This window comes from Lissotriton helveticus, chromosome 7 (genome assembly GCF_964261635.1).
Source record: "Lissotriton helveticus chromosome 7, aLisHel1.1, whole genome shotgun sequence".
In the NCBI taxonomy this organism is placed as follows: Eukaryota; Metazoa; Chordata; class Amphibia; order Caudata; family Salamandridae; genus Lissotriton; species Lissotriton helveticus.
In genome coordinates this window covers 1178027209-1178315566 of record NC_136068.1, presented here as the reverse complement: position 1 = coordinate 1178315566, position 288358 = coordinate 1178027209, and the positions used below count along the sequence as shown (strand labels likewise).

At 45.7% G+C, this 288358-nt stretch overlaps 1 protein-coding gene and 1 pseudogene across 1 annotated transcript; both read right to left on the bottom strand.

The window, feature by feature from the left end:
- Positions 1-60969: 60969 nt before the first annotated feature.
- CACNG1 (calcium voltage-gated channel auxiliary subunit gamma 1) lies at positions 60970-264390 on the bottom strand. Its single transcript, XM_078654319.1, has 4 exons — positions 264006-264390; positions 72990-73064; positions 71250-71387; positions 60970-68475 (listed from the first exon to the last, which is right to left on the bottom strand). The coding sequence occupies exons 1-4, from the start codon at positions 264244-264246 to the stop codon at positions 68249-68251; spliced, it is 681 nt and encodes a 226-aa protein (XP_078510445.1). The 5' UTR covers positions 264247-264390; the 3' UTR covers positions 60970-68248.
- On the bottom strand, positions 261158-263861 carry LOC144767295 (small ribosomal subunit protein uS10m pseudogene; annotated as a pseudogene).
- Positions 264391-288358: the final 23968 nt, after the last annotated feature.

The window sequence follows — 288358 nt, the reverse complement described above, 5'->3', positions numbered from 1 at the left end:
AACCACAACCACCTAAAGCAACAAAACGATCAAATCCGACTGCCTTACCCCCAAAAAATAAAAATAAAAATACTACGAACCAAAATCCACAAATCACAACACCCCGATTGCAGCAGAGTAAAACCACCGTGGTGCCGAACCAACAAACATCTAACATAGGCCCGGCTACCCTAGACACTCCAGGACTTGTGACAAATAATCTCAGCAATCTGCACTCTATAAAAAAGTCAGCACCTCTTCCACCAAAACCAGCGGTCCCCCAGCCTTCTCCCAAAAATTTCCCCAAAAAAACACCAGCAATCAGACGTCCAGCTCACTTGCCTCCAGAAGCCACTCCGTATACAATAATACTTACCGGTGTACCAGAACTAACCCATGATACACCTGAAACTGCATGGTCACTCAAGAACAAGGTCATGCAATGGCTAAGCATTAACAGGCCTTTAGAACCCCATCACTCGGGAGGAATCTCCTCAACCCGCAGGGTAGTATGGGTAGGTAAAACAACAAAAACGACCCGCGGGGACTGCATTATAGTAACTTGCAGAGATCCCTCCGTAGTGGATCACATCTGCGTGTGGCCCTCGCTGGAAAAAAAGGGGGGAATTGATGCCCGGCATCTTTCTTTCTTTTATCCTCCAGCGAGACAACATCGCTATACTCCATCCTGGAACTGGCACCAGACTCCTAAAGAACCATGGAACCAGTTGGAGTATACCTACGACCACGGTAGAAGAAATGCCCCGAGAGATTGGCCAAGGCAATACTGGCAAGATAGGCCCCTTCAATCCAACGAAGGCTGGCAGGGCTTTCCAACGCAAAACCGCTTTGACTGCCTTGAGATGGTCGATTGACCACTCAGGGCTGAACCCAGGAACATAAACACCATTATCACCCCACAACTAACAAACCCAATTCAGCTCCGAGTACCCTCGGACCCCATTCCCTGCAATCATAAAAACTTACTCCCGGAAACGTCAATTGTTTCCTTTAACACTTTTAACAATGCTACCCGCACAACCTCCATAGAACGAGACAGAATCACTACTGGCTTGTACCACCAGCAAATCACAACTCCTAAAGCTTCTTCTAACCCTTCACAGGTCCAAATACTTCAACCGTCAGAAATCCAGACCGTGAATACTATGTTAGTTACACCCCACGTCTCTGTTGACTCCACAAACCTGAGTTTTTCCATTGCATACTGGAACATTGCAGGCTTGTCCTCAAAAATAACACTGGGGCTATGGCTAGATACGGCCAGGGAACATCAGATACTGTGCCTACAAGAAACTTGGTGCACAACCCCATTACACCTTGCTGCATATAAAACCCTGTTTACCTCAGCGGTGCAGGGAAATATGGGTAGACCAAAGGGGGGGCTAACGACCTATGTTGCTAATACCCTCCCCCTCAGAGTGAAATTACTAAAGGAGTCTCCAACATTCCAAATCATGCAAATTATGCAGATAACAGCACCCAAAGACAACAACTATATATTCATAAATTACTATAATAACTCTGGTACCGCGGATTGCTGGTCAAACCTAGAAGAGATCGCCACATCTCTATCTTCCTCCCAAAACGATAATAATACATCTATAACACATATCATCTGGGGTGGCGATTTCAACTCCCCTTTGTGCCCGAACCATAAAAAGGGAATCTGTGGTCTCCAAAATGAACTTGGTAACCCCATACCTCACTTCGCCCACTCGATATGTGGAAATAAACTTAACGATATCCTATTCTCCTTAGATATGGATCACGTGAACGAATTGGTTGACCCGCAGCAGGATTTCTTACCTACCTTTCATGGGCGAGGTCACTCCACAACCATAGACTACATAATAGCCTCCAACTCACTCAAAGGGCAATTAGCGAACTTTGTAATCGGGTCAAACCCAATAAGTGACCACTACCCGCTCAGTATAAAAATTAACATCAAACGGGCAAGAGCTCACCCTGTAAAGCTGAGCTCCCTTAACCAGCAAACACTGTCCATGAACAAACTGAATGGGTACACAGTTAAATGGGCCAAGATCGACCCGGAAGAGGTGACACAGAGGGTCCTTGGAAAAACTGATCAATGGCTATCCAAATGTATGTCTCTGGAGGCACCACCGCAAATAATCGTCAGTTGTTTCCAAAGAATTCAGGAAACAATAAGGGATGAGCTATTTGTCAATTTGAAAAATAAGATTAAGTCCCCTACCACGAGATGGTTCGACACTGCCTGTCGAAAGGCACTTTCATCTCTTAAAGAAGCCCTGCGTAAACCTACGAGAGATCCCCATGAAATCTCTTACCTGAGGAAAATATACAACTCTGCAAGGCAAGACCGCAAAAAACAAATCAAAAAGGATCTTTGGCTACGATTACATGATAGTGCCCGAAGAAAAGACAGTACCGCATTCTGGCAAATCATAAGATCTCCTTTCTTGGCCAACAGCACAGACACCGAACATCTTGATGTGGCAATAACCGAGGAAGACTGGGTTTCTCACTTCGCAAAAATTTTTGGAACACCCTCAGATTCCGCAGCAGATAATCCAACATACGAGGGCCAGCAAATGAGAAATGCCATCTATCCGATTAAAATATACTTTCATCTTAATGAAATTACAAAAGCAATCAGGGCTTCCAAAACAGGCAAGGCCCCAGGCCCTGACGGCGTTCCAATGGACTTGTTTCTCCACGATGTAGACTTTTGGTCGCAGATAATCACCCGGGTTATGTCAGCAGTAGCGTCGATCGGTCTTTTCCACTCATGGTCAACCTCAATCCTCCTACCCATTTTAAAAAAAGGCGACCGCAACGATCCCGCTTGCTACAGACCAATCTCCCTTCTGGACTCCATGGGTAAGATTGCAGGTCGAGTACTCCTGGACCGATTACAATCTTGGGCCCGGGAGAATAACATCATAACCGACCTGCAATATGGTTTCCAGAGGGGGCTCGGGACCGTGGAGCAGGCCCTCAATCTTGTTCTCCTGGCTGGTAAATACGTTCACATCAAAGGAGGAAACATCTTCCTCGTCTATGTCGACCTAAGTGCGGCATTTGACTGCGTCCAGCACGCGAAACTCTGGCAAATACTAAGCGACCTCGGCGTGGATCCCCCGATAATAACTTTTCTACGAGAACTCTACTCAAATGCTGAAGGCCGAGTAAGATTCGGTACCAGCGGTGAACTGTCCCGTCCATTCCAAATAATGAAGGGAGTAAGACAGGGATGTGTACTGGCTCCCTTCCTGTTCAACCTTTATACAAATGGGCTTGAACAGGCTACGTTGGAAGGGAGCCAGGACCTCCCCCAGATAAATCGTCGCCCGATACCCACATTGTTGTATGCTGACGATTCAGTCATTTTAGCACGGACTTTAAACTAACTTCAGACACAAACCAATAAATACGCAGCATTCATGGACTCACTTGGTCTCAAAATAAACATCAAGAAAACTTTCACAATGCATATCGGTCCCAGGATCAGAAACCTCAAACCAATAATGGTTGATAACAACAAATTGGAAAAAACTCCAGTTTACCCATACCTGGGAATCCTAGTGGACGATGCAATGAATTGGCGAAAGGCAATTGAAGCCAGGAATCTTCACTTCCGTCGTGCAACATCGGCACTAACCTCTTTCTCGAGGAAATTGGGGAAACCAGCTCCACCCGAACTCCTGACCATATTGCCATAGTGTGGCCACCTACGGAGCTGGAATCTGGGGCTATGGACGTATTGACCAGTTACAGGTCACTGAAAATGCTTTTATAAAATACATCTTAGCCCTCCCCCAAAGTTCCCCGATACTAGCCTCACACTGAGAGCTTGGCATGGAATATATTATTGACACAGTCCGATGCCAGCCTATCTTACTGTGGCATCGAATATGGAGCAACCCCGAATGCCACCTAACTCGCTCCCTCATCTCTGACTGTCTAGCGCTTACAAACTGGCGAAAAATCCCGTGGCTAACCTACATATGTAACTTTTTTAAAGACCTGGACTGCGAGTCCTACTTTGAAGAACCTCCCTCAGCGGAAGACATTTCTAGGAAACAGTTAAAGACAATGTGTATGGGCCATTTAAGGGATCTACGGAACCAGGCAGAGATCACTAAACCACTAAACGAAAAAATCTGTACCCAACAGTCTGAAAAATGCATACAGCCCTATCTGACGTACTTTTTATCGAATCATGAAAAGTTTTTATTAACAAGACTACGCTTTAATATTTTCTTTCGCTTAGTTTCATTTCCGGAAATGCACAACTGGTCGCGCAACTTGATGAAATGTCCCTGCGACGGAATCTCCCCACAATCACGATCCACGTTGTCCTTTTTTGCAAATATTATAAACTACCAAGGAAAACGTGGATTATCCCGATTCTCCGAACCAGTGGATATAGACAATCCTTTCCAGCATTTCTTTACTTGCAATCTCTAAAAACATTACATGAAGCTAAACTTATAGCGATATTCCTTAAAGCAGTCTTAACAATACGTCGTAATGTCTCTAATCAAACCAGTATTATATAGAACTGTAAAACCTATTTTTCTACTTAAATGTCTCTTCTATTTTTACTCATTTTATCTTACTCGTGTGTTCAATTTTTAATATGTACTTTTCATGATTATTCAAACTGATAATCGAATAAAAGTTGATGAAAGAAAGGATATGCATATTATTCAAGCCCCAGTATTTCATTGGTAATCAATCTTCTCAGGCAATATGTGAGAGTCTAATTAACAGTTCTATCCATGCTCTTTACCCTCCAGTGGGTATTCATTGATTTACAATTTATTATGCTCTTTTTTCATTATTTTGTAGGCTTTTCTGTTATATTTCATCTTCATTGAAACTATCTTTTCTATTAGCAGGGCACATTTTCTTTTGTATTTTTCCATTTTTGTCCCGTTTCTTTTTTTCTTTCTTTTTCCTCTCCTTCTCTGTTCATATATTTTTTTATATGTATTCACAGCACATAACTTTCATGATTTACTTTTTCTTCTGTTACAAATGAATGTAGAGTTCTTCTGATTGGTTAAGACCAAATGGATGCATTGTTCTTAATTGTATAATGTAACGCGATTCTCTTTGACGCAATTGGTTCTCTCGGTCACCACCCCGATCTTCTTTTGGAACGGTAACAATACCGTAAAATCGCAGCTGTTTCCAATCACCCTGATGGTAGCGCTCCATGTGTTTGGCCACCGAATTTGCTCGATCTTTGTGTATTGTGGCCCTTACGTGTTCAAGTATTTGCTTCTTGAGTTCAAAGATGGTGCTTTCCACATACTTTAGTGGACAAGAGCACTCTACAATGTACACTGCATATTGAGTCTTACATGTTATTAGTTTGCGAATTTCCCAGTTTTTCTTTTTCTTCATTTTGATTTCCTTTGTTTGTTTCGCAATTTGGCAGACTTTACACATATGACATTTTACAAAGCCTCTTGTGTTGAGCCAAGTTCCTTCTTTTTTCCTGGGTTTGAAGTGGCTATGAATTAGATGGTCTTTTAAATTCTTCGCTCTTCTGTATGTCACTGTTGGGTGTTTTCCTACAACTTATCTTACAGTGTCGTCTAGTTGAAGTATCTTCCAATTTCTTCTGAGAATTCCAATTGTTTGTTTACTCTCCAATGAGTAATCAGATATTAGACGAATCGGTTCTCTTTCTGACGATTCGCCCTTTTGTTTTCTAGTCAAACATTCCTCCTTTGTTTTATGTTTGTTCTTTCCCAACATCTCTGCACCGTCTTTTTGTTGTAATTTCTTCTTCGAAATCGTTTCACTGTATGTGCTCCATGTTTCAACCATTCCGTGTCTGCACTGCATATTCGCCTTATTCTCAAGAACTCCCCATAAGGGATACTAGAGATTAAGGACTCCTGGTGGAAGCTGGACACCTCCAGCGTTGCATTGGTGGCGGTGTTTTTCCTGTGTAGAGTGGTGTGGATATGGTTGTTTTTTTATGTAGATTTCTGTGTCCAAGAAGATAACACGTTCACTACTTATTTCATACGTGAACTTCAATTGTGTAACACTGTTGTTCAGTACTTCAAAGCACTCTTGGAATTCTCTTGCTGTTCTGTCCCAAATGATTAACAAGTCATCGATGAATCGTTCCCAACTTATTATTTTGTTCAGAAATCTATCATTTTCCACACTCCATGCTACTTCCTTTTTCCAGTATCCCATGGCCAAACAGGCATAACTGGGGCTAAAAGAAAACCCCATCGCGGTGCCATTTCCTTGTCGATACAGTTCATCCCCGAAGAGAAAGATGTTTTTGTTCAAGCAGATTTCAATCATTTGACTAAGCATGTTGTTGTGTTCCTTATATCCAATATTTCTTTCCTGTAAGAAAAAGTTGCATGCCTCCAACCCAAAGTCATTCCCAATGGTGGTATATAGGGATATGACATCCATCGTTATTAGTAAGTAAGATTCCTGCCATGGTGTATTTTGAAGCATTCTCAGTATGTCAGTGGTATCTTGTATGTAAGACCTTAATTGATTTACGTAGGGCCTTAGGAAATAATCAATAAAGTTTGCCATTGGTTCTAGAAGAGATCCCTTCGCAGACAGGATAGGTCTACCCGGCGGCTTTTTCTGGTCCTTATGCAGCTTTGGTAGGAAGTATATCGTTGCAATTACCGGGTGGCTAACTGTGATATACTTCCGTTTTTCTTCATTGATTTGGCCATTTCTTGTCCATTCTTGGAGTTTTGTATCCACTGTTTCTTTTATTTCCAACATTGGATTCTTTTTCAGCTTTTCATAAAAGACATTGTTCCATAGTTGGCGATGTGCTTCCTGGACATATGCCCCTTTATCTAGTATGACGATATTTCCGCCCTTGTCCGCCATTTTAATTTCTATTTGTTGATCGTCCATTAGGCTCTTCAGGGCGTCTCTTTCCTGGTATGTCAGATTGTCTTTTAAGGCTTGGCCTTTCAATTTGTATAGGTCTTCGATCACTGCTTCCTGAAACATATCTATCTTATTTCCTGGTGTGATTTGCGGATAAAACTTAGATTTTGGTTTCATACCACTTAGTCCACCACTTTTTTGCTCATGTGCTGCAGCTAGAGGGATTTCTTCCCCATCTACTGTATCGAGGTTTAGTAATGTTAAAAAACCCTCAATATCTTTTGCTTGTAGGCCGTCCGTTTTTTCATGTATCACTGCGCTCTTTGTTTGTGTGTGCTTTTCTAAGAAGAATTCTACCCTCACTTGTTGAGTTGGGATTTATAAAGCGCGTAGCTACCCTCGGGCATCCCAGCGCTGACAAGACCTTGTATCCAGGGGAGAAAGAGGGAGTGAGATGGGATGAATTACGGGAAGAGCCAGGTTTTCAATTGTTTCCGAAAGATGAGGAGGTTGTGTTCACTCACATGGGAGGGTGTTCCAGAGTCTTGGGGCATTGTAGGAAAACAAGCGGCCTCCGGATCTGGCCTTTCTTATCCTTGGGATGCTGGCAAGGGCGAGGGAGTCAGATCTTAGTTGCCTGTAGGACTGATGGGGTTTCATCAGAGGTTTGAGAATTGGGGGGCCTTTATCGTGCAATATCTTGTGGGAGATGCATAGGGTCTTGAAGATAATGTGCCAGATCCATTCTGGTTGTTGGACAGAAATGTATTCCTTTTTTCAACAATTTGATTTCACTTTCTTTCATTTTTATTTGTCTTTTAATTGAAACAAGGCATTAGAAAAAGTGCAACAATACAGAGGCGAAAACACTTCCACAGAACAGTACCTCACATCGAGAGCATTGAAGAGAGGGGGGGAGCAAGGAAAAACAAAATACTGTTACATACATGGGCTACGGGGATTCAGAAATATCAAAGAAGGAGTCCATTGGTGGTACACAAATATCTCCTCTATAACGATTTCACAACCCCCAAATCTTTGCCCATTTATGAGGACGCCCTCGTGACAGGTATACCGTCTTCTCCCGGAACATACACCAATCCATGCTTTCCTTCCACCCATCAAGCGTGGGCGACCTGTTGGATCCCCACTGTTGAGCAATATTTCGTTTAGCTATCATTGCTCACAAAGTAGCCCATCTGGTTTGTGCAGTGTTCAGATCCGTGGGCTCCCAGATATTAAGGAGACATCTTCTCGCCTCCGGCAACACTGCCACCCCCAATACCTCCTGCAGGACAGCATGTATCTTACTCCAATAGTCCACCATATAATGACATTCCCAAAGGATATGAAGGAACGTGCCCAATTGACCACATCCCCGCCTACACAAACCGTCCTCAGACAACCCCATCCGAATCAAACGTGGACCTGTAACATATACTCTATGCAATATTTTCAATTGGACCAGTCTCAATCTTGCTGGAATCGCAACTTCCTTCGGGGAGGACACAGCCGACTGCCAGTCTTCATCATCTAACTCAATGCCATCCCGCACCCATTTGTCCCTCAGGTCTACGAGGAGGTCTGCTCTATGGTTAATCAACTTTTTATAAATCAGGGAAATAGTTCTCTCCGGCAGGTGCCCATCCAATATCCTGTCCTCCAGCGGCGAGGCTTCGGGTATCTCCTCCTCCGCCGGGAGCGCCATCTTTAAAGAATGACTGACTTGTGCATAGCGGAAGTACTCCATCCTATTCAACTCGAACTCAGCTTGCAATTCAGTGAATGTCTTAATCCTCCCCCCTTCCAAACATCACGAATCGTGGCAATCCCTATCAAGTCCCACTTATCGAAACCCTTAGTATTCCAAAGCTTGCCCAACTTGTCCGAGCTAAATAGTGGGGTGGCAAGCGTAAGGCGATCCCTCCGCCCCAAAGAGCTAGTGGCGTCGTGCCATATCCGCACCGCAATCTTAGTTGGTCCTGTCAAACTCCTTCCTGTTAACTTGGCATACAAGGCTCTATTATAATTGCCACCTGGGAGTAGTAGCCTGTCCATCGCATATCCCGGATCTGTGTCAAGCCCGTAAGTCCCTAGGTTTATGGCTCTCAACTGTGAAGCCCAGTAAGATCTCTTCATGTCAGGGAGGGCTATGCCACCATCATACCACGGAAGCGTCAATTTAGCCAACGCAATACGGGGTCTACCCTCCCATAACAGACTACGCTGCACCGCTTCTACCTCTCGGAAATAACCAGCAGGAACCACATCTAATGTGTTCGGGAGGGCGTAGAGAGAACGAGGCAAGGACATCATCTTAAACAGGGCCGCACGTCCAAGCATGGAGAGAGGGAGCTTCCTCCAGTTGGCTGCGCCACTCCTTAATCTAATCAAAGGGGGAAGGAGGTTTTTCTCATAACGGACTTTGGGGTCCATTGAGATAAAAATTCCTAAGTATTTGAACCCTTTGGTGGAAATTTGAGTCGGACAGTTACGCGGAGGAGTCGGGGTATCTCCACTCAAAACAAACAAATAGGATTTCTCCCAATTTATAGTGAGCCCCGAATTTCTACCATAGGTGGCCAAAACATCACAAACTACTATCAGGGACTTTCGGGGTGAGGTCAAATAAAGCAGAATGTCATCCGCGTATTGAGAAATCCGGTTCTCCATCTGTGGGGACCATTGAATACCTCGGATTGAGGGTTCCCAACGGATCCAGGCCGCCAAAGGCTCGAGTGCCAGTGAGAACAGAAGGGGAGAGAGCGTACATCCCTGTCTAGTGCCCCGCCCGAGACAAAATGGCGTTGAGGCACGGTTATTCACCACCACCTGAGCAAGACGTATCCAACCAATGAATTCAGGGCCAAATCCGAACTTAGCCAAAACTGCACACAAATACTTCCATTCCAGCGTGTCAAAGGCCATTGTCGCGTCAAGTGACGATATTATGGCCGACTCCGTCAGGGTATGACCTCTGGCCAAAACTCCATGCAATGTACGTAGATTTAAAGCTGTATTCCTGTGGGGGATAAAGCCCGATTGATCATGGTGAATCAGCTCACTAATCACCTTAGTAAGCCTATTGGACAACAATTTGACAAGTATCTTTGGCTCAGCATTCAGTAACGATATAGGCCTGTAAGAGGCGCAATTGGATTTCTGCTTTCCTTCCTTATGAATAACCACAACCGAGGCCAATCTCTGATCATATGGTAGTATACCGCGCTCTAGAGCCTCCACAAACATCCCTCTAAGATATGGAGCAATCTTATCAGGTCTGAGCTTATATAGCTCGATCGGGAGTCTGTTGGTGCCCAATGCCAGTTGGGCATGGGAGTTGAATATCTCGCAACAATAAGTGAGAATCCTCCTCCGGCCGCTCAGATACAGAGGTGTATACCCCCTGAAAATATTCCGCAAACCCATCAACTATCTTCTGGGGGTCCGTTATTCGCTCTCACTCCGCTGTTACAAGTTCCGGGACAACACAATCTGCCCTATCCTTCTTATCCAACCATGCGATGAGCTTCCCGGCCTTATCACCTACATCGTATAGCCGACCTTGCTGCTCCCTGCTCAGGGCTCTGGCGCCATCAGTGACCAACGTTCTATACTCTAGCTGCTTAAGATTCAAAACATGTAATTTGGCTCAGTCACTTCCTGCTCCAAATCCTCCTCCACGCGAGCTATCTCAGATTCCACTTGCACAATTTCAGCATTCTTGTCTTTCTTAGCCCCTGCGATCAGCGATAGAGCTTGGCCCCTCATCACTGTCTTAAAGGCCTCCCAAAGCGAAATCGATGACGACACTGATCGCTCATTCTCCTGAAAGTAATGTTCCAACGTCTTCAACAGGTCTTTACGTATTTTAGAGTGACGCATATACCAGGGGTTAATTGGGGCCACTCTTCCCCGGGATCCAGAATTCATCTCAAAACGGAACAAAAGCGGCGAATGATCTGATATGCCCCTAGCCAGGTGAGTTGCATCTGTGATATACACTGCCTGGGCCGCCGGAACTAGACAATAATCAATACGGGAAAGACTACCGTGTGCACCAGAGTGAAAAGTGTACTGTCTGTGGTCCGGATGAAGCAATCTCCAACCGTCAACCAAGCCCAACACCTCCATAAAGTCAGGAAGCCATCTGTGCGCCCGCCCCGTGTCCCTAGATGGATGTCTATCCAAGACTCCGGAGACCACTGCATTAAAGTCACCTCCCAAGATCAACAAACCCCTCGGGAGATCCAGTAGGACCTTCCCCAAATCAGCGAAAGTTGTTGCCTGCATACCTGGGGGGACATAGATCGACAATAAGGAAAGAGTATACCCTTCCCATCTACCTGATACCGCAACGTATCTGCCCCTATCATCCTCAATAATGGAATCTAACACCATCGGGAGCGTCTTTTTGAGCAGGATCCCAACTCCCCGGGACCCGGAAGTGAAACCCGCATGTGCAATCAGTCGGTATCCCATCCTATGCATAGCTTTACATTAGTTCCCTACCAAGTGCGTCTCCTGAAGCAAAACTACATCAGGGCCGTGATGTTTGAGACACTGTAGAACCACACTGCGTTTAATTTTATCCCCCCAACCCATTCACATTCCAACTCAACATCCTTAACCCCCTACCCCCCATCATGAAACATGAAAAGGGTCCGTCTCCCCTCCGACTCCTGCACCATAAACATGCTACTATGCAATACAAAGCCTCGAAATGCAATGCCTAGAAAAAACAAAAACATCAGAACTGCACAACAGAAAATACCAACTCCAAACCACCTCCCCTCACTACCCCCCACCCTGCACCCCTGCTCACGGTGTTCATCCGCCCCCAACTCGCAGTGTGCCTGTCGCCCCATATTCCAACTACTGAACTATCAGAAAGTAACCCTGAGGAGGAGTGCGACTCCCGAATTCCCGCCTAACCCCAAAAACATCATCGGACCCTTTAAAACCACGTCCGCCACTGACTTTTCTGCGAGTTTTTATGTGACCGGATTCCACCCCCAACCCAGTTCGAGACCAACTGTAAACATGTTAGTTCTTATTCTCCTTCTTGCGCGCCTTCATCTTCATCTCCGTTCCATCGCGACTGTTCATCCGGAAAGGAAAGAGTCTCCAACCAGTCCGAGGCAATTTCGGGACTCTCAAAGAAAAAGGGCCTGCCCGCGTTCTCAACTCTCAACTTGGAAGGGTACATCATGCCGTACTTCAGTTCTTTATCTCGAAGTTTCTTTTTGACACCCATGAAGGATTGCCGCTGCTTTTTTTCCGCCTGTGTAAAATCGGGGAAGAATCTGAGGGTAGAATTTTCATACTGAAGAGGGCCCCCATTCCTGGAGGCCTGCAGGATAGCATCTCTGTCTCTGAAGTTAAGCACCCGCGCAATCATTGGCCGGGGCGGCGCTCCAGGCCTAGGTCTCCCTCCTGGTATTCTGTGTGCTCTCTCCACTGTAAAGAAATTCTCCAGTCCCTTGGGTTTTAAGTGATTGAGTATAAGGTCTTCAATGAAGAAATCCGCTGCCTGGCCTTTGGCCTTTTCCAGCACACCAATAATGCGCACGTTGTTTCTACAAGCTCTCCCTTCATATTCATCCAGCTTACGACTTGCAAGTACACTGGTGGCCCGAAGATCGTGTACTTCCTGCTGCAACAGAGCCACATTGTCCGTTAGACTGGAGGTTTTGATTTCCAGCGATTTAACCTTTTCACTGGTTTTGGTGAGATCCGCACGGATTAAATTGAACCCCTATTGTGACCGCGTCCAGCTTGTGATCCAAAGACTCCATCTTCTTACCGAGGGAGGTTTTAACTCCGTCGATAGCGGCCATCACATCCCGCAGTGTTGGCTCCGTCGTAGGGGCCGCCGCCCCCATATTCTCGTCATGCGTTTTCCCAGACCCTGTCGGTGAACCCTTAGGAAGTGTGTACCGATCCAACTTGTTAGCTTGGACATACCTCGCTCCCCTGGGTGCCTTAGATTGCTGCTTCTCTACTTCGGGTTTGGTCGTCATCTTGAGGGCAAGTAAAGAACGGCTCCGGTCTTAATAGCGATCTCACAACAGAGGCACCAGGTCGGGGGCAATACTGTGTGTGCGAGCCCAAAGCCACATGTGTTAATCTGGTTCAGTTCACCGCCAGTCACATACACATGCGCCCCAGGGGGAAGGCAGTCCTCTAATTCGGATTGAGCGTCCCAACACCACACCAGATGTTCGCAACCAGCCGGACTGCTAGTCCACAGGGGGTCTGCTCTGCACGAAAGTCCACTGGTCAAAGTCCCTAATCCACAAACCGGGAGAGTCGCCTGGCCTCCACTCCAAACACAGTCACATCAAGCATCCTGCTCCTGCGTCATCTTCACCACTACTGAGACAGAACGGATGGCTGGGGGCATCTCCGGACTTCACTGGCATTCCGCATTCCAATCAGGGGCCCACCGCTCACTACTTCTCTGCCTTGCCCAAACAAAGGCATGCAAATAAGCCGCTGCGCAGCTCAATCGAAACTGGGGCCTGTGATGCAGCAATACTGGCAACAGCACCACCGCTGCACAAGTGCATCCTCTCTGTAGGCCCCCTGCACGGGGGGTGGGGCAGTGGTGGGGGTGGGCCGCCTTGCAGCTTTGGGACGATTATCAGGACGTCCAAATTTGGGCCCGCTGTAGTTGCACTCTGGCCGGGGTCTGACCACAACTTGAGACCCCGGCTTCTCCGGAGGTAGGCCGCAAATTTCCGATCCTCCTCACATGTGATCGCGGCGGCCAACAAAGACGCAGAACACAGCGTTCTGCACCGCTACTCGTCGGCTACCATAATTCGCGGTTCGATATCAGGATACTTTACAGGATCTGCCCGGGGACGGCAGGGGTCTCGGGAGCTGCTAGCTCACGCGGCTAGGCTCCTCTTCTGATTTCACTTTCTGATATGGATCGGTTGGATAGATTCACTACTTGTAATTCATCCCTTATTTCTTCTTGAGGCGCGTGCTCCTCGTCTCCGTTCCGATTTTCTCCGTACTTGGATTTGCGCCTTTTCCCCTTCTCGTTGGTTTTTTGTTGTTCTCCGACGACCTCTTCCTCTTTGTCCTTGTTGTTGGTAGGTTGGGTGATTCTGTTCCTATTGTCTCTGTTGCAGCACTAAACGCACGTCTCCTAAAAAAGACAGCTTTCCTTTTTTGGCTCCATTTGTTTCAGTTTCTTCACTCTAGGCCACTGATGATACATTGCTCGACATGCTTGTAGTGCTACTCCATGTCGCTTGTTCCTTCAGTGTATCAAATTTACGCGTAAACGTGAAAATGCGGCCATCCGCATAATCCTTGGCATCTCTCATGAATTTTGAGTGTTTCCTTTCTCTCACTACATCCTCATGCTTTTCTACTTGTGCCTCCAAATCCTCTTTAAATTTCGTCATTTCATTTGACATCTTAAGGGTTGCCATTTCTTTCTCTGTTTCACAAAGCTGTTCCTTTATTTTATTTAGCCCAATTTCTATATGTTTGACCAGTATCTCAATTAGACCCAGTGATGATCTTAAAATAAAGTTGCCCCATTCTTGCAATAATTCATTTGATGTATCTTGATGACTCGGCATCAACATTATTCTTAGCCCCCTAGGGACTCTTTGTATTTCTAGATATTTTTTCAGAGTTATTAATTCCCAGGATTTATTTCTTTCCTTGCGACTTAACCTTTCCCATGAGCGCAAAATGGATTTGGTGTCTGTTTTTCCAGTGCTGCCCAACGATCCCGCATCTTCATCTCTATAATCTTTTTCCTTTTCAAACATTGAATTAAGTAATTAATTTCGTTTGGCTTCTCTTTTTTGCATCCTTAAGCCTGCCTTGCCACAATCCCTTGATAAATATTTCCGATATGGTTTACTTCAATCAGCAAGTAGAGAAGCGCTTGAGGCCCTTGTGTTGCTATCACTAGTCAGGTAATTCCTCGCTCGTTCCTAAATTAACACAGTGTTGCGATATCTTTCCCCGTAACAATGCCTCAAAACAAACTGGCTCCTAACGTTAGTGCGTTAATATTTCTAGAGGCGCGGTTTTTATCTGCATTCACACGCTTACCTCGAGTTTTTCTTTCCCCTCGAGCAGGGTGTTTTATGTTGTCCTCAGCTTTCAGCCAGCGTTCACTGCTGCCGGTTGCCAATAAATCCGTCTCCTTGGTTCACTTTCCCGTGACATGCAGCACTCTCTTTGCCGGTTCACGACTCCCCGCGGCAGAACCACGCTGCAATTAATTATCCTTTTCGAAATCTCCCCAGCAGGAAGAAAGAAGGGACGAACTCGCGCTTCTCTTGATTTATACACTTTTTATTGTTGTAATCCTCAGGTCATGGCAGGCAGGCACAGATCTACGCGTTTCAGGACAGCATGTCCCTTGCTCATGATCAATCTGGCTACAGGGCAAACCATTGCATATAGTCCCAGCATTCTTTCATCATTTCCTGTATTTTTTTTTTATTTTAACTCTTTATTCGTGACTGTGGCAGGGTGGTATACATTCCTGTACATACTCACATCATGTTACATATCAGTCTTTTCCATTTTCCTTATCAGGTCCTTTACATAACATATCTTTATCAGCATGAATCGTTTTCCACATCCAATCTCAGATTAGTGTCAGTGGTGAGTTCAAAACATCAAAATCGTGGCTCACATAATATGCTAAACCCCAACTGCCCTCTGTCCCCCACCCGCCTCCCTCCCGTCTCCTGGTTGTCTTTTCTCGTACACTCTACATTTCGGTCCAATGTATCTCAAGCTATCCGGAAATAGGTAAAGGTTCTAGGCTCGGTCCGGCCCTTGTGAGTGACACTGATGTTCGTGGTCCCCAGCCGCCCTCCGCTATATGTATGTGTTCACCCCTCCGGGTCTCCCACGCCATCCAGATCCACCTCTTCCAAATCAATCATCATTAAGTCCCAGTCCTGTGCTATGGGGTATTTGCGAAGGCCCTTGTTCTCCTCCTCTCGCAGCGCCGCGGATTCGGCCTTGCCCCATTTCAGCAAGTCAGTCCGCCACATGTCTACCTGTGGGGCCCTGGGCGATTTCCATCGCATAGTGAGCACCCTGATTGCCAGTACGAGTGCCAGATCCGTGAATTTCAGTTGTGCTTTGCGTGTTTTGGGTCGTTTTCTATTCCCGATCAGACAGGGTAACGCCCCCTCAGGGATCTGGAGAGCAGTTATGGAGTGTAGCGTGTGTTTGATCGTCCCCCAGTAAGTATGTAATTTCGGGCATGTCCAAAGCATGTGGAGGATATGTGCTTCATCTTGTCGACATCTCGGGCAGCAATGTGCGGCGGTAGGGAACATCCTATGAAGTCTCTGGGGTGTGAGATATGCTCTATGGAGAATCATGGCCTGTATGAACTGAAATTTAACATTCCTAGACACTCTTCTATGGTGACCCAAAATTATTTTCCACTCCCCGTCTGTTATGTTTTCCCCCGAGTCCTCAGTCCAAATCTCCCTAAGTGCGGTGATCGGCGACGTCACATGTTTTCTGATACCAATATACAGCCATTTCACCAGATGTCCCCCCGTGCCCATGTAATGGAGGAGGTGCACTAATTCGTGTTGTTCTGGTTTCGTACGGTGCGGAGCCCAGGCCCGCCGCACAAAGTGCGTCACCGAGGCGTGTAGCATGTATAAGCGCGGAGTCGCCCCCGTGGTCTGCACAAACGAGGCGTGATCCAGCATGGTATCATCCCCAAACAAGTCTCCCACCCTGTCCACCCCGGCCTCCGTCCAGGGACGTAGTCTGCGTAACGTTAGGGTCCCCTGTGGTGTCGGGAGTCCCAGTAGGGGTATGTTATCTGCATATGGAGAGGTCCCAGCCGTGTATGACAGTGCTTTCCTCCAGCAAGTCAGAGCCACATGTAGGAGGGGGTGGCAGTCTCTGGGAATCCTAGCATTGGGCAATAGGAGGGAGTGTAATTCACCACGTGCTAATTTGTCCGCCGTGAAAGCTATCTCATGGAGATCCCTGCCCGCCACCTAACGGGTCAGCCACTGGAGCTGGCTGGCATAGTAATAACTCCGCAGGTCCGGCACGCCTAGGCCTCCCCGTCTGGTATGTAGTTGCAGTTTTTTAAGGCTGATTCGTCTTCTCCCCGAGCCCCATATAAGGGTGATCAGTAACGTATTTAGTGCGGTGAAAATTTGTCGCGGGAGCAGGACCGGCAGGTTTACAAAAAAATACAGTATGCGGGGGAGCAGGACCATCTTCGAGACCGCCACTCGTCCCATAACTGATAAGAGTAGGGACGTCCAGAAGCCTATACTACTTCGTAAGCCAGTAATGGCCTTCCGGATATTACCGTCAATTTGGGCCTCCGGGTCTCTGTATACATTTATTCCGAGATATTTAAACGTGGTTGGTGCCACTTGGATTTCACAGGCGCCGAACTGTATGTGGGGGGGTTGTTGTCCATCCCGGAAAAAGAACCCTAAAGACTTTCCCGGATTTATAGCCAAGCCAGATATTACCTCGAATCGTCTGAAGATAGACGCCAGGTGTGAATGATCCCCTCTCAAGTTCCGGAGGAACACTAAGATATCGTCGGCATATATAGAGACCATGTGGTTCGTACCCTCCACCGGTATGCCCTCCTCCCCAGCCCTATTGCGGAGCGCAATGGCCAGGGGCTCCAGTGTCAGAACAAACAACAGCGGCGACAGTGGGCAGCCCTGTCTGGTGCCCCGGTGGACTTCGTAACTGTCAGATGTATGTCTGCCCGTGCGCGTTCTAGCGGTCGGGCCCGTGTACAATAGGCGGATCCATTTTATGAGGGGCTCCGGGAAGCCAAAGCGATGCAGGACTTCAAACATGAAGTCCCACGTCAGGGAGTCAAACGCCTGGCGGAGATCTAGGGCTATACAGCCCGCGTGAGGTAAGGTATGAGGGGTAGTCGTCATAAGGGCGTGGAGGCGTCTCGAATTTTGGGAGGTACTTCTCTCCGGGAGGAAGCCACATTGATCAGCATGGATCAAGCCAGGGAGATGGTGCTGGATCAGCATGGCAATAATCTTACTAAGGATCTTATATTCCGTGGCGAGCATGGATAGGGGCCTATAGTTACCCACCTCTAGGGCGTCCCTACCGGGTTTCGGGACAGAAATCACCAAGGCCTGCATGGTGGTAGCCGGGAGATGTCCAGTCTCGTACGCAGTGTTATATATTTTCTCCAGTACGGGGGCCAGCACGTCAGCATAAGTTTGATAGAACTCCCCTGGCAGGCCGTCCATGCCCGGGGTCCTGCCTCGGTTAAGTGTGTGAATTGCTGTCTTTATTTCGTGCTGTGTGATAGGCCCAGCCAGGGCCGCTTGGATTCCTGGGGCCAACCTTGGGAGCGTGAGCTCGTCCAGGAAGTCCGCCATGTTGTCTCCAGCCCCTACAGGGGGCGGAGCATAGAGGTTCTCCAGGTGAATCTTAAACACCTTGTTAATTCCTAGCTGTGTATGCACTTGTTCGCCTGCTGCGTTTCGGATAGCCGTGATTGTAGGGCTCTCTGGGGCATCTCTGACCAGTCGGGCAAGTAAAGCACCAGATTTGTCCGCCTCCGCCTGTTGGCGTTTCAGGTATGTCCTATAGTCCATCACCCTCAGGGTCTCCAGCAATTCAGCGTGCTCAATGTTGCATAATTGCAGATCAGCTTTCCTGTCGGGATCCTGCCCTGCCGCATTTTCAAGGTCTCGCAAGCGCTTTTCTACTTCGCATAATTTATCATGGATTTCCTGTCTAGCTCCCACTAGTCGGCCTATAGCAGCCCCCCGAATTACAGCCTTCATTGCATCCCACACTATTAGGTTCGAGGACGCCGAGTCCCAGTTTGTGGCAAAGTAGTCAGTCAAGGTGTCAGCTATATGTGATCTAAATGGGCCATCCTCGAGCAGCGAGGGATTAAGTCTCCATGTGGGGACTGGCGAGGGTACTTTTCCCCAGTGTAGATCAAGTGTTAGTGGACGGTGGTCTGAAAATGTTTTAGCCAGATAGTCCGATGTGACGCACCTAGCCGTGATGGAGTTGGAGCACACAAATCTATCTAATCGGGTATGTAGGTTGTGTACGGGGGAGTAGCATGAGTATTCCCTGTGGGTTGGGTGCAGTGCGCGCCAAGTGTCCGCCAGCCGCCAGCCCCGGAGCCATGTCCCAAAAGACTCTGATAGTTTCTGTATTCCCGCCGCCTGGAGAGGGGGGTGTGATCTATCAAGGGTCACATCTAAGATCATGGTCCAGTCACCCCCCAATAGCCAAGGGACATCCACCCAGTCTGCCAAAGCCCGGCCCACTGCAGCAAGGAATCTATCTTGGTCCAGGTTCGGGGCATAGATGCTGCCCAAGACCACCACCTCCCCATCCAGGGTGCCTCTCACCAATACATAGCGCCCTTGATCATCCGTGCGTCTCTCAAGTTCCACAAACGGAGTGCCGTGACGTACCCATATCGTGGCCCCCCTGGAGAAGGCAGAGTATGTCGTGGAGAATACAGTACCCCTCCATTTCTTCCGCAGTAGGAGTGTCTCGGAGCGTGTCATGTGTGACTCCTGAAGGAACACTATATGTGCCTGTTGTCTAAGCAAGAAAGTGTGCACTCTGTGCCTTTTCTGCACCGCCCCTAGTCCCCTCACATTCCAGGTGATCAGTCTATACTTTCCCTTAACGTCAGCCATATCCATCTGTATGTGTCGCAAAGAGTGTTCCCATATGTCCAAGCAAGTGATTCTGCATCGTCAACCAGGAGACAGTACCCTCCCTATCCCAAACCCCAACTGTGTAGGCGCAGCCACTAAACCCTGCTGTGCCAAACCATAAACTTGTAAACGTAGTTAAACAGGTAACGTTGCATACGCTATTGGGGGGTCAACCAAGCAAGTGCCGTGTCCATAGAGCCATACTCGGTCAAGCCGCCTGCTCAACGGTGCCGCCGGGAGAGTTCTGTCATATTTGCTCAGTATATGTAGCCACGTCTCGTGGAGGGGGGGAGGGAAAGCAGAGGAGCAGGGGAGGGGAGGGGGGAAGAAGACTGTCGACTCTCCAACACTGGCAGCAGGTCATAATAAGGTGTCCCCGGGGCACAGGAAGTGTCCGGATCCCATCCCACGAGTCTCGGACAGGTGTCCTTCTCCCCCCTGAGGCCAGGCCACCTAGTGTAATCCAGCAAGGGAAGGGCTCCCTATAGAATCAAAACAAACATAATGTCCCTCTCCTCCCACCTCCGCCACCCCCGGTTCATACGAAAAAGGATATCATGATGTATTCAGGCCACAGGTCGGAGCCGCAGGAAGATTCATTCTTGGGCATTATCCATAAGTTCGTCCGCAGCTCTGGGTGTCACTGTCGGGAATAGGACCATACTGTTGTCTGAATCCGAGTGGATGGTGCTATCCTCAGTGTCCGAGTTTATCGTCTCTCGATCCTCCCTGAAGGAGCCCACCGCTGCCACTGCATCATTTTGTCCCTGCTTCTGTTGGTGGGCGGTAGGTTTGCGCTGTTTCGGGTGATTGCGTCGGGCGCCCTTCCCGGTCCCATCCCGAGTCGAGCTTCCGTGGGACCCAATATCCGTAGAAGTCTGCGTCGGGTCCAGGTGGTTCTCGAGTTCCATCGTGTCCATCCAGTCTTCCACGTCGGTAGGGCTTTCAAAAAAATGAGATTTTTGTCATGGATCACTTTCAGGCGCGCAGGGAATAATAAGGTGTAGCGCAGTTTTGCCCGTTGGAGTCTCTGCTTTACCTCATAGTAGGAGGACCGCTGTTTCTGCACTTGAGTGGTGTAGTCCGGGTACAGCGATATTAGTTTGTTTTCCCACTGTATGACCGATTTTACTCTAGCCTGGCTTAGTAGCATGTCTCTGTCCCGATAATTTAGGATCTTGACAATAAGCGGCCGTGGTGTTTGTCCCGGTTTCGGTTGGCCAGTTGGGATCCTATGAGCTCTCTCTACACAGAAGAATGGTGACAGACCCTCAGAGGCGACGTTATCCCGGAACCATTGTTCCATGAACTCCGTTGCGCGGGATCCCTCGCTTCTTTCCGGCAGGCCAATAACGCGGATGTTATTGCGTCGATTACGCCCCTCTGCATCCTCCACGCGTTCCATCAGGGTTTTCACTTGGCGTTGGATCAAGTGTATGGAGTCCGTATGTTCCGCCACCGTCGGTGTAAGTTCCGCTAACGTCAGGCTCTGATCTTTGACTTTATCCGCCAATTTCGCATGATCTGCCTTAAGCAAGGAAAGGTTGGTGGTGAGGGTGCCCATCTGTGTCTCCATCACTGTCCTGGAGTCTCTGATCTCTTTAAGTATGAGATCTAACTTGTCGCCTTGCTGGTTCTCCGAGGCGGTGGAAGTCGATATCAGCGGCGCAGGGACCGCCGGGTCCGCATCCAAAGTGGGTCCTGTGTCCGTCCCCTCCTTGCCCTCCACAGCCTTCACCCCTTTACGCCCCATGGTAGACTTCGGGCGTTCAGTTGGCGGCAGGGGTGCGGCAAGTTTCGGCCGCTCGGCGTGTATTGTGCTTCCTGGAAGTGTTCCCTACGGCCTCTCCTATCTCTCCCTTCCGGGGGCAGCAGTGGTCAATGGGGTCCCCGCAAATCCGCAGAGTGGGGGGTGCCGTCTCTCACCTGGTTTAGGGTACAGAGACACCCAGCTCGTGTCCAGTATCAGCTCCCGGTAGGCAAAACGTTGCTCCCCCCACCAAGCTGGGTCCGGCGGTCCAGGATCAACAACAGGAGCGATGGGGCACCGTCTCGGGCTGGCTCCCAGTTATAGAGAGACAACGGGGCAGGCACAGGAGGGCCGGTCGATGGCGTATGGTAGGTGGTGCCCCAGGGGCGACTCCTCAGGGCTCGTTCACGGCCCAGTCACCGACCCACCTCGCGGAGGTAGGGTCTGCGCCACTTCGGCTCCGTCACTCCTCAGGCGATCTCTCGGGGCTCCACAGGAGGGTTCGGTCGCGGGCTCATGGGACCCGCCTGCCCCAGTCCGCCTCCACCTGCAGGCAGTGGCTCTGTGTGCTCCGCACGGTGTCGGGCCCCAGGGGCTCCCCTCCTCACTCCCATGATCCTCACCTTCAGTCACCGCGGGGAAGCAGCGGGTCCAGCGGGGAGAGCCCCAGTCGGCAGGCTCTGCCGCCGGCGCAGGCAGTCGGTCCCCAGTCTTCGCGCCTCGGAGCTCCAGGCCGCAGCGCAGGGCTGTTCACCTTCTTCTTCTCCCCCGCTGGTAACCGGGTGCCCAGGGCGCCGTCCGCAAGGCTCAGTATCTATGGGGACAGGATCTCCATCGCGGGGGTCCGTTTCCGGGTTGCGGAGGCTCCGCCGAACCTTCGCCTTCCTGTCTCCACTTCCCCGGCACCTCTGCCACTCGAGCCCCCGGTCTGCAGCGTGACACCAGGCCCCAGACTCGGTCACGGCGTAGCTCCGACCCTCCTTCCGTCAGCCCTCCAGGATTTACGTCGGAGTATGCAGGGGGTCTTAGCTGCAGAACTCGGCCTTTTTCAGACGGAATCAGCCCCTCGGCGTGGGCTGCAGGATAATTACTCCCCCGGCGGCTCCGGAGCTCTAACAAACTCCGGCCGCCATGATGGCCTGCTAGCCACGCCCCCCCATCATTTCCTGTATGATGTCAATTCCGCCCGAGCCTTCTGGATGTTGTAGTTTTTGGTAATTTTATCAAAATAAAGTGAAAATAAAAATCAGACCACGAAATTGGTGTCATGGTGAAAAAATCAATTATAACACAGTCCTTTCATTATGTGCGAAGTGCTTCTTGTGCAATTTTCAAACAGTTCGTTTTCGTGATTCTCTTCAATAATGATGTGCCCTTGCTTGTCAATAAAGTTTTGTTCAAAGTGCATTTCATTCCGCCCACTTTAGTTCTTTGTTATTTATCCTTTGGTGGATTTGCATATTATTCAAGCCCTAGTATTTCATTGGTAATCAATCTTCTAAGGCAATATGTGAGAGTCTCATTAACAGTTCTTTCCATGCTCTTTACCCTCCAGTGGGTATTCGTTGATTTACAATTCGTTGATCATTATAGCAAAATTGAGCCCTCAAATTTGCACAATCGAGCCTGAGTGCGCAGCCTTGTTTTCTACGTGTAGACGCTGTAATGGCAAATATTTTCGTGTGATCGCCTACACGAACTGCTGCACCCGCACTGTTGAGAGCGAGAAAAGTTGGTGGGTGTTTATATATATATATATGTATATATATATACATATATATATATATACACACACACCCAAAACCTATGTTTTGACACCAAAATGAAGTATATAGGTCTCATGGTTTCTGAAATATTACATCATCACTGCAACACATCTGCCATTTTTAAAAATGTCATCCAGAAAAATTTGCACCTGATAAGCAATGTCGTCTCAAGCTAAATAACTTCTCTAATGATACAAAAACACAAATCAAAAATGAAAATCTTTGGACAACATTTTTTTTACAGAGACACATCAAGGGGCCAGGACTAACATGTATATTGCTACTGAAAAAAACAGTTTGCTAAGATTAAGGTTGAACGAACTTGAATTGACCAAATTTACTAGTGACTGCTAGTGGATTATATTAGAATGTCAAGTGTTTCATAGTAATGAAGACATGTATTGAAAGCTGCCAGCCTGTTTTGGTTTTCCAAAAACATCATAATGATAATAAGTTCACATGATGAACTAGTAGCCAACGATGTTTTTCCATTGGACTGCTCAAGTGGTAAGTAAATTATAGGCTTCTAATCACATCAAACATAATAGGGGACTCTCCGATCTGTGCCGTGTTGTGGACCTTCCTGCTGGGCTAATCTGTGCACCCTCTGGACCCTTTGCACCCCTTGGAATTACGACTTGCGGGTCCCGCAACGCGGGTCCCGCATCGCGGAGGTAGCTCTGCTGAGGCTTGTGGACTTGCTAGGGTGATTTGGGCCAGTGCAGGGCTGCGAGCAACAGCGCGGGGACTCCATTTCCCAGGAGTCCCTGCAGTGGCTAATTTGAAACACCTGGCCTGCTCTCCCTGCTGGCCCCGCACCCTGAGCACCGGACCTCAGAAAAGCCCACCTTCAACAACGACCGGCGGGACTCTCCGATTTGTGCCATGTTGTGGACCTTCCTGCTGGGCTAATCTGTGCACCCTCTGGACCCTTTGCACCCTTTGGAACTACGACTCGCGGTACCCGCTTCGCGGGTCCCGCATCGCGGAGGTAGCTCTACTGAGGCTTGTGGACTTGCTAGGGTGATTGGGGCCAGTGCAGGGCTGCGAGCAACAGCGCGGGGACTCCATTTCCCAGGAGTCCCTGCAGTGGCCAATTTGAAACACCTGGCCTGCTCTCCCTGCTGGCCCCGCCCCCTGAGCACCGGACCTCAGAAAAGCCCACCTTCATAACGACCGGCGGGACTCTCCGATTTGTGCCATGTTGTGGACCTTCCTGCTGGGCTAATCTGTGCACCCTCTGGACCCTTTGCACCCTTTGGAACTACGACTCGCGGTACCCGCTTCGCGGGTCCCGCATCGCGGAGGTAGCTCTGCTGAGGCTTGTGGACTTGCTAGGGTGATTGGGGCCAGTGCAGGGCTGCGAGCAACAGCGCGGGGACTCCATTTCCCAGGAGTCCCTGCAGTGGTAAATTTGAAACACCTGGCCTGCTCTTCCTGCTGGCCCCGCCCCCTGAGCACCGGACCTCAGAAAAGCCCACCTTCATAACGACCGGCGGGACCCTCTGATTTGTGCCGTGTTGTGGACCTTCCTGCTGGGCTAATCTGTGCACCCTGTGGACCATTTGCACCCCTTGGAACTACGACGCGCGGTACCCGCTTCGCGGGTCCCGCATCGCGGAGGTAGCTCTGCTGAGGCTTGTGGACTTGCTAGGGTGATTGGGGCCAGTGCAGGGCTGCGAGCAACAGCGCGGGGACTCCATTTCCCAGGAGTCCCTGCAGTGGCCAATTTGAAACACCTGGCCTGCTCTCCCTGCTGGCCCCGCCCCCTTAGCGGTCCATATCCAATAAAACCAATTCCCCCCCTCCGCTGCGCGGGAGCGCGCCGGAGCATCCCGGGAGAAGCCCGGGACAAGGGCGGGACCGTCTGTGGCCGCCAGGGGCTGTAGGAGGCTGGGCTGTGCCAGCACCCTAACATCTTGTACCTGTTTATGCCATTGGGTAACTTCATATAGTAAGCTGTCCCTGCTGCTGCTGTGTGCCCCACATCTTATAGGTTTTTGTCTTGCAAAACATGTATTTGACTTGGTTTTCTCAGTCTGTTCCCATATTGCTATCAATTTGAGGTGCCGGGATGTCTATTTTTTCATCGAACTCATTACCTTCCACCATAGGGGTCTCAATACTTGGGCCCCTAGACAAGTATTTTGCTAGGGCCAACAAAGAAATAGACAGAGAGATCGTGCTGGCCGAGAAACGCGCGGAGCGCCGTCTTTCTGTCGAACTTCTTAAAAATAAGCCCTTACTCTTGGCCCAGATAGAGGTATCAATTCCACAACCACAAAATAATACCTTACCAGTTGAGGATATAGATGCAGAGTTATTTAATACTGAAAATATCCCTCTGATTTTCCAGGACGGGTTACCCCCTCTTTCTACTATTGAAATTAATGATGACAACATCATCAATGGGACATCAAACTGTTTAATAGACCTGAATTTCCCAATAGGGCTAGATGCACTCCCCAAACCTACAATAAATACCTCATCTCCTGTACCCAGTTCTGGGGCGGAGGTGGTGGTATCTATGGAGACACAGCTACCGATGGTAGTTAGTGTACCCAAAGAAAAGGCAACACCTAAAAAATACCAGGGACTATACCGTTCTCCACCTAGAAAAAGAAGGAGAAAGGCAGGGACTAGAAAAGGGGGGAAAATCCTAAACACATCCTCGACATCATTGATTATAACACATAACACACCCAAAGTGGTTGAGAAAGATGCACTGAGAGGGCCCAAAACTCAAAGTAGTATGTTTCCAGCAGTCCCACCGCCTAAAGGGTTATTGGAGGATATTGAACACCTTATAAAATCGCTCCTGTCGCACCTCTTAGAGAGAGTAAAAAGGTTGGGAGAAAATATGGACCGTATCTAAAAAGCCTTAGATGCAAATAAAGCCCCAAAAGAAAATACCCCGCGAGAAATTTCCCCGACTATTAAACTCCCAAAAGAGAAGACATCTAACCTACAAGCGGGTAACCCCATACCAGCAAAAAAGACCCCATACAATCACCAGACCAGACCGGTGGTCACCTTAGATCCACATAAAGAGAATGCTAAACCAGGCCCTCCGAAACCCCAGGTTACTAATCCTTCTCTAATGAAGGTCCCAATTAAGAACTTGGATAAACCAAACTCCCGAAAGAATGTACAATTACCACCAGATTCATCAAACTATGCTATTATTCTGACTGGAGTTCCCCTAGTCCCAGTTGGAAGTATTGAATCTAATATCAGTCTTAAAAATAAAACAATCCACTGGTTAAGGAAAAATAGACCCTTGCCACCACATCTTAATGGTTACATTATATCTGTAAGAAGGTGTAGCTGGGTGGGTATACGACCAAAGGATATTGAGGGGGAGGTGGTGATAGTAAATTTCAGGGATCACAGAGTTGTTACGTATATCAGTGATTGGTATCCAGGAAGTAAGGAGGGAACGGTATCCACCCGCAACCTGAGTTACTTTTACCCTGAGACACTGATGAAGCCTTCTCCCAACCCACCAACATCGGGCCTCTCTGATCCCCTGCAATTTTCCTATGGAAATCAGCATTATATTGCTCTAAGACAGCATACAAGGAATTATGATACTTTGCAATTCCCATATGGAAACCACCATCAGATCGCCCCTAGACACCATACAAGTAATTCTGACCCCCTGCTATTCCCTTATGGAAACCAGCAGCATATTACACCAAGACAGTACACCAGCAACTTTACTTCCCTGCCCCCACAACAGTGCCCAGATAGGTTCTCCCTTTATACGGGCAGTGGTTACTATCCCACAAACCCAAATGAGTTATGGAACATTCCTTTACATAACCTATTTGAACCTCTTGGGGGCCTAGAAGCCAACGACTGACTCATTTGAACTAATTCCCAAAAAAGGAAAAAAGAAAGTATGCGCCATACCTCGAAAAATTGCGGGATAGCAGAGAACCTACTTCTTATCCCTTCTATTCCTCTGAGTAGATTACCTGAGCACCCACTAGACAAAGGGGGGGATTTCAGTGTACCCATACTAGAAGAGGGACATGCAATTACTGAGGTTAAACTAAATCATAATGAAGAAGTGAAGTTGATGGGTGGAAAAATTAAAGAAAAACACCCCACAATCCCTAAACGCACCAGCACACAAGATCATCAAGTAAGCGTAGTGTCCTGGAACGTGTGTGGGTTAGTAAATAAGGTGCAAGAAACAGTGTGGGCAGAGTTTATTAAAAATATCGATATATTGTGCTTACAGGAAACTTGGGTCTTAACTGAATTACATTTAGATGGTTTCAGGACTTTCCATGTCCCAGCGGTACGTTCTAGTCATGGTAGGCATAAGGCTGGTTTATGTGTTTATGTTTCGAATCTCTTGAACGCTAACATTGTCACCGGTAGCACAAATTCGCACTACTTCCAATTGGTCACTATATTATTAAACTCATTGAACATGTTTGAGTGGTGAACTTTTATAACAACATTAAGAGTTCGGATTTCCAGGAAGTAATAACAAATTTGATATGTGCACTGAGGACCACAAAAAGTGTAAAAGGAAAAGATCTAATATGGATCTGGGTAGGTGATTTTAATTTAAACCTATGTGACAGTGAAACATGTGGGTTCCAGGAATATGGGGAGGGGGAAACTATGGACAGGAGTCACTTTCAACATAATGAGAAAGGGGAAATATTAAATAGTTTTATGGCCAACCTCGACCTGGGTTTTGCAAACAGGCTGTGCTCCCCCAAGATGGAGCTCACCTCCACCTTTTTAGCAAGGTGGTTCCATTCGGTTATCGACTACATCATTATGCCAAATAGCTTTGCAGGCCGGGTGGTCGACTTTGAAATCCCTAATATTGGTCTGAGTGACCATCTACCCCTGAAGGTGGTTGTTAGTGCCCCGGGAAGAAAAAACTCCCTCACTATCGAGACCCTGGCATGGTCACAAGATCTTGTAGTTGCACGGCAGAATGGTATTGCCTTGAAATGGAGCTCGGCAGACCCAATGAAAAATTTTAATAAAATAGTGGAAAAAGCCTCGCAGCCAATAATGATATGTTTAGAGGAAAAGTCATCAAATGGCGAAATCTTGGAGGCTTTTAATAATATCACCACTATCACACAGAGTCTGTTAACCCGGACCCTCCCTAAAAAAAGTAACAAAGCTAAGGGATGGTTCGATTCGGAATGTACTAAGACTCATAAGGCCCTTATATCAGCTCTGAGCAACAAACCAAGGGACCACGAGGCAATAAGGGTATATAGGAAGGCATATAATTTAGCTAGGCGCCAACGTAAGAAAACAATTAAAGACAAAGCCTGGCAGGATTTAATGAAGGCAGCAGAGAGCAAAGATGTTAAATTATTTTGGCAGGTGGTTAATACTCCTTTCCTTAATAATAAAGATACGGCCAGGATGGAAAAAGCTATTGACGAAAAAGCATGGATAGAATTCTTCTCAAATGTTTATAGTAGTAGCCAAGAAGAGCCGCCGCAGTGAGTAATTTTGTTCCCATACCTATTGAGTTCACCCTTGAAGAGGTACAAATAGCTATAAGCCAAACCCAGAATAATAAAGCCCCTGGACCAGATGGGATCCCTAGCGATCTCTATAAGATGAACACAGATTTATGGGCCCCACTGTGCTCGCGTGTCTTGGGCGCTTGTTGTGCCGAAGGCTTCATTAAAACGTGGGCAGAATCAGTGATAATTCCCATTTATAACAAGCATTAGAAATGCAATCGGGCTCGGATTTATTTGAGTTTGAGCTAATGGCATTGTAAATGGTAATGTATTTTTGCTAAGTGTTATGGAGTGTGTTAATGTGGTGGTGGTGGTGGTGGTAGTGGTAGTACTGGTGGTGGTGGTACTGGTAGTACTGGCAGGGGTGGTAGTACTGTTGGTGGTGGTAGTGGTAGTACTGGTGGATGTAGTAGTGGTAGTACTGGTGGCTGTAGTAGTGGTAGTACTGTTGGTGGTAGTACTGGTAGTACTGATGGTGGTAGTACTGGTGGTGGTGGTGGTACTGGTAGTGGTAGTACTGGTGGTGGTGGTACTGGTAGTACTGGTGGTGGTGGTACTGGTAGTGGTAGTAGTGGTAGTACTGGAGGTGGTGGTACTGGTAGTGGTAGTACTGTTGGTGGTAGTACTGGTGGTGGTAGTACTGGTAGTGGTGGTACTGGTGGTGGTGGTACTGGTAGCGGGAGTACTGGTGGTGGTGGTACTGGTAGCAGTAGCATTGGTGGTGGTGGTACTGCTGCCCGTAATACTGGTAGTGGTAGTACTCGTGGTGGTGGTACTGGTGGTGGTAGTACTGGTGGTGGTGGTAGTACTGTTGGTGGTGGTAGTGGGAGTACTGGTGGCTGTAGTAGTGGTAGTACTGGTGGCTGTAGTACTGGTAGTACTGGTGGTGGTAGTACTGGTAGTACTGATGGTGGTAGTACTGGTAGTACTGGTGGTGGTGGTGGTACTGGTAGTGGTAGTACTGGTGGTGGTGGTACTGGTAGTACTGGTGGTGGTGGTACTGGTGGCTGTAGTAGTGGTAGTACTGGAGGTGGTGGTACTGGTACTGGTAGTGGTAGTACTGTTGGTGGTAGTACTGGTGGTGGTAGTACTGGTAGTGGTGGTATTGGTGGTGGTGGTACTGGTAGCGGGAGTACTGGTGGTGGTGGTACTGGTAGCAGTAGCATTGGTGGTGGTGGTACTGCTGCCCGTAATACTGGTAGTGGTAGTACTGGTGGTGGTGGTACTGGTGGTGGTACTGGTACTGGTTGTGGTAGTACTGGTACTGGTAGTACTGGTGGTGGTGGTAGTACTGTTGGTGGTGGTAGCGGGAGTACTGGTGGTGGTGGTACTGGTAGCAGTAGCATTGGTGGTGGTGGTACTGCTGCCCGTAATACTGGTAGTGGTAGTACTGGTGGTGGTGGTACTGGTGGTGGTAGTACTGGTGGTGGTAGTGGTACTGGTTGTGGTAGTACTGGTACTGGTAGTACTGGTGGTGGTGGTAGTACTGTTGGTGGTGGTAGTGGGAGTACTGGTGGCTGTAGTAGTGGTAGTACTGTGGTATATAAATAAATAATACCGGATCTATTTTTGGATGAATGAATGAATAACAGATAGCTCAATAAAATAAGAGTCAAGATTCGAGGTAGTAGGAGTTTCTGCAGGTTTATTACAGCATAAGGACGGGATCAGGACAACCTGCATAGGATGACCCAGCAGCTGCTGGGGCCGGGTCTGGGATGAGCGCGCTAACTTTTAATAACAATACATCAACTTATATACATAGCGCAAACACATAGTATTACATTGCAGTAGGCGTAACAGTGGGTGGAGCAGAAGGCGTGACGCGTAGCAGTCGCGAAAGATAACAGTAAAAAGGGGTGTAACTGGGAGTATACTTAGGCATGTGATGAAAACGTAACAGAATATGTCATGAATGGGCGGAAACATAGGAGGGGGCTACCTAAGGAGCCGGGACCTCTAACCTAATGGTGCGCGTAAACTGGCAATGACGTGTTACTAGGAGAAGCTGGGGGCTACGAACTCTGTGCTAGGAGCAGAGACTAGAGTCTGGAGGGTCGGAGCGACATGTACCTAAACCCTATCTGGTATCTGATGTTTAGGGAACATGTTGATATAAACTAGGAGTCATGAGGGGAAAAGCTAACTTGACTCTAAGACTGGACCATGCATTATTCTACATGTAGTGCGTGATGAAGAATATTAAATGACCATTAAATACAGTATTTCTCTAACGTGGAGACGAGAAGGCTAGACAATGACGGAAACTATTGATGCAGTTCAGTAGCTTAGGAATGCAGAAGAGGAGGACTGAACTGATAACTGGAACTATAACATACTTTTGGCAGACTCAGAGGCAGAGCCAAGCTGCACCGGGCACTGCGAGGCAGGAAGTAAGTGAAGGGTCGAGGATACAGGTGGGGGCTGTATCGCTCCTCCTTTCAGGAGACAGGAGCTGAATCTGATGTCCGGGCCCTTTTGAGGCCTGGAAACGGGGACTTTACAATGGAATAACGTGCACACTAAGAAACGTGGCAACATAACTTTACATAGGCCTGATATTCGTAGTATTCACGAGGACTGGAAAATGACATATCAGAGGTGGACACAACTGTAATTGCGTCATTAATCAGACATGGGGAATAACATATGCATATTGGTCATGCACACATAACATATGATGGATGAGGCGTAGGGACACAGAACATGGCAAAATTTACTTTTCCACATTCCCTCCTTGTCACTACGTTTCCATCAGGAAACATCAATTTTCATGATACCATCTATCGTTTCATACAGTACCATTTGCTCGTCTCGAATTGTCTTGGAACGGGATTTAGAACGGGGCTTGGAACTAGGAATACAAGAGGTAGCGCACATGCTGCAAATCGCAGGGCCACATTGTATACAGAGGCAGCAGCTAAATATGATCGCTACTGCAATACCTAGAAAGGACAGGACTTTCCATCCCCAGGCGGAAATTATATTCCAGAACCAACCGGACCATGTCCAGGTGCCTGGATCTTGGTGTAACAGATGGGCAATTTTATGGAGTCTGGTTATAGCTGAATAAACAGACGGCGCGTTATTTGGAATGAAAATGCAGCAACTAGATCCGATGACTCTACAGGCCCCGCCCCTATCGGCCAGTATGACGTCAAGGACGAGACGATTTTGCAAAACGACAAATCTCATAGCAGATTGTTCTTCGGTTAAGTTACCTAGAGCAGAGGCAGTCTCATTTACTACAGCTTCAAGGGTTCTTGTTGACCAACGGATCAGTTTACTATTCTGGACAGGTCCAACAAAGAAGAAGAAACCTTTATTGAAATCTGTATACTGTTCTAGAGTAGTTTCAGTATAATCGACAATTGGGGACTCCCTTCTATGTCTAATGTGTACTAGATGTGTGTTTCTGTGATAATCAGATGGGGCTAGGAAAACAGGTGGCAGTAGGAAGGCAATGTAACAGGTTCCCTCCCAATCGAGGGGCAGACGGACATATGCAGTTTGACCACAAATAAAATAAGAATGACGTGAAGCTTTGAAAACAGATTTCCCACTGTCACTATACTGGACAACAGTAGTACATTCACTATGTCCTACGTGTACGGAACCATAATTACGGACACATAATTCGCCTTTGACTGGTAGTACTGAAATAGCAGGTAAGTCTGGAGTAGTATCAGACTGAACATTCAGGACCATGAAATTCGACGAATAATTACCTAAATTATATACTTCATTTTCTAGATCTAAACCTGTTCTGTGGGGGAAACCTTGCTTGTCTGGAAAACATGTACTGTTAGGAAAAGACATATCTGTTGAGGATGACGTTAACGTGGACCATGCTCCACACGAACCATTGTGTGAGAATGGATAAGGAAAGAGTGGCAGAACTCCCTTCGGCGTCTGGAAAGGGGGGAGTCGACCACACACCCAACAATTAGTAGCATTGCTGGTCTGGTGTGAGTAATGTAACATACGGATAAATGTGTTGTTGCGCATAGCGAGGCGGTATGAATATTCGTGAGGAGGCAGATCACTAAACGTATGCTCTACTGTAGCATTAGCAGACATATTTACATGAGGAACTGGAAAATACAGATAGAATGCATAGCTGGTGCAGGAAATCAAAATGCTGATAAATAATATGAAACTTAGAAAAACGATACATCTGATTGAACTTCGACTGACTCTCTCACTATGGGGGTCTATTTTATACATGTCAGAAACAGTCTAACCGTTTCACCTAGGGGAGGACTTATACAATCAAACTGACTGACTTATTTTACTAGACCTGAGCTTTAACTTATACTCCTGTTGCGGAGTTTTCTCTAACGGGGGAGGGGTTGTAATAATGTCTTGTGCGGGACAGTCCTTAAGAGCAATATTCTGGCAGTCCTTCAAATCCTGGGAAATGTTTTTAGAAACGGATTTCAGTCCTTTAAAAAGTTTAACATGAGAAAGGTGGATCCATCCTTTTCTGCCTTCCAACTTGACGGCGGTACGGGTGGTCAAGAGGACCTGACGTGGCTCTTTCCAACGTGGTTCCAGCGGACTTGATCTGTCGAAATTCCGGACCATCACTAGGGAGCCTGGAACGATCTTGTGCGGTGCCACCTCGGTATTGTCTGGAAATGCGGCGGCAACCTGTGAACGACATGAGTTGAGGGCAGACATCAAGGAAGCTAGGTAATCTGTCAGCATATTACATGAAACATCAGTAATACTTCGGGGTCTAGGAGTACCCCACATGTTAGGGGGGCGGCCGAATACGACCTCATACGGGGACAGACCTGATCTGGAATGTGCGACCATGCGCATATAAAACAAAGCGACTGGCAGAGCTACTAGCCAGTCCACACCTTTTTCTTTACAGATTTTAGCAATGCGGATTTTCAGGGTCTGATTATGTCTTTCGACTAGACCGGCTGCTTCAGGATGGCGTACACAATGGAACTTCCACTGGTACCCTAACAAAAGGGAAACGTGCTTCATGAGTTCAGATGAGAATGGCTGACCGTTATCAGAATATACGACTCTAGGGAGTCCATATCTAGGGAAAAATTCACGAACCAACTGCTTGGCAGTGGTCGCGGCTGTGTAATCTGGGACTGGATATGCTTCTGTCCACCTGGACAAAGCGCATACAACTACAAGGACATACTTGAAACCTCGACATCGCTCCATCTGAATATAATCCATCTGGAGGACCTCAAAAGGGTGGTCAGGGGGCTGGAAACCACCTTGTTCCACCGGGACACTTTTACCTGGATTAAACTGACAACATATCATACAGGTGCGGACTTTCTGCTTGGCTGCAGCTCGTAAATGCTTGTTGAACCAAATGTTCTGGATACTGTCTAACATAGCTTTTTCTCCTAAATGTGCTGGACTATGTGCGGTATTGATAATGACTTGAACCATAGAATCGGGGAGAAACCATGTGGCTCTACCCTTCGTTAACCATCCTTGATCTGTCTGGACCCCTCCTTGTTCAGACCATTTCTTGATTTCATCGGGAGTAGCATGTAACTGGATATCTATGACATCTTGTGTAGGGTCCTTAACTGTCATGCATGTAGTCGGATCTGGAGTATGTGTCATGTTAACTGGAATGTCTGGAGTCTGTGCTGTAAGCTTGGCTGTGCGATCTGCTAGATCATTACCTTGAGAAATAATGTCAGTAACTTTCGTATGTGCTTTGCATTTCATGATAGCAATGGATGTCGGTAAATGTATGGCATCTAACAGGGCTTGAATAAGGAGACCATGCTGAATCTTGGTTCCATGAGAAGTCATGAAACCTCTCTCCTGCCAGAGCACTCCGAAGTCGTGTACAACTCCGAATGCGTAACGTGAATCTGTGTAAACATTAACTTTCTGGTTCTTGGCGTGTATACAGGCTTGTGTCAGAGCGACTAGCTCTGCTGCTTGAGCGGACAGGGTGTCAATACGGTGTGTCTCAATAACTTCGGTGTCAGTAGTTACTGCATATGCGGCGACTAGTTCTCCTGTACTAGTTCTCATACATGAACCATCCACATAGAGTGTCAGGTCAGGATCTGGTAACGGAATGTCTGTCAGGTCTTGTCTTGGCTTAGTCGTAATGTTGACTACTTCCACACAGTCATGTGGGTCAGGATTTGGATTAACTGATGGTAACAGTGTAGCAGGATTCAGGACGTTGCAGCGTCTAATTTCTATGTGTGGCTGGAACAGTGTCAATTCATAACCTGTTAAACGTGCAATTGTCAAGTGCTGAGTTTGTGTTCGGTTTAAAAGAACTTCTACTGAATGTGGGACTTGTACTGTCAGAGAATGTCCTAAAACTATGGAATCACTTTGTCTGATAGCTAGTGCTGTGGCTGCAACTGACTTGAGGCACGCAGGCAACGCCTGGGCGACTGGATCTAATGTGCTCGAAAAATAAGCACAGGGCTTGTATTGTCCTGCTTGATCTTGTGTGAGAACAGATAATGCTGTACCTTCGCGTTCAGTAACGAAAAGTGTAAAAGGCTTACTGTAGTTCGGTGTAGCTAGAACTGGAGCTTGACATAGGGCTTTCTTTAACTCGTTGAAACTAAGTGTATGGTCAGATGTCCAAGGGAGGACAGTCGATACGGCTGCCTCCTGTGTCGTTAACTGTATCAGTGGCTTGGCTAGAAATGCATACTGGGGAATCCATTGTCTACAATAAGAAGTAAGGCCGATAAAGGCACGTACCTCCTTCTGGGTTCTGGGCTGGGGAAGACTCGCTATTAACTGGATACGGTCTGGTGTCAACTGCCTACCCCTCTTGGACAGCAAGTGTCCTAAGTATACCACTTGCTGAACACAGAATTGAAGCTTCGAAGGTGACACCTTGTGCCCCATCTCGGCTAGAAAATACAGAACTGTAAGGGATGCTCGCTCGCAAGCACGTTCAGAACGGGCTGTGATCAGGAGATCATCGACATACTGGAGCAGGGCAGTGTCAGTTGGCATGTGAATGTTGTCTAGTTGTCTCTTGAGTGCTTGACTGTAAATACTAGGGCTTTCTGTGAAACCTTGAGGAGCGCGTGTAAACATATAGCTCCTTCCATTTAAACAAAATCCGAAAAGAAACTGGCTGTCTGGATGAATTGGAACACTAAAAAATGCATTCTTGAGGTCAATGACAGTGAAAAACATGGCTTCGGAATCAATAGCAGTTAACAGGGAAGAGATGTCTGGGACAACTGGGTACTGAGGAATAATACATTTATTAAGCTCTCGTAAATCAATCACTAATCGATATACTGGGGGTGCATTCGGATCAGTACGTTTCATGACTGGAATGATCGGAGAATTGCATACATTGGAGTCAGTTTCTACAACTACTCCTTGAGCCATGAGCTCGTCAATAATTTTGGATAAGGCTGCTACAGCCTCGGGTGGCAATCTGTACTGTCTGATTCGGGGTAACACTACACCTGGTTTGAGAGTCACACGATGGGGTGTGATTTGCATATAACCTACATCAGTTGGACCTTGCGCCCATAAATGCTGCGGAACATTAGACAATCTGGAATCAAAATCTCGTAATACATAGTGACCCTTAAAGTCACGTAGGAACAGACGTATTCCCTCTGGGGAGCAGCAAATAACTGCACCTAACTCTTTCAGTGTCTTAATGCCTAACAGATTTTCTGGACATGACTTAGTAAGTAACAGATCAGTAGTGCGGGACAATGGACCTACTTCTAGAGTAACTGGCTTAGATATCTCATTAACTATTGGCTTTCCCGAAAATCCAAGGGAAACATTTCTTGAGCCTGAGAGCGGAGCCCCTGGAACTTCGGCGTGACTAATTGTGGTCCTACTTGCCCCTGTATCGATCAAAAACTTTCTGTCTTTCCCTAATACTTGACTGTGAACATAGGGACCTTCTTGATCTACAGGTATCTCGATGAGAGGCAAGCCTACCTCCCTCTCTAGGCTGTTTCATGAATATGACTGGTACTCTGGATACTCAGACTGCGCATACTGGTACATCTGCGATGTAACGTGCTGTGTTGCAGCAATAGGCTGCGGTGCGGGAACTGTCTGTTGTGCATTCTGTGACTGAGGAATCTGTGAAACTTGTTCTTGTCTCGGCGGACGTGGTCTTTCTTTAGTCTTACCAGTAGCTATATTATGTTTCAGAACTGCACACTCGTTTATAAAATGACCTGGCTGTTTACAATAATTGCAGTTCCCTTTAACGGGAGCTGCAGGATGACTGGCTTGATTCGGACCCCTCTTCTGACTGTCTTGAGGAACAGTTTGTGCAACTAGCACTTTCATTTTTGTGTCTTTCATACGTTTTCTCTCGTGTTCTTGCTCTTCTCTGATTCTATTCTGGTGGTACTGGAGCATCTGGAGCATCTGGGACGGAGTATTTGCTTGCCAGGTGCTTTCGACTTTCAAAACTCGGTTTTTAATTTGTGGACTTGAATTCTCGACTAATTTAGTAACAAAAAGATGAGGGTATGACTCACTACTTGTCTTGAGACCACTGTTAATACTGAAACATTTCTCAAATCTAGAATAAAAATCACTAATATCTTCGTCTTGTTTCTGTTTACAGGCTGAGATTGCATCCCAGTCTTCTTTTCTCGTTGTCAATAATCTGGGTAAAACTTGAATCAATAATTCTGGTAATTCTTTACATTTATCTCCAAGACCGGTACCTGGTACTCGTGCCTTGTCTTCAGCTTCTAGAGCTGCCCAATCGATCTTTTTCTCTCCCACCTCCCATTCTTTTTCTTTTAATTTTTCATATACCCCTGCGGGTAACAGGACCTTTAACATTTTAATGATGTCTGGGTAAGTGTATTCTCCCATACGGAGCATGTCTTTTAATTCTCTATGGAACCCTGCTGGATCTTTATCATGACAGGGAATTAATTTCTTCATTTCAAGAAGTTCCATCTTTGAAATCGGAGTGTATACAAACACTCGTTGCATTACGCCACCCGCCCCTTGGACTGGGTGGACTTCTCGTAACGGATTCTGTCTGTCTATGTAGAATGATTTACTTTCTGGGGGTGAGACATGAACAAAATGCGGATTCAGAAACGTTCTATATTTGTGACGCTGTTCTAGAATGACACTAATTAAATCGGTACCTAGACCTCTCCATCTATACTGGAGTAACTCGTTCAGGATATCATGCAACGGACCTGGATCAGAATGTTGACCCTCATACAGAGTAATGAGGTGCTGGATCATATACATACCCACCAGTCGTTGCTCGGCTGGGGGCAGTTTCAGAAACATTTGTGCCACTATTTCGTCTGGAAAAGTGGTAGAATCAGTAATCCATCGGACTGCTGATCGGGCTAGTTCTTGTTCATGCATGGTACTTAATTCACTATAACCGATTCGTGATTTCAGAATGTGATCGGTAGCTTGAAATACTTGTTCTAGAGAACCTAGTTCTGGTGCTGGATGATGAAAAATAGACTTGTGTTCTAGACGTAAATGGCGATCTGGAAATCTAGATTTTCCTACATACGCTATTCTGGCGGAATTCTCGTCTTCCTCTTCAGGATCAGAGATACTTTCTTTCTCGCTTACTTGTGCTGCTTTACGCTGTTCGTGTATCTTTACTATCTCTTTACGGATTTTCTTGTACATACTCTCCATAGCACCGACGGTCTTGTGCTTACCCTCGGCTATATTATCACTCCACCTTGTCAGGATTCTCATTTCGGCAGAATCTTTAGACGGGTAATCTTGTTCTCTTATTAGACAATTGATCAGGAACTTTAATATCATGAGCTGAATCTCGGCTTTCCTTTGAGACATAATCTCGCCAATACTTTCTGGATCATCCCCTGTACGGATGAAACGATATATTCTGTCTAGATCTTCTTTCATATTCGGCAAGGTGACTAGATACTCGGTCACTTTTCTTACGCGGAATGAATATAAAACCATATTATTCTCGCCTGGGACTGGATCATAGCAACATTCGGCAAGGGATTTTCTTATTTCTGCAACAGACTGATATCTAGGCGTACGCTGTGATGCTTGTGCATGTAATTCGGCTAATGTTAAACGCTTGTGTGGCGGCGGGGTTTGAGGAAGACCTCCTCCTGCGGCCCCTAGACTGGAATCGTCGACTGAGGCTCTTCGTCCTGGCAGAGTCGGTAATTGTAACGTGGGCTGGACTTGTATGGCGGACTGGACCGGGGGTACCGTAACAGGTACTCCGGTGTCTGGAGGAGCGGGAAGTGCCTGATTTACAGGGACTGGCGGAGCGCGAACAGGATTTGCATATTCTGGGACTGTGTCGTCCAAGTAGGACGAAATAAAAATATCAGCTGCGGTCTGTTTGTGACGTAGCTTGGTCGGAACTAATGGTGGCGGGAAGTTACTGGATGCCTCTGGGGTCGCTTTTGGCAAACCTTCGGCAAGAAGAGGATACATACCCTTAATGAGGGCATGCCTCTGTCTGTCTGACTGTTCGGCTTTGACTTGTTCACCTATCTCGATTAATTCTCTTTCTTGGGCTCGTTCCTGGGATTCTCTACTTAACTCTGACTTTCTGACTTCCTTTTCCGTTCTTCTATGAGCTTCTTTACGCCATAACTCGATGGCATCTTTCTGTGACTGTCTGGCTTTCTTTTTCCATAACACTTCTTCTACTCGCATGATACATTCGGCATCCCATGTACCCGATACGGGCCATCTATACTTTTCTTCTAACTGTTTGGTATACTCTACCCATAAATCTAGATACATTATGGCACTTATGCCATGTTTCTGATACATAAAGTGACCTGGACTGTCCCTAGGCGGGACAGGAACTGCTTCTTCTAATAAACCCTTTCTAGTTTTTAACTGTCGTAACTTGGAAAAGAGCGGCATTGTAAACTTGAATCGGAACACAATACAATACACAAAGAACAATAACAATTGGGAAAACAATTCAGGCATACCACGATATTGGAAATACATTGAACAACATCATAACATAACAGTTCGGACAGAATACTACCTGAAAATACTGAAAACAGAAACAGAACAGATTTTCTCGAGAACGGAACAGACTAGAGTTACTGGATGCACTGCTGTAACAGTACGGAACATACCGGTCCCATAAAGGGACGCATCAAGACCCGTATCCACCTAGGTGAACACTTCGTTTGTGAGTCTGGGCACCACCAACCCACGGACCAGGAGTCAATTTAGATTGGTCCTGTCTAGATACTACCCCAGCAATGGTACTCACCGGGCAGCACGGAACGGAAGGCCTCGGACTGGACTGGACGACGGACGACGAACTTCGGACTTCAGTTACGGGTGGGCCTCCGGATACCTCGGACCTTGGACTCTCGGCTTGGGCTCTGGTCGGGACTCGCCGCGTTCCTCCACCGTCTCGTTCGGATGCTGGACCGCCTCCTCCGTCTCCTCCGTGGGCCTGAGGGATACTTGGAGCAGAAATATCTGCCAGTGCACGGTATGGTTCCGTCACGACTGCAGAGGGTCAGGGGGTCGGCGTGGCTTCACCGACGCGTGGGGAAAGGGCAAGTCCCTGTTCGGGCGCCATTATGTGGTATATAAATAAATAATACCGGATCTATTTTTGGATGAATGAATGAATAACAGATAGCTCAATAAAATAAGAGTCAAGATTCGAGGTAGTAGGAGTTTCTGCAGGTTTATTACAGCATAAGGACGGGATCAGGACAACCTGCATAGGATGACCCAGCAGCTGCTGGGGCCGGGTCTGGGATGAGCGCGCTAACTTTTAATAACAATACATCAACTTATATACATAGCGCAAACACATAGTATTACATTGCAGTAGGCGTAACAGTGGGTGGAGCAGAAGGCGTGACGCGTAGCAGTCGCGAAAGATAACAGTAAAAAGGGGTGTAACTGGGAGTATACTTAGGCATGTGATGAAAACGTAACAGAATATGTCATGAATGGGCGGAAACATAGGAGGGGGCTACCTAAGGAGCCGGGACCTCTAACCTAATGGTGCGCGTAAACTGGCAATGACGTGTTACTAGGAGAAGCTGGGGGCTACGAACTCTGTGCTAGGAGCAGAGACTAGAGTCTGGAGGGTCGGAGCGACATGTACCTAAACCCTATCTGGTATCTGATGTTTAGGGAACATGTTGATATAAACTAGGAGTCATGAGGGGAAAAGCTAACTTGACTCTAAGACTGGACCATGCATTATTCTACATGTAGTGCGTGATGAAGAATATTAAATGACCATTAAATACAGTATTTCTCTAACGTGGAGACGAGAAGGCTAGACAATGACGGAAACTATTGATGCAGTTCAGTAGCTTAGGAATGCAGAAGAGGAGGACTGAACTGATAACTGGAACTATAACATACTTTTGGCAGACTCAGAGGCAGAGCCAAGCTGCACCGGGCACTGCGAGGCAGGAAGTAAGTGAAGGGTCGAGGATACAGGTGGGGGCTGTATCGCTCCTCAGCGAGGCTTTCAGGAGACAGGAGCTGAATCTGATGTCCGGGCCCTTTTGAGGCCTGGAAACGGGGACTTTACAATGGAATAACGTGCACACTAAGAAACGTGGCAACATAACTTTACATAGGCCTGATATTCGTAGTATTCACGAGGACTGGAAAATGACATATCAGAGGTGGACACAACTGTAATTGCGTCATTAATCAGACATGGGGAATAACATATGCATATTGGTCATGCACACATAACATATGATGGATGAGGCGTAGGGACACAGAACATGGCAAAATTTACTTTTCCACAGTACTGGTGGCTGTAGTAGCGGTAGTACTGGTGGTGGTAGTACTGGTAGTACTGATGGTGGTAGTACTGGTAGTACTGGTGGTGGTGGTGGTACTGGTAGTGGTAGTACTGGTGGTGGTGGTACTGGTAGTACTGGTGGTGGTGGTACTGGTAGTGGTAGTAGTGGTAGTACTGGAGGTGGTGGTACTGGTAGTGGTAGTACTGGTGGTGGTAGTAATGGTGGTGGTAGTACTGGTAGCAGTAGCATTGGTGGTGGTGGTACTGCTGCCCGTAATACTGGTAGTGGTAGTACTGGTGGTGGTGGTACTGGTGGTGGTAGTTGTAGTACTGGTGGCTGTAGTAGTGGTAGTACTGGTGGCTGTAGTACTGGCAGTACTGGTGGTGGTATTACTGGTAGTACTGATGGTGGTAGTCCTGGTAGTACTGGTGGTGGTGGTGGTGGTACTGGTAGTGGTAGTACTGATGGTGGTGGTACTGGTAGTAATGGTGTTGGTGGTACTGGTAGTAGTAGTAGTGGTAGTACTGGAGGTGGTGGTACTGGTAGTGGTAGTACTGTTGGTGGTAGTACTGGTGGTGGTAGTACTGGTAGCGGTGGTACTGGTGGTGGTGGTACTGGTAGCGGGAGTACTGGTGGTGGTGGTACTGGTAGCAGTAGCATTGGTGGTGGTGGTACTGCTGCCCGTAATACTGGTAGTGGTAGTACTGGTGGTGGTGGTACTGGTGGTGGCAGTACTGGTGGTGGTAGTGGTACTGGTTATGGTAGTACTGGTACTGGTAGTACTCGTGGTGGTGGTAGTACTGTTGGTGGTGGTAGTGGTAGTATTGGTGGCTGTAGTAGTGGTAGTACTGGTGGCTGTAGTAGTGGTAGTACTGGTGGTGGTAGTACTGGTAGTACTGATGGTGGTAGTACTGGTAGTACTGGTGATGGTGGTGGTACTGGTAGTGGTAGTACTGGTGGTGGTGGTACTGGTAGTGGAAGTACTGGTGGTGGTGGTACTGGTAGTACTGGTGGTGGTGGTGGTGGTACTGGTAGTAGTGGTAGTACTGGAGGTGGTGGTACTGGTAGTGGTAGTACTGTTGGTGGTAGTACTGGTGGTGGTAGTGGTACTGGTTATGGTAGTACTGGTACTGGTAGTACTGGTGGTGGTGATAGTACTGTTGGTGGTGGTAGTGGTAGTACTGGTTGCTATAGTAGTGGTAGTACTGGAGGTGGTGGTACTGGTAATGGTAGTACTGTTGGTGGTAGTACTGGTGGTGGTAGTACTGGTGGTGGTGGTACTGGTAGCAGTAGCATTGGTGGTGGTGGTACTGCTGCCCGTAATACTGGTAGTGGTAGTACTGGTGGTGGAGGTACTGGTGGTGGTAGTACTGGTGGTGGTAGTGGTACTGGTTATGGTAGTACTGGTACTGGTAGTACTGGTGGTGGTGGTAGTACTGTTGGTGGTGGTAGTGGTAGTACTGGTGGCTGTAGTAGTGGTAGTACTGGAGGTGGTGGTACTGGTAGTGGTAGTACTGTTGGTGGTAGTACTGGTGGTGGTAGTACTGGTAGTGGTGGTACTGGTAGTGGTGGTACTGGTAGCTGGAGTAATGGTGGTGGTGGTACTGGTAGCAGTAGCATTGGTGGTGGTGGTACTGCTGCCCGTAATACTGGTAGTGGTAGTACTGGTGGTGGTGGTACTGGTGGTGGTAGTACTGGTGGTGGTAGTGGTACTGGTTGTGGTAGTACTGGTACTGGTAGTACTGGTGGTGGTGGTAGTACTGTTGGTGGTGGTAGCGGGAGTACTGGTGGTGGTGGTACTGGTTGCAGTAGCATTGGTGGTGGTGGTACTGCTGCCCGTAATACTGGTAGTGGTAGTACTGGTGGTGGTGGTACTGGTGGTGGTAGTACTGGTGGTGGTAGTGGTACTGGTTGTGGTAGTACTGGTACTGGTAGTACTGGTGGTGGTGGTAGTACTGTTGGTGGTGGTAGTGGTAGTACTGGTGGCTGTAGTAGTGGTAGTACTGGTGGCTGTAGTAGTGGTAGTATTGGTGGTGGTAGTACTGGTAGTACTGATGGTGGTAGTACTGGTAGTACTGGTAGTACTGGTGGTGGTGGTGGTACTGGTAGTGGTAGTACTGGTGGTGGTGGTACTGGTAGTACTGGTGGTGGTGGTACTGGTAGTGGTAGTAGTGGTAGTACTGGAGGTGGTGGTACTGGTAGTGGTAGTACTGTTGGTGGTAGTACTGGTGGTGGTAGTACTGGTAGTGGTGGTATTGGTGGTGGTGGTACTGGTAGCGGGAGTACTGGTGGTGGTGGTACTGGTAGCAGTAGCATTGGTGGTGGTGGTACTGCTGCCCGTAATACTGGTAGTGGTAGTACTGGTGGTGGTGGTACTGGTGGTGGTACTGGTTGTGGTAGTACTGGTACTGGTAGTACTGGTGGTGGTGGTAGTACTGTTGGTGGTGGTAGCGGGAGTACTGGTGGTGGTGGTACTGGTAGCAGTAGCATTGGTGGTGGTGGTACTGCTGCCCGTAATACTGGTAGTGGTAGTACTGGTGGTGGTGGTACTGGTGGTGGTAGTACTGGTGGTGGTAGTGGTACTGGTTGTGGTAGTACTGGTACTGGTAGTACTGGTGGTGGTGGTAGTACTGTTGGTGGTGGTAGTGGGAGTACTGGTGGCTGTAGTAGTGGTAGTACTGGTGGCTGTAGTAGTGGTAGTACTGGTGGTGGTAGTACTGGTAGTACTGATGGTAGTAGTACTGGTAGTACTGGTGGTGGTGGTGGTACTGGTAGTGGTAGTACTGGTGGTGGTGGTACTGGTAGTACTGGTGGTGGTGGTACTGGTAGCGGTGGTACTGGTGGTGGTGGTACTGGTAGTGGGAGTACTGGTGGTGGTGGTACTGGTAGCAGTAGCATTGGTGGTGGTGGTACTGCTGCCCGTAATACTGGTAGTGGTAATACTGGTGGTGGTGGTAATGGTGGTGGTAGTACTGGTGGTGGTAGTGGTACTGGTTGTGGTAGTACTGGTACTGGTTGTACTGGTGGTGGTGGTAGTACTGTTGGTGGTGGTAGTGGGAGTACTGGTGGCTGTAGTAGTGGTAGTACTGGTGGCTGTAGTAGTGGTAGTACTGGTGGTGGTAGTACTGGTAGTACTGATGGTGGTAGTACTGGTAGTACTGGTGGTGGTGGTGGTACTGGTAGTGGTAGTACTGGTGGTGGTGGTACTGGTAGTACTGGTGGTGGTGGTACTGGTAGTGGTAGTAGTGGTAGTACTGGAGGTGGTGGTACTGGTAGTGGTAGTACTGGTGGTGGTAGTAATGGTGTTGGTAGTACTGGTAGTGGTGGTACTGGTGGTGATGGTACTGGTAGTGGGAGTACTCGTGGTGGTGGTACTGGTAGCAGTAGCATTGGTGGTGGTGGTACTGCTGCCCCTAATACTGGTAGTGGTAGTACTGGTGGTGGTGGTACTGGTGGTGGTAGTACTGGTGGTGGTAGTGGTACTGGTTATGGTAGTACTGGTACTGGTAGTACTGGTGGTGGTGGTAGTACTGTTGGTGGTGGTAGTGGTAGTACTGGTGGCTGTAGTAGTGGTAGTACTGGAGGTGGTAGTACTGTTGGTGGTAGTACTGGTGGTGGTAGTACTGGTAGTGGTGGTACTGGTGGTGGTGGTACTGGTAGCGGGAGTACTGGTGGTGGTGGTACTGGTAGCAGTAGCATTGGTGGTGGTGGTACTGCTGCCCGTAATACTGGTAGTGGTAGTACTGGTGGTGGTGGTACTGGTGGTGGTAGTTGTAGTACTGGTGGCTGTAGTAGTGGTAGTACTGGTGGCTGTAGTACTGGCAGTACTGGTGGTGGTATTACTGGTAGTACTGATGGTGGTAGTCCTGGTAGTACTGGTGGTGGTGGTGGTGGTACTGGTAGTGGTAGTACTGATGGTGGTGGTACTGGTAGTAATGGTGTTGGTGGTACTGGTAGTAGTAGTAGTGGTAGTACTGGAGGTGGTGGTACTAGTAGTGGTAGTACTGTTGGTGGTAGTACTGGTGGTGGTAGTACTGGTAGCGGTGGTACTGGTGGTGGTGGTACTGGTAGCGGGAGTACTGGTGGTGGTGGTACTGGTAGCAGTAGCATTGGTGGTGGTGGTACTGCTGCCCGTAATACTGGTAGTGGTAGTACTGGTGGTGGTGGTACTGGTGGTGGCAGTACTGGTGGTGGTAGTGGTACTGGTTATGGTAGTACTGGTACTGGTAGTACTGTTGGTGGTGGTAGTGGTAGTATTGGTGGCTGTAGTAGTGGTAGTACTGGTGGCTGTAGTAGTGGTAGTACTGGTGGTGGTAGTACTGGTAGTACTGATGGTGGTAGTACTGGTAGTACTGGTGATGGTGGTGGTACTGGTAGTGGTAGTACTGGTGGTGGTGGTACTGGTAGTGGAAGTACTGGTGGTGGTGGTACTGGTAGTACTGGTGGTGGTGGTACTGGTAGTGGTAGTACTGGAGGTGGTGGTACTGGTAGTGGTAGTACTGTTGGTGGTAGTACTGGTGGTAGTAGTGGTACTGGTTATGGTAGTACTGGTACTGGTAGTACTGGTGGTGGTGATAGTACTGTTGGTGGTGGTAGTGGTAGTACTGGTTGCTATAGTAGTGGTAGTACTGGAGGTGGTGGTACTGGTAGTGGTAGTACTGTTGGTGGTAGTACTGGTGGTGGTAGTACTGGTGGTGGTGGTACTGGTAGCAGTAGCATTGGGGGTGGTGGTACTGCTGCCCGTAATACTGGTAGTGGTAGTACTGGTGGTGGAGGTACTGGTGGTGGTAGTACTGGTGGTGGTAGTGGTACTGGTTATGGTAGTACTGGTACTGGTAGTACTGGTGGTGGTGGTAGTACTGTTGGTGGTGGTAGTGGTAGTACTGATGGCTGTAGTAGTGGTAGTACTGGAGGTGGTGGTACTGGTAGTACTGGTGGTGGTAGTACTGGTGGTGGTAGTACTGGTAGTGGTGGTACTGGTAGTGGTGGTACTGGTAGCTGGAGTAATGGTGGTGGTGGTACTGGTAGCAGTAGCATTGGTGGTGGTGGTACTGCTGCCCGTAATACTGGTAGTGGTAGTACTGGTGGTGGTGGTACTGGTGGTGGTAGTACTGGTGGTGGTAGTGGTACTGGTTGTGGTAGTACTGGTACTGGTAGTACTGGTGGTGGTGGTAGTACTGTTGGTGGTGGTAGCGGGAGTACTGGTGGTGGTGGTACTGGTTGCAGTAGCATTGGTGGTGGTGGTACTGCTGCCCGTAATACTGGTAGTGGTAGTACTGGTGGTGGTGGTACTGGTGGTGGTAGTACTGGTGGTGGTAGTGGTACTGGTTGTGGTAGTACTGGTACTGGTAGTACTGGTGGTGGTGGTAGTACTGTTGGTGGTGGTAGTGGTAGTACTGGTGGCTGTAGTAGTGGTAGTACTAGTGGCTGTAGTAGTGGTAGTATTGGTGGTGGTAGTACTGGTAGTACTGATGGTGGTAGTACTGGTAGTACTGGTAGCGGTGGTGGTACTGGTAGTGGTAGTACTGGTGGTGGTGGTACTGGTAGTACTGGTGGTGGTGGTACTGGTAGTGGTAGTAGTGGTAGTACTGGAGATGGTGGTACTGGTAGTGGTAGTACTGTTGGTGGTAGTACTGGTGGTGGTAGTACTGGTGGTGGTAGTACTGGTAGTGGTGGTACTGGTGGTGGTGGTACTGGTAGCGGGAGTACTGGTGGTGGTGGTACTGGTAGCAGTAGCATTGGTGGTGGTGGTACTGCTGCCCGTAATACTGGTAGTGGTAGTACTGGTGGTGGTGGTACTGGTGGTGGTAGTACTGGTGGTGGTAGTGGTACTGGTTATGGTAGTACTGGTACTGGTAGTACTGGTGGTGGTGGTGGTAGTACTGTTGGTGGTGGTAGTAGTAGTACTGGTGGCTGTAGTAGTGGTAGTACTGGAGGTGTTGGTACTGGTAGTGGTAGTACTGTTGGTGGTAGTACTGGTGGTGGTAGTACTGGTAGTGGTGGTACTGGTGGTGGTGGTACTGGTAGTGGGAGTACTGGTGGTGGTGGTACTGGTAGCAGTAGCATTGGTGGTGGTGGTACTGCTGCCCGTAATACTGGTAGTGGTAGTACTGGTGGTGGTGGTACTGGTGGTGGTAGTACTGGTGGTGGTAGTGGTACTGGTTGTGGTAGTACTGGTACTGGTAGTACTGGTGGTGGTGGTAGTACTGTCGGTGGTGGTAGTGGTAGTACTGGTGGCTGTAGTAGTGGTAGTACTGGTGGCTGTAGTACTGGCAGTACTGGTGGTAGTACTGGTAGTACTGATGGTGGTAGTCCTGGTAGTACTGGTGGTGGTGGTGGTTCTGGTAGTGGTAATACTGGTGGTGGTGGTACTGGTAGTAATGGTGTTGGTGGTACTGGTAGTAGTAGTAGTGGTAGTACTGGAGGTGGTGGTACTGGTAGTGGTAGTACTGTTGGTGGTAGTACTGGTGGTGGTAGTACTGGTAGTGGTGGTACTGGTGGTGGTGGTACTGGTAGCGGGAGTACTGGTGGTGGTGGTACTGGTAGTAGTAGTACTGGTGGTGGTGGTACTGGTAGTACTGGTGGTGGTGGTACTGGTAGTACTGGTGGTGGTGGTACTGGTAGTAGTAGTAGTGGTAGTACTGGAGGTGGTGTTACTGGTGGTGGTAGTACTGTTGGTGGTAGTACTGGTGGTGGTAGTACTGGTAGTGGTGGTACTGGTGATGGTGGTACTGGTAGCGGGAGTACTGGTGGTGGTGGTACTGGTAGTAGTAGTACTGGTGGTGGTGGTACTGGTAGTACTGGTGGTGGTGGTACTGGTAGTACTGGTGGTGGTGGTACTGGTAGTGGTAGTAGTGGTAGTACTGGAGGTGGTGGTACTGGTAGTGGTAGTACTGGTGGTGGTAGTAATGGTGGTGGTAGTACTGGTAGTGGTGGTACTGGTGGTGGTGGTACTGGTAGCGGGAGTACTGGTGGTGGTGGTACTGGTAGCAGTAGCATTGGCGGTGGTGGTACTGCTGCCCGTAATACTGGTAGTGGTAGTACTGGTGGTGGTGGTACTGGTGGTGGTAGTACTGGTGGTGGTAGTGGTACTGGTTGTGGTAGTACTGGTACTCGTAGTACTGGTGGTGGTGGTAGTACTGTTGGTGGTGGTAGTTGTAGTACTGGTGGCTGTAGTGGTGGTAGTACTGGTGGCTGTAGTACTGGCAGTACTGATGGTGGTAGTCCTGGTAGTACTGGTGGTGGTGGTACTGGTAGTGGTAGTACTGGTGGTGGTGGTACTGTTAGTGGTAGTAGTGGTAGTACTGGAGGTGGTGGTACTGGTGGTGGTAGTACTGTTGGTGGTAGTACTGGTGGTGGTAGTACTGGTAGCGGTGGTACTGGTGGTGGTGGTACTGGTAGCGGGAGTACTGGTGGTGGTGGTACTGGTAGTGGTAGTACTGGTGGTGGTGGTAGTGGTAGTACTGGTGGTGGTGGTACTGGTAGTACTGGTGGTGGTGGTACTGGTAGTGGTAGTAGTGGTAGTACTGGAGGTGGTGGTACTGGTAGTGGTAGTACTGGTGGTGGTAGTACTGGTGGTGGTAGTACTGGTAGTGGTGGTACTGGTGGTGGTGGTACTGGTAGCGGGAGTACTGGTGGTGGTGGTACTTGTAGCAGTAGCATTGGTGGTGGTGGTACTGCTGCCCGTAATACTGGTAGTGGTAGTACTGGTGGTGGTGGTACTGGTGGTGGTAGTACTGGTGGTGGTGGTAGTACTGTTGGTGGTGGTAGTGGGAGTACTGGTGGCTGTAGTAGTGGTAGTACTGGTGGCTGTAGTAGTGGTAGTACTGGTGGTGGTAGTACTGGTAGTACTGATGGTGGTAGTACTGGTAGTACTGGTGGTGGTGGTGGTACTGGTAGTGGTAGTACTGGTGGTGGTGGTACTGGTAGTACTGGTGGTGGTGGTACTGGTGGCTGTAGTAGTGGTAGTACTGGAGGTGGTGGTACTGGTACTGGTAGTGGTAGTACTGTTGGTGGTAGTACTGTTGGTGGTAGTACTGGTGGTGGTAGTACTGGTAGTGGTGGTATTGGTGGTGGTGGTACTGGTAGCGGGAGTACTGGTGGTGGTGGTACTGGTAGCAGTAGCATTGGTGGTGGTGGTACTGCTGCCCGTAATACTGGTAGTGGTAGTACTGGTGGTGGTGGTACTGGTGGTGGTAGTACTGGTGGTGGTAGTGGTACTGGTTGTGGTAGTACTGGTACTGGTAGTACTGGTGGTGGTGGTAGTACTGTTGGTGGTGGTAGTGGTAGTACTGGTGGCTGTAGTAGTGGTAGTACTGGTGGCTGTAGTAGTGGTAGTATTGGTGGTGGTAGTACCGGTAGTACTGATGGTGGTAGTACTGGTGGTGGTGGTGGTACTGGTAGTGGTAGTACTGGTGGCGGTGGTACTGGTAGTACTGGTAGTGGTAGTAGTGGTAGTACTGGAGGTGGTGGTACTGGTAGTGGTAGTACTGTTGGTGGTAGTACTGGTGGTGGTAGTACTGGTAGTGGTGGTATTGGTGGTGGTGGTACTGGTAGCGGGAGTACTGGTGGTGGTGGTACTGGTAGCAGTAGCATTGGTGGTGGTGGTACTGCTGCCCGTAATACTGGTAGTGGTAGTACTGGTGTTGGTGGTACTGGTAGTGGAAGTACTGGTGGTGGTGGTACTGGTAGTACTGGTGGTGGTGGTACTGGTAGTGGTAGTAGTGGTAGTACTGGAGGTGGTGGTACTGGTAGTGGTAGTACTGTTGGTGGTAGTGCTGGTGGTGGTAGTGGTACTGGTTATGGTAGTACTGGTACTGGTAGTACTGGTGGTGGTAGTACTGTTGGTGGTGGTAGTGGTAGTACTGGTGGCTGTAGTAGTGGTAGTACTGGAGGTGGTGGTACTGGTATTGGTACTGCTGTTGGTGGTAGTACTGGTGGTGGTAGTACTGGTGGTGGTGGTACTGGTAGCAGTAGCATTGGTGGTGGTGGTACTGCTGCCCGTAATACTGGTAGTGGTAGTACTGGTGGTGGTGGTACTGGTGGTGGTAGTAGTGGTGGTGGTAGTGGTACTGGTTATGGTAGTACTGGTACTGGTAGTACTGGTGGTGGTGGTAGTACTGTTGGTGGTGGTAGTGGTAGTACTGGTGGCTGTAGTAGTGGTAGTACTGGAGGTGGTGGTACTGGTAGTGGTAGTACTGTTGGTGGTAGTACTGGTGGTGGTAGTACTGGTAGTGGTGGTACTGGTAGTGGTGGTACTGGTAGCTGGAGTACTGGTGGTGGTGGTACTGGTAGCAGTAGCATTGGTGGTGGTGGTACTGCTGCCCGTAATACTGGTAGTGGTAGTACTGGTGGTGGTGGTACTGGTGGTGGTAGTACTGGTGGTGGTAGTGGTACTGGTTGTGGTAGTACTGGTACTGGTAGTACTGGTGGTGGTGGTAGTACTGTTGGTGGTGGTAGCGGGAGTACTGGTGGTGGTGGTACTGGTAGCAGTAGCATTGGTGGTGGTGGTACTGCTGCCCGTAATACTGGTAGTGGTAGTACTGGTGGTGGTGGTACTGGTGGTGGTAGTACTGGTGGTGGTAGTGGTACTGGTTGTGGTAGTACTGGTACTGGTAGTACTGGTGGTGGTGTTAGTACTGTTTGTGGTGGTAGTGGTAGTACTGGTGGCTGTAGTAGTGGTAGTACTGGTGGCTGTAGTAGTGGTAGTACTGGTGGTGGTAGTACTGGTAGTACTGATGGTGGTAGTACTGGTAGTACTGGTGGTGGTGGTGGTGGTACTGGTAGTGGTAGTATGGGTGGTTGTGGTACTGGTAGTACTGGTGGTGGTGGTACTGGTAGTGGTAGTAGTGGTAGTACTGGAGGTGGTGGTACTGGTAGTGGTAGTACTGTTGGTGGTAGTACTGGTGGTGGTAGTACTGGTGGTGGTAGTACTGGTGGTGGTAGTACTGGTAGTGGTGGTACTGGTGGTGGTGGTACTGGTAGCAGTAGCATTGGTGGTGGTGGTACTGCTGCCCGTAATACTGGTAGTGGTAGTACTGGTGGTGGTGGTACTGGTGGTGGTAGTACTGGTGGTGGTAGTGGTACTGATTATGGTAGTACTGGTACTGGTAGTACTGGTGGTGGTGGTAGTACTGTTGGTGGTGGTAGTGGTAGTACTGGTGGCTGTAGTAGTGGTAGTACTGGAGGTGTTGGTACTGGTAGTGGTAGTACTGTTGGTGGTAGTACTGGTGGTGGTAGTACTGGTAGTGGTGGTACTGGTGTTGGTGGTACTGGTAGCGGGAGTACTGGTGGTGGTGGTACTGGTAGCAGTAGCATTGGTGGTGGTGGTACTACTGCCCGTAATACTGGTAGTGGTAGTACTGGTGGTGGTGGTACTGGTGGTGGTAGTACTGTTGGTGGTAGTGGTACTGGTTGTGGTAGTACTGGTACTGGTAGTACTGGTGGTGGTGGTAGTACTGTTGGTGGTGGTAGTGGTAGTACTGGTGGCTGTAGTAGTGGTAGTACTGGTGGCTGTAGTACTGGCAGTACTGGTGGTGGTACTGGTAGTGGTAGTACTGGTGGTGGTGGTACTGGTAGTAATGGTGTTGGTGGTACTGGTAGTAGTAGTAGTGGTAGTACTGGAGGTGGTGGTACTGGTAGTGGTAGTACTGTTGGTGGTAGTACTGGTGGTGGTAGTACTGGTAGTGGTGGTACTGGTGGTGGTGGTACTGGTAGCGGGAGTACTGGTGGTGGTGGTACTGGCAGCAGTAGCATTGGTGGTGGTGGTACTGCTGCCCGTAATACTGGTAGTGGTAGTACTGGTGGTGGTGGTACTGGTGGTGGTGGTACTGGTGGTGGTAGTGGTACTGGTTGTGGTAGTACTGGTACTGGTAGTACTGGTGGTGGTGGTAGTACTGTTGGTGGTGGTAGTTGTAGTACTGGTGGCTGTAGTAGTGGTAGTACTGGTGGCTGTAGTACTGGCAGTACTGGTGGTGGTAGTACTGGTAGTACTGATGGTGGTAGTACTGGTGGTGGTGGTGGTACTGGTAGTGGTAGTACTGGTGGTGGTGGTACTGGTAGTGGTAGTAGTGGTAGTACTGGAGGTGGTGGTACTGGTGGTGGTAGTACTGTTGGTGGTAGTACTGGTGGTGGTAGTACTGGTAGTGGTGGTACTGGTGGTGGTGGTACTGGTAGCGGGAGTACTGGTGGTGGTGGTACTGGTAGTGGTAGTACTGGTGGTGGTGGTACTGGTAGTACTGGTGGTGGTGGTACTGGTAGTGGTAGTAGTGGTAGTACTGGAGGTGGTGGTACTGGTAGTGGTAGTACTGGTGGTGGTGGTAGTACTGGTGGTGGTAGTACTGGTAGTGGTGGTACTGGTGGTGGTGGTACTGGTAGCGCGAGTACTGGTGGTGGTGGTACTGGTAGCAGTAGCATTGGTGGTGGTGGTACTGCTGCCCGTAATACTGGTAGTGGTAGTACTGGTGGTGGTGGTACTGGTGGTGGCAGTACTGGTGGTGGTAGTGGTACTGGTTATGGTAGTACTGGTACTGGTAGTACTGGTGGTGGTGGTAGTACTGGTGGTGGTGGTAGTGGTAGTACTGGTGGCTGTAGTAGTGGTAGTACTGGTGGCTGTAGTAGTGGTAGTACTGGTGGTGGTAGTACTGGTAGTACTGATGTGGTAGTACTGGTGATGGTGGTGGTACTGGTAGTGGTAGTACTGGTGGTGGTGGTACTGGTAGTGGAAGTACTGGTGGTGGTGGTACTGGTAGTACTGGTGGTGGTGGTACTGGTAGTGGTAGTAGTGGTAGTACTGGAGGTGGTGGTACTGGTAGTGGTAGTACTGTTGGTGGTGGTCCTGGTAGTGGAAGTACTGGTGGTGGTGGTACTGGTAGTACTGGTGGTGGTGGTACTGGTAGTGGTAGTAGTGGTAGTACTGGAGGTGGTGGTACTGGTAGTGGTAGTACTGTTGGTGGTAGTACTGGTGGTGGTAGTACTGATAGTGGTGGTACTGGTGGTGGGGGTACTGGTAGCGGGAGTACTGGTGGTGGTGGTACTGGTAGCAGTAGCATTGGTGGTGGTGGTACTGCTGGCCGTAATACTGGTAGTGGTAGTACTGGTGGTGGTGGTACTGCTGGTGGTAGTACTGGTGGTGGTAGTGGTACTGGTTATGGTAGTACTGGTAGTGGTAGTACTGGTGGTCGTGGTACTGGTAGTACTGGTGGTGGTGGTAGTGGTAGTACTGGTGTCTGTAGTACTGGTAGTACTGGTGGTGGTGGTACTGAAAAGAATACGCTCTTAGGAACTGCTGGAGCTTTAGGACCCTATCCCTCTCCCACATTACCAAATGCCATCAGTTTAATTAAGCCAATCATACGATGCCACCCAATAGAAAAGAGCAACAGCAAAGCAATTAAAAAATGTAGCATAACAAACAGAACTGTCGCCATTAAAAATGCTCGATTTACGGTACCATCTTACCAGCATATGCTTCTAAGCATCAATTAAACTCCCCGTGCCTAATAAATGTAGCTTGGTTTAATTTAATATCATCTACTACCTTCAGATCGACTTCACCCTACATAAAACTGCAAACACCAAATATAGTCGGAAAAAAATGATTTTGACACTAAGACAGACTACGCACGCACCTACACTTCCCTGCTTCACAAATGACCTGGTTGTGCAATGACTCCAAAAAATGACACACCAAACGGGAAGCTGTGAAAACCACTCGCACTCGGCACAAGGCACGGAGCAAGAAACGTTCCCGTCTTAAGAATCTTCTTGTCAGCACCAGGCTGTGATGCACACCAGACAAATGTTGTGCTTTGCATGGCGCGCGCCCACCAAACGCACTGCAGAATGGTGAACGCGCCCACAGCATCTGGATTGCATTACAGCACCTCCCTGACAGCTCCTAATTGATATTTATGGACAGCCGTGCGCATAACCGCACAGAATATGCCAACAATGGCGACCGGAAATCACATGTAGCCTATCGCGTCAAGGCTTCTAAAAAGACAGCACAGCGAAGACGAATCACTATGCAGATGCCAAACAAAATGACCGAAAAAGCTCACGCGCTGAGGAATTTATCCGGCACAAAACAGAATACCCTTTACAATACGGCTCGCAGCTCCGCCCCACTTCTGACGAAGTGGTGACGTCGCCGAGCCCGTAAAAAGGGCGATAGGGAAAGCCCATCAAACTATAGACCTATATCTCTCTTAGATTCATTAATGAAAATCGCAGGGAGAGTGGTCTTGTCTAAAATACAGACGTGGTCCGAGGAACATATTTTAACTCCCGTACAATATGGATTTCGCCCAGGGATGGGTACGGTCGAGCAGATTTTAAACTTTGTATTACTACAGTGGAAGCACACCAGGGCCAAAGATGGTTGTTTATATGCAATATTTGTCGACCTCTCCTCGGCCTTTGATTGTGTAATACATACAAAACTGTGGGAAACACTGGAGGAGATGAAGCTTGACCCAGCTATAGTCCTCTTTTTAAGACAACTATACTGTAATTCAACTGCCAAAGTAAGGTTCGGATCGGGAGGGGAGTGCACAGGGTCTTTCCGTATACAGAAGGGGGTGAGACAAGGCTGTGTGCTGGCCCCACTCCTTTTCTCACTATATATGAACAGTTTGGAGAAAGAACTGAGGGCAAATCATATAGATTCTCCGAGGTACGGCAACAGGGAGATAGTTTCCCTATTGTACGCGTACGACGCTGTCCTAATGGCTAGGACTAAGGTGGGTGCACAAAAGGCCTTGACCAAATATGTAGAATTTATGGAGGCCAGAGGACTTAGAGTTAACGCCAAAAAGTCCTTTGTGATGTGCAGTGGCAAAGGGAGTGCCAGGTGTAAACAGCTTAAAGTGGCAGGCCTCCAAGTTGAACACACTAAAACATTCCCATATTTGGGGGTTGTAATCGAAAGATCTGGCACCTGGGGGCCAGAAGTGAAAAATAGGACCCTAGCCTTCAAGCGATCAGTCGCGGCTGTACTAAATTTCTCAAGTAAACTGGGTAAGCGACAGCCCGAAATCATGCTCAGTATTTACATAGCAAAATGCAGAAGCATTGCTCTCTATGGCGCAGGGGTTTGGGGGTATCATGATGTAACATCACTTCAAATTGTAGAAAATAATTTTTTTAGATCCCTTCTGTCCCTCCCTCCACGCGGAATTAGGTATGGACCATCTAACTGACCTGATTAGAATCCAACCAATTTTGCTATGGCGCAGAGTTTGGGCGACACAAGAACTCGCCCTAAACCAAGAAATTATTAGAGATGTTATGGCCCTTGAAAATGCAAAGCGTATTAAATTGCTTGAGTACGTCAGGAGGGTTTTAAATGACATACAAAGGCCAGATTGGTATAGCAACCCTAAATTAATTGGGGAAATCCCAAAGAAAGTTCTAAAACAATTGTGTCTGGAGCATTTTAACATAAAAAGATTGGGAGGGGAGGTCACAAAGAAAACCGTGCTGGAGCACCAATCGTTGTTGATCTCCCACAAAATACAACCTTACCTAAACCTTGTGACTCTAGGGTTTGATCGTTTTATTTTGACCAGATTTAGGTTTAACCTATTCCATCACTTAGTGACATTTCCAGCTAAGAATGACTGGCATAGAATTCTGTCTGTATGCCCATGCGACAATATGTCACCTCAAACCACATTCCATCTGGTCTTGATTTGCAAGCTGTACAAAAAAGAACGCTGTAGATGGATCAAACAATACTTGAGAGATGGTGCCTGGCGGCAATGCAGGCCTGCGTATTTGAATCTGCAGCAACTGGGGAATCCTTTATGTATAATGACTATGACCATGTTTCTAAAAAGTGTTTTAAAATCACGGAATTTATTATGAATCTCAATTTATTCGATAGTCTCACTGTAATGATTTAATACATTTTTAAACTAAAATGTTATTTATTGATGTTTAATTGTATGGATGTAGTTTTGTATGTACTTACTTTTATGATTTTTCTAAATGGTGAAAATCGAATAAAGCTTATTGAAACAAAAATAGGTGAATAGATCAGATCCCTCAGCAACTTAGTACATTTACTTCAAGGCAACTTTTAGATTGCACTCCCATAAATCTCCACTTAAACATGGAAACCTAAGGTTAGCTACTTGGAGAACTTGTATTTACAAGTGAATGTGTGTGCAAATGTATATGTTAAAGCCCCACACCTTCAGCTCGGTGTAGGTCATTTGAAGCACTTGCATCTATCTCAAGAGGGATTTTGAGTAACAACTTGAAGTAGAGCAGGTTTGTGGAGGTTTCAGTTGGATCTGTCTCAAGAGAAACACACACCTAGGAACGACTTAAGAAACTGGAGCTTCAGGAAAGAATTTTTAAGATTTTGCATCTGACTTGAGGGGGCCATCTACTATATGTATATATATATATATATATATATATATATATATATATGTGTGTGTTTGTGTGTGTTATAGTTAGGTCAACGTTTCCATAGGAAATGCCTTTTTTATTTTTGCTAATAGCTTTAGCGCGTTTGACGAATCTTCATGAAACTTTCCAAAATGTTTCTCTTTTTTGCCCAGTTGGTGCATGCAAAGTATCGAGGTGATCCATCAAGAGGGGGTAGAGAAAAGGGGGGAGGGTGGCAAAACGCTAAATCCCCATGCATTCTCTATAGACCTTTTTAGGCAGTGCTACCGCAAAAACTGCTGAATGGAATCACACCAGATTTGGCATGCAGCTAGATTTTGGCATAAAAAGTGTGTTGTTTAGGATTCAGTGTAATTCTGTTCAGTAGTTTTCAAGATATAAGGATCAAAACTGTTTGTGAATCTTTAGGGTTGGTTTCGAGGGTCTCTCACGAGAGTCCCTCAACCCCAATTCAAAAAACTAGAAGATTCTGATTGGACCAGTGGGCTTTTTTTCCTTGGGCCAGGCTTTCGTGGAACTAGGGCTCTGATAGGATGCCTGCAATGCCCAGGGCGGGAGGCAGAGCACCATCCTCCCTATTGTAAAAAATAAAATATGGGTGTTCCTGGTGGTCCCTGGGACACCCAAATAATTTTTAAAAATTTAATAATAAATGAATGGCAGGAACCGCTGATTTATTATTCCCTTTTCTTTGTGGGAGCGCCCCATAATACCTTAGGGCATTTGTTTAATACACAATATGTTTATGCTTGTGGTGCCCCTAAAAGAGGAAGGGGCATCACCAAGCATTTTCCTAATGGTGTTGGGGGGGGGCTGCAGGAAGTAAAGCAGCCTCCCAGCAACATTTTTAAAAAAACAGTAAGTTTCCTTCATCATTAAATCCATAATACCAGGAGAAATTAACATATTGTTTTCAAACCATTCCTCGATGGAGCTCAATTCTGTTCAGCTAGAGTGCAATGCCCTCTTGTGGTTGTTTTTATGCTTGCATTATGTGTGCTGAAAAATTATAAAACAGAGACTCAAAGACATATTGGTTTTATTTAAAAAAAAAAAAGAAATCTGTGAATATCTCTTTTTAACAGTCTTTATCCCACAAATGTAATCATAAAAACTTTTTAAAATGAAATCTCACAGACAGGTTGATTTTTTCATTAAAACTTTATGAAAACATTTTTATAATAATCACAATAAATAAACATTACATTGTGTGAATTACTGAAATATAGATTGGATTGCAGGTCATACGGCCAACCCCACGCAGCAGGGTTGGCTGCTAACGGGTGTTTGGATACAAAGCTGACTGCAGGCCATATCCTGCTTCCTATTCCAAGCTGCGCATGACCAAAGCCTTGCACGGCGTGGGGTTGCTTGCCTGCGAGGAGCTGGATGCAGGGCCGGGCCTTCAGGCATGCACGGGAGGGTGTTGGCATACGTATGGTAATAAAATATTACTTTACGATAAAAAAAATCGAAATTCCCTGGAAAAAACCCAAAGGTTACAGTGGTTGTGTCATTAGGTGAAAATGTCAGTGATGATATATCGTTTTAAATAAAAAAAACTTACATTCACCAATTATAGTTATCCCATGTAACTATAACTAGTGCCCTAAGGTAGCTATAACTTGCGCCCTTGCCATGCACAGCTAATTACCCAAGATATTACATGGCTCATGACATGTTCCATAACATCATTGCAACATTTGAAATAACTTCATTGAAGACAAGACTGTGCATGGCAGGGGGATGAGTTATAGTTACTAGAGATAACTATATCCAGGAAATGTCAGTGCTTTTTTAGTTTAAAGCGTTATGCTGTCACTAAAGCTTTCTCCTAACTATAAATACACTTAAACCTTTGTTTTGTTCAGTGAAAAAACATATACACACACACCTTTTGAATAAAAGAACATTTCATCAAATATCTTTATTATTTGCTTAACTAACATTTTGTTTCCTCCTGCCTTATCACAAGGCCGTGGACTTTTATAAAAGCAGCAGTAGTACAGATCCACTCAAACAGTAGTTCGATAAAGGTAAAGGCACTTGGGTTAATCAGTGACTGCTAGTTCATATACTAGGTTGTCTTCACAGGTATTCATAATAATCAAGACATTTATTGCAAGTTGTAATATTGATTCATCATATATCAGCACTGGTATTTATTTTTATTTTTATTTATTTTATAGAGTTTTATATAGCGCGAGCTTGACCCGAATCAGGTATCAGAGAGCTTTACATAGCATCAGATGTGTTACACGAGGACACACTTATTTTTGTTAGGCACGGGGAGAGATTTAGTGATTTGTGGTATATTTAGTTATCCTGTACACAAAAACCACAATTCATTAGAAAAGCAAAAATTTATATGTATATTTTAATGTTGAGGCCACAACTTAAAAGGACATTTGAAGCAGTTGTCTCTGACTCAAGAGGAACATATAGTAACAACTTGAATTATTGCATTTTTTGTGATAGACTAGTTGAGGGGTTGTTTCTGACTTGAGAGGGACATCTAGTAACATTTTGAAGGGCTGCAACCTTGTTAAAGGCTTAAAGTTGTTGTTTCTGACTCAGGAAAACATATAGTGATGACTTGAGGTACTGTAGCTATGCGGAAGGCTGGAACTATTGGCTTTAAAAATGCTTTTTCTAAATCAGAATGGGATTTTTATTGTGTTGTGCTTTGGACGTTTTAACTGTTATGGTACTTCTAAATACTTTACACAATTTCTCTAAGTCATACCTGTCTGCTTTGTGCCATAGCTACCACTGGCTGAGCTCAGGTCTAAAATATTGAAACCTTTAACTGGGCCTAACAGAAGAGTGCCTTTTTACTTGATGAACTACTTTCTCACGGGTATGTTAGGTCAATTGAACGTGGTCATAAAACCAACAATGAATTTAAATATTTTTTGTAGCTACTTAAATTCAGTGTTTGATTGCGCCTATTTTATATTCAAGTGAAATGTCACAATTAACTGTTTTTCATCTTGCTTACTGGTTGTGGTTTGTATTTCCACCTTTACAATGTAGGTCTTCAATTTACATTCTTTCTTTCCTTCCTTTAAAAAATGCCTGTCTTCATTCTAAAATTGATATGTTGTAATGGTTTCATTGAATTTACGATATACTATGCACATTTAACACACTGCATATTATGCACCCAACTAATGATTCGTTCCATATTAACCTTAGCCCAATGCATGATGTTATTGTTGTTTATCTGTTAGTTCTCCACTTGAGATATTTCAATTGTTCTAGTTATTATTTATGTTTCACAATTGTGCCATTGCTGCTGCTGTGAATAATATAGATATTGTTACCAACTGTGATATGTTAAGGATCATGCACCTTCCTTATAAATTCTGCATTTCCATCCTGCTTGACATGCCCTTCTTGCTACTCTCTAGCACACAATGACGCACACATCCTGATTAATAATCAGAGCTTCCTGTCTTTGATATTATTGTACCACAGATTGTGCAGTTTTCATTCCATTCTTCATTCTGTATGGCATGCCCTGTTTACTACTCAATAGCAAAAAATGGTGTGGGCTTTCCGATTATGTATAATTATTTCCTGTTTATGATAATATCGTACCACATATTGACAGTTTTTGTTTATATATAATATTTCCATACCATTTACTGTCTTATATTACATAACCAATTCTCAAATGTGAATACGTGGTCTAATACTTGGTTTTGTGGCAGCATATTTTCTGACAAACCATGCCATTCTATCTGGGGACCTACACCCTTTTTAGGTTTTTTCAGAATTACCACTTGTCTATTTTCTTTTCAACTACAGATATCTTTAATTTAAAATGGCAACAGATTTTTCAATTTTCATCTTCAATATACTTTACATTCATATTCTCATTGTGCGACAGAGACGCCATGTCTTACATACTATACTACTCAACACACTGTAAGATGGAGGTATGTTTTACACTTACGTAACACATTTCTGAGACATCATATGGCTTTTTGTTTCTTACACTTTATGTGGCTCAAGAAATGCTTCTCAACACATACGTGAGAACTACATGCAAGGGTGAGTGGGACATGCTTTTCTGTTATTTGGTGACAACTGATGTCCAGTAGCAAGATAAACATGTGAGGACAGAATATACAAGTGTGAGAATCAGGTGCATCATTAAAACTTTATTGCTGTTTTGCATTGACTTATGTAAATTCACAGAATAAATGTGTGGCACATAGATTTCTAGAACTCTGATGTTTTTTTCATAATTTTATTGGTTTACATCTTTGTTGTCAAGACAGGTGTGAATTATTGATACTGATCAGCCTGCTTTATAACTGATTTTGTTTGCAGACACACGTTATTACACAATTTCCCTTACTTTATGGCTGTGTGGGAGTGCCTCATCTCCTCTCCTTTTCGTGTTTTAACAGAGCTGCTATTATGGTTAAATGGTGGCCCAAATGTGTGTATAAGGGGCCCTGCAGTTTTTGAATCCTTAAAATGTTGTCAAAGTACATACTCTTACATCTGACCTCTGGGATATCCAGAGACGCTCATGTGGGGTATATCGAATACCTATTGCCAGATATTCACAGAAAGCCTTTATTACAATCATAGGAATGAGAATCCTTCTTCTCAATAAAAGAGATTTTTGGTGTGCCTTCACAGTAATTCATGTGTTACTCTTTAAAGGCGCCAATTGTTATGTGACCTAATTTTGCCAACAGGGGCTTTGTCATAACTAATATCATCCACATGATTTTGTCTATGGTCTTCAATTGGGGTACCTATTAAGGATGGTTGTGGATTTGATGACAGTAATGTCAGTGTAGTAATGCTAATACTATTGCATGTATGACTCAGTTGCTACAAACTAATCACTTGGGCATTTCAGATGACAATTAGAGCATCATCAGACTTGTTATTAGACCACAGGTCATCACTTTGGAGATTCCTTTGCCTATAATAACTATTCCATCATATAATATTAGTTATGTGTAATGGCTTTGCAGCTAACTTTAGACCATCTTGGGACAAGCTGTTGACACAAGATATGAATAATGAATTAATATTTTCATCATGCTTAGTTTTGGACCATTCTCGACATTCTGTACTGGTTGAATAAGTGCTGTTACTTTTTTACACTATGTACACCAGCTTATAGTTGCCACTTTTTGTATGTAAAAAATGATTTTTTTGTATTTGTATAAATAAATAATGATGGATTGCATACTCAGTACCTGATGATGGAAGTTTTGAATGTTCATGTCGTTCATAGCCCTGGAGAAGTTCCTCGTTGGAAAATGAATAAAACACGTTGGCAGTTTTTTTCTCAAAATGATGTAATGAAGAATAATAGAAACCTTTGAAAATGAATTGTGATTCTTGGATTGACTTTTGTATGCTACAAAAACATTTACAAGGCCAAAAGAGACATCAGTGGAGTTCCCCATACAGGGAGACAGAAGACAGGTGTGTGGCTACTCAACCCAGGAAGGCACAAAGATTGAGTTGATTCCACATTACAAATCGAGGGGTACCCATGATAGGTTAAATCAAAGTGCAGTATTACAATTGTTTGAAGGATTGCTGGGCCTAAACCTCATCAGGTCGACAAATATAGAAACAATCGAGTTCAGATCAAATCCCGAACAACCAGGGAACAATATTACAACCACCAACTAGTCGGATGAAACTATTGAAGCCGAACTTTGGCAACATAGGTAAACCTTCTCAACAGGGGGCATTGAAATGAAGAAGGTAGAGGCAATACACTTCCCAAGTCCACTGCAACAGCCAAAATCAACGCCAAGCATGCTAAATAAAGGGTGCGATTGGACTGGACCCCTGGATTGTAGTCAAGGTAGGCTTGCAAATAACCAGGCACATATCTGCCAAAAGAGCAACACAGCTATTAGCTATCTCCGACGAACATCAGTAAGATGGGCCCCCTAGTGGCAGACTCAAACAAGATGCATGAGAGAAGCCTTCGGACTCCCCTTTACAGGCCCATCCCTGTAAAACATGTTCTTAGAATGAGAATGATCGAATCAGCAAAGCGGGTAAGGATGGTTTTCTAAACATTTTTCAACAACTTGAGGTCTTGCTACTACAAGAAACCTGGCAGTTGTCACGCACCCCAATGGTGGGATTCAAATAATATCATAACTCAGTAATCAAAGAAACAAGGACCGGCAGAGCAAAAGGTGGCCTGTCAATCTACACCTCAATGGATATATTATGGGCCTACGAGGAGGTAGAATTGGTCACAACATGGATTCAGTGTGTTAAGCTTGAAGTAGCACCCTATCGCACCCTGATAATACTGAACCTTTACATACATCCAGCCCACAAGTATAAAGCAGCACAAATTCAGTACTTGATAGAAACACTCAAAGCCTTGAAGTTTACATAGCCACAAGCTAATATAATATTATCGAGTGATTTCAATATGAGCCTACTACAGGGCTCTGAAGTCAAACTTCCAGGCCAAACACAGTAATCAATCAAGATGTGATCCGCATGGCAAAAACTGCATCTCTGCGCTTGAGGCATTGGGCCTGTGTACATTAAATGGACTCTGTCCAAAGGACTATCCCGCTGCCTTCACAAGAGTGACTGACAGTACATGTTTAAATATACTATACCTTGGTAGACTCATGCTTGTTCAGGGGTATCACAAAATTCAACATAAAAGGAAGATAGGACACTGATAATTTCCCTCACATCTTCACTCTGGAACTCATTCCACCCAAGGCTCTAGAAGCACGAGGTTTACTCTCAGTTTTACAGCCATTAAATCTAAAGCACCTTTGATGGAAGGGACAGATGATAGAGATAATCATTGACTTTATTACCACTCGCCTCAATCAGAATTCTTTGAGCCATGAAGACAGGATGACCAGGCACAGGCCTGAGAGGCAATTATAGAGATTCTCATCTCGACTTTTCCAACTAAGCACCCAACCAAACTAGCAATAGGCCAGAACAGGCCAGAATGGTTCACTTCAGAACTTAGGTCCAGGAAAAAAACCATTAGCAAGGAGCTTAGAAGTGCACACTTGCGCGGAAATCAACCAAGTCAAGACTCAATCGCCAACATCGCCAGAAAGAAACAAGCCTATTGAAAAGCGATTAGGGCTGCAAAAGTCCAGCATAGTAGGGATATTTGTACGATATTGCTACACGCAAGTCAGCAACAGAATCACCTTTCGGAAGAAATAAACAATTTGGCCAATGGCATCAACTGACATTACAATACTGACATCACTTTACAATCAAGCCTCTCTAAAAAATTGCTTGCGATTCCACAAAATATTTGGCAATCCCAAATTAGGCTGGAGTTTGTTCTGCATTACCAGGGCCCGGTCAGACTAGATGCCCTAATAAAATACTACTGGAGAATGAGGGCAGCAGATGAAAAATCCTAGGCCAACCAGTGTTGGCTCAAAATAGAAAAATAGGCTCACGCCCACAAATCTGTGTTCTCTTCACTACAACAGTCAATAGTAGAACTACAATTAGAGGAGGCTTGGTATACTATAGCGGAATATTCTGTTTTTAAATGGGCAATTAATAAAGGAGTCCTGTTTCAATGTTTATCACAGATAAGGGCACTTTGGTGATCAAACAGCATGTGTGGGTGGTCTTGCATAGCATGGGGCCCTCAGCCATATCTGTACACATACGTTTCTGAGACAAAGAAGAAAGACTTGATGATAATTAGGCTGGGTGTGTTTTTCCATCAAAGGACCTAACCCTGGTATGGTTACAGTCCTGGTCTACCATGGAATGTTGTCTCTGAGGGCTTAGCAGCGTAACATTGCTTCACTTGGCAGTGAATTTTCTGTCACTGGCAGCAATGGAGTTGGAAAAATAGAGCAAGCTCCCTTGCACTCCTCCCTATTGAAACATATGGTTTGCATTACGTTTATGACTCGCTGTACTGCTTACTGTTGTAATTCCCACAGAGCAGTGGTCGAAGTGGGCGCATCAGCAGGGCACGGCGTGCCCCAACTTAATTAATTTCATTGAGTCAGTTCCCCTACTTTCTTATTTTAAACATTCCTCCTGGACGGCAGAAATCGCCAAGTCTCGGCTTTTAGGGATGGGCAGAGAAGGAAAAGGACTCAGCCTTTTCTTTCATGTCCAGAGAAGACCAGGACAGTGTCCAGTTCTCCTGCCACTGGCAGCTGCCCTCCCTTTGTTCCTCCTCTTCCCTCTCTTTCTGACTCGCTCCTCCTCATTTTGTGAAAACCGAGACTTCAAGAAGCAGGTATTACCTTCTCATTCCTCCATTCGTTTATTTGCTCCCCTGTGAAATGGATCCCAAAAAAATCAATAAAAACACTTTTGCTGGAAACGTCATCTTTTTCTGACATTTTTCAATTTCTAAGTGCAGCCTCAGGATTGAGAGAAATAAAACATTCAAAATATGAAAAATAACTAACTTATGAAAGTAAGACAGAGTGGTTGCAAGGTGGCCAGATTGATTTATTCACACCTAATAAACACATTAGCGCCACCAGTGTAGCGCTACTTTTGTTTTCTCGTCTCTCTTTGAACAACATTGTTTTCCCTGGGTGGGAAAGTGCACTATTCCTGGCGATAATGAAATACCAGCTTTATGGGTGAATTGGAAAACAAAATGTGTACAGCAGCTCTGTGTTCACGAATGTGGTCTTTTTAAACCATACTGCTTATGTTTTGTACGGATATAAGCAATGGGCGTTGAAATGGGTTCCTAACGGACCCTGTAGTCATGTCCTTAACTTTGCAGGCAAAAGCACTCACTAATTTCTGAATAATGAGTGTAAAAAGAAAAAGATAACCATGTTGTTCCTGCTTACATTTCACATACTTTACTTAATATGGGATTCCCTATGAGAGTTTTTTTTTCTAGGATATTTTTAATGATTTTTTAGGCAGCATATTGCTCTTGTCTTGTGTGTAATTTCAATTGAGTCACATCCAGGTGTTTATAGTGGGGCACAATTGGGCTGTGGTTGAAGGCAGTGTGAGTTTCTTTGAGTGGGGCAGTAAGGTGTTCAGTGGGGGAGAGGATGTGGCACTATGGTTCGAGCTGCTGAATTTGGAACGGGGGAACCAGGTTCAGCCTTCATGACCAGTCCACCAGACCACTCCCCCTGAGGGAGCACATTCCCATGCTAGACCTTAGAAGGCCTGCAAGACCTTAAAAGCCCTGGTGTATTAGCACCAGCAGATGGACCCTGGCAGTGGCAACTGTGGGTTAACCTTGAATGCCTGTCCGTCAAAATCCATGCTGAAGTTCACCTCCAGTCTTGCAGGAAAGCCTACAAAGCAGCACATCATTGAGTGACAGTGACTCTGTCACTGAGGTCACAGGACCCTTTAGCAGGCTGGCTCTAGGGCAGTGCGACCGCATCAAGTGCTGACCAGCTGTGGTCCGTGCAGGTAACAGCGGTGGGGCAAAGGGGGATTTCGAGGAATAATGTTGAGGAAAAATTAAGTAAATAATTAGTTTTGCCTCTGCATTGTCCCTCGAAATCCCTCTTACCGCCCCACTGCTGTTAACTGCACAGACCGCGGCTGGAGCTGACTTCAGGTGGGGACTTCAGGTGGGGAGTCGTGTTTGCAAGTATAATATGGTTTTAAAAGCACTTGCTGCCTCCTTCCTGGCCTCCAATAATTTTCGGCAAAAATAAAAATGTCATGATAACTCCAGTGATTAATGTTCTTAGTAGAGATAGATGGTGTTTTATCTAGTGGAGGTTTTGACTCATGGAAAGGAAGCGAATCTGTGATTGGAAACGTATCCTACTTTGTGAATGGATTTTAAGGTCAAAAACTCATATTAAACCTTAAATAAACATGTGTATCCATTGGTTAAATTAAATAACATAATGAGGTGTAACCAATTGGTGAAATGGGAAACAAATACTAAACATTTGGATATTTTGCTCTCTCTGCCACACCGCTGACTCCGCCCACTGACCCAATCCACGGGTTATTCCCGCCCTCTGTTTCTCCGCCCACAGTTCCCCAAATTTGTTACCGCCACTTCGACCACTGTCACAGATTCCTTGTTTACTGGGTTGGGTCCTGAGTTGCCTCAGTTTGGTTGTGATTTCCACCAGCCCCTCGTGCAAATCCTTTTGTATTTCAGGCTAACTTTGTTCACTGCTACACTTTATGTCCTGGCTTTGATAGCATCTTGCCCCAACTGACTAATCAAACACATCATTGCCTGTTGGTGAAGCACTTCAAGAAAGGTATCAAATTGTGGTATGTTTAACACGTTTTTTTTTAGACGTTTTCAATCATCTTGTATATTATTGCCAGTCCCTTTGATACAATGTAAGTTTGTCATGTTTTTATCTTAAATGATCTACCTGCTAGATCGAATAAATACATATTACTCACTGAAGTTTACAAGGTCGCAAAGCTTTTGACTAAACACGTCCCAAGAAAAAAATGATTGTTTTCAAACTATTTTTTAACATTTCCGATCCACGCGTGGCATTTAGCAAAAAAGAGAACGTGTGCATTGCTTATTGCCTACTGACAACGAGCTCAGTTTTGAGTTTTTGTTCCGACAGACCAGTTACCCACTGCATCCCGCCAGCCAGCATGAGGGAAGCGAAGCAGCAGTCAAACCCACGATTAACAGACAGGTAAACATGTCGTCCGTGAGGACCGAGGGCCCTGTAATGTCTTCATCTATCATTGCTCCTTCCAAGCTGCACATTGAAGCGCACAGCTCTTGTGCGCCACGCAGCTAATGTTAGATCTTCTGGTGGCCTTACCAGCCACCTTCATTTAAAGAAGGGTTTCTCAAATATTTTAAGCTTTGATTTCTACCTCCTCTCAACAGAAATGATTACCTATGACCCACCTGAAGAAGCATTTGTGTAAAACATATTTACAAACATATTATTTACTGAAATAAAACACTTGGTGGTTATAGCCAAAATACTGAATACTAAGGACAGCTCATTCAACATGCACGCTTTTTGTGACCCTACTCAGACGTGTTTTTGAGCCCCAATGGGGTCTTGTCGTGCCACAGTTTGAAAAAAACATGGGTGTAAAAAATGAGTTGTGTCCTTTCTATGTTTGAACAATCCCTTAAAAAAGACCAGTCTCTCTCCAGCCAAATTCTTGCATAAGATACTGTTGGATAAATGCCATTGACATTATTCTACGCATTGTTCTTAGCTCAAGGCACAAATCACCAGTTCAGTGTACAAGTGAACAAAATGACAAAAGTAACTAAAAAATAATGTGAAAAGACACCAGTGCTATTCATCAATACCGGTGCTATTTTTGCAATGATAGAATGTGTTGAACTTTCAGTAGTTCAACCCCGTTTCTTAAGGACATGTGAGTCCACCAACATGTAAATGCTGTATTTTCCCCAGCACTCCTCGCATGGAGTTTGAGCATACAGTTGTTTCTACATCTCTGGTTCTGCGTCCATGCAGGATTCCCAGGGATTTTGGGGCATGCGAGGCAAGGAGATGAGGAGGAGAGTGACCCCACAAATGAAAAGGATGACGAAAGCTGAGCAGGCACAGGCAAAGGACCAAGAGTAGTAGTATTCGATCCAGACGGTGTCTTCGCTGTCAATCATCCGCTTCACAGATTGCCGTATGACTTCCACCGACACCATGATGCAAAGGCCTGGGAACAGGAGAAATCTGTTAATATTGGAAAAACTTCTCACCCATCATCATTCCCTGACATTGTTCCTATGGCTTGATCGACCATTTTTGGCATGTGAAGCAATTTTCGCTTGGGGGTGCTTGGAGTTCCATGGGTGTTGGTCACCCATAATGTGGATCCAATCACCCGCAAATGACAAATACTGTAGATCTGAATAATAAGGTCTGACTCGTTTACCAGTTTTGAACTGAAATGATTCTTTTCCAAATGCCACTCCTTCCTGCATCAACTTACGACATGTTTTCTACAGAAAGTTTAATAGAATTTCCTATAAAGTGTGTTTTTACTTCCAATTCTGCCTGAGTACCCAAGATCATCATTCCTCTGCCGAAAAACCTCTGTATGCACACACTACATGAGCCTGAGAATTCGATTACATGCATGCACCCCAGATCTGCCCTGCCAATGGATTGGAAGGGAGCTGTAACTTGTGTTATTTGATTAAAAGCCGGATATCTTGAGTGTTTACTAATATAGTAACAGATAAATGGACTAATCTGTCAACAGATTTCTGTATAATTTGTGTAAAAACCTCAGGAAAAAAGTAACATTCTTATCTTAACCAAATGTACAAACATTTTGTGTGTGCAAGCTCATAGATGGGCCCTGTAGGAATCCTTGAAAGTGAGGCCGGCCATGTCTAGCAGACCTCTCTCTACATCCTATATTTTAACTTTACAGAGGTGCAATGGGAATTCAGTGAGTGAACGGATACATGTCCAGTTTCTGAATATGCATTAGTGTTTTAATGCTTTGATCTTGTTCCACCCCTCCTGAAATGTACTACTCTTACTGGCTAATGAAGGAATTTGCATATTTTGTCACAATTTAGCCAGAACGTGGAAATACAGAGATGCTCTTGCAAACTATGTGCAAAACATATAAAACAGGCTGTATTTAGATCTTCAAGAGATGGTGTTTGAACTCAAACGAGATACTCATATTCTGGAAAACTAGTGGCATCAAACACATAAAGTGATTTATATCAGTGCATCCCTGATCAAAAAACTCTTGCACGTTGAATTGAATTGGGTGAAGACGTTTGAGGCATATTTCATGTTCAGAGCCTTCAGTTTTCGATGAAAGCAAGTTTAACCAACAAGATCACGATACTCTATTGACCGTAGGCATGAGCTCCCAGGCATCCACTAGGTTTTTTATTATTGGGGGTATTTATTTAGCACAGACCTGGCACCTAGGGGCAATGGAGCACTGTAGGTAGCAACAGGACTATATATGCTTTAGATACAAAGTTACAGAAGCATACACGTTTACAGTGCTTACACAGCAAAGAGAGATCATACACTATCGATGTCAAATGGTGACATGAGGAGAGGGAAGCAGAGGAAATAAAGAAGGACACTTTGAGTAGTAGTAAGATGGAGAAGAGGGGACTCCTGACTCCTAAAGCACTCTAGGGACGCGCTAGACATCAGGGAGAACAGGAAAGTCAATCACCCTCTAGACACAGACGTGCCAAGAGAAGGACAGTCTCCAGGTTTGTTCTTTGTAGATTTGCAGGATCTGAAGTCTAGCAAGCCAGAAACTAGGTACTGTGTGACTGGCAACATTTTTATCTGGTAAACTAAGGAGGGAGATATGTTTGTGTGGATGGCCATGGAGATCCTATAGCAAGCATTGGAGTTCTATGCGTGCTGAGTTAATGCAGTTCGGGGTTGAGGCGGTAGGTTTAGCGTGAAAAAGCCTTGATTGGTGATCAGATGAGACGCTGCATGCTGTGTTGCTGTAAGTAGAAACAGAATGGTGGGTAGTAGGCCTGTCCTTTGTACCAGTGGTTGCACTCCACACCACATTATAGGTAATGACTGATGAAGTGTATCTTACTAAATTGTAGAGCAAAACATCTGTACCAAGAAGTCAACCTGGAGCTCAGTCTCTTGTTTTTTAAATGCTTGGCTAGCATTGCACCGGATAATGGCTATTTTACAATCAAGACGAGGCATGGTTTTCATTAGGGCAATCAGATGTTTAGGGACTGTTTCTGCTTCTTCAATTCTGTGATATTACAGTTGCTGCGAACAACAAATTTGGCCACAGCCTGATCGGGACGAATAAAAGGTTGTACAGGTTCTTTTGTCAGGGATTTTCAATATGTTAACTTGAGTTAGCTTCAGTAGAAATACGGTGCTGCAGTTTTACATAATAAGAGAAAAACAAAACACATACTGAAGCTGTATAGATTGTTAAGAAAAAGGCAACGTTTTGATTATTTCTTTTAAAACAACACCATTATCTCTCTGGATATGTCCTTTATGATGGCTGTAGTGGTAGTGAGATCCTACAGTCTGTGGATAGGAGAACTACATGTTACCTAACTGTGCTTAGTAAATCACATCGTTTTATTACCATTTTGACCCTTGGTAGAAACAATTATAGGAAGTCATAATTACCCAAATTATAACCAACGGTAATGTTTTCTATTCTCACTATTTAATATTTTACAAAACGGGGAAAATTAGTACCTTCACTCATGATTGTTCACAATACAGCCTCCATATTAGGGTAAGTTAAACATGTATTTTTAATTGTACAATAGAAAGATGCAATCCTATGGTAACTCCCGCCATTTAATAAGAGGACTGAAATCAGAAGACATTTATATGCAAGTGTTCAATAAGGACTTGTCATTTATTTAAAACTCTCAGTATAAAATGATCATTAAGATTTACACAGACATTTTCATTGAGGTTTGCGTTGAAGATGAGACGTACCTGCAAATGCATAAAACATGGCCGCTGGCTTCAGGAAGTAGTCCAACTTTTCCTTAAAGGACAAAAGGGTACAGATTGTCGCGATCACCATGAATCCAACTCCGATGATGGCAATAGCTGCCGCCGAGATGCTATACTCTAGAACGACAAAAGAAGGAAAAATAAGGACGAGACTATGCTAAATCTCAGACTTTCCTTCACTTAGGCATATCCTTGCCTTCAAGCTTACTATGGATGACTGACAGTGCACGGGTTGCAGCCTCGTCAGCACACTGACCTATGAGTTTATGAGACACTTGCTAGATACTCCAGAAGACAGGATCTGTAGGGAATATTTTGTAAATGTCCTGGAGCCATATTATACAACGTGCCTTGGGGCGCAACGCATGTGTGCATCTGTTTGTTTGTGCCTCTGGGCATTTTGGTATCACTGAACGGACCGCACATGCTTGCGGCTTCTTCTTCTCTAATATGGATTGTGCTAGTACAAGATGCAAGCTGTGCTCCAGCGCAATCATACGAGGGTGTTGCTTTATGGGCGTAGCCCAATGTAAATGAGTAAACCCTTTGTATTTGAACCTGCACTGTATACAGACATGGGCACAATGGCTAGGTATTTGTCAGGAGGAGAGGTGATTGAGTGCCGCATTGAAGGTGGCATACAGTCAGTGCACCCCCCCAGGGGCACTCCTTGGGAAGGGGTTGCAGGTACCCTCCCATGGATCCCCCTTTAGACTGCTGCGGTAACACGATGCACCCACTAGCGAGAGAGCCCTGCCCCCTCTTAAAAACTGAGGCCGGTCTGCCTCCAGGGAAAGAGGAAGCCACAGTTTCAAACCAGAGGTCTGGATTTCATGTTATCCTCAGTGCAGACATGCCTGTCAGACTTTGCAGCTCTGCTCAGGGCAGCACGTTTTAAGTTTAATCGGGAACACTGTTCTGGTCTATGCCAGGTACAGAGAGTTAAAGTCGCAAGGCAAGCTGGGACCGTACGCCTCACGTATAATTCGGGCCCTGGTGTACCCTAGAGCAGAGTTAAGGGCTTAGCTATAATTAATGCAGTAGGTGCAGTGGTACTGGAGCCAATGGGCGTAAGGGGCCCACTGCTTCCTAATTATTCCGAAATTTCACTACCCATGTTAGCCCCTTTTGCTTGCCAGTCTTAGATCCTTTTGCACCCTTTCTACACTACTGGACAGGGTGGACCAGGCATCCGACATAGGCGGGAGGAGTTGGGGGTAAATGTATCAGCAGATTTTCTATTTGTAAGCTGGACCATACCTTGTGTAATGTAAAGATTTCTTTAAAGCGAGGGTTAGGAGTTTTCTATCAATGTTTTCTTTGGAAATGTAGTGGCAAAATGTGCTTTTGAACCACATTAGACCAGTAACTTTGCTTAAAACTTTGTAAGATTTAAAGACTACTTTACAGGGAAAGGCAATAAAAACGCAGTTGTTGACAGCCTCATGTTGCTGATGAAATTTGCCAAATATTCCCGCCAGTGCCTCCCAGAGCCCAGCTTGAGCATTAGTAAAACCTGGCTCCAAGAAGTACTGACTGACCGGCCAGCTCCTCTGCCTTGCGTGTTACTTAGCTACAAAGTCAATACGGATCGCAATTATATTTTTAGGCTTTAAAATCCAAATGTATTTTTATTTGATCTTGAAAACACCATTGGTGTTAGTTAAAACGTGCTTTTTTATACACAAGATCAATTTGCCTTTGATCGGTGTTTCTTACCTTTCTGAGTTGTCACTTCGAATATCTCTGCATTCTCTCCAGAGGTGAAATGTTTGAAGTATGTGCAGTTACGATCTAATAGAAGGAAAAAAGAAGAAGACTAAGATGTATAAGTGAGTGGCAGCAAGCGACTGGGCTAAGAGTTCTACTATTGGGTGGAAATAACTATGGAAAGATGTTTGACTTTATTAAAACATGCAAAATTAGAAAACGCAAATGAAAAAAGAAGCAATTGGAGGTCATAGGAGATGAGTGGTGTGCAATAACACTGAGTTTACACTTTTATTTTCTGAATTTCATGCAAAGTAGAAAAACAGTAAGATTATTCAAAAAACAAACCTGTATTTCATGAAGAATAACGAAAAGAATTATTAAAAAAACAAAAGTGTATAAGTATTTTTATGGCAGAGGTTTTTTAACAGCAGAAGTATGCAAATGTATGGCCAGCATATAAAATATATGATTACCACACAGATTCAATATTTAACAATGTAGAAGAAAGGGAAAGAGACCAATGCAACTTTTCTAGTCATCCTAATCACTGCCTACCTTCCACCACCCAAACCCATAAGTCACCTACCATATGAAGCAAATATCACCAGCATCACAAAGCTCTTAAAACGAGACATGGTTTTAAACTTGTTTTCACGTGGAATGAAAATGGTGTGACTGACAGGTCGGAGGGAATAGTGTTCCACGGTTGAAGACCAAAGGAGGACCATGTCCAAATATAAAGATATACTTTTTTTGCAATGTGACCTCCAGCAGTGACGCCTGCGCAACTCATGGGGTAACCAACAAGAAAGTACATCAAAGCTGGCTGGCATTAGACATTCAGCCTGAAGCTCTATTGTGGCAGCAACTAAGCAAAACAAAAAGTTGCATTTTCGTTTACTTCCATTAACGAGAAAATGCAACCTTTTACATTGCACTTTTGCCATACTAATGGATCAACAACAGACTGTACGGTCTGCTTTGCATGAGAAGTCATATATCAGAGTTTGAAGGTATTTCCCAAAATGAAGGCATGTCCAAGTGAAATAAAATGCTGAAACAAAAAACACATGGATGGAAAGAGTTTTTGACTGGCAAACCCTTCAGACCTTCAACCATTAATATGATAAGGAACTTTTTTTTCTGTTTAAACATAAAGCTCACACTCTTTGTGATCCTGCTGACTCAGTGAGTTTCTTAACTCAGTTGAAAATGGCCTCCACAGCCTGTGAAACGAACGCACCAGGTTGACCATACATATTTGCATGCAAGATTGGATCCCTATACAGTGGCAATAGGGTCTTTTGTCCTCCAAACAATGTTTGCTAAGTGCATCTAGTTTCCAATCTAAGGCTTGGTGGACAGGCCTACTTGATTGCTATAATCAGTGCTGTCCTTCAGGTGCATGCCTAGTGTCTATCTGCTCAAGAAGTTGTGCCAGATTACATAATTTGCCTGCTATTCTTTTCTTTTGATTTGTTATTCAGTTGAGCCTTCCTAAGCTTAAATGTGTGCACTTTGCAAGCGTTTATAATATCACAATTCACTTTGCCCCCCATGAAACAGAGCAACACAACCAAAATTAGAACACAAGCCAGCTGGTACACCGAAGACCTCAGAATGACCAAGTGATACTGCAAACAACTGGAATGGAAATGGACACCCAGCAAAGGGGAAGTGGAAAGAGACACTTTCAAAGATGCCAGAGAAGGTACCACCAGCTAGTCCGAGAAACCAACAGGAAGGTCCTAGCTGAATGAATAATTGCCAACTCCAACGGCAGCAAAGAAATCTTAGCAATGTGAAAAGACTTAACCACAGCCGCCTTTGACAGCATCAACCCATCACTACATCTGTAAAACAGCCTCTATAACTTCTTTTGCAACAAGATCTCAACCATATATAGCATCTTTGCCTACAGCCGGACCCCTTGAGACTCTCCAGAAGTCTCCCAGTGACGAACGAAGACAACACACTTACCACATGGGACATTATAAGCACATAGGAAACGACAACAAACAAGAATACTAGTCACTCTGGACCCGGCAGACCCCTGCCCCCACCATGCCTTTGACAAAGAAGCAGTCTCTATCAGTGAGGCCCTCACCCCCATCCTCACCATCTCCAATCAGTACAGCCACCTTCCAGGAACCATGGAAGCACTCAACCATCAATGCCTTCCTAAAGATACCCTCTGCCGACCTGACCAAACTTGCCCATTACAGACCGATATCCCTCCACCCCTATCCTGTCAAAGTCTTGGAGAAACCATCAACAACTGCCTCTATGAACACCTCACCAAACACCAACTTCCCGATGCCACACAATCAGGATTTTTACCCAACCAAAGCACGGAAAATGCAATCTAGATGATCCTCGACAGCAGGAAACTGCAGCTCTCATCTTTCTAGAGCTATCAGCAGCCATCAACACTGTCTCCCATTCCATCCTAACCCACGACTCCATGGAGCAGACATGCAGGAAATGCTCTTGAATGGATATGCTCCTTCTTCACCAGAAGAACCCAAACCGGCAATCTGTCTCTCTAGTCCTCTTAAGCATGAGATTTTACTAGCAGAGTCCTGCGGGGATCCTCGCTCATCCAGAAGCTCTTTAACATCAACATGACTCCAGTGGCTGACATCATACGAGCTTACAACATAAACATCCTCACTTATGCCGACAATACACAATTAACACTGTCTCTCTTGGAGAAAACAGCCAACACTAGGAACAAGTTCACCACATGCATGACACAAGTGGCCACCTGGATGATATCCAATTGCCTCAAACTGGACTTAGACAAGACCGAAGTAGTGGTTTTCAGGAAAACGCCTCACCTTGGAACTCCACCTGGTGGCCCACAGACCTTGTACCCACCCTCACACCCTGCTTGCAGCTAGAATCCTCAGAATCATCATAGGTAACAAATTGGACATGACTGTCCAAGTCAACGTGGTCATGGCTTTCTAGTACTTGGCCCCTTAAACCTGGAATGACCTCCTACAACACATGAGAGTCTTCTCCTTTCTTCTTGACTTTTTGCAAGATGCTGGAGACCTGGCTTTTTTGACATCCTACACCTCTCACACCTGCTACAGAGCGCCTACATAACCTCATGAGTGATTACCCTGCTATAACAACACCAACAACATAGCATAACATGACATATCACAGTGATAATGTAGCTCCCTGCAATTTGAATCCTTGGTTTGGTGGTGATTTGATCTGGCCTGCTACACAATTATTATTATTATGATTAATAATAATAAAATGCATGGCACAACTGAAAAGCTTATTTAAAAAAAAACATCACTAGTAAAGAGACCCCCTCAGTAATTGTTTTGTAATTGTTTATTGCAAGCAAATGGCATCCACCTTTAGAAGGCTGCATGTTTTTTTAATTTTATTTTGGGGCATATAATTGCATTAAAATAAAAATAGCCATTACATGGGGGATGACCATACATATTGACTTTGCCAATGCTTGGTTTATATTGGTTTGGGAATTGTATTGTGTTGTGTGCTTTACTTTAAAATTGTTGGAACTGCTTAAACCAAGCACACACTTCTCTGGGGGTTGCGTGCTGCTTTAGCCAAAGGAGCATTGGGCTGAGCAAAGATTCACTTATTTATTTCTTTTTTATTTTTCTTAAGGTTTATATAGTGCAAACGTGATCCTCGCTGGTATCAGAATGCTTTATAAGTGAATGAAGGAACAAACATATACATCAGTAAAACATGTTCTATATACATATAAGACAAAAGAAAAGTTTACTCATGAAAAGGAAATTCTGAAGGTCTATTCTAGGTGTTCATAAGTAGAACTTTGACTTCTTTCTTGAAAGATGTAGTTGAAGGGATCATTCTTATTTAAGGGGGAGGAAAGTTCCAAATACAAGGGGAAATGCCAGAGAAGGCTCTATTGAAGATCTCCTTCCTGAAAGATCTCTCTGGCTTTTGTAGTAAGGTGCTGGAACTTCTAGGGCATCTTGAGCCACCTGAAAGTTCATGCTTCTTGGCGAGATAGCTTGGGGTATTGAAGTGTTGAGCTTTTTGAGTCATGCATGCAATTTTCAAGGGAATTCTTGCTTCAAATTGGAGCCTGTTGAGGGATTTCAGGTCAGGAGAGATGTGATTGTTCCTTTTTGATCCCGTAATAAGTCTTGCAGCAGAGTTAAGGGATGCCCTTAAGGGGGCTGATGTGGATCTGGGCTGGCTGGAGAGGGTTGCGCCTCCATAGTCCAGTCTGGGAATCATGAGGCCTTGCACTGCAGATGTGAGGTAGTCTTGGGGAGGAAGAGTTTTAGTTTTCTTAATATATTGTTTTGGAGGTCTGCTCCTTTGATGGCGGCACTAATGCGCTTCTGTATATTCCTAGTGATCTTGCTCTATCAATAATTTGTGGTGAGCAATTAAATGATGATAATTGCTTGATCCATTAATTGACAGTGTGTAACTGATTAGGTAGGGCAATTAAGAGGAATAGGATTAAGGGATCGGATGTCTTCATGGAGGAGACTTTCAAATAAAGTTGGGTATATCATCAGCATACAAATGATAGCGGATGTTGGATGAACTTAGGATTTTTGTTAGTGGCTCCATAAAGATGGTGGGTGAAAGGGAGGAGCCTTATGGAACCACAGGTGTGAGCAGAGCAATGTTGGAGAGGGACTGATTCATCGTAACTTTTTGCATTCTATTTTGAAGAAAAGAGGTGAACCAGTTTAGACAGACCCTGAGATATCCATCCTGTGCTGTAGTAAGTCAGTAGAAAGTCATGCTTAACCATATCAAATACCGAGGAGAGGTCCAAGAGGATTATTAGACATGATTAATTTTGATCCAACGTTTTTAAAGCATCATCCACTGTATGTGTCAGGGCCGATTCCGTGTTATGCCCAGAGCGGGAGCCAGATTGTAATTGGTCGAAATTATGGAATTGTTCAACGGGTTACAGAGTTGGACGGGAATACATTTCTCAAGAAGCTTCGCCAGAGTTGGAATGTTTGATATGGGATGAAAGTTGTTAAGGTTAGTTGGATTGGCGATTGTTTTTTTTAAGATAGGGTGACCTACCTTGATTTTGGGAAGTCGGGGATTTTGCCCTGTAGAAGTGATGTATTTACAATCTTAGTCCAGAGTGGGAGAATGGACATTATGGTCTCCTTGAAGAGGATGGGGGGAAGTGGGTCGATGAAGGCGTTTGAGGGTTTCAAATTTGTTTGAATGTTGAGGATTGCGTTTCAATCAATTGCTTCGAAAGCACTCCAGGAAGCGTTGTTTTTGAGGATGTGCTCCGGAAGCACTCCAGGAAGCGTTGTTTTTGAGGATGTGCTCCGGAAAGTATGTGGGCCCTGTGTTTTGACCTAACTAAAATGGGTTTATTGAGTAAGTAGAGGTACCTCCTTCCCAAGTCAATACTCCCATTTCTGACAAAAGGACTTTGCACATCCAGTGAAAGAGGCTGGTGAAAATCCACGTTTCCATCATTCAAAAACAGTGCAACGTTCCGCTGGTCTATTATTGACACAACTGCTCATATCTGGAGAACCCTCTATTGATTTCTGCTAGGAAACAAAGGTTGCCTGAGCAAACAAAATTACTTTTGATTTGATTGTTCTAAATAGAGTTTGAGGGTGAGGGTTACACTGAATGTGTTTTACAGCGTGCTCATGTTTAGGCTCCAACTTAACACAGACTTATAATTATGTACAGAAAACAAAAGTTGAAGTCTATGCATGCACTACTATTATCATACTTGTATACATTACTAATATTTGTCTTAAACATATTTGTAGTCTTATATAATGCCCATTTATATTACATAAACAGAGTATGAATGAATAGATGACACATCTGGTGGTTTTTAAAAACTCTTTGGTTCATCATCTGTATACATTGTGAAATCTACTTGTAGGTATATGCGATCCTTCCCCCTCCCAGCCATTGTTTGAACTGCATTATGTAACGGGTCAGATTTCCCTGCCTGCATTTGCTCGCCCACCTACGTTTGTGACCACACTCCCTTCTTTTCTCTTCCAGCCCACTGCTTAAATCCATCTGAGGGCTTGTCTAAAATTCCCAATTTCAGCTCAAATTTACTTACAAGACATCTGCATCCCTGTTCTGTTCCCTCAATTACAGTAAGAAAGAATCACTGCTTCTTACTTTCCCCTTGTGTGTATGAGTGCTTTTCATCACTGGATCACAATGAAAGTGAATGGATTTTATGCTGTATTGTTGAACTCAATTAATATAGGAACAGGATGCACTCCCTTATTTCTTCTCATTTGTTTAAGTTCCTACACCTTTTTCATCACTGGATCACAATGAAAGTGAATGGCTTTTATGCTATATTGTTGAAACATGAAGGACATCCCATCCTCTCTTATACAATCTCATTGGGCAATAATCAGTGCTTAATGTGAGTCAGTGGTTGTCAGTGGGGGCCTCCGTCACTATTTTTGGGAGGCCGGCAATCTTTCTGCATCAGATATTTACAAAGTGCAAGAGAGGGAAAAGACACAGATCAGTAAGACCAAGGAAGAGAAAGACAGCAAAAGCATCACGAAGGGTGAAAGAAGGAACCTGCAAGAGTGAGATAAAGGGCAGGGAGGATTTGGTGGTGGACTAAAGATGCATGAGGTGAATTTGACATTACCAACCTTGGTATTTGGCATGCTGACAATCTTGTAGATTTCACTGAGTCACTTTCCAGGGGCGTTCCTGCGACGGAACGCCATCCCCTGCACCGGAACGCCTACATGAAACCTGACGCAGGTTTCATATGGTGCAGGGCCTTACACAGTGACGCATCTCCATAGATGCGTCACGTTGTAAATGCCTCGTAGGGATGCGCCACGTTTACGCCGCCTTGCGTGACGCAACAGCGGCGTAAACGTGGCGTGAGGGCCTCATAAATCTGCCCCCATGTCTCTAGTGCTCAGCACATAATTACATTATATCGATGTTAATAACATGTCCTAGTTTTACACAACTTTATGAACCTTAGTCTGAGGGTGGACGATTGGGTACTAAAGGTGATCATAGGCCGGTACCTACAGTCTCCCTAACAACCCTAGACTGTTTTACCTTGTAGATTCTGGCACTGTTATCTTTTGACCACAGTCGGAGTTGACACCTCCACTTAAAAGGCTTGCTCTGTGGCATGTGATATCTGTTCTTCCTCACAGCCGGAATCGTTCGTGCCAATAAGGCGCCATCTTTGACGGCACAAACCAGATGAACACAATTATACTTTGCGTACGTACATAGCTCCAACGTGATGTTAACGGGCTTTGTGCTGTGATTAGTAATGCCTTTACCCCTGAACATCAATGTAGCGAGTGACGCGGTTAGATTAATTCCTATTAGTGCCTTATCGGTATGGAAGTGGTTTCTGTGAACCAATATCCTAAACAAGCTGCGACGCTAAAAAGCACGCGCTCTTGATGACCCAAAGACGTGCTTTGACAAGTCTGCGTTTTTATAAGGCGGCCAGAGTTAAGAGCCCCTGGTGTTTGGCGGCTCTTGATGTTCAAAATCTTATTTAGCAGATGTGCCTACTTTACGGCCGGCGTCACTGGGTGCTTCGCTGGCGTAGATTTATCGACCACTTCTAACGTCCCTTCCGTGCCACCCAAGAGCTGCCAGACTCTGACGTAAAGTGGGAACCTGACCAAGTGTAAATACACTTCATTTATTTTGCCTTCGACGTGAACGCGCAATAGGAGTCAATTCAGCTTCGTTAAGATCTACTCGGTAAACAAAGGAGCCTGTTTTTTGCTGGATGACTTTTAGTAAGACAATTGCATAAATAAACTGTTAATACTTATGGAAATTAAAATTCTTCTAGTTTTTTAGGTCTGGCTTGACAGCGTAGTTGTTTGTGTACCTGATGTATTGTTACCTAGGCTATAACATAAACATTGATTGGACTTTGGCTCCACCCAAAGAAGTATTAATCTATCGCCTCGTGCTACTGGCTGTTCGTAGTACTTGAAATGGGAATATACACGTGTTGGCAATCACTAGCCAAGTGCACCTATTTGTTGCTGAGAAGTGCTGGTACTCTCCCATTACGAACATTACTCTACTACTCAGAACTGCAGGCCCTTTCTCAGACTTAAAAGTGGAAGTGCTGAGTTTTGACGGCAGCTGCCCATTGAAAACACTGGCTCTTTGGTGTACCATTCCATCTCCTGTCGGGAACTTCTCTTTAAATGCTTGAGGGACTGTATTACATCTGAAAAGTACACTCAGTCATCGCCCTGTTTGTCACATTCAAATCTTTATTTTTTATGTGTATTTTATAGAAAAAGCAACCGTATTTGCTTCTTTTCTTTTCTACTTTCCTCCTCCAATGCTGCCAAGCCAATAGGACAGGCGTTAATGTGCTTGAAAGCATTTTTGCATGAGCAAGGCATTGAAACAGCATTTTTGAATGACTGAATTTACATACGTTGCCCCCTGAAGCCAGACCTATTGACTTTGTTAACATTTGTTTTATTTTTTAGTTCAAATCTTTTTTCTGCATAAAGCAATGCAACACCGGGATCGGGTGTTCAGCTATATCTTTGCTGCATGTAGAATGTACGCCTTGAGCAGGGCATGTGGCAAGAACCTGGAGCAACTTGAATCTCCAAAATTCAGAACCTCCCAAGCCTGGACTGTCTTCCACTTATACTGCTGTCAACTTATGGAAATCTCCACCTTCACATCCAGCAGCTCAACCAAACCGCCTGTCTTTTAGCAAACTACTGAAAACACTGGCTTTTTCCCTCAACTAATTTGCCTCTGAAGTTCCCCTAACCCTTCCTTGGTAGAAACCCTTTTGATGTTATTATAATATTCCCTACGCTCCCTACGCAAGCACCGTCTTGAAATGCATGACCTTCTTAGTGAGAAGCAGTGGGACCTGCTCTTTCTTACGGAAACGTGGCTAGATCAGGACTCCATGCCGGAGATCATTGAAGCCATCCCAGAGGGCTACTCCCTGCAGAGACTAGACAGAACACTAGGCAGAGGGGGTGGCATAGCCATAGTCGCTAAACAGGACTATCAGTGTCAGCTAGAACGTATCACAATTGAGGATAGTGAGGCCGGTGCCTTCTCTATCTCGATAAACGGCAATTTTACCTTGAAGGGCCTGTTGATCTATCGCCCGCCTGGCTCTACAGCCACATTTATCGAGAAGTTAGTAGAAGGCGTCACAGAGGCCGCACTAAGAGCTGACAAATATCTAGTCCTGGGTGACCTAAACCTACATCTAGACAGCCCAACAGACAAGGTGGCGAGGGATTTCTGTCAAGTAATGGCAGGATTGCAGTTTGAGCAGAAAGTAAAGCACCCCACCCACCAACTGGGCCACCTACTTGACCCGATTTTCGCAAATTGGGACCAAATGGAAGCTCAGAATCCGGTCCCCATCCCATGGTCGGACCACCATCTTATCCCATTCACCATTGAGCTGCTGGGAGCACGACCGACTGAACCCCCTGCTGATAAACACCCTAGGCGGAGGTGGGCGGCGTTCTCTCAAGCTAAATTCAATCAGGCGATAACTGCAAAGGGACACCCTGGGGGTGAGGGGGTAGAAGAAATCAATTCCAATCTAGCCCAGCGTATCACGGAAGCATTGGACTTGGTGGCCCCACTCGGTGTGGCAAAAGTGGGGGGCCGAGTTCTTAGATCGGCTCCATGGTACAATGAGGACATGCGGGTGGCCAAAGCAGCGTGTAAACGTGCTGAAAGGCAATGGAGGATTGCCTACTCGACCCACGCTAAAGCAGAGTATATTGTCCATAGGCGCAGCTACCATAAACTGATAAGAAAGGCCAAAACATCATATTTCTGCAATATGATTGAAGAAGCAGAACACTCCACTAAGGAGCTCTTCACAATCTATAAATCAATTGCGGTAGGGAAGCCTACTGTGGTGCCCAAGAAACTTTGCACAACGGAGGGTTGCGACCGTATTGCGGAGTTTTTTGCAAATAAGGTTACTAATATCTACAGCTCCTTCCCTCAGCAGGCCGACAATAGTCCTATGCACTTGGAGACCACTAAAATCAAAGGGGAACAGCGATTAACCACCTTTGTCACCCCTCTGACTGAGGAACTTCTCCGCATTTGCGGGTCGATAAAATCTGGCTCTCCAAGAGATCCGACTACTCCCAGTCGGCTGAAGGGTAGTCTACAAGTACTTGAACCCTATGTTCGCCACCTACTAGATGCCTCCTTCAAATCTCAGACTGTCCCCAATGCTTGGAAGCAAGCAGTTGTACTCCCCCTGCAGAAAAAAGCTAATGTCAGCTTTGAAAAACTTGACAATCTTCGCCCAATATCCCTTCTGCCTTATATGGCGAAAGTGGCAGAAAAAATAGCCAACCTACAACTCATGCATTTTGTGGAAGAGGCATCGCTACTCCACGATTCGCAATTTGGCTTCGGCCCCCGTCATTCGACGGAATCTGCGCTTCTCATGGCGGTCGAAGCGCTACGACAGGGTGTGGATGAGGGCCAAACCATGGCTCTGATCTTACTCGATCTAAGCGCGGCATTCGACACTGTAGCACTTGCTACAGTGTCTGAATGAAGGAGGGGTCACAGGAGAAGCGCTTGGCTGGATCGGGTCTTTCCTGTCGGACAGATGTTTTCAGGTCCGATTAGGTGACTGTTACTCAAAGGAGATTGAGTTGGGCCAGGGCGTGCCTCAGGGCTCGTCCCTGAGCCCAACCTTATTCAATATCTATGTCTCCCCCTTAGCAGCCATTGTGGAGGGACACGGTCTACGCCTGGTGTCTTATGCCGATGACACGCAGCTGATCATCTCCCTATCACGTGCACCCGGCCTCGCAGCGGACATCTTCAGGGATTGCATGCAAGACCTGGCAACCTGGATGTCCGCAAACTGTTTAAAGCTGAACGGCAGCAAGACCGAGGTGCTCGTGGTGGGGGGAGGGCCGTCTGCTTGGTCATCGGCATGGTGGCCGCCCTGCCTGGGTGAAGTCCCCGTCCCCTGCCGGGAGGCCAGGAACCTTGGTGTGTGGCTGGATATGGATCTTGCCTATGGTCCCCAGGTCAGCCGGGTGACGGGGGTGTGTTTTGGTGTTCTAAGAGCCTTAAGGAAAGTATTAGACCTACTCCCTATTGCTGCTCGAAGGACGCTGGTGCACGCCCTGGTCACCTCGCGTCTTGACTATGGGAACCTGCTATATCGGGGCCACGGGTAGGGTCATGGGCCGCCTGCAAGTGCTCCAAAATGCCGCGGCGCGGCTTGTACTCAGGCTCCCAAGGAGGTCACCCTCTAAACCAGCCCTCCAAACCCTCCACTGGCTCCCTGTGGAAAAGAGGGTAGAGTTTAAAGCCCTTTCCACATGTCACCGTATTCTGAGCGGTAAATCTCCTGTTCCGCTCCAGAGTCTGGTGACCTGTTACGAGCCCACACGCAATCTACGGTCCTCTCAGACTGGACTGCTAAAGGTTCCCAGAGTAAGGAAGGCGCGCATGGGAGGAAGATCTTTCAGATACCTCGTTCCCAGATGCTGGAATGCCCTGCCTTTAGAATTGCGATTAGAACCATCTGAAACCCTGTTTAGGAAGAAACTCAAAACCCACCTGTTTAGCAGGTAGCTTTCTGTGGGAGGGGGAGGGCAGCCACTCCACTTATCATAGCGCGGGGACACGCCAGTGGCGTAGCCAGGCGCTCTACAAATGCCCAAAATAAATAAATATAAAGGTTCCTGTTCCTTGTAAAGTACACTAAGAGCTGCGCTCATAGGTAGAGTCGTAAATAAAAACTGCCCACAACATTTACCTCAGCGCAGATAAAGGGAAGTTTGGAGAGTGCCTTTGAGCCACAAGGCCGCCTTTATTTGCACATGGAGACATCTTTGCATGGCCCTATTTCAAAGCAAAGGCAGGATCGGTCTTCTCAGTCAGGTGGGAGTGTTCACAGCTATTAGCATTTTAAATAGTTTATACAGTTACATATAAACCAGTCTTCACAATGCAATCTGGTATATGCAGTCTTTAAATTGTGTTCATATTCACAAATATTCATGTGTTTGCCACCCAGTGTTGACATAGCAAATGATGGGCATTCTTGGACGCGTGTTTCATGATAACTGGCATTGACCTGATTAAGTTTCACATATGATATCAACTTCATCCATTTCTGTAATTCTCACTGGTACGTGTTCTCATTACTTTTCCGTTACTTGAATCAAATTGTGCCTACACTGATTTTAATTTATTGTGGGAATCTTTCCTCTGTCATGTAACCCTAAACCCTATGACAACATGAAAAACTGTCTCTTCAACTGTGTAGATGAATGCACGCAACCAAGAGCCTTCAGTGGCAATGTGACATGACTGTGCAGGCTACTGGTGAGATAAACGTTGAGGTGAAAAGTTAAATGTGAGGAATGTAAGCTTTTCACGTTGTCTACCTTTCTGCAACTGCTTCTGGAATTTGATTTTCATTTTCTGCTCCTGCCCAGCCAGATGTGGGCTCAGCATGGGTCATTTCAGTCAATCTGATTGGCCCTGACGCCAACCAATTAAGCTGAACTAAACTCAGAAAAAAATAGCATTTTGATTGGCGGGGTGGACTGAATCAGTTTTGCCCTATCCTACATTTGCCTACTGTGACAGGACAGTACTGGCTACTTGGGAATAACAGTGCCCTGCTGGTTTGCTAGAGATGTAAGATGGGGTTGATGACATCATTGCAATGGCCGCCAGAGAGATTCTCGATTGACATTTTTCTGAATCTGAAAATGAGAGCAGAAATGATAACAAGCATTTGCAATTCAAAAGGTCTCTCATTTGCTAAAGTTTGAGCTGTTGGCATTGACAATAACAATGTTTTTTACTTTTGTTTTTTATTTGTAGTAGAGTTATTATATTTGCATAGCACTATTGCCAATAGCATAAAAAAGCAAAAGTGAAAAACATTGTAATTTTCAACGCCAACAGCTCTAACTTTAACAACTGCGAGACATATTGCATTGGAAATGCAATCGGTCCCGCATTTGTTGGAGTTGGAGTTATTGGCATTATAAATGCCAATGTTTTTATCTAGCCTTGTTGCAGGGTGCAGTACCATATGTGGCCTAATGAGGTCCCATGGGACCTCTTTTGGCCACATATGGATCTGCACCCTGCAGAAGATATTGTAAATCCACCCTACCCAGAATGAATTGCAAGTACCACAAGTACATTTAAATAGCTATGTCCATATATACAATTTGTAGCTTTGAAATGTGACAAAAGAATTATTGAATTAATTCCGGATTAGGTGTACTCTGTTTGGATCTGATGAAGGCACATTTATAGAAGGTCTCATATAAATGTGAGATGTGCTAGTGAGTAAAGTAACCACTGCCAGCCTTGCTTAGGACCAAGCATGTGTCCTGCCTCAAGCCCTTTAAGAAAATAGTGCTCTGAGGCTGTAATTAAAACCCAGGGAGTAACAACACATGTAACAGGGGGTGTCCTCATGGGAGGTTACAAGAAGAGACAAGGTAGTACTAAGGAGGGACTACTAAGCCTATTGTCCATTGAAAAGCCACCATTTACAAAAGACAGGGACAGAGACAATTAAAAAGATGGACGGAGTGTGGGCAGAGCTTTATGTTCATACCCTAATACAGCATGTCTCAAAGACACAGCACAAGCGATGCTTAGGCGAAACCTAAAAAGCGTGAATACAATATAGACAGATTGTGAACCCAAGAGCAATATAAAATTGGAAAGACTGAACAAACTTTTAAAAACATGTCTGTATATATTGTACATGGTTTATTTATTGTACACTCCTGTCCTTTACGCTGTCTCTGCAGAGTTGCCGTGTGCTATAGTGTGCAACACTCTGGAAGGATCGTTCCTATTTGTAAGTATTGTTCTTTTCACCTTTACCCTAATTTGCATCTCTAGGTTTAAATGTTGCTTCTAATATATTAACCTCTACTTCTATGAAGACTCATTAGGCATCTTATCTGACTAATTAACCTACATCTCCTATAGAGGGGTGTCTTTAGAGGTTACTTGTTGCTTCTTGCGTTATGCATCCCTTTGACAGCGAGTGATAGGTAGTCACTTACTGGGAATAACTCTTCTTAATGAAAACATATATATCCAAAACATTCACTGACAACTTTATTTTTTACTATATTTCCTCAGTGGCATTCTATAAGGAGAATTTTAGTTGTAGAGATTACTATGTGGAATTTATCTTTGTTCCTTCTCAAGCATCAAATCATACTGTGTTACCCATTTTACCAAATTAATTAACCCTAAACTTGTTCTGCTACCCCAAATTCTCAATGAGGTAGCCCGCTATGAAACTTTATGTTGTATTCTGGTTGGTTGCACTAGCTGCACCCAAAGTCAATGTATACTTGCCCCTGAACAAAATAATTCTAGTGCCTGCTGGAATTTCTGTTTACTTTTCAAAGAAAGAGAAAATATTTTGTTGTGTTAGGTTTCAATATGTTTATTCAATACGTTTTCTCTCCTGGCTAGCTAATTCAAGCCTTCTGGTTTGTGGATCCGAAATAGATGATGGTGGGGAAAAAAGCTTCCTTGTCCATTCATTCATATATATTTATTTTTAAAATTTGTGTCTGTGAACTGTCCTCAATCTGGGTTCAATGATAGGTTGTGGACTAACAGCCCAGATGTTTCTAACTTTACAAACTTTTCAAGCTCACCCAACATGTTATAGTAATGCAAATTTCTCACAAACTACTGAATGGATTTACACCAAATCAAGCAAAGGCATTTACTCGAGTAACCTTCTGCATTCAAATTTGGTGGAATTGTGTTCAACTTTTTTCCGTAGTGGAGAGAAAAAAGTCCTAGGGAAGTAAACATTTGAAGTGTCATTTTTATGAACTACCTTCCCCCTGCACATTGATGGGTCTATACCAGTGGTTCCCAAACTTTTTAGAACCGTGACCCACTTTGTAGAACAACACATTTTCGTGACCCACCGGCCTTAAATGGGCATGAGGTTATTTTTTAAAGTAACTAAAGCATCATGTGCCATTTACAGCCAGCACATTTTTTATTGAAATGACCACTAACTGTGCACCGACGTACAATTATACTGAACTGTATAGCACTCAAAGGATAATGTATGGCAATTAAGTTTCTGTGACTATCATTGGAGCATAGCTTAGTAAAGTGTCTTGATTTGTTTTGGTTCTATTAAAATTTCTCAGAGCACACTTTAGCAATACAAACAAATGGTTTCCTTTTTGACTTCCTAACTGCTTAATGCTTACAGTTCATTTACAGTTTTTTACATTTTGGGTGTCGCAAAAAATAACATTAAGTCTTTCCTTTCACCCTGCCTGTAAACCATAAGGACTATCGCATAATTCACTGTGAATACTCCTCTCACTTTGCAGTCAGAGAAAGAAGAGTATACACCAATTCCATAATCAGCAATTTTTCAGCAGACACAGCTGACTTTTGATCTCTGTCTTTGAAGCAGCAGAATATGTGACAAGATAAACACATAATTTAAAGTAGCTTTATTTAATGCTCAGACTTTCCTTACCCACTAAAAATAGGCTCAAGACCCACCAGTGGGTCGTGACCCACAGTATGGGTAATGCTGGGCTATACTAACATACCGAACTCAAATGGAAGTTTTTTTTAATAAAAGATTTGAGCAGAATGATAGAATGGTGCCAAAGGTATTAGGAAAACAAAAACAAATTCAATGGAAAGTCAGTGCTAGATGTGCTTAGCCATTTTGCAGCTGCAAACCCTGTGATACACAAAATTAGATGGTTTGCATCCACAAAATGGGTTTTTGGTATTCACTAAATCCATTTTGTGATTCAGTAAAGGCTTCTCAAATTTCAAAATGGGTTTAGAAATGGATACTGAATTGCAATTTGGAAGGAGTATGTTTAGGGCGTCCCCTTCCAAGTTGTGATTTGGTATCAGATGTATCAATGGCTTGCGACCATCTAACACCTTATTGATAACTTAGTCATAAAATTGGAACTGCCTTCAGTTGAGTCTGTTGCTTAGTGTAGCTCAAGTATGGCGCTGTTTTGTTTTGAGGGTAATTTCCAGGAACTACATGACTCACCTATGTTTGCATGGCTTTTATGAGTGACAGTAAAAACAAGCATTTGCAATGTTATCAGTCTTGCATTTGTTTGAGTTAGAGTGTTTGGCATGGTAAATGGCAATGCTTTTACCTATGTGTAATGGAGTGTATGTATGTGGTGTGTAGTGGAATTATGTGGGTTGGATTAGTTATTTGTGGAATTGTGTAGCATGGAATTTCGTGTTGTGGAGGGAATTTGTGTAGTGGAATTATGTGGCGTGGTATGATGTGGAAATATGTGGCATGGTGCGATGTGGAATTATGTGGTTAGTAATTATGTGGTATTGTAGTGAGAGTGATTGTGTGTTATGGAGTGTAATTATGTGGAATAGTATTTTGTGTTGTGGAGTGGTATGTAGTGGAGTTTAATTATGTGGTGTGCTGTTGAATTTAGTGACATGATGTGGAATTTTGTGTTGTGGATTGGATGCATGTGGTGTGTTGCGAAATTGTGTTAAGTTGAATTATGTGGTTTTATGTTGAGTTATGTGGTGTGGATTGGAAATGTGTGGTGTTGAAATGTGAGGCTTGGAACTCTGTGGAAAGCTTTTCCTTTTTGGTGATTACCACTATCGCCTCGAGCTCTGCTATGAAAGTTAATGCAAATGAGAAATTAAATTTTCATCAAATGTTGGCATCTATATTTAAGTAAAGAGGAGTTACATATCTGGTAATATGGGCTATAGGCTGGGTGGACCATAAACCTGGTACATAACATCCAAATAGCTCATTGCTGGAGGCAGCTGGTATATTTTTTTATATTCGTGCAACTCTTGTTCCGCAGGTGACAGGCGGTTGCACCATGGGCAGCCCGTGACCCTAGGCCATTGCGGAGTTTGGGGGCAGGTGCAGCTGGTGGTCCACAAGTTTCCCACACGCTCTGATTTCATTGCTTAGACCCAGCGTAGTCCTAGTGGAACAGCCATTGCTCTGCACTCAAGAGGCATTTAAATCCCATGCTCTGACGTGAGACGTAACTGAAGGCCTGGGAAGTGGAGGAACAGCGCCCAATAAGAGAGCAAACTGTGTCCAGAGCATGGCCTCTAGCTCCAAGTCTGGCTGTTAACATGGCTGAAGAGTTTTTGCTGCCCGCTGCGCTGGAACCTTAGACATCGAAGAAAGACTGGATGTCAAGCAGTTGAATTTCTGATATTAAAAAGTGCACACATAGCTCTAATGCGATATCCTGATGAAGAAGATGCAAACACATTTAAAAATACATAACTGATAAAATCATTCCTTCTGCTTCATCTGTCAGTTTGAAATCACCACAAAGCTTAATTTAAAAACCATTTGCAATTCTGATGTATTTGCTAATTATAATATCCTAATACAATGTTTTCATAATCGTAATAAAAATCAACTGCTTAAATATGGCCGCCATCGAAAGTTACAGTGCTGCAAATACCTACATAAAGGTGCATTCGTAGGAGGTGCTGGCACTGTCCTACACTGCAGTGCTCTGAGCATTTGCTAAGCAGCTTCCCAGGGGTGGCAGACAACTTCTCGTAAATAACATGTCGTCCGATTACAGAGACATGTTTTACATGTGTGTCATGAGTGGGCAGAAATGAGGAACCCCCAGCCAACTGTGTCTTCCATAGTGCCCCGTGCATACACACCAGGCCACCCAGGGAAAGCAAGGGAATGTGCTACTGGTGCTGGGGAGCCTGCAGCTGCTGCAGCACCTGTCCTAAACTTTTCAAATAGTGCTACTTATTTTAAAGAAACCCACTAAAAAGTCTGCCTGGGCATAATATAATTCTATGCATAGTCTAGCAAGATTCAAGAGCTCCGTAGGTCAATCCCCTGGTATATACAGCATGGAACAGGGGAGGAGAGTGGGAGGAGCAGGGAATGCGCGCCATGATACTGCTTCTGTAGTTTTGCTTGCCTGAGGCACAGGAGCGAGAAATGTACAACTTGGACAGCATGGAGAGGGGAGGGGCTAAAGGCAACACGGACAATGTGTGAAAAAAAAGCGAATGCGAGGCAGCATTTGGAGCTACGGCCATGAGCAGGGAACATGAGCAAGAAATGAACAATACAAGCCCAGGGAAAAGAAAAGGCAGTGTGGGACACTAACGTATATGACCAATGGTGAAATAAGCCATGTAACAGGGGTAGTCTCCAGGGCGTACCAAAATAGCAAAAGGAGAGACAAATGTAAGGTATTCACCAATGAAAACAGAGGAATTTGGAAAAGAAGATGAAGGAACCAATCATAAACGATGGGCATGCTAAATGCCCAAACAGTAGATACAGCATGTCTCGAGAGACAGCGCATGCGCTGTCTAGGCAAGACCTAAAACCCCCTCTAAAATGTAACAATGTAAACAGCCAACCTGGATTGCAGGATGTAACATATCGATTGCAAATGTGCCTTTTGGATATACATAGCTGTCAACTGGTCCAATGTCTTGTGGTTTAAAGTCAGACAGAGCTCATCATTCAACAGCGCTAAGCATGCTAGGGCAGGTAGTTTCACTTTCTCCATTACAAACATGAGCTTACAAGTCAGAACATACGTTAGTGCTGTTGAATAATTAAAACCAATCTAACTGAAAGTTACCCTTATGCCTTGCAGCCAGTTGACAGCCATGAATATGCAGCAGTTGTTTTACAATGCAAACCCATGGAATGGAGACAGGTGGGGCATGGAATTAGCTTTTAGGTGTTGCTTATTTTCTCCCAAGCCAAAGCAGTTGCATAACTAGCATTCAGCAGTTCTGTCCAACTTGGCCCAGGGAGCTGCCTGTGCTGCTGTTTTAGTCCCAGAGTGAAATGATCTGCTTACCGTGGGCATGCCAAGCATGTCTAGGATATGCATGGAGAAAGAAAGTGGAGTGACTGGACATGAGAGAAAAGGACGGTGCTCAAACTGATCTTCTAAAATTAGACTCTCTGATGCCCAAACATATTCTGTTCCAGAAAAACATGATACCGTACGATTTTCCCTCCACATTTTCTGCACAGGATGACAGTTGATCAACCGTACATATTTTATAGTATTTACATACCTTTTAACAGAACCAACAAAATAAGTCAATTCTTTACTGTATGGTAGAAGGAACATAGGGGCAGATTTACCAGGAACTGATGCATCTGGGTAGATGCGTCAGCGCCAAATGTTCTACCGCCACTATGGATGTGCTGTATTTACAATACAGTGCTCCATGGCGCAAGGATTAACAGATGCGTCAGAAATTCTGACGCATCTGTTGGTGCAAAAGTGAACTATTGCTGGGGTTGTTCATGAAAGTGACACAACTCCAGCAATGCGCCACAATAGATGGATGAGTACCATTAAAAAAGCCCTGCGTCATTCCTTACGCCTGGTCTGAGCAGGCATAGGGATTTTGACGCAGTGAAGGCGTAGAGTGACGCAGTGAAATCTTGTAGATCTCACTGCATCAGTTCTACATGGCTTTTTGCATGGGAACGTCCACCTTGCATACATTATACCTGACGCAGTTATAATGTGGCACAGGGCTCTACAACGTGACACATCTCCATAGATGCGTCACGTTGTAAATGGGCCCGATAATTTAAATTAAATAGTGTCATAAAATATACAAACATTAATGGTGGCACATAAAAGGAATACAGAATTGTAGAAAACACAGCTGGCCACCACCAACCAGGCCATCGATTAACCAAAGCCGAGACACGCTATCATAGGTATTGCTATACAAAAGTGGCATAAACAGTATGTAACTAATGAAAACTCCTTACCTATGCACTCCATTACCAGCTAGAGATATGGTCACTTTCATGCAAAAGTAGCCAAATGCAGTGCCGTTATGGCCTATAAAATCCTGGAATATGAGCAGGGTTTGTTAAAGCTTGTCTGAGCTCAAGCTGTCTTGAAGTCGCCAAGCTGAATTCTGATGTGATGCATGTAGAAGGGCACTGTTACTCAGGGACAGTCATCAACTTGTTTCATGGTATAGAGGACTCTAGAGGAGGGTGAGCTCTGGAACTTACTTTTAGGACCTAAAAAAACTCGAGCCTCATTTCTTGCTATTTGGGGTTCCGAGGGAGCTACTTCACTTGCCTTCTGAGCCATTTGATCCTCTCTTTATCATTACCCTGAATGGCGGTGACACCTAGACTTTGTCAAGGGTGCTCAGACTATATGGGCCTGTCAACCAATTAGGGCATAGCCCTTGTACTCTTCAGTATTTTAAACTCAAACTCGTGACTTTGTTTGTTTAGTGAGAACATTTAAGTTGATCCAGTGGTGCGCAAATGTCTTATGAAAAATTTAAAAAAAATCTTCTTGCACATGTTCTTACAGCAATTCCTTTTGAGAACTATTTAGTGTGTGAGTTACTATGTGGGTAAAAGCAAGACATCTAATGCCCTAGTCTAACAGGAACCATGTGAGGTGGCAGCGCTGTGATTTGTAGACACATTTACCAACCTTTTGTCCAGGACACGCTGCAGAAATCTATTTTCAGACCCTCAAGAGGAGATTGAGGAAAATGAGTTAACTCTTTGAACCCAGTCCAAAAAGAAACATATATCAAGGAAGAGATATTAATCCAAACTAACAACTGGTGTCCATGGATGATAACAAGAACCCAGCTTACCAATGGTGATGTAGCATTCTGTGCCGTAAATTGTTTCTCCCACCAATAGATGTTGCACGAGCTTCTCCCACTCCTCACTTTAGTGTCTCGCGTGGAAAGGATCAGACAGTCGAGGCTGACAAGAGCCCCCCTGTACTTAGGATGCAGGCCTTTCTAAGTACACTCTTGTTAAACCTTGACCTCAGCACAGCTATAAACAATCACTTGCACTGCATACACTGCTTAGAAATTGATAATCTACAGTCCTGAAAAGGCTCCACATGAGGCCTTGGCGGACAGTAGCTTTGCAAGGTCTGTGCTTATGGTGAACTCTGCACTTAGAGGATTTTACACTCTGGATTTTCCCATCAGTCTTGGTGTCTAGGTGTATTGTAAAACTCCTGCCAGAGGAGGCCCTTCAGGTTGGTCATAGCCAAGCAGGCAGTAAGGTCCTCCGGAAACCAACACACCAGCTAAGGTGTTGCTCGGAAATACAATGCATCTGCCCATTGTTAGTATTATACATGATTTACCTGCTAGAAATGCAGACACAGGTGAAATAGTGCACAGAAGGCTGGTCATGGATTGCTGACATGTTTTGAATATGGAATTGTGTTGTCCTTAGAAGTTACATTGATTAACTCCCAGCACTTGTTATCACTACCCCTGGAAACCTCCGCATCCCAGGACTGTGGCCTTCTTTGGGAACATTTACAGCTGAATGGCTGTAGAGGCAAGGACAGCCTTCTCAGACATCAATTTGCTACCCTCTGAAGCATCCCATGTTACAGAAGGCGCCCCAACAAAAGCTTATTGTCTCTTCATGGCATGGATCTCTTTATGCCATAAATCTCTTTATGCCATGGAGTTCAGTTTATGTCTATGGATCCCTTGCGGTCCATTCTACAGGCCGCATCTGGCTCAACAAAGCACTTCTTAAGATGTAAGACTGTCAGAAAGACACAGATAAGATGGTGACCGCCTGGACATCGTCCTGAACGGCCGCTCCCCTCGCTTCCTGCTCCCAACCCAGTGCAGCGCCCACAGCACACAGCTGAATCTCGTTTTGCCTGTGACTCGCCTGCAGAGTCTGGTATCGTTGCTCTGACCTGATCAATTCGATCTGTGCATTATTTTGAGGCAGCGCTTTTTAACTTGTATGTGCATTTAGTTTTGGCAGCGCTTTTTAACCTGTAAGTGCATTCATTTTAGATAGCTTGTTTTTAAATTGTAAGCGCTCTCACCGGGATTCTCTGTGTGAGCACGCTGGTACTTCTGTGCATTCGACATTACCAGGCTTAGCATTGCGCCCTCCCGGTTTCACTTCTAGCCACCCCACCATCTTGTTGTTGTGCTTTTCCCCTGGCCCGCCTCCACGTCCCCGCCTCCCAGCTGACCCTCCCACCCACGGATAGAGGGCTCACCTCCTCCCAGGACTGACTGTGACCGCCTGGACATCGTCCTGAACGGCCGCTCCCCTCGCTTCCTGCTCCCAACCCAGTGCAGCGCCCACAGCACACAGCTGAATCTCGTTTTGCCTGTGACTCGCCTGCAGAGTCTGGTATCGTTGCTCTGACCTGATCAATTCGATCTGTGCATTATTTTGAGGCAGCGATTTTTAACTTGTATGTGCATTTAGTTTTGGCAGCGCTTTTTAACCTGTAAGTGCATTCATTTTAGATAGCTTGTTTTTAAATTGTAAGCGCTCTCACCGGGATTCTCTGTGTGAGCACGCTGGTACTTCTGTGCATTCGACATTACCAGGCTTAGCATTGCGCCCTCCCGGTTTCACTTCTAGCCACCCCACCATCTTGTTGTTGTGCTTTTCCCCTGGCCCGCCTCCACGTCCCCGCCTCCCAGCTGACCCTCCCACGCTCCGCCCCCTCCACCACCTATGTTAGTCAGATGGTTCCACGCGCAGCGTCCACGCGCTATGGCCGCGCCGATGGTGCGCCAAAGGTAAGCCCGTCTACGCCCGTCCGCGCCGAGCCCGCGCCCAGCGCCAGACCCCCTGGCCCTCGCATTGCCCAGCCCTCCCGCATTGCTTACGATGCCACCACCCTCCTAGCCCTTAACCCCGGCCGATCCCCCAACTGCGTCCAAGCCGCTCCTGGACACACCCATGGACCTTTCTCATGCCACTCCTGCAAATTCATCGGCACCGTCACCAACTCCGATACGATCACACCTCAGATTCCCGACCCCAACCACCTACAATGCATCTTGCTCAACACCCGATCGGTCCACAGGCACGCCATTGACCTATGGAATCTACTAGACACCATCTCTCCGGACGTCGCCTTCCTAACGGAAACATGGATGAACGCCTCCTCCGCCCCAGACATCACCATTGCCATCCCAGAAGATTATAAGATCATACGCAAGGACCGTACCGGCCACACAGGAGGAGGAATCGCTATCGTCCATAAAAAATCCATCCACATCTCAACCAGCTCTGACGTCAATCTCGCCAACTCTGAACACCTTCACTTCCAGATCCACATCGACCCCAAGACCACACTCAGAGGCACCCTCCTTTACAGGCCACCAGGACCCCGCGCACAATTTAGTGAGGACATCACGGACTTCATCACTCCACACGCGCTCCCCTCCAAAGATTACATCCTTCTGAGAGACCTCAATTTTCACCTTGAAAAGAACAACGACCGCAACTCCACCACCCTTTTGGACAACCTCGCCAACCTCGGACTTAAACAACTGGTCACTTCCCCCACCCACATCGCAGGTCACACTCTCGACCCTATCTTCACCTCCAGCAATCATGTCTCCTTCAGCCACACTACGGCTCTCCTTTGGACTGACCACAGCTGCGTTCACTTTACCTACAACAAGCCCAAACCCAACAACCACCCCCAACCAACTCTGCAAAGAAACTGGAACAAAATCACCATCAACCAGATCTCCTCATCGCTTCTTCTAAACCCCCCAGCCCACTCCTCAAACCCCGACCAAGCCGCCACCAACCTCACCCTATGGTTATCCAACAGCGCCGACATCCTAGCACCACTGAAAAAACGACAAAGCAAACTTGGCAGCAAGAAGGCCTCATGGTTCAACGATGATCTTAAGAAATCCAAGAAACTCTGCCGCTCCCTTGAGAAGGCCTGGAAAAAAGACCCAACCACCAGCACCAAGGACGCCTTCAAAATCGCCACCCGCATACACCACCAACTGATCCGAAAGGCCAAGAAAACCGCCTTCAAGGACCGACTAGATAACAACGCCCACAACAGCAAGGAACTTTTCAACATCGTCAAGGAATTTACCAATCCCTCGGCCAACTCCAACGACATCACCCCCTCTCAAGCCCTCTGCGACTCCCTAGCTTCATTCTTCCACAACAAAATTGCAGACATCCACAACAGCTTCGACAACCAACCCGGAGTCCAACCCACCCAACCATCTGCTGAACCTTCACCCCCCTTGAACATCCTCAACGACTGGAACCCAATCTCCACTGAGGACACCATCCGCCTGATGAACTCCATCCACTCAGGATCCCCCACAGACCCATGCCCTCACCACATCTTCAACAAAGCAGACTCCATCATAGCACCGCACCTCCGAGACGTCATCAACTGCTCCTTCAACTCCGCCACCTTCCCGGAAAGCTGGAAACACGCTGAACTCAGCGCCCTTCTGAAAAAACCCACAGCAGACCCCACCGAACTCAAAAATTACCGCCCCATCTCGCTCCTTCCATTCCCGGCCAAAGTCATAGAGAAAGCTGTCAACAACCAGCTCGCCGCCTTCCTCGAAGCCAACAAATCCCTCGACTCCTCACAGTCCGGCTTCCGAGCAAAACACAGCACTGAGACCGCCCTCATCGCAGCAACAGACGACATTCGAACTCTACTGGACAATGGAGAAACAGTCGCACTCATCCTCCTCGACCTCTCCGCAGCCTTCGACACAGTCTGCCATAGCACCCTTCTACAGCGCCTCAGAAACATCGGAATCCAAGGAAAAGCACTAGAATGGATCACCTCGTTCCTCACCGGAAGAACCCAGAGAGTCCGCCTTCCACCATTCAAGTCAGAGGCCACTGAAGTCATCTGCGGCGTACCACAAGGATCTTCACTCAGCCCCACCCTTTTCAACGTATACATGAGCCCCCTCGCGGCCATCGCCCGCCAACACAACCTCAACATCATCTCCTACGCGGATGACACTCAACTGATCCTATCACTCACCAATGAGCCTAGCACCGCCAAAACTAACCTACACGAAGGAATGAAAGAAGTAGCCGAATGGATGAAACACAGTCGTCTGAAACTGAACTCAGATAAAACAGAAGTCCTCATCTTAGGTACCTCCCCCTCCGCATGGGACGACTCTTGGTGGCCAGAAGCCCTTGGAAAAGCACCCATCCCGACAGACCACGCACGGAACCTAGGCGTCATCCTGTATTCCTCACTTTCAATGAACAGACAAGTCAACGCCGTCTCCTCATCCTGCTTCAACATTCTTCGCATGCTCAAAAAAACATTTCGTTGGATCCCTACCGAAACTAGGAAAACGGTCACCCACGCTCTGGTCACGAGCCGACTGGACTATGGAAACACCCTCTACGCCGGTACTACCGCTAAACTCCAGAAAAAACTCCAACGAATCCAAAACGCCTCAGCCAGGCTCATATTGGACATCCCGCGTAAAGAACACATCTCTGGTCACCTGAAAAACCTCCACTGGCTCCCCGTCAATAAGAGGATCACTTTCCGGCTCCTAACCCACGCACACAAAGCACTCTACGAAATCGGACCAGAATGCCTCAACACACGACTGTCCTTCTACACCCCCTCCCGCCAGCTACGATCTTCCAACCAAGCCCTTGCCATTGTACCTCGCATCAACAAAACCACCATGGGAGGTAGATCCTTCTCCTACCTGGCAGCTAAAACCTGGAACTCACTTCCCACTCACCTTCGCCTTACCCAGAACCACCTAGCATTCAGAAAGCAACTTAAAACGTGGATATTTGACAAGTAATCCCCCACCCCTCCTTAAGCGCCTTGAGACCCTCTGGGTATGTAGTGCGCTATATAAATTCTCTGACTTGACTTGACTTGATGTCCACTGTATGCAGTGCATCAGTTATGAAATGTATCTCAACAGTGGGCAGAGACACCCATGTGCTCAGCTAACAAAGTGTTAGTGTGGTGTTATAATCTTTGGAGTACACACATAAACACTTAAGAGTTTCAGATAGGTCATGCCCCAGCTGTGAGTCATACATGTTCAGGTCATCCCTCATATTTGAGGGCAACCTACGAGTCTAGATGTCAGACCTGAGCAGGTCATATCAATTTTTCATATATGTTTAGCAAAACATATATGTTTCGAATGTGGGAGTTTCTGCTCCGAACGATGATGTATCTGGACATGGCACGGTGAACAAAAAACACAATGGATTTAGGCCCAGATCTCTGTACTGAGGTTAATGTATGACATTGTTCTGCATTCTGTCCATCAATTGTTCTTGTGGGACGGATATGCTCAGACGTGGGTCCCATGCTCTCCATGCCAATGAAGTCAAGCTACCCTGGCTGATGAGGGCTGAAAGCCTGAAACTCGTCCTAGGATGCTTGTTTCCAGTCCAGGGAGGACCTGACCTGGCAGTTCGAGCTGGACTGTTCCCATTGGGCGCAGGATCAAGACTGATTTATATATGGCTGGGTCCAAACTGGAATGGCATGGTGAGCAAAAAAGCGATGTATTTAGACCCAGATCTGGGGTGAATGTATGACATTGTTCTGCATTCTGTCCATCAATTGTTGGTTTTGCATTTGATGATGTATTTGGATCACGTTTCTTAAGGTTGGTATTGACTTACACTTGGTGTCCGCAGTAACGTTATTGATGATGTAATTTGTGCTGTCATCTATAACCTCATGTGTGAGGTCAAGTGCAGTTCATTGGGTTTAGATATAGTTTGTGCAGCTAACCATAAATGGCCTATTTCAGTGGTTTTTAAGTTGTATTTTGTAACCGGAAGGTCACTTTAATTATGGTTTTTTAACATACCTATAATTTACCATTGGCAATATTTTTTCAACGTAGTTTTGTTTTTTTAAAGATATTTTGTATTCAACTTTTCATAATAATTGTACATATTTAAATTCTTGTGTCCTGTCCACTTTCTGAGAAAAAAAAAGGAGTTTTTTTTATCATAATTTGCGTTTTTCGTCTTTAATTCTCAAGTCATAATAATCTTTGCTTTTCAGACCTTGATCAATTTTCCCTTCAAATGAAGCATTAACCTGTGTTGTCATTTAATCCTTTCACTGGCAGCGGGTTTGTGCCCATGTGCTGGAGTTTATTTAAAACAAAATTGGAACCTACAAGCTATGTGTTATTTTTCAACATATTAACAAGTATGTATTGGAACAAACTCCCCATGAATGAAAAATGTGGAAATAGTTTCATTTTTTACTAAATTTGCTATTTTGTTGCATTTTTCTAATAGAGAAACATAAATCCTGAAACAATAAACAAGTAAAGGTGGCCCGAAAAGTTGGTTTGTAATGTTGTTTATGGTGCCCTGTTCATTTGATTACAGATATCAAAGCTAGGACTATAAACAATTATCTTCTAATTCTGTACAACCTAAGGAATCTGTTTGTGCAAGCCTCACCTCCCGTGCTGTTACTGGCTAGCGGGTAGATTTGAGCAATTATTTTCATGAAATGATTATTCCCTTAAGCTTCTCTAATTCTGGAGCATAGCCCTGGCAAATCTTAACCCCCATCTGTGTTCCTCTGGTTCTCCTGTGTGTGGGTAACCTAATAAAGCAATTGAAAGCAAAGCAATGGTTTAGTTTGGGTGCCAGCCTTTTCTCAACCTGATTGGTGGGCCAGTATAATGCTCAGAGCATAGCATTTGTAAGAGTAACAGTATTTTAGCCTTCCTGACATAGAAATATATCTCTGCCAGCTCTTGGTCACATCTGTGTTCCTCATGGTTCCATGAGTATGGGGCTCCATACATACGTGGGTTTTCAATAGGATCTACACTCTAGACACCAGGGAATATTTTTGATTGGGGGATGGCCAGCATGGAGAGACACCTACCAAACCCAGACATTTTTTAAAGTACAGACCCAGTTTAATCCAGGGGGATCTGGCTTATATGAATCCAAGTATTTTCGATTACCCTTTATAAGAACACCACAAGAATGGTTATGGTTTAATATCACCGCACCCTGTATGGTACCCACAAAAACAGGTGCTCATTCCCAGGGTCAACCATCCAAAATACCCCCAAAATTACAAGTATCACAACAGGAGGGAGAAGTATGAAAAAAGGGCCTAGTACCCCACAGAGTTCTAAGCAGAGTTACATAGAGCTTTAATCAATGAGTTCAAACATCACGAAACAACTGTAGTATGGATGCTCATTCTTTAATTCTTGCTTCAAGTTTCAAAATATGGACAAGGATACAGCCAACGTGTTTCATCCCGAAAAATTGGGACTTCTACAAGGCATAGATGTCAATGGTGTGCCATAAGCTAATAAGAAGGTTTTTCAGTATGGAATTCTTTCCCGTATTTATTCAGTGTGTGTTCCGTAACACCCATGCTTGCATCATGAGAAACTAGTCAAAAATTTCCAAAGGAAGGAGTGTACTTCCGATCAACATAGTCTGGAGTCCCAACGTAAATCACAAGTCAGAAGTCATCATCTTTCCAAATGTATAAACATACTATGTGGGATATTAGGCCTTTTTCGTACCTCATAAGAATTTCCAGTTACAGACTAGTATGATTGCTTCTCCCTCATGTCGTAATTTTTGATTACCCGGTATGTCTTGCAGTATGGATAAAAAAACCTCACAATTCCTTTTTTTCTGTGGCACAAAACTCCAGAACTTTTGGCAAACAACTATCTGATGTTCCATTCCTTCTCCTGATAGAAATGGTACCCCATACCATTCGCACACCCATTGCTTGGGGGCAAGAATATGCCAAAACTTTGACTGTGTGAAGGCCACGTATGACACTACATGGACTTCACATGGTCACAGTTTTGGCCTATTCTTGGAACAATGGAACACTTTGGATTTTGAAACCAAAGGAGCTGAAAATGAATCAGGTAGGGACGATTGGATGGAGCAAGACTAGGGACAGTCCTAGGTCAGATATACAACCCTCAATATTTTCGATTTGCAATTTGCATTTTTTTGCGATTTGCAAACATGGATGTACAACAGTGTCTGAGACACTGTTTGCAATTCCCAAATGGGTCGCAAAGGACCTGCCTCATTAATATTCATGACGCAGGTCGCATTTTCCGACCCATTGGGAATGGTGGCACTCACAGGGATGGTGGCCTGCTCGGGTCAGTAAACCACCATGTCTGTGACTGCTTTTTCAATAAAGCAGTTTTTTTTAAATGCAGCACGTTTTCCTTAAAGGAAACCGGGATGCATTTAAAAAATAAAAATGAAAGATTTCGGTTTCATTTTTAAGAGCTTGCAGTAGCCCATAGGACCACTGCCTGCTCTTAAAAAACATTTTTGCTGCCAATCACACAGGGGAAGGGGTACCCTGGGGACTCCTTCCTGTTTACAACTGGCTTACCACCAATTTGAACTTGGTGGTAAATGTGATTGTTTTGCGACTGCATTTGCGGTTGTATAACAATCTGACATCCCCCTGCAACTTGCTGCTTGGATGGGGCTCCATTGGCACGTCTCTTCATAATAGCGTATAGCAAGACCTATTTTGCGAGTCGGTGATAGATTATTGACTTGCAAAATAGATCTGGTACATGCTACAACCCTTTTTAGTGGTCGCATATGGGCTGATTTCCTGTTTCTGACCACTAAAAATAGTCGTACATCTGGCCCCCAGTCCTTTCCTTTCCAATTCCCCTCCTCTCGGTTCAATTCTTATGTTGATGGGAGTGGTAGTGGGAGCGGAGGTGTAAGGAGCTGGCTGCTCTTTTCACCCTCTATTCGACCTTTCTCCTCCCAGCTTTCAAAAAGTGGATCAAGCTGGTGTGCATGGCTAACGATGAGCTGGGGGCAGAAATAGCTGCCCTTAGCCCCTCTTTTATCCTTACCCACCAGCTCACACCATTGTAGTGAGCACCTCTTGAGTAAATTTGCAGTATATATATCATAAGGGAGTCTAAGTGACACCTTTTTATTTCATAAATATATTGCTAAGATAGGCAAGGGTTAACCACATGCTTAAGTGAAAGAATCGTCTTCTGCAGGCGATATTAATTTTCCATAATACAAAAGCGAAAAGGGAAGGCTTAAATTCACTTAGATTATGAAATACCTAACATGTATGTTCATTCCCTTTAATTTTTAAGCTTCTCAATTGACAGTAGTAGATTTCAGTCCTCCATTTTCCAATATGCCAATGTTCGGTGGCATCCTTCGAAGATGTTTATTTTTGCATCTCTTCAATTTAATAGCCATGGGATCACTGCACGGGAAGTATCTCAGTCTTTCTACCATCTCTATTGTAGTTGTAGGCCAAATAAACAAGTAATTGCCTGAATCTCAGTCCACCTCAATTTCAAGTGTCAAGTTTTTGAATCAATTTAGACTACATTGCTCACGTATTTGATGGCAGTTGACCTATGACGTGTACTATCTGAAAACAGTGTTGATAATGCCTTGTCCTTTCTACCATTGCCATGTAATATAAACCATACAGGCATTACATTTTTTACATACAATATGATGTATAGCAAGTTTTGCATTATCTCTATTTTTTTTTTTTTACCACTGCCTAGATGTTGTAATATATCACCTCTTGTTGCATTTGTATAATTTGGCCAATTTAAGCACAGGAATGTACCTACTCTTTCATATTCTATTTGTACTTGTGTGAATTGTTGAGGCCATCCGGTGGCCGGCAATGTTTCCCTTACTCCCTTATACCACCACTGATTTATTTTTGGGCAATGTCAGAGATGGTGAGGGGTAGGGGTGAGCTGGGTTCAAGTCTTGTATTCCTTAATGACATTTGCGGTGGAACCGTGGACTCTGCAATAAAGGACAGGACAAAATGCTGCCCTGTCCAATGGGATTATTATATTTATTTGTTAATTTTTGTATTGGGTTCGTGAATGGTTTGCAAGTTAACAGTCATAAGTTAAAGTGAACAAAGATGAAGTTATTTAAGCCTTTGGATCTAACCCTGCAACGTAAATATCTATTTATTTATTTATAATTTTTATAGAGCGCACACTAACGCCCCATAGGGATATCCCAGCGCTAGACAAAGTTCTGACTGAGAAAATAAGGGCTTAATTAGGGAAAAAACACAACGCCATCAAAAGGAGCGGCTTCTAAAAAGGGAACACCCAAAGTTTTTAATACTTTACAAAATGCTGTTAGATCAGAGGTTAGGCTCAGTCTAAGAGGGTGAGCATTGCATTGGTTGGCCCCCAGATAAGTAAAGAGGCATCCACCCATACAAGCACTAGTTATGTGTCTCCAAAAGATGATGATTCGGTTAGCTGATCTTCAGAGAGCTTCTAGAAAGAAACTCTATTTCTTAGAGCCACAGGACCAGTAGAGTAGACTGCCATGTGGCAGAACAATTTGAAAACGGCTCTCTTGTGCACGCTCAGCCAATGAAGAGAGAGTTCAGACTGGTTGATTCAGAGGTACTAGCAGGTATGTTATAGATCATGTGCGCAGCCATATTTTGGATGCTTTGCAGGCAAGTAGAAAGATAGTCGGCCATTTCTACATATAAAGCATTACCTTAATGAAGCTGAATGTAAATGAGTGCATGTATTATAATTTACGCTAGTAAGTTGGGACCCAGTTAAAAATTCTGCGAACTAAAATGATACCAAAACAGCTCCCACACATAGCATTGACCTGGTCTTTCATATGAAGGGAATCATCCATCAGAAAGCCTAGGTTGTTAACTGCTTTTTTAGGCTTCAGTGCATGGCTCAAAGAAACTATTATTATTATTATTATTAAAGTTATTCCAGATACTGTTAGCCGTCCCAAATATTAGGATATCCCCTTTGATCTCCCCATTGAACTTTAGACAGTGTGCCAGCATCCAGTACGCTCCTTCCATGAGACATAGCACGAGATTCCCTCATATAGGGTCAGAGATCACATCAATGGAAACAATTACCTGTGGGACACACTGCCAAGAACATTGACCCTGTGTTAGTATTTCCTCTGAATCCCGTTTTGAGAAAAATTCAGCAAATTGTTATCCTTTAAATAATGAGTAAGATGGAAAATGATTAATCTTTCCAGAACCTTGGCAGGGTAGTGAAGAAGAGAAATAGGACAATAGTTTGCGATGTTTGCAGGGTCTGCACTGTTGTTTTCAACGAAGGAAAGGCGTGCGTCCAGTCAGAAGGATACTCAGCATCCCTAAGAGATCTATTTAAAAGCTCTGTTCCATAGAAGCTAAGAGTGTAGGTGACATCTAAGAAGCTACAAAACGTATTTTCACCAAAACACAAAAGGCCCTATTGTGGGTAAAGTTGTTGTTTCATGCCACGGTTGGTGTAATGCCACTCTGCGGTTGTTACCTTAGTGGAGAGCAAAAATTCCTTTGTGAGGTAACTTTGAAAATACCGTTTTTATGATCCTCTCCAGCTTTTCTCCCTCTAAATGGATCTGCCCAAAATCAGAGATGTAGAAACCTAGCCACTTGTAGTAATTTCAGATTTTGTGCATCTTTCTCAAACAGCTCTAAAGATATTATCACACTGAACCAAAAAAAAGGCTTTTCAAGGGACGGTTGGATCTAGCCCATAACTACAAGTCATGATTTGTATACAAGAGAGAGCGATGATGTGTGTGTCTGTTTATATATAGAGTATTGCTAATCTGTAAAGCATCAATGTTCCTGTAGGCATCATAAACCAAAAGGCAGCTGCAGGTTGAGTGGTGTATTAGCATGACTGGAACTCTGAGATAGCTGATATTGTGTATTTATAATCATGGTATAACATGTATGCAGATATTCTGACTTCAATTTACTATTAATTACCAATGTCGAGTGCAAGAAGGTATTAAGCCTTGAACTTTTTGTACATTGGTAATAAACAGCATTTTATTCTCTTTAGATATGCAAAGATGGTTTATGCTCCTCTGTTTTTTATGTGTAGAATGTATAACCAAGCTTTTTTATCAGGACCAGAACAGGATGAGTTAAATTCGTTCAAAAGGGAAGAAATCTCGTTAAATAGGCCTTAGTAGCACAGGGCCAATTATTTTTTTCGGTAAAGTGATTTGAACACGAAATATCCAAGCTTTAAGCTTTGATGTATTATGGTAAATACAGTGAAGTAGGCTTTACTATCATAATAAATGTGTTAGTGCAAGGTTGTTAGCATTACATGTTTCAGTAACATTGCCTTGGCCCGCATTTATCTTCACTGCCATGGCATGAAAGTGCACATCATTTAACTGAGAATTAAATGTTTTGTTGGCTTTTTAGATTTGACTTAGAGCCAGTTTTAGTTGTTTTGTTATCCTAATGTTATGAAACAATAATAAAAATGCAAACATATGTACGTACATAGAGGGGCTTTGGATCATCCTTCTTCACTCATTGGTCTTTTCAACTATCATTGATACACTATAGCATATAGTACAGGGCAATAGGTCAGCCCACTTCAGCCATTGACTGTCTTGCACTGCCAGTAATGGCATTTTCCTGCTCGCATGCATATCTGCCTAAATGAAGTGCAACAAGTGCCAGGGCTGGTAGGATAATATTTTTCCCCTGCTTTTTCTTTATTATCTATTCATTTTTCTGTATTTTAGTCATCCTTGTGTGAATAAACTATGTCTTTGGAATTGAGTAACTCAAATCCAATACTACATTTCCTTTGCACCAGTAGTTATTATATTTGTCAATTTGCATTAAAACTAAACCGTGTTTCTATACCCGTTCTACATACACCTTCTTGCAAGGAAGCACCCACACTGTTCTAGTACAAATATATGTGATGGTTATTTATGTATTTATTTACATGTAGTTTGTTTTGCAAGCATATGGCAGCACCATCTTTTTTTAATTTAATTTTTACAATATATGCTTGCTTTGTGTACTGTATTGTATTATATCTGTAAACTTTCTTAATAAATAAAAATTTGAAATATAAAAATAAAATAAACGCAATCATCACACTAGCTTGCCATGGCCAGAACTTCTGACTTTGCCAGTGCTTTGCAATTACTGTTTTGAAGCCATGTTCTTCCTGTAGCACGGTAAGCTCTTGGTATGTATCAATCGGGAGGAATGGAATGCTGAGCTAGCTAATTAAGCAAACTGAAAAGAACACCCCCTTTTATGTTTGTGCTTACTAAGTAAAGAAATGCTTAACTAGCAGAGGGAATTCATTGAATGAAATGGCCATAAGCTAACAAAGGATTTTTTGAGTAATGAGAAGGTAATGAAGCTTTGGGGGATCTAATTCAATGGAACTAATTGACAGCAGAAGACCAGCTCTATAACACAAAATGAAAATTACCCCTTGCCAGCATTACCTTTGCGAATTATGGGGAAATTAGCCACTGGCTATTTGTCCAACAATTCACATAGTTTGCAAAGCTAATGCTGGCAAAGGGGTCATATTTGTTCAGTGATATACAGCTGGTCTTCAGCTGGCAATTGAATGCCTGAAGCTGCTTACCCTCCTTATCATTAAGACATTTCTATGATAGCTTTGGTCCATTCCATTCAATTATTTCTCTCTCTCTCTCTCTCTCTCTCTCTAGATATATATATATATATATATATATATATGTATGTATATATTGTAGTTTTCCGCCAAACATCTAGTAAACAACGATAGAAGAATAGCGGACCCAAAAAGTTCTTTGTGCCAAAAATATTTATTTTGAAACACCCTGCATCGCCGCCATGACGCGTTTCAGTCCCACCTGTATATATATGTGTATATATATATATATTACCTACTGGCGGTCGCCAGTAGGTACTTATATTTAGGACCTTGTTTCTATTCAAAAAGCGTTTTTTCTTACCTCAATAACAATAGCCCCGGTTGACGAATCTTCGCGAAATTTTCAAAACTAGTGGCCCGCTCCGGTCAGCTCCTGTCTTGAAAGTTTCAGGGTGATTCAACAAGCGGAGGCCGAGAAAAAAGGGGGTCCCAAAGCGTGTTTTCCCCATGTTAATTTCCACAGGAAACTTTAGACAAAGCTACAGCCTGAACGGAATTACACCAAATTTGGCAAAAAGGTAGCCCTTGGTTCAGTAAAAGACCTTTTTGTTAAATTGTCTAATTCCGTTCAGTAGTTCCTGAGAAATCAGAAAAAGATAAAGTTTCGATTTCTGGGGCAGCGGTGGGGTTGCAAACCCTCCTGAGCATGATCTTCACTGTGATTGGCTGCCAACATTCCAAACCAGGAACTGTTGGCAATCATTTTGTGACTCGGTAGAACAGAATCACAAGAAAACAGTGAAACATAGTTTAAAATGAAGAAAAGGGGGCAGGGTAGAAACACCCTGACCTCCTAGGCTGGCTCAGGAGTCCCACAAGGATCCACAGGGCCAAAAACAACATTAAAGAAAAATTCTGCGGAAATCGCGTTGGAGTCGTGAATCCCACCAAAATGATTTTAAAAAAACAAAGCGAGGCCATCCGCGCTTTGTTTTCAAAAAGCCCCCGGGTAGGCCAGGTTCGGGGACACTGCCAATTAATTAGTGGGGACCACCACGTCCCCGGGGATGTGAAAAAAAGGTGTGGTGTTCAAATGTGCGTGGCCTCGGACCACCTCTCTGCAACACAGCCCTGTGGCGCTTACTGGAAGTACCTGGTGGGCTAGTTGGCCCCCAGGGACCCTCAGGATTCAAGGAGACTTAATCCCCCAACTTAAAACACGCCACGGGGAGCGTTTGCACAGTTTTGAAGGCAGGGGGCGGGACCTGATGTGAGGAAGTGCAGGAAGGAAAAAAGCGTTATTGTTAAGTGTGTTGGGGAGTGAGGCTCAACACATATTTAAGTACCTATTAGAAATTTTAGATGCTGAGAATCACCCCATTGAAAATGTGTACAATAAAGCGAAGTCACGTCTTGAGTGTAGGTGTCAAAGGAGACTTATATAGCAATGTTGAGATATAAATTCTATACGCACCCTCCGAAACTGGAAGAGTCCATTGATGACTTTGTTTCTAGATTACATGAATTATACATGAAGTGCCAGTTTGATCAAATGACTGATGAACTATTAAGTGACCAACTTATAGGGCATTATAGAAGTAAAAAACATTCAGGAAATGTGGGCAGCGAAAAATCCCTCCTTGATAGATGCTATACAGATTGCAAAAGTAGTAGAACAGTCAGATTTTTGTATGTGCGAACTGGGAAAAAGTGATACGGCTGAAGGAAGCTGTGTATCTACCACACATAAGGAGGAAGGGGAACAGGAATGTGTTGGTGTGTTAAATAAGCATGGAAAAAATTCAAAGAAACGTAAGAAGAAAGTTGTTGTCCAAAAACAAGGTCAAAGGCCCTGTTTTAGGTCAGTAAGCAATTTTCACTTAGGTGATTCAAAATCCTGTTTTGTCATTAATGAAGGGTGTCTGAAGTGTGGACGTCGTGGGAATTATGCTCGGGTGTACAAGAGAAATGCTAAAGTGAGTGTAGGAGTAACAGAAATGGTAGAAGTTCTCATGGAAGACAATTGTGAGGATCACATTTTAATTGTGAACAATGGTGATTGTGAGGGCAGGAGAACTCGTCCTGTGGCTTCGTTTTTGATATTGGGTAGGGAGGTGGATTAGATGGTGTATTCGGGGTCTATGTTCACCATTATTCCCAAAACATATTTTTGGAAAAATAGCCTGAGGTTACCCTGTCCCCCATAGATATCAATCCTATGGGGACTCAGGGAGAGGCCATTAACATTTTAGTCTTTTTTTTGCGCCCCTTAAATTTGAGTCGCAGGAGGTAATGGGCAAGGTGTATTTGGCAACTATAACACCAGGCATCCTGAGGGCAGATGAAAAAAGCCTCTGTTAATCTCTGAAGATGCCAAGCGAAAGTCATAGACATTGAGGCCTTAAGAACCAGGCTGAATGAAAGGTATGTTTTGTTGCTCTTACCCTTACTCCCATTATCCCCGGGGGAAATTATGACCCACCAGTAGTACATTTCCTGGCTTGCATAGATTCCACAGAGAGGATTGGTGAACTTACATCCGAATGCCTGCCCTAAATCATAACCACCTCGAGAATCCTGATGGTAGGGAATCTGTCTGTTAATCTATATCTTAAAGAAATTACTTTACAGATGTGAGCTCTGAGATCACCCTCATACTAATTAAACAGTTGTACCCATAAAAAAGTTTCACAAAGGGTAGCCTTGTGTTTTAAACCTTGGCATGAGCAGCAAGGCAATCCCCAGAAAAAGTGTATGAAGTATTAAGTGTAACAACTCCACCCGACAATAACAGTGTTAAGGTAATGAAGAGCTTTAAAGTCCACTACATGAAATTAATATCATCCAAAACAAAAAGAAGACAATAGGGGAAGGGCTTGAAATGTTACGCTAAAGCAGAATTTCCCAATCTGTGGGTCGAACAGTCTGAGCAATAAATAAATATGCCTTTAAATCCTGTATTTATCTTTTCACATTTGCCAGTGCGTCAAATGTCAGGCTATGGAGGATATTTACAAGAACTGATGCTAAACATCACCAAAAAATGGTAACGCAACTTTACACATCGCAGCCTATCGTGGCAAAATAACCATGTCTCAACGTGGAATTCACAACAAGGCAGTACCATGCGATAGTCTGCTGAAACCGCAGCCAATGTCCGCGATACAACCACCTCGATGGAAATAAAACACAAATCACAACACAAAAAAGTGCAATGAGGAAAGCAGGGATAATCACCGCCAGGCCCGCGACACACATGGCAGGCGGAAATAAGCACAAAAAAGCCTGAAAAAGGAACACAAACCAAACAGAAGTCAAGAGCCAAGCACAATGGAGGCAACCCGAGCCAGTATACAACCCCACAAGCCCCATTGGCAACAAAACATTGTATATGGCAGGCCATCTTGGACAAGGTGGATGCAGCCTGAGAGTGGAGGAAGATAATGGAAGAAAACCAGAACATCCGGAATGAGGCGAAACGCACAAACAAGCAGAAACACGCCAACAACAAGAAGGCAGCAATGCACACCGGATGTGGGAGTCCAGCGCCACACTCAGGAGCTGGATGACATGGAGGAAATGGTGGCAAGGCTCTGGGACCCGGAACTGCCCAAAACAACAGACACAACAGCAACAGGGAGAGGAACCAGCAGGGACTCGGGGTACAGGGGAGATGGGCACAATGGCACAACTGCAGACAAACCATGCCCAAGAGTAACAAAACCAACCAAGAGCACAAGTCACACAACCCGGCAATATCACACCACTGAACACGCACAGAAGTGAAAACCGCACTGCCTGAAAGGGAGAATGGTGGGCCAAATCAGAGCTGAAGGGACAGCTCACACACAATGCAGCACACACACATAGGAAGGAGAGCACCCCAACATCGAACACAATGTGGTACAAACACCAACATTTGCACAACCGAACACAGGACACAAGTGCACCCGCCTGTGGCCAGTAAATGGCCATACGCATCTGGCAAAGCACGAAATAGGGACATGATAATGTACAAGTACAAACCCACAGTCCTGATGGGGTAGCAATGCACGTATGGCAGGGAGCCAGAGAGTCCGTGACACACACATTGGCATGCAAATCAAGACACAACACAGTTGGAGACAAGTGAAAGTGCGGAAACTTTATCCACAAGTGCGTGTCAGTACGGCCATGAGAAGTGCCACGATATGCAGACCAATGCAGCAGCATGTCTGAATGAGGAACGTAGGAAAGCGCCCATGTCCACCTCGGGGGAGTCCATCACCAACACAAGTCAGTGCCAACCCGCGTTGGTTATCCGCGCCTGGATCATGAGTCCAGGCCAATGCAGCCATGTCCACTGTTGTCTTGGGACATGTGACCAGATCCCCAACATTCAACCAGGTGTCGGGATACGTGCAATGGGTCACATCCAGTTGTGGCTGCAGGTACCTTGTCACTCGTCCATGAACGCGAGTGCAGCAGTGTATGCCAACATCTCCAATGACCGATCGCTGTCCACCACATCTGACATGTCATCGACGTAATCCATCAACTGACCCGGACAGATGTGCTGACTCCAACCGCTGGACCCAATGTGCACCAAAGTCCAATCGGGTAGTGGATATATGTGCTCACTGCACACGACAACTCGTGCAATCTCCCATGCCCAGTTTCCAGTCGGCATGTCAAACATCCGTGTATGCCATAAACAGGTATCACAGTGACACTCCTGGTTGTGGGCCAACAGGGGGCGCACACACACATCGAAATCCAGGCCTGGGTAGTTCAGGTTCAGTGGCACCACGTGTCGCCGGCTTGCGTTGAACAGGGTTAATGGCACAACGTGTCGCCGGCTTGCGTTGAACAGGGTTAGTGGCACCATGTGTCGCAGGCCTGCGATATGGAATTATAACTCACTGATCGAAGGGAGTCTAGTTCTGTGGCCGCTGCCACAGACTTGGAGTCACTGCCATTCAGGACTCCTGACACAGTTCCACATGTGGGACCTACTGGACAGTATGTCAATGAGAAAGGAGTAATGTGGGCCAGCGTCGGGGGGTCAGCGATGGTCTGCGGAGGCTGCAGAGGTCGCGGGACTGGTGCTTGGAGCTTGCACCGCCACATGGTGGGCCCTCTTTGACACACGCCGGTGTAGGCAGGTGAGCGGAGCCTCGTTGGTGCGCTGGGGCAGGCATGACAGGTCTCGGGACCAGCGGCCCGGGGTGCAGCAGGCGCACAGGGACTCAGGCCCCGCCGCACTTGGCACAGGACTCATGGCGGGCTGAGAGACGCCGCCCTGACAGATGCGTTGTACATTCTGAATGAGAACCACGACGGTGCGATGGGCTTTTTGTTCACACCCCTACGCAGGCCTGGCCTACACAGGTCCAACCCACGCGCATGCAGGGGGGACATAACGAGCAACATTTCCGCGTTCTGCCCCACAGCCTTTGGGGACATGGTAGTGTCCACTGGACGCTACACTCCATGCACCAGCTGTTGATCTCCACATGGCCATTTCTGTGGTTTGCACTCTGTGGTCTGTCCGGCACCTCCACGCCAAACCTGGCATTGGGTAGGTTCACATTCCTTAGTCACTTGCCGCTCTTGCACATGCCTGCTCCATGCCTCTCCTCACATCCTGCTAGTGTGTGTCTGTGGTGCTATGCCGTGGCTGGGTTGTGGGCATGACATGGCCGGATTCCCAATGGAGTTGTGTTGTCATGTCGATCGGTTGGCATATTGTGTGTCATGTTGAATGTAGTTGTGCTGCATGCCCATTGGCAGTGTCGTGAGTTGCATGACTGTGAGCTGGAGGTGTGTGGTGTGTTTATTTTGGAGTTACCAACGGGCACTGCATTTCCATGTGTGCCATCCTGGGAGCGCTGGGTGATGATGGGCTGTCGGGAGATGTGAGTATCATACATTCTGACTGGGGAGTTGGCCACGACATTGTTGAGGAGTCCCGGGTGGTCCACTATTGCTTGCACATTCATGGTATGCATGTGCTTTCTGTTGTGGTAGTTGTGTGCAGTGTGGCAGGGGGCACGAGGGGTACATGTGTGCAGTTAATTGTCCCTGACATGTGAGGGAATCCAGCTATGGCATAGGGGCCGTGCTTGGTCTCCAGCTGCTCCTGTGCAGTGTGGGTGATGTGGGGGTGCTGGGGTACCAGGCTGATGTTGGCATCCAGGACAGGTGTGATGACCTTGGATGGGGCTGGCCGTGTGACTCCTTCGACTCTGGCAGTTGTGGGTTGGATGGTATCGGATGCCGGCATGTGCTGCGCAGCCGGCAGCTTTGTCTGTGGAGGGATGTTGGTTGTCCGCTGGGTTGGGGATGTGGGTCAGGATGTAGGGGAAGGTTGTCCTTTTGGGCCTGTAGTGGGCAATGTCCTCCTCTGGTGTTGGGTCTGTGCAGCAGGTGCGTTTCAGGTGGGTCCGCTGTCTCTTTGTGTATGCTGCCTCTGTGGTGTTCCCAAGGGGGGGGACAGGATGGCGCCTGGGGGTGATGGCAGGCCTGGGGTGGTTGCAGTGGGTGTTGTGGCCCTCATGGGTATCTGCGTTGCATGAACATTGTCTCCATGGCATCTGTGGGTCTTCAGGTGTGGCTCTTGGCTGAGCTCCCTTTTATGCTGCAGGTAGTTGTCCTTCTTAACACCAGAAAAAGGCAGGTGTTAATTCCTTGCTGCTACCGCGGCTTATCGCCTGTTTGTGGTTCGCATCGCAGATCTGGCAGTTCGTTGTGAAAGTGGTGGTGTGTTTTTTTCGTGTGTTTTTGCACGGGAATGCCTACTCTGCATCTCTTTAGGGTTAGTTGGTGGTGTCCACTGTGGGGATACATTTTGGGGCGGTTATCGCAGGAATACTGGCTATGTCTGCAGTTTGCACCAGCTTGTGAATGGGGCTATCTCGACTTTTGATGCGTTAAGGTGGAGATAAATCGGAGATAAGTCCTTGTGAATATCCCCCTATGTCTTCTGTCAAATTGCTCCTAATTTTTTCAACATGGGGATTGGTGTTTACAAACTCCTCTCACTTTCTAGTCAGAGAAATAAAAGTAAAGTGAATTGTGTGACAGTCTGGAGTATAGAGTGTGTAAGGAAAGGCTGTAGGATGCTGTTTTTCTACAACACATAACAAAATTCCTGAAAATTTACTATATGCATTGAGCAGTTAGAAAAACCAAAACTGAAACACATTTTTTGTAGTTGTGAATTGTGCCAAAAACAGAGATTTTAATAGTATCAAAACAATTCAAAACACTTACCTTGGTGGCACACAAATGATAATATGTTCCAGTGCTTTGTCCACAAAAGATACAGCAGAGGGAAAGCAACTTAAATGTGTCCCAGTGTTGTATACAGCACTGAGAACATAGTAAGGGGCTGCAGGGGTCAGGATGCGCTGTGAGGAGGACAGGGTGGAACATGGGCTGCTGGACAGTAAGGGGTTGCAATTGGTGGTGGCATATAGAATGGATATAGCAGAGGTGGGAGCGCACAGTGACTGTAGAGGGGTGGGGCATATAGTAGGACTTAGGGGCACGGCAGGGTGGCACCAAGATGGGCTGCAGGGGTGAGCCAGTGTGGTACACAGAAGGCAGCTTGCGGGGCAGAAAGAGCAGAGTGGGGGCATATAGTGTGGCTGCAGTGGTGGGGCAGGACAGCAGCGGAAAATCTACATAGAGGTGGGGGGCACAGTTAGGGGCTGTGGGCAGTAGAGCAGAGTGGCACAAAGAGAGGAGGAATTTGGAGTAAACACAGAAGAGCTACAGAGACAGGGCAACACACAAAGGGACTGAAGAATGGGTAGAGGCCCACCCACCATCGTACATCGTGTCGGTCTCTCAGTCCTGGCGCCGGGAAACCCTTTGTGGGTATCTGCGCGCATTATAAATGCAAAAAATAAATACATAAATAAATAAAATTCACACAAGCAACACATCTACCTAACACCTAACTGTGTGGCTAACACAAGAAATATCATAAGTCCTCAGAACCACCATCACATGGCAACACACCCTTCACCATACTCCCATGCACCAAACATCAGACTAACACTCTCACCGGCATACACCAACACACCCACTATCATATGCTTAAACAGCATTCTATGCAAATACACCAATCATAATAGGCAAACACACCTACCTTCATAGACACACGCAATTAGCATCATATATCAACACAACCTGAATCATATGTCCAAACAAACCATACATACATCCACACCACTGATAATTCACAAAGACACCCATTATCAGACATCAACACACTCATCACCCAAATTCCACTCGATCAAAATCACTTTCTAACACACCGACCACCAAATGCTCATACATGCAACATCTTACACCAACACACCCTTGATCATGTGCCAACACACCCATCATCAGACTCCAGTATACCCACCATCACACAGCAAATGTCATATATACACAGACCATCATTATTTCTCAACTCACCCACCATAATACATCCCACCGTCAAAGGCCAGCACACAAAAGCAACAAGCATTTGCAATGCAATAGGTCTCGCATTAGGAAAGTTTGAGCTATTGGTATTGTAAATGACCATTTTTTTATTCATGTGTTGGTTTTGAAAATAGCGAAATTAATAGCTTTGTCATTTACAATGCCAATAGTTTTAACTTTCGCAAATGTGACACCTATAGCATTTGTAATGCAATATGTGTTGTGTTTATGTGACTTAAATGTATTGATATTACAAATAAAAATGGCTTTTAATTTTTTAAATAATTAATACTTAAATAAAAGTTATTGTAATTTATAATGGCAATAGCTTTTGTAAATAACTTTTGTGAAGAATATTTTCATTGTATTTTCCACGTGTTACTCTATATTCTGCTTTTAGTCTGCAGTCAGGTGCAGCTCCTCAGCTGCTGCCTTTCTACTCAGCTTCCAATTTCTTTCTGTTCTTCCTACCCTTTTAATTTTTTCCCATCTTGTATCCCTGATTCTGATCCAGTTGCCCCTTTGCTTAATACTTTTGTTTCTGCCCTTTGCTCCTATTCTGCTCTCTAGTTTTCTTGTTTTTGCCTCTCCTTTCATCTAGGCTTGTTTGTTAGTTCCCATTTGCTGTCTCTAGTTTATCTTGCCATTCCTGTCTCTTGTTACAGTTTCTAGTCTACTTGGCTTGTCTCGCCTTGCACGTTACCATTCCTAGCACACTTGTGCTTGTCCTGTCTTTTTCTCCAGTTTTACCGTGATACCTTGCCCGTGCACATTTGCTACAACTCTTGTGTTCCTTGTGCTTGCCCTTCTCCAGTCGGTCTCTAGTTTTGGCCGTTTGTCTGGCTAGTACCATGCTTGTGCTCCAGCTTCTTATGCCTTCCCTGTGTTTTACTGTAGGAGAGTAGGGTCTGCTATCCTATGGTCACCCCAATTTTTGCTTTTCGCTTCACTGGTTTTCGACTTAATGTGGCTGTGGGCCTGCTAATCAGACCCCCAGCCTGCTGTTCTCTCTCTAAATTCACAGACATGTACTATGGGTATATAACCAATTTGGTACTGGACACCTTGTCAGCCCCTATCCAGTGCACACTAGGTGCCAAGGGCATAGGTGCATCCAAGGCCTACCATGGGCTGCAGCATATCTTTTGCCACCCCTGGCTGGTACTTAAATCGACACAACTGGCTGTTCCCACAGCTGGGGCAAGGTGGTGTACTCACCCCTTGCTTAGATGTAGTATACCTATGTCTAAACCTATATCTGGACACATCTATACCTATCAGTCACTCCTATGGCAGGCCTTTACAGTCCTGGAGGCAGAGTGCGTGGTTTTATGTGAGATGGTGCTCTAGCATGAGCTGAGCCTGTCTGCAGTGTTGGGACCAATTCCTTAATGCTGTTCCAGTGATACTGCCATACCATATACTCTTAAGTGCATTATAATCCTTACGGTTATTGCATCTCTGGTTTGGCTTTATCAAAACATGTCGTGTTTGGTGTCATACACATTGGAATACTATCCCCTTGCCAGTCCTGGTAATAGGGATAGCATCCCACCCTTCTAGAGGGTGCAGGCATGTTACTTTACTAAAACGCGGTTAATCCTAACCAGAGCCCCAGCATCACAAAATGGATGCTGCTGCCACAGACACATGTCTGACCTCCTGCTGCTGACCGAAACTCGGCAGAGGACGCCTGGACAAAGGGTTTCCTGTCACAGGAAGGTGTCACACCACCCCAGACAGGAGATAGTGGATTGTAGCAGGGAGGGTTGAATGAAACTAGACACTGTCTGGGGCGCACAAGGTGTCCCTGGACAGATTCCAGTCAAACCGGTTCTGGGGTCATCCTGCCCCAGTCCTGGCATGAAACTGGACAAAGGGAAAGGGGTGTAACGACCCCCTTCCCAGGTCCCACCCATAGGAGGGACCTAGCAGGTAATCCAGCCCCTTGATTCGACTTAAAAGTAGGAGCTGTGCCAATGCACATCAGATTATCCTGACTGAAACTTATGAAACGAAACTCTGGACCCTTCAACATCCCACTCCTCGTGGAAGACTGAAGAATCTCCCTTGTGGTCAAGGAGTGACCACCCTGTGCAAACAGGCACCATCCAGCACCTCGACATTTGCTTTGTTGCAGTTCCCACCAGAACTCGAGCGACAGAGATCAACAAGACCCAGCGTGCCTGCCTTCTAACAGCCCGATCCACAGTCCCTGCAGAGCTGAGACCCGTGGAGGCGACCTGAAGCGTGGGAGCGGCCATCTTGGAGAAACAATGAAGCGCTGACCGTGCAGCATCCGAGGTCCCCTCGAAGCTGTGCATTGGAGTCTGAGAAGCTCCAGCCCCGAGCAGCTTGTGCACCAAAGCTCACCTCTCCACACTTGACGTGTGCTGCGTGGGGCCCTTTTGCATCTTTCTGCTTGATGCGTTGGGCCGGTCGCTTGCCTGTTGGCTAGTGGCCCCAGTACCGACGAAACCTTGAATTTACACAGTTAGTCTGGTTGCTCTAGACTGGCACTCTCTCCCCTGAAAAGGAACACCTGCTCAGACCTTGCTGGTCCGAGTGTTAAGCCATCTTTGAATCCTGCATGGGTTGCCTTTGCCAAGGCTTGTTGACTCTGATCTTGAAACCGACACCGCCAACAGCAAGAGCCTTTGTGGGACAGCTCGTGATTCACTCCAGGACATCCTCGGTGCCCCAGAGACCATGTGGCAGCGGAGAGAAGCTACACAACATCGACCTGATTGCGCCCGACATTGCCTGGTTCCTTCCTGGTTCCTTCCTGGTCACTGGCTAGTGACCCAGACTCTGTCCCCTCTGCTTTCAGGTACTCTACAACTTCGATCCACCCTTGGATCGCACCGGCCACTTCTCTTCTGGACGCCTGCAGCATCTTCATCTCCAGGCACCCTAGATCTTTGTGACGAAACCCGACACACCTTTGCACCTGTGCACCCGCTTCCTGTGGGTGAGGTAACTCTTGAACGCCGGTGCTCCTGTAGTGTTTTACACCTCTAGTGTCTAAGTCTAAAGTTTTGTCCTTCTAGTCCAGTCGGAAGACTCTTAAAACTGTAACTCGATAACTTTTACGCACCATTGACTTTGCATTGGTGCAAGCTTGTGCTTTAGGCACTGCACCCGAATTTCGCGGGCTACTCCCACCCTACCTGCTATTAGTGCATTGTAGTCCAAGCGATTCCCAAGGCCCTAGTCCTTACCCCATATCAATTAGTGATTGTTATACCACTTTATTGATATATGGTTTGAGTGGCCACCGGCCTCATCCAAAACGTGCAACTTGTCTATGTTATACTGTGCTTTTATTTAAACGCGTGTGCTTCATTGCTCATAAAGAGTAGTGGGGATTATTCTAAGAATAAATACATATATTTTGATAATATATAACTTGTGTGGTGTCCTTTCATTTGGTATTACAGGATTGTATATGGTAAGACAGCTCGCTTCACTCGCCCTCTGAAGTTAAGCCTTTAAGGCTGCTTAGTCCATGCTACCCCTAGGATAGCTTGTCTATAAGGTTGACTTTCAACCATCAGGGATTGTTTGGACTGATATAAGGTGCCCCCAGAACTGGAGACATCATACATCAGGCCAACTTCTCACATTTACCTAATGTTTGACCATATTTGCAATTTACATTATTTAGAATTATAGTATTTGTTTTTTTGACAATAGATCATTTAAAAATATTCTTATTTAATGCAAATAGGATTAATAATAGGTGAAAATCGCGGGTCATTAAGGTATGGGTTCTTGGGCCCACTCCGGCCATTATAATTTTGCATGAAACCCATATCCTGCTATACAGACTTTGTTGCATTTGGCCTCCTTAGGGGAAATTACCCCCCGAAATGTTGCTTTTTCCTCCTAGTCTTGGCCGACTCTCCTTCCTAACCTTAGGAAACCAGGCACCTTCCACCTGTATGGCAGAGGGAAGGTGCACATACCCGCCTCGCCCGCATTGGGCTGGGGGTGCGTATACAATGGGTTTTAGGTGCCATACCTCCATGCACCCTGTAAACAGATAAACCACATACCCAGAGCTAGTACGGCACTGACTAGTAGTAAAACGTAGCATTGAGTGTGCCACCCACCGGATAGCTGTCAACCCTATATCGGGTCTGCCATGACACGCCTGTGGAGCACCATTGCGCCCCTGCCTAGGTTGGCATCACTAACGTCTCAGCCAACCCTGAGTGAGTCATCCCATAGCACAAGGACACCCCAGAGGTAAGCCCTAATGTGCACTGGGGGGTGGTAGTCCAAGTGGGGACATATAGATGTTCCCTGCCTAGGTTGTGAGGAACACCACAAATGGGGCTTCCCCTGCCTGAAAGTTCAGCTCTATCTATGGATACTTCTGAAAGCAGCAGCTCCTCCGCTAACGTGGAGGACCATCGCCCCACTGCTTTTCAGTAGTACAAAAAAGGAAAAATATAATGATAACACAATGAAATTATCATTTTATTTTTTACCGCTGAGGAAGTTTTGCGGGAAGGGCAGGGCTGAGGTGCTCACAGAGCAGGGGACAAGTGGTTGGGGCACTTTCTAAGTGCACATGATGGTTTTGGCCAGCTGTCTTGGGCCGGTCAAACAGTCATGCACACTTTGCATCTTCTGAGCAATAATACACAGCCTGGGTGGAGAACATGCACAGGCTCCCACTCCCTGTCTGTGCGTTGAACCATGGTGCACAGACCAATCATGACGCTGCTGTCATGCTGGTGACAGCAGTGTCGTGATTGGCTTAGGGGAGCCTGTGTGCTTCCTGCATCTGGAAGAGAAGTGGCCATGAAGAGATAAGTGACATTTTTTCTTCACCTTCCTGCCACCCCCTGATCTGTGCCAGCCACCACTGACTCCTGGGGTGTTGCTGGTTCCTTGGTGTGGCCTTAGGGCCCTGCGCACGTCCTCACTGTTAAGGCCATGTGGAAGTGCATGCGCCTTCCTACACAGATTAGGAAGAATCACTGACACACTGTTCTGGAACATGGACTGGTCTTCCAATGCAGTTTGGGGTGTGCGAACCGGCCCTGATGCTGTTTTGAATATACGTCCTGCCTGCCGTGCTTGAGGATGGGCCATGGCACCTATGTCATTTTGGATAGGTGCCCAGCCTGCCATGTGGGCTGATGAGCGTATACCTGCATCCCTGGTTTCTAACCTCCGGTTCAGGGTTGCCCATGTAGGCCTATGTCTTCATGCTTGTATCCACCACCTACAAGGACGCCATGCCAGATCCGAGCCACCAAGAAGAACTTCAGCCACAACAAAATCCTGGCCAACTCCAAGGAACTTTTCAGTGTCATTCAAGAATTCACCAACCCACGTAGCGAAGCCACAGACATCACCCCGTCCTAAGACCTCTGTGACAAGCTTGGAACCTATTTCCACCTCAAGATCAAAAACTTCTATAACAACTTCATCGACCGTCCACCAGGTGCCACAGATGGCTCCCCACCCCCAGAAACACCAGCCAGCCCACCATCTCCAACTGGACACCGATCCCGGCCGAAAACACTGCCTCAAACATGAAAAGCATCCACTCGAGCCCCCATTGACCCCTGCCCCTTCACATCTACCACAGAGCCACAGCCGTCGTCATACCCGAACTGCAATGCACCATCAACACCACCTTCAAAACAGGCACCTTCCCATATGACTGGAAGTACGCACAGAAGTCAGACCCCTGCTCAAGAAGCCCACAGCTGACCCCACCGACCTCAAGAACTATATGCCAATCTTGCTCCTCCCCTTCTCAGCCAAAGTTGTAGAGAAAACAGTCAACAGGACACTGCCACCATTCATTGACGAGAACGCCGTCCTCGACCCATCCCTCTCCAGATTCCGAAGCAAGCACAGAACAGAGACTTTCCTACTCACCGCTACAGATAACATCCGCACCCTCCTGGATCAAGGCCACTACACAGTCCTCATCCTACTCGACCTATCAGCGGCCTTCGACACTGTCTCCCACCGCACACTAGTCACCAGACTACATGATGCAGGCTTACAAGGAACAGCCCTGACTGGATCCGATCACTCCTCACCGGAAGAAACCAAAGAATCTCTCTACCACCCTTTCTCTCTGACCCCACGAAAATCACCTGCAGAGTCCCACATGGTTCATCACTGAGCCCCACCCTCTTCAACATCTACATGGCCCTCCTTGCAGCCATCATTTCACCCTTTTGTGTGGGTACTCAAACGAAAAACCCACTGCTGTTCCTTTTCAAAAAGCTGTGACCTTCCGGAGAGCAATAAAAACTTTTTTGTTTTAGCTGTCCCTTTTCTGTCTTACCTCTTTCTGTTGTGTTATGTTTCTCCTTGTCTATGCGCCGGGACGCTCCTTGGCTGGAGTAGCTGTGCGCACAATAAATCATTATAACATAACATAACATAACATAACATAACATATGTTTAATGACGGCCCACTGTAAGTTTTGCACTGTGTGCTTTTTATCAATGTAATGCACAGACATTTTGATAGTGGCCCTTTCACAGCGTAGGTTACACAGATGCATGTTTTGACCATCCGCTTTATCATGCCAATATAGTGCAATTGGCAAGGGCACATGATCATATATATGACATATGACAATTTGTGAAACTGCGTAGTTCCCAATTGGCATTGTTGTTAAACGTTATCTTTTTACTTCTGGTGGTTAGGTTGCAAACACTACATGTCCCACACGAGTGATGGCCCGATAGGAGGATAGGAAGAAGCTTTTCCAAGCCCCGCTGAAATACCTCTTGAAATTCACACACAAGAGCAAGAGTGACCAAATAGGTTTTGTTGTTAACCACTTCTCTGTGACCAAGTGAGGGGTGAGCAGCGGATATTTTACCCCAGTTCGATTATATTTATGAATGAGCCAGTATGCAGTCGAATTTGGCCACTGTTACAAGCGGCCCCAAAACCAAGTACCAGTAACTACTGCACCACCTTTTTGATACTAAGCTGTAATACAGGCTTTTTTTTAATTCATTATTAGTCATATCTATTGTTCATTATTATTTTTGAACGAGCCCTTTCATAAAAGAAATTCTTTGTAAATCCTTTTTCAGAACAGTCACATGGCATTCCTTATACCATGTACTGGCAAACTGCAGCACCACTTAGATGCGGAGCTTACATACGGGCATTGTTCTGTGTTAATTAGTCAACTCCCGTATTTACTCTGTACTGCATTTAAAGATATCGTATGAGTGGACTAACAACCAACTTTGCCAAAAAGCACGTTAGCCAAGCACAATGAATCAGCACATTTGAATCCTCCCTGAAGGCCCCAGAAGTGGCCAAATCACGGCGGCCATTTTTGAAGTTTACCGGACTATGCACCGCTAACACGAGGCAGTAAACGCTAGCCGACCTGACATTTATTCAGGACCTTCTCAGCATTCGCCTTCACCTACGGAGCCACGGGCAGGCACAATGCGCTGGGCGAAGGAGCATAGCCGCACCCACTATCACTGAGAACTATTTCCCTAGCATTTTTCTTTGAAATTGCCAAACACCAAATCTCAGACCACAGCGGGTCCTGATAGAAAACCATGTTTCCCATAACTCTTAAATATCTTTCAAAGTGTGACTACAAGTGCCCCTCCCCTCCCGGTAGAGATCATGGGGCGAGTTTAGACCGAAAAAAGTAATTTTTTTGTGGCTAAGTACTGAACAGACAAAGTGTAGTACTGGACATATTATATAGGAGTGCTTTACAAATGATGGCTCTATAGAGTGTGTGTTTTTTGTTATATGTTTTGTATTGTCCTTCTTTATTTTTTTTACAGGATAAAGGGCACTACGATAAAGTCACGACTATACAAAAATATATCACGCATTTTCCACATAATGGTGATGTTGTTTTACACTACTTAACCTGTAAATGAATCTCATTTATGTATATTCTTATCTTTCCAGATTGTTTTGAGGCATCCTACCAAGTAGGTTGCATTGAAGCATCATAACAATTAGGTATTGTATAACACAAACATATCATACCTTGACTAGGCACTGAGGAATACATCAGGCACTACTCAGGAGTGGTACTAGGGAACAACTTCACTTGGTCCTGACAAAAAGCCATAGGGGTAGGCTTGAAAATGTAGACCGGGAGTAATGCACTCATTACAATGTGCAACTCGCAACCCACTCTTTTAACAATACCAGCCACAGGATTTAATAGAGTTTAGGTTCCTAGTGGCGTTTTATTTTTTAGAATCTGTTCCACTATACTCGGACCCTTCCACTCCTACTGTACCTATGTAGCCCACACCTTCCAAAAAGTGCTCCAACATCTCCATCGGTCATAGCACGCCCTGTCCCGCAGCGGGGCAGGAAGAACCCGATGATGAAGCATGCCACCAAAAGGGCCTTTTGGTGGGTGGGTTATTTTAAGAACATTTTTTTTCCCTTAGGGATCACTAATATGGAAGGATACAGTTTAGAATAAGTTTTTCTAGTTGACTTCTTTTGATTGTTTATATGAAACAGGAGGCAAAGTCCACTACGTACCTCTCTCTTCCCCTTTTTATTATCCCGGGTTTTAAATAAAGCAACGTTTAAAAAAAAATGCAATTACCTTTTTCTTTAAAGTAAGAAAAAGGACAATGAAAACGTTTCTTTTAATCTTTTAAGGGCAGGTAGTGGTCCGTGGGACCATTGTCTGCTCAGAGAAAACATTTTTACTACCATTCCCAAAGGGGAAGGGGTCCTTTGGGGACGCCTTCCCATTTGATAATATGTTACCACCTACTTGAAGTAGGTGGCAAAAAGTGAATGTTTTTTCAACCACATTTTGGTCTCAAAACATTCTTACGGGGGCGTGGCTTGCGCCCAACGGGAATGGCAGCGTCCGAGTGAGGCTCCTCGGCATCTCCGGCAGGCTGCGACTTTCCCTCACCGTTTCAGCGCTGATTTCCACATGTGAGGACGTCGGAACCTCCGCTCCCCACTTCCTGATGACTTTGGTTCTGCTTGGTGGCACTTTCACGGACTTTGTTAGCAATGTAAGTCTCCCGTTTTTGATCGCCACCTCGCGGCTGCCATTTTGAATTTTTCTTCGTCATGCTGTAGCGGTGAAATCTCCTTCACGTCTGTGAGAGTCTGTGGAACTTTCTTTACTATTTCACCATTATGCTTCTCCTGGCTTCCTGGTCCTCACTGGACACCATCACTTAGTCTACTTGTGCATTTGCGCCAATTAATGTGATTTTTCATGAGACTTTATTTTGGCGGCCATTTTGTGCTTCTCTTCACGTCAGCAATTCTACCACTACTGTTTTTTGGCGTTTTCCCATCTTTATAGGCAGACTTAAAGGCTCTTCGTCTCATACAGCGCCAACGAAGCACATTTTCATCAAAAACTCGAAGCTGTTCTCTGAGTTTTCACGTATACAAGACGCCATATCCTCATCTCAGACGGCAGACATGGCGGCTCCTGACCCTGCACTGGCGAACTCTGGCAAATCTGTCACCAAACGCCTTAGACAGAATCCTCCATCACCGCCGAAATCTACCTCGCCTGTCTCCATGGAGATGCTCTTGGAAGAAATTAGGGCATTACGTCCCTTTATGGAGGATACCAGCGCCAAGCTTCAAGTCCTTACGGACTCATGGTCTCAACTGGATAACAGAGTTACTGCGGTAGAACAATCTGTTTCTTCCTTTACAGATGCCTGTGCAAAATTTTCCCCACTTCCCTCTCAGGTCTCCATCCTTCAATGCCAAGTGGAGGAATTGGATAATCGTAATAGGCGCAACAACCTCCGTATTTACGGCCTGGAAGAAGGACAGGAGGGGTCCGACCCTCTCACCTTCTTTAAATCTTTTCTCCCCAAGGTTCTTCATCTGCCAGAGGTCACCAGGCTTAATATCCAACGAGCACACAGATTGGGTCGTCCTTCCTCTGCTACCTCCCCCTCGTCGAAGCCTAGAAGGGTGATCCTCTACTTTTTGGAGTATACGGACCTTTTGAAAGTCCTTTCTGCAGCTAAAGCCTCATCTCGTATTACCTGGTCCGGTACCACTTTGTTCTTCGCTCAGGATTACGCCAAGGCTACCGCCAACAGAAGGAAGGGCTTCCTGGACATGAGACCTGCTCTTCGTGCCATGGGTGCTCGATATGGCCTCTTCCATCCTTGCCTCTTCAGAGTAACTTACAATAATAGAACGACGACTTATGAAGACCCGCTCCGCCTTCAAAGCTTCATAAACTCTCATCATACCGACGCTATGGATTCCTCCTCCTCAAATGTTGGCTGATTATTTGTTCCTTTCTTTGATTGTTTGTTTGACTCTGTCCGGTTGGTCGCTGGTTTTTTCGCTTGTATGATGCTTTTTTCTGCTTTGTCTGATTGTTTATTCTCTTCTCTTGTTCTTGTTTTTTACCCCACAGTTCTCTTCCCTCTTCTGACGTGCTGCCTCCCGGTTCTCCGTTTGGCCTCGCCCTGATGTACCATCCTCCCTGTCTGGTTCCTCCCTTCCCCAATTTCCTTGAATCCTTCCTTGTAAGTATGTTATTGATTCATGTTTACCAAAAGTGGTTGACTTGTCGCACAGCAAAGTTTTATCTTTGGTTCAACATACATTATTGACAAGCTAGTCTAGGTAAATGAGGTCTGCAGCCCAGGTGTCGTCTCTTGTCTGGGACGACCAGTTGAATGAAACAAAAACAAGTGCCTCCAATTATTTGAACCTTTCTGAGAGCGGAGCGCCGAGGGATGCTTCTGATAGACATTGGAGGCACTTGTTTTTGATTGACTCATGTTTCTCATTACATGGTTTGTGTGTTTTGTCTTCTCATCACTCTCTTCTCTCTTGCATGTCTTTCCTCTGCCCTCTCCTTTCTCTTCTCCCTCTCTGTTTCGTATTTTCTTCCTCCTCTTCCATCATACCTTATCCTTATCCTCTTGCCTCTTCCCTTTCTTGACTTCTCCTCTCAATTTTTCTATTCTCTACCTTTCCTTCTCTAACGTTATTTTTTCTTTTTTTCAAAATTATTTCAGGTTTATGCTTGCTTCTTGCACTGTATGCTTTCTGTATAATGCTCATTCTCTCCTTCAGTTACATTCAGAGTCATTTCATGGAATGTTAAAGGTTTAAATAATCCAATTAAAAGACAACGAGTACTCTCCCATCTGGCCAGACTCAAATCTGATATTGCCTTGTTGCAAGTGACCCACCTTTCTGATACTGAAGCCTCTAAATTGAAGCGGCTTTGGGTCGGTCATGTGTTTTTCTCCCCGGCTTTGGGGAAGAAGAATGGTGTACTTATTTTAGTTCATAAGAAATACACTGTTTCCGTTTCTCATCAGGAAATAGACTCTGATGGCCGTTGGGTTCTTCTAAAACTGTTAATTGATAACATTCCTATTGTTATTTTCAATGTTTATGCCCCAGTTTCTGTTGATAATACCTTCTGGCCTTCTATCTCAGACAAATTGATTGCTTTAGATGACAATTATATTATCTTTGGTGGCGATTGTAACCAAGTCCATGATCCTATTCTCGATAGACACTCCCCCGTTAAATTTGTCAATTCTAAAATGCACTCTCATTTTACCTCTGCTATTCGTCGTAAATCCCTGACAGATATTTGGAGGCTTTGTCATCCTGATCTTCAGGAATACAGTTACTTCTCCCCCCCACATAAAACACAATCCCGCATTGATTATCTATTTCTTAGCAAACCCCATGCCCAATGTGTCCTGTCCTCTGAAATAGGTTCCATCCTCATCTCTGACCATGCCCCCGTTCTTGTTGATTTGGACCTAATCCCCTTCTCTCCTCCCTCTGGCAGATGGCGTTTTAATAATTCCCTTCTTTCTGACCCTAAGTTCTCTGAACAATTCAGTTGCTTTGCCGGCAAATTCTTCTCTACTAACTCCTCTCCTGAATCCTCTCCGGCCATAGTTTGGGACTCCTTCAAGGCAACCGCGAGAGGTTTTATAATAAACTATGTTTCCCGAAAGAAAAAAGGATTTGAACATCCAACCTCTTTGCTCTTAGCTAAGATAAAAACAACTCGAATATTCCTATTATCACTCCCCCGAGGACTCTTCTTTGAAAGACCTTGTTTCGGCCAAGGTTGCTTTTAATAAAAATGTCTATGGATGCGGCAGCTTCTTATCTTTTAAAATGTAATGCCCGATACTATGGAGGTCAGAACAAAATGAGTAAACTCCTGGCTAATTATCTCAAAACTCGGCAAGAGAGAACACGGATTGCTTCTATAACAGATTCCAATGGGGTTTCTCATTTCAAGGATGCTGATATTCTTCAAGAATTTGTCTCTTTTTATAAACAGCTTTACACTCCTGAGTCTACTCCACTTCCTTCTGAATTGTTCTCTTACTTTCATTCTCTTGCCCCTCCTTCTTCTCCTCATATTGATTTCCACTCACTCGAAACAGACATAACCTTAGCGGAAATTTCCCATGCAGTTTCAGTTCTACGACGTGGAAAAGCCCCTGGCCCGGATGGCTTCACTATTGAATTTTATGCTCACTTCTCGAAAATCCTTCTTCCACAACTATCCCTTCTCTTTAATTCTTTTATTACCAATGGGTCTTCTCATGGTACTTTCCAGGAGGCTATGATTTGTCTGATTCCTAAGGATAACAAAGACCCCGCACACTGCAAGAATTACCGTCCCATTTCTCTTGTGAACACAGATCATAAGATTTTTGCCAAATTGCTTGCCCTTCGTATTGACCCCATACTACCTGAACTTATTGGACCGGAACAATCTGGCTTTGTCAAAGGCCGTTTATCCTCTGACAATTCTAGGGTTTTCTTTAACATCCTTAGCAAAGCCTCTTCTGTTACTTACCCCCTTGCACGCCAAGGTAGCGAGGGAAGACCAGCATGAGCGTATACCGGTGTTGAAAATTAACGTGAATGGATTAAGACTAATAATCCCCTGATGAAGAGCGTAATGCTTGAAATGCATTGGGAATAAATACAACCATGTAAAAATTGTAAATGAAATATGAATTAGATGATTTGAAAAACTCGCTACAGTATGATGTTTGAAAATGAAAATAAAATTTACAAACAAGCATCTAAACCTTTGGAGTAAATATTGACGAATGTGAAAGGAGTGCCAGGAAGGAGTGGGTTCTATGTGTATAGAGCACACACGTTATACTTATTCATGCATACCCTTAACGCTCAGTAGGGTACCGACCTGTGCACCAACTAAAAACTTAACAATATCATCAGAACTTAAAAGACCTTGTAGAAATAAACAAGTGCATTACATACCACTGATTGCACACTTACCCCCTTGCAGCCATAACCTTAGATGCCGAAAAGGCGTTCGATAGGATCAGTTGGGACTTTATGTTTTCTGCCCTAACTTGGATCGGTTTCCCTCCTAAGCTTATCTCTTTGATTTCCCTTTTGTATTCTGGTCCCAAAGCCTCTATATTTGCTAATGGTAAGATCTCTGATTACTTTTCTCTCTCTAGAGGGGTTAGGCAGGGTTGCCCCTTGTCCCCCTTATTGTTTATTGTTGCTCTGGAACCTTTTCTAACGAAAATCCGGCAGGACTCTCAAATCACTGGATATCACCCTGGCCCTGATCAAGTTAAATTATCTGTTTATGCGGATGATATTCTGTTGTATTGTTATAATCCTGAATCCTCCTTGCCCTCTTTTCTTAGTCAGGTTGATGCTTTCTCCTTGGTTTCGGGGTATCGACTTAATCGTGATAAATGTGAGATTCTACCCCTCAATATCTTATGTCTTCGCCATTACTTTGATCAATCTGGTTTTTCTTGGCAACCGTCCAAGGTAAAATATCTAGGCTTATGGTTTACCCCTTCTATCTCGGATACTTTGAAAACAAACTTTGATTATATTACCAAGAAATTGTCTGACTCCATCTCTAAATGGCATCCCCTATTTCTCTCTTGGTGGGGTAGGCTTGATTCAATCAAAATGATGTTGGCCCCTATCATTTTATACTCTCTTTCCATGATTCCTGTTAAGATACCGGGTTATTACTTTAAGAGATTAGACTCGATACTGTCGAAGTTCCTATGGAGGGGTAAGCCTCCTCGGATTGCTTTATCTTTCCTTAAAAGAGACAAAGCTCATGGGGGCCTTAAATTCCCAGACTTTAAATCATACCATTTTTCTTCTGTTCTCAAACAGACCTCTCGATGGTTGTCTACGGATATCCCTACTCATCCTCCGGTCTGGCTCTCTATGGAAAAAAACTCTCATTTCGCCTTTTGATTTCTCTGAACTTCTGACCTTTTCTGCTAAAATCGCCTTTTTACAATCTCCGGTTATTGCACACTCCTATCATCTTTTATCTCCCCTACTGCCCTCCTCTTATCCTTCTCTTGCTTCCTTGTCTCTTCAACCTATCTGGCACAATAAATTACTCCGCATTAAAAATCGCTCTTTCTTCTGGAAATCCTGGAGATCTAAGGGTTTAATGTGGATTTCTCAACTTCTTGTCGATAATGTTCCTCTGACCTTTCCTGAACTCCAAGCTCAATTTCTTCTTCCCAACTCCTTTAAGAAACAATATGATCTTTTACTCCTTTCACTTCTTCAATATCTTCAATCTCTTCCATCTTCTTCTGATCTGCCTACCCTATGTTTGACCCTTTCGCCGCCTTTGGGTCTTTCCCCCTCGGCCTCCCGCATCTATAATTCTTTACTTGTTCCCTCTACTCGCCTCAAAACAGGAACTGAATTGGCCTGGGAACGTGACTTATCTTTATCTTGGCCAGTCTCCCTATGGGACAAGCTTTGGGTTAAAATTCTTAAAACGTCAAGAGCTGCCAACACCACTCAAACCCTTTATTTCATTCATCAACGGTTATTATTTTCCCCAGTGAAACAAGCTTCCTTCTCTCCCGACCTTTCCTCCGAATGTTGGTCCTGTCCCTCTCCTCATGCTGATTTATTTCACATGCTTTTTCACTGCCCTCATATCGCCTCCTTTTGGAAATCAATCTGGTCCCGCATAAACATTATTTTCAGCACGCAAATCCCTTTATCTCCCTCTAATGTCCTCCTAGGTTCTTTGTCTCCGGATTTGCCCCGTTCACCTTCTCACTTTAAATTATTGGATTTATTTATAGCCGTTGCTCTTCATCTGATTACCTCCAATTGGAAGGATGCTGCGAAAGTCACTTACTCCGCTTGGTGGAATGCTCTTTGCTTTAATCACAGATTAGATACCAATTATGTCACCCCTGTTTCCCTTGCTATTAAGAGGGATTTACTTTGGATTCCTCTGACCTCCTATTTATCCACCCTATCCACCCCTAACCCTTCCATCATTAATACTGATATCACCTCCTCTGATGAAGTTCGTAAACCTCCATGAACAACCCCTAGTTGTCTTTTTTTATATAACTTTTTTGCTTGTTCCTTCATCCAAATTGTTATCACTTGTTTTTTCCGATTTATCGCTTTCTCGCTGTATTATTGCATACAATGTTATATCTGCATATGTTATATTACTGCATTTATTTTTTCCCCTCTTTTGTTTTCTTACTCTTTCCCATTTCCCGTTTCTCTTTCTTAGAGATTTATGTTTATTGATTCCGTTTCACTTTATTTATGCATCATGTTTTGTATTGCCATTTTAATTCTTCTTCTCTCCTGATGCACTACCATTGTTTATTCCTTTTCCTTGGTTTCAATAAACTTGAACTTAAAAAAAAAAACATTCTTACATACCGCTGCGATTCGGTACTAGGAAGGGACTCCCTAAACACGCCCCTTCCTAACACAGAATAGGTATGTATTTGCAATTCCGAATTGCCATTCGATAACATGTTACCGAATCGCAAATTGGAATTCATACATACCAACATTTATTTTACCGGTCACAAACAGCCAACTTCTGTGATTAATGCATGATACATATTGTGTTTAATTCTGTGAAGGGAAGGATTTGTAACAAAATGTATTTAAAGAATAGAATACAGTGGCGTAACACAGGTCCCTGCAATGAGGGGGGGAGCTCCAGGGGGTCCCTCAGCATAGTACCCTGGCCTGAGATCTCTTGACTGAGTCCGCAGGGGAGGCTCTATGTAGTTTGTTGGGGGCCCTTCATAATTCATCAAGCTAGTGATAGAATATGGGTATCAGCATTAAAATATGCAAGAGTGGACTTTTTTCTTGAAATAAAGATAGAGCCAGTGTTGCCATGGTTTGGGATACCTTTGTAAGCAGGAATAATAACTTGTGGTATAGATGAAAGGCACAAAATACATTCTAATTAAAAGAATTGGAAAAGCAGATCACGAATGATTCAAGAAGAGCAGCTCTTGAAAAGTCGAAACAAGATCCCTGAGGCTACTAGTAAGCGGAAACCAATTTCACTGATGCAACATATCTCTGTGAAATGTATGAGGAAAGCTAAAACTAAGGGAGATTCCTGGCATGCAGACCTAGGACAAATCCATACAAAGATTTGTAAAGGCATTATACTATCCAAAAATGTAATGCCGAATTACAAAGAAAAATTTGAAAAATATGATTTTCCTGGATCATTCAAAAATATTTATAATTAGCATCTGGATATTGATCTAACTTGTGCGGCTTTCTCAAAGCATTTCCTATTCCTATGCTGTCGAAGGAATTTGTGCACCATTTGATAGACCCATTTACTATTGATGAACTTGAAGCTGTCATTCTATCCCCACTCAATGGGAAAGCTAGTGAAGAAGATGGGTTGCTTTCTGAATTTTATAAAACATTCAGGGAAGTTTTGAATATTACAAATAATCCTGGCAACCAGGTATAGACATGGCGCACTACCGTCAGTAAGGGTATAGTAACTATAACTCATGTATTTATAGTGCCTCAAAAGGGTGGAAAGTGGTCGGCTACCAGACAACGCCACAGTACCCACAAAGTGGGTCTTCAATAATATACAGATAATTCCTTCCTGAGCACTTCCACAGATAAACTGAATTGATAATAGTAATCATTTAACATTAGGTACAGCCAAAAAGAAACAATATTAGTCACAAGTTGTAGATCTCAAAGTACATATGGTGGATCGCCAATCAGTCCTTATTGTTATTCAAAACATAGATTCTTCCAGATTTGTTTCGAACAAAGATATACCGCCATTTCCATCCTCTGTACGTGATTGAAGGTTTTTTTATTGGTACACTGAACGAAAAATTGCAAACCCTGGTTACGCAAGACGCAAGACAAGTGATCCATTCCCCACTTGATTTTGTTGATATATACCAAGGAAGCTGAATGGATCACAGCTTCTTCTTTCTCCCCCCTCTTTGATTATATATAGTGATATAGTGGTCAGTTTTTTTTTTAAAAGGCAAGAATCCCAAAGATCTAAATTCATATTGGCCAATCATTCTACATAAAACTACCTCTGAATTACTATTTCCTGACATTAACACATAGTAAACACCCTCTTGTACCACCAAAATTCTCTATTTTGCAATTTGGTGTTACTGACATTGGACACTTTAAAGGGCAGATATGCCTTGCAAGTCTTCGAAAAATGTCTTTTTCTGTTACATCAATAAACCACCATTGACCACGCTGGGCAATGTTTCTCATTGCCTGTGTGTGACTGCACCAAAAGCAATTCACCTATTTGGCAAGTTGATACCACTCATTGTTGTCAGATTTGTTACCTCAACTGTCTTCTTTGGGCCATATGTATCAAAAAAGAGTTTTGCGATTCTCAAATTGCGATTTTTAGCGAATCGCAATTAGAGAATCGCAAAAGGCAATGTATGTAGGATTTGCTAGAGAAAATTGTGAATCCTACATATTCCTTATTTGCAAATTGCAAATTGAGATTCACAATTAAGGAATACCTTCACATTCATTCCTATGGGCTAGGAGGCCCAAAGGAATGAATAGGAAGACATTCTCAATTTGTGATTACCAATTAGAGAATCACAATTTGGGAATGCAATTTCAAGGTTGCAAGGGGGCCAAAAGGACACCCTGTTGCACCCCTGAAATATGCATGTGCACATTTTGCGTACATACATACCCTAAGGGCATGTATGTGCGACATATGGCACTTTTTAAAATAAAAAACTGATTTTTTTAAAGAAAATCGCAAATTACCACCAAATTGAAGTTGCTGGTAATTTGCAATTCCTTAAGGCCAAATAACAAATTTCTGGTGCTTCCAGAATTGCATTTAAGGAATCGTAATTTGCAATTCCTTAATTGCATTCGCAAAAAATAGAGAATCACAAATTTCTCTATTTTGCGATGGCCTTTTGGGATGATACATCCCAAAATACTTTTCCAATTCGCAAACGGGCCGATTCTGAGAATCTGCCCATTTGCAAACGGGAAAAACGCTTGATACATATGGCCCTTTATCTCTAACAGAATTCTTAGATATAACCTTTACCTTGTTACACTCATATCTTTCATCAGTAATACCATGTCTCTAAAAAGCATGTCGAAATTGTCTATTATGCAAGCAATTTCTAATTCAACTTGCAGCTTCGGATCCTCTGTTGATAATAGTATCCCTTGTACTTTCTTATTATTAGTCCGTCCACTTAGCTGGCCCTTGATAATTTAATCTTTGAAATCTTTGTAGTTAGAAGTTGCAACTAGTGTTCTTAAAACTGTTACAAACTCATCAACAGGTTTGCATTGGTGTTCGCCATGTTGTAGAAATATATGTCTCTACAAAACTACATTCCTTCTGAGATTAAACCTTTTTTCTAGTGGCTTTAAAATAGTGGCATACTCATCCACATTCATAACTGCTTCACCACCTTCTTGAACTCTTGTGTGACTCTTTACTTCCTCCAATGGTAGTGTTTTGTACATACATCTACCTTCTGAACCAAAATTGTGGATTACAAATATCTTCTTGTTTTAAAAGTAAAACTACCACAGAGACTTTGAATGCCTTCACCATATTGACAGTTCAGTGGAAGCACTCCTGGCACTGCCAAAAGGAGAAATTGTTCGTTCCATTGTACACAACTGTTTTATTATTTTTATTTTTAATATTACTTGAGTGGATTGTTGTCCCCCATATGTGCAAATAACCAAGCTTGCGGGTCATAATGTTCTTATTTTTCCAAATTAAACTTTACATGAATTGTCATTTGTATGTGCTGAGTCACTTACTATTCTTTGAAGGGGGCTCCTTGATCCTAGTCTGTGAATGCCCCACATTCTTCTCTAACAATTGTCCCATAGGAGTTACGCTTACTTGTGTAATCCAAGATGGCCGAAACGTACGTTGCGCGCAGATGCACACAGCATGATGATGTCACATGGAGCTTCACTCAGTGTTGATCGGAATCCGATGCCTCACCCCAGACTAGATGCATGGATTCCAGGTTGGCGCTAGTGGGGTTGCTGATTTCCAAACTTTTGGGGTATGTGCAGGTTCTGATACTGTGGAGGCAATTTGTGGCACACTCCTCACCCAATCGTTGGGTCCCTCATCCCCACTAATGAAATATAACTTCCAGGGTGGCAGCGTAGCGATGAAGATTTGCTAGCAGCAGCACAATGTATTCGATGACAGTGTAAAGATGCTCTCACAAAGTAAGTAAACAAGTCTTTATTTCATATGATGTAAAGAACAAGGCTTGACTGTTGCCAGCTCTCCTCACAACGGTCTACCAGAAAATGTTTACAGTTAAAATCTAAGACTTTAGAATACTTTGGAGCATCTGATAAACACTACAATTTAGGCTGGTGGAATATACAATTTACAGTGCTAACAATGAATCATTACCTGTCATGACAATAAATACCCACATTATTAATACTATTATTATTTTTATTATTATTAGGTTTTATATAGAGCTCAGCTACCCACTTAGGGTTTCCATGCGCTTAAATTGTTGGTCGGGTCTATCCAAATCTCACTAACTCAAACAGCTAGGTCTTCAGCTGTCTTTGAAAGGTTGTAAGCAAGGAATAGCTTCACAAGGGTCCTGGGAGGGCGTTCCACAGCTTGAGGCCCTGATATGGAAAAGACTGGCCTCCCATATGTGTGCATTAACTCTGGGGACAACGCTTAGGGAAAGTTCACTGGAGCAAAGGTGACGAGTCAGTTGATGAGATCTAGCAAATTCATCAAGATATCGTGGGCCAACCGCGATCTTGCTTTGTGCACATAGCACAAGGTGTTAAAGTGAATACTAACCCTGGGTGTAGTTTGAGAAGTAGCGCTACACGTAGCTACGTGAAGTGCACTTGACGTTGAGGACCGCGAGCAAGCAAAAAATGAACGCTGCACTACGCTACACTACGCTACGCGTGTTTGCACTGTGCTTTGTGCAATTTGCAAAGTAGCGGAAACTTTCAAACTACGCAAGCATAGCGTAGTGCTTTGCCCAGGGTTAGTGAATAAGCTTCTCTACTGTGAGCCAATGGAGCTTGTGGAGGAGATGAGAGGCCAAGACACTTTTTGGGAGTCTTTAGAGCACCCTGGCTGCTGAGTTTTGGACCGCTTGCAACTGTCTGATGGAGGCTTTATCTACCCCGAGATAAAGCACCTTACCGTAATCCAGTTCTGACATAATGAGTGCCTGCATAACCATCCTTTGAGCTGGAAATGGGAGAAGCCAGATGATTTTCCGCAGCCATTTCAGAAAGGTGAAATAGGTGGTTGCCTCCTTCACACCTGGGGATTCATGGACAGCTTCACAACCTAATGTTGTAAGTAGTCTAATAAGGAGGGTGTTTCAATCGGTATTCCAATTTTTGAGTGCATAATACCTCTAGTAGTAGACATGGTGTGGTTTATGCACTGATAAACTGTCAGGAGCTCAAGGAATTGACCCTTGTCCTGTGAATCCAGGACCTTTTCTTCGTTATTGACCTTTTACGCTATTTTGTCTTGTACACTTCCTTCAGCAGTGTAGCATGTTGTTTTACCAACAGAATCTAGCGAAGTATACCAACATGCCCTGAGCTGCCTGGTTTCAAGTTTCTCCTGAGATTATTTACCTGCGTGGTTAGTTAGTCTCTCCTGTGTGTCGGGTGTGCTCTGGTCTTGCTTATGGTGGTGATTGTTACAATGTTGTTCATTGATGATGTTGGAGAATATACTTGTTCGGAGTATCTTCTGTTGTGTTGTGATGTTCTTTTTTTGTTTTTCACCTTTAAAAAAGTTTTTTTTATTGATTACACTTATTTACAACAAAAAGATGAATAGTCTTTCTTCATGTTCAGCCATTGGCCGTACAGATTAAAGTGCTAGGTTTCAAGCAATCACTATTAGCTTTTTGGTTTTACCCTCTGATTTTATTGCATGTACTTACTTCATAAATGCTAAAACAGCTAGCACTAATTGTAGGAGATTGGAGAATTAGTTGAGGGGTGATAACCCCTCTCAAATAATAATCCAAATCCTTGTCTATGTTCACCAAAAGAGTCATTAATCTAAACCTGTGCTTAACCCTCAGGTAGCTTGGCACAAAGCATTCAGGCTTAACTTATAGGCACTCTGTAAAGTATTTATGCTGTACTCAAACAGTAATAAAATGACAAAATCCTAAACCAAATTATAAAATTAGAGAATATGTCGATAAATAAAATGAACCCAAAACAACGAAAATCCAGTAAGTAGAACTGGAGATATGAATTTTTAAAGTTTATATAAGAAAATAGTGCCAGAAAACACAGAGCGCCAACCGCAATTATCTGGTCTTGCTGGACCGGGTCATAGACAAAAGTTACTCTGACCGCAATGAAGAGTGGATCACATATACAAACCAGGTTTATGCCAGTGGAAAGTTTACCTTCTGACATAGAAACTTTTATGAAGGAAAAGTGGTCATCGATGAGTCATCAGCAGGGCAAGCTGGATCTAAAGTGTGGCTCGATAACAGCAGTATGCTGCGGAGCAGGGTTGCAGTGCAGATGTTGACAATGGCGGGAAAGCTCAAAGTGGCAAAGCCAGAAGTTCATGCCGAGGAACGTCTCATCATAGGTCTCAGTGAAGCCCTCTGTATTCAGACTTTGAACCTTTTCTTAAAGTCAGATCTCCTGCAGTGGGGCAAACCAGGAAACTGAGACTAACTGGCGATTCGATGTTGATGACTGTGGCTTCTGCAGGGAGAGAGGACTCTGGAATGTTGTTGTGCCTCTGTATATAAAACAGGAAGCCAGCACTAACCCTTAGAGTTACTTCTGGGTTCCTAGGTTTGAGGCAAGCACGTCCAGTCTTCCTTTAGTTTCTTCAGCCAGCAGGATAGATCAGGAATGGTCTGAGGAGAGTCCTGGGGTTGCCACATGTATGTCCAGTGCCAGCCTGCGGGTGGGGGAAACTCCTGGTCACTTCCTAGTCAATCGGGTAACATTTTCCAGGGCTGACCCTAGCTACTTTTGCAGCACTTTCTGTGTGTTTTGCTGTACACTATCCGACAGTGTCCTTCTCTACCTAAATTAAACATGGCAGAAAGTTTCAAACCCTGGTCCGAGCTCCCTGTGCCCAACCAGAGGTGTGGCTAATAGGGAAACCCTTCTTTGTGCTCACTCAATACCAGTTCTTGGGCAGCTCCCTCTTCCACTGGTTTGAAGCTAAGCTGACTAGAAAGACAAGGGGAGGCACGCCCAGGTATGAGATACATCTGCTAGTCACAGGGTAGGCATTATTTGGAGCTTAAGAAGGGCTGAGCACAGCCCCCAGACCATCCTGTTCAAGAACACAAACTACCTGCCCACACCCAGCCCTTTATCCACTGTCTGGGAGCAATCTTCATCTCACCACAGGGAGACATCAGTAGTCGGGTGACACTGGCAGAAAGGCCATTTTGGCTTTGGTATTAAAATGACAACTTTCTAAAAGTGTCATTTCTAAAATAATAGATTTCAATCTGACGACAGTTGAATTGGATTTTAAATAACTATTAACATTTGTACTTAAAAATGTGTCACTTAATAAATGTAATTGTGTAAAGTAGTGTTAGTCTATGGGAGAGCCAGCCTTGCCAAAGTGCAAAATGGATTTGGATGTTTTTCACTGCCAGGACATGTAAAATATTAAATATACTTGTTCTACTTTTTAGATACCATGTACGCTGCCTTATGGCTACTCATAGCCTACCTTAGGGGTGACTTATAAATATATCAAAAAGGAAGGTAAAGGACTTACAAAAGTTTTATTTGGCCAAGTCGAAATGACCGTTTAAAGTAAACTGCCCACCGAGGCTACAGTCGCAGGTCTGGAGGCGTGTTTTACAGTGATACTGTAGTGGGTGGCACAGTAAGCGCTGCAGCCCACTAGCAGCCTTTAATTTACAGGCCATGGGTACATGTGGTACCAAATACGACGAATTTACGAGTAAATTAAAGGTGCCAATTAGAGGTATAGCAGTTTTAACATGTTTAGAGACAAGAGCAAAAGCATTTTACCATTGTACTACGATGAGCAGAAATAAAATCATTTTCTCATTCAAGGGAGGCTAGAGAATTGTGCCAAATAATAATTTATCCAGGTGTGATTACATGTTCTTTACCTTTAGGGAGCACATCACAGATGATACCAGACTTCTATAGGAGGGATTCCATTTGTCCTACTATTTGCCTCTTTTCCTATCGCCTTCATTGACATGTTTTGTTTAGTTTTATTTAATTTTAAATGATCTTGAAGTCTGTATCGCATCATCTTCCTCGATATATAAAGGTAGACTTAGACAATGCACTGGCTCTGTGGTCCCACATAGGATGCATCCCAAGTGAGTTGCTTATCAGGTTATGATAGCGTTTAAGGCCAGGCACGTTTTGGATCTAGTTTGTGTTATGTTTGTTTATTGGCACAGCTTGTATTTATTCACTTATCTCTTACCAGCATTGACTTATTTAGTGATCTCAGACATTTATAATTTGCTGGTGGGTAACATGAAAATGTGGTAATTCTGTAGCCTTGCTGTACTATGTGCTACTGTTTTTTCCTATTGAAAATAATGAATAGTAAAACTCAACCCTACCCTTGTGTCTTCGGTTCGGTCATCTTTACCGAAAGATTGTGGAAGAGGTGTAGCGGCCAGGGTACCTGACTCGGGACCACAGGGCTCATGGTTCGATCCCCGGCGCCGCCGGCAGGTCAGCCCAGCACCAAGTGACTCTGGGTAATAGCTCGCTTAATCTTCCCGAGGGCCCCCAGCGCCGGGAAACCACTTCGGAGGTAGCTGTGCACTTTACAAATTTAAGGTTATTATTTCCAGGCGTGTTAAACATGAAGACGATGTTAACAGCCATTCCAATGTTTTTTCCACCCTATTGCACATGCAATTTTTACAGCTAACTAAGGTCGGAGTAAATAAGAAAATATGGGGAAAAGCTCTACTTTCATATTTTCTGAGGAAAAGGGGTTTCTCCGTTTAAAAGAGAAAAATGAAAAGCGACATTGCAAATGACTGCACACATTTACACAATACGAATGTATTTGTCTGTACACCTCTCAGAAAGCTTTGGTGTGTGTATTATGAGGTACTAGTGACTGGGGTCGGTGTGAGTCTGCCTTTGCATCATTTGCCTAGGACACAGCTTTACAAACTGTGTGGCGCGACACATTACTGTGTCGCGCCCCAGCCGTAGGTGTGTCGCGGGATGAGATGACTTCTGCCGGCAATCGGCAGAGTCGAGCGGCAGGGGCTCTTAGAAGGGGTGAAACAACAACAAAGCCCCATTAACATGCACAAGGTCTTTAATGACCTGTGAAGTGCTTGGGTGCGGCTGTGAGCGGGCCCGGGATGCCACACACGACGGGGGGGGGGGTGGATTGAGTGGGGGCTGAAGCCCTGTGATGCCAATGGGGGGGGGAGGGCATTGCATCATCTGCATTATTTGTCGATCCTGCATATCTTCGTATAAAAAAGCCAGTAACATTTAGGCCCTAGATGTTACTGGCTTTTTTATACGAAGATATGCTTACGTTATGTATGGTGCATTTTCTTCTGTCTTTTGGTCCCCCGTTGTTTTTGTTTTACACCATCACTGCAGGTCAATATTTGTGGTATTCTCTTTGCCGAGCAGAAGGTGAGCTTAGGCCAAGTGCCCTTTGACAGAAATGACCGAAAATGAGGAACTAATTCTATTTTTAAGAGTACTCGTTTTATTGAAGAAAAACATTTCTAGTCACGTGCTTTCCCCACTTTCTTTAACAGATTGTAGACATTAATTTCTATAAAAATGATCAGTGTTGCTGCATTTTTGGGTCCCTTTATTTCCTCAGTTTTGTTCTACCTATAAATAGTAGTTGTGTTCCTGCATATGGAACTTTGGCATCTTCTGTATGTGTGTTCTGTGCATCTAAATACATCACGCTTCATCTCCTTCCTCCGCATCACTGTCACTTCACTCTCTTCTTGTGCTTCCTTTTGTCGCCTCCACTTTACCATCACCTCTCCCACGTACATAAAAACACAATACTTTTTCTATTCATTGAGCGCTGTCAATGTTTTGAGAGCTGTGTACAGGGCCAGACTGGAAGCCGAAGGCAGCCCTGGCAATTTTCTCAGACCGGTCCTGGGTGAGTGGGGGTGGCGGGGTGTTGGGGTTGGCTGGCTGGCTGCCTGGCTGCCTGGCCTCTGGGAAAGCACTGCCTGCCCTGGCAGGCTGGAAACGCTTGTATGCTGCTTTTGTAACCTGGGGGGCAATATTGCAGCACAGCTGCAAACCCGGCCCCCAGTAACAAATCGGCCCCGGTGTGCGTGTGTGGGGGGGTGTGTGTGTGGGGTTGTGTGTGGGTGTGTGTGTGTGTGTGTGTGTGTGTGTGTGGGGGTGTGTGGGTGTGTGTGTGTGGGGTGTGTTTGTGGGGGGTGTGGGGTTGTGTGGGGTTGTGTGTGTGGGTGTGTCTGTGGGGTGGTGTGTCTGTGGGGTGGTGTGTCTGTGGGGTGGTGTGTGTTGGGTTGTGTGTGGGGTGTGTGTGTGTGTGGTGGTGTGTCTGTGGGGTGGTGTGTGTTGGGTTGTGTGTGGATGTGTGTGGGGTTGTGTGTGGGGGGGTGGGGGTGGGGTGGTGTGTCTGTGGGGTGGTGTGTGTTGGGTTGTGTGTGGGGTGTGTGGGGGGTTGTGTGGGGTGTGTGTGGGTGGGGTGTGGGTGGGGTGTGGGGGTGTGTGGGGTGTGTGTGGGGTTGTGTGTGTGGGTGTGTGGGGTGGTGTGTCTGTGGGGTGGTGTGTGTTGGGTTGTGTGTGAGGTGTGTGTCGGGGGGTTGTGTGGGGTGTGTGTGGGTGGGGTGTGGGGGCATGTGGGGTGTGTGTGTGTGTTTGTGGGGTGTGTGTGGGTTGTGTGTGGGGTTGTGTGTGGGGGGTTGTGTGGGGTGTGTGTGTGGGGTGGTGTGTCTGTGGGGTATGTGTGTGTGGGGTGTGGGGCCCAAACCCACCATAGGTGGTTCGTGCTCGCTCGCTGTGCTTCCTCACGTTACCGTGTCCCTGAAATTTTTTTCACAAAAAGGTGTGTCACCAACATGAAAGGTTTGGAAAGCTGTGGCCTAGGACAATCGTTCCGTTCCCAGAACACTGAGGATGTCGAGCCCGGAAACCCGTATTCCACAGAGCGGCGGTCCCTGAGAGACTTACTTCTGATATTCTTACCCGGGCCTCTTTCAAACTCCCAAAGCGTTTTAATTGTCGGGCCAGGTTTTCTGTTTCACTGTGCTTCTCGTTTAAATGCGGCAAGGGCCGGGAATAAAACCCCTGGTCACAGCAATTTCTGTTGCCTGTGCACATTCAGAAGTGTCAGGCGACGGGAAGAGGGCGAGTCCTTCCCTCTCAGGGACACTTGTACGCGCCCATCACCGACAGCCGGCCTTCGCGTGCTGGTGTATGTCCCAGCTGTGTTTTAATACGGCAGCTGACTATTTATGGGTTTCCAAAACCATCAAGCCACGAGTTGCATGTTTCTCTTTTGCAAAGATGAATACTTCATTGTCAATCTTGATGACAGGAGGGCACGTTATTAAGGTATTTGCATTTTGCTCGGCATCGCTGACAGAAACACCTTTGAGATATTGGTGGACTATTTAGCTGTCCGCCAGTTAAGGAGTGGAGTTTCGTTCCCATTTAGCTACTGTTTGGAGAGTGAAACGTTTGGAAATAGATTAAATAGTACAAACAAAACTGTAGGTTCAAAAATATAGGCAGCCAAAGTTGGTTGCACACAATCCCAATTTACATCAAACTGTGGTCTACTAAACTGCTTGCAAGGGAGTTTGAAAAACAAGCTTTGAAAATACAATAGGTCTAGCCTTTAATTAAGTTAAAGTCATTTGCTTTGCTAATGGTATTGTATAGCAAAGCAAATAGCTTTAACTTACTGAAAGGCGAGACCTATTGCATTTTTAATGCTTGTTCAATATTATATACACGCCATAGTTGGGGCTTATTTATCTTATACAACGAACAACCATTGACAAAGCCAATAGTCCTGACTTGTTGCAGGTATGATGTTACTTGTTGTATTGTATATCTAGATGCAATGACAAACACCAAACTACAAGTCGGACGGCACACTATGCTAAACACAGATTGTTAGCTTATGTGTTTTTAAGCGAAGCCCTTAATTACATTAGTCACGCCCCTTTGAGACACCCCACAGTTCTTTTCATGCCACTTAACGCCCTGCTGCTAGAGGGCAAAAAGAAAGGTGTGGACAAGGTGAGAGGACAGACGTGTAGATTGAGCGGGGTGACCGTCTGCAGGCAATAAAGTGACCCGCCATTTCTCACCGAAGCGCCTCCGCTCTGTGCCATGAATACAGCGCCCGCATCTGCCTTGCACCTCACCTTCCCTCAGGCTCTTTCCAGGCCCGAGTGCCCACCATGCAGGGGCCCTGTGAGGGCAGAACTCGAAGACAAAGGCCCTCACAATGCACCCAAGCCTGATCATTGGAGCAACATAGGTGGCAGATTTTTATCTCGGGAGTAACTGGAATTTGGAGAGGCTGTTAACCCCACCTGGGGGATTCACGGGTTGTTTAAACAACTGGAGTCGCAATATTGCAGGGACTCTATCAAGAAAGTGGAAGCCATTCAGGGGTATTCATGGCTTCTCGGCGCCGGTGCTCGAGCACTCGCTGGAGAGGCACCCTACACACAGCATTGCAGTTAGACACGGCTCTCCTGCCCAAAGAGCGCGAGCGGGAGACCGTACTGCAGCCAAACACATTCAAGGCTCCTAATATCCAGGGGCTGTAGTGATGGCGACTGAATTAAAATAAGGATACCCGGGGCACACACGAGAGCAATAGGAGTCGAAAGACATCTGCACATCAGCGCAAGCTGCTTCAAAGGGACAGATTTTGCAAGGTGTTTAATTTCCAACTTTTGCCTGATGCTGTTCTTTGTCATGGACTTTCCAAGCCTCTTAAGACCTTCGATAACCTGATGGAGTATTCCTGACAGAATCTCCCACACATATGTCACAGCCTGTTAGACTTATGACATATAAATAAATGCTCTATGTAAACGAGTGCCATCTGTAACCGGGCACTCCCAAGCGTGAAAATCCCCTTACTGCACAAATCGCTATGCTGCACTCCGGGCTAGATCGGTGCTATATAAATATCCCTAAATAAATAGGTAATCACATAAATACATTAAGATGCCTTGTAATAGGAGAAGATACAAAGCTACAATCAGCTGTGAGAAGGGTCTACCTCCACAGAGTAATTCAAGTTGTGAAGAAATGCTACACAACCACTAGGTACCCATTCCAGTTACCCTCTTAAATGTTTGTGTGTACCTTCTGAATGAATGTATGCACACATGTGTGACTTAAGCTTTACAATGTGGTGAATTTACTATCTAATTGCAGAATCAAGGAAAAAAGCACGCCGCCATGCGCTCGCGTTTGCACATCCCTACATGTCTAAAGTATACTGCATAACACAAGAAAGAGGGGCCCGACGGGGGGAGGGAGGGAAAGCGAAAGCACTCCGTCATGCATGCGTACGGACAAAAAAATGTGTGCACCTGTGCACATCCCTACACTAATTAAAGTTAACAAAGATGGCGTCTGGCTGTCCACATGCACGTGCATCTTTTTGTCCGTACGCGTGCATGTTTAGCTTTGTGAATGGCGAGAGCTGCCATCTGTACGTATGCATTCAGCTTTGGCTGAATCGATCGCAAAAGGCCCTTGCATGCGCGCTGCGAACGCCAGGCGAACGCCAGGCAAGACCTAAAAATGAAAAGTGAGCCAGTCCTACAGTATGTGGCAGTGAGCTTGGCTGGATTAAGGGTCAGATATTCACCCGTTTTTGCAGTCGAATATAGGAAATCGGTTCCCAGTGGTATGTACAAAGTGCTTTTATTTTGCGAGTTGGTGACAGGCAAAATAGTGTTTGCGAGTCGCTATTAGGAAGGGGTGCGCCATGAGCGTCCCTTCCTAAGAGCGAGTCAGTATGGTATGTACCACTGTTTTGCGACCGCATTTGCGGGTGCTAAAACACTCGCAGTTTACCACCCACTTCAAGTAGGTGGCAAGCCACTCGCAAATGGGAAGGGGCCCCCAGGGGACCAATTCCCCTTTGTGAATGGGTGCTAAAATATTTTTGTTTTTTTTTACCACTGCCTGCCCTTCGAAAGTGACAAGAAACATTTTCATACACATCCTGTTCTCCTTTAAGGAAAACGGGCTGCATTAAAAAAAAAAAGTTGCTTTATTGAAAAATCAAACACAGACTTGGAGGTCTGGTGTCCCCAGCAGGCCACCAAGGCTGTGTTTGCAGGCCATTCTAGCAGGTCGCAAATTGAGACATGCCTCATGAATATTAATGAGGCAGGTCCCTTGCGACCCGTTTCGGAATCCCAGTGTCTCAGACACTGTTGTACATTCCATTTTGCGAGTGGCAATTTGTGAGCCACAAAACATCACAATTTGCGACTCGCAAAATGGAATGGTTGTACATCTGGTCCTAAATAACTTAAAACAGGTCAAAGTTGTTATAGGGATTGATTTTGTTAATAGATCATGTTTATGGGAGATTCTTTTAAGTTATGGGTTGGATGAGGCCTTGGTTTATTTTTTGGCGTATTTGCACAGGGATTTGAAGGCACGGGTGAGGATAAGTAATGAAGTGGAGGTCTCTGGGGACATCGTCATTGGTAGAGGGGTTAGACAAGGTTGTGTCTTAGCCCCTCTACTTTTTATCCTTTACATAAATGAACTACATAATTCCCTGTCCAAATTGACTAGTGATGTACCCAAAATTAATGGAAAATGATTCTCTGCACTTTTATACGCAGATGATGCAGTCCTTATGGGCCGCACCCTGAACGCACTTCGCACTTTAATTACGGGGTTTGTGTCTTTTATGGCTGATCTGGACCTTTGCACTAGCTTAAAAAAATCTTACATAATGTCGTGCGGGCCGAAAAAACACCACATACATTTTATAACATCTGGCGGCGAATCCCTAACATACACAAGCACTTTTCCCTATTTGGGCCTAGTTTTTTCAGACTTGGCAAGCCCATGTAGCTCATGGTAGAAGTAAATTTGCCAGAGCTGTTAATTCAATCATCAGCCTTCGGCAGCCAAAACGAGCAGAGGTGGTCATACCCTTGCTCCAGATATATAAATCACAATGTGTACCAACGGCCACCTATGGTGCCGAAGTCTGGGGGCATGTGAATTGTAGCAGGATTTAACTTGAAGAGAATAGATTTTGTAGAAAAATCCTTGGGGCTCAAATCTCATCCCCAAACTATATATGCCATAAAGAATTGAATCTACACTATGTGGAGGACTTTATTAGGTCCTGTCCAGCCATATTTTGGCTACAAATATGGCAGAACCCTGCTGCGTCTTTAACTCGAGAGATAATCACAGATTGCCTCAAGTGTGACAGGGGTGGCAGTATACCCTGGCTTGGAGCAGTCAAAAACAGCCTAGCCAGTGTGAAGCTGGAGCACATTTTCTTTCGCCCATTATCAACGGGTGGCACAAGCATAAAATCACTAAGGGGGGCACTGTATGATTTGTATCATAAAGAAAGAGAAAATATAGAACATCATAAACCATCGATCATAAGATATATGCCCCTCCAGTCTGCTCTAAATAGTCAGACTATCTAATGTATGTCTGTACTCTGACGGCCCTTCATCCATAGTAGAGTGGCCAGCCTGAGGGTTTGACGGACAGGGTACTCCTCGTTCGTGGCTGAGTGCCCTGACTGACGAAGTCTAAATCAGGCCCTATATTACTTCAGGTTGTGATTCACACTCCTCATCAGAGATAGGGTTATGAGTGAGACTCTACAGAACGATTAACAGAGTTATATCTTAGTGTTAGAAACAGAGCAGTGATCACAATGTGCTCTGCACGTGATTTCACCTGTGGGGGGTATCGGGACAGAAAGTTATTTAAGTAGAAGGAGGTGGTTATTTGGAGATTATTTTCAAGGTGTTCTGTGAGAATGAGCGAGAATGGCAGCTCATGGTTTTGGGGGCAAGGTGTTCCAGTGGAAAGATGTCCGAAGGTATAAAACAACAAAAAATCATGATGTTGACAACTCTTGAAGGAGTTTAGGCATAGCCAGCTGGTTTTGCATTTGTGATGGATGAGCACAGTAGGAGACAAGGTGGGATACACCCTGGCTAGGGGGAGGTGGGGGGAGACGGCTAGTGGCTGAAGGCATAGACAGATTATTTTACAGGAATTAGGACTAAAAGGGAAGTGCAGATCATGTTGACAGCTTAACATCTGTAGAAGAAAGGGGAGAGGAATCTATGAAGATTAAATAAGATGAGTGGTGATGTTGAGGACCATATCAAGTCCTTGTAAGGAGTGTTGAGCAAGAGATGGGAGGAGACTGATGCAAGAGTTCAGTTGGCAGAGGTAGGTGAGGCGGAGAGAGGTTTTAAAGATTAAAAGTGCTGGGCCTCAAAGTATTGCCCAGAGGCCCAGGGTTGAGGCACACAATACCAAGGCTGTGTAGTCTTGATTCCACCTCATGTCTCTGTAGTTCATAACCACATGCTCTCTGCCCCTTTATGTCACATCTACAGATTCTTTTTCACACCTGCTTTCTCCATCTGTCAGTGTTTTCAGTATTTCTCTTGCTCATTCTTTCTTCCTTCCGTGTTTTTCTCTCTCTTGCTCTGGGCTCAAGTTGGTTGAAAATATAATACGTTTTGGTTCCCAAAATGAGTACTGGTGGGCCTCACCACCAAACACCTGCTCTAACTAAGCACTGGACTTTTATGCTAAGGCAGAGGGGACAGTAGAATTAGATGGCAACGAGCAAGCCATTGGCTGCTTGAGTAATTCTGGGTGCAGTGGATCAGGGCACAGAGTTAATCTTGGTCTTGTCAGAGTTAAGCATCAAGCAGTGCAGCCTTGCCCTTTTGAATGTCAGAATGCAGTTGTCTGCACAAGTTTAGAGTGGGTGGTTAGAAAAAGAAAGAAAGACAGGGGTGTCAGTGGCAAAGAGGCTGGAAGACAAAAGATTTTCAGAAATTACATCAATGAGGGAAATGTTGTATCCGGAGTAGCGGATGCAGCCAATGACAAGGCTGTGGGGTTCACCTACCAGTAGTGAGTTTGGTGTGGAGTTCAAGAGTACCAGCACACAGAATAGGTTCATTCCACAAAGGAGAAGGCATGCCACAGAGGTTGAGGGCCAGTGATGTCCAGGATTGACCTAGTTGTCACAGTTATGTCATGACTGACAAGAAAGACGGCAGCGTAAAGATCACAGGGACTGATATGGAGCAAGGGTTTGTTGGTAGCAGAGTGATCAGGTTGAGTGCTGTCTCAGAAGGGTTCATTCAGTGGAAGACAAATCATTGGAGGTGTCATATAGTAGTGGTGGTGAGGTACTAGAACAGCCTGTTTAGGGTCAGATTTTCAAGCACCTCACATAAAAAGTAGGTTTGTTATATGGAGGGCATGGATGGATTAGTCAGTTCCTTTCGTAGTATTTAGGTGTAAACCTTTGGTTTGAAGCATAGACAGTGGATACAAGAGGCACAGGATATTCATAATATCCCGGGTAAATGAAAGAGCGTTAGTGTGGAGAGAGTTTTGGTGGACGTTGGGATGCAGGGGACGGACTGGTAGACCAAATAAGAAATGGGGACATGATCCGCTGGTGAGCTTGGAAACCAAAGATTTTTAATTGTAAAAGAGGTACGGTGGAGGCGAATGTTATCCTTATTTTGTTTAGTAGATGTTGCAAAGTAATTCGTGGAATGGGTGTGATTTGTACGAGTGCATCTAAAGAGTTTGTTTTCGTAACTAAAAAAGTAGACAAGGAAAACATAATATGACTAGCCACAATTTACCACATCAGGTGAAAATATATGTCAAATTGTGAGAAACCTTTAGCACCTTTTAAAGTTAGTCAGTGATACATAGGCAGCACCACACAATTTAGCTTTAGCACCAAAAGCCCATATCGATTAAAAGATAGGATCATTTATTTATAATTAGCATCATGTATCTAGTTTATTATGCAATTGTGGAAACACTCGCATGGCAAGTATTGTACATCAGTAAAAAACAAAAGAATAAAGAAGGGTCCCAGGGAATATTTAACGACCACACAGTTACAGCCCCCTTATCACATCAATGTATACAACATAAAGTAACTATGGGTCGAAGAATGTATCAAATTAATTAATGAAGAGTGTCCAGATGAGTCAAAGTGTGCCTAAGGTGATAGAAAGAGCACACAACCAGACATCGCACTGAATGGAAAGGAAATCCATCAGTTTCTCATCCTTTTCCGCCCTTTCATCCTTTGAACCACTTCCCACAGTGGAGAGTCCAGGTTGTTGCCACTTCGTTTAGTGAGGGCCTAGTGTTGTATAAAGAGGCGCAGAAAGGAAAACTATAGAGAAACTGAGGAGCAGTGCAGGAAATAAGTTTGTGAAAACCCAAAAGAAAAGAGGGTGTGCTCTAAGATAAAATTGGATCATGAACGCAAAACAACTTTATTCTGATGCCGTTCATTTTCAAGATTAAAAATCCAATTGAGTGCAAAGAAGCCAGTGATTAACCCTAATAGTCACTGACCCAGAGTGATGGTCGACATGTTTCTGCGGTAGTTTAAAGATCACTAAGTATCTCCCGCTTCTTCAGGACCTATACAATTTGCTACTGCTCAAAAGTGCGATATACAAGAAGGAATTACTGATACAGATGTCACCTGATCAAACCTGGTAGTCCTCTGAATTGTACGGGGAATGTCCCAGGAAAAGACGTCATCAAGACACAACAACATAAATAAAAGACACATACAAAGATAAAAACGACATAACCAAGATTAGTGTAAGTCATTTGTGTTATCCACTATTCATATGGAAAAACCTATACAACTGATAACTAGTCGCTAGGTCACTCAGGTCCCTCACTTACCAATAGGGTAAGAGGAACGTGCCACTCCTCACTTGGCTACAGCTCAGGAAGTCAGTGCACCGCTCTAGAATATAGAGAAAGTGATGTATGCCAGTCAGGACAAAAGCAACGCGAATGCCAATTAATTCAGCACATACAAGTGTGTGATCCTTGTTGTCTCATGGATCTAGTGTTATAAATCATATTACTGTAATTAGGCTCAGCAGGTTCTGTAGACCAAATCCCAATTATCTAAAGTCATAGCCAGTTTGTGCATATATACAGATGACTGCGGAATACACAAACCGATTCTGTTGTCAATATAGTTTAACAAAACCAAAGCGCTCTTTTACTCTCGATTTCCAATAGATACATCAGTGCCCTGTGCCAGCAGTCCGTAGTGATAGTACACGCAAAAGCGCAATTAAAAACGAGAGCCAAAGAGGGCTTACCTGCCCGTCGGTACACTCGGCAGCCGTCTGGGCTGTTCGGGGAGGTGCCTATGCTCGGCGTGTTAACGTTATTAATGCATCTGTTTGAGTGTCGCGCGATGATGTCAATCATGCGCGACACGTAGTTCCGGGAAACACGGGAATTGTAGTTTCAAGCATGTTAGTATGCGTGTTGCATAAGCGCGACGGAGTATGACGGGAAATATGGTTCATTTCCAGATGAACCACCGATTGTATTCGTAATGCTCCCAACTGTGCAGCAAAGATGTAAAAAGGATATAAAAAGAATATAAAAAGAAGAAATGTAGTTCATTTTACCGGCAATGTGATTACAGGTCAACCAATATACACTAAATGCCGTCTACCTCAATGAAGTGTAAATGTAACATGTCCACTGCTATCGTGTAGAAGATATATTTGAACCCGAAGCAGTGACACTAAGAATACTAATTTTTATGTATTTTAATTTTTATATCAATAATGGTGCATAGTGACAAATAGAGTGGGGAACAGAGCACCTGTAGATGTTAGTATGTCACATTATCACTCTTTTATCAAAGAGAGGTATAAACGCCTGAAAGTGGAAGCAAGCCTGTCGATCCACTCATTATCAAGGTCCATAACTAGAGCCATCATGAACGATAAACCCTCTATCGTTATAGCAGTGGACATGTTACATTTACACTTCATTGAGGTAGACGGCATTTAGTGTATATTGGTTGACCTGTAATCACATTGCCGGTAAAATGAACTACATTTCTTCTTTTTATATTCTTTTTATATCCTTTTTACATCTTTGCTGCACAGTTGGGAGCATTACGAATACAATCGGTGGTTCATCTCGAAATGAACCACATTTCCCGTCATACTCCGTCGCGCTTATGCAAGACGCATACTAACATGCTTGAAACTACAATTCCCGTGTTTCCCGGAACTACGTGTCGCGCATGATTGACATCATCGCGCGACACTCAAACAGATGCATTAATAACGTTAACACGCCGAGCATAGGCACCTCCCCGAACAGCCCAGACGGCTGCCGAGTGTACCGACGGGCAGGTAAGCCCTCTTTGGCTCTCGTTTTTACTTGCGCTTGTGCGTGTACTATCACTACGGACTGCTGGCACAGGGCACTGATGTATCTATTGGAAATCGAGAGTAAAAGAGCGCTTTGGTTTTGTTAAACTATATTGACAACAGAATCGGTTTGTGTATTCCGCAGTCATCTGTATATATGCACAAACTGGCTATGACTTTAGATAATTGGGATTTGGTCTACAGAACCTGCTGAGCCTAATTACAGTAATATGATTTATAACACTAGATCCATGAGACAACAAGGATCACACACTTGTATGTGCTGAATTAATTGGCATTCGCGTTGCTTTTGTCCTGACTGGCATACATCACTTTCTCTATATTCTAGAGCGGTGCACTGACTTCCTGAGCTGTAGCCAGGTGAGGAGTGGCACGTTCCTCTTACCCTATAGGTAAGTGAGGGACCTGAGTGACCTAGCGACTAGTTATCAGTTGTATAGGTTTTTCCATATGAATAGTGGATAACACAAATGACTTACACTAATCTTGGTTATGTCGTTTTTATCTTTGTATGTGTCTTTTATTTATGTTGTTGTGTCTTGATGACGTCTTTTCCTGGGACATTCCCCGTACAATTCAGAGGACTACCAGGTTTGATCAGGTGACATCTGTATCAGTAATTCCTTCTTGTATATCGCACTTTTGAGCAGTAGCAAATTGTATAGGTCCTGAAGAAGCGGGAGATACTTAGTGATCTTTAAACTACCGCAGAAACATGTCGACCATCACTCTGGGTCAGTGACTATTAGGGTTAATCACTGGCTTCTTTGCACTCAATTGGATTTTTAATCTTGGAAATGAACGGCATCAGAATAAAGTTGTTTTGCGTTCATGATCCTAATTTTATCTTAGAGCACACCCTCTTTTCTTTTGGGTTTTCACAAACTTATTTCCTGCACTGCTCCTCAGTTTCTCTATAGTTTTCCTTTCTGCGCCTCTTTATACAACACTAGGCCCTCACTAAACGAAGTGGCAACAACCTGGACTCTTCACTGTGGGAAGTGGTTCAAAGGATGAAAGGGCGGAAAAGGATGAGAAACTGATGGATTTCCTTTCCATTCAGTGCGATGTCTGGTTGTGTGCTCTTTCTATCACCTTAGGCACACTTTGACTCATCTGGACACTCTTCATTAATTAATTTGATACAAGTATTGTACATCTCCTAAAAGAACATGCTCCAGAACATATCTGCCCTGTTAGATATGGCGAATTAAAATATGCCATGACTAAGAACTGACTGAGTTCACATATAGAGCCAGGAACACTTTGCTTTCCAGAATTAGCCCAAGTTCTATTGCCACTGAGAGGTCGTTAAAGGATAATATTACATAAATCTAAAGAATTCGATTGTATTAACTATTTATAATCTGTGATGAGGCGATCACACATTGGAAATGCAACTTGGGTTTATTTGGTTGAATAAATTAAAGAAAATACAGGCATTGCAAATGTGTATACACCTAGGCACGACATAAACTCTCAGAGGAATGCAACGCTCTTTCTACACTTGTATCAAACAAAGGAGTGGGTCGACATTGCAGAAAAACGTCTCCACTTCTATAAATCATTGGCAGACATTAAAAGTGGATTACAGATAAACCGAGATTATGTTTTCACAACATGGCAACTACAATCGGCATACATTATGAATGTTGCTGTTCACAATGCATGTGGAATTGCTATTTTATAAACAAATGGGCATCACTAATAACGTATCAAAATGGCTTGTAAAACTAGTCTTGCTTTTCCTTCACTGCCGAGAAAAGTCGGGCACTAAGGATGCGTACAGACCCAGCCCTGCTTCAAAAAGGTTAGAAGATATCACTGAAAACTTTAGATTATTTTATTCACAAATGATGAATGGAACCTGTGCACATTAAGAACGTTTTTGTAAGGTTTACAATGTAAACTATGAATAGAAAAGTGTAATATTGCAAATGTAACTAAATTCAAAGATGATACTTTGTGAATAATAATGTGTATTCTATATTCCATTACAGCCTTGAGAAATTTCTCAAAAGAGGGGAAACTATGATATATAACATATATATTATTTGATATTACAAACTAATATAATAGTGTGACCTCTAATTTATACTAATATTTGAATCATACGTAGATGTTTCATGGCCCTCGAAACGGGATGGGTGAATATAGACGGAGATGACACATGGTGTAGATGAGGTGGAAAAGGAAGAGTTTGTAGGGCATGATTCTAGTCAACTTTTCTTTCACCATCTGCATTTGCATATGCTTGCATTTATTTATTGCTGAATAATTTAAATGAGAATACTGTACACAATATCTGTAGATTGTGCATAGGAACAAACAGGCTCTAGACTAGGCAGAACGAATGGAAGAGAGGGGATACGCGCTTATTAAGGCAAGACATTGTTCACAGGTAGGGGCTCATGGGAAACTACACTTCTTGAAATACTAGGCTGATATAACATTGGAGACAAGGGGGTGGGGAGCTAAGGGGCAGTGCTAATCTGATTCAATAAATGTCTTCTCTAAGGTATTCTTTAATGATTTGCCAAGTGTTTGGGGAAAGCTTGATAACCTGGGAGAGGATCAGATACGGCGGGACAATGCCACATCACTATGAATTTTGATGGAGACATTGGAGTGGGAGGATTTTGGGGAAAGGGAAGGACCGTGATTATCGTGTCGGTGAGCGGTTAGAGGGAGGGTTACCATTTGGATCATTTCAGTTAAAAAGAAAGATCTGTTTAAAATAAATTTTCTGAGATAGCAAGAGGCAGGGATTGTGCACTGGTCCGGTTGTAACTGGGACGCAGGAGTAAAAAATTAGACTTCCTGCAGGCATCAATGTGATGGTTGAAGACGATAATGAAAAAAATCGGGAGGCTTAAGGAGAGAATGCTAGAACTAGGTCTAGCTCTTTGAGGAACTCATGGCTTCTTTTGGTGGGGTCAGTAGATTGGACAAAAGCAAAAAAGATGGTATTTGGGGGTGTAGGATTGGAGACAACTTGTTAAGTGTCCAAATGAGGATGGAGTGAGCTGTAGGTGGGTCAGGTGTTGTGCCGAGGATTTTGAGAAGGTGTCCTTTCTCCAAGCTATCTGTTTATTGGAGAATTGTGAGCCTTGTCTGGTTGTTGTGGTGGCCTGCTCAAGTGATAGTGTCATTCAGTTGAATCAAAGTCTGAGCACAGTGTTTTACTATTGCCTACCCAGTTCCCTTCTCCTCAGGGAGAGGCACCATGCTGTCTACCAGTTTCCCCATCCTGAGAACCTCATATATTTGATTCCTTCTCTCCCTAACCTCGGTTGTGCTTAAATAATATGTGCTTTGTCACTGGGCCAGCCATACAAAGAGGCAATCAAAGAATCAGGCTATTTTGTGGTAAACACTTGAGAGTGGTAAAGGATGTGCTCTGGTGGTGCATGAAAATGGCATGTACCCTACAATGAGGCATGGTGTCCAGCCTGAACCATGTTGCGATAACAAGCCTGAAAGTGGACTAGCGGTAATCATGTTCATTTGTATCAGACCAAAGAAAAGCACAGACACACACTCACACTGTCTCACTCCAAACCCAACCCATCATTCTTAAGTGTCTTTCATTCCACATTATGTGGATAATTTTGTAATTTATTTATTTATTTATTTTTGAGATTTGTAAAGCGCTCAAATACCCCAGGGGTGTCTCGGCGCTACGGACAATGGCATGTGCTGGTGAAATGAGTTATTGATTGAATAACCAGGTTTTGGACATTTTTCTGATTGTTAACAAAGTTTGGCATGATCTGATGTGCAGAGGAAGTGAATTCCAAAGCTTTGCAGTGGAGACGACAAATCGTTTATCGCCCCATGTGGCAGTCTTGACGCAAGGAACCTTAATCAATAGTGCCGTGGCAGAGCGAAGAGCTCTATTGGAAGTGTACATGGTTAGCTCCTTTATTAGAAATTGAGGCCCAAAATCGCGTATGCTTTAAAAGCATTTCCCAGGGCCTTAAATTTGATGCGATTTTTCACCGAGAGCCAATGATACTATCTAAGGATGTGATAGATTGGCTTGAACTTAGGGGTTCTAGATAGCAATCTGGCCGCAGCGTTCTGGAAGGATTGCAGCTTTTGCGTGACTTTGTTTTGTGCATTCACAAATGGTCCGTTACAGAAGTCTATAGAGGAAAGTAAAAGAGTACTGACCAGGGTTTTTTTTAATTAAAAACATTAATACCAAAAGCCTTAAAACATCTAATTAATTAATCCAAAGTAACAGTAAGCATCCTTATACTTAACTAAATGAACCAAGTGATTACAATACTAGATTCTTTTTAGGCCCACTAAACAACAACAAAATAGTTGTGTATTTGATGAGCATCTATTTCTTAAACTGCAATCCAAATGACAGCATGCAGAAGTGCAAAATCTAAGAATACGAATCTTAGGGCCAGATGTACAAACATTAGGAATAATGATTTCCTAATTACGATTCTCTCTGAATCGCCAATTAGGAAATCGGTATTCCTAATGTATGAAACTCATTGAGTTTCATTTAGTGATTCCTTGTGGGTCGCAAATTGACCCATCTCATGAATATTATCGTGGTAGGACGCAGTTTGCGACCCATTAGGAATCACAGCCATCACAGTTATGGTGGCCTGCTGAGGTCATCAGACTACCATGTCTCTGACTGCTTTCAATGAAAGCATTTTTTAAATATGCAGGCCATTTTCCTTAAATGAAAATGGGATGTGTTTAAATAGAAAAAAATGAAACCTTGAACTTCTTTAGGTCTTGCTACGAATGCAGCGCAGCTGCTTCGCTAGCGAAGACCCTATTGCTGTGGCTTTGGTGCGCAAAGGGAGACAGGAGGTGGCATGCACGGACAGGAGATGTGCACTCCATACTCGTGCACATCTCCTGTCCGTGCGTGCCACCTCCTGTCTCCCTTTAGCAGAGAAACCGGCGACACAGCGCGCGCATCGTGTCGCGTGCTTTCACTTTCCCTCGTTTTCACTCTGAAGTGAAAGCGAACGCATTTTATAGTCGTCGCTTTCCTTAGCGAAGGGAGACAGGAGGTGCACGCACGGACAGGAGATGTGCACGCGTACGGAGTGCACATCTCCTGTCCGCGCGTGCCACCTCTTGTCTCCTTTCGGCAGAGAAACCGGCGGCACAGCGCGCACATCGCATGCTGCGCATGGAGTCTCCCACCACCGCGCCTTGATTTATTATGGCTCGGCCCCTCGCTCCCTCTCTCTGTGTGCCTCCTCTCAGCGTGGATCCAGTGGCCGGCAGCGGCTGCCATCTTGAGAGTGGAGGTTTTCACTGGGCAGTCTCGGGTTTCAGATAAGGAAGCGTAGAAATCTAAAACACATGGAGCATTACATCTCGGAGCGTAAACAGTCACGGGTTAGTGGATATGTACCGCGTGCAGCTCGGTGTATCTGCTGTGAGTGACAAACTCCCCATACAATGCAAACTTTAGACTGGACTCCAGCTGGAAGCTGGCCAGTCGGTGCCAAACAGGACAGCAACCTACGCCAAAGGGTCTGGCAGTGGCGAGTACCAATATGAGAGGATGTGGCGTTACTGCCAGAACAGGCGATTTCGGGACTGGGAAACTACGTTCGAGTCCCGGCGTCAGCTCTGCAACCTGTGATTCTGGACAACTCACTCAATCTCGCTGTGCTTTAAAATAAAATAACCCGATCTTGTGTTATCTAACTAGTGCTGGTGTAAAGCGCTCCGATGCCCTTGGGCCGAGTCCTCGTTTTATACAACTGTACAAGCAAATAAAGACCTGCCCAGAGCAGCGCTATACTCATTAAAAATATAGGAGCCAAGATATTAGGACAACACCCCAAATATGCGCTAGCACAGCAGCCTTGAAAGTACAAAGGCCGTACTATACAATCCCTACCCTAATAAGTAGGGTTTTAGTGTCCAGAAGTTTCACTTCAGCGCCGCACACAAGTGTTGGCGATTATATGACAGAAAAGGCAGCAGTATGCTGGAAAGTGCGAGTCTCAGTTTTAAAAACTTCTAACCATGCCGAGAGGCCCTCAATGCCATGCCGAGAGGCCCTCAATGCCCCCTCGCTAACAAATGAGGGTACGGCACAAATAAAATTTGACCAGGCCCCAAAAACAAAGTTTTTACTTTTCTTTTGTGAAAATGATATGCCAAGATTCACCAAAGTGGTAGAGGGAGCATAAGACCAGCACAGGTGGTAGTAGTGAAAACTATACAGAGAACAGCCGCTGCGCACAAAATTTGCTCTCTTGGGACTCACATGTAGCTTACGTTACGAGCAAGATGGGTACCAGCGTTCATCCAGCATAGGGGTGCCACGCATCGAAAGCCCCCGTGTCCCTATTACCCAGAAGCCCAGCACCATAGAGAGACACAGGACAGCTGGTACTCTCCTAGATGTCCATGCTCCAAAAATCGGGACACTAACGATACATTTATTTATTGGTCAGAGGAGGTAAAACACCTTTTGTGTCTGCAGATAAATCATCATTTGGGGACAGAAGTAGCAAGGAACACCAATCCATGCAGTTATTCAAGGACAGAGGTCTGAGAATAACTAGCACCAAGACAGGTAATAAACTGTAACCGGCACAACTGTAACAAATTATGGACGGAATGCTGAATGATTCAAACATTCTCCCCCAGTTAAGAGATCTGGGTTAAATCCATCGTTTTTTTGCACACTACGCCACTCCAGTTTGGACCCAGCCATATGCAAATCAGTCGCTGTGCCTCATAAGAACAGTCCAGACCGAACTGCCAAGCTAGGTTCTCTCTGGACTGAAAACAAGCATCCTGAGCCCAGGTTCAGGGTATGTCACCCTTTATCAGCCAGGCTAGCTTGAATCCAGTGGCACAGTGAGCTAGGGACCCATGTCTGGGCATACCTATCCCACTTAGGGCAAAAAGTGCAACTGCAACAAATGATGGACAGAATGCCGAATAATTCAAACATTCTCCATTCTGTAACCAGCACAGACAGGGGCAAAAGGCCATTTGTGCTCTTGTAGTTGCAATAAAACAATCACATGACCAGTTCTCCTGGGCCTGCTGACCCTCAACAAGGACTACAGTAAGTAAATTGATTTGTGTATGTCTCCATTAACTCCCGATGTGGAAACTGGGGTCTGCCCTTTTAAGATTTCACCACTGCCCATTATTTCTTCCAAAGAATAAGACTGTGTACTTGATGTACAATGAGCCTCACAGAATATATACCTAAATCCATATGAATTGTAATGGCCAAGAGCTTGAAAACAGAAATGGCAGAATCATCATTCGAAAGGAGACCAGAAAACAAAGTGAATGTTTTCAAAACTTTTCAACAGTTATAATTGGAGAACTGATTAGTTTGGATCATGACACGATTGTGCTACCATAACATTTAGTGCAGCGCCGTGTGGAATAAGGCACTTCCTTACGTTTTAAACTGCTAGCACAACATTAAAAGAAACATTTTCAAATAATGCAGACAGTCGTCACTGACCATTCTAGTTTATTCGTGCGTGGTGAAAAACAAGTACACTCTTTCGTTCCAGAGGGATGCTCATATTACAGACCACAAGATATTTTCCCCAACATAACATCAGAACGTACTTGGAGATGGCAGCCTTCCATGGGTTCAACGCTGCTCCACGTTCACGTACAGCCACTACCCTCCTGCTCTCTTTCCGTTCAATCAACCAAACAAAGGAACCGATTAATATCTTGATCCTATGCAAGGAGGAGGCCCCTGCATTGACGCAGCATTCAATAGGGCACAAAAGGACAAAGCCAAACACCTTGTGAGCCAGTTCTTGACCACCACCTCTTTTTCACCACGAGTTACAGGTAATTGCATACGACCATGTGTATAGTCCTGAGTTCCGAAAAGAGAAGAGAAATCCAGAGAGAAAATGACTCTCTTTAAAGGATTTCCCTTCCCGTACATCTCTCGAAAACAAGCATTTGCAATGCAATAGGTCTCACATTTATGGGAGTTTGAGCTATTGACTTTGCAAATAACAATGCCTTTTATTTTATGTTTTGTTTTAAAAACATAAATAAATGGCATTGTTATTTACAATGCCAATAGCTGAAACTCTCGTAACTGCGAGACCTATTGCATTGCAAATGCTTGTTTTTTAGAGTAGTCAGTGGTTTGTCGGGTTTTCTCCAACCGCACATCCATAGAATACTGTGACTAACCCCTCACTCCTTTCCTTCTTCCTGTCTCCTGCTGTCTCCATACTGAGTTGTGCCCTTTGCAAATTAACTCTCTTTTAATATTGCAGTCTTCTGCGAATTTAGCTCCATGTTGCTTAAAAAAAAAGAAAATAGTAAAGCAGCCTTTGTTTCCAGGTTCATTGGTAGCACCAGGATACCTTCTGAGTGGCAGTGCACCTTAGGAAATACCATATTTCACAATCTTCCCTGTGATGCGCAATAGAACTTTCCTCCTTCACCTTCATTTTTTAATCCCAGATATTTGGAGAGCTAAAAAAAATGTTTAGCATTTCTCTGATGAATCGTTCGTTCTGTAGCATCAAAACAATGAAAATTAAAAAAGCGGTTGATGTTAATATTACAGGATTGTTTTGGTTTTTGGGCTTCTCCTCTCTGTAACACGCACATGCAGCGTGAGCATGAGCATAATGACTCGACTTGGGACACTCATGCCCCTGCTCTGCGGCTGGTTGATCCCTGGGCATTGTTGTGTGCTGCTCGCCAGAAGGGCTGGTATAGGTAACGGCTGCAGTTTCGAGCAGCATTTTGTTGCCGCACTACTTCCATCAGTTTCTGCTGCCTGCGTGTCAGGGTTGCCCACCTCCACTGTGTTTTTCCAAGATTGCCTGCCCGGTGGTTGTGGCAAATATTGTAGACACCACTGAGACTCTAGCTGCAGTTGGGTACCTTATGGGCTCCTGGTCTGCCAGAAGAGGTGTGCAGCATTGCAGAAAATCATCAGCTCTATCAAGACATTGCTAGAAAAAACAGTGTTTAGAGCTGCCCATGTAATGTGATCTTCTATATTAAAAGCGCCAGTTGGACTTGGTATAAAAAAAAGGGATATATCACTACAAATATGTGCACAACTCTTTGGTAGGCAATCAATCGTCCAGGCCACTGAAGGACAATCCTATAATGGGTGCATGGCAAACAGATGGGGTGTAAGCCCATTATGGGATACTAATACGGCACCTACCCACAAAATCAAGGAAACTGCTGAAGATATATATATTGTCTAGGGTGAGGGGGGTTTGCAATAAAGGATTTACTAAATCGGATACCTGTGTGCTTGCCGTGTATCGACCGTATTGAGTTGATAAGTGCTGCTATATATATATATATATATATATATATATATATATATATATATATATAACAGCACGCTTGCCCCAATCCTCCTATCACACGAAGAAAGCAAGTGCAGACCCAAGTCAATTAAAAGTGGTTTTATTGTGCTACCACCCTGTCGCCATTATATATATTTGAGAGTACTTTTTCAAGAGGAATGGGATGATAAGCTGGAGCAGCAGGGGAAAAGAAGAATACGATTAGATGCTAGTGGAAATTAAATGCAAGAGGCGAGGCAGCAAGTGGGAGAAGTACATCTACATCACTCCTGCAAGTATGCAGACTATTCTTTAAAGGGCCTGCAAATAGCGCTACTATATGTAGTAAAATATAGTGGAAATGGAAATAGAGTCATGACCCTCATATGCGATAAGTGGATTTGAGCCAGGACAAAAGAAGGAAAGAGGCAAAAAACAGGAGAAATAATAAGGAAGCTAAGGAAGAAATGTAAGCGAGATCTGCGCAGAGTGTGATTTTCTACACACAACTGTGCATCAGAAAAGAAGAAATCTGAGGCAATAGATGGAACCGAAAGTACAACAAGAACTCCTTCTGCATCAGTTATTCCACCCAAGAGCGATACAGCACCTTCAAAGAAGCAGGATGGTCGAGCCTCAGTTGTATGGAATAGACCACCTAGCACATTCCAGGTACAGAGGCCAGCAAGTGACTTGGATCTGATGACACCTGCCTTTTTTCTTCTTACATCTATACCAATTAATTCAAGAGATTTTAGAACAGGAATGACATGGAGGATTCCCTTGCAACTACTATGCATGACTTTGATGTTAAAGATGAGTACAATTGCAGGCCCGTAAACAGGACACTGCAACTTAAAATAATCTATGCTGTACTACTGTTTAGGTAAATCTCAACTCAGGATATTGAGCTAGTAAACCCACTAGGAAAGTCATAGGACAAGGGTAAAGCACAGCTGATAGAGGTCATTTTCAAGTCCCAGAAAGTGGGTAAAATGATCTTGGAAAATATGGACCAATTTTTGTGCAATGAACATTGATATTATCCCATGGAATAGGCCTAAACATACTAGCTATACTCCAAGCATGATCACGCCGAAGTAGTAGGGAGTATAGTTCCTATCAATCTGGGATTGTTCAGGCCGCATAGTATACTACAAGGAGCAACAATTAACATGGTTGTGGAGAAAATTGATATTGAGAGATTTATAAAATCCTTCACCCTGCAAGAATAAATATGGAGTGCAGATGATGTCAATAAATGGGCTCGGCTACCGTCGGCTTTGTGCCTGAAAGACCCAGCAGCCCCACAGTTTGCAATTTAGCATGTTAACGGGCGTATCTCCTAGTTTGGTAAAAAGAGGGGTATTGTTAGCTAAAAACATCTCCTTACAGAAGGAACGGAACCCCTTCTTCTCCTTTCGTGGAACATTGCAGGCTACATTGTATTGTATTGTATTTATTATTTGTAACGCGCAACTGTCACCCTACGGGTACATGATATGGAGTGGTGGAAGTTTGTTTCTAATCATGCTACACATTGTTTCCAAGAGACATGGCTGATTGAGGAACACAATCTAGACGGCTTCAGTACATCAATTATATCAACAACAAGTATAAAATCAGGGAGACCCAGTGGTGAGATATTGATTTGGATTCACAATTTACTAATACATCAACTATATGTGACAGCAGCTCCTGGTAATATGCAGCATGCAAGATTAACCTCTTACAATATGGCAGAAGGAAATTGAGAGGCATCAGACATTTTAAATGTTTATGCCCCCCTAATAATGATACAAAAAGAATCACTGTAATCAGGGCATTGGATGAGCTCATAGAACAGGTTAGAGATTCTGTCAATTCACCAATGAAACAAAGAACATTTTATGTGGTGATTTGAATGCCACCCCGTCACGAGGACTACTAGAGAATGTGGTTAGAGATTTGTAGGTGGTTTGTTCTCTCCCTCACTCTGTCTTGAAATGGGGAAAAGCATCTGGTTGAGGAAGATGTTTTGCAGAGGCTTTGTTGAACAGTGATGTGTGGTTCTTGAATGGTTAAACAATTGTTGCTAGCCCAGCATCAATGACATTTAGGTGTGGTAAAAGGGTGAGCATAATAATTTTTATAATGATCAGTATGGAAAGTTGTCATCTGCTTAGGAATATGGGGTATATAAATTAATTGAGAGTGATCATGAGCCACGGATTGTCACCTCTGAGGGATCCCTTTCACCCTTACCAATTATTAATGTTGCTGTGCTGCACAAATACTTGACATGCTGCCTCTAAGTTAAGCCTGACTATTTTTGTGCCTAGCTCCCAGAGGGTTAAGCTCAGGTTAATTTAGTGATTTTTATGGTACACCCTGACAAGGATTTTGGTTGTTGCCTGAGTGAGTCTTTCACCTGCCTCAACCAATACCCCATTATCTTCCATGATAATCAATTTTTTTCTGATGTTTTTTAAAGATTTAACTGAGGATGACATAAGAAAAATAAGACTGTTTCTAGGGATTTTTTCACTGTAAACAGAAATGAGAAAAGCGGGTCATATTACAGTTAGTGAGTGAATGCTTGAAGTCCCATTTCATTAAAATAGATCTAAAAACCTTCATCAAGGGTGATAAATGGTATTTCAGTGATGGCACAGTGCTAAGGTGAAGAAAACTTGAGGTAATCAATGTGAATTCAAAACAGTTTTATAATACTTCTGAAAGGTTTGGCTTTGCAGTCTTTAAGAATTCAGACACCGTGCGAGCTCCCCTCTGTTCTGAGAAACAACAAACACTGTTTTTATATAGTGGCTACATGCCAATCATGGACGTCAATTCACCAAAATGCCAGGAGAGGCGGAAGTGAATTCACATGCCCTTTGACCCCCAGTAACATTGCAGAAAGTTACATCATTTGACTTTTATGATTTCACAAAAGGTGATGTCACACAATCAGTTACCCTGGTGTCATCAAAAGTGGCATCAGTGAAATAAAACTTACAATCTATGATGTTGAAAAACAACAGAAGTATATTAAAGTAGATACAAGTGTGCTTGAGTTATTTATTTATTTATTTATTTTGGCCTCATTTTCCTTACCCTCAATTTAGGAGATACCAACCACCTTGCGTGTCCTTCACTTAGAGGCAGAGCAAAATAAATCTTACCCGTCTCCCGTGCCCGAATGCGAGTGTAATATAATGGTGGCAGAGAGGTCCCAGGGGGAAGAGGGGCTTGCGCTGACTCCATCTAGGTGTATTTCAACCTGTAGGACCAATATCGTAACGAGGCTAGACCCGGTCCAAGGAGTGTTAATGGCATAATCATAGGACCCGGGGAAAAAAATAAAAAAATAATTGGGGAACATGGCGGCCGCCGGCTAGAGCGGTCCGCATGCTCTGAGCAGCCTTCCGAGACCTTGCACGGCTGGTATCGAAGCTATGCCGTAGGACGCAATCTTACAGAATACTTTAACATTGGAGACAGCGCGGCTGTGATTTTCATCCGACTGAACCTCGACGGATTCTGCGGATGTGTTTGCCTGCTGTATCTCCCCCCCTACCTCCGCCTTTCTCCCGTGTTGGAGGTGGGCAGCCGTGGAGCTTAGGCACGGCCGCGTGGCCGCTGCTCGTGGGCTCCTCGGTGCAATTGCTTGCGGTGGAAGAGGAGGTGGGACGAGAACGAAGGACATTGCCCTGCCAGGATCTTATTCTTCTCTGGCCGGTGAGAAGTCGCTGTCGGCTGCGGACAGTGAGGCGGCTGACTCGGATGAATCGGAGGACTCCTTCACTTCTAGATGTAAGGTGACTGGGCTGGCCAGGGCTGGAACTAATAAGGGTGGCAAAACTAAAGAACTGTTTGTAAGGGACACAAGGAGCAAAACTAGAAAGCGAGGCAAGGGGCGTAGATCGGAGGAAAAAACTACAGGTCCCAGGGTGCACCACAGGGTTGGTTCAAATTGCAGGTCAGGAGTGCGAACTAAAGTTAAGTGAAGCTAAGGGTGCAGCTACAAAGGAGGAAAGTAAAGGTAAAGGCGCTAAGCAAAGAAAGACCAAAAATAAAACCCCGAAGATTTCTGGTGGTATAACACCATCGTTGCGCTCCTTTTTTAAAGTCCTGCCCCAAGTATTAGACATTTCACAAGGCATGGCAGCCTCCAGGGTAGAGGTTTTGCAACTGGACTTGTCTATCCCTGCTTCTGTTTTGGTCTCCCCTTCTACCCTGTCTTCTGAACCGGTAGCGCCCTCAGTTCCTTTAGATGCCTCCATTCCCATAGTTAACTATTCATCTGCTGTTTTACCAGATGTACCGTCTGGCCCACTGGCATTCTTAGAGACTACCACTGTGGGGGATGCACTTACCTCACAAGATGAGCAGGCAGGCGAAAGGAGACAAGTGGCAATATCATTAGGAAAGGAGATAATGGGGGATGGTGCAGAGCGGGATCAAGGTGGCCTGGGAGTAGGCAATACACTCGAGGCTCTGGTTAGATCTATAACTGCGATGAGGGAGGAGATCAGATGTGATTTCGCAGTCTCTAAGGCCAATCAGAATGATATAAGAGCATCCTCTAGGTGCTCGAACAAAAGGTGGACGGCCTGTGTGAAAGGACTGAGATATTGGAAAGTTCTGTGGGTCTTCTGACATCAAACTTAGAAACTGCCAGATCTAAAATACTAACATTGCAAAGAGACGGGGAGAGTATGCGGGAGCGGATCGAAGTATTAGATAATTATTCCAGACGGAATAACATTCGACTCCTGAAGATCCCGGAAGGAAAGGAAGGCGCAAATCTCAAAAACTTTATAACCAAGCTATTAAAGGACTCCCTTAACCTCAAGGAAACAGTCGAAGACTTAAATAGGGATATCCAACGAATACACTGGGATCCTTTTCACCTGAATCCAGCAAGAAATAAACCTAGAAAGGTTTTAATAAACTTCCTGACATACTCACTCAAAGATAAGATCTTGACTCTCGCACTGAAAGCCAGAACGCTTCAGGGCCCAGACTTCTCTTTTGAGATACAGTCAGATTTATCCAAAACTACTCTGGATAGACAGTGGGAGTTGGGGCAGCGCATGGACAAGTTTAGGTCATTAGGCGCCACAGTCCAGAGGAGATTTCCGGCATTCTTGCGTATTATGTACAACAATAAAATGCACAACATCCGTTCCCCACTGGATGCGGATGAGTTATTAGAGACTGTTGGACACGGCCTCGTGGCGTGGTCCGACCCCGTCCGCATGGAGGGCCCAGGACGACATCGGCCCTCCATTTACCTACTATCGACCCCCCTGACACGCACATTCACGAACCATCGGCGCGAGCAGCCTCCCCGACCACCTACAGCTCTCCCCCTCCCTGGTACCCCGGCAGACCCTGCTCGCCAACGCTGCCAGCCTGGCACCCTGACCAGGCCACCCTTTCCGGCCCGACTCCATCTTGGGACCCTCACGCCCCGAACACGTGGCCGCCGCCATCCCGGGCCCGGCCCCAGCGAAGCCCAGACATTGAGGCACCAGGATCCTCCTAGGTGGTAAATTGGCCACTCGACCAGATCCCGGAGGAGGAGAGCCTCGATGGGCCTTCCACCGCCCCCGGACGCCTGGTATCGATCGTTCTCCCGGCTCCCTGGGCGCTGGCTCCGCCCCCCTGCTGGGTGTCTGGACACCTTCATCCCGGCCCCTCTGACCCCCAGGCGCGAGGGTCTGGACATCAAAGCCCTCCAGTCCTATATCTGGGCCAGCCCCGGATCAAGACGGCAGTTGTATCTGGAGTCGAAGCCCTGCTGACCTCGTCGCGGCTGATCCTGATCCGAACTCTTGCACCTGGAACTCTCTTCGAGGCCCTGCTGACGCTGTCGCGGCCTGACCAAGCTGAACTATCTTCGAGGCCCTGCTGACGCTGTCGCGGCCTGACCAAGCTGAACTATCTTCGAGGCCCTGCTGACGCTGTCGCGGCCTGACCAAGCTGAACCACCTTCGAGGCCCTGCTGACGCTGACGCGGCCTGACCAAGCTGAACCACCTTCGAGGCCCTGCTGACGCTGTCGCGGCCTGACCAAGCTAAACCACCTTCGAGGCCCTGCTGGCGCCGCCGCGGCCTGTCCAAGCTGAACTATCTCCGAGGCCCTGCTGACGCTGTCGCGGCCTGAACCCTTGAACTATCCACGCACCAGTGGGTGCCAAGACTGTCCTGCTACCCCCTTTCCCCGAGACCACGACATTACGGATCCCTCGATCCTTGCCGCTACCCTGCCAAGAACTTACTTTGATTACTTATATAAAGATTCGTGTGAATATCCTTCCTGTGTGGTGTCTATCTGTAAGTAGTGTGATTGCTCTGCTGGTACGATTGTAGGAGCGGAGCCTCGCCAAGGAGGCCTCCCTACGGCGCTCGGCCTATTCCCCAGAGAGAGGTGGGACTCGGGGCGGACAGTCAGACACCTTCTGTCTCCCCTGGGGTCGCCTTTCCAACATTGGTGGCAAGCGACGGGATCCGAGCCCACGCAAATCGTACAGCGAGTAACACGTCACTACTGACAGAGACCCACAGCCACGATGACTACTAAGGAAGCCGGAACGACTGCAGAATTCCAGAAAGACCTGTTAGAGGAGTATACCCATAAAGAACTTAAACAATTTTGCAAAGACTTGGGTATCGCTACCACCGGACTAAGCAAAAAGGACGATTTCAAAGAAGCGCTGCAAACCTGGGTGGAGACCAGAGAGACCCCACCCCAAACGAACGATGACATTGTCCGAGAAGTACCCGTGAGTACCGTCATAGCCCCCATAGAGGAAAGAACCGCCAACAGGGACCCGGGCCTCTCCCACGAAGACGCCCGGGAGCGAGAGAGGAGTCGGCTCCATGAACTAGAGCTCGCCCGACTCCGGCTGGACGGAGAACTCCAATTAGAAGAAAAGAAAAATGGCCCTTGAACAACTGCGATTAGAGGGAGATCTGGAAGAGAGGCGGCGGCAAAGAGAATTAGAAGAAAAAAAACTCGCATACGAACACGAGCGTGGCCTCAAAGAAATCGAAATCAAAACCAAACTCGAAGAGGCTGGCGCCACGGTAGCCCGGAACCCCCGCCTCCTGCCGACCCAAAGGTCCACATCCCGAAGGATATCGTCAAGGAGTACTACAAGAATGACGATATCCAGCAATGGTTCAAGGCATACGAAGTTGCCATGACCGCGCACCGCATTCCGCGAAAGGACTGGGGTGCCGGCTTATGGGGGAGATTCGTCAGCGAAGGAAGGGACACCCTGCTGGAGCTGGCCGACGACGTGATGTCCTCCTATGACCACATGAAGGACGCCCTGCTTGTCCGGTATGGCCTCACCCCCGAGATGTACCGGCAGAGATTCAGAGATTGCAAGAAAATCCCCGGTACCACGTGGGTCGAGTACGTGAACTTTTATAGCAGGGCCCTGGAAGGATGGATAAAGGGCAGCAAGGTGTCCACCTACGAGCAGCTGTTCGACCTCATCGTTTGGGAGCACCTCTCCAACAACTGCTTTGTCGAGCTCAGACAGCATCTACTCGACAGCAAGCTAACCGAGCCCCGGAAACTCGCCGTCGAGGCGGACCGATGGGTGAACACCCGGGTCCCCCGAACACCAATAGGAGAAACCGGTCAGGGCGGCCGGGGGCACCCCCGCCAGCGGGGAGGCGGAGGAGGACAGAACCAGAGCCGAAGTTTCCCGCCGACCTCGGGCCGGGGCCCCCCTCCAGGGCCCCCCCGAGTAACACTTCGCCGTCCCTGAAGAGGGACCCCCCAGCACGGCCGGGGCCCCACCCGAACATTACTTGCCACAGATGCCAGCGGACCGGTCACTATGCCAGTGACCCCCTCTGCCCCATGAACCAGCGTCCCGGCACCACTGGGCCTCCGAACCGCCAGTTCGCTGCTGCAGCTCTGGGAGAAGAGGGAGAAGAAGACGTAGAGGTCTACGAGGAAGATCAAATCGAGTATGAACCGGCCGCCATGGCCCTAGCCTGCCTGGGCAGTAGAGACCTGGTCCCCCAGACCCTGCTACCGAGCAACACTCGTAAATACCGTCAGTGGGTCCACATCAATGGACGACGGACCGAAGCCCTCCGAGACACGGGAGCCAGTGTGACGGCCGTCCGCTGCCACTTGGTGACCCCCGAACAGATCATCCCGAACGTACGCTGCCCCGTGAGGGCCGCCGACAACTCCAAAACTCTATGCCAGATGGCCCGAATTCCCTTCGAATGGGGGGGAGTGTCGGGCACCCTCAAGGTGACCGTCCGGGACGACGCCCCCGTGGACTGCCTCCTTGGGAACGGCCTCGAGAGCTCTCCCTGGGCCCAAGTCGAGCGGAGAGAGCACCTAGGAATGATGGGATTACCAGAGTGGGTCTGTGCGATGACCCGATCTATGGCGGCCCGAGCCCCGGCAGCGACCGAGGCCGCCCCGACCGAAGAGCCGGAGTGGCCCGAGCCACCACCCTCTGCCATCCATGAAGAATGCGACTCCGAGACCAGGCCCTCGGAGCCCGGAAACCACCACGAGCTCAGCGACATCCCTGAACTCGCCCAATGGCGCCAAGAGGGTGGTCCCACCCGAGAACAGTTTCGGCAGGAACAGAAGACCTGCCCTTCCCTCGAGGGGACCCGCCAACAAGCCGCTGCCCAAGCTACCGGGGACACCTCAGGGTCCCACTGGGTCTACTGGGGCCACGACCTCCTATATAGTGAACAGAAAATTGCCGAGCTGGGGGCCAGCCGAGTGCTAGTGGTTCCCCTGCGATTCAGAGACTTCCTTTTGAACCTGGCGCACGATGTGCCCCTCGCAGGGCACCTGGGGCAGGACAAAACTTACAGCCGCCTGGTGACCCATTTCTACTGGCCCAAAATGCGCACTGATGTACATAACCACTGCCGCACCTGCCCGACATGCCAAGCCAGCGGAAAGAGTGGGGGGAAGGTGAAGGCCCCGCTCCAACCTTTTCCAGTAGTGACCACCCCCTTCGAGCGAGTGGGAATAGACATTGTGGGGCCCCTGGACCCTCAAACCTCACAAGGGCATCGCTTCATACTTGTCCTGGTGGACCACGCCACCCGCTATCCTGAGGCCATCCCCCTCAGAACCATCACCGCTCCCGTGGTGGGGCGAGCCTTGATGGGGATCTTCTCCCGAGTAGGATTCCCTCGGGAGGTCGTGAGCGATCGGGGCACGAACTTTATATCTAAGTATATGCGGTCTGTAGGAGAGTAGGGTCTGCAATCCTATGATCACCCAGATTTTTGCTTTTTGCTGCACTGGTTTACGACTTTCCCTGGCTGTGGGCCTGCTAATCAGACCCACAGCCTAGCTGTTCTCTCTATCCAAATTGTACTCAGGTACTGAATTGGCACTGGGCCCTCTCTAAGTCCCTGTACCCAGGGCTGAGGTACCCAGAAGTCTCCCAGGGGCTGAAGCATGTATTATGCCACCCCTGGGCTGACTAACTAAACTGACACAACTGGCTGCACGACAGCTGGGGCAAGGTGGTGTACTCACCCTTTGCTTTAGATATAGTATACCTATATCTAGCCCTAAAATGGACACACAGATCTCCTATCAGTCACTCCTATGGCAGGCCTTAACAATCCTGAAGGCAGAGTGCTTGGAATCGTGTGAGATGGTGCTCTGGCATGAGCTGAGCCTGTCTGCGGCTTTCGGGATCCATCCCTTAGCCGTTTCCATGATATCGCATACCATATACTCTTAAGTGCATTATAATCCTCGCGGTTATATGCCAACTCTGGTATCGCTTTATCAAAACATGTCGAGTAAGGTGTCATACGAATTGGAATACTAACCCCTCGCCAATTCTGGCGACGGGGTTAGCATTCCACCCTTCTAGAGGGACACGACATGTATGTAACCCCTAACCCCGGTTAAAGTCAAACAGAGCCTCAGCTCCACAAAATGGATGCTGCCACCGAGACACAAGTCTGCCCTCCTGCTGCTGGGAGTCCTCCCAGAGCAGGAGATAAGGACAAAGGGTTTCCTGCCAGGGGCGGTGCCAGCACCGTCCCAGACAGGGTTTTGTGTATTGTAGGTAGGCAGGGCTTTAGAGGAAGGTGACTGCACGTGGCACCCCGGTGCTCACTGTGCATAGGCTGGCTGGAACCAGTTCCAGGGTCACTCCAGACCCTGTGCTGGGGAAAAGCCCGCCAAGGAAGTGGGTGTAACCACCCCCCTCCTGGTCCCACCCCTAGGGCAGGACTTAGTCGCGTGCCAGCCCCTTTTTACAGGATAAAGGTAGGAACTGGCCCCCTTCCAAATCAGATCATCTTTGAATCCTGAAACTACTTTCCACGAAAGGAACTCAAGACTTCTTCCTAAGATTTCTCCCTTGTGACTAAGGAGTAGTCACCCTGCATCCGCAGGCACCATCTTAAGAACACTGCGGTCTGCTGCAAGTCTCTCCTCCGGATCAAGACTGCCCAGCTCGACGAGAACCGGCTTCCCTGGCACCTCTGACCTCTACCTGCATCATCAGTCACGCTGAGATTCGTGGGTGTGACGAGACCTCGAGGGACCGGCCATCTTCAAGACTGCACGACTTCTTTCCAGCAAGCCCGCCGAGTAATTTCCTGGTGAGTGCTTTGGGGTCCGAGAAGCCCCGACCCTGAGCAGCTCCAGCACCGAAGTACAGCCTCCCAGCATCTCCACGATCTGCGTGGGGCCCTTCTGCTTTTTGCTGCTCACTGCGTTGTTTGGCTACTAGCCCGCTGGCTTGTGGCCTTCTGAACGACGCCCGACGACATTTCTGCTGCTGGTCTGGTTGCTCCAGGCTGGCCCTTGCTCCCTTCCAAAAGAGGAGCCCCCCCGGACCCTCCTGGTCCACTCAAGACGCCATTTTGAGTCCACCGCGTGGGCTTGAATTAGCCAAGGCTTGTTGCCCAATCCTGGGTAACTTCGACGCCGACAGCTTCATCCATCGTGGGACAGCTCGCCTCTCCATCCTGGTCGCCGACAACGCCTCCTGGTCCGTGAGATCTGCAGAGCCAGCGTCGCCCACTCACCTAGTCGAGGTGACTTCGCCCGGTGCCATCCTGGTGCCCACTTAATCACTGGCTAGTGATTCAAGAACTTGGTCCCCTCTGCTTTCAGGTTTTCTTCTTCCTTGGTCCAGGCTTGGATCCATCGAACTTTCCTTCACTGGTCGCCTGCCAGCAACTTCCTTCTTCCAGGCTCCTGGTCCGGCAACGAGATCCCCGACGTCTTTTCAGACCTATGCAGCTGCAGCCCCTGGGCTAGGTAACTTCGGCACTTCGGTGTCCCAGCATAGCCTCACTATCCTAGGGTCAGGATCCACTGTCGTTTTCTTCCTACCAGGTCGGGTTCGCCCGTGAACACTAACTTTGCCTTTACTAGCTTCCATAGACTTTGTCCCGCATCCCGCGTGAGAGTGCACACTCTGCACCCGAGTCCCCTAGGTCTCCTAGAAGTAATCTAACGATTCTATAGTCAAGTCCTAGCGATTCCAAAGCCTATTACTACTGTACTTACCTGCTAGTAATTTCGCATTCCACTTTTAGAATATATGGTTTTTCGTGCCCCTCGGGCATTTGTGTATAACGTGCTAACTTAAGTATTTTCGTAAGAGTTTTGTTGTGTGCCTAGCACCCTGTCCTCATAAAGAGTACAGGGTTGTTGTGATTCTAATAAATACACTGTTTATTTTCATAACACTTGTGTGGTGTCCTTTCACTGGGTGTTCAAGGGGTAATGTGATGGTAAAACAGCTGGCTTAACACGCCCTCTAGAGTCTTAGCCTTAGACTGCTCGTATCCATGCTACTAGGATAGCTGGTCTATAAGGTTGACTTACAACCAATCATCAATAAGGGTTGTTTGGACTGATATATAGTGATCACTAGAATAGTGAACACTGCACATCAGGCCAACTTCTCACATTGGTGAGCAGCGGTTGGGATTTGAGCTTGCTGTTGTTTTACCACACATGCCCTAAGAATATCTTGTGAAAGATCACATAAGTACTAAAGGTACATATAACTTAGCTTAGAATACTCTGAGTTCTACTGAACCAGCTGTTGTAGCTCCTAGGGCCTAGCACACCCTAAACTACAACTCTAGCAAGGGATCAGTAGGCAAACATATAGTGTAGGTAAGTGCACCACTTACACCTCACTAGAAAAGCATGTCTACCCAGGGAGATTCTACTGAGACTCCCCTGGTCAGTGTTGACCCTCCACAGGTCACTTCAAGATATGCAGCTCTCAGTTTCCAGGAGATGAGACAGATCTGTGTCTCCAGAAAACTGAAGCAGGGGTCTAACCCCACCATTCCCTTTCTGATAGGTCTCTTAGAGACATATGATGCCAGAAAGCTTTCTCAGTTACATGAGAACATGCCAGCCTTAGAGGGAACCTCTGGGGATCCAGATCTCCCCAACATTGCTACTGCAGTTGAGGAGGAGGATCAAGAGGAACTCTCTGGGGATGAGGTAGACAAAGGTCTTGAGGTAGTCAGAAGGCTAACCAGGGCCAACTTAGACTTACTTGGGCTAGGATCTGGGGGACCCCCAGTACTAACCGGAAGTGGGCCTAACCTTGGAGTTAGGAGAGATAGATCTCTTTCTAGGGACTCCAATAGATCTCTGCACTCTAATGCCTCTTCTCAGGGGAGAAGGAATCCTCCACAGAGGAGATTTACTTCCCCTCAGAGAAAAGAGCATGAAGCTAGAATGAGACAAGCTGAACTGAGGATTGAAAGGGAAGAACTTGCCCTGGCCAAAGAGAAGCTTGCCTTTGCTAGAGAGCAGCAGATGAGTGGGCTAGCTCCCACTGGTGGCAGCAATCTCCCAAGAGATAGAGAGAAGGGTTTAGACACTAAACACCTGACTAAAATAGTGCCCCCCTTTAAGCAAGGGGATGATATCCAGAAATGGATGGCTGCTCTGGAGAGGGCCTGCACTGTGCAGTGCATTCCCCAGAGTCAGTGGGCAGCTATACTGTGGCTCTCCTTTGATGGTAAAGGTAGAGATAAGCTCCTCACTACAAGAGTGGAGGATGCTAACAATTACCAGGTCCTGAAGAATACACTGGTTGATGGGTTTGGTTTAACCACTGAGCAGTACAGGTTGCTGTTCAGAGACACCCAGAAAACTCAGTCTCAGGACTGGTCTGACTTTGTGGATTGTGCCACTAAGGCTTTGGAGGGCTGGTTGCTGGGTAGCAAGGTTACAGATTACACAGGATTGTATAATCTAATGATGAGAGAACAAATTTTAAACAATTGTCAGAACCAGTTGCTGCACCAGCACCTTGTTGATTCAGATCTGACCTCTCCCCAAGAATTGGGAAAGAAGGCAGACAAATGGGTCAGGACAAGGATCAAGCAGAACCAGAACCAGAACCAGGGTGGTCAGAAGAAAGCAGACCAGAAGGGTAATGTTAAGAATGAGCAAAATGACCAGAAGTCTTCACCAGGTCCCCAACAAACCAAAGAGGGTGGGGGTCAGGCTTCCCAGAAGAAGAAGACTCAAGAAGGCCAGTCAAAAAGGTGGTGCCAGTACTGTAAAAGTAAATCTCACTGGTTTAGTGAGTGCACCAAAAGAGGAGGACAAACTCCTGCCACTACAGCCCCTAAGGCAACCGCACCCCCTAGTACAGTCAGTAGTGGTAGTGTACCTCCCAAGGCATTAGTTGGGTTAACCTTGGGTACTGAGGGGTCTGACAACCTAGTTGGCACACTCACCCAGGCTGTCCTTGTCTGTACAGGGGATATGGATATGTCCCCTGAGATAAGTCCCAATACTTTGGGCAAATACAGGCAGACACCTTTAATAAATGGCAAAATGGCTCAGGCCTATAGGGACACTTGTGCCAGTGTCACCATGGTGACACCTAACTTTGTGGACCCTGGACAGATCATGCCAGGTACTGATTTCCTGGTGACCAATGCCAGCAATGTCACTACTAGTCATAGTGTGGCAATTGTGGCTTTCTCCTGGGGTGGAGTGAAGGGACAAAAGAAAGTTGTAGTCAGTTCAGACCTTCCAGTTGATTGTTTGTTGGGCAATGATTTGGAGTCATCACAATGGTCAGAAGTGGAGCAGAGGACTCACATGGAGATGTTAGGCTTGCCAGCACATGTGCTTGCTGTGACTAGGTCACAGGGCAGAAGATGCCCCACTGAACAGGTGCTGGATCCTGAAATTATGGACCAGACACCTTCCAAGAAGAAGAGCAGTAAGGGTAAGGCTTTGCCTTCCCCCTTGCCCCAGGTTGAGGATCAAGTCTCTGAGGAGGCTGATCTGGAAGAGCTGAGGGAAACTGAGCCTAAAGAGCTTGAACTTGATCAAGTTGAGTTTCTGGGCTCAGGGGGACCCTCCAGAGCAGACCTGGGGAAGGAACAGTTGAGCTGCCCTTCCCTTGAACCCCTCAGACAGCAGGCTGCTGCTGAGGCTGCAGGGAATGCCACAGGTGCCCACAGGGTATACTGGGAAGATGGACTCCTGTACTCTGAGTCAAGAGACCCCAAGCCTGGTGCAACCAGGAGGCTGGTCATCCCCTTGTCTCTGAGAGGTTTCCTTCTCACCTTGGCCCATGAGATTCCCCTTGCAGGTCATTTAGGTCAGACAAAGACTTGGGACAGGCTTGTCTCACACTTTCACTGGCCCCATATGAATGAGAATACCAAGGAGTTTTGTCGCTCCTGTGTCACTTGCCAAGCCAGTGGTAAGTCAGGTGGCACAACAAAGGCCCCCCTCATACCACTACCTGTGGTGGGGGTTCCCTTTGAAAGAGTGGGGATTGACATTGTTGGTCCAATGGAACCCCAGACAGCATCAGGGCACAAGTTTATACTGGTGGTGGTGGACCATGCCACCAGGTATCCTGAAGCTATTCCCCTGAGGACCACCACAGCTCCTGTGGTGGCAAGAGCCCTAGTTGGAGTGTTCTCCAGAGTGGGTTTTCCAAAGGAGGTCGTTTCTGACAGAGGTACAAACTTCATGTCAGGATATCTGACTGCAATGTGGAAGGAGTGTGGTGTGAACTACAAGTTCACCACACCCTACCACCCACAATGCAATGGGCTTGTTGAGAGATTCAACAGGACCCTAAAAGGGATGATTCATGGACTACCTGAAACTCTTAGGAGAAGATGGGATGTCCTGATCCCCTGCCTCTTGTTTGCTTACAGAGAGGTCCCACAGAAGGGGGTTGGCTACAGCCCTTTTGAGCTTCTGTATGGGCATCCTGTAAGGGGACCCCTGTGTTTGGTGAAGGAAGGATGGGAGAGACCTCTCAAAAAGCCTGCAACCAACATAGTGGACTATGTACTTGGTCTCCGCTCCAGGATGGCTGAGTATATGGAAAAGGCATCCAAAAACCTTGAGGCCAGCCAAGAACTTCAAAAAGCTTGGCATGACCAAAAGGCTGTTCTGACTGTGTACCAGCCAGGACAGAAGGTGTGGGTGCTGGAGCCAGTGGCCCCAGCAGCTCTGAAAGACAAATGGTCTGGGCCCCACACCATCATTGAGCAAAAGGGAGAGGTTACCTACTTGGTGGACCTTGGAACTCCCAGGAGCCCTCTCAGAGTGCTCCATGTTAACAGGCTCAAGGCATATGTTGACAGGAAGGACATGAGCTTGCTCATGGCCACAGATGAGGGACAGGAGGAAGAGAGTGACCCTCTCCCAGACCTGCTCACTCAGAATCCTGATGATGGATCAGTTGATGGTGTTGTCTTTTGTGGCAGCCTCACTGAACATCAGCAACAGGATTGCAGGCAAGTTCTGCAATCCTACAGACATATGTTCTCTCTGACACCCAGCCAAACTGATTGGTGTACCCATGATGTTGACACTGGAGACAGTCTGCCTGTCAAGAGTAAAATCTACAGACAGCCTGATCATGTTAGAGACTGCATCAAAACTGAAGTGCAGAAAATGTTGGAGCTGGGAGTCATTGAGCCCTCAGATAGCCCTTGGGCTAGCCCAGTAGTTCTAGTGCCAAAGCCTCACACCCAGGGTGGTAAGAGAGAGATGAGGTTTTGCGTAGACTACAGAGGCCTCAATGCAGTCACTAAGACTGATGCCCACCCCATTCCAAGAGCAGATGAACTTATAGATAAATTGGCTTCTGCCAAATTCTTAAGTACATTTGATTTGACAGCTGGGTATTGGCAAATCAGGTTAGCTGAGGAGGGCAAACCCAAGACAGCATTTTCTACCCCTGGTGGGCATTATCAGTTTGTGGTAATGCCCTTTGGTTTGAAAAATGCACCTGCCACCTTCCAAAGGTTGGTGAATCAAGTCCTCACTGGGCTGGATGACTTCTGTGCAGCATATCTTGATGATATTGCTGTCTTTAGCTCCACCTGGGAGGATCACCTGGTCCACCTGAGGAAAGTGTTAGAGGCTCTGCAAAAGGCAGGCCTCACTATCAAGGCCACTAAGTGCCAGATAGGGCAGACACAGGTTGTATACCTGGGCCACCTTGTAGGTGGAGGCCAGGTTCAGCCACTGGAGAGTAAGATACAGGCCATCAAGGACTGGACTCCTCCAATCACCCAGACTCAAGTTCGAGCTTTCTTGGGCCTGACTGGGTACTATAGGAAGTTTGTCAGAAATTATGGGTCCATAGTGACCCCTCTTAATGACCTGACAAGCAAAAAGATGCCAAAGAAAGTTCAGTGGACAGCAAGCTGTCAGAAAGCATTCAATGACCTAAAGCAGGCCATGTGCACAGCACCTATCCTAAAGAGTCCAGATTACTCCAAGCCATTCATTGTCCAAACAGATGCTTCTGAGTTGGGTGTGGGGGCTGTTCTGTCTCAACTGAATTTTGATGGTAATGATCAGCCTATTGCTTTCATTAGTAGGAGGTTGACACCCAGAGAGAAAAATTGGTCAGCTATTGAGAGGGAGGCCTTTGCTGTGGTCTGGGCCCTGAAGAAGCTGAGGGCCTACTTGTTTGGCACTCACTTCACCATTCAGACAGACCATAAGCCCCTCTTGTGGCTAAATCAGATGAAGGGTGAAAACCCCAAACTGCTTAGGTGGTCCATTTCCCTACAGGGGATGGATTTTACAGTGGAGCATAGACCTGGTACTGATCACAGCAATGCTGATGGGCTCTCCAGGTATTTCCACTTAGAGCAAGAAGACTCACCTGGTCAAGGTTAGTTTATTGTCCCAAAGTTTGGGGGGGGGGTCATGTAGGAGAGTAGGGTCTGCAATCCTATGATCACCCAGATTTTTGCTTTTTGCTGCACTGGTTTACGACTTTCCCTGGCTGTGGGCCTGCTAATCAGACCCACAGCCTAGCTGTTCTCTCTATCCAAATTGTACTCAGGTACTGAATTGGCACTGGGCCCTCTCTAAGTCCCTGTACCCAGGGCTGAGGTACCCAGAAGTCTCCCAGGGGCTGAAGCATGTATTATGCCACCCCTGGGCTGACTAACTAAACTGACACAACTGGCTGCACGACAGCTGGGGCAAGGTGGTGTACTCACCCTTTGCTTTAGATATAGTATACCTATATCTAGCCCTAAAATGGACACACAGATCTCCTATCAGTCACTCCTATGGCAGGCCTTAACAATCCTGAAGGCAGAGTGCTTGGAATCGTGTGAGATGGTGCTCTGGCATGAGCTGAGCCTGTCTGCGGCTTTCGGGATCCATCCCTTAGCCGTTTCCATGATATCGCATACCATATACTCTTAAGTGCATTATAATCCTCGCGGTTATATGCCAACTCTGGTATCGCTTTATCAAAACATGTCGAGTAAGATGTCATACGAATTGGAATACTAACCCCTCGCCAATTCTGGCGACGGGGTTAGCATTCCACCCTTCTAGAGGGACACGACATGTATGTAACCCCTAACCCCGGTTAAAGTCAAACAGAGCCTCAGCTCCACAAAATGGATGCTGCCACCGAGACACAAGTCTGCCCTCCTGCTGCTGGGAGTCCTCCCAGAGCAGGAGATAAGGACAAAGGGTTTCCTGCCAGGGGCGGTGCCAGCACCGTCCCAGACAGGGTTTTGTGTATTGTAGGTAGGCAGGGCTTTAGAGGAAGGTGACTGCACGTGGCACCCCGGTGCTCACTGTGCATAGGCTGGCTGGAACCAGTTCCAGGGTCACTCCAGACCCTGTGCTGGGGAAAAGCCCGCCAAGGAAGTGGGTGTAACCACCCCCCTCCTGGTCCCACCCCTAGGGCAGGACTTAGTCGCGTGCCAGCCCCTTTTTACAGGATAAAGGTAGGAACTGGCCCCCTTCCAAATCAGATCATCTTTGAATCCTGAAACTACTTTCCACGAAAGGAACTCAAGACTTCTTCCTAAGATTTCTCCCTTGTGACTAAGGAGTAGTCACCCTGCATCCGCAGGCACCATCTTAAGAACACTGCGGTCTGCTGCAAGTCTCTCCTCCGGATCAAGACTGCCCAGCTCGACGAGAACCGGCTTCCCTGGCACCTCTGACCTCTACCTGCATCATCAGTCACGCTGAGATTCGTGGGTGTGACGAGACCTCGAGGGACCGGCCATCTTCAAGACTGCACGACTTCTTTCCAGCAAGCCCGCCGAGTAATTTCCTGGTGAGTGCTTTGGGGTCCGAGAAGCCCCGACCCTGAGCAGCTCCAGCACCGAAGTACAGCCTCCCAGCATCTCCACGATCTGCGTGGGGCCCTTCTGCTTTTTGCTGCTCACTGCGTTGTTTGGCTACTAGCCCGCTGGCTTGTGGCCTTCTGAACGACGCCCGACGACATTTCTGCTGCTGGTCTGGTTGCTCCAGGCTGGCCCTTGCTCCCTTCCAAAAGAGGAGCCCCCCCGGACCCTCCTGGTCCACTCAAGACGCCATTTTGAGTCCACCGCGTGGGCTTGAATTAGCCAAGGCTTGTTGCCCAATCCTGGGTAACTTCGACGCCGACAGCTTCATCCATCGTGGGACAGCTCGCCTCTCCATCCTGGTCGCCGACAACGCCTCCTGGTCCGTGAGATCTGCAGAGCCAGAGTCGCCCACTCACCTAGTCGAGGTGACTTCGCCCGGTGCCATCCTGGTGCCCACTTAATCACTGGCTAGTGATTCAAGAACTTGGTCCCCTCTGCTTTCAGGTTTTCTTCTTCCTTGGTCCAGGCTTGGATCCATCGAACTTTCCTTCACTGGTCGCCTGCCAGCAACTTCCTTCTTCCAGGCTCCTGGTCCGGCAACGAGATCCCCGACGTCTTTTCAGACCTATGCAGCTGCAGCCCCTGGGCTAGGTAACTTCGGCACTTCGGTGTCCCAGCATAGCCTCACTATCCTAGGGTCAGGATCCACTGTCGTTTTCTTCCTACCAGGTCGGGTTCGCCCGTGAACACTAACTTTGCCTTTACTAGCTTCCATAGACTTTGTCCCGCATCCCGCGTGAGAGTGCACACTCTGCACCCGAGTCCCCTAGGTCTCCTAGAAGTAATCTAACGATTCTATAGTCAAGTCGTAGCGATTCCAAAGCCTATTAGTACTGTACTTACCTGCTAGTAATTTCGCATTCCACTTTTAGAATATATGGTTTTTCGTGCCCCTCGGGCATTTGTGTATAACGTGCTAACTTAAGTATTTTCGTAAGAGTTTTGTTGTGTGCCTAGCACCCTGTCCTCATAAAGAGTACAGGGTTGTTGTGATTCTAATAAATACACTGTTTATTTTCATAACACTTGTGTGGTGTCCTTTCACTGGGTGTTCAAGGGGTAATGTGATGGTAAAACAGCTGGCTTAACACGCCCTCTAGAGTCTTAGCCTTAGACTGCTCGTATCCATGCTACTAGGATAGCTGGTCTATAAGGTTGACTTACAACCAATCATCAATAAGGGTTGTTTGGACTGATATATAGTGATCACTAGAATAGTGAACACTGCACATCAGGCCAACTTCTCACACGGTCCCTGTGGCAACAGTGCGGGGTCACATACAAGTTCACCACCCCGTATCATCCCCAAGGGAATGGACTTGTGGAGCGGTTCAACCGGACACTCAAGGGAATGATCCAGGGCCTAGAAGAGCCACTACGACGCAAATGGGATGTCCTGCTGCCCTGCCTCCTGTTTGCCTATCGGGAGTTACCACAGAAATCCCTGGGGTTCAGCCCCTTTGAACTCTTGTACGGACACCCTGTCCGAGGTCCGCTCAGCCTAGTCAAAGAAGGCTGGGAAACTACCGTCCAAGGCGCACCACCGGATGTCTACCGGTACCTCCTGACCCTCCGAAACCAGACTCGGAAGTTCCGGGCCCTTGCAGAGGCCAACCTGGAGGCCAGTCAGGAGGACATGAAACGCTGGTACGACCAGCACTCCTCCTCCATCAAGTTCGAGCCGGGCCAGCGGGTCTGGGTCATGTCCCCGGTCGAACCTTGTGCCCTCCAGGACAAATGGTCGGGGCCCTTCAAGGTGATCGAGCGCAAGAGCCCTGTCACTTACCTCGTGGATATGGAGTCTCCCCGGAACCCCCTCCGGGTTCTGCATGCCAACCGGCTCAAACCTCATTTTGCCCGCACCGAACTGAGCCTGCTACTCGCTACCGACGATGGGACCGAAGACGACTCCGAGCCCTTGCCCGACCTCCTAAAGTGCACTGAGAAGGACGGCTCCGTCGAAGGGATCTCTCTCTCCCCCGACCTGACCCCCGCACAGCACCGAGACTGTCAAGAACTGTTGGGACAATTCACAGATCTGTTCTCCCTCACCCCCTGGGTTACCCAATGGTGTGTCCACGATGTCGACACCGGGGACAGTCAGCCAGTACGACACCGGGCCTACCGGGTCCCCGACCGAGTTCGGGCCTGCATCCAGACGGAAGTCACCAAGATGCTGGCCCTGGGGGTAGTCGAACCCTCCGACAGTCCCTGGGCCAGCCCAGTGGTCCTGGTCCCCAAGGCCGCCGCGCCTGGCACCCCGCCAGAACTCCGGTTTTGCGTTGACTACCGGGGGCTGAATGCTGTTACGAGAACCGACGCACATCCCATCCCCCGGGCCGATGAACTGATCGACCGCCTGGGGGCCGCCAAGTACCTCAGTACCTTCGACCTCACCGCCGGGTATTGGCAGATCGGCCTCACCCCTGGCGCCCAGGAGCGCTCAGCCTTCTCCACGCCCGACGGCCACTTCCAGTTCAAGGTGATGCCCTTCGGCATGAAAAACGCCCCGGCCACCTTCCAGAGACTAGTAAACAAAGTACTGGCGGGGCTAGAAAAGTTCAGTGCCGCCTACCTAGACGACATTGCGGTCTACATCCTCCACTGGGCTGAGCACCTGAAACACCTCTGGGAAGTCCTGACAGCCCTCCGCCGGGCCGGACTAACTGTGAAGGCCAGCAAATGCCAGATAGGCCAAGGGTCCGTGACCTATCTGGGACACCAAGTGGGGAGCGGCCAAGTGGCTCCCCTCCAACCCAAGATCGACGCCATCCTAGCCTGGGAACCTCCGGTCAACCAGACCGCCGTCCGAGCCTTCCTGGGGCTCACGGGGTACTATCGGCATTTTATCAAGAACTATGGGAGCATTGTGGGGCCCCTCACGGAACTGACCTCGAAGAACCGGCCACAGAAAGTGCAGTGGACACCCTCGTGTCAGGTGGCCTTCGAGACCTTGAAAGCAGCCATGTGTACCGCCCCTGTGCTCCAGGCCCCCGAGTACAGCCGAGAGTTTGTGGTCCAGACCGACGCCTCGGAACACGGCATCGGGGCGGTCCTATCGCAATTGGACTCCGCGGGAACTGACCATCCTGTGGCCTTCATCAGCCGGCGGCTGCTGGCCCGAGAACAGCGATGGAGCACCATCGAGAGAGAAGCCTTCGCTGTCGTGTGGGCCCTCAAGAAACTCAGGCCCTTCCTCTTCGGCACCCACTTCCGGGTGCCGACTGACCACTGGCCCCTAAAGGTGGCTGATGCACATGCGTGGCGAAAATCCCAAACTGCTGCGATGGTCCATCTCCCTCCAAGGCATGGATTTCACTGTGGAGCATCGCCCTGGCAGTGACCACGCCAACGCGGACGGCCTGTCCCGGTTTTTCCGCCTCGACGAAGAGAGCCCCCAGGAAGATGGGTGACTCTCCCCGCCTTCAGCTGGAGGGGACGTGTGTTGGACACGGCCTCGTGGCGTGGTCCGACCCCATCCGCATGGAGGGCCCAGGACGACATCGGCCCTCCATTTACCTACTATCGACCCCCCTGACACGCACATTCACGAACCATCGGCGCGAACAGCCTCCCCGACCACCTACAGCTCTCCACCTCCCTGGTACCCCGGCAGACCCTGCTCGCCAACGCTGCCAGCCTGGCACCCTGACCAGGCCACCCTTTCCGGCCCGACTCCATCTTGGGACCCTCACGCCCCGAACACGTGGCCGCCGCCATCCCGGGCCCGGCCCCAGCGAAGCCCAGACATTGAGGCACCAGGATCCTCCTAGGTGGTAAATTGGCCACTCGACCAGATCCCGGAGGAGGAGAGCCTCGATGGGCCTTCCACCGCCCCCGGACGCCTGGTATCGATCGTTCTCCCGGCTCCCTGGGCGCTGGCTCCGCCCCCCTGCTGGGTGTCTGGACACCTTCATCCCGGCCCCTCTGACCCCCAGGCGCGAGGGTCCGGACATCAAAGCCCTCCAGTCCTATATCTGGGCCAGCCCCGGATCAAGACGGCAGTTGTATCTGGAGTCGAAGCCCTGCTGACCTCGTCGCGGCTGATCCTGATCCGAACTCTTGCACCTGGAACTCTCTTCGAGGCCCTGCTGACGCTGTCGCGGCCTGACCAAGCTGAACTATCTTCGAGGCCCTGCTGACGCTGTCGCGGCCTGACCAAGCTGAACTATCTTCGAGGCCCTGCTGACGCTGTCGCGGCCTGACCAAGCTGAACCACCTTCGAGGCCCTGCTGACGCTGTCGCGGCCTGACCAAGCTGAACCACCTTCGAGGCCCTGCTGACGCTGTCGCGGCCTGACCAAGCTAAACCACCTTCGAGGCCCTGCTGGCGCCGCCGCGGCCTGTCCAAGCTGAACTATCTCCGAGGCCCTGCTGACGCTGTCGCGGCCTGAACCCTTGAACTATCCACGCACCAGTGGGTGCCAAGACTGTCCCGCTACCCCCTTTCCCCGAGACCACGACATTACGGATCCCTCGATCCTTGCCGCTACCCTGCCAAGAACTTACTTTGATTACTTATATAAAGATTCGTGTGAATATCCTTCCTGTGTGGTGTCTATCTGTAAGTAGTGTGATTGCTCTGCTGGTACGATTGTAGGAGCGGAGCCTCGCCAAGGAGGCCTCCCTACGGCGCTCGGCCTATTCCCCAGAGAGAGGTGGGACTCGGGGCGGACAGTCAGACACCTTCTGTCTCCCCTGGGGTCGCCTTTCCAACAGAGACCATTAGAGATTATGCTCAGGCCTAGAGTGCAAAATAACTCAGGTCCAGTTGGAACACCACAGCTATTCCTACATGTAAGATTTCCCAGTTTCTGTAACAATTAATTGAAACTACTAAACCTAATAGGGTACAAGAGATAAGTTAGGATCATGATAGAAATAAACAATAAAAAAAGAGAATGTATAATCACATGTGGTGTAGCAAAGAATGAACCCCCCCCCCCCAAAAAAAGAAATAATATACATAATAAAATGATTGAGGAGGGGTAAAAAGGAAAAGGAAAAGAGGAAAAAAATAATAATAAACAACTTTTTGCACTACACTACAAGGGTATCCCTGGGATATAACCTATATATATATATATATATATATATATATATATATATATATATATATATATATATATATATATATATATATATATATATCCTAAGTTTTTTTTCTCTGCGTCCATTTCGGTAGGTAATTGTAGCCTGTTCCTTCTGAATATTGCAGCAGTGTGGGGTTGAGGTGTAAGGCTGCTGGCGGGCGTAAATCTGGCCAGAGTAAGTAGGGGTGGGTTTCCCAGGGGGGGAGGGGTAGGGGAGGGAGATTAAAAATAGCATAAATTACGGATAGCGGGTACCTCGTTTAAATACCTGGGCATTCAGGTCACCACTGACCCAGTGGAGTTTATGGACAAGAATCTGAGGCCCCACTTAGACAGGCTCAAACGTGTCGTTCAGTTCTGGTCGGGACTTCCGTTGACGCTCTTGGGGAGGGCCGCGCTTTATAAAATGATGGCCCTGCCAAGATTCTTATATGTTCTTGAAAACACGCCCTTTCCGGTAGCCCCAAGGTTCTTCCAAAAGGTTGCAGAGTTGCTATCTACCTTACTATGGGGGACCCTCCCAGCACGCATTGCCCAATCCAAATTGCATAGAGGGTGGTTTGACGGCGGTATCGCCCTACCCAATCTAAAATTGTACTACTGGGCGGCGCACCTTAAGCCCATTAACCAATGGATCCATGCTCCGCAGACAGAGCCTGCTTTCCAAGCAGACAGGACGCAACTGGGCACTGACACCCTGCTGGCCCCGCTGTACGACCAATGTAAAACCCGCACATTAGTGGGCCCCACTAAACTGACAGTAGCAGTCTGGCATACAGCGACGGCGGCCCTGGGCTGGAAGGGGAAGATCACCAAGCTAACCCCGTTGTGGGACTCTCGAGTCCTTGGTAACATGAGAAATAGCAAAGGCTTCTCGCGCTGGGACACAATAGGAATTTCCACCGTGGGGGATCTTTGGGAAAGGGGAGGAGTTATACCCTTCGATAGACTGCAAGACATGTACGAACTTAGTGGCAGGGAACTCTACAGATACATCCAGATCCAACACGCACTGCAAACAGCCCTACCCGTGGACACAGACCTACCAGAGTCCTCCCCGCTGGAGGACCGCCTCCTTACTGACTTTATGGTGGAACGAGCAACATCTTTCACATATCGCAAACTGCTAAACAATCTGCCAGACCCAATGCTTTCCCCGAAGGAGAAGTGGGAGGGAGACACAGAGGAGATGGATGAACATGAGTGGAATGAAGCATTAGCTTCATCTAAGGAAGTGGGCATCTCGGCGTGGCTGAGATTAGTACAATTAAAAATACTGCACAGGGTATACTATACGAGGACAATGCTACACCGTATCTCCCGGGCACAGCACCCCTATTGCCTTCGAGGATGTGGGGAGGAGGGAACGTTCTTCCACACCATATGGGACTGCCCCCGGATCCAGGAATATTGGAGGCAAATAATGAGAACTATCTCGCAAACACTAGAAATATCTCTAGTACCAGAACCGAAGAGATGCCTGCTAAATGTATGGGCGCCTACAGATATTACTAGGCAGGGGCAACTTTGGGCCACAGTGGGGATGAGTATAGCGAAACGTGATATTGCACAAAGATGGGGAGTGGCAGAAGTACCAACCAAGTCGTCCTGGTGTCTAAACATGGATAAAGTGATGATAACCGAAAGGGCGGTGTACTCCAACCGAGCCTGCCCGGGGAAATGGAATAAAATTTGGACGAAATGGAATGTTTACAGAGGGGAGATTTGTGACCCCTTGCCTGAGGATGACCTAGCAGAGTCAGATGACGGAGAGGAGGAGAGTTAGACTCCTGGGTGCCTTGTGAGGAAGGGGAGAATGGAGGAAAGGGTTCTTCGCCACATTCACACGCAGGGGGTTGGCATGGGGAATCAATGGATCATCACTTAGAAAGGCAGTACACTCGAACATAAGCATCATAGTAGGGGGCGATGGGTGGGCATGAGAGGGAAATCAGATAGAGACACTTAGGTGCGGGGGCGAGAAGAATCAGTATTAACATTTTCAAGGCCACATTATTATTCCTGACTGTTCTTTTAAAGTTTTTTGTTGTTCACAGGGGGGGGGGGGAGAAAGACATATAAAACCAAAAACCATTACTCACTGAGACAATTTCGCTTGTGATGCACCCTTTCCTATTAACAACGGTCATAATGAATGCATATTCAAGTATGTTACATTAATTGTGCACGGAATTCATTTGTCCTACACACTGTTATAGCGGCCAGCCCACTGGGATGTAGGCATTTCACTGTGTAAATTGAAGATGCAATAAAGGTTTTTGTTAAAAAAATAAAATTAAAAAAAATAGCAAAAATTCCTCATGAGTCTACCTTTTTTTGTTTCTTAGTTTGTCCTCTTTTGATACTTGTTCAACACCAGATTCTTAAAATGTTAAGACTAGGATTTCGCCAGTGGGGGCCAATAAGTGTGAAGGAGCAATGGTTAGGCACGACACCATGACATCCGTTCATTATATGTCCTGGAACGTTAATGGTCTGCGCGTGAGAAGTAGACAGGATCGTATTCTACAATATCTGAGAAACTCCCCTGCGCAGATCATAGTCCTCCAGGAGTCACATCTTATTAAAGCAGAGGCTACTGCTATACTTAAAAAACAGAGATGGATTGACAAATTCTGCTCCACAGACCACAATGCGAACATCAGGGGGGGTACTATTTATCTTCAAAAAATCCGTAAAAGCCCAAATTCTGGATTACAAAGAAGATCACACAGGGAGATGGTTGATGCTGAGAGTATCGCTGGACGGTCAGATTCGTATCTTGGTGGGTTACTATGGCCCCAACTCAGATGACCCATCACATTTGGATGCCGTTAGGAATCATCTGGTAACATTCCAGGATCTGGTGATCTGGACGGGGGATTTTAATATTGTGCTAAATCCCAGGCTAGACAAATCAGTAAATTCTAGAGCCTGTAGCTCTGCTAAGTCTAGGCAAACCCTTATTGCAATCATGACCCAGCTTGGCTTGGCAGATTTGTGGAGAGAAAGAGCTGGTAACAAAATGGGGGTGTCCTTCCGGCATAGCCGTTTCAAGCATAAATCTAGAATCGATTATGCCCTTTTTAGCTACTGCTTGAAGGACACTCTGACAACGATTGATTATCTCCCCTCCCATATGTCGGACCATTCTGCTCTAATATTCACTTTGAGATCCGACAGTAAGATTAATTTTCCATCTTGGTCGTTTGACCGGACACTCTTGCTTGAGGACGAAGAAGTTAATTCCTTGGTAGCAGAGTCCTCTTTATTTTTTTAATTAAATCTTGATTCCTCAGCCTTAGCTGTAGTCTGGGTGGCATTTAAGGCCTTTTTAAGAGGTCAGATTACTAGTAGAGCCTCCTTTCGGCGGAAAAAATACAGGGAAACGACAGCTAGCCTGGAACAGGAAATGAAACTAATAGAGTTAAAAATCGGCCCGTCCCTAGGATCATCAGAGGAGGAGACGAAACTGAATGAGTTAAAAGTACAATTGGAAAACATCCTAAAAGAGAGGGTAAAAAAAAGGTGGGAAGCGAGCAAGATTTCCCAATTCGAATTGGGAGAAGCCGCAGGGAGGGTACTGGCATGGAAAATAAAGCCTGACCAAGCCCTCAAATACATCAGAGAAATTAGGGTAGACGGGGAGGCTACGTCAAGATCTTCTAATTTAGAGATCGGCAATGCCTTTTTTGAATTTTTCAAGGCGATCTACAGGGAAGATCTTCCCAACGACCAGGTGGCAAGGGATAGATGGTTGGAAGGAATTACGCTCCCAACCCTCTCAACAGTACAGAGCAATAGCCTAGAGATGGAGATAACGGAGGCCGAGGTGAGGAAAGCAATTGGCCAAATAAAGAAAAGGAAAGGCGTCAGGCCCAGATGGTCTTCCAGGAGAGATTTATAGAGCATTGGAGGATGCCATCATCCCAGTGTTGACGGCTCTTTTCAATGGAATTCTAAGAGAAGGAGATTCACCGCCAAAATCATGGGGTGAGGCCACAATTGTCCTTATCCCAAAACCAGGGAAACCTCTCTCGGAATGTGGGTCTTATTGACCGATATCGTTGCTGAACAATGACTATAAAATCTTGACAACCATCATTTCTGCAAGATTGGGCAGTCTAATTGGCACCATAGTCCACCAGGACCAGAAAGGTTTTATTAAAGGGCGACAATTATCAGACCTAACACACGACTTGGTAGGGGCTATAGGCATTGCCTCGGCCTTTTCCCTTCCACTGGCCACCCTCACCTTAGACGCAACAAATTAATTTGATAGGGATAATTGGCCCTATCTGAATGACGTATTAAAAAAGTTTAACTTTGGGGAGGGCTTCTGTTGAACCATAGTCCAGTTGTACGAAGCTCCTTCGGCTAGACTGCTAATTAACGGGGTCTTGACAGAAGCCTTTGACATCACCAGAGGTACGAGGCAGGGCTGCCCGCTTTCCCCCCTCCTTTTTAACCTATATATCGAACCTTTTGCCCAGGTCTTGCGGGCGGAGGCTAATATTCCATCTTTCAAGTTTGGGGAATGGGAAAGACGGATAGCATTATATGCTGATGACATCTTGGTTTTTACATCTGATCCAGTACTGTCATTTCCCGTGGTCATCCAGCGGGCCGAGGAGTTTGGGCGTATCTCGGGGTACAACATCAATTTAAGTAAAACTGAAATTATGGCATGGAACATACCTGATATACGGGTGGGTGTAAATATTTCAACTTCTATGCGTTACCTCGGGATACGAGTCACTCAAGAAGTGGGTAGTATCGGTCAAACCAACTTGGATAGAATATTTAATGAGAGTAAAAGGCTTCTGAAATCTTGGACTCACCTGCCTCTTTCTATAATGGGTAGGGTGAACCTGGTAAAAATGTGTATCCTTCCTAAATTCACGTTTATCTTTAATGCCATTCCCCTGGCGTTTGACGCCAAAATGATTGATAAGTGCCAACGAGAAATCAACTCCTTTATCTGGAAGTACAAATCTACCAGACTCGCTTGGAAAAAGTTGAGGAGGAGGAGAGAAAAGGGAGATCTTGCCCTGCCTGACTTATTATACTACGCATGGGCTTTTCAGATGTCTCACTCTAGGATTCTTTTAAAAACACCATCTAACCTCCCCAGTGGGTCGATTTATAGAGCCATGTTGACCGGGGCAAATCTACCAGCAGATGGGTTTTTGTGTAAGTTTGGGAGCCAAAAATTCTTTAAAAAAATCAAACTTAAAATTTTACAGTCATGGGCTAATGCCTGGTTAACCATCAGAAAAAGATTGGGGCTGTCTTACTACTCTAACTTCGCCCCAATATGGGACTCGCTGGGTCTACCACTATGCTTAAGAGACAGCCTGTCTTCCCCATTAGAGGACGCCGGCATTATAAGATGGGATGAGCTATTGATGGAAGGATCGGTAATAGCCTGGGATGAGTTATATGATCACATTGGCCCGAGGCTCTCCAGATTTAAGTTCATCCAACTGGACAGCTGGGTGAGAACACAGTGTCGCAAAGGTGTACAACTTGGGAAGGCCTGCAAATTGGAGTGGCAGTTAGTGGAACGATCTAGGGGAGGAAAGGAGGTAGCCCTATGGTACTGGCAGCTGTTGGAGGAAATTGATGGGGAGTTTGCCCTCCCAGATGAGCTGTGGGGGGAGGCGACTGGCTTTCAGTGTGAGGAGGTATGGTGAAATTCTTTTGCCCTCCTCTACAAAATTGTGAAACCGTCATGGTTAAGACGAAACCATCTCTTCACAGTTCATCGTGCATATATCACACCGTTGAAACTTTCTAAATTTCTCCCTGACAAAAAATGTAATAAATGTAACCTTATGGGAGCATCTGACATCCACATGTTCATGGAATGCCCTGACATCGGCCGGTTCTGGGAGGAAGTGAAGTCTACCTTAAATTCCATCCTAAATACATCACTGTCAATTACTTTGCCACTCATCATCTTCGGCCTGGAAGATGGTATCACTGGCAAGGCTAGGTCCCTCCTTTTCTACGCCATTTTGTTGGCCAGAAGGCAAATTTGTTTACATTGGGTAGAGAAAACTGCCCCATTACACTCAGGCTGGCTCACGTCTCTATACGAAACATCGAAGGTTGACCTGACTAGATCATGCAATAAACGTAACCTGGCTTTTTGGGAATTGTTGACCAAGTGGAGATAGTACCCTGGGGTATTTTTATTTTTTATTTTATTTTTTTCTTTCCCCGGGTCCTGTGCTTGAGTTATTAGCCACATATTCACTAGACTTTTGTGATGAAGTTCCAGCGGCTCAACTACCCATTAATAGGTGGGTACAAACCTGCCGCTAACCTGCGTCCTGCAATCACTTCCTCACTTTTGTGTGCTGGTCACTTTATCACTTAGAGGTGTCCACACTCTCACCTGTTTAGATCTAGACTCCTCACAACTTTGGGCTCTCCGCTCCCCCTCACATTTTACACCTGTTCTGTACTGACATTGGCAGATATGAGTTCAGAGCATTGTCACAGTCATAGATATATTCTTAACACACACAACCTGGCATGCATAACAAACACACACACACATAAATACCTTCTAATATAGATACAACAAACACACATCCCTCAAACATGCAGAAAAGCATACTTTAGAAAAGTTGGACAGATATACCACCATACAGGATAAGACCCACAAACATGGTCCCTCTTGTCACAGAGGTCACAAGCTGCAGTCTATGCGGTGCAGCTGCGACCCCTAGATGATGTCCATGACGCTATTGGGTGTAATACTGGACTAAATTATCAACGAAGGGAGGTAGAGAAAAGAGATAGGATTCCTTCTCCACGGGCACTGATACATAAACAAGGAGAATCCTACTGCCAGTGTGCACCACAGTGATGGGGAACACTCAGTGTAGTGTAAAATACCCCTCACACACCAACAGGCCCCTTGGTGTCATGCTTCATCATCGGGGTCTTCGCACCCCGCTAAGGGGATGCGGCACGCTACGACCTGCGACTACGAGGGAGCGTTAACAAGTAATAACTATGTGTGGTGTGTGTTGAGTGCACGTGAGGGGATTAATGTGAGTGAAGGGTGTGGTGAAAAATTAAAAAGTACCTGGCTAGTGGGTGTAGTGAAAAAACTTTATTCCATACCCCTAGCTGGTGCTATTAAAAAGTGTGCAAAAGGCGAGGTTCAGAGTCTTAGTTAGGGACTCGACCTCTGGTGTGCGTCGACATGTTTCGGAACTGGTGTTCCTTCTTCAGGACGGGGCACAACTTCCCAACCCTACTCACGTATTTCTATTAAAAAGTGAAATTCTACTTCTTAAAAAGTGAAAATGACCTCACAGAGGCTATCAATGTGCCTACAGCGGTATCTTCGGTTCATGCAGTTGCATGCCCTGAAAAAAAGGAAAAAATCACCTTTAGTTTGGTTGTCAAAATAAGACTGACTCAGACAGGTGCAGTCACCTGGAGCCCCAAACAGTCAAATTGACCTGTAAAAAAGATTGACATACAAGACACACAACACATAAGGCACACAAAAGGTTTTTAGTATATGTTTTTCATACTCATTGTCACTGTTGTGAATTGCGTCATGAGCATATCCAGAAACATCAGGGTAGGTAGGTGGATCCACAATCTGTGAGGATAAAGAAGTGGTTTCACTACTGTGACTCCTATTACTCACTGTTGGACTCCACACTAGATCTAGGTGTCAGAGAGTTGTCCTTATGTTCCATATGTATACTCACAAAATCCGCCTAAATTGGCCTCCTTCTACCACCCTGTGCTGCTCCGCCGTAAATGCGAATGTACGCACAGTGGTGGTATATATTGGGGATTCAGGCGGTATCTCATTCGCTAATTAGCGGAAATCGGATGCTAGCCTAAAATGGTACATCCGTATGTCCGCCTATCATGTCCCTTGCGCGTGCACCATGGTGCATGTGTTCTTTCGTTATTGGTTTATTGCCGGGTTTTCCTGAAGACCAAATAAGGAGAGTCCGCTGCCCTACCAATTGCATGGCCAGACCCGAGTAGGTATCCGACAATCGCCCCACTGCGCAAGCCTCAATGCTGAAACGCTTACTGAAACAGATGCGCACGCGCAATGGAGTTCTTGGTTGTTAAGTGGTATGCGCATGCGCGAAGGCTTCACACTAGTTTCGCGGAAATGCGATGGTTTTGCACCACATCGGCAAAAAGTCTAGGCCGGTCCTCCTCTGTTTTCCAAATAGCTATGGAGCCCATGGTTTGCTGTTCATACGTGCATGCGCTAAAGCATCACCCTGGTCGTGCTGTTAACATGCGCATGCGTGAAAGCATCACACTGATCGTGCGGTGACGGAGGCAATGTTTTTGTTTAACACTGTACCAGGGAATCCTAAAGAGGGTGCGCGCATGCGTGTTGTATGTTTTCTTAGCTCCGGTGTTCTAGTCAACTACACACGTGTCGATGTGTCGTCGGCACTTATCTCATGCGGTGTAACTGACTGGAGATTGCCTAGTTATATGTTTAACAACCATTGAATGGGAAGGGCATGTTCCAAAGAATATTAATAAAAAAAAAAAAAAAAAAAAAAAAAAAAATATTAATAAAAAACGGCTCTGTCCGTTAGTGTGCACATATCATGCCGCGTTTCCTTAAGGCATACTCCGAGTAGAGGACAGTATCAGGATCAAGTTGGTTCTTATTCTTCTTGATCTACATCCAAATAGAATGGGAAAATGTGAGATTACGGTCCAGTAATTTGGCTCCACGGAATGTCATCATTAAGTCCCGTGACATGTGTTCCCAGGCGAAACACCCACCGTTGTTCTTTTTGGAACAGGCCTGTGTCAGATGGTAGACGCTCGATGACCGTCCAGCGTAAATCGTTGATACAGTGCTGAAATTCCAAAAAATGTGACGCCATCTTAGTGGTGCTTTTTTTACAGCGTATGTTGCTTTTGTGTTCGCCTATCCTTACTTTGACCGGACGGGTAGTCATACCTATATACTCCAGACTACATGGGCAAGTTATCATGTATACCACGTTCTTCGTGTTACAGTTAGAGAACTGGCGCTGTTCCCATGAGGTGCCATTCCTAAAAGTCAGGGTTTTACTTTTTTGGGTTTGGTGACAGCAACTGCAGTCACCGCAGGGGAAATGACCTTGAACCCCAGTTACATTCTGTCTTCCTGTGGTGTTTGGTCGTGGTCTGGTATGTACCAGCATGTCTCTGATGTTTTTGCCCCTGCGGTGTGCAAGCATTGGTTTTTCGAAAACCAGGTCCCCACAGTTCAGTATTCCCCAGTGTTTGTTAATGACTTTTGATACCTGGTTTGATATGGACGTATATGTCGTCACGCAGATAGGTCTTTTGTTAGATTCCTTATCTTTAGGATTGTCTTCTAGAAGTGCCTCCCTGTGGTTGTTCCTTGCACGCTTCATCGCTTTTTCAATGGTTTTGGCAGGGTATTGTCTCTGTATCAGTTTTGTTTTTAAATCTTTAGCTTGCTTGTTGAATTGTTGCAGTTCCGTGCAGTTTCTTCTGAGTCGCAGGAACTGGCCATACGGTAGGTTCTCCCTTAGGTGTCTGGGATGGAAGCTGTCGTATCGTAACAAGCAGTTTCTGGAAGTGGGTTTGAAGTGAGTGGTACTTTTCAGTCTTCCTTCCTCCGTGTATATATTCAAATCCAGGAAGATCATTGATGTGTTGGAGACAGTACTGGTGAATTTTAGGTACTCATTTTGATTGTTGAGCCAAGTCACGAAACTGGTTGCACTACTAGTATCCCCATTCCATATGATGAAAATGTCATCTATGTACCGTTTCCAGGTGTCAATCTGGGCACGGTACGGGTTGTCTTCATGTAAGATTTTGTACTGTTCCAAGTGGTGGACGTATAGTCCAGCCAAACTTGGGGCGAAGGTGCTACCCATGCTTGTTCCATGGGTCTGTAGGTATAGGGTATCCTTGTATCTGAAAAAATTGTCTTTCAAAGCCATGGCGATGCATTCTAGTACTAGATTTCTCGGTGTCTGGTATTTCCATGCATTACTGTAGAGGACTTCCTCTATGATCTGTAGTGTTTCTTCATGAGGCAAGCTCGTATACAAGCTCTCCACATCGAGGCTGAGCAGGAGCTGTGTGGATGGATCAAATTCCTTTTGTTCCAGTAGCTGTAATACCGCTTTGGTGTCTTTCAAATACGTGTTCGTGGATTGTACCATTGGTCTCAGGAAAGCGTCTGAAAATTTAGACAGGGGCTCCAGAATTGACCCGATCCCGGAAACAATTGGTCTGCCCGGTGGGCTTTCAATGTTTTTGTGTATCTTCGGGATACAGTAGAAGTACGGTATTTTTGGAGCTGGCTGTTGAAGGAAATCAGCTTCCTTTTTGCTAAGCCAATCATGGGCTAGGCCTTCCTCTACCATACCGCCGATCCGAATCCGAAGTCCTTCCGTTGGGTCTCTTTCCAACACTTTGTAGTTCCGTTCATCTGATAATAAACGTAGGCACTCCTTGTCATATGCCTCCATGGTTTGCAATACTATTGCTCCCCCTTTGTCTGCTGGTTTAATAACGAGTTCGTTGTTGGTTGACAGTTCTCTGAGAGCTTGTTGTTCATCACCACTTGTGTTATAGAAGACGTTGTTCCCTTTTGTATTGAGTTGGTTAATCTCCGTTGTTACTGCCTTTTCAAAAGTTAGGATTTCCACGGGAATTGTAGAATCCGGGGGGGTGAAGGTAGATTTCAACTTCAATCCTGTGTCTGTTTTGTCTTCCGGTATGGGTTTGTCTTTAAAGAAAGCCTGTAATTTCAGTTTCCTAAAAAAGTCCTGTAACTCTTTATTGAGTTTGAAGATATCTGGTTTTTGAGTTGGCACAAAACCCAAGCCTTTGTTTAAAACAGTCTTCTGGGTTGATGTTAAGGTCATGGGTGTGAGATTCACAACTAAGTCCCTCTCTTGCTGGTTGACGGTTGGTTGGGAAGCGATCCCGTCATGCTCCTGGTTGTTCGGGCGTTGGGCTGTTCCTGATCTTCCCAAACGACTGTGTTGCCTTTCCGGTTCCTGCCTCGTGTGTTCTGGCGTGCCCCTAAAAAAGGTTGCTGTGGTCCTGCATATTGCTGTTGTTGGTCATAGTAGCCATTACTGTATTCTTGATTCCATACTGGGCCAAACTGAAAGGGGTTGAATTGTGGTGGGCCCATAAACTGTGGAAATTGATTTGGTGGTTGGTACCCACGCCATCCCCTTTGTCTAGGGAACTGTTGTCTCCTCTGTCTCCAACCTCCTCTGCGTTGTCTGTTTCCTCGATTCCCGCTTGAATTGGAACCTGAGGACCCATTGTCTGAAGTGTCGCTATCTGCATCGCTATAGGTGTTTTTGGAGACATAATCCACCTTAGTATATGGGTATGCATTTTCGGGGGTGAATTTTGCCACATCTTTGGTTAATTTATTGGTTTTACTCTGTTTCAGAGTGAACTCAAAGTCAGTCATTTGTTGGTTTAGTTCCTCTAGTCTGGTTTTCAACTCCTCTGGTGGGATATATGTTCTCAGTTGGACCTCTATTTTGTTGATTTCAATTTTCAGTTCCTGTGTAACCCTGGTGGCTGTCTTAATTATGAGAACCAGCCAATCTCTTGAACAATGCCAGGAGATTAATGACCACTCTTTCTTGAAAATTAGGTCGTCTTGAAAAATGAGTGGTTCATTTTTGACAATTAGGCCAGGTGGTGCCATTTTGTTACGAAGGTATTGGGTCATGAACAGTCCATGTAAGGCAGCTTTGATTTGATTACGTCTGAGGTTCAGCAATTCGTTCCAGTCATTTGTTTGCGGGCCTGTTTCTTGGTTACATAGGCCTTCAAATAGGTTGGTATCCGATAGGATCCTGTCTATTTCGTCCTCAGCGAAAGTGAGGCCATGTTCATCTTCCATTTCTGATGGACCGCTGGCTTCTTTAATTATACCTAGATGTGTGTCCTTATGTGTGTGTCAATATATGTAGAGATAAGCTCCCGCAGCTGCGCGCTGCCTAAAGACTAAATTATCAACGAAGGGAGGTAGAGAAAAGAGATAGGATTCCTTCTCCACGGGCACTGATACATAAACAAGGAGAATCCTACTGCCAGTGTGCACCACAGTGATGGGGAACACTCAGTGTAGTGTAAAATACCCCTCACACACCAACAGGCCCCTTGGTGTCATGCTTCATCATCGGGGTCTTCGCACCCCGCTAAGGGGATGCGGCACGCTACGACCTGCGACTACGAGGGAGCGTTAACAAGTAATAACTATGTGTGGTGTGTGTTGAGTGCACGTGAGGGGATTAATGTGAGTGAAGGGTGTGGTGAAAAATTAAAAAGTACCTGGCTAGTGGGTGTAGTGAAAAAACTTTATTCCATACCCCTAGCTGGTGCTATTAAAAAGTGTGCAAAAGGCGAGGTTCAGAGTCTTAGTTAGGGACTCGACCTCTGGTGTGCGTCGACATGTTTCGGAACTGGTGTTCCTTCTTCAGGACGGGGCACAACTTCCCAACCCTACTCACGTATTTCTATTAAAAAGTGAAATTCTACTTCTTAAAAAGTGAAAATGACCTCACAGAGGCTATCAATGTGCCTACAGCGGTATCTTCGGTTCATGCAGTTGCATGCCCTGAAAAAAAGGAAAAAATCACCTTTAGTTTGGTTGTCAAAATAAGACTGACTCAGACAGGTGCAGTCACCTGGAGCCCCAAACAGTCAAATTGACCTGTAAAAAAGATTGACATACAAGACACACAACACATAAGGCATACAAAAGGTTTTTAGTATATGTTTTTCATACTCATTGTCACTGTTGTGAATTGCGTCATGAGCATATCCAGAAACATCAGGGTAGGTAGGTGGATCCACAATCTGTGAGGATAAAGAAGTGGTTTCACTACTGTGACTCCTATTACTCACTGTTGGACTCCACACTAGATCTAGGTGTCAGAGAGTTGTCCTTATGTTCCATATGTATACTCACAAAATCCGCCTAAATTGGCCTCCTTCTACCACCCTGTGCTGCTCCGCCGTAAATGCGAATGTACGCACAGTGGTGGTATATATTGGGGATTCAGGCGGTCTCTCATTCGCTAATTAGCGGAAATCGGATGCTAGCCTAAAATGGTACATCCGTATGTCCGCCTATCATGTCCCTTGCGCGTGCACCATGGTGCATGTGTTCTTTCGTTATTGGTTTATTGCCGGGTTTTCCTGAAGACCAAATAAGGAGAGTCCGCTGCCCTACCAATTGCATGGCCAGACCCGAGTAGGTATCCGACAATCGCCCCACTGCGCAAGCCTCAATGCTGAAACGCTTACTGAAACAGATGCGCACGCGCAATGGAGTTCTTGGTTGTTAAGTGGTATGCGCATGCGCGAAGGCTTCACACTAGTTTCGCGGAAATGCGATGGTTTTGCACCACATCGGCAAAAAGTCTAGGCCGGTCCTCCTCTGTTTTCCAAATAGCTATGGAGCCCATGGTTTGCTGTTCATACGTGCATGCGCTAAAGCATCACCCTGGTCGTGCTGTTAACATGCGCATGCGTGAAAGCATCACACTGATCGTGCGGTGACGGAGGCAATGTTTTTGTTTAACACTGTACCAGGGAATCCTAAAGAGGGTGCGCGCATGCGTGTTGTATGTTTTCTTAGCTCCGGTGTTCTAGTCAACTACACACGTGTCGATGTGTCGTCGGCACTTATCTCATGCGGTGTAACTGACTGGAGATTGCCTAGTTATATGTTTAACAACCATTGAATGGGAAGGGCATGTTCCAAAGAATATTAATAAAAAAAATAAAAAAAATAAAAAATATTAATAAAAAACGGCTCTGTCCGTTAGTGTGCACATATCATGCCGCGTTTCCTTAAGGCATACTCCGAGTAGAGGACAGTATCAGGATCAAGTTGGTTCTTATTCTTCTTGATCTACATCCAAATAGAATGGGAAAATGTGAGATTACGGTCCAGTAATTTGGCTCCACGGAATGTCATCATTAAGTCCCGTGACATGTGTTCCCAGGCGAAACACCCACCGTTGTTCTTTTTGGAACAGGCCTGTGTCAGATGGTAGACGCTCGATGACCGTCCAGCGTAAATCGTTGATACAGTGCTGAAATTCCAAAAAATGTGACGCCATCTTAGTGGTGCTTTTTTTACAGCGTATGTTGCTTTTGTGTTCGCCTATCCTTACTTTGACCGGACGGGTAGTCATACCTATATACTCCAGACTACATGGGCAAGTTATCATGTATACCACGTTCTTCGTGTTACAGTTAGAGAACTGGCGCTGTTCCCATGAGGTGCCATTCCTAAAAGTCAGGGTTTTACTTTTTTGGGTTTGGTGACAGCAACTGCAGTCACCGCAGGGGAAATGACCTTGAACCCCAGTTACATTCTGTCTTCCTGTGGTGTTTGGTCGTGGTCTGGTATGTACCAGCATGTCTCTGATGTTTTTGCCCCTGCGGTGTGCAAGCATTGGTTTTTCGAAAACCAGGTCCCCACAGTTCAGTATTCCCCAGTGTTTGTTAATGACTTTTGATACCTGGTTTGATATGGACGTATATGTCGTCACGCAGATAGGTCTTTTGTTAGATTCCTTATCTTTAGGATTGTCTTCTAGAAGTGCCTCCCTGTGGTTGTTCCTTGCACGCTTCATCGCTTTTTCAATGGTTTTGGAACAACGTCTTCTATAACACAAGTGGTGATGAACAACAAGCTCTCAGAGAACTGTCAACCAACAACGAACTCGTTATTAAACCAGCAGACAAAGGGGGAGCAATAGTATTGCAAACCATGGAGGCATATGACAAGGAGTGCCTACGTTTATTATCAGATGAACGGAACTACAAAGTGTTGGAAAGAGACCCAACGGAAGGACTTCGGATTCGGATCGGCGGTATGGTAGAGGAAGGCCTAGCCCATGATTGGCTTAGCAAAAAGGAAGCTGATTTCCTTCAACAGCCAGCTCCAAAAATACCGTACTTCTACTGTATCCCGAAGATACACAAAAACATTGAAAGCCCACCGGGCAGACCAATTGTTTCCGGGATCGGGTCAATTCTGGAGCCCCTGTCTAAATTTTCAGACGCTTTCCTGAGACCAATGGTACAATCCACGAACACGTATTTGAAAGACACCAAAGCGGTATTACAGCTACTGGAACAAAAGGAATTTGATCCATCCACACAGCTCCTGCTCAGCCTCGATGTGGAGAGCTTGTATACGAGCTTGCCTCATGAAGAAACACTACAGATCATAGAGGAAGTCCTCTACAGTAATGCATGGAAATACCAGACACCGAGAAATCTAGTACTAGAATGCATCGCCATGGCTTTGAAAGACAATTTTTTCAGATACAAGGATACCCTATACCTACAGACCCATGGAACAAGCATGGGTAGCACCTTCGCCCCAAGTTTGGCTGGACTATACGTCCACCACTTGGAACAGTACAAAATCTTACATGAAGACAACCCGTACCGTGCCCAGATTGACACCTGGAAACGGTACATAGATGACATTTTCATCATATGGAATGGGGATACTAGTAGTGCAACCAGTTTCGTGACTTGGCTCAACAATCAAAATGAGTACCTAAAATTCACCAGTACTGTCTCCAACACATCAATGATCTTCCTGGATTTGAATATATACACGGAGGAAGGAAGACTGAAAAGTACCACTCACTTCAAACCCACTTCCAGAAACTGCTTGTTACGATACGACAGCTTCCATCCCAGACACCTAAGGGAGAACCTACCGTATGGCCAGTTCCTGCGACTCAGAAGAAACTGCACGGAACTGCAACAATTCAACAAGCAAGCTAAAGATTTAAAAACAAAACTGATACAGAGACAATACCCTGCCAAAACCATTGAAAAAGCGATGAAGCGTGCAAGGAACAACCACAGGGAGGCACTTCTAGAAGACAATCCTAAAGATAAGGAATCTAACAAAAGACCTATCTGCGTGACGACATATACGTCCATATCAAACCAGGTATCAAAAGTCATTAACAAACACTGGGGAATACTGAACTGTGGGGACCTGGTTTTCGAAAAACCAATGCTTGCACACCGCAGGGGCAAAAACATCAGAGACATGCTGGTACATACCAGACCACGACCAAACACCACAGGAAGACAGAATGTAACTGGGGTTCAAGGTCATTTCCCCTGCGGTGACTGCAGTTGCTGTCACCAAACCCAAAAAAGTAAAACCCTGACTTTTAGGAATGGCACCTCATGGGAACAGCGCCAGTTCTCTAACTGTAACACGAAGAACGTGGTATACATGATAACTTGCCCATGTAGTCTGGAGTATATAGGTATGACTACCCGTCCGGTCAAAGTAAGGATAGGCGAACACAAAAGCAACATACGCTGTAAAAAAAGCACCACTAAGATGGCGTCACATTTTTGGGAATTTCAGCACTGTATCAACGATTTACGCTGGACGGTCATCGAGCGTCTACCATCTGACACAGGCCTGTTCCAAAAAGAACAACGGTGGGTGTTTCGCCTGGGAACACATGTCACGGGACTTAATGATGACATTCCGTGGAGCCAAATTACTGGACCGTAATCTCACATTTTCCCATTCTATTTGGATGTAGATCAAGAAGAATAAGAACCAACTTGATCCTGATACTGTCCTCTACTCGGAGTATGCCTTAAGGAAACGCGGCATGATATGTGCACACTAACGGACAGAGCCGTTTTTTATTAATATATTTTTTTTTTTTTTTTTTTTTTTATTAATATTCTTTGGAACATGCCCTTCCCATTCAATGGTTGTTAAACATATAACTAGGCAATCTCCAGTCAGTTACACCGCATGAGATAAGTGCCGACGACACATCGACACGTGTGTAGTTGACTAGAACACCGGAGCTAAGAAAACATACAACACGCATGCGCGCACCCTCTTTAGGATTCCCTGGTACAGTGTTAAACAAAAACATTGCCTCCGTCACCGCACGATCAGTGTGATGCTTTCACGCATGCGCATGTTAACAGCACGACCAGGGTGATGCTTTAGCGCATGCACGTATGAACAGCAAACCATGGGCTCCATAGCTATTTGGAAAACAGAGGAGGACCGGCCTAGACTTTTTGCCGATGTGGTGCAAAACCATCGCATTTCCGCGAAACTAGTGTGAAGCCTTCGCGCATGCGCATACCACTTAACAACCAAGAACTCCATTGCGCGTGCGCATCTGTTTCAGTAAGCGTTTCAGCATTGAGGCTTGCGCAGTGGGGCGATTGTCGGATACCTACTCGGGTCTGGCCATGCAATTGGTAGGGCAGCGGACTCTCCTTATTTGGTCTTCAGGAAAACCCGGCAATAAACCAATAACGAAAGAACACATGCACCATGGTGCACGCGCAAGGGACATGATAGGCGGACATACGGATGTACCATTTTAGGCTAGCATCCGATTTCCGCTAATTAGCGAATGAGAGACCGCCTGAATCCCCAATATATACCACCACTGTGCGTACATTCGCATTTACGGCGGAGCAGCACAGGGTGGTAGAAGGAGGCCAATTTAGGCGGATTTTGTGAGTATACATATGGAACATAAGGACAACTCTCTGACACCTAGATCTAGTGTGGAGTCCAACAGTGAGTAATAGGAGTCACAGTAGTGAAACCACTTCTTTATCCTCACAGATTGTGGATCCACCTACCTACCCTGATGTTTCTGGATATGCTCATGACGCAATTCACAACAGTGACAATGAGTATGAAAAACATATACTAAAAACCTTTTGTGTGCCTTATGTGTTGTGTGTCTTGTATGTCAATCTTTTTTACAGGTCAATTTGACTGTTTGGGGCTCCAGGTGACTGCACCTGTCTGAGTCAGTCTTATTTTGACAACCAAACTAAAGGTGATTTTTTCCTTTTTTTCAGGGCATGCAACTGCATGAACCGAAGATACCGCTGTAGGCACATTGATAGCCTCTGTGAGGTCATTTTCACTTTTTAAGAAGTAGAATTTCACTTTTTAATAGAAATACGTGAGTAGGGTTGGGAAGTTGTGCCCCGTCCTGAAGAAGGAACACCAGTTCCGAAACATGTCGACGCACACCAGAGGTCGAGTCCCTAACTAAGACTCTGAACCTCGCCTTTTGCACACTTTTTAATAGCACCAGCTAGGGGTATGGAATAAAGTTTTTTCACTACACCCACTAGCCAGGTACTTTTTAATTTTTCACCACACCCTTCACTCACATTAATCCCCTCACGTGCACTCAACACACACCACACATAGTTATTACTTGTTAACGCTCCCTCGTAGTCGCAGGTCGTAGCGTGCCGCATCCCCTTAGCGGGGTGCGAAGACCCCGATGATGAAGCATGACACCAAGGGGCCTGTTGGTGTGTGAGGGGTATTTTACACTACACTGAGTGTTCCCAATCACTGTGGTGCACACTGGCAGTAGGATTCTCCTTGTTTATGTATCAGTGCCCGTGGAGAAGGAATCCTATCTCTTTTCTCTACCTCCCTTCGTTGATAATTTAGTCTTTAGGCAGCGCGCAGCTGCGGGAGCTTATCTCTACATATATTGACACACACATAAGGACACACATCTAGGTATAATTAAAGAAGCCAGCGGTCCATCAGAAATGGAAGATGAACATGGCCTCACTTTCGCTGAGGACGAAATAGACAGGATCCTATCGGATACCAACCTATTTGAAGGCCTATGTAACCAAGAAACAGGCCCGCAAACAAATGACTGGAACGAATTGCTGAACCTCAGACGTAATCAAATCAAAGCTGCCTTACATGGACTGTTCATGACCCAATACCTTCGTAACAAAATGGCACCACCTGGCCTAATTGTCAAAAATGAACCACTCATTTTTCAAGACGACCTAATTTTCAAGAAAGAGTGGTCATTAATCTCCTGGCATTGTTCAAGAGATTGGCTGGTTCTCATAATTAAGACAGCCACCAGGGTTACACAGGAACTGAAAATTGAAATCAACAAAATAGAGGTCCAACTGAGAACATATATCCCACCAGAGGAGTTGAAAACCAGACTAGAGGAACTAAACCAACAAATGACTGACTTTGAGTTCACTCTGAAACAGAGTAAAACCAATAAATTAACCAAAGATGTGGCAAAATTCACCCCCGAAAATGCATACCCATATACTAAGGTGGATTATGTCTCCAAAAACACCTATAGCGATGCAGATAGCGACACTTCAGACAATGGGTCCTCAGGTTCCAATTCAAGCGGGAATCGAGGAAACAGACAACGCAGAGGAGGTTGGAGACAGAGGAGACAACAGTTCCCTAGACAAAGGGGATGGCGTGGGTACCAACCACCAAATCAATTTCCACAGTTTATGGGCCCACCACAATTCAACCCCTTTCAGTTTGGCCCAGTATGGAATCAAGAATACAGTAATGGCTACTATGACCAACAACAGCAATATGCAGGACCACAGCAACCTTTTTTAGGGGCACGCCAGAACACACGAGGCAGGAACCGGAAAGGCAACACAGTCGTTTGGGAAGATCAGGAACAGCCCAACGCCCGAACAACCAGGAGCATGACGGGATCGCTTCCCAACCAACCGTCAACCAGCAAGAGAGGGACTTAGTTGTGAATCTCACACCCATGACCTTAACATCAACCCAGAAGACTGTTTTAAACAAAGGCTTGGGTTTTGTGCCAACTCAAAAACCAGATATCTTCAAACTCAATAAAGAGTTACAGGACTTTTTTAGGAAACTGAAATTACAGGCTTTCTTTAAAGACAAACCCATACCGGAAGACAAAACAGACACAGGATTGAAGTTGAAATCTACCTTCACCCCCCCGGATTCTACAATTCCCGTGGAAATCCTAACTTTTGAAAAGGCAGTAACAACGGAGATTAACCAACTCAATACAAAAGGGAACAACGTCTTCTATAACACAAGTGGTGATGAACAACAAGCTCTCAGAGAACTGTCAACCAACAACGAACTCGTTATTAAACCAGCAGACAAAGGGGGAGCAATAGTATTGCAAACCATGGAGGCATATGACAAGGAGTGCCTACGTTTATTATCAGATGAACGGAACTACAAAGTGTTGGAAAGAGACCCAACGGAAGGACTTCGGATTCGGATCGGCGGTATGGTAGAGGAAGGCCTAGCCCATGATTGGCTTAGCAAAAAGGAAGCTGATTTCCTTCAACAGCCAGCTCCAAAAATACCGTACTTCTACTGTATCCCGAAGATACACAAAAACATTGAAAGCCCACCGGGCAGACCAATTGTTTCCGGGATCGGGTCAATTCTGGAGCCCCTGTCTAAATTTTCAGACGCTTTCCTGAGACCAATGGTACAATCCACGAACACGTATTTGAAAGACACCAAAGCGGTATTACAGCTACTGGAACAAAAGGAATTTGATCCATCCACACAGCTCCTGCTCAGCCTCGATGTGGAGAGCTTGTATACGAGCTTGCCTCATGAAGAAACACTACAGATCATAGAGGAAGTCCTCTACAGTAATGCATGGAAATACCAGACACCGAGAAATCTAGTACTAGAATGCATCGCCATGGCTTTGAAAGACAATTTTTTCAGATACAAGGATACCCTATACCTACAGACCCATGGAACAAGCATGGGTAGCACCTTCGCCCCAAGTTTGGCTGGACTATACGTCCACCACTTGGAACAGTACAAAATCTTACATGAAGACAACCCGTACCGTGCCCAGATTGACACCTGGAAACGGTACATAGATGACATTTTCATCATATGGAATGGGGATACTAGTAGTGCAACCAGTTTCGTGACTTGGCTCAACAATCAAAATGAGTACCTAAAATTCACCAGTACTGTCTCCAACACATCAATGATCTTCCTGGATTTGAATATATACACGGAGGAAGGAAGACTGAAAAGTACCACTCACTTCAAACCCACTTCCAGAAACTGCTTGTTACGATACGACAGCTTCCATCCCAGACACCTAAGGGAGAACCTACCGTATGGCCAGTTCCTGCGACTCAGAAGAAACTGCACGGAACTGCAACAATTCAACAAGCAAGCTAAAGATTTAAAAACAAAACTGATACAGAGACAATACCCTGCCAAAACCATTGAAAAAGCGATGAAGCGTGCAAGGAACAACCACAGGGAGGCACTTCTAGAAGACAATCCTAAAGATAAGGAATCTAACAAAAGACCTATCTGCGTGACGACATATACGTCCATATCAAACCAGGTATCAAAAGTCATTAACAAACACTGGGGAATACTGAACTGTGGGGACCTGGTTTTCGAAAAACCAATGCTTGCACACCGCAGGGGCAAAAACATCAGAGACATGCTGGTACATACCAGACCACGACCAAACACCACAGGAAGACAGAATGTAACTGGGGTTCAAGGTCATTTCCCCTGCGGTGACTGCAGTTGCTGTCACCAAACCCAAAAAAGTAAAACCCTGACTTTTAGGAATGGCACCTCATGGGAACAGCGCCAGTTCTCTAACTGTAACACGAAGAACGTGGTATACATGATAACTTGCCCATGTAGTCTGGAGTATATAGGTATGACTACCCGTCCGGTCAAAGTAAGGATAGGCGAACACAAAAGCAACATACGCTGTAAAAAAAGCACCACTAAGATGGCGTCACATTTTTTGGAATTTCAGCACTGTATCAACGATTTACGCTGGACGGTCATCGAGCGTCTACCATCTGACACAGGCCTGTTCCAAAAAGAACAACGGTGGGTGTTTCGCCTGGGAACACATGTCACGGGACTTAATGATGACATTCCGTGGAGCCAAATTACTGGACCGTAATCTCACATTTTCCCATTCTATTTGGATGTAGATCAAGAAGAATAAGAACCAACTTGATCCTGATACTGTCCTCTACTCGGAGTATGCCTTAAGGAAACGCGGCATGATATGTGCACACTAACGGACAGAGCCGTTTTTTATTAATATTTTTTTTTTTTTTTTTTTTTTTATTAATATTCTTTGGAACATGCCCTTCCCATTCAATGGTTGTTAAACATATAACTAGGCAATCTCCAGTCAGTTACACCGCATGAGATAAGTGCCGACGACACATCGACACGTGTGTAGTTGACTAGAACACCGGAGCTAAGAAAACATACAACACGCATGCGCGCACCCTCTTTAGGATTCCCTGGTACAGTGTTAAACAAAAACATTGCCTCCGTCACCGCACGATCAGTGTGATGCTTTCACGCATGCGCATGTTAACAGCACGACCAGGGTGATGCTTTAGCGCATGCACGTATGAACAGCAAACCATGGGCTCCATAGCTATTTGGAAAACAGAGGAGGACCGGCCTAGACTTTTTGCCGATGTGGTGCAAAACCATCGCATTTCCGCGAAACTAGTGTGAAGCCTTCGCGCATGCGCATACCACTTAACAACCAAGAACTCCATTGCGCGTGCGCATCTGTTTCAGTAAGCGTTTCAGCATTGAGGCTTGCGCAGTGGGGCGATTGTCGGATACCTACTCGGGTCTGGCCATGCAATTGGTAGGGCAGCGGACTCTCCTTATTTGGTCTTCAGGAAAACCCGGCAATAAACCAATAACGAAAGAACACATGCACCATGGTGCACGCGCAAGGGACATGATAGGCGGACATACGGATGTACCATTTTAGGCTAGCATCCGATTTCCGCTAATTAGCGAATGAGAGACCGCCTGAATCCCCAATATATACCACCACTGTGCGTACATTCGCATTTACGGCGGAGCAGCACAGGGTGGTAGAAGGAGGCCAATTTAGGCGGATTTTGTGAGTATACATATGGAACATAAGGACAACTCTCTGACACCTAGATCTAGTGTGGAGTCCAACAGTGAGTAATAGGAGTCACAGTAGTGAAACCACTTCTTTATCCTCACAGATTGTGGATCCACCTACCTACCCTGATGTTTCTGGATATGCTCATGACGCAATTCACAACAGTGACAATGAGTATGAAAAACATATACTAAAAACCTTTTGTGTGCCTTATGTGTTGTGTGTCTTGTATGTCAATCTTTTTTACAGGTCAATTTGACTGTTTGGGGCTCCAGGTGACTGCACCTGTCTGAGTCAGTCTTATTTTGACAACCAAACTAAAGGTGATTTTTTCCTTTTTTTCAGGGCATGCAACTGCATGAACCGAAGATACCGCTGTAGGCACATTGATAGCCTCTGTGAGGTCATTTTCACTTTTTAAGAAGTAGAATTTCACTTTTTAATAGAAATACGTGAGTAGGGTTGGGAAGTTGTGCCCCGTCCTGAAGAAGGAACACCAGTTCCGAAACATGTCGACGCACACCAGAGGTCGAGTCCCTAACTAAGACTCTGAACCTCGCCTTTTGCACACTTTTTAATAGCACCAGCTAGGGGTATGGAATAAAGTTTTTTCACTACACCCACTAGCCAGGTACTTTTTAATTTTTCACCACACCCTTCACTCACATTAATCCCCTCACGTGCACTCAACACACACCACACATAGTTATTACTTGTTAACGCTCCCTCGTAGTCGCAGGTCGTAGCGTGCCGCATCCCCTTAGCGGGGTGCGAAGACCCCGATGATGAAGCGTAATACTGGACTGTCATATTTATCACAAAACTCAATGGTTCTCACATTTATTAAATTCTGAATGACGAATAGCTCTGTCGGTCCTACCAGGATTTGAGCAAGCTGTAGTGAGGTATTAGTAGGCTATGTTACCATGCGGCACAGTTAAATCCTGTCAAGGGCTCCATCCGAGTCGCTCTAAGAAGAGAAGGCAGAGAAGTTGGAATCAGCAGCTGCAAGATGAGAACCGAATGCCTGGGCGCAAGAATGTCTCGTGTCTCCAGAGCACTGCTGAGAATTTTCATCATGCTGTTTTGGTTTCCCCCTCCTACGGTGTCTTGGACGCCAGATGGTTGTCATTAATCCTGCTGGGTTGTGGTGCGACAGATACAGGCTTTACGGGCATCAATGCAAGGTATACTGGTGAGACAGCCAGCATAGTGTGGGCTAATGCAGACATCTGCGTGTAGCCTGCAGTTCGGGAGGCTACAGAACCATTAGGTTTACTGAGAATCCCTCCTTGTTTAAGAGTAAAATGAAATGTGATGTTCTATTAATGTTAAGGAATCTTATCCAATTTATAATCTGTGATCTATTTCAGTAGCTAGGCATGTACCTGAAAGACCTTCTTCCCTGACCGTAGCCAACCAGTGGTAAATTTACGATAAAAAAACAATTCCTTCTCACAAACAGCATGAATGCAGGGCCGATTCTGAGCATGCATATTTCAGGCAAGATTGCACACTATAACACTCCTCTAGACATCTCCTGTCACGTGTGAGGCCTTTGCTGGTGGGACCTGCCAAGATTTAGGGGGCATCTTGTAATGTCTCGGTCAGCTCAGTTTTTTAATTAAACTGTTTTCTTGTAACGTTTCAAGTTTTGTTCTTTTTGCCATATCCAGGCTGGATTGGAGAGTAGCTTGTCTTTTTGACTGAATCCATGGAGAGGGATATGTGAAGTTCAAAAGTAAGAAACAGTAACTACGAGGCAATACAAATAGCAAAATGTGCTCCTTATATTCTGTATAATATTACAGAACACTTCCAGAAAACATGAGCATTCTGCAGCAACACTGGTTCATGCATATCAGTAAACAGACAGCTCAGATGGACCTAGAGAAGAGAGGATTAAGAAAACTGCACAATTTGCATTTTCACTTAGACTCAAAAAAGGAATTTTGAATCTTCCCCAAGCAGAGCACAAGAACTATAAGATTCAGAGTGCATTGCAATTAAACTCAGTAGCATGAAACTATACCATCTGAGACCGCATATGCTTTGGTGAAGATAATATCTCAGCTGCAAACTTAGTCCACAAGAACAAGTTTACGGCTTCTAGGTACACTACACAAGCATGGCTAACCCGATAGATGCAAAATAGGAAAGTGACAGCATCTATGATCGCATGAAACATAAAAGGCGTAGCTACTAAAATAGAGGAAAATGAAATGACACCTGTCCTTACCTACTTCACTCTTCTAGTTTCATTGTTACCAAAAAAGTCAATGTTTGCACGAAAACCCATAAAAGGGATATATTCATAGAATCTCCAACGAAGTTGCCAAATTCTCTTTTTAGAAAAATGGAACAAAATGAATTACTTTGAAGTACCATATAGGGCATTTAACCACAGGGCATTTAACCTGTAACGACAGATGGTTGAAAATTATAAATGTCAACTTGTCTCCCACACAACATGACTGAAATCGAAAGAGCAATGGAACTCCTGGAATGCCATCTAGTCCCCACAAAAATGAAAGTGCACATCCTCTTCTCTGCTGATTTTAATGCATTGATAGAGAGGATGACAGGCGGCAATGGGACTATCCCAATCTGAAGGCCATCTTTCGACCCTCTGTCCTACAAAGGAGCATTGCTTTCAACCCCTTCCTAACTTTGAGGAATATTCACTAACAGTGATGAGAAATATGAAACAAAGGGGCACTCTCTGACCGGATAAGGACACCATTGTTTCTTGTCTTAGCGAGTTGTGAAATTGTCTTCACCTTATCCTCCAAAAATGATTGTGCTACATTTAGTAAGATTATCTTTCACTTCTTTACCATTATAAAATATGCATGCATTTTTCTCGTGTAACAGTTAGGTTGAAAGCATTTTAATATAATTGAAAATGGTATATCCCGAAGAGTGTGTTCAGTACTTGCTTCGTTGTATCTAGTCAGGGCAAAACAGGTATTTTAATCAACAAGGTGTAAAAGAGTTTCGCCCAGAATGTGGGATTAAGACACAAACACCTAAAATTGTAGATAAACAAGAAAGTGTATCGACCTACAAGATAATTTATGTTTAGGAATGCAACAGAAATACTAGTAATGTTACTTTATTGGTAATAAATCGTCTTCAAGTTTGGCAGAGGCGGGATCTAGTGCTTAAGAGGAAGGACGGGTCCTCAGCGAGCACATCTCCAGACCCTCCCCTACTTTGGCCATGTGTGCGTTATTATCCTGATAATGAACTTACTGTGCTTATTTTAGAGGTAACGTGGTCATAACGTTAAGTAATCCAAGTTTTAAAAGTGAAAGTCTGGTTTTGTTATGCTATACTTATACAGCTTGCAACAGTTTTGTTTTGTTCTTATCACCCTTCCTCGTAGTTTCTTTAATGAGGAATTGTGGTCATGAATTGAACATCAGTTATCCAATTGCTCATGACAAAACCAAACACACAAGTTTGCTGTATTTTTTTTTAAATATTTGGCACGTTCTTCTTTTCTGGAGTGTGTCCTTATTTCCACTTGGTTTAGATGTGCTCACCTGTGGCTTGCACCTACATGACTCCAAGAGTTTTTTAAAAAATGTTTATTGATTACTAAGATATCACATCTGGAATTTGATCACATCTGTACCATGATCTCTTTTGTCAGACAGCCGATGACATTTGAGAAGTTGTCAAACGTGGAGTACACATACACCAATTTGGATGATCTACCCAGACAGAGATGCATTTTTAAATGCATATATTTGAAAACGTTTAACACAGCTTTGCAAGAAACCACAACAAGCACTGGCAAAGCCAATAGGTCTGCCGCTTTGTCAATGTTTGTTTATATTTTTTCATGGATTTTGTCAACTTTTATTGGCGGGGTAATTAGCGAGCTCTTGTCAATGTAAAAAAATCAACTGGGTAAAAGTAATTATAGTTTTGATCTCTAAAACAGACGCTCCTTACTAGGCCCTAGTACTGAAGAGAACTCTGCCTTGTGGGCGGTTGTGCTCCTTGTAATAGAGCATATATATATACCCACAAAGGCCTATTCTGGTGCAAATTCACTTCTTGTTACCAAATTCGATGTACTTCTGTGTAGTGTTTTTTAGGTCTACAGACCAATTACAAATGGACTTTTCCTGGGCAGACTGATAGAAAGAGCAGCGTTCGCCCAGATGTCACAATTCATTTAAGAGAATTACATACTTTCAGAGTTCCAAACAGGATTCCGTCCAGGAAGAGGCACTGAATCTGCCCTCCTTGCCATCTGGGATGACCTAAAGAATACAGTTGACCGCAACGGGGTTGCTGCGTTACTCCTCTTGGACCTCTCAGCTGCCTTTGACACGGTTGACCATGACACTCTGAAACAAAGACTTTTTGAAGCCAGCATAGAGGGAACTGCTCTAGACTGGATCGCGTCCTACCTTCGAAACAGAACTAATGTCATCCATACCCCACCTTTCTCGTCCAAACCGTACTCCACAAATGCAGGGGTCCCTCAAGGTTCTATCATCTCTCCCATGCTTTTCAACATCTACATGAAGTTTTTACCAGTACTAATCAATAAATGCCACCTCATGTGCTACAACTATGCAGATGACACGCAAATACTCCTTCAACTGGAATGCCCCAAAGACATGTGAAAATCACCAATTTTCAGCTGTCTCAGAGCCGTGGATCAGTGGATGACTTGGAGCCATCTCAAATTGAATGCTTCAAAAACTGAAATACTCACGTGTGGCGATTGGAAAAATTACAACCCGCTTGCTGCATGGCCTGATGAACTGGGATCACTGCCTAAAGTATCGAAGAAGTATCGATACCTCGGAATGACCATGGACTCCAAGCTGTCGATGAATGCCCAAGTGGATAAACTAGCAAGATCAAGCTTTGCTACTTTAAAAACGCTGCGACGAATTTTCCCTCATTTGGGATTTCCACACAAGGTCCAAGCTACCATCTCCCTTGTTCTATCCAAACTTGATTACGCCAATAGCCTCTACCACGGATCACCTTTAACGACCATGAAAAGACTACAACGGATTCAGAACTCGGTTGCCAGACTACTCTTGCATATCAAACCGCGAGACCACATCTCCCCTGCCTTGAAAACGCCCTACATTGGTTACCGGTTGCCAGTAGATCCACGTTCAAGCTGCTTTGTATTACCCACAAAGCAATACATGGACTAGGATCACTCTTCATCAGGAGTAAAATCGCCAAACACATTCAACAAAGGAACCTCCGCTCTAAAGGAGCATCTCGGCTGAAAAGCCCACCATACAAGAAAAAAAACATGGGTGGCACATCCTTCTTTGTTCAAGCAAACTATGGAACTCTTTGCCCCTCAACATAAGATCCACTGACAACCACCTTATCTTCAGAAAACTACTAAAGATTTGGCTCTTCCCCACATAAGCACCATACGGAAACAGAAATTTACAGCATATCCCTCTGTATATAAGCATTTGTTTTCACTATAAATATGTACCTATCTTTGTGTATCACTTTATAAAACATGTAAAATAATTATGTTAAGAGAAAAGAAAAAAATTAAATAATAATATTAATCAAGAAATAAAAATCATCTTCGGTCTACATGTAAATACTTCCATTGTGCATCTATGTACCTTCCATGTACTTGATCTGTGTGTCTGTTACTTTTCTCCTGAAAAAGCATATCCAATGCACTACCCTATTCCTCATCCTGTGCCTCTATCAATATTTTTACTCTAAATATACTTACTTTCTTTATGTATCTATATACTTTCAATGTACTTATGGATCTATCTATTTATCACTTTCTTCGAATTTAGCATTTTCAATGCACGAGGCTATTTCTCAGCCTATACTTTGCTCAATATATTTTCTAGCCCAACCTTCTGACTCATCTCAAACTTCTTTCTACTTCTCGTTCCAATGCACTACCCTATCTCTCATCCAATGCATCTATCAACATATCCTCTACATCCATTCTCTCATTCATCCCAAACCCCATACCACTACTATGATCGCCAAAATAACCATTTCCAGACTCTCTCCTGCTCTACCCTTCTTGTATCATCTGACACCTCTTTTTACTAAACCGATCCCCTAAAACAAACCTTTCTAAACTCTCCCCTCTGACTCCTCCCCTCCAAAACTCCTTTTTACTCATCCAAAAGCCTCTTCCTACTGCTAAGACCTAAAAAAAAAAGAAATCTGTCACTCTTTTATCCCTCCAATATCCTTTTCAATCAAAATTAACAGACTAACATGTTCACTTCTCAAATTCCATATTCAACTATATTAATATACTGCCCAAATAACTGAATAACATGTCTACTACTCAAATTACTTTATATTCATACTATACTAATTTTCAACACTAATCCTTTATGGGTTCTGGAGTGGCATGCTACTCGCCAGAAAAGTGCTTCAACACCCATCAGGGGTAACAAGTGCTATATGAATGCTAATCTTTCTTCCCCTTTTATCCCTCCGCTATCCTTCTCACTCCAATTAACAGACTAATATCCACCACTGAAATTACCTCATATTTCACCATATTATTTCACCACTAATCCTTTATAGGCTTCCTGAATAGCGTGCGTCAACAAGCGATAAATAAATACAAACCTTTGTCCTCCTCTATCCTTCTGCTATCATTCCATATCCAAATAACTGACTAACCTATCCACCACTTAAAATGTACTTGCATGTTTCACTATACTAATTCAACACTAATCCTCTATGGTTCCGGAGTAGCGTGCTACCCGCCAAAAAAGCGCTTCGATGCCTCATCAGGGGTAGTAAGTGGTATATAATTACAATGCAATTACAATACAATACAATAAGCCCCAGTGTTGCTTTCTCGTCCATGTGCTTCTCCCCCTTCCGCTCCATATTGCTCTCTATTGCCCTGCCCTTTTGCTCTCCCAGGGTTCCACTATGGTTGTGTCACCTGCTTTTCCCCTAGTTGCGTCTTCAATGTTGCTTCCCTCCAACGTGCACGTATGTTGCTTCTGCTCCACTCCACTGTTGTTTACCCTGCTTTAAAGAAACACTTTCTTGATTTTTTTTTCTTTTTTTCTTACTGATCAAACTCGAATTGGTGACTACAAAGAAATCAAATCGGGTGCATCATGTTGTAGGCACATGCCTAATATCTATAAATCTCAGCCGCGGTCGGTAGTGGGAGTACCTGCAGGGCGGTGACGTGGGGAGGGGGAGTGGCAGGTTGGGGGGTAGTAATGTATGGATTACAGAGTTTTACAGGTAAGTAAACATATAAATAAGTAAAACGAATTTCGTTGCACGCACTGCGTCGCATTTGGGGATGCAGTGCACACAACAAAATTCGTTTTACTTATTTATATGTTTACTTACCTTTAAAGCTCCGTAATCCATACATTACTACCCCCCACCCTGCCCCTCCCCCTCCCCACATCACCGCCCTGCAGGTCCTCCCACTACCGACCGCGGCTGATAAATCTATAAAATGAAGCAGATGACTGTGTCAATGTCTTTTTATTTTATTTTATTCTTTAGTCATGCTGCATAGCATCGGATATGATGTGCGGCATGGGTAGAAAACCACAGCCGAAATCTATTGCCTGTTCAAGGGCTTGTTTACTGTAGTGGTGAGCAAAAATTAACAATCAAATATCTGTTGGTAGTACAAAACAACACGTAGTTTGGGAGACCTATAACATTAGCACTATTTTGACAAAATAAAAATACATGCACAAGCTCCCACTTTCTAATACAGTGGGCAGGCCTTCCTAATGGTACAGCATGAGGCAGGCCAGGAGTGAGTTATAAATGGGGGCAGTTGTACTGAAGGGCCTCTATTGTTGCCTCAGCACTGACATACGAGTTCATAATGCAAGTGAGGATGAAGGGGCTTTGTAGGAGCTCTAGGGCACTGCGGATGTCCCAGTACACTAGTGCAATATGCAAATTAGGATAGGCGTGTTTTACGTCAGATATTGGTGCATGGTTCAGTTTGCTATAGATTACAATTGTAAGAAACCTGTTATTGCCTAAGAACTGGGAAACACTGCAAAATGCAGGTTAGACTAGAGGTGCTCTGGGACAGACCTGTTCATATTTCAATACTAAGATATAAGTGCATGATGCAAAACAAAATAGAAAGATATTGTGAAACAACTGAATGGGCATAGCTTGTAAAATAATAACAGTCGATGCAAATATGTTATTAAGTACACGATAAATAAATCAAAATCAGACTTTCAACACTCATTAGATGGAAGTTTAAAAATGCAAAATAGACAACTTTCCCAGCCTATCAGCAACGACACAACAACAACCACTCACCTTAAAAGTATTAAAAAAATAAAACGAATACACACACTGGACTGGGCCAAAGTGCTAAATCGAGGCTACTTATGTGTGCCGGGATTAAAGTTAAATGAAGTGCCGCCCTTTACATTGAAGTGAGCGTAGGCAGTGACCGGGAGATAGAAAAGATGTGCAGGCCACGAGGGTTGTCGTGAAAGTGTAAGATTTTCATGGAACAAAAGCTGGGAAGTGGTGTCTTAATGCTCGCACTAGCTTGGCATCTGGTGACACACAACCACCATAGTTGCTCAGAGTGACACCTTCACAAACCTCGAGTTTTCAGCTGGGAGCACTCTGCATATTGGGACCAGCAATTTCTCATTTCCTACTCTGAGTAAGAATGCAAAACTCCAACTTAAAACCTACTATAAGCAGGGCTTTAAGTGGGATGAAAAAACTGGAGGGTCTCTCAAATGGGCGTGGCCAATGTAATTAAGGGCGTGGCTAACACACTTAAACTAAAAAATCTGTGCTTAGCATAGTGTGCGGCCCGACTTGTATTTTGCTGTTTCTCTCATTGCATCTAGATATATGATACAACAAGTAACCATATACTGATCCAACGCTTACAGGAAGCTGGAGTTACGGACATCGCTCTCCAGTGGTTCCGTTCCTTTCTATCGGAGCGAACCTTTAAAGTGGCTATACCACCAGGTCAATCCGCCACCTATTCCTTGGAGCTGGGAGTCCCACAGGGATCCTCGTTGAGCCCTACAATGTTCAACCTCTATGTGAAACCGTTAGCTGCAGTCGTCAAACAGTGGGGTCTGACGATGACCTCATATGCTGACGACACACAGCTGGCGGTAACACTTAGTGGAGACCCTGAGGTGGAGGCCCCCAGATTCCGAGAGGGTCTTGTGGCAGTAGCAAGCTGGCTCCGGACCAACTGCCTTCAGTTGAATGCCACCAAAACTGAGGTGTTGGTATTAGGGAAGCACGCGGAGCTATGGGGAAATCAGTGGTGGCCACCAGAGTTGGGTGTCACTCCGATTCCTGCCTCTGGAGTAAGAAATCTAGGCATTTGGCTGGACTCTGCACTCACCTTTATGGATCACACCAAGAAGGTGGCGGCCACATGTTATGGCATCCTGCGGGGTATAAGGCCGGCTTTAAAGTATTTTGACTCCCCTACCAGACAGCTTGTAGTCCAAGCATCAATACTATCCCGGCTGGACTACGGTAGTTCGTTGATGTTAGGGATAAATCAAGCAGAGGCCTCTAGGCTTCAAAGGGTTCAAAATGCCGCGGCACGAGCCATTGTGGGCCTCCCCAGACATTGCTCAGTGTCTGGTACTATTGGGGCCCTACATTGGCTCCCGGTCAGACAGCGAATCAAGTTCAAAGCGCTGTGTCTGGCCTTTAAAATTCTGAAGTTTTCTTCGCCGCCGGCATTTGCCAACCTACTTACTCCCTATATCCCTTTAAGATCCTTGAGATCCGAGGCGCTCCACCTGGCAGTATGCCCCCGTTTCAAACTGAGCAGAATGGGTGGCCGCTCCTTCCGGGTGCTTGCGGCAGGATTATGGAACTCGCTCCCGGTCCGCATCCGAGCTCTTGACGACCTGCTTGCTTTCAGGCAGGCGATTAAAACCTTCTTGTTTCCCGTATCTGAATAGTTGCCCCTTCTTTTACTGTGTGTTATGTTGTAGTGTCTGTCAAAGCGCCAGGACGCCCCTTTGCTGGGGCAGCTGTGCGCGATAAAAATATAATTAACATAACATAACATAACATAACATCACACCTGCAACAATTCAGGACTATTGGCTTCATCAATGGTGTTAGTTGTATTAGATTAATAAGCAGCAAATATGGCTTGTTGTATATATTATTGAAAAAGCTTCCACTTAGAGACCTGGTGACACCAGGACTGTGTTGCTCCTCCCGAGTTCCAAAAAGAGAAGAGAAATCAAGAGAGATACTGACTCTCTTTAAAGGATTTCCCTTCCCTAGAACGCTCACCTGGCATGACGTCATGCCGTAACTTTTCCACTATTGAGAAGTGAGCAGTGTGAGCACGCACTCATCATGGGCCTGCTGTCACTGCAGTCTGGGGAAAAAAGGACTACAGTGACAGCAGGCACAAAACAGAGCCAGACAGAGACCCGTTTCGAGCCCCCCTTTAAAAAACTGCCGGTGCTCAGTTCCGGTGAGACCCGGCCCACTTAAAGCCCTGACTATAAGTTTAAAAGAGGGTCTGCTGTACTGCTCCATGTCTACAGCATGGTATCGTCAGGCAGAAGTTAGATTGTCTTTCTCAGGATGGAAAACTCAAGAAGACAAAATCGGCAACAGCCGTTGAAATATTCAGCTACTGCTCTGAACAGTGCAGAGAACTCATGTCAGTGTTTCTATCCCTCATCTCAGAAGAAACCAGCGGCAGCCAGCACAGGTAAGCACGGTGGGGTACGGCAGAGGGGGGAAGTTGACAGACGACGGTATAGGTATTTATTATTTATTTAATTATACCTATTCTGCCGTCTTTTGACTTCCCTGCCCCCGCCCGGCCTCACCGCGCTTACCTGTGCCGGCTGCCGCTGGAAGAAACAAAGTGCCGCCTAAAGCAGGTTAAGTTAACCTGTGACTTGCACTTCACACACCACAGATATCTGTAATAGCTATTGGTATGTTATAATCATTTATAGAGGGCACGTACACTAGATAGCCTCTTGGTGCTGGAATAACAGAAGCCCCACACACTGTCCGCCATTTCAGTCCTATGCGTATTTAAAGCCATGTTTTTAAGAGCTGCCTAAATGCGAAATAACAAGGGGTTATCCTAATTTCTGATGGCAAAGAGTTTTATATTTGTAGGGCGAGTACGGGTAATCTAGAGCCACTGAGCCTCTTCTTTCTGTTGCAGGGAATGGTAACATTCAAATTAGAGGATCTTAGGTTGCAGGTGGGAGTGTATTTTTGGAGATGAGAAGCAATGAACGCTGGGCTGTTGCCATAAAAGGATTTAGAAATGATGTACATGGTCTTGAAAACTGTTCGCTGTTCCACCGACAGCCAGTGTACTTCCCTCATCAGGGGGGTAATGTGACATTTCCTAGGTTTATGATAGATCTGCCTGGCTGCCTGGTTTCGTGCCAGTTGTAGCCTGCGATTGAGACCCCCAGGGAGACCCAGGTAACGATAGTTTGCATAATGTATCCAAGAGATCACTAACACGATGATTATCTGTACGAGTCCTATGCAGGTTAGAAATGTACATATTTTTCTGATTTTACGCAACTGCAGGAAGCAGGATTATACAACGGTCCCTGCTTGGGGTATCATGGACAAGCTATTGTCAATGAAAACCCTGAGGTACTTCACTGGGCTCTTGGGCTGAGGAGAAGTTCCCATTGCTGTTGACCAGAAACTAGGGTTCCACAAGTTGAGCTTGGTGCTGGTAATGATGATTTCTGTCTTATCAGAATTTAGTTTGAGCTGATTGCTAGTCATCCAGTCCTGGATGAATGGCAGTGTATTTGGAAAAGCAGCTTTAGATCCCGGTGAGTTATTGATAGCAAAGAACAATTACATATTGTCTGTATAGTTGTAAATCTTAATCTTCATATTTACCAGGGACTGTTTAAGAGGGTGTATGTATAGGTTGAAAAGGTGAGGAGACAGAGAAGATCCTAGGGGCACTCCACAGGAAAGTTAGGTCTTGGGGAAACTGAAGGGGGATAGACGGACCAACTGATGGGCACTCTTCTTCACAGACAAGAATGTCTATGAGGGACCTGCAGAGCAGGAAAAGAGTTACTCACATATTATTATTATTATTAAATGAAATTTGTAGAGGGCGCTGACACCATGGGTTTCCTGGCGCTATAGAACAGAGGTGAGATGCAGGCTGGAGGTTTACAGGATTTAGCATGGTGGAGGGAAGAGGAAGGTTTTGAGCTGCTTCCTAAAATGAAGGAGAGAACTGCAGGATTTAATGGTCAGGGGAAGGGGATTCCAAAACTTCGGGGCCCAGAGGGCAAACCTTCGTCCACCAAATTTATGGGTTCTGGTTTTGGGCACAACAAGCATATGAAGATGGGCAGAGCGTAAGTTGCGATTTGGGCGGTAAGGATGGATGAGTGAGGTTAGGAAGGCGGGGCTGGTGCCGTGAAGAGTTTTGAACGTGAGGCATCCCAGCTTAAAGGCTACTCTCTGCTCTATAGGCAGCCAGTGCAGTTTGTGCAGCAAGGGTTTGGCCGATTGCCATTTGGGGGATTTGAAAATGAGGCGGGCTGCTTGGTTCTGGACTACCTGTAAGCGGTAGAGAAGTGATTTGGGAAGACCGTGATAGAGGGAGTTGGAAAAGTCCAGGCGGGAAAGCACTAGGGAGATGATTACTTGGATTAAAGCAGTTGGGGGGAGTAAGTGGCTGACTTTGCGAATCTTACGGAATTGGAAAGAGCAAGATGAAATCACAGAGCCGACTTGAGATCGGAGAGAGAGTTCGGCGTTGATGGTCACGCCGAGGCTCTTTACAGAGTTCGCGGGGGTCGGTGGGGTACCCAGTTCAGTGGGCCAGAACTGGGTCCCCCAGAAGATAGGGCTGGAGCCCAGAAGAAGGAGCTCAGTTTTCCCAGGGTTCAATTTCAATTGGTTGGAGTTCATCCACTCCTGGATGTGGAGCATGACGGAATGAAAATTGGCTACCGCGTTCTGGGAGTTGAGGGGAAAGATGATCTGCAGATCATCAGCATAGTTGTATACTGTGATGTCCCAGTTTCGGAGTGAGTGAAGTAGGGGCCGGAGGTAGAGGTTGAACAATAGAGGTGACAGGGAGGAGCCCTGTGGGACTCCACATGTCGTGAGGGTTTTGGGCGCTGTGTAGGGGCCCAGCCGGACGGCTTGTGATCTATCGGACAAGAAAGACTGTATCCAGCTTAGGGCAAGGCCCTGGATACCAGCCTGTTCGACACGGTGAAGCAAGATGTTGTGGTCAACCGTGTCGAACGCGGCCGATAAATCCAGGAGGATGAGGGCCTGGGGGGTCCCTGCGTCAGCGTTCCTCTTCAGCGTGTCAAGGACCGCCAGGATATATAATGACCATACGCCTCCATGTCAGAAGCATGTGACATTTCTTGTCTAGCTGGCCTCAGGCCTGTTGGACGTGGTGGGGTCAAAATTCAATAACGTTGTCAGCTTCTAAAGCCAAACCATCTCCAAAACCCATAACATTTAATTAATCTAACTTTCATCTTCAAAGCAATGTATCTAAGAGTGTCATGGCTGTTTACAATATCTTGTTAGCCATGCGTATCCTTGAATTGGAAATAACTCTTGAACTAAAGGTTATATAATGTACCCAGATTCAGTCCATGGGCTATCCAAGCTATTCATTTCACCATTCTAGCTATAAAGTAGTTGAATAAAATAAAGCCACTGGAAAACTAAACTTGGAAAGATTCTGAAGCTTTCTGAGAAATGTGCATTGAAAATAATACCTATCCAAAACAGTACTTTCTACCAAGAATTGGCAACCAGTGGCTGTCCTGTTAACCATTCTGTTTCTCTCAGGCATTTACCGGAAGGCTTTTGTATAGAAGCAATTTGGTCTGAGGAGGAACTGGAGGACTCGAGGCGGTTAGGTGCACCTGAAAGGCTGCTAGGCAGGAGTATAGCTTAGTCAGTGGGATTTGGGGAGTATGAATCTCAAATTTCCCAACAAAAAAGCAGTGTGCTGTGGGGTGGATGGATGAGATGAATAAAGGTTCATATGGGTTGTTCACATGAGGAATTTGGTCAGTTCTGATTTGCATTAGGTGTCTAGGTGTCTGTCTAGAGTGGCCCAGTGGGCAAACAACGATAAGTTGAAATACTATCCTGAGCGATTGCCACTTGTTAGAGTATTTGCAGGCATTCATCCCATCACCTTTGGGTGTTTGATTGCCAATAGTATGTCTGGAAAGTTGAGACTGGCTCAGCTTTCCAAGTATTCTAAAATTTTATTTGTGAATTAAAAAAATAAGTACATTTGCACCTCTTCCAAGAGTACGTATGTAGGTGCAGATTTACTTCTTTTTTTTGTAAACGGGGTCACTATATAAATTTAAGATACTGATCCAAAACAAACAAGTGAAAATCTCTTAGTGAAATAAGAATGACGAGTAAACAGACACAGACATCGCAGACCTGGCCCAGGACCCCTAGGCTCAACTACCAAACCAAGAATGTATTTGAGAGCTACCCCAAACATCCCAGCTGAAGCTATACCTCTACATTTCCCACCTAGGCTTGGTAGTTCTTCGTGGGAATTTATGAATATAGTCATGTACAACACAAAGGTATGGATTACCTGCCCTGGGATCACTTAATTTGAATGAATTTTCACTGTACACACTCTTCCTCACGGCTACTACAAGAAACCTTGAAGGTAGAGTTGTCAAATCGATGCATGTGGGCAGGACTCAATATTTCTAGCCCTTGTCTTATGCAAATCATTTTATCAAGTGGCTAATGGCCCAATGTACTAAACCCAAGTTGCAAATAGAGGAGGTTCCATGGGCAAATTAATAGGGCGGGCCGAACCATGAGTCTGACATTGCTCCAAGAGTCCATGCACAAGCTGCGTCATGAAAACGTTTGGCATGTATGTCGCACAACAAACATCATGTAAAAATAAGATACAATATCTTAAAAATTCCAAAAATGCATTTCTTAAACGTGCGGTAGTGTTTCAACTTAGTACATTATATCACTGTGTTGACAGACATTTATTAAAAGAGATAGTTTTTTAGTAACATTCATGGCTCTCCCACCGAATAACAATGCCATTAGTGAATGAAGAGGCAAGTCAGTAGTCAAAGTCTAAGACAGGCCTAGATTTTTACACCAGATGGAAGATGAGCAGAATAACACTACAGTCCAGTAAATCAAATATAAGAGGTGCCTGTGCAGAGCACATGCTGAACTCAAGATTTAGCAGTGCGCTCATATGTGATAATAAGAAAAAGGAAGCTCTGAAATAAAATATTTTACTAGTGTCACAATATTTGGACATGCAGGGTTGCTACTTTGATTCCTGATTATATAGGTTCACATTTTAAAATACAGTCACCAGATTGGTATCTCTGTCTCTCTTTACTATGTTCATAAATGGTCGCTGTGTTGTCTTTCATTCTTGGCTCAGGAAAACCAATGCAGAGATAGCAAACCTGACTCGGGACCCCAGACCAAACTACAAAGAAGCAAATGCATTTATCTGGGGGCGTCACATCCCAAACACCCCCTTCCTGAAGGTACGCCACGTCAGCTGGGGACAGTGGAAAGCAGGCACGTCAGGCATCTCCTCACTGGCCAGTTCGCCCACATTACAGGCGGCTTTGTCGAGTCTGAAGCAGATGCCAGGCAACTCATGGCTGCTACCCCAGCTCTATTGAGCTTGTATCCCAGCGACATTATTTAATGCAGATCTCGGCGGAGGTGTTTAGTTTCTGTGACCATGTGTGGCACCCAGAGTACAGTATGTGCAAATCGTTCCCAGCTGCACGAGGGAGCAGTTGCTGGCTCAATTACCCCAAAGAAAACCCATCTTCATTATTCCCTCCATCAGTGCAAAAACTACCCGTCTCACTTTAATAGTTATATTCGACATTGCTGTTTAGCAAGTAAAGCATTTAGTATTTCAGAGCTCCTCACGTACTCAAACTTTCTTTCTATCTTTCCTTTCCTGCTTTCTGTATTTCTTTTGGTCGTCTTCTCTCATACTTTTTTTCTTCATTCTTTTTCTTTAAATGTACTTATTCATTTTTTACTTTTCTTCTATCATTTCATTCTTTGTCCTTCAATTTCTATCTTTAGGTCGAGCTGACAGCGCATGGTGTCTGGTTGCAAAACAGATATTGTTGGCTTACCAGGAGCATACAAAGGCCTGCAGCTGCCCACTGCTTACCACTGGTAGGATATACTAGTACTATTTTTGCCTGTTTCTTATTTTGTGAATTTCTGTTCCAGCTTGTCAATTTTGTGTCAGTCCCTTCCCTGCAGCATAGTCTCTTTATCTTCTCTTTGATTGGCTGCTTTTTCTGCTTCCACTCTCGCTTCTGAGGCACTGCTTTTTAGGTCTTGTCTACACAGCGCATGCACTGTGCAGTGCGATGTAATGTTTACAATTCAATGGGCTTACAGCCCGCCCACCGCATACCAACAGTTGTTTTAGGTCTCACTCTTTTGATTGCTTAGCTCCCACGGGCTTCCTTTGCTCTCCGGTGCTAGCTCGCCCTGGAGCATGGACCAAGTACACGTTTTCTTCCTCGCCTTTTTGCAAGGCACTATTTTTGTACATTTTCAGTATTAGTCCTGGCTGTGCAATATACTTTCCTACTTTAAACACAGGCATACAACTTCCTAATTTATGTTGCTTACCCCCTTCCTGCCACCTCTATTGATGTTTTAGGTATTCCAACCCACAACTGTACAATTGTACACCACTCTACTTTATTCTATACTATTCTACGCCACTCCACTCTACCCTAAGGCACTCTACACCACTCTTGTCCATGCCACTCTACTCTATGTCACTCCACTCTACTCTCCACCTCTCCACTCCACACAATGTCACTCTACGGCACCCTACGCCACCCGACTCTACAACACTCTACGCCACTCTACTGTATGCCACTCTGCCCTACTACACTTTACTCCACCCCATTCTACTCTATGCTCTATGCACTCTATGTCACTCCACTCTACACCACTCCATTCCACGCAACTCTAGCCTACTCTACCCCACTCAACGCCACAATAGTGTGCCCCACTGTGCCCCCCTCTATGCCACTCAACTCTGTGCCACTCTACCCCACTCTACTCTAAGCTACTCCACTCTATGCCACTCCATTCTACTCCAATCGATCCACTCTATGCCACTCTACGCCACTCTACTCTACGCCACTCTACTTCACTCTAGGCCACTTCACTTCACTCATTGTATGTCATTGTATGGCACTCCACTTTAAGCTACTCCACTCTACTCCATGCCACTCCACACCACTCTACGCCACTCAACTCTACGCCACTTCCCTTTTCACCCTCTTCTCTATGTCACTCCACTCCACACAATACCACTCTGAACCACTCTGCTCTACGCCACTTTACCCCACACTACTCCACTTTACCTTACTTAATTCCAGGCCACTCTACGCCCCTCTGCATCATTCTACACCTGTCAATTCTACACTATTTTTTTTTTTGAAAATATTTTTTATTGCAGATTTGTATAGTACACAATCTTCCTGTTCGCTAGTCCCGCTTCCGGCAGTAGCAATGCACAGGTCAGTAAACAAAACATTACACAGCCAGTAAACCCACATCCCGGAGGTCGGGTGGCGTTAACCGGAAACGTGCTAGAAGCATTAAAACAAAAGACAATTGCAACTGTTCAGCAGGGAGTTCTTGCATCTGCTTTTCTTTTTCCCCCCTCCACCCATTCCCCAACACATAACCCGTTATAACCCCAAGAGGCAATAGCAAATTGTCCATATAATCTTAACTCGATAGCTCTTATCTGGCCTCATTTCCTCCCCTCTATGGATCTCCTCGTGTGCTAGTCTCAGTGTGCCTTGCCCAAGTGGCTAACAGGTTATCCCTTGTCCCTCCCCCCACCCCGGGTCCTCATCCTCTAATTGCAGATGGTATCACCTCGGACAATGTGAGTGAGCAGGAGTCGCTGGGAAGTATGTCAAGTGATGCAATGTCACTGGCGTGCTACGGTGAAACCCCGCCTCCTGAGTGCTGCTCTGCCTGGTCATCCTGCATACCATAGTCGCACAACGCTTGTACCAGGGCGTCCCATGCTTGAGCTGATTCTAATGCCTTTTCGTTATGTTGTCGCTGCGCAGTTTGGAATCTGATCGAACTCTCTCCAGTAGCCCATTTGAGAAACTCGTTCCTCCATCTCATGCTATTGGGGCCTATCGCCTCCTTCCAGCGTCGTGTAATTTCTCGCTTGGCTAATACGAGCCCCATGTCTATAAATTTACTGGTAATATTATTTTTGGGGGTGTGGGGGAACCAGTGTAGCACACCCACTGCTATGTCGAACACTAAACTTCGGTCTGTGATCGCGTTCAGGGTGTCTCCCACCTCCTTCCAATATAGCGCCAGTGCCGGACACGTCCACAGCATATGGCCCAGCTCCACTCCAACTAGTGCACATCTGGGACAGGCCGCCCCGTCTGCATTGAAGTCGTTTTGGACCCTTCCCGGCGTAAGATACACGCGGTGGAGGATAAAAAAGTGCACCAGCTGAAATCTGGCATTGCGTGTGCTCTTCTGGGCCCCCCGCACAATCTGCGCCCAAGTTGTCTCGGGTATAGGTCTTTCTATCTCTGTTTCCCATTTCCCCTTCAATGTCAGTAGAGGAGGTAAATCCTCATTAACCATTCTGGAGTAAAGACAGGTGACTGCCTTGTAGGTTCCAGCAGAACTCATGTCATATTGGCACGCCATTGTTGTTTTCGGTTCAGTCAGGCCTTCTCTCCAGTGTTTCTGTATCGCTTGTGTTAGCGCGGCATGGAGCAGGAAGTCCCCCCTAGGTAAGTCGTATCGTTCTAGTAGCGTCGGGTAGGGCACCATGGCCCCATCCTCATATAAGTCTCCTACCATCTGTATTCCCGCCTCCTCCCAAACCTGCATTCTCGACCAGTCGCCACCGTGCGGGAGCGCTGTCAGCATTCCCAAAGGCATCTCAGGGGCGTATGGGTGTGTCACCCCGCCTTACGTTGAGTGCGGTTCCAGCATAGCCTTATCGTATTTTCTTCAAGAGATAAGTCGCGTATTACTAGTTTTTGCTGTAGCGCTATGAAGGAAAGAACATGACGAGGAACGCCTTGGTCTCTGGTCTGTTCCGGGCCTCTAAATTCCCAAGCAACCTCCTGAGTGTAAATCTGTAGCTGCGCTGCTAAGTAATATAGTTCCAAATCGGGGACCGCCATCCCCCCCCCTGATTTGGGTCTTAACAGAGTCCCCAGAGCCACTCTTCGCCGACCCGTCCCCCAAAGGAAGGACACCATCATGGATCTCAGGAGTCGGAAGATGGCAGCCGGAATCCACACAGGGAGTGTCCTAAAGTAGTATAAAAATCGTGGTAGTGCCACCATTTTCAGTAGTGCCACTCGACCTGCTATGAATAATGGAAGCGTGGCCCAAAAGTCCATGCTGCTCTTCAGTGCTCTCATTCCGTGCCCTATATTCCCTTCCAGCACGTCGGTCGGTGTGTGGTATATGTGCACGCCCAGATATTTTAAGCAGGTGGGCTCCCAGCGCACTGGGCTGGCCGTAGGCGGTTGCGGCTCGCTGTGGCGTACTGGGAATAAGCATGTCTTGTCCCAATTTACTTTGAGGCCCGAAACCATTCCAAACCGCTGTAGCAAGCTGTCAGCGCCCTCCAACGCCCCATCGGCATCCTCAAGGAAGAGCAGGAGGTCGTCCGCGTATAGCGAGATGTAGTGACGCCCTGTTCTGTCACTCAGCCCAGTGTAATGAGCTCCCGATCGGATCGATATCGCCAAAGGCTCTATCGCTAGAGCGAACAATAGTGGTGATAACGAGCACCCCTACCTCGTACCTCTCTCGACCGGGTATTGCTGTGATATTATCATGCCCGTTTTTACCCTAGCTACCGCCGATGTGTATAGCACTGAGGTCCACTTCAGGTACTCTTCACCGACGCCGAAGCGCCTTAGTACTGCGTAGAGGTAGGAAACAGCAATACTCTCGCACTAAAACACAAGGTATAACGTGGGTAACACTATAATTATGAACATAAACAATGATAGCCAAAGTAAACAGAAGCAGGTATCCGAGTATATCATAAACGTGGGTAGTTTAATAGAGTCCACAACCAGCCGACACGTGTTTCGTCGTGTGAGAGTAGATCACAACGACTCTTCAGGGCTGGGAACAAAACATAATAAAATGGGTATAGAGATCATCTAGAAATTATCTTAGCGTACAGCACATTAACAGTAGACAACGATAGTGAATCAAGGTGATTTGTAATTACACCTCTAAAGTGCCGCTATTCCCCCTAGATCATGGAAGGAATAGAAGTGAAAACGTGTGACAAAGGTGACCGTCAAAGGAAACATTAATTTCACTTGTAAATCAAAAGAAATTCATTGGTCAAACACTAGCAGTTACTCGATCCTATTGTCATATGAGAACATGTGCCATACAACAACATAAACATGGTCCATCTGGTAGAAGGTCTCAGTTAAAGGTGACACAAATGTGGCCGTGAAAGTTCCAAAAAATGTGCATACTCTCTGATTTATTTATAAAAGAAAGTGACAGCATGCAAATTTGTAGTGCACCAATAGTAACAGAAAACGAGCTAGGATTCAATGGTCAAAAAAAAGGGGGGGGGAAGGACACACATGCCTACCTTGTGGCACGACCTACAGGCCTGTAGGTCTGGAAAGTAAGGATTCTTTAGTAATAGGGAGTCTATGTAGGGTAAGAAATCAAGAAACATAATAAGGGGTAATGCTACGTAGATTAATGTCTCATCAATAGTAGAGAAGAAAAGGATAATTGGCTTACCAAAGTATCCTTTTGAAAATCACTTTGTCGCTCGAAGTCAATAAACTTCCACTTAATAAGTAAGGGATGTCAGTCACATTGGAGCACCTAGAGTGCGTAGGAGCTCTCTTGAAAAAACGCTGTGTACAAGAAAAGGAATGTATTTAGAACATGTACATGTGGCAGTCAGCTGTGAAGAGTTATCATACAGCTCTACTAACTCGTAACACGATAGGAATTTTATAAAAAGTACCTTAATACGTGTGAGTATTAAGCCGGTACCGGGAGGGGATCCACATCCCGTCAGTGTCTCGCAAAGGTCGTTATTCCGACTCGAAATCTGTCGTCTGCGGAAGTAAGGGGAAACCGAAAGCAGTGGTTAGACCAGACATGTGTACATGCTGTCTAGAGAGGATCATAATATACCTGATCCTTCAGTGTTCAAGAGACTAAAATATGTCTCAGCGAGTGAGGAGTGTTAGGCGCTTACCAGTTAGGTGGTATCCCTCCTCCTGTGTTTCCCGGTCGCCGTTCTCCGAATACGGACACGTGACCGGTCCCAGGAAGTAGTATTTGAGTAGCAAAGTCTCAAAAGGACTAGACCGTCCTAAGTAATGCGTAGTGTGTCGAGAAAATCCGCCATGTTGGGACTTCTCGGAGTATAACGAAATAGAAAACGGCCCGAGATACTCATTAAAGCAAAGTGTCAGATCTGTCTCAATTTGAAAAGCCGTATTGAAATGTAAATCGAGTATGTGTGAATTTCGACAAACCTTAGGGAATATCAACCGATAGTGTCTATATGTATAATAAAAGGCGATAAATTATTATTCTACCACGCTAATTATGAAAATCAAAGTAGGTCAATAGTAAAAAATGTGATTACCCATGATATGTACTGTACAGTTGTTTATGTAATGAAATGTAAAGTTTTAAAAGAATTATTTTGATTTTGTATACTCATATTTTGGTTTGTAGTATAAGAAAACATCATGTATGAGATTACCCTCCTCATTTAGGCCACAGCAACTAGCTATTGCCATGGATAGTATTGATAACAATGTCATTACTGATTTTTTGTATCATGTCACCATTTACACGAGGGTGATGGGTAATCACATTTTTTACAATCAGATGTGGACATTCTTACTAATTTTGCGACTTACCAGTGCTGTGAACGAACGACAAACACAATGAGTTCTTTTGATTCCCTATTAGTGGAATTCCCCTTTTAATTCTTACTATTGACTAAGCATGGGCGTAAAATCCGTTCCGCTCGCGGATTTTGCGGATTTTCGGTAAGTTTGCAATCCGCGAACTCTCGCGAACTTACCGAAAATTCGTAAATCCGTGCGAAGCGGATTTTTTTGCTTGGTCGCACTTGCCAACTAGAATACTATACAATTTCGCGGGAGTAAACACTTGCGAAAACGTAGATGCGGCGGGCAGCGACAATCTCGCAATTGCGAGATTGCAAAATTTGCAATTTCGCACAAGAAATTCACCAGCAGGCAGCATAAACCTTGAAAATTATGATTTTTATCAGAATAACTCCTCAAGTTGACATTTGCCTGCACTTTTTTTTGCAAGGAGTCCATTTTGGGGGGGGGGGGTGGGAGGAAGGAAGTGCCCCACAGTCTCCAACTTCCTGTTCCTGTCCAGCAGGCTCCTCTCAGTGCTTTCTTCATGTGCTGGTCACTTTGATTTGGATCTTGACCTGGAAGCACTCAGCAGGTGCAAAAGTTCAATCTTATCATTAGTAACCATTCCCTGTAGTGCCTGGAAGGATTACTTTTTGTGGATGCTGCTGGATATTTGGATTTTTGCAAAACTGAAAGCACTCAGCAGGTGCAAAAGTTCAATCTTATCATTAGTAACCATTCCCTGTAGTGCTTCCTGAGGGGCCCCTTCAGAGTTCAGTTGCCTACTTGCAACTATTCTATGACCATGCTCTGACCCTCACAGCAGGCTCAGAGAAAGCAATTACAGATAAGGAAGCAGGGTCCAGCCAGGAAGTTCAAATTCAGTAACACATTAATCAGCCCCTAATTCATTTATGTCAGTTGAGGCAGGGCAGGTGTGCTTTTCCACCCATAATCTAGAGTGATGAACTAGAGGGTGGCATGGGTGAGCCAGAGGGTGGCATGGGTGAGCCAGAGGGTGGCAGTGGTGAAACAGAGGGTGGCAGTGGTGAAACAGAGGGTGCTGTGATGAACCAGATGTAGAAACAACATGTTCGCGACCGTTGCTACCCGAAAAGTAAGTTCGCGTTTGCGAACTGGTACAAAATCCTTGCGAACTGGCAGAAATCCTTGCGAACACAAAAAACAAAAATAATCCGCAAATTCGCGAGAGTTCGCGGATTTTGCGGATTGCGAATCCGTAAATACGCAATTTTGCGGATTACTAATTCGCAAAATCCGCCCATGCTTACTATTGACCTACTTTGATTTTCATACAGATCTGACACTTTGCTTTAATGAGTATCTCGGGCCGTTTTCTATTTCGTTATACTCCGAGAAGTCCCAACATGGCGGATTTTCTCGACACACTACGCATTACTTAGGACGGTCTAGTCCTTTTGAGACTTTGCTACTCAAATACTACTTCCTGGGACCGGTCACGTGTCCGTATTCGGAGAACGGCGACCGGGAAACACAGGAGGAGGGATACCACCTATCTGGTAAGCGCCTAACACTCCTCACGCGCTGAGACATATTTTAGTCTCTTGAACACTGAAGGATCAGGTATATTATGATCCTCTCTAGACAGCATGTACACATGTCTGGTCTAACCACTGCTTTCGGTTTCCCCTTACTTCCGCAGACGGCAGATTTCGAGTCGGAATAACGACCTTTGCGAGACACTGACGGGATGTGGATCCCCTCCCGGTACCGGCTTAATACTCACACGTATTAAGGTACTTTTTTATAAAATTCCTATCGTGTTACGAGTTAGTAGAGCTGTATGATAACTCTTCACAGCTGACTGCCACATGTACATGTTCTAAATACATTCCTTTTCTTGTACACAGCGTTTTTTCAAGAGAGCTCCTACGCACTCTAGGTGCTCCAATGTGACTGACATCCCTTACTTATTAAGTGGAAGTTTATTGACTTCGAGCGACAAAGTGATTTTCAAAAGGATACTTTGGTAAGCCAATTATCCTTTTCTTCTCTACTATTGATGAGACATTAATCTACGTAGCATTACCCCTTATTATGTTTCTTGATTTTTTACCCTACATAGACTCCCTATTACTAAAGAATCCTTACTTTCCAGACCTACAGGCCTGTAGGTCGTGCCACAAGGTAGGCATGTGTGTCCTTCCCCCCCCCCCCCCCCTTTTTGACCATTGAATCCTAGCTCGTTTTCTGTTACTATTGGTGCACTACAAATTTGCATGCTGTCACTTTCTTTTATAAATAAATCAGAGAGTATGCACATTTTTTGGAACTTTCACGGCCACATTTGTGTCACCTTTAACTGAGACCTTCTACCAGATGGACCATGTTTATGTTGTTGTACGGCACATGTTCTCATATGACAATAGGATCGAGTAACTGCTAGTGTTTGACCAATGAATTTCTTTTGATTTACAAGTGAAATTAATGTTTCCTTTGACGGTCACCTTTGTCACACGTTTTCACTTCTATTCCTTCCATGATCTAGGGGGAATAGCTGCACTTTAGAGGTGTAATTACAAATCACCTTGAGTCACTATCGTTGTCTACTGTTAATGTGCTGTACGCTAAGATAATTTCTAGATGATCTCTATACCCATTTTATTATGTTTTGTTCCCAGCCCCGAAGAGTCGTTGTGATCTACTCTCACACAACGAAACACGTGTCGGCTGGTTGTGGACTCTATTAAACTACCCACGTTTATGATATACTCGGATACCTGCTTCTGTTTACTTTGGCTATCATTGTTTATGTTCATAATTATATTGTTACCCACGTTATACCTTGTGTTTTAGTGCGAGAGTATTGCTGTTTCCTTTTTCCATGGGGGTCTGTTGACTCTCTACCTGGACGGTTAGGGTTTTTACCGTTCACTCTTACGCACTATTATTTATCCTTGATTATAACACTCCTAACGGTTACACCAGGCAGTGCGCCTCCCTCTCTGAGAAATCTAAAAAAACCTTAGTTGCTGTATCTTACTGCGTAGAGGTATTCCCACTCGAGGCTGTCAAACGCCTTCTTGATGTCCACTGACAATACCACCGGGTGACGGGCTTCAGGGTGGTCCTCCTCCAGCAGTCGGATCAATCGACGTATGTTTGAGGTCGTATTTCGCGTCGGGATAAATCCAGCCTGGTCTACATGTACTAGTGTGGTCATGTGGCTCAGTAGGCGAGCTGCTAAAATACTGCTCAATATTTTATAGTCTGTGGTGAGCATCGAGAGCGGTCTATAAGAGGCCGTATCCTCACTCTCCCTTCCTGGCTTCAGTAGTGGTATGATTAGTGCTTCCCGCATGGAAGACGGTAGCCGTCCCAACTGCTTCGCCTCCCTGTAGACCTCCAGCAATCTTGGCACCAGTAGGTCAGCATGCTTGCTATAAAATTCTATTGGTATGCCATCTAATCCTGGGGTTTTGTTCCGCGCCATACTTTTAATGGCGCCCCTAATTTCCTCAACCGTTATATCTCTGCCCAGCGCCTCGGCCTGGGCCCGGTCCAACTCCGGAAAGCAGAGTCCCTCCAGGAAGTCTTCTACCTCCGGGGTCCCCGCCTCCAGCCTGCTTCCATATAGGGACGCATAATAGCTCTTGAAGCACTGCTGAACCTCGGTCTGGGTATAGACCTCTCGTCTGTCAGAGGTTCGCATCGATACTATAGGGGTGCTCCTTTTAGTGGGGTTAGCAAGCCAGGCCAACAAGGTCCCAGCCCTATCACCCTCTGCATGCGTCCTGGCCGTGTATGCCTTATAGTCGTAACTACGCAAGCGCTCCGTTTCCGCTACTACTAGTTCCTTGGCCTTAATGACCGTGTCTTGTAGCTCCGGATGGCCGGGCCTCGAAAGTTCCACCTCTCTAAGAGCCCTGTCTGCTCTGTCCAGATCGTCTAGGAGAACCCTACGCACTCCTACCTGTTCTCCTATGCAGAACCCTCTCAGGACTACCTTGAAGGCATCCCATTCCGTCGCCTCGGTTGTGCCGGCATTATCGGCGAAGTATTGCGTGATCCCCTCTTCTAACGCCCCTTTAAACTCAGGGTCATTGAGCAATTCTGAACGAAGTTTCCAAGTGGAAACACATAATACACTAGGGAGCCATCGCAAGGCCATCAGCATAGGGTTATGATCCGACACCGTTCATGTTAAATATTCAGTTCGCACTACTACCGGTACTAAGTCTGGGGAACAAAGTATCGAGTCCAGCCGCACATGGAGCTCGTGCATCCCCGAAAAATAAGAGTAGTCCCGGTCGTGCGGGTGCTGTGCGTGCCATACGTCCGTCGGGCCCCACCTCTCCTGCCATTCCAATCTACCCTTAGTGGTACGGTGTATCGGGGAGTCCCTTAATGGTGGGTGCGATCTATCTATGGAGGTATCTAATACCAAGTTAAAGTCCCCCCCCCCATTAACAGTGGCCCTGTCAGTAAGTGTGCTAGGAACCCAGACAGCCTCGCTAGGAAAGCTATCTGGTCAACATTGGGGGCATAAACACTGCAAATAGTTTTATCTTTACCTCCCAGTCTGCCACTCACCGCAACAAACCTGCCCTCTGGTCAGTAACCTGTTGGGTCACCTGAAATGGAACTCAGGCCCTGATCCTAACCAATGTACCTCTTGCGAATGCTGAATATGTCGTATTGAAAACTTGTCCCCTCCACCTACGCTGTAGCGCTATACCCTCAGCATGTGTTAGATGTGTCTCTTGCAGCAGCGCTATCTGCACTCCTCTGCGCACCAGGTAGGCATGGATTTTATGACGCCTTATCATGCTGTGAAGAACTCGCACATTCCATGCGATGCATCTTAGATTAGTCAAATCACCCATTGTCCCTTAGCGCACCACACATTCCACCATCGTTACAATCTGATACCCCAAAACCTGGGAAGGTGTTAATATCGAGGATGAGTCCCCCTGCCCAAATCCCCAACCTAAAACTAAACAGTCCCCCGTCCCCCCCAGAACAGGACCTAGTGATTTCCATCTAGCACCCGTCCAAACAATCCCTTTGAAAACCATGGAATTAACCCAACAGGAGTCGCTGTGGGTATGCCTTAAGGGCTCAGTGGGGGGGTTGGTCGCCAACGGGCAGCCGCCCGAACCTCAACTTCGTCGTCGAGCAATCGAGCCTCGAGCAGTGTAGTGTCCTACCGATAATCTCCCTCCATAACCACATTCAGATCCCCTCCCCCGTCAACCCCAGCCCAATGTCCCCTGTAGGCCATGTCTGGAACCCATGCAGCTCACCAATTGTCTTTAGCCTTCGTCCATCATTTCCTCCGCCGTGGCCGGGGTGACCACTGGCAGCGGTATACTGTCCGTTTCAGAACGTTCAGTGTCAGAGTGTCCATCGCCTTTCTTGGATTCTTCTTCTCCCTGCGATGGCGTGCCTTGTGTGCCCAAGATGACCGATACAAGATCTAGGACCTCCTTCCGCTCCGCTGTGGTTACTAATTGCGGGGGCTTCTTCTGCCCCTTTGTCTGTTCCGAATGCGTCTCGATTTCCGTTGCGGCAGGCCTACGGTGGTACCGCCGGATCGCTGTCTGAGGACGTCTTTGCCGGACTTGTATAGTTCCAGCCAGGCGCAAGCATCCTCCGGAGTGTCGAAAAACTTGGTGGAGTCGTCAACAATTACTTGGAGCCGGGCCGGGAAGAGCAGAGCGTATTGTAAGCCCTCAGATCTCAGTTCTCTTTTGACCGCTAGGAAGGAGGTCCGCCGTCTCTGCGTTTCGTATGTGTAATCCAGGAAGATGTTAACCCCGCTATTCTCTACCTGGAAGGGGCCATTTATTTGTGCGTTTTGAAGCAACAAGTCTCTGTCCCGATAGTGCAGCAGTCGAGCGACCACCGGACGCGGCGGACGGCCCTGCTGAGGAGGCCTGGCCGGTACTCTGTGAGCTCTCTCTAGGGTGTAGAAGGTGGATAATCCCTTCTGTGCCACCGCTTGTCTGAGCCAGTCTTCCAGGTATTGCACCATGTCTCTCCCTTCCACTTTCTCCGGCAGTCCCACTATCCGGATGTTATTTCGGCGATTGCGCCCTTCTGCCTCCTCCGCTCTTCTCTCCAGCATGTCTATACGGTCCATCATATTAGTCATGGTTGCTCGAATATCCTTTTGTGCCGGTTCTAGGGTGTGGACCACATCCTCCTCCAATTTAACTCTATCAGCCAGTTTGCCGTGATCAGCTCGGAGCAGCCCCAGGCTCGTGGTCACCTGTGCGAGATCTTGCTGGAGCGCCGATCGTGTGTCAGTCAGCGCCGCCAAAATTTTGTCCAGATGAAGCTGCAATTGGGGATCCTGCAGCTGTCCAGGGCCCGTCTGATCCCCAGTGTCCGTTGGTTCAGTATCCCCCAGGGGCGGAGTGCTACTTTTAGTTCCTTTGGGTTTCCCCATTGCTGGGATGTGTGGGCAGCCTTCTCAGTGATAATCTGGTTACAATGTCTCAACACTGGGGGTCTTTTGCAAGATCTGCTCTCAGTCGTGGTCACCAGGGGACCGCCAAACCGCTCCGTCAACCCACGAGGCTCAAGGGCATTCACCTGCAGCACTGTAGTATCTGGCTATGTGGAGGCGTTCGTGCCACAGGGCCAGGAGCTCCAGATCCAGGGAAGTGTGAGGGTGCAGGGTTCCTATCGGCGACGCCAGCCGGCGCGAACCTTAGGCCCAAGGTAGCAGGTCTCGGTGATCTTCTGAACAGCAGCTGTGTGGTTCAGCCCCGAACTCCCACCCGCACCTTATCGATGAGTGGGTGTCGCCGCAATGGTCCAATCTGCGGCCACACTGCACCTCAACCGTGCTCCTGCGCTCATTGACAGTATCCCTCCGCGGGTGCAAATATGGCGCTCAGTCCGCCAAGGTCTGAGGCCCCCAGAGGGAAGGTGGGCTCATGTATGGGCTGTCCTTGTGGGATTTGAGTGTCCGTGGTGCCCCCTTTGTACCTTGACCCAATGGGCACCTCTCTTCTCACCCTGAGGATTCCAGCAGCCGCTCCCTAAATCTGCGGCACCCGAGGAAAGGGGGGGCGGGGGGGAAGGCGTTGTGCTCTCCAGTGAACGATCAGGCAATCCTCGAGCCTGAGGCCGCCAGAGGGACCCCCGTTATGGCACCTCCTGCCTTTCCAATCCCCGTCAGAGCAATGTGTGCCGGCCGCCCGTCCCCCTCACCTCGATCAACCCCGCGCTCAGCAGCGCAGGTCGCAGGAGCGGGATCGTCCTGCGCGTACGCCGCTCTGCCGGTGGACCTCCTCAGGCAGCGTGCTCACCGCTGGGTCTCACTGCGGGTCGGGGCTGGTTGTTGTCGACCCGCAGGCCGTCAGTGCTCTTCCCTGCGCCTGGTTCAACGGAGGTCAAGCCAGTCCCGTGGCCGCCATGTTGCACTTTGCCCAGGGGTCTGCAAGCCAGGTGATTGGTTGTTTGCGTCCCGCAACGGCCAGCAATTCAGGTTGGTTCCGCTCGATCCCGATTCGGGGGGCGTTTCACTCCTTATGGGCCCGCCGGGTTGTGGGCCAGAGCCACAAGCGCCCTCCGCGCAAAATCTCATCCCCGCTAGTCCTTATCTGGATGTATGGCCGCCGATCCGATCCGCGCGGCAGGCGTGTGTGGGAGCCACCGTGCGTGGTCTAGGCGGCCACCTCACTCCTTGTCGGCGGGCAGGGGGGTCTGGCCCAGGACTTAGGTCCCGTGTGTTTGCCGGTTGCTCGGGGGTAATTATTTCCGCATGGCCGCCATCTTAGCCGCAGCTCCGTCGGGGGCAGCCGAGCTGCGTTCAGCCCATTTAGTCAGCAGCTGGCTCTGCAGGGACGGCGAACCGTGGGTCCGCCGGCTGAGAGAACCTTCCCCTCAAGTGGTTTAGGGGTCGGCAGTGTCGGTTTATCAGGATTATTGGAGGCTCGATCGCGGAGCCGAGCGCTCAGGCGACCTCCTCCATCGGCGCTCAAGCCACGCCCCCCTGTCTATTCTACACTATGCCACTCTATTTCACTCCACTCCAATCTACACCACAGCACTCCACTCCAATCCAATCTACACCACTCTACTCTGCGCCACACTACTCTACTCTACTCCACTCCACTCCACACAATGTCATTCTACGGCACTCAACTTTAAGCTGCTCCTCTCTACTCTATGCCACTCCTCTCTATGCCACTCTACACCACTCTACTATATGTCACATCACTGTACTCTAGGCCACTCAATTTTACTCTGTGTCTCTTCACTGTACTCTGTGCCACTCCACTCGTCACCACTCCACTCTACACCACTCTACTCTACACCACTCCACTCTATGCTGCACCACTCCACATAATGCCACTCTATGGCACTGTATGCCACTCCAGTCACTCTATACCACTAGACGTTATACCACTCTGCTCTAGGCCACTCTACACCAGCCCACTCCACTCTAAGCACTCTGCTGTATGCCACTCCACTCTACATCACATCACACAACTCAACTCTATGCCAAGCCACTCTATGCCATTCCATGCCTGCCAATCTATGTGACTTCACTCCACGTCACACTAATCTACACCACTCCACACCACGGCACTCTAATTCGCTTTATGCCAGTCAACTCCACTCTAGGCTACTCTACGTCGCTTCACTCATTTAAAGGTGACTCTACTCTAAGTCACTCTACTCTATGTTACTCTACGCTGTGCCACTCTAAACTATGCCACTCCACTGCATGCCACTCTACACTCTACTCCATGCCAGCCTACTTTACACCACTCTACTGTACACCACTGTATAGCATTCCACTCCACCCTACATGTGTCCAATCTATATCACTCCACTCTACGCAATGCCACTCTACAACACTCTATGCACTCAACTCTATGCTATGCCATTCTACACCACTCTACGCCAATCAGTGCGACTTCATGCCATGCCACTGTATGCTACTCTACGCCACTCCATTCCACTCTGCCACTCTACGCAACTCTACTTTATGCCACTCCAGTCTATGTGACTCTGTTCTATGCCACTCTACTCTAACCAACACCACTCTACTCTACTATATGCCATGCCACTCTACTCTATGCCACTGTATCCCACTGTACTGTAAGCCTCTCAACTCTATGCCACACTACTGTATGCCATCTACTCTACACCGTTCCCCTCTGCTCTATGCCACTCTACCCTAGGCCACTCCACTCTAGTCTACTTCACTCTACGTTACACCACACCACTCCACTACACCACGTCACACAATACCACCCTCCGGCACTCCACTCTATGCCACTCTACTCTATGCCACTCCACGCTACTTTATGCCACTCCACTCTATGCCACTCCCCCTTTAGCCACTCTACTCTATTCCACTCTGCTCTAAACCATGCCACTCTGCTCTATGCCACTCCTCTTCATTCTACTCCACTCAACTCAACATCACTCTGCCACACACTATGCCACTCTACTCCATGCCATTCTACTCTACATCAGTCTATGCTACTCTAGGCCACTCTACGCCACTCCACTCTATGCCACTCCACTTCACACAGTGCTACTCCACATCCCCCAACTCTGTACCACTGTATGCCACTTTACCCTAAGCTACTCTACTACACTCCTCTTCATGCCACTCTACTCACACCATACTACTCTGCTCCACTGTAGAGTTTTCTCCACACTATGTCACTCTACTTCTTTTTACTGTATGCCACTCTATTCTACGCTACTCCACACCACTCTATTCTACGCAATACCACTCCACTCCCCCCTGTGCAACTCCACTCCACTCTACGCTGCACCATTCCACTCTCGGCCAGTACACTCCAAACAATGCCACTCTAAGCCACTCAACTCTACTCTATGCCACTCTTCACCAGGCCACTTCAATGTAAGCCTCGTCACACCATGCCATGCCATTCCACTCCGCTCTACTCTACACTACACGACTCTACTCTATGCTACACAACTCCACTCTATGCCATTCCATGCCACTCTACTCTAGGCCACTAAATGCCACTCGATGCACATCTACTCCACTGTACTCTATGCCACTCCATTTTACTCTGTGCCACTCCACTGTACTCTATGCCACTCCATTTTACTCTGTGCCACTCCACTGTACTCTGTGCCACTCCACTGTACTCTGTGCCACTCCACACCACTCCACTCTATGCCACTCCACTCTGATACTCCACTCTATGAAACTCCACTCTATGACACTCCACTCTACAGCACTCCTCCCTACGTTACTCTGTCCCACACCACCCTATTCTACGCCACTCCACATCACTCCACTCAATGCGACTCCACTCCATGCAGTGCCACTCCACTCTACGCCACTCCACTCTACGCCACTCTACTCTATGCCACTCTACTCAATGCCACTCTTCACCAGGCCACTTCACTCTAAGCCACTACACTCTATGCCATGCTGCTCTGCTCTATGCTACACCAGTCTACACCACCCCACTCTACTCGGTGCCACTCTACTCCACCCCACCCCACTGTATGCCACTCTACACCACTCCACTCCATTCCCTGCCACTTCACGCCACTCTATTCCACTCTGCTCCACTGTACGCCACTCTACTCTACATCACTCCATTATACTCCAATTCACTCTATCCCACTCTATTCTGTGCCACTCTACTCTATGCCACTCTACTCTATGCCACTCTACTCCACCTGACTCTATGCCACTCTACTCTACACTACTTTCTGCCACTCCACTTTACTCCACTTCAGTCAATGCCACTCCACCCTATGGCACTCTATGCACTCGACTGAACACCACTCTACTCTGTCACTCTACACCTCACTGTACCACTCCACACCACTCTACTCTATGCCACTCCACTGTATGCCACTCTACACCACTCCATTCCACACTGCAGTACTCTACACCACTCTACTCTACATGACTCTACTCTATGCCATTCCATTCCACTGTATGCCACTCTACTCTACGCCATTCTATGCAACTCTACACTATACCACTCCTTTCCACTCTACTCTATGCCACTCTATGCCATGTCATTCAGTGCCATTCTATGCAACTCTACTCTGTACCACTCCAGTTTACGCCACTCAGCTCTATTGCAATCTACTCTACTCTATGCCACTCTACACTAGGAGGCTAGGGAGGACTGGGAGGGAGTAGAGATGAGTAACCTCACAAACCCCCCCCCCAGAGCTGCTAATCCAAACCTGTCTAGGGTTAAGTCGGGTTCTCCTAGAGACCCGGCCGCCCCTAAGGTTCTTAGAGAGAGCATTATTACTATTGAGCCTTACATTAGACACCTCTTGGACAGTACCTGGCAGCTGGAAAGAAGCGGTGGTTCTCCCACTACCCAAGAAACCCCATATCAGCTCCGAACTACTTGACAACTTGCGCCCTATCTCTCTCCTCCCTTACTTTGCTAAGGTTACGGAGAAAATAGTTAATAAACAACTTATGGTGCATGTTCAGAAACACCATTGTCTACATTTCTGCCAGTCGGGCTTTCCTGCTATGCACTCAACAGAATCGGCTCTGCTCTTTGCCATGGAAACAATTAGGCAATGTGCGGATGCCAGGCAGACAGCGGCCTTAATCCTGTTGGATTTAAGTGCCACCTTTGACACTGTGGCTCATCACACCTTGCTTCAGTGTCTGAATAAAGGCGGTGTCTCGGGCCATGCACTGAAGTGGATGAAAACCTTCTTGGCGGAGCGCAGTTTCCAGGTGAGGTAGGGCACTACTCTAAAGTCATCAAACTAAAACAGGGGGTGCCGCAAGGTTCAGCCCTGAGCCCAACCCTGTTTAATCTTTATGTGACACCCCTAGCTACGATAGCGGATGGCTTCGGGATCAGGGTCGTGTCCTATGCCGATGACACTCAACTGGCGGTCTCCCTGACACAGGAACAGGACTCACCATCCTCCAACTTCGTGGCATGTCTGCAAGAACTGGCATCATGGATGGCTAATAACTGCATGAAGTTGAATAGCAATAAAACCGAGGTGCTTGTTGTGGGGAGAGCTCTGTCAATGAACACCACTCTACACTGTCATTATACACCACACCGTACCACTCCACACCATGCCACTCCATTGTATGCCACTCTACACCAATCCATTCCACACTACGTTACTCTACTTTACTCTACTTTACTCTACTCTACTTTACATGACCCTACTCTATGCCACTCCATACTACTCTACGCCACTCTACTCTATGCCATTCTACATAACTCTACTCTATGCCACTCCAGTTTGTCACTCTGCTCTATTGCAATCTACTCTACTCTATGCCACTCTACTCCACTTTATTCTGTGCCATTCTACTCTACAGCACTCCACTCTGCTCTAAGCCACTCTACCCTAACCTAGCCACTCCATGCCACTCCACTCCACTCTACGCCACTCCACACCACTGTATGCCACTCCACACTACACCAATCTAACCCACTCTTCTCTAGGGCACTCTTTCAGTTATGCTGAACAGCAGCCACTCTGCTGTACAACATGACTAAAAGACATTGGCAAAGCCAATAGCTCTCACATAGGCGAGACCTATTGGCTTTACTAATGCTTGCTTCTTTTTGCTTAGGCTCTCCATGAGAGTGAATGTTTTAAAGCTCTCCCTCTCTCTTGTGCGCTTCTCCCCCGCCAAATTTTTACCCCACCAAATACACTCACCCATCACGCCCCATGTTGCTCTTGTTTCCCTGCCCCCATCCCCACCACGTCCTGTACTTAACTCACCCCTTTTTTATGCATTTGTGATTCAATTCACTCACCCCGAACTCCTGACTGCACTTGGGGGTCTCACGTTCTTATCCAGCAATATATGGTATCCAGTTTCATGTGTTTGCTTTACCTGCTCCCACAACGTGAGCAAATCGTAAGCTAAGCCTAACGCTGTGCACTTATCTCCTGCCTTTATGGCTTTGGCACTTAATTTGAATCAGAATATCTGCACTGCATTATAATTGTGTTTGTATAGAGCTTACTAACAGATCAGGATCCTTGTTCTTACACGTCTTAGTTATCTTAAAAAACAAACAAGATTAAATGTTTTGGGGTTTTACTGAAATTTAGATTTCATTAAAAAACAATAAGGGTAATCTACAATCTATCATCAGTCCGTTTGTGAAAATTAATTGACTCTTTCTCTAAAGCCAGTGGAATGTAACGTGTATTTAATTAAATATTTTCAGGTTACGTATGCCTTTGTATTGTGGCAGGGATAACTTTGATCTGGGTTTCCATGCCCCCAGTTGATGCTAGGAGAGGTGCCCATGTCCTTTTCAGTGACTGTAATTGTTATTTTTGTGCCAGGATCTTTATCCTGAGGGCAGAGCACTCTGTGTGTGTTGAGAGGGGTGTGATTGTGCCCGGGCAGTGTGTCACACTTAGTTGCGGGTGTTTCAACCTTTTAACAAAGCTGTCAAACACATAAAGGCATTCATTCTCACACATAAAGTCTAGTTGTTTAGTGTCCCAAATATTGTTGCATTTAATGAAAAAGTGAGGTTAGTGCTGTTCAAATTATCCTTTATTTATTTTGGCACACATAACATGCAATAGCCTTCGCTCAGTTCCAGCTCGAGCCCCAATCTCCAAAGAATAGACACACTGTGCAATGTATTGGTACAAAATGCTATCTTTTTCTGTGGCCTTTGTAGAAATTAATAAACAATACTGTTTTCCTGTTTCCTCATGGAGCACACACGCACATATACATATATATTCACTGACAAAAATAAAGGTTTAAGTAATGTTATAGTTAGGTGAAGAAGTCTGTTAAAACATAACATTTTAAGCTAAAAAAACAACTGAGATCTACCAGTTAAAATTAACTGAGCTAACTATAACTTGCACCCTCACCATGCAATGCTTATGACCTCACATATTATATTACTCCTGACATGTTCAATTACATCATTGATGACACCACAGATGAATAACTGGTTATGTCATCAATTATGTTATTTTAACCTTTGGTATCACTTTAACCTTTGTTTTTTCAAGTGAATTTATAGGGTTTTTAATGTAAAGTAACCCCAACTTGCAGGTGGGCAGCACCCCCGGGTCAGTGAGGATATGGGGTAAACTGCAGACATTGCTAAGTTAGCATAAGGGAAATATATGCTTAGACACCATTTTGCTGCTTTTGCACACAACACTACATGGCTCTGTTCTCGTAAATACACTGCTTGCGCTTCTTCACATGAGAACTGTCTACTTTTCACATATCTAGCCGTACACTGTGCTCTCTGTCTGCACAGTGTGTTCAAGGTTGAATAACAATATATGCTGTTGATTCACGTTGGTTAGTCCCATGCACATAGACATAACAGGAGGCACAGCTGCCCAACTGAAACTCTGGTGCTTTTTAATATGGCATTACACGCATGAGAAGGCACTTGGAGAAAACCTTTCCAACTAAGAATAGGTGTGATTGTCGTGGGATGTGATTCATTGCATCTTATCTTGGAGGTATGGGACCCCCCTGACAAAGCCTAGAGGTCTTCTATAATTATAATAAACTAGCTCCCAGCACAGGGAGGGTGGTAAAGGCGCTATATTCCTGTTTCCACTGTCCTTATAATATGATTTTCTCTTTTGTGCTTTATGGAATTCTTTTGCATTTTTCGGCTAGTGTTGGCTTGTATACTGCATCTTAGAGCATGTTAGTTAAAATAAACATTTTAAACTATACCATGTCTCCGATTTCTCATGTTGTGGACTACTAGTATGAGTGTTAGAGCGAAAGAGTGTTCTTGGTTCCCAATATTCCTGAGAGTTTACTAAGTCGCATGCTCTAGGTTGTCTAAACATTGGTAGCTTCGCTGTAGTACAGAGAACAAATGGGACACTATTGCTAGTCGGATTGGGGTTCTAGGCACTGAGGTGGGTTGTTTGGTACACCACAATACACTAGGCCCTGGTTTCCTTTGCATAGTTCTGTGCATGAGCAGAATCCCTGCAACATGGCGCACCGAACGTTTGGTCTGGTACTTATATTTGAGACACTTTAGTAGTGCTTGTACTTGTCCACAATACCCTCCCTCCTGTTTCCGAAAAACAGTTGTGAAGCTTGAGATTTTAAAATGGTTCTTATTGTTATATTGAATTGCTGACCCTTTTTGTGCTGCCACACAAATAAGTTGTTTTCCTTTCCTTTGTCCTTATGGCTGCCGTCGATATTGCTGCGCAAAGTCGCGCACCACTCCGTCGTAATTTGACTGCATATGGAGTGCCTGACGCAGGTATCGCACTTATTTTTGAGGTAGGTGCTAACCCGGCTTACCACTTTGAGGTATTCTACTCTTGGGTAACCTTTGAGGCACTGAATGGGGATGATAACTTGTTCCATACATACACTCCCACTGCGACCCCTGTTTTATATCGGCCATATACAACACTCGAAGTTCCGATTTCGGCATTGCAACACCGTATTTGGTTTAATGGCGCCCTCCCTCACACAGTGACTCCGGTCCATTTAGGCCCTTTGTTGATTCCTGGGGCCACTTGGCCAGTTTTGGCTGGGTACACACCTCATCAACGTTATCTAGCAGCCCCTGTAGACGAATTGAGTGTCTTGCACACCCTTTAATTGAGGTACATTGGGCTCTAGTTTAATACGTTTCCCGCAATCTCCAGGTGGGGGCACCTGGGGTTGCGGCGCAACCAGCTGGACCGGTCGGGCTATTGATTAGTCCCATCATGGTTAATTCGGTTATGGGCAAGCGTCCCCGGAATAAGGATGAATTACCTTACTGGCTTGCTGAGAAATTTGACCAGCTGGAAGCAGTATTTCCTAATACCACTCCTGTGGAAAAACACAGAATTCTTGCAATTAGTTTGCAGAAAGACTTAAAACCAGCGGTAACCGATTGTGAAAATTGTGGTAAAGTATTCGCTGCAGTGTATGCGAAGTGTTTCGACACACCTTCTATGACTATGCTGCCCTCCGTGATGAAGCGTGTCCAGGATGAGCATGGCCCGGAGGTGGCAGCTGAGTTGGGAATGAGGCTTGTCGGAGTGTTTGACGTAGTTGCTGATCTCATCCTTGCGAATGTAGGGAGGTTAACTTTCAGGTTTCTATTGCTTTGCGCCTTGTCCCAGAGGACGAGAAACCCCAAGAGTTACCGGAAAATATTGCTAATTCTTATAAGACCATTGGACGCAAAAGTTTGGATTTTAAGCCTTTTGCTAAAATACCGGCACAACAGTAAACTCAGACGGCGCAGTCTAATAATGACAACCGTCCTATTTTTTCTAAAAAGAATTAGAAAAATAGAAAACAGGGGAAGCAAGAACAAATACAAGGGTCGAGTGCTGGGTCACTGATACCCGAGTCTTCTGAGCGCACTTATGATTTTCACGACCGCGCTAGAATTAGGTCTCCTGACAGGTTTCAGGTCCCTGATCAGCGTTCTCCTTGTTCTTTGCAGGAAACATCAGGCTCACAAGCAATGGGAGGAGATCTCCAGGATCGCATCAGAGGTTGAGGTGCCCTGCAAGGACGTGAGCAACCTCGTCAGACTGATGGTAAAGAAAGCAGGATGATTTTCCTCGTCAACACCCTTAGTTTCAGAAAAAGAAAGTTGCTGCTTTTACAGCAAGATATGCCACAGATGGTGAGAACCCAACTTCGGAACCTACCATGGGCAGTAACGCTGGCTAGACAGCTCAGCGGAAGTTACAATAGTGCGGCAAGCACTGCGTCCATTTCTGAAGGCGACAGCAACTGGCACTTTCATCACAGTTGAAACTGCTGACACTCGAATGGCTCCCCTGACAGATTATATGACATAGTATTTCTGATTGAAGGTGATATTCAACGTGTTGTTAAAGGGTTTTTTGGGAAAATGTGACTTCTTCTTATGACATCTTGTTAGCTGAGTCAGATTGACCCCCGCCTTTTGTTTTAGCCGCTCTGAGGGGGAGGATGTTAACCTCCCTAGTTTTTCACACACAGTTCCCATAGAGCAAGCAATGGCTTTTGCAAAAGAGTGGGCTTTGGTGCTTGCACCAGCTTTGTACCATACTCAGGTGGATTGGGATAAACTTTCACCCCGCATGAGATACCATTGCGGTCTATGCCACAGCCACAACCCCAATATCCCCTCCGGCGGGAGGCAAAAGCTCCAGTTTCTGAAATTCTAGAGCAATTAGAGTTTCAAGGAGTGATTGAGACATGTGTGTCACCAATGAATAACCCTCTTTTTACTGTAACCAAACCCGATGGGTCGTACCACCTAGTTTTGGATTATCGACATTTGAACTCTCTTTGCCGAACCTGTGAAGTTCAGAATACCCATAGTTCTGCCCTCGTGGACAGTCTTATAAGAAAAAGATTTAAAACCACATTTGACATGTCCAAAGGCTTTTTTAGTCATAATCTGTCCTCTATAAGTAGTCAATGGACAGCTTTTACCTCCGGCGGAAAACAAAAACAATTAAAAAGATTAGCCATGGGCTACAAAAACAGCCCGGGCGTTTTCGCCGCACGTGTCATCTCCTTGTTAGACGACATAGACCCTGATGCGTACTCGTACGTTGATGATATTTATATCACGGATGACTAATTATGGCCGCGTCTTTGTCGCGTGGACAGCATCATAATTTTGTTTGCGAACTATGGTTACAAATTTAACTTTGTAAAATCACACATTGCAGTGTACACAGTGTTGTTCCTGGGCTATGAGCTCAACAATGAAGGTAGAGGCTTGGCACTTCACTTCTTGGAGAAATGCGCACGTTTGCGTTCTCCTACAACTCTGAAACAATTGCAATCTTTGCTGGGATTTTTGAATTTTGGTCGAACTTACATTCCTGAATATGCCTAGCGTATCAAGCCACTATATGCCTTGATACAACCGAACTTTTCAAAAGCTTGCTGGCTTCCGGAACATTCAGCTATACCTCAATCTTTGCAGTCTGATCTTCTTGAATCTAAATACTTGTTGACAAGTGACAACCACACAAACCTGGTAATACGAATTGTGCCAGGCGCAGTGAGTTTCACCCACTTGACGTTTAATGAAGGGGACACAGTACCTATTGCTTACAAGTCACATTTGTAAACTTCGGCTGAAATGAGCTTTTCAACTGTTGAAAAAGTCTTGACGGTGGTCCAGATGGCGATCCTGAAGGAACGCGCACTGGCGTAGGGAAAACGCATGTTGGTTGTAACACGATATCCAGCTCTTGAGGCTGTGACGAAAGCCAGTGTACCAAATTCAAAAGCTTTACATCCTTGTTGGATACAATGTGCTACTTCTTTGACATCTCCTGATGTCACATTTATCTTTGACTCCTCATTGCAAACACAGGAGTTCTTACAGTATGAACTTGACAGACCACCCCAAAACTTTCCAGGAAGGAGCTGAGTTGGCTTAACCTTTTTTGTGGACAGTTTCATGAAGATGCATCAAATGGCACCAATGGTATTAGCACAGTCCATTTGGAATTTCTGTTTTTAATGTTACTACCATTTGTGAATCTATCAGAATCATGCTATTGTATGGTGGCCTGCTATAGCATTGCAAGGCCTATCTTTAAATGTGATGTAAATATGTTTTAGGGGCACACATGTATCCCCAGTATTATTTGCGTAGAAGTTTGTAACACTTTAGAGTGATCAAACAACATTGGGTATAATAACAGGATGTTGAGGAGATTCGTTTTCTAGAAGTCCTATTTTCAGAGCAGTAGATGGAATAGGAAGACGAAAACTTACTAAGTCGCTAAAATATACATAGAATGGGTTTTAGTTTCACCAGATGATGAGTATTTCTCTTTCACCTCATGCTATTGGCTGTTTGATGTATCATTCTACAAAGTGCTTCCAGTGGAATACATGAGGGACAATTTTACATCTGAAAAGTACGCTTAGGGGACGATTGATATTTTGATGCAATAGATACTCCATTGCAACAGCGATGGAGTATCTATACCACCAATGATAACGGTAAGCCCGCCAAATGTAGATACGGACATCCCGTAGGTTTAATCACAGCACAGACTACTCCATCTCCGCCGGGATTAAATGTCTCCAACGACCTTCCACAGTAAGAGCTGTCAAAGGTAGACCTGTAATTCGGTCCACCTAATTGAGAAGATGGGTGGAATTACAGGTGGGTTTTCGCTGCCCGTCACCAGAAAAAGTCTGGGGGTAAGGGGCAGTGTAAACTGCTATAAGCTCCCCTTGGCATGAGAGGACAGAATTATTTTTTTATTTAAAAAAAGAAAAACCTCTTTTGGGATTTCTTGTTGAAAATTAAAAAAAAGAAACTGTTTGGTGTAGAGAGCCCTGTGCCAAACAATTAAAATGCATTGACAAGAACCACCATGACAGCAGTTCCTGGTAATGCTATTAAATAACCGCCAGCTTGGCGGTCACTTTTAAATATGGTGGGTGGTCCCTCCACCAGTGAGACTGAGTAGTTTAGTCTGCCGCCCTGGTAGAATAATGGGCTGTCCACCAGGATTTAAATCTGCGTTTAAGTCATGATACTATTTGTCACACTCTTAATCTCCTACATTCATTCAGGAAGCAATCCTTTTTTTCTCATTTTTCCCCAGCACTGGCAAAGGCAATAGTTTGGCTTTAAAGTGCTAAACAGTAGTTGCACTGTAGTTACACACACGTGTGTTTGTATGTTTTGCCACATTAAGCCAAACGTATTGCTGTGTCAATATTTGTTCTTCATTCCTTTTCTACTGTTCCCTCTTCTTCTTACCTTCCTTTCAATTTTTTTTCTGATCTGTTCTGTCTCAATCTTTTTTCTTTACTTATTTCTCTCTCTGCTCACTTTTGTCCACGTTTTCTTTTTTCATCCCTTAATTCTTTATTCGATTTTTCCTCTTCTTTTCTCCCTTCTGTATTTTAATTCTCTTGCTTACTCTCCAAGGTATTTTTTCTTTCTTGTTTCCCTTTCTCATTTTTTTATTTGTTGTTTCTTCTTATATTTCTTTATTGTTTTCCTTTCTTCTCTCCTTTTTTGGGTTTGTCTTTGGGACAGCTTTTTCTGCCTCGCTAGCCTTACATTATTTGAAAAAAAGTCGAATGATACATATTCATACTTACACAAAAAGGCCTTTGGGGTAGCCGACTTCAGTCACTGGTCAGACTATATATCATTCACTGTTAACTCAACATCCATTAAAGAGCATTTATACAATGTGACAAAGAGTCAACCCCTTTCATGAATTGGCTTTCTTGAACCCGTGAGTCACATTGGGGTTAGTCCAGTGGACAGCCATTCGAGTTCCACTTTGAGATGCTCCTTTTATCACCACACACCCTTTCTAACTTATAAACAAACAGGTCACAGCTGTCCCCTTCACTTGCAGACAGTAAACCAACCCATTGATGCGGCGCTGCATCTCGGCCACTGAACGTGCTCTATTATAGTTCAACCAATCACTTTCTTTTCTGATATTAAAACACCAGACAATTGCTTTCAAAGCTTCCCCCGCCGAGTAAACCTGGCTGCTGGTGCAGCCCTGAATCTTGGCACAGACGCATGCTGTAACTTGCCCACTCCCCCCTCCCCCACTGTGATCGATCCTATGCATAAATTAAAGCATTGTTGTGATGTGCCCCCAAACTAACGAGAAATCAGCCTCTCATTTATATATATTTTGTATATGCCCTCTTGCTAATGAAACCGACCCACACGTAATGTGATTGTGATATGTAAATGTTTTAGGGCCATTACACCTTTTGAAGATGGCCGCTATTTTCAAATAGGATGTCTTTATGTTAGGCCTTTAGTAGGTGTCCATGCCTTAGCCATATGCCTCTTCCAAGCCATAACGGAACGTGTAAGTGGGATTGGAATGATCGGTGGAATTGGAATGGGGAATTCGGAGTTGAAAGAGAAGCGTCTGCCTCTGGGAAATTACTTGTAGTTGGCGTTTTTACTGGTGGAATTCTTCAACATACGCGTGCGCACACACAGGCACTCTCTTATATAAATAGATATGAAGGATTTCTTATATATATATATACATATATTGTCTTGGTGAGCAAGGGGGGGGGTCACAAGAAATCAGATGGCATTAACTCTAGTGGTAGAGGCCTGAACTATCAGTCTCTCAAGTGTAGCATGCCATGTCAAGAAAGCAGGATTACCTGGAGCAGTCATGTGGTGTCGCACTACCTGCCTAACCCAGGTACCCATTAGAATGTGAGTCATGACTTTGTAGGTTGGCAACAAGGGATTGGCTGAAGCCTGCCCAGGTTTCAAAACTTCTGTGAGGACATTGTTTTTTATCTCAATAGAAGGTAACTGTATGTCTAGGACTTCAGCTGTGCATCCGATGACTACAGCGTGGGAGGCTGTTTCTTCTGTTGAGGTGCCATTATCATCTTCTCCAATTCCGCAAACTTTTAAAAACCTGGCTGTTTGCTCAATGATCATCCCTTCCTCATACTGACCGTATAGATAATTGGTTCCATTAGCGCCAAGACGCCCATGGGTAAATGATGCGCTTTATAAATATAAAAAATAAATAAATAAATAAATAAATAAAGTGTCCATTCCACTGGCCTCTTTAGGTCCGAATAGAAACAGTCACTGTCATATTGCAGGGGTAGTTCATCCCCGAAAGCTGGTTGACTTTGGTCAGAGTGTTATCCAAAAAAGTTTAGCTCTTAGATAAAGACATTGTTTTAATAGAGTCAGTCTAAGTACACATGCCTGCTCGAACGGTGTTACTGAAAGTAAAGGCAATGGTAATTAAACAAAAATGCTTAGTGCAAGCACATGGTTTCACTTTTAGGAGGTTGTATAGTTGTTTTTTTATGTTGTGATATACGCATGCAATAAAAAAATACTTTTACAAAATAACCATCGGACTAGCTTTCAAGACCAATTGACTGCGAACGTTTTTTTTTCTTTCTTGCTTTTTTTAAGTCTCTCTCTTTCACTTTTTTAATTTTGTTCTTGTCACCACATGTTAAAAGTAATCGATTAAAAAAACCTGGGGCAACAGTTCTCTGCTTCCATGCCTTCGCAGGTATTTTTTCCCGTACAGTTAAGGTTTTTTGTGCAGGATTCGTTAACGATGCTACTTCTGTGTGAACCGCTCGTTGTTCCTGATCTAGGGAAACGCGATTGTTTTTATGACCTACTCAGCGCCGGACTGATAATTCCGGGCACCGGGCAATCCCCCGGTCGGCTGGAGGGGGTGGGGGCCGGTTTTTACACTGGGGGCCGGTTTTGTTTCGGTCAGGTCTCTTCTGTGTCTATGCTCCGCGTTGCAAGAAAAAAAAAAGCACAACTGCAGGGGTGCACACCGTCCGTGACCGGTGCAGCAGCCTTGGAAATGCAATAATCAGGAGCAGATGAAGTGCAGGTGCGCAGCACACAGATGACTCCTCCGCCGCCGTCTTCAGAGTGCAGTTCACCCTTAGGGTGGGGCTGGTGGTTCCCTCCATGCCACATGCGCATTGGAGCTCGCGGAAGTGCGTGTGATTGGCCTGGCATCCGGTCCCAGAGACTGAGAGGCTGAGAATGAGTTGCCGCCATAATTTAACTATTTTAGCCCCTGGTGGGGGGGCCCTGCCGTTAGCCGCCCGCAGCAGGTGAGTTTGTCCGTCCACTACTTGGCAATGAATCATCATGGGCAGTGGGCACTGGGACTGGGCGAGCGTCGCGACCGGGCCGGGCCGGGATTACATTTAAAACAATGCTAAAGGTATAGGCCCGGCCCCCGGCCCTGTTCTAATCTGCAGTGTGGATTTGATTGTGAGCAGGATAGAGCGATGACGAGGTCAGGTGGCTTGAGTTGCGCACCATCGCGGCAATAAATCAAAAATGTTAATCGTAATGATTGTCACCGTCAGGGACCGTGACAATCATCATGATTAACATTTTTGATTTGGTGCACGCAGTGCAACTGCATGTTGCGGGCGGCTGGGCCGCGATTAAAGCAGGAGAAGTTTAGAATTAAGGTAATGCAGACTGCTTCGAACTGGTACTCTCCACTGTGGCCCTGACGCATTTCAGGGAGGGTAGATATTTATTGTTTTAAAGAAGGCTTTCTTTGTTATACCAGAAAGCTCTTTAAACTAGCGCCAAACCTGCTTTCTGTAGATGTTCCCTGGGTACCGCCAGGTCCCACATGGAAACATTGTTGGTTGGAAGGAGACGTGTCCGGTGGGCGGGGCCCAGACTGTGGCTGGATGTACAATTTCCCACACGCCAGCCGGGCCGTAAGGCACCCACAAATTCCTTGCTGTTCTGCAGCATGTCACCATGCTGGATATATGACGTTACTCCGCATACCGTTACAACTACCTACCATTACAACGCGACCATTACAACGCATACCATTACAACGCATAGCGCTTTGGGGCGCTGGATAGTGGTAAGTATAATTTACTATTCTAACTCCAGTCCCCGTGGACCCTAGGGAAGGTGTTGGATAGTAAATTATACTTATTCCCTATCCTAGAGCGCCCCCCAGCGCAATGCGTTGTAATGGTATGCGGAGTAAAAGTCGCGTTGTAATGGTAGTGCGGAGTAAAAGATCCGTTGTAACAGGTGTATACCCACCATGCTGCGTGGCTTAGAGTTAAAGGAGGAAGCCGGTGTTCGGGAACCGATCACCTGCTCGCCTCCTCCTGACCTCGCCATGTGCTGTTGCTGTGCCCTGCCCACGCAGAGCCTAACTTGTGCCCGGAATCACCACTACAGGATAAGCGAGTCTCATCATGATGAGAGCAGGTGTCACTGGCTAGGGCAGTGCAGCACGGCTCGCTCGCTGACTCAAGAGGAGAGACTAAAGATGTCCTCGGTGCCACGCCAGCAGCTCCTCTAAGTGGATACTTCCATCAAGGTTCTTAGTAAGTCACATTTTAGTATAATAATTTACTGCTGCTGACAGTTAAACTGTTTATTTCGAGAATGAGGATGGGGCTGCAGCACAGCATAGCGCCGTGCTGCAAATGTGCACAATAAAGTTGTTGTTGTCTGTGCTGTAAATGCAGGGCCATCTATTGCAGCAGTTTTGTCTAATTAAAATAGTAGTTTTTCTGATTTATTAGTTCAAAGGATGTAATATCCCTGCTTCACAGTACAAGCAGCAGGCTTTAATTTTGCAGCACTAAGAGACCTGCTAAGTGAAAATCACAGATAAGTCCTGTGATTAATGTTCCCACTGGGGAGAAGTCACAGTTTTCTCTACTGGCAGTTTTCACTCTTACCATAAGTAGTGCAGAGGGTTAATATGCCTGTTATAAAGAAAGTCTGCCACCATTACAGAACTGGATTGTATGTGGATAGCTCAGTGGGTTTCTGCTTTTGTGACAGAGATCACTTTGTTACTTGTGGTTCAGTCGCACCTGGAGCTGAGGTAGGGTGGAGGGTGCTAATTATTTAAAAATTAAATAATAGCTTTAAAAGCACCTGCTGCAGAGTTCGACTTTCTTGTTGCACAAATGAGGTTGATATCCGATTTTTGTCTGTTTCCCTGGACTTCATTGCGTGATTTGCTTGCTATAAAGTGTCACTCATATTTGTGGAAATGTCACTCATAATTACACTGAAATTATGAAAATGTCACACATAGCATTCTGAAACCTTGGCAGCTATGGGAGGGGTGTTATTATGTGGTACTTACGTAGGGAAGAAAACGAGGGCTCGGCACTGGCTGTGGTAAGCCATTTCCATCTCAATTAGAACTTATTTTATTTGTTAAAAGCTGAAACACTTTTGCTGTGTGTTGACTCTCGCTTCTTGCCATAAGATGGTCAAGCCTGACAAAACAACCCTCTCATTGTGTCACGTAGGTGCTTTAAAAATTGCCTTGAAGGCATTTGAGTGCAATTAGGGGTAAAAAAGAAAGCTTACAAAAGGGTTTGGTCTGTGCTCGGATCTGGAAGGGGAAACACTGGCAGGTTAGCATAAAAGGACAGCGATCCTTTGGAAAATGTACATCTGTGCATTCGATTTAATGTGTGAAAAATGTGTGCCCAGCAGAAGATTAAAGCGTTGCTCTTGGAAAGGGGATTTTAGCGAAAGTCTGAGAACAATAGGGTAGGCATAGATGCAAAGCGAGGTGAAAGCATGCTTTTGGGGATTTGATTGCTACACATGGGAAGTTTTGTGACAGTCTAGAAAAGTGTGACATGATGACAAAGAAGAGTGGTAGGCGTAATCACCTACATTTCATATGTGCAATGCTTATGAAATTGACGAGTCTCATGCGTCATGTGAGATGCCGGTGCGGGAGCCTGGTCATATACATGAAAATCAGGACTTTTTCGATGCATGTTAATTGCAAGGTCCTCATTTCTACCATCCGCTTTCCAGGTACATTGTGTGCAACCAGTATCTATAATTGTGCAATGAACATCGCAGCACGTGTAGCCATGGTACACATCTAGTTTATTCACAGTGGGTGGTAGTTTTACAGTTTCCTCAAGACATTTTCTTCCTAAACCACATCTCACTTGAATCGAAGTTACACAGTCGCAGTAATGTAAAAAAAAAAAGAAGATTTACATGTACAATGAGTAGCTAAAAAAATCAGGCTTGCACAAAAAGGTGAGTTTTTTGCTTGCTCGGCTGGAGAAAGTCCCTTGCATGGCTCCGGAGAATGCAAAACTCTGTCTCGAAGTCCCATAGGAAGCTGTAATGTTTTTGTCCCTTGCCTCAGCATATACAATGATCATGCATGTGCACTAAGGGCTATCCATGATCTGTAGTGAGACCCAGAGCGGGGCTTTGTAGCTGAATATGTAATGAAAAATGTGCTGTAAAATTCACCATTTTGGTCTCTTTTTCCAAAATTTTCTTGGGGGGGGGGAGTAGTGGTCGGGCTCGCTTGCTGCGCTCGCCATGCGCCGGGCGGGGGCATGTTCTGGCTAAATTTGCCAGGGCTGCTTTCAGTTCCCAATCCGGCCCTGGACCTACTCCGTCTGTCAGAGCACCGGCTTCAGCAAAAGTAGCCTTTGTTTATAATACATGGGTCATGGAAATAGGGTCCAAAATGTACAACACGTATTCGTTTATTTAGATATGTCTTTCTAGCTGTCTTCACTTCTTTTGTTTTACTTTTAAAAGCTTCCTATTTCGGTTTATTATTTCATCTCATTCTCTTCTTTCTCTTACTCCTGTTTTCCCTCTTTCTTCCCGTCTTTCTTTCTTCCATCTTTGTTCACTGCTTTCCATCGTCTTTCCCCTTCTAGCTTCACACTTTATTTTGCTTTCTCACAATTTTACTCTGCTTATCCCTATTGTGTTTTCCGCTGTCCCCCTTTCTCTATCTTTCTTCCATGTTAATTGCACATTTGTGCTATCCGAATTTATTTCCATAACTGCAATGTGTTCAAACAAGTGAGTATCTCATTTGGAAGCTATCAAAGTTTGACCCCCATCACTAGGGTGCCTGTGGGCAGAAATCCCAATCTTCCAACCCCTCCCGTATACCCTATTTTTAACTATAATAAACTATAAATGTACTTTTATTTAAAGAAGTTGAATGTGTTTATACACACAAAATAGCTCATTACTGTGAGCATTAGAAATCACAACTCTTACTGATGAGTTGTCGATGTGTCTTTTGAAAAATGAAGAAGCCCCATGTTGTTAAGGTGGTGTTAACCTCCCTGAAAGGTCTCAATTTTTTTGAAAAATATGGCAGTAGGATTAATAGGTCCATCAAATGCCACAGGTTTTTGACTGGTGGTGAAGCCAGGATTTCTGTAGCAGTGGCGGCTCCTTCGCTAAGGCGGAGAAGCATTGCCGCACTGCTTTTCAACAGTGTAAGAAAAAAATTAAATGTTAATAACTCAATATTGTTATTGTTTTATTTTTCCTTGTAGCAGGCTCTGCAGCTTTGCGTGGCAGAGCAGGGCTGCTCTGCTAACAGAGCAGGGGAGGAGTGGTTTTCACTCCCTACATGCACATGAATGTTTGGCCGGCCATCTCGGGCCAGCCAAACATTCATACGCACATAGCATGCTCTCCACCCAGGCTGCATTACAGCCTGGGGAAAAAATGCCTAGGCTCCCAGTCGCAACAAAATATGATGGCGTCGAGAAAGACAAACGCGTTCTCTTCAGCCTTGTAACCTGGAATAGGCAGACCCCCTCAATATCTCCCGGATTTCTCCCGGATTGTTTTAATCAATTTGACATACAGCTCAATCACTCTTTTCTTTCTTTATAAGCTTTATTCGGTTGAAACAGAGCAACCATAAAAGCACAGTACAAAATTTAAAATACATTTGTTGCAATGCATAGTAAAAAAAATAAATACTACATCAAACAATAATAAAATTAATACACCAAAAAGAAAAAAAAAACTCATTTGTTGTAAAAGAGATGCAACCCTCAATGTCTCTTGATGAAAACAATCTATTCATAGTAGCTTTTCCACACTTAATACTGTCTCCTCTGCAGTTCTCCTAGTGTAGACAATAAATTCACCACAGTGTTACAAATGGGCTTTAGAATATGCGGGAGTGCAAAGTGCGTAAAAACTTATTCAAGTAAAGACCAACCCCAGGCTTCGAGTCATTATTAACAGGCCATTCAGAGATCAGTTTAACAGGTCAGTACACCGGATCTATACCGGTAAGTAAAGCAAAACGATTACGAATGGGTATGTTGAAGTTGCTGAGTGTATGGCCTCTATTGCCTCTACAGTGGTTCTTTACTACGTTTAAACTTACAGGGGGCAAGTATGCGGTTCTAGGGTAGAAGTCTCTCAGTTCCCTAGTAACTATAGGGCCGTCTCCCATTTGTGGCTGCCAGCCTTGCAGATATGGGATGACATGGGAATCCCTAAAGTTTACAATAATCAGGTCACCCACTATATCTTTAGGTAGAGGTCCCAACCACTTCACCCTTCTAACGTTTAAAATTTTCCCATCGATGTTTGGTGGAAGGGGCCTGTTCTTGGTTAGCCAGAAGGATACCTTGTTTGCCAATTCCACTTGTCCTTCAATCTTACCATTAGTTAGTTCAGGCACGCCTGAGAGAATGCACACAAATGGAGCGGCCTCCGGCGGTAAGTCAATTTGGGTAAACTTTCTTTGCATATAGCCCTGGTTGGGAAAAGTCCCCTCTAAGGGCGTGGAAACATTTGTCGGCCCTACTCTATTAACTGTGCTCTGCGGTACTACCGAGTTTGGTGTTGGGTACCGAGTATTTGATATTAATGACGTTTTGGGGCAACTAACTGGACTGGGGCAGTAGTGCTTTGTGCCAAGATTTTGGGAACATCAGTAGCGACTAGAGACTCTACCTGCTTAGATCCTACTAATCTTTTTAAGAGTATCGCGTTTTTCTTCGTTGTCTCTTCTATACTAGTGACCTTTTCCCCTATTACCCTGATTCTTTTTACCAGTGGGGATATTAAGGATTTGACAAGAAGTTCACTCTGGGCCAGTAGGTCAGATGATATGGTAGATGAAGGGGAATTTGGAGTTGAGCATTCCCTGGATGATTTCGGGGTGTTGCTAATGACTGAGGGGGGACTAGAGTACAATTTTTGTTTTTTTAATAGTCTTCCCCTTTGTTTGGCACCTCTGCGCTTTCTTTTAACAGAGGGAGTCTGAGGGTTCGTTATCGAATGAGTGTTGGCTTTTGCTGGAGGTAAAGGGGGGTTCCTGAATGGCTTACTTTAGGTTTGGATGTGGCACCTGATTGTTTGTTTCCCTCTTCAACATTGGCATATACAGTTTGGCAGAGCAGATTAAGTTCCTCCAATAAGGTTACATTTTGGCATCGGTCTGCTGCCGCCGACGGGGATTGGCAACCATATGTGGCTTCTATAAAAGGACATTGTTCAACTCTCTCTATTTCGCATTCAATGTTCGATGTTACCCTAGTTAGGTAATTGTCCAAAGTCCCCTTCCGAGGCCCCCCCTGAGAGATAACATTTTTTGAAACTTCTTTACCAGTCATAGTGAGGGTTGCTTATGTAGTAAGAACAGACACCTACGCTGGACCAACGTGTTATGTAGTAACTGCGGTAATCTTTAAGTGTTAGCCAAAGTGTTCAAGGCAGTCTCTGTTGTGGGTCTAAAAGGTTTACCTCCTTTTCCCAGCGGTAAGCAGACGAGAAACAAGTGAGGTGGCCCTGCCTCTTCCGGCCTCCGAGGGCCACAGAGGACCCGCCCTTGTCCCGGGCTTCTCCCGGCGCCGACCGCGCGCGTCCCGCGGTGCTTGGGGCCCTGCCGAAGAAGTAGACGGCGGCTGGCGCGTGTAGCTCGTCACCCTCGGCGACCTCCCCGGGCTTCTGGGGGATGTAGTTTACTGGCGGCCGTTTCCCTCACGGCGGATTGCCTTGGCGCTGTTTGGCCGTTCCCCTCACGGTACGGTAGGGTCAACCGGGTCCTTTCTGCACCCTGCAGCAAGGCTCCACACGGCAGGAGCGTCCCTGGCCTATTCAAAACACCAATAGATGAAGCTACAGAGGAAGAGCCCGGTGGGAGTACAGCTGGATCGGCTTCTAGAGGACCTCCCTGGACAGTCTTCTCATTACCACCATTTTTTTTAATTTTTTTTATTTGTCTGCTCTTTTCTCCTGTGGTTGAATTTTGCTAATTATGGCACCAGGGGTGTTAGCAGCCGTTGCAGCCCTCGTAGTGGCCCCTTAGGTAACGTGGTTGAGGGGTATTCTTAGGTGTCATTATGTTATGTGAGATAATCCGCTCCGGGATTTGCCTTAGTCCTTCGAGGTGCACCTTGGTCTTGCAGCCGTGCAAGTAGCGGAATTCAGTACTTTAAAAGCCCAACCTCTCACAGTTAATACTGCAGGAGAGGTTATGCACAGCAATACCAGCAAAGCCCGAGATGAAACGTTGGGGGCCAACTGCAAAAAGAAACCACAGCCGGCATTTCCGAAAGCTCACCTCCGAAGTAAGGCCGGCACTCAGCATATCGCCATCTCCCCCGTTAGGGAGAGCCGGCGTCGCAGGGACAAAGGCTCCGCCTGACTCTCTGATAGTTCCAATTCGGCTTGTCAACAGCCGTGGGCTCTGAAGACAGCTGGATCGAGTCGCCGCACCAGCGAGGTAGGTCCGAAGTGTTTGAAAGAAAAAACAGCACTTGTTTGTATCCAACCCTGCCCACCGTGGCGCAGTGCGGTGCGGAGCTGGGAGCCGGGTAGCTGAATCAGGTAGCAGCTCTCCTTCCACGGTAGGATCTTCCGTTATTCTCCATTATTCTCCACAATTCGATACTATTCTGTCACCACCTCCATGACCAGAAGGGCTGTATCTCCGTTGTAGCAGGGGTTTTGAGTCTAAACGAGCAGGGAGAAACGCTGGCAGCTCCCTTACTCGGACACCGATGTGTCAGCTCTATCACTCATTACAGAGTTCTTCGGCAAGTTCTTCGGCAAGTTTTCCCAAGCACCGCCGGTATTTACCGACTGCTTAGCGGCGAATCCTTTTGAATGCTGCCTGTCTCCAAGAGGTCAATAGACATCTGATATGTAAAATGCCAGAAGCGTTTTACATATCAGCTGCAGAGCCTCGATAGGTTCACTTTTGATGGCGTACTGGGTGACCCCCTTTGATCAACTACTTTCTCTCCATTCCTAAAAAACTATTATCTCTGGTCTGGTCCATTGTCTGAAAAAGTTTTTATTACATATCGCCGGTATTGGGGCGATATTCTTCGCTCAACTTAAATATTAGAGCATTCTACATTTATGATAAAGTTCTGATGAACTGTGTACATGGCTTCCTGATGAAGGCATACAGCCGAAACGCGCGTAGGATCTAAAAATCTTTAAAGCCATGCTATCATTAAATGTCTTTTCTATTTTGTGAATGTCTTTTTCTATCTAATGAATTAAGAATTTGTATATATTTTTGATTACAGTAAACACTGTGAAAATAAGAAATAAAATTATAGCACAGTGACAAGATATGTATTAGGCAATAGAATGACAAAAATTGTAAATGTCATGCATTCTCTGTAAAATTTGAATTTCTGAATTTGTATAGACATTCAGTGTTCCATATGAAGAATATAAACTACCAATAAACAATATAAAAAATACTTTTGTTTATATTTAATCTGACAGGGTGCATTCATATTATATTGTGTATGTTATTTAGGTCCGGGAACTATATTCCACTTTCCTAAATCTGTTTTTCTTACAACTGACAGGCTCCCAGTCCCTGTCTGAGCGCCGAACCACGGGGCTCAGACCAATCACAACGCTGCATTGCAGCGTTGTCATTGGCTCAGGGAAGTCTGGGTCCTTCCTGTTCTGTGGGAAGACGCAACGAGAAGGATACGGCAATTCAGACAGGAGGTACGCTTTATTTAATTTTTTATTTACCGCCTTCCCTCCTCCATCCCCAATCATTGCCGGCCGCCACTGTTCTGAAGCGCTTGAACAGGGTTTCCAACCTTTTTATCTAATAAGAGCTACTTATGTTCAATGAAAATCAGCTTTAGCTACTAATATTAATGTTGTAATAGTGACCCCATTAGACAACATTACATTAGCAGCCGCCATATTTGCACGATTGCTAGCAGGTCATGAGGCAGAGATGCCAGAGGTAATGTAAAACAGGCATTATCATTCTGAAATAACTGTTCCTAGGTAATATATAAAAGCCTTAGCCACATTGCACCAAGTATCAGCTTTAAATAAATGACATAGCATATGTATTTTATATTTATTTTTTTTGTCGTATGTGCCTTTTATTCCCTGGCAGGCAGTAATGGCACTGTCTTCTGCGGGGTATGGGACAGTGCACCACGCTGGCTTCTGGAGGTGTTCCAGCAGCTTTTCTAAAGTACTCTTTATTTGCAACGCCTTCAGGTAGGTTTCTTTGAATGTATTCTAAGTACACGTCAGCTGTGAGTCCGGTTAAATGCTTCAGCTCTGTGCATCGATAATGCGTCCTCATTTCATACTGAACTCTGTGTTTCTTAAAAATGTGTATTGATTTTAAAAGAGTTAGTTCGATCTTCTGTGGTGGTTCATACACCTTGTCAATATCGATGCTGCAAGCACAGCAACATTCCAGTGGCTGTCCAATACAGCTTTGTCATGGACTTTGACTAAAGCGCTTATTTGCTTGGATGAAGTGTCTGTTTTTCTGAAATAGATATCAGAGGATTTTCACTGTATTTGGAAGAATCACTATGGACACTACGGAACTGTTATTGTAACAAATGCAAGTTTAGAAAAAAGAATACACTGAAGAATTAGAACCAGCAGAATAGCATTTGTATTTAAAGCACACATTGACGTGAACTGACATATGTTTATTGTTACCCAACTCAATGGCTGGGAGGGTTGCATTAGAAATTCAACCATTCTTCTCCAGATATCAGCTTAAGAGATCTGAAAATAAACGCGTTTTTATTTTTAATACATACTTTTCAATTTTAGTATACTGTATATTATCCACCAAAGAAAATGGTTCTAATTTAGTGGGCGGGGCTACACACAGGAGAGATACTCATGGGTAGTCGGGGAGATTCCAGTAGCTTCTCATTGAAGAAGGCTGCTCTGGAACCTGTCCTTTTTCGTGGCAATTATGTTCTCAGTTCCAGCTACCGACAGTGACAACTTGTTTTATTCAGCGATTTATTTCATGTGTTCGTTCTAAGCGGTTTAAATTATATGGGGTGCAGGTTCCAATGGTGCAGCATGTGCAGTGGCACCGGGCCCTAGGGACCTAAAGGGCCCACCAAACCCCGATTATTGCTGAATTTTAAAATTCAAACAGCAGCCAGGGGGGCCGCTTCCTACCTTGCACTAGGGCCCATGACGCACTGGCTACGCTACTGTAAATAACGTGTTACTGTTACCAACTGAATGGCACTCAAAAGTGGTGGCCTATGACGAAGGAATGCTCCTTGTCATCTGAACTCTTGACCTGTCTGTTGTGAACATTAAATGACACGCTTGTTTGTTTCTAGATCAACACCTATGGAAAGGACTTGTACAACAGCAAAGTTTATCTCCAGACTTGTGCTTCTGACTAAGTTTGAAGTGTGACTGCCCTTGCTTCAATCCTATTGACTGTTTGTAGAGTTAAGGAGAATCCGATTTAATAGAACAGTAAGTCTCTGCACCTCTGCAGCATTAAGTAGGGAAATATCCATTAAAACGCAGTCATTACATGGCACTGCTTTTACAACGCAACTGTTACAATGCTACTGCCTTTACATCACATGCCATTACAACGCATGCCATTACAACGCATGTCACTACAAAGCATGCCATTACAACGCATACCTTTACAACGCATGCCATTGCAATGCATTAGAAAGTAAGTAACGGAGATTTTTTTGTTTTAGGGTGGGTATGGGATTTGGAGTAGATGGGAATAGTAATTTTTACCCCTACACTATCCAACACTTTCCCTACTGTTGCACTCACTGGAGTGAAAGTAGCAATTTTTAACCATACACTATCCAACACTTACCCTACTGTTGCACTCACTGGAGTGGGAATAGTAATTTTTACCCCTACACTATCCAACACTTACCCTACTGTTGCCCTAAAAGTATTATGCATTGTAACGGTATGCGTTGTAATAGTATGCGTTGTAATGAAATGCGTTGTAATGGTATGCGTTGTAAAGTCATGCAGTGTAATGGTAGTTGTCATGTAAAAACTGTGTGGTAAAAGCATGCGTTGTAATTGTTTGCATTGTTACGTCATAAATTCCAATGAGTAATGTAGTTAGCCACATGCTGAATTAACCTGCTGGTCTGCTTCACAAATACTGCTTCCAAACTTGAATTTTGACAAAGCTACCTTCCAGGTTTGTGAACTGGCTACCAAAAAATCCGAGGGTTCCTTTTTTTCTTTAAATATTTCAGTTCAGTTCAGTTCAATTTCCTTAATGTTTAAACACTTGTCTTTAAAACATACATTTTAATTTTTTGTTGCACTTTTGTATAGCACGAACTTCGCCCAAAGATGAGAGCACTTTACATGAGCATCAGATTAAATGTCTGATTTTCTGTCTTTCTTTTTGTAAAACTATTGCAAAAATCGGCCAGATGCTTCCTACTCTGGAAGGCCCCTCTGGGGAGACTCTCTGCAGAGGGTAAGGATAGAAAATCGGCTGATAATATATACATATGCAAACTAGCTTATTGCATTGCACGTGCTACCCCTGGGTGGGGCTCTGAAGCACTTTCCTGCATGGGCACACTGGTGCTTGTTTGGAAATAGGACGATGTCCCAACTCTCACCTGCTTAAATGGGGCTTGGAAGCACCCGGTGTGTCCCGTGTGCCTAACACAAGTTGCCCCATGTCACGAATGACTTTGTCCCTCTTTTTATCGTTAGCTGAAAGCGCTTTGCATTGTTGGACTTGTAGTTTTGCCTCTCCTGTTCTAAGTGTTAGATTAGCAGCTGTGCGGGTCGCTCTATTGAAGTTTACAGTAACAAGACTCACCTCCGGGCAGGCTCAGCGGCCCGCAGCCCTTGCCCGAGGGATCCGGCCCCTCCATGTAAATCCTCTTGGTGCAAAGTCGCCACAGTCCAAAGTGGGCCGCGTCACAGGTGGCGTTAAACTTCTCGATCCGCGGGCTCAGCACGGCCCAGTGGTCGGTCACCACGGCGGCCAGCATCAAGGAAATGCCCACCAGGATGACACAGAAGGTCAGGCGGATCTTGGCGATTTTGCTTTCGATCATGGTGCCCGGTGGCGGGAGTGTGGTTCCAAAGCTGGCTGGTGTGGGCCGTGCGTCGCTCCCTCTCTGTCTTCCTCGACCCTAGGAGCTGCTTCAAGTGGGCCTCTCTCCACGCAACGAGCCTTGGCAGGTCTGAGACTTTGAAATGTCAGGCCGGGTGGCGCTGGCATGGGCAGGGCCGGGGCGACGCGGCCGTCAGTCCAGCTGCCGAGCTAAATTGGGACCTTTACTACCCCACTTCTTCTGAGTGTGCGATCTATTAATGCACCCAAGAGGCCGAAGGAGCAGTGGCCGACGCTCAGGTTTCAGCTCCGTGACAGCGCCGAGTTTGTTTGGGAATTTCCCAAATCCCACTGGACTCAACCTTGGCTCAGGTTTGACGACCCTAAAAGTTAAGTGCCCGCAGCCCTAGGACTTTATCATCACACGGCGCCTTCAGTAAACATGTTTAATAGTAATGCTGAAATGCGTAACCAGATATGACCCCCTTATACCGGCTTTTTCAATGCCCACCAACAGCTGAGGGTGTATCGTGCACTGATGTAAACTTGCACGGCTGCAATCCAGCTCTCAGGCACACCTAACTCCCCCTCCAGGACCGGAGAGGGGGAGGCAACAGCTTCACTGGGGGGACATCGGGGTAGCTTGGCGCATTGAAATATTGGAGAAATGTAGGGTAGGATTGTTTGCTGCCATAACTCTAGGTTTTTATTGACATGCCTACAGCGTCCACCTTAGACATAGTGTTAAACAGGATTCCTCAGTAGGGGCTATTACACGAATTCGCATTTCATAACATCTTAGCATTACATACTCCAATTAGCATATCATAACATTATGTAAAAACTACTTCCTGTATGTTGCCTTCATCAGTGAGGAGAGTGAGTGGCTTCGTGGTGTTGAGCCTGAACAGCCAAAGATCAGCTTTTAAAGCCCCTCTACCCAAGTTATAGGGGCAAACCGCATTTGGTAAGAGGGTCTTTAACACTTGTTATTTGCCTCAGCAGTGGGTTGTAATAGCACACTAAGAAATGTTTCTGGTAACAAGACAAGCCAAGTTAGGTTTTGGTCAAATAATCTAAATAGATAACTCCTGCGCTATTGGGGCACTCTTTGAAGGAACATTACCAACTCCTACTTTGAACCAAATAATTTTAAAAGAGAACACTTGGAGGCACCTCCAAGGGGAATACATCTAAATTGTAGTGTTCAAGTCTTGATAAAATTCTTGATCAAATTCACTTCAGACTTAATAGTCATTCCAATAGCAAAGTCACAGATTGACAAAATTTGCCAATGTCCTTTTCAGCTTGTAACAATCACTTATTCAAGGCAAAATCTCTTGTGATACATTTCAATATTTCTGAGTTAGAAATTTATAGTACAAACTCATTTGCAATTGCAGCACTGGTAGATTATTTTCTTAACCTTCTAAAGGTAGTCCCTGTGTGTGTGTATGTATGTATGTGTATATATATATATATATATATATATATATATATATATATATATATATATATATATATATATATATACACAAAAAAATTCACTTAAAAAAGCAAAGGTTACAGGGCCGTTATAGTTAGCGAATAGAATTTAAAAAGCCTTACAAATTCACTGAAACAAACAAAAGTTACAGGGCCGTTATAGTTAGCGAATAGAATTTAAAAAGCCTTACAAATTCACTGAAACAAACAAAAGTTACAGGGATGTTATAGTAAGGCTCAGATTTCACTTGTACAAAACCAGTGAAATTCAGCAACTATAGTTACCTGAGCTAATTATACCCCCCCCCCGCAATGCACAGCTTATGACCTCACATATTACATCACTCATGACAGTGTCAGTGACATCACTCAAGACACTATCCAGTGAGAGTAAGTATTTTGTAAGAGTTTCAATCAATCAATCAATCAGGGGAATTGTAAGTGTGCTACTCACCCGTGGGGGTCTCAAGGCGCTGGGGGGAGGTTCACTGGTTTTGCTTAGCCGAATAGCCAGGTCGTGAGGGTCTTTCTGAAGGTTCAGGGAGGGGGCGCATCTGAGGTCTGCTGGTAGCTCATTCTATGTCTTGGCTGCGATGTGGGAGAAGAATCTTCCGCCTGCTCTGGCTCTGTGGATGTGCGGGGTTTCGGCTAGTGCGAGGTTGGAGGAACGAAGTTTATTATTGTTAACAGATAAACTACGTTACTACAACAGTAATATACGTGGTGTATTACTAAGGAGTGATGCTACTTTTAATATATATGATGTAAGTGGCTGTTTGACTATATGTATCCTTGTGTTTATGGGTGTCTGAGTGGCTGTATTGGTGGCTAAGTGGGTCTGTGAGTAGCTGTGTGGGTGAGTGAGATGCTGTGTGAGTTGCTGCATTGGTGAGTGAGTGGGCGTGTCAGTCACTGTATGGGTGGGTATGTGGCATGTAAATGTATATGGGTGGGTGTGTAGTGACTGTATGGGTGAGTGAGTGGGTGTCTGAATGGCTGTATGAGTGAGTGAGTGGGTGTGTAAGTGGTTGTATGGGTGAGTGAGTGATTGTTTCATTAAGTGAGTGTGTGTGTGAGTGGCTGTATTGGAGAGTGAGTGCCTATATGAATGGCTGTTTTGGTGTGTATGGGGATGTGTGAGTGCCTGTATGGATGCGTGAATGGGCATGTAAGTGGTTGTGTGAGTGAGTCTGTGAGTGCTTCTATGGGTGAGTAAATGGCTGTGTTGAGAGGCTTATTGGGTGAGTGAGTGGGTGTGAGAGTGACTTTGTAGGTAAATAAGATGATGTGTAGTAGCTGCATGGGTGAGTGTGTAGTTATGTGACTGGCTGTATGGGTGAGTAACTGGTTGTATGAGTGGCTGTATGGGTGAGTGAATGGTTGTGTGAGTGGCTGTACGAGAGAGTGAGTGGTTGTGTGAGTGGCTCTATGGAGGAGTAAGTGGGTGTATGAGTATGGGGATAGGTCAGTGAATGAGTATGTGATTGGTTGTGTGAATGTGTAAGTGGGCATACAAGAGGTTGTATGGGGTGTGAGTAGGTATGTGAGTGGTTCTGTGGATGATGTCATCAGTGATGTCATTTGAGATGTCATTATCGATGTTGCTGACCATATCATGAGTGATGTAATATGTGAGATCATGCGAAGTGCTTTGGGGGTGTAAATTATAGTTAGCTCAGGTAACTATAACTGCAAAATTTCACTAGTTTTGTATGGGTGACATCTGAGCCTAACTATAATGTCCCAGTAAACTTTGTTTTTTTCAGTATTTTTTTGGAAAAATTCTATTTGCTTACAATAATGACCCTGTAGCATTTGTTTTTTAAAGTGAATTTCTGAGGTTTTTCAAAATCTATTTTCTAACTGTAATGTCCCTGTAACCTTTAGTTTTTTAAGTGAATCTTTATTTTTTTTTAACTAGTAGTCACATTTGCAGAGTGATGGAAAATGGGGGCGGCATCACCGACGAGCTCTCGGGAATCCTACTGTGTCCGTCTTACTGGGTGGAAGAGGAAGGCTCTGGGCCCTCAAGAACCTTCAGCATCCAAGAGGACTTCATCCCTCAAACAGCAGGGTTCCAGAAGGTGCATTTGCAGAGTGATGGAGAAAGGGGTGTGGCCTCTGAAGTCCTCTTAGCAATTGCGCTCTGTGAGACTTATTGGAGGAAACAGGAGGGCTTGTTGGCCCCCAAGGGCCCTCAGCATTCAAGGGAACTTAATCTCCAAACCAGCAGTGCACCAGGAAGTGTGTTTGAAGAGTGGTGGAGAAAGGTGGCGTGGCCTCTGAAGGCCTCTCAGCAATCTGGCAGTGAGGGACTTACTAGAGGTAACACACGAGGTAGTTGGCCCACAAGGACTATGCAGCCAAGGGTACTTTATTCCCCAACCAGCAGTGCACCAGAAGGCACATTTGCAGAGTGGTGGAAAAAGGGGACATGGCCACCTCCCAGCAATCCCGCTGTGTGGGACTTATTAGTGATAACAGGAGAGGTTTCTGGCCCCCAAGGATCCTCAGGAGGCAAGGGGACTTCATCCCCCAACAAGTAGTGTGCCAGGAGGTGCGTTTGCAAAGTGGTGGAGAAAGGGGGATTGGCCTCTGAAGGCCTCTCAGCAATCTGGCAGTGAGGGACTTACTAGAGGTAACACGAGAGGTAGTTGGCCCACAAGGACTATGCAGCCAAGGGTACTTTATTCCCCAACCAGCAGTGCATCAGAAGGCACATTTGCAGAGTGGTGGAAAAAGGGGACATGGCCACCTCTCAGCAATCCTGCCGTGTGGAACTTATTAGTGGTAACAGGAGAGGTTTCTGGCCCCCAAGGATCCTCAGGAGGCAAGGGGACTTCATCCCCCAACAAGTAGTGTGCCAGGAGGCGCGTTTGCAAAGTGGTGGAGTAAGGGGGAGTGGCCTCTGAAGACCTCTCAGCAATCCCATTGTGTGGGGTTTACTCGAGGTAGCAGGAGGTCTTGTTGTCCCCCAGGGAACCTCAGCAGCCAAGGGGTCTTCATCCCGAACCAACAGTGCACCAGGAGGCACCTTTGCATAGTGGTGAAAAAAGGGGGCAGTGCCTCCGGCAACTTGCCGGTCCTTTTTTCATTTTTCACTTAGGAGGGGAGACGCGTGGCTCCTGTTCCTTGGGCAAAATTTGGCCCGGGGAGCCCATCCCCCGGGCACAGACCTATTTTGAAAAGGGGAGTGAGGCCTCGTGCCCCCTTGTCTGGGCCAATTTAAGCTCCAGTGACCCCATCCTCGAGGCCCAGCCTCTTTTTAATTTTCAATAAATAAATAGTGGGAAGTGCGCTGTGCGCCCCCCACCCGGGTCCATCCCCCGGAAACCTCTTTCTAGAGTTGGATACCACGGGTGGTTCCTCAATGCCCCCGCGGTCCCTGGCGGCTCCCTGCATATTGCGGGAGCCAGCATTGCTTTGACACAGAGAGCTGCTAACATGCAGCCCACTGTGTGCAAAAACTATTGTGCTCCACTTTGAGCAAGTAAGAGCAAAATGCTCTTGCTTGCTCGAAGCCCACTCCCCTTGCAAAATGCACTTGCCTTTGGGGTACAGGGAAGCAAAAATACAATTGGTTCCTGTCCCCCTAATTTTAATTACTGGACCTGGGGAATGGGGTCCCCAGGGCCTATCAAATTTCAGGGCGGGGGGCAAGCAAGGATTGGAGAGGGGAGCTATGTGCCCCCTTAATAAAAGGAAATCACCAGGGCCTAATAATGGCCATGTGCCCTCTTTCAAAAAAGTAGTCCCATGGAATTTAATGCTTAAATCAATAAGATACATTAATAATAAGTCATCAATATTCATTCTTATAGGAAGGATAACATGAAGTATTATACTACAAACCCTAATATGAATACATTTATATGTTATAGGTATTGCAATGTACCTTATATACAAATACCTTTGAAGAAAAGGTGTATGTATTAGGTGTAGTCTAGTATAGACAAGTAGTAGAAGCTGCAAAAAAGAACAATTGAAAGAGAACAACATAACAGGCACTGGCAAAGCCAATAGACCATACCTTCACAATGTAAATGACATACTAATTCTTGATTGCCAATTCTTAATTGTAAAGCATTGTTTAAAAAGTGAAGACAAAAAAACATTTAAGAATATTGGTAGAAGAGCAAACACAAATCTTCCAGTAAGTTTAAACTGAGCAATTAATTCAATGTTTGAAATCTTAATTTACAACATGGCTTATTTTTCAAGTAATTTATTGGTGGAAGCTCTGAAAAGAATTTAAGAGGCGTGTTACTCTGGATCCAGCAAAAAGGCAGCACAGCAGGCTAGTTGCAAATACTTAAAAGAACATAACTGCTGTTTTAGGGCATGAACAGGCGATGTCAGAATTAAAAGGAAAATGCTTGCCAAAGTCTAATTTACTTTCCTCAAGACACTGAACTGGAACAAATGCTCAGGTCAGTTGGTGCCGATGGCCAGAGAGTATATATGAGCATCTAGGGAAAAAGACATCTCCACCTGAAGTGAGTGCAGCAGCCCACTCTCCCCAGCGATTGCTCCAAGTTGCTGTGCCTTTTCATTTGACTTGCTGCCTCTGAATTACTTCCAGCTCTTTAAGCCCACTGCTCGCGGTACCCGCTGCGCGGGTCCCGCTTCGTCCAGGGCGGATTAGTAAAATCATCGTCTGCCTACTTCTGGGGAGGCTTGAAACAGCAGGGCTGCGAGCGCGTTACTCGTGCAGGACTACCTGTCCCAGGAGCACGAGTAACTACCCCCAATCACCACCAGCTGGGGAGCTCTCCCTGCTGGCCCCTCCCTCACTGGAATTTGTTCAAATATCCCTCACGGAGGCTAACCAGCGGATTGCTCCAAGTTGCTGTGCCTTTTCATTTGACTTGCTGCCTCTGAATTACTTCCAGCTCTTTAAGCCCACTGCTCGCGGTACCCGCTGCGCGGGTCCCGCTTCGTCCAGGGCGGATTAGTAAAATCATCGTCTGCCTACTTCTGGGGAGGCTTGAAACAGCAGGGCTGCGAGCGCGTTACTCGTGCAGGACTACCTGTCCCAGGAGCACGAGTAACTACCCCCAATCACCACCAGCTGGGGCGCTCTCCTTGCTGGCCCTCCCTCACTGGAATTTGTTCAAATATCCCTCACGGAGGCTAACCAGCGGATTGCTCAAAGTTGCTGTGCCTTTTCATTTGACTTGCTGCCTCTGAATTACTTCCAGCTCTTTAAGCCCCTTGCTCGCGGTACCCGCTGCGCGGGTCCCGCTTCGTCCAGGGCGGATTAGTAAAATCATCGTCTGCCTACTTCTGGGGAGGCTTGAAACAGCAGGGCTGCGAGCGCGTTACTCGTGCAGGACTACCTGTCCCAGGAGCACGAGTAACTACCCCCAATCACCACCAGCTGGGGCGCTCTCCCTGCTGGCCCCTCCCTCACTGGAATTTGTTCAAATATCCCTCACGGAGGCTAACCAGCGGATTGCTCCAAATTGCTGTGCCTTTTCATTTGACTTGCTGCCTCTGAATTACTTCCAGCTCTTTAAGCCCACTGCTCGCGGTACCCGCTGCGCGGGTCCCGCTTCGTCCAGGGCGGATTAGTAAAATCATCGTCTGCCTACTTCTGGGGAGGCTTGAAACAGCAGGGCTGCGAGCGCGTTACTCGTGCAGGACTACCTGTCCCAGGAGCACGAGTAACTACCCCCAATCACCACCAGCTGGGGCGCTCTCCCTGCTGGCCCCTCCCTCACTGGAATTTGTTCAAATATCCCTCACGGAGGCTAACCAGCGGATTGCTCCAAGTTGCTGTGCCTTTTCATTTGACTTGCTGCCTCTGAATTACTTCCAGCTCTTTAAGCCCACTGCTGCGCGGGTCCCACTTCGTCCAGGGCGGATTAGTAAAATCATCGTCTGCCTACTTCTGGGGAGGCTTGAAACAGCAGGGCTGCGAGCGCGTTACTCGTGCAGGACTACCTGTCCCAGGAGCACGAGTAACTACCCCCAATCACCACCAGCTGGGGCGCTCTCCCTGCTGGCCCCTCCCTCACTGGAATTTGTTCAAATATCCCTCACGGAGGCTAACCAGCGGATTGCTCCAAGTTGCTGTGCCTTTTCATTTGACTTGCTGCCTCTGAATTACTTCCAGCTCTTTAAGCCCACTGCTCGCGGTACCCGCTGCGCGGGTCCCGCTTCGTCCAGGGCGGATTAGTAAAATCATCGTCTGCCTACTTCTGGGGAGGCTTGAACCAGCAGGGCTGCGAGCGCGTTACTCGTGCAGGACTACCTGTCCCAGGAGCACGAGTAACTACCCCCAATCACCACCAGCTGGGGCGCTCTCCCTGCTGGCCCCTCCCTCACTGGAATTTGTTCAAATATCCCTCACAGAGGCTAACCAGCGGATTGCTCCAAGTTGCTGTGCCTTTTCATTTGACTTGCTGCCTCTGAATTACTTCCAGCTCTTTAAGCCCACTGCTCGCGGTACCCGCTGCGCGGGTCCCGCTTCGTCCAGGGCGGATTAGTAAAAGCATCGTCTGCCTACTTCTGGGGAGGCTTGAAACAGCAGGGCTGCGAGCGCGTTACTCGTGCAGGACTACCTGTCCCAGGAGCACGAGTAACTACCCCCAATCACCACCAGCTGGGGCGCTCTCCCTGCTGGCCCCTCCCTCACTGGAATTTGTTCAAATATCCCTCACGGAGGCTAACCAGCGGATTGCTCCAAGTTGCTGTGCCTTTTCATTTGACTTGCTGCCTCTGAATTACTTCCAGCTCTTTAAGCCCACTGCTCGCGGTACCCGCTGCGCGGGTCCCGCTTCGTCCAGGGCGGATTAGTAAAATCATTGTCTGCCTACTTCTGGGGAGGCTTGAAACAGCAGGGCTGCGAGCGCGTTACTCGTGCAGGACTACCTGTCCCAGGAGCACGAGTAACTACCCCCAATCACCACCAGCTGGGGCGCTCTCCCTGCTGGCCCCTCCCTCACTGGAATTTGTTCAAATATCCCTCACGGAGGCTAACCAGCGGATTGCTCCAAGTTGCTGTGCCTTTTCATTTGACTTTCTGCCTCTGAATTACTTCCAGCTCTTTAAGCCCACTGCTCGCGGTACCCGCTGCGCGGGTCCCGCTTCGTCCAGGGCGGATTAGTAAAATCATCATCTGCCTACTTCTGGGGAGGCTTGAAACATCAGGGCTGCGAGCGCGTTACTCGTGCAGGACTACCTGTCCCAGGAGCACGAGTAACTACCCCCAATCACCACCAGCTGGGGCGCTCTCCCTGCTGGCCCCTCCCTCACTGGAAATTGTTCAAATATCCCTCACGGAGGCTAACCAGCGGATTGCTCCAAGTTGCTGTGCCTTTTCATTTGACTTGCTGCCTCTGAATTACTTCCAGCTCTTTAAGCCCACTGCTCGCGGTACCCGCTGCGCGGGTCCCGCTTCGTCCAGGGCGGATTAGTAAAATCATCGTCTGCCTACTTCTGGGGAGGCTTGAAACAGCAGGGCTGCGAGCGCGTTACTCGTGCAGGACTACCTGTCCCAGGAGCACGAGTAACTACCCCCAATCACCACCAGCTGGGGCGCTCTCCCTGCTGGCCCCTCCCTCACTGGAATTTGTTCAAATATCCCTCACGGAGGCTAACCAGCGGATTGCTCCAAGTTGCTGTGCCTTTTCATTTGACTTGCTGCCTCTGAATTACTTCCAGCTCTTTAAGCCCACTGCTGCGCGGGTCCCGCTTCGTCCAGGGCGGATTAGTAAAATCATCGTCTGCCTACTTCTGGGGAGGCTTGAAACAGCAGGGCTGCGAGCGCGTTACTCGTGCAGGACTACCTGTCCCAGGAGCACGAGTAACTACCCCCAATCACCACCAGCTGGGGCGCTCTCCCTGCTGGCCCCTCCCTCACTGGAATTTGTTCAAATATCCCTCACGGAGGCTAACCAGCGGATTGCTCCAAATTGCTGTGCCTTTTCATTTGACTTGCTGCCTCTGAATTACTTCCAGCTCTTTAAGCCCACTGCTCGCGGTACCCGCTGCGCGGGTCCCGCTTCGTCCAGGGCGGATTAGTAAAATCATCGTCTGCCTACTTCTGGGGAGGCTTGAAACAGCAGGACTGCGAGCGCGTTACTCGTGCAGGACTACCTGTCCCAGGAGCACGAGTAACTACCCCCAATCACCACCAGCTGGGGCGCTCTCCCTGCTGGCCCCTCCCTCACTGGAATTTGTTCAAATATCCCTCACGGAGGCTAACCAGCGGATTGCTCCAAGTTGCTGTGCCTTTTCATTTGACTTGCTGCCTCTGAATTACTTCCAGCTCTTTAAGCCCACTGCTGCGCGGGTCCCGCTTCGTCAAGGGCGGATTAGTAAAATCATCGTCTGCTTACTTCTGGGGAGGCTTGAAACAGCAGGGCTGCGAGCGCGTTACTCGTGCAGGACTACCTGTCCCAGGAGCACGAGTAACTACCCCCAATCACCACCAGCTGGGGCGCTCTCCCTGCTGGCCCCTCCCTCACTGGAATTTGTTCAAATATCCCTCACGGAGGCTAACCAGCGGATTGCTCCAAGTTGCTGTGCCTTTTCATTTGACTTGCTGCCTCTGAATTACTTCCAGCTCTTTAAGCCCACTGCTCGCGGTACCCGCTGCGCGGGTCCCGCTTTGTCCAGGGCGGATTAGTAAAATCATCGTCTGCCTACTTTTGGGGAGGCTGGAAACATCAGGGCTGCGAGCGCGTTACTCGTGCAGGACTACCTGTCCCAGGAGCACGAGTAACTACCCCCAATCACCACCAGCTGGGGCGCTCTCCCTGCTGGCCCCTCCCTCACTGGAATTTGTTCAAATATCCCTCACGGAGGCTAACCAGCGGATTGCTCCAAGTTGCTGTGCCTTTTCATTTGACTTGCTGCCTCTGAATTACTTCCAGCTCTTTAAGCCCACTGCTGCGCGGGTCCCGCTTCGTCCAGGGCGGATTAGTAAAATCATCGTCTGCCTACTTCTGGGGAGGCTTGAAACAGCAGGGCTGCGAGCGCGTTACTCGTGCAGGACTACCTGTCCCAGGAGCACGAGTAACTACCCCCAATCACCACCAGCTGGGGCGCTCTCCCTGCTGGCCCCTCCCTCACTGGAATTTGTTCAAATATCCCTCACGGAGGCTAACCAGCGGATTGCTCCAAATTGCTGTGCCTTTTCATTTGACTTGCTGCCTCTGAATTACTTCCAGCTCTTTAAGCCCACTGCTCGCGGTACCCGCTGCGCGGGTCCCGCTTCGTCCAGGGCGGATTAGTAAAATCATCGTCTGCCTACTTCTGGGGAGGCTTGAAACAGCAGGGCTGCGAGCGCGTTACTCGTGCAGGACTACCTGTCCCAGGAGCACGAGTAACTACCCCCAATCACCACCAGCTGGGGCGCTCTCCCTGCTGGCCCCTCCCTCACTGGAATTTGTTCAAATATCCCTCACGGAGGCTAACCAGCGGATTGCTCCAAGTTGCTGTGCCTTTTCATTTGACTTGCTGCCTCTGAATTACTTCCAGCTCTTTAAGCCCACTGCTGCGCGGGTAAGCATGGGCGGATTTTGCGGATCCACGATTCGCGGATTTAGCGGATCCACGGATCGTGGATCCGCAAAATCCGCCTATTTAGCGGATTCAGCGGATTTGCGGATTGGGGGCGGGGCTTCCTCGAGTGTGTGGGCGGGGCCAAACGGACGGGGCTTCCACGCGAGCGCACATGCCTCTTGTGTGTCTAAAAGGTCAGAGACCGATCAGAGCAGTATCGATGGGATATTTGGGAAGAAGGCACATCTGCCCAGCCTCCCAACGCTCACGATTTTTTTGGGCTGATGAATGAGTCACTACATTTGCGCTTCAACTAGTTCCAGCGACCAAGTGTGTGTTACTATGCAATCGCGCCGAAGTGCGCAGGGGTCCCTTTAGTGAAATGTCCATCATAGTGGGTAAATGGCGGGAAGACGGTGCACACCTCGAGTGTGTGGGCGGGGCCAAACGGACGGGGCGTCCATGCGAGCATGCCTCTTGTGTGTATAAAAGGGCAGAGACCGATCAGCAGATTAATTTTTGGGCTGATCAATGAGTCACTGAATTAAAGCTTCAACTAGGGCACATGCTTTATTGATATCTGCAAGTGTTTCCTGTTGAGGTTTATTTTTTTGTGCCAGGACCGTCGTGCCCGAATGAACCCTGCCCTTCATATTTACTCAAGAAGACACCACCGTTGAAATAATTTACGATGGCGCCGGCAAGCTGCCAGCGCCATCCTGCAATAGTTACTTAATTAGCTTCAACAGGAAGCTCCAACTGTTAAAATAAAGCAGGCGCTCGAGCCCCTGCTGTATCTTATCTATTAGAGCTTCCTGTCGAAGCTAATTAAGTAACCATTTGAGGATGGCGCTGGCAGCTTGCCGGCGCCATCGTAAATTATGCAGGCTTGAACTTTTGACCGCAAAATCCGCTCCGATCGCGGATTGCGGATTCTCGGTAAATCCGCGAGAGTTCGCGGATCGCGGATTTACCGAAAATCCGCAAAATCCGCGATCGGAGCGGATTTTGCGCTCATGCTTATGCGCGGGTCCCGCTTCGTCCAGGGCGGATTAGTAAAATCATCGTCTGCTTACTTCTGGGGAGGCTTGAAACAGCAGGGCTGCGAGCGCGTTACTCGTGCAGGACTACCTGTCCCAGGAGCACGAGTAACTACCCCCAATCACCACCAGCTGGGGCGCTCTCCCTGCTGGCCCCTCCCTCACTGGAATTTGTTCAAATATCCCTCACGGAGGCTAACCAGCGGATTGCTCCAAGTTGCTGTGCCTTTTGATTTGACTTGCTGCCTCTGAATTACTTCCAGCTCTTTAAGCCCACTGCTCGCGGTACCCGCTGCGCGGGTCCCGCTTCGTCCAGGGCGGATTAGTAAAATCATCGTCTGCCTACTTCTGGGGAGGCTTGAAACAGCAGGGCTGTGAGCGCGTTACTCGTGCAGGACTACCTGTCCCAGGAGCACGAGTAACTACCCCCAATCACCACCAGCTGGGGCGCTCTCCCTGCTGGCCCCTCCCTCACTGGAATTTGTTCAAATATCCCTCACGGAGGCTAACCAGCGGATTGCTCCAAGTTGCTGTGCCTTTTCATTTGACTTGCTGCCTCTGAATTACTTCCAGCTCTTTAAGCCCACTGCTGCGCGGGTCCCGCTTCGTCCAGGGCGGATTAGTAAAATCATCGTCTGCCTACTTCTGGGGAGGCTTGAAACAGCAGGGCTGCAAGCGCGTTACTCGTGCAGGACTACCTGTCCCAGGAGCACGAGTAACTACCCCCAATCACCACCAGCTGGGGCGCTCTCCCTGCTGGCCCCTCCCTCACTGGAATTTGTTCAAATATCCCTCACGGAGGCTAACCAGCGGATTGCTCCATGTTGCTGTGCCTTTTCATTTGACTTGCTGCCTCTGAATTACTTCCAGCTCTTTAAGCCCACTGCTCGCGGTACCCGCTGCGCGGGTCCCGCTTCGTCCAGGGCGGATTAGTAAAATCATCGTCTGCCTACTTCTGGGGAGGCTTGAAACAGCAGGGCTGCGAGCGCGTTACTCGTGCAGGACTACCTGTCCCAGGAGCACGAGTAACTACCCCCAATCACCACCAGCTGGGGCGCTCTCCCTGCTGGCTCCTCCCTTGTCAGCCCCACTAGGCTTTTAGTGGGTGATAGATCCCGCTGCGCAGGAGCGGGGGAGGGCGCCGGGAGAAGCCCGGGACAAGGGCGGGACCGTCTGTGGCCGTCCGGGGACGACCGAGGACGGGACGGGCCACCCCACTAACATCACCGCCCAAAAAATCTCGACCATCGTGGAGACGAATCGTCGGAAATAGGTAACAATCCCTCTCCTAGAAATAAGTGGCACATCAAACCTATCCCAGTAAGGGGGAGTTGTTTAGAGTTTCATGTTGACATATACATCTTACTGGACCGAGACTCTCCGAGATTTTAACCAGTAAAACTTACTATAGAAGTTGTAATAGGAAAGATAAATGGGTCTAAAAAAATTACGTTCGCGTACAATTTTTATGAAGCGAATGGGAACGGAGGAAGCAGTCAGGAAATCTACAGACAAAGCGATAAAATCTGGCCGAAGTACCCTAACCCCGGCAATCAATGAATATTTTTCTTCTTTACCATCAAAAAAGAAACTTGATAAAAAAATGTCTGTCACCGAAAATAAACCACTTGGGAGTTCAGGGGATTTAACATGTCTATCTGAATCCCCCCATCTGTCTCACAACGTAAGTGACATAGCGCCCACTAATAAGTCTATTCACTCAATGAATGATCAACAACCAAAAGACTGCAACTCTACCCTCCTGAAATCATCAACTCCAATAAAAGGCCACGAGAGTTTATATAAATCAGAGGACTTAAGCATACTTAATTACAAGTCAGAACAAAATACTCCGAACTTAAATTTACTTCCTACAAAGGGCAATGGGAGCCTACAAAAACCAGAGGACTCAAGTATACTCAATCAAAAAGCAGAAGAATATAGCTCCGAAATAAAGCCATCAAATACTGACACTAAAAAAATATCTATACAAGAACAAGATTCCTTTTTGGACCCCTTCCTAACTGAAAACAATAATCTCGATAAATCTACAATTCCACTATCTAAGGCTCTTTTCTCACTACAGGAAATATTAGAATCGGTTCTCTCTTTTTTAGGAAACATCCTTGAAAATTCAGATCAAACCTTGGATGTCCAAATTGGTATTTTAAAGTTTCTAGTAGAAGAGAAAAGGAAAAAGGAGTCCTCAAAAATAATAGAAAATCAATTAAAGGATACCACTAAACGAAAGGAAAACGACCATAAACAAAGCAATTGTCACTCTTCTACTCAGACATCAGAAGAAGATTTCCTAGAAACTCATAAAAGGGAAAAATCGGAATCTTTTAACGAATCTACACTCTACTCCTTAAAAAGCAAAAAAAGCAAAAAAAGCAAAAGCAATTTCCGATTTTTATCAAACATAGGAAAAAGGATATATACGATAAAGATTTAGTAATGGAAGATGAAGACTCTTGTACAAAAACTAAGTCAGAAACTCTAACAGGAGAAATAACAACAAATATAATAAAGGGGATCTTATAATGCGCGGACTTAGCCCAATGGGCATCAAGGCGCCTAATTCCAAATCCAGCTCACGACCAAAACCAGGCACTCAACCTGTGTAAGCTCTCGCAAAGCACCACGTTTTTAAAGCCTTTTTAAAGAGCGCTATAGAGGGGAGGACCTTCAGCTCCATCGGCAAGATGTTCCAGAGCTGTGGCGCAACGATGGAGAAGGCCCTGGCTCCCCATCTGGTAAGCTTGAAACGAGGGACAACAAGTTGAAAAAGTCCCGATGAACGCAGACACCTTGTAGGGTGATAGCGAGTCAGCAGATGACTGATAGCGTTCTTAGAACCTTCCTCGAGAGCTCTATAAGTTAGACACAGAATTTTAAAATCAATTCTGTGCTGAATAGGAAGCCAATGCAAATCTATCCTCGCAGCAGTGGCAGAAGAGGCCCTGGAAAGATCCAGGACAAAACGTGCAGCAGCATTCTGCACAATTTGCAGACGATGTATGAGGCCCTTGTTGGATTCCATGTAGAGAGAGTTGCAATAATCTAACCTGGAACCAACAAGGGCAACTGCAATCTGCTTGCGTGCTTGGAGTGACAGATAGCTGCGGATTCTGTTGAGCGTCTTAATCACGCCCCAGCAGGTCGAGACGGTCCGGTTCACCTGTAGGGACATCGAGAGTGAAGTGTCGAATATCACACCCAGATTTCTGGCAGATTGTGAGGGAGTGGGGCAGGTGCCAAGAGAAGTGGGCCACCACTCACTCGACCAAATATCTTGGTCCTTTCCAAAGACCAAGACCTCAGTCTTGTCGCCATTTAGCTTCAGGGAGTTGGCAACCATCCAATCAGCAACGTATTGCATACAGGACCTGAAGCTAGAGGCAGATGATACGACCGAAGACTGAGTAAATGAAACCATAATCTGGGTGTCATCGGCGTATGATACCACCTCCATCCCCTGAGATCTTACCAGCCTAGCAAGGGGGGCCACATAGATGTTGAACAGGGTCGGACTTAATGCCGACCCCTGTGGCACCCCACATTGCAAGGATGTGGCTGGGGAGAGGTGGTTGCCGAGCATCACTCTCTGTTCCCTATCAAGGAGAAAGGAATGAAGGAGACTCAGGGCCGAGCCCGTGACACCTGCCTCCCCAAGCCGAGATGTTAAGATGGCAGGAGACAAGGTGTCAAATGCGGCCGTGAGGTCCAATAGCACAAGAACAGTGGTCTGTCCCGCATCCACCTTGCGTCGGATGTTATCGACTACAGAGGTGAGAGCAGATTCTGTGCTGTGATGTTTTCGGAATCCATGCTGGGTAATATCCAGATACTCCGCAGTTTCGAGAAAGGAAGAAAGGTGGCAATTCAAGTGTGCTTCCAAAATTTTAGCCGGTGCAGGGAGCAGAGAAATCGGTCTAAAATTTTTCAAGAGACCAGGATCAAGGGAGGGCTTCTTAAGAAGCGGCCTCACGATGGCCTTCTTCCAAATTGATGGAAAAATGCCCTGGGCTATGGCCTTATTCATCACCTCAAGTAGAGGGGGCAGGAGACTGTCCCTGCACTCCTTTAACTTTTTTAGAGGCAGTGGATCCAATGGAGAGGAGGACTTCGTTTTGTCAAGGAGAAGATTCAATCCTTCCCGGGACATAGGGGGAAAATCAGAGAGGAGGCTAGGAGGAGTGGTAGCCAGTGACTCGGAGGAGCGAATATCCAATAGACTATCTTCATCCAGAGAAAGACGTTGAGCCTCTAAGGAAGTATGTATATCAAAGATCTTTTTATGAAAGAAGTCTGCGATGTCGTCACATAGCCGTTGAGAGCTGACTACGGGATCAGGGAGTTGAAGGGAACATAATGAATCCGCAATTTTAAACAGCTCCCTGGAAGAAGTGAGTGAGCTGGTCAAATTAGAGAAGTATTTCTGCTTCTCTATTACCACTTCTTGCTTATACTCCCGCAGAGCAGACTTATGTGCCTCCCTGTCTATGGGATCCCAGGATTTCCTCCATCTCCTCTCACTACTTCTGCAGCCCTGTCTAAGTAGTCTAAGACGGTCAGAAAACCATGGCGCCGATGGTTTCAGCCGGGCTACATATTGTAGGGATGCGGGGGCAAGATTTTCTACAGCTTTAGTAATGGAGTCCTGCAGATCTTGTGCTGCCTCATCCGCATCTTTTAGGGAGAGGGCCTCTGGTGTAGAAATAAGAGGAGCAATGGCCTCATTGGTGAGAGCTCTAAAATTTCTCCTAGACACAAAGGGATTAGTCCCCTTCTTGCTCAAATTAGAGGTGGAAAAGGCTAGTTTGAGGGGGACCGCAAGATGATCAGTCCACACCAGCGGTAGAGGTGTCCCGCAGGAGAGTTTAAGATCATCAGAGAAAACCCCATCAAGAATATGACCTGCTGTATGAGTAGCCTTGGAAACAAGCTGAATAAGATCGCAGGCCCCAAGCGATTCAACCAGTGATGACGTATCCTTAGCGTGGACCTCATCAAGATGGAAATTGAGGTCACCTAAGATGGTAAAGGAGGGCTTTCCAAAATAGGGTTCAATAATCCTCAATATATCTGAGACAAAATCAAATCAAATAAAACTAAGGAATTCGAGCAAAAAGGAAAAAATAAAAGGAGGAAAAAACATTTAAGAAGGATTCATAAAAAGAAAACCCGTAAACTTAAATTCCAAAAAATCAATATACCTCAAAAAGATTTACAGGAGAAAAACGATGAGAAAAATACGCCACATACGAGTAAAAAAGGAGAATCCCCCAAAGGAATGAGTATAGATACAAAGCCAGTATTGAACCCAAGGGCGGATGAATATTTCCCAACCAGGTCAGTTACAAATATAAGACATGAAAATATCGATGTCGAAAGAAGCAACGAGAAGGACAACGAATGCAGTGTTAATATACAGTCAAATGCACTCCAATTTGAAGAACTTTTCCCCAACGATAATACACCACTTAATAGAGGCAGGATACTCAACCTCTTGCAAAACATAAAGTCTCTTCAATCATTGACTAGCAGTGAAATAGACCTAGTGACTTTCCCCAAAAGAGGTCATAATAAAATCGCAATGGTTTCTTTTTGGTCTCCCGTAATACCCGGGATCATACTTAGGGAAAAAGAAATAATACACAGATTCGGATATGACGTAATTGAGAAGTTCAAGCCCAAAGGAAACAAAAACTATAAAACCGCAAACAACAACATGCAACTAATCTCTAATCCATATCCAAACAATGGTCTTAGATCTTCCCAGATGTCTGAAGACTCAGGGGCTAGCTATTTTAGAGATATACGACAAGGAGAAGAGATCCTGAAAATTCGTGTGAAAAAAGGGGAAAGGGAAGTGTGGTACTTGGAATTAAATGAGAACAAAGCTACTGAAATTGATACTGAAAAGTCGTGGACCTGGCTATCGGGGACGCTGAACTGCAATAAAAGTTCTACCCAACTGAAGTATCCTGTTTAACCAAGGTCTAAAGTTTATATCGTGGAACATCGCAGGGAGAACAACAAATAAAATGAAGGAAGTCCTCAATAACCAGCTTGATATTCTGACCCTGCAAGAAACTTGGGCAACAGAACCCTTTTCTCAAAAAGGCTATTATGTTTATAACATATCTGCAAAAGCTACTAATCGGGGCCACGCTAAAGGAGGTTTGGCTATTCTAATGAGAGAGGATTACCTATGGGCACAAGAGATAGTTGAGACCAATAGTGACAATTTGCAATGTATTAAACTTTTTCTAAATACCTATAATACGACCCCACAAAGAGCAATGTTGCTTTTTAATATATACGCCCCCCCTGGAAGAAAGTACGACACCTTATTTGAAGATACCCTGGAAATCATCATACAAACAATAGAAGCCCATATGTTTCCATCTTACATAATCATGGGTGACTTCAATGGGAAAATCTCCAATCCTGAAATAAAAAAGTGGGGAAGAATTTTTGAAGAGGAAAGCCTGGAATCTTCTACTCCCCAATTCCCCAAAGACATCCGCTCTAATAAAAGAGGGAAAATAATGTTATCAGCGCTATTTAATATAAATGGGGTAATCTTGAATGGGAACATTGAAGGAGACATCCCGGCATCATACACAAGACAGGGAAACGGGAGCCCTTCGATAATAGATTATATCATCTGTGGCAAAAATGTATTTGAAACCATTTCTCATCTTCATTCCAACTTCACATCAGATAGCGATCACGCCGTGATGCAACTACGTACCAGTTGGTCGGCTCAGTCTGCAGCAGAAGGACAGTTGATCCTTGATAGAAATGAAACTCTGGTAAATAGCGATCAGAGACGTATCTTTTGGAATCCTTCTTCTATGGACAAAATAATAATACTGGTTAAGCATAAACACTTCTTAAAGAAACAGTATTCTGAAGATCCTATAGAAAACTTCGAGAGTATGCTTATCGAGCTCAAAGAGGCACTAATAAAAATGAATCTTCAAGGGAATACTGGTAATAAAATGAAGAAAAATACAAATAAAATCCGGAATACTCTGACAAGGAAAAAACTAAATAATCTGATACGAGCTCAATATTTACTCCCTTCGCCTACCAAAAAGAAAGAAATAAACAAGCTGAAAAATCAACTGAGAAGAGAAAAAATAAGTAAGAAAAAAACCTTTCAAGATCGTAACTGGGTAGATTTACAAATTGCTGCAAAAGAACCAAACCAGAGAACTTATTGGTCACTAATAGCTAAAATAACAGGAACAAAAAAGAAATTATTAGCAGTACCGGTTCCTCCGAAAGAGTGGGAAATTTATCTAACAGATCTTTACAAATCAAATATGGTCAAACTACAAAAAAACTGTGCAGATAAAGTAAAGGAAAAACTAAAAACATTAATTCCTAAAACAACAACAATAATGGTAGAAACCCACATTCGAAAGGCAAGAAGTACAGGTGCCTTTGGCCCCGACCAAATTCCTATCAAGGCCCTGCAGATGAATCCTAAGGAATGGAGTTTTTTGTTAACCCCACTCTTTAACTATATTTTGACCACTGGACAAGTACCAAAATCATGGCAGGGGAGTACTATTATCCCTATTCATAAAAAAGGTTGCAAAACGGTAGCAGGAAATTACCGTCAAATAGCTTTGATGGATGCTACCGGAAAAATCTTTGCGGCTGAAGTATTATTGCAATTGAAAAACTGGGCTTTTTCGCTGGGTCTGATACCCATGTTCCAGGCTGGTTTCAGACCTAAGCACTCTGTCACGGACAATATTGCAATTATCCAGGTTATTCTTGATAAATATGTGACACGAAGAAAACAGACGGTCTATGCGGCATTTATAGATTATTCGACCGCATTCGATCGTGTTGATCGACCCACATTATGGAATAAACTGAGGAGTTTTGGAATCAACGAATACTTGCTACAGGTAATAATAAGCCTCCATACTACAACTTGGTGTCAAGTCCAAATGGGGGGCGAAAAAGGTTTAACGAAAGTAATAAGTACAGAGAATGGTCTTAAACAGGGTTGTTTATTAGCTCCCATGTTATTCTCGTTATACCTTAGTGACCTGCCAAATCAGTTACAGCAGGGCTCAAGCCTGCCTCCAAAAATAAACAAACAAAGTATTCATTCATTGCTTTATGCGGACGATATAGTTATGTTTGATCTCACACCATTCGGTCTGCAAAAATCTCTTGACATCTTGTTTCAATACTCAAATGAAAATTTCTTAATCCCGAATGTAAAGAAAACTAAAGTTGTAGCCTTCTCTGGGAGGAAAAAAAGTGTCAAATACAATTGGAGGCTAGGTGGTGAAAAGATCCATGAAGAAAAAGAATATATATACCTCGGCAGGATCCTCTCAAAGAATCTAACAAACGCAAAGCATATAGATAAATTAATAAAGAAATCTGATTTACATGCTGGAGCACTCTCAAGACTCTATAGTGCCACGGGGAGCAGGCATTTTTCCTCATTATTAAAAGTATATAAAGTGAAAATTCCTGCAGTCCTGTCATATGCTACGGAATATATCCCTATAAAACAATGGGGCTTCATGGATCGCCAGGAAGGAAAAATCCTGAAAAGAATGATGAAGGTCCCAGTTGCAACTCCAGTACAGGTTCTACGGTTAGAATTTGCAATAACCAGTGCCTATGCCACGGCTGTGGCCAACATCATTAGGTGGGCCTACAACCTCCTACATGCAAAGGAGGGAACACTCAGATTCCTGCTGAAAAAAGAAACCTTTGCCACAGAAGCAGCTAAGCAAACTTTTTTAGGGAATATGACAGCTGCATTTCGAATGGCTGAAATTACTACAGATATTTTACTCACCTGGTCTGTATCGCAATTAAAACTTTTCCTTAAATGTTTTACGCCTAGGTTGAGTTTTGATCTGGACTTTGCGCACAGCAATAAACTAAAAACATTCAAGTCATTCACTGAACTTATAGAGTATAAACACATCCAACCTTACATCTGGTTTTCCCTTACTCATAGTGCAAGGAGGGTGATCTTGATGTTACGAATAGGGATTTTACCTGTGCAATCCTATAAATCAAAATAGTCAGCTGGTGAATCCTCCTATCTTTGTTCGTTATGTCAAGGGGGCGAGCAGACTGTGGAGCATTTACTATTTGTTTGCCCTAATTCTAAAGTAGTAGTAGCTCGTGCTTTATATATTGATCCAATATATCGAACCTGCAGGTTAACAAAGGAAAAAGATCTATTTGCAGTGGGCAAACTGCCCCCGAACGAATTTGTATGTTATAATTTTTACAAATTTTTTAAATCTATGTTGTTTTTATATTAATCTGTGATGTATACATTTTCTTGTTTCTTGTTTTATATGTCATATTTGTGGTCCTCTGTCGAGTACCATCACAAATAAAATCTTTTTGACTTCTCCCCAGCGACATAATACTGCGTTTGAAGATGAAGGGATGCAGGAGATAAAACAAAAATCAAGCTGCTCTTTTGTCAAACCCTTGCTCAAATACTCCTGTTGCTGTTCTTTCATTGAGAAGGAGAAGTGGGAAGGAGAGAACTGGAAAGAGAGAGTGTGGGGAGCAATTCAAAGCATTGGCACAGGGTTATGCGACAGCACTTGGGGACGAGATCAATAAAGCACATGCATGCCAAAGGAGTGCTCAAAGAAAAATGAAAAAGTCGTTCTCTGATATGATTTGTGGGAGGATAAAATTCATCCACTGAAAAAGCTGATCAAGAAGCTATGATTCAGGGGAGAGTCAAATACAATAAGAGGAAGGAAAGCCATTGAATAATAAGCAAGCACATGAGAATGACAAGTTATTCAACCAATGATAAGCAAACGGCTGACCGCAATGCCACAATAAGTATTGTTATTTTACACAATAGGTCTTCAACCAGTTGCAGTGCTTAACCCCTTAGCTGCGACGAACGTTCTGCGCTAGTGCGGAACGTTCTATTGAGCGGGCGGGGCCGCGACTGCCAACGGACGTGCGCAGCACTACCGAGGTAGTGCACGCGACGGCGTCGGCATCAGCGATGGGGTTAATTTCTAAAATAATGAGTGCTGGTGCCGAAAGCTCAGCTCTGGAGGTGCAATTAAAAAACAGCATGTGGGATACCAAGGCTCCGTAGTGTTGAATTCACCTCAGGCCTCCCTAATCCACTACCAGACACTGCTGCCCCTTTATTTCACTCTTACTAGTCCCAACTTTCTCCGTTTGTGTCTGATTTTTGTCTTTCTTCTCCTTTTCCATTTGTGTGTTTTTCTCTCTCTTGCTTATGCTCAATATCTGCTGAAGAAAAATAAATGCAGGTCCTCAAAAATTAAGTGCTGGTGGCAACCACCGGCTCAAATTACGCACTGACAATGTCAAACCTAAAAGGAGAAAATAAGAAGGGTAGGAAACATAGGATTAATTTAAAAGCAGATATATTCATAATAGTAAGTACCATTTAATATAGTTAAAAGTGACAAATGATACTGTAAACAAGGTAAAAAGACAGAAATCTAATACAATCAGTAACTTTATGGTGGTGTTAGAACTTCATCTTACAAAACAGTGAAATTAATACTACGGTCTGAGATGACAAGATTTTAGTCAATGGTAACCAACGCGTATCTCTTTGAATATTGTCATGGACAGTAAAAACATAGGTTTTAATAATTCTATGATTTGGGCCAATTCCATTACAGCAATACCCTTGTGATAAATTAAAAAATCTTTCCAGCATGAGGTAATTTGTTGAAATGAAACAAAATTAGTAAGTGTTATATTCATTGGTATTTCTTGTAGTGGAAAAAAGTGACTTTTTATTCATAAAAAGGGCTTTTGCATATGATCAAGAACTGTTAACATAGTTATATATGGCAAGTCACTGTAGCAGCATTCTGTTAATACTTAGAATGTTTAACTTTTATACATTGAACAATAAGCCCTGTGGACCATAGGGCACACATAGTAGTGAATTAGCTAATGTTTAAAAGTAGATTTTTCCGTATGCCAAGAGGTTTCTTTGTGCTGCTGAAGCATTTTAAGTTGCTGCCAATTAGGCCACAAAGGTTGGCCTGGAGCAAATCTCTTATAGTCATGCATGCAGGTAGTGTAGTGTAATAATATATATGTATAGTGCAGCCCACCTGTGACAGTTAACTTTTATACCACTTGTGCATTTCTTGCACCAAACTACTTTGGCCTTACCTAAAAATTAAGTAAGCCATTTGGGTTTCCTCAATTTACATCTGGGAAGACAACCCAGAAAGATTCGTTTTCTACACCCCCAAATGTGAGAAAGATTCTTGAATTGTGTACACCTACACTGCCCCCTTACTGTTTCTGGAGCTCCCCCTCATATTGGCCCCTGCAGTCTTCTCCTGGCATGGGTGCATTTCCTAATTTGTGAAAATAGTAAGTGCCAGGGCCAAAAGTTTTGCTTAGAAACCCGCAGTCGATGCTATTGAATCTTGCGATGCTAAATTCCAAGGCTGCCTATATTCTTGATTTCACCTCATGCCTCCTTAATCTACCATAGATACCCTCTTCCTCTCTATCTCTGCTTTCTCCCTTTCTCTGTTTTTCTGTCTTTCACTTCCTCCTTCTTTCCCTTTCTTAGGTCGAGCTTCGATCGACCTGTTATATCTCTTTTGTGTTGCAGGTTTGTCAAGTTCACCAATTGCCATTGGTTACTATCTGTATCATTCAGAAATGCTGGCTTCTTATTGGTGCATTTCTGTAAAATTCCCTCCTTTGTGTGTTTAGCTCTCTTTCCGGCGATTTCACTCAGAGAACATTTTAGTTGGCCATCACACAGTACAGCCTCTGATTGCCTCTCTTCCCTCCTCCAATCTGGCTATTGCAGGTCAGGCAAAGGTATTGGAGCGCTTTACATGAGCACCAGTTACATTACACAAGGACATATTCATTACTTGGTAGGCATGCTTCAGCTTTATGCAGAGGCCCTCGTCGGTAGGCTGTGCCCTTTTCAATTAATTATGCACGGCGTGGCTGGAGCTTTGGCATGGATCCGCTTCGCGAGTCCACGCTTTTTTATTTGTGCTCTGTTCCAAT

What these genes read in the sequence shown, in the direction of transcription:
- CACNG1 (XM_078654319.1), bottom strand. Translation starts at nt 264,246, where the DNA reads ATGATCGAAAGCAAAATCGCCAAGATCCGCCTGACCTTCTGTGTCATC. An exon ending in GCCGCTGAGCCTGCCCGGAG is followed by an intron (nt 73,065 to 264,005) that starts GTGAGTCTTGTT and finishes TCCTTCTATTAG; the next exon opens with ATCGTAACTGCACATACTTC. An exon ending in CATGTTTTATGCATTTGCAG is followed by an intron (nt 68,476 to 71,249) that starts GTACGTCTCATC and finishes TCCTGTTCCCAG; the next exon opens with GCCTTTGCATCATGGTGTCG.